Genomic DNA, 286366 nt, shown 5'->3' with positions numbered 1-286366 from the left:
TGCCCACACATCACATGCAACACACAATGCAAATTACACACATAACATGCCCAGGGCACACGCATCACGCAACACAGTGGATGGACAATGCACAATGTAGACAAAATATACAGTGCATACTGGTTGCACACCCAGCACACAGAATTTAACGCATGTATTGTTCCGTGTGTGTTTTCTGTACAGCCCTATGTCGAATCATAGCGCACTCAGCCTAGCTCACAGCTCCTACAAATTACAACACACATGGCTGAGACACAAAGAGTGACAGAGATCACCAAAAAAGCCAGGTATTGCTCTTGCCCAATATGAAACCAGTAACTCTGTGCTGCCCAGCACAGGAACGTCAAGAAATATTCATTGCTTAATACCAGTTATTCAGTGAGTTCTGTCGGAGCAGCACGGCCGGTTATCTCGGGCTCAGCTCCTTCCTTGCACTAAGTCTTGAAAAGTTCCTTATGGAAGAAAGTGGAGAACATTTTTCTGGTGTGAGAGCCTCAAGGTCTAGTTTGGTTCAGTTAGAGTGCAGGGGAGTTGAGTTATATATCCGGCTCTGCTACGATGGGAATCCATGTACTGTCTGGGAAGATAAGAGCTAGAACTGCAATAACTGTTCCCAGCTCCGTACGACGTTCAAGAAAAGGACTGATCTCTTGCATAAGAAATAAGTTGCTGTGGGAAGGCAGTGAGTGGGTGTCGTGTTAGTGGAGAGGGAGAAGCAAACAGTGTGAGGGTGAAAGGGCTTATTGTTTGTGTGGGTGTATGTCTCTGTAGATGTGAGTGCCTTTATGTGTGTGTGGGGGGGGATGCATGTGCATGTGTGTTAGTGTGTGTTCATTGTGTGTATGTGTGTGTGTTTCTGTATTCATGGCGGTGTGTTTAGAATATGGATGCTTGTGTGAGTGTACATGTGAGAAACTCTTACTGGTCTGTGAGGGTGCCAGTGTTGTCTTTGGGTCTAATGGGGTTTCATATGCCAACGATGGGAAGATCAGGACTCTGTTTCTGCAGCCAAAAGCAGCACTTGAGGGTTTAGCGATGCCATAGCAGAGGAATGCTCTGTGCCGTCACCCCCAACAGGTACTCTCGTCTTCTAGTGGCGTCCAGACAGCTGGGCATCATGGAACGCAGCAGCCCAGCCTCTCATGCCCCCTAGCAGATTAGAAGTTTGGAGGATGCCCACGGATGCTGGCAGGTTTTCGTGTGTTGGGGTTCGCTCCCTTTTTAAGTTGGCTCGCTAGTTTGCGGTGTCGGTGGATTTTCTGTGCTCATTTAGAATTTGGAGTCTATAGAGTGTGTGTCGCTTTTCTAAATGTGTGGGTAAATTTGGCAAATGTTTAAAGTTTGTAACGTTTGAGAGGCAGGCACAGTGCGGGCAAGTTCTGTACAAGATTCCTGTGTGCATAGCTCTGTCGATGCACCTTCATCCTGACCTACAGGGTCTATATCATTAAATCATTGGAGACTAACCCCTATCATGTGATGAGGGTATTTGCCTTGAGATCCTTGCTCCCCCACTTGATACAACACTGTATTATTTTAGTCCTGAACCTCCTCACAGCTCTGCGAGTGCCCCTTAATCCTGCCCTGCTGTACCCTCCTCCTGGTTAGTCCTGTATCCTTTTCAACCGGAGAGTGCCAACTGAGACTAATTATATTTTTCTTTTCCATGTGGAAAAATAAATATCTATGTACTAAACTAAGACCAGCAAACTCGTTGTCTCTGTGACCTAAGGCCTATTGTAGCCCAGCTCATTTGAGGCGAAAAAGCAGTGCCTAATCCCATCTCTCTCGTAAGTGTTTATTCCTATACTTAATGCTCATTGTTCAAATACAGCCAGCCAGGTTGTTTTTCTTGCTGAGTGATGTGGTGAGTAGGAGTGTGAGCAGACGTGATCTCAGTGGAGTGCACCACCTGGAACAAAAGTCCTGATGAGGCTGCACTATCTGAATTCCTGATTCCATCACTCCAGACCCTGATTAAATACCTCACCAGAGGAGAGCCTGTCAGGTTCATCTTAAGACATCCACAGCCTCATGCACCCCCTTGTAATCACACTCGCTCTCAGTAGCACGCCCAAATCCACACAGGCACACTTGGATGCACCTGACATTGCACAAAGCTTCACAGTCTCATACCCAGTTTAGGACCTAATGTTAAAAGGGGCTATTTTGACAGCATGCAAACCCTGCCATTTGGACGTCTATCTATGGATACAAAATCACTGGTGCAGTGAATTCTGAGTGCAAAAAAATCACTGGTGCAATATACTGTGGGTGCCAAAACTGTTGGTGCCATTAATTGCACGTGCAAAAGTGCACCTACAAAACATGGGGCTGCCACACAAAAGCTGGCCTTTTGTCTCACACACAGTTGCACACGTACGTTTTCTGTCACAATCACAGCCACATTTGCACGGTCTCTCACATCTGAGCTACGCGCGCGCACACACACACACACACACACACACAACTGTACCCTTCACCCCTTCAGTTCACTAGTGTTGGAGATATCCAGCTGTGTCTGTAACAGACCCAGTTCCCAATATGACAGCCTCACTCGGCACTGCGGGCTACTAAATTGTTCTTAATTCACTCTAATTCCACCCACCACCTTAGTCATTCTTCACTGCAGGCAGGGCTGGAAGAGTGGTGGGAGGCAAATGAACATTAGATTCTCACAGGAAAGAGAGAACTCAAAAGCTACTTCCCTTAAAAGCCCTGCTGAGTGGTTTGGGGTGCCTGAGGCTGGGCTTTCTGTTCTGGGAGTGCAGAAAACAAGGGTTCCTCAAGCCAGGTCTCCACTCTGGAGAATGGGGACAATGCCTGGCTCACTGGAGGGGAGAAAAGCAAAGATACTCCAAGCTGGCACTCTGCTCCCGTGCTGGGGAGAATGGGCATATGCCATAATCGGTACCCTCGCTAACAACTGTACTAATAAAAAACGCAAGTCCTCCCCTGAGGGCTGAGCCTTTTCTCTGTGCACTTGCCCTTGCAAGCTGGGAATGTCTGGATGAGCAAGCTGGATGCGAGGGAAGGGGGCCTTCTACTGAGCCCTCCCCAAAAGTGGCTGACTGATAGCTCCTACCAATGGGGCTGTGGAGAAGGAGCACAGGGAACACCTCCTGCACTTGGGGGAAGAGTGTGAGGGGGCAGCTGCTGGAGTGTTGGCATTCACAGGGTGGAACTGGACAAAATGAACTGACCTTGAACAGAGGCCATCTGACGTCAAGGATGAGACTTGTTTGGTCTCTTTAGAGGCAGCGAGAGGGGAGGGAGTAGGGTGCCTGATATAGGCTGGCCCAGGCAAGGAGGGAGGTTTCTTATTCACCACCACACTGGTTAACAAGGCTGGAATCAGGGGTGCTGGGAACAGAAGTGACCTAGTGTGAGCTATCCCTCGAGGGCCTGTCAGTGTGTCTTGGTTACTACTCCTGAGCCCTCTCTAAAGCATTATCGTATTAGTTCAAGAGATGGGCCTGGATCACAGCCCTCTGGCAAGTCCACACTTCAGTGTGGTTGCAGTCCAGACCACGGTCCACCTACAAATGCCATGGCTTGCCCCTGGCAACACACACAGAGCACTCAGCAAGGTCCAGGCCCTGCTTAAATCGAAATGATCCACTCAAAGATAAAGCGATGAAGAGACATTGGGAAGTGGGCGGATGTGCCAAGGGAATGGGGTAGCCTGAGGGAACGAGAACAGAGGTGGAGCCAGGCATGGTGAGGAGAAAAGCGGAGAAGGAGCGTGGAGTGAGTTGAGGGGAAAGAGAGGTGCAGGATGGAGGCAGGTGGTGGTGAAGTGACTGGGACAGCGGGAAAGAGGGAGGGTCCCAATGAAAGCGCTTTAGCTGGACTGGAGGGATGGGAGAGGTGCTGAGACGCCTGAAGGCGAGAGATCAAGAGGTTGTGGTCAAGGGGAGTTGTGACTGATGTCTACAATGGAGCAGGAGGTGTAATGACGTGGGTAGACACATCTCTGCTAGCTCTGATTGAGTTAGCACACTGATCATAGTAATGTAGCCACAGCAGATGAGCAGAGGGGACTAGTTCCCCACTCCAGGTATGTGCTCAGGCAGCTTTGGCTACATTGCAAGTCTCAGCATGCTGGCTGGATAAGCAGGAGCCCGGGTAAGTCTCTTCAGGCTGGAAATTGCCCCTTCCCACTCTAGAGTAGCCAAACTCTGAGGCATAGTCCCTATAGCTTGAACCACAGGCTATAAAACAGACCTCAAAGTGATGGAACTTCTCAAGAGCCTGCTAGATAACAACCCCTGAGGAGCAACAGCGCTGGGGGCACTGGCTGAGACGCAGAAGAGGCCGAAGCCACAGCCTGGGCAGAGCAGCAGGTTGCTCAGGGGCCACTGGCTATGGCAGGGATGCAAAGCAACAGAACCGTTGGACAGCGGGATACCCTCCTGCTCATTAACCCACCACAAGGGCCTGAAGGCTGCAGGGCGTCTGTGCATTCAGATACTCTGGTGACCCGCGTGGGAGAGAGAGACAGGGAAGGGCACATGGGTGGGTAGGTGGGTGGCTAGGGAAGGGCACCAGGACAGAGAGCTGGGGGGAGGCAATGAAGTGGCCCTCTCAAAGAGAGGGAAAGGTTTGGGATGCTCCTAAGCGACAATCAGCCTGTGGCTGTAAAATGATTAAATCCTGCTGGGCGCAGTTCTCTGCCCCGTGCAAGACACCACCAGGGGCTGCATCAGCAACCCTGAAATGTCCCTGCAGGTGCGGACGAGAGACTGTGCAAAGCGGTGGCTGAGTCCCAGGCAGCCCTGAGCCTGCGGCGTTACACTAGCCGCCGGGATGCTTGCTGCCCCCTTGTCCCAGGCCTCCCCTGGACACTGGGCTCAGGCAGACTGAGCTAATTATCCTCAGACTGTTAACTTCCGTCCTTCCCTTTGGGAGCCTTGTCCTGTGAGTGACACTGGGTCGTGCTCTCAAAGGAGGCATTCAGGGCATGCAGAGAGGTACACTTCCCCAGGCACTAGCCCCGTGAGAACTCCATCCACTGCATGTAGATCCACAGCTGTCAGTGCAATGGAGGATAAGCCACGTTGAGTGCTGGTGCGGATGCCACCAAATTGACCTACTTATGGAAGACCAGATCCCCAGCAGCCTAGCTGGCAGGAAAACATACAGGTTTTGATTCACCAAAAATTCATCAAACCAGAGACAAATTGACACATTGGCACAAAACGCGTTTCTAACCAGCTCTAGTTGGGGCTAAACAGAGGCCCTGCGGACTTCAGGGTAGCTGAGCATTGGTGGGAAACCTGAGCATTTCTTCTTACTGCCTGATTGTTTACTTTCCTATGTCTCAGTATTCCTTTCTCCTCGATCATGTGCTTTCCCCCAGCTGGTTGGCTGGGAGGCCTTAAAAGTCACCAGCTGCCTAATTTATTTGACTGTTGCCTGTTTACCTTGCTGCTCTTGAGTTTGGTTTTCCCTGCAAGACTTTTTGTAGGTGCACAAACAGAAAGGAAAAAAACCCCGCTCTAAAAGTGCAGTTAAGCTCTGGCGCAAGCCAGGCCCAGGGAGGACATTCAAAGCATAGAGCCAATAGCACCATTGCTGTGTTGGCCTTTGAGGCTCTTTTCAAGAGATACAGATTACAAAGAAAAAGTGAGCATGATCTAAAATTAGGGGTGACGTTGGGGACTGGTTAATGAATGGCTGGGAAGGTCTGCAGAGTCTGTCTGGATGCTTTTCCTAACCAGCTCGGAACCTTTGCTATTATTATATTATTTGTATCGCTGTGGCTCCTAGGGACCCTGTCATGGTCCAGGACTGCAAGAAAGGGCTACTGTGTTGTCCCCATGCTGCTCACCACAGCCACAAGGGCTGGAAACAACAGGGATAGAACTAGGATCCTCCTGCTGCAAAAGCAAAGCCATTTACCACTTGAGCTAAAAGAGAATCTCCGTTAGCTTTGTTTGCAACATAAAGCCTGTGACAAACAGCCTGATTCCAAGCAGCAGAGGGCAGCGGTGCACGTACACGCAAGCTAGTCCCTTACGATAATATTATTGCCAATTATTTATGACAAAGGCTCATCTCCTGAGCCGATTGCTTTGGGGAGATAAGCATTTTTCTGGCTTAGGGCACTGGCTCTCGACAGCTGTGTGAGAGAGCCCACAGCTGGACTCGTGCCTACATCCTGCTTTAAGAGAAAAGGCATCCATCCGACAACCTCATATGACCTTGCCATGTAATAATGCAAGACCATTTGCCATCAATGGAATTTTCTAAGGGGAGTTTATTGAGGTTTCACAGATGCAAGAGGGATGAATTTGGCTGGTTGCCATATTGCATAAGCAAAGAAAACTATGTCATAGGTTCTAATTCAGCATGCAAATTGCAAGGAACATTTACATCTTTAATTGACATTTAACAAGATGTCAGCAGCGGCAGCAGCAAAGACAGCTACTCTACCAGCAGACATGCCTCTGTGAAACGTAAGTGCCTGTATATTTAAAAAAAAAAAAAAAAATTAAATGATATCTCTGCAAACGGGTTACCGACAATCTTGTTTAAAAGTTAATTGAATATTCCTTGCAAGTTTGATGTACATTTCTCTTTTGATATAACTGCCTCCTTTGGCAGCCAGGAATTAAAGGGGCGGACTTCACAATGGGCCAAGCTTCAAAAGAGAGAAGGAAGAAAATACAAAAAGGGAACTGGATTTTCCAGACATTTCCTGCAACTGCGGTTGCATCTAAGGCTAGTTGAATAGAGCAGGACTGAGGGAATGCAATGCACACTTGAGAACACTAGGAGAAGGGGGAAAGAAAGAGGAGACTTACAAAATGGTGGAAGCCTTCATGTGTCAGTCTGAATCCAGTTCTGCTCTGCAGACTGCTCCCTTACTTCGCACAAAATGCAGCTGTTGCCTTTGCTGTTATTTCAACTACTGTAGAGTCACATCTGTCCAATAATGTGGGACATGAAAACTGCCAAGGGTCTGGCTGAAGAGCAAGTACAGTTGACAGTGCAAGCAAGAGAAGAATAGAAGGTATGGTCATTTCAGATAGAAAAGTTGCTTTTCTTAATTCTGCTTATGGTGTTTAGATGCTGTGGGCATGCTGGAAACTCCATAGGCAGACAGAGGAACCCTTTGTCTGGACGAAATGCAAGACTGCTAGAGAGCTGTTGGTACTGTGAGACTACAGGGCACAAGTCTTTATGCAGAGAAGTCTGATTTTAGCACATAAAGGCTTACATAGTGTGGTCTGTAATTGCAGATATTAAATTGCACAGTTCACAGATTAAAATGAATGCACTCAGGGGACATGTCTGTTTCAGATAACAAAGTATGGGGTGCTGCTTGGATAAGCAAGGTTTGCCTACTGGTTTTGGTTTTGAAGGAATCTAAACTCTAAGTAAAGGGGAGTTCAAACCCTTAGGAATTGGAACTGCTGCATCCCACTTACAAAACGGATCCTTTCGTGGCTAGAGTTAACAGCTTATTACTGCTATCGGCTAATGGAGTTATTTCTTTAGCTCAAGTGGTGGTGGTCTGTGATGCAATACTGTAGGTCTTTGGTTCAAACCCAGATGATGAGCTGCGGCGGGGGAGTTGTTATATGATGGCTGTAGGGTGACCATATAGCAAGTATGAAAAATCGGGGTGGGGGTGAGGGGTAATAGGAGCCTATATGAGAAAAAGCCCCAAATATCGGGACATCTGGTCACCCTAGATGGCTGACAAATTGGGGACTGAACTGCTGACCTCTAGAACTAAAAGCATGAACTGCTTGACTAAAGAGCTAGAGCTACATACCTGGGGGTAGAAATAATGCATTTCCTTTGTGAATTGGCACAGAGGCGGGCCTGTAGCACCCATCAGTGGCTTGCAATTACATGTATCTAGCCAGTGAGACTCATGTAGGTAACCACGAATGGGAGTAAAACCTGATTCCCTTCTATCAGAGGGTAAAACTTTGTTTAAAGAAATGGATGAAGGTTCGAGGTTCTACCCGGGGAGAGGAGTCTGGTCATGTTGCAGCTATAAGACTATGGGGGCAGGAAGGAAATGCACCGGGGGAAGATGTTCATGAGTCCCAGCTCTTCTCGCACATGGGCGCTTGTGCAATGGAAATTAGTGGTGATCCTTCCTGGGGCTAACAGCTCAGCAGAGCCAGGAAGAGGCAACGCTTGGCCCAAGTTGACCCTGAGATGAGGGGCTTAAGGAATCAACCAGGAGGGCTTGTCTGCTTATTCTGCCAGGAAAGGTCACTTGAGGGAGGAATATTGTGAAAGTGCAAATAGGGGGGCAGGCCGGGAGAAAAATCTGTCAGGGGTGGATGGGGGTGAAGAGAGGCAGAACGCGAGTGCCTCATGGAATGCTAATGTAGCAACTGAGCGAAGTGAGCTGTGCAGGTGAATGGAACAGCAGCAATGAAGGGAGGTGAACGTTCAAGGAGACGGGAAGTCAGAGCGTAGGGTAGAAACCAGCTCCCATTTATGCTGCCAGCAGGAGAGAAGCCTGAGCAGTGACCCTGAATTGTTCAGCTTGGTGGCGGCAGCCCTCAGCGCGATTCTCCTTGTTACACTTTCTCAGAGAGGGAACACGGGGATTTCAGCTGGACTGTCAGGGTCAGAAACTCCCACTAACCCCACATCCTTTCTCTCCTGGGAGCTAGTTTCTGAGTCAGGCCGTCAATTTCCAAGCTAAGATTTGGGATACTCTCTCCTTCCGTCCTTCCTCCTCTCTCTGTCTCACCAATCATTATGGTATCTAATCTCAGAATTGCCTTAAACTTAGTGAGGCAGATTCTCCCCTGGGGAGACGTGTTCCAGGACACAGCCCATACTAGTTCGTACATAACATTAGCTGCCTTGAGTCAATTGCCACTCAGTTAACTCAAGGTGAAAGAGCGCTCCTGCAGGCAAACCCAGTGACACCTGCGCTGCGCCAGTGGGCACAAGGTCGGGGGAGTGGGAAGTGGCAGGCTGTTGTAGGTGCCCTGGAAGGCTGTCAAGTGCCCATGGTTGTGTTTGTATCAGAGGCTCCAAGCCAAAGGAGACCGATGGAGCCCTGCTTTCCCATTGGTTACCAGCTGCCCTTTAATAGGTCGGAAGAGGAAGAAAAGAGAAGACGAGATTACAAACAGAACTCCATCTCCATGGCAACCTGCTGCTCAATTTTAACTTTTCACTGTCCATGGAGAGGTCAGTTCCCCTCTGTATGTTTCCAGGGTTTATCCCCAGCAATAACGGCCGGGGCAGGCAGTTCCTGGCACTTGGGGAGTGACTGGCTTGAGGGGCCTGAGGTTCAAGCCCTTCACTACGCCAGCCGGTCATTAAACGTCAGAAAGTGGGTTTCCTATCCATCCTTGCAGCTTTAATCGTAGATAGCAGGGCTAGGGAGGACTGCATTGTTTTCCTAGGCCACACTATCTAGTGGTTAAGTTGGAAATTTGGGAGGCACCTGGGTTTTGTTTCTGGCTCTGCTGCTGTCTGATCCTAGGCAAATTCTACCCCTCCCTACCTTGCCCACACTGTGGTTGTCTCCTAAAATTTCCCACTGGTTGCAGCAATAGCAGGAGCCCTAGTATAGAGAAGGCTCTGGTGTTTTAACCCCTGCAGTATTACATCATCATGACAGCTGCTGACATGATGCTATCTTTACATTGCCTGATACATTCAGGCACTTTTGCTTGTTGTCTTACAAGCTGCTAGAGCTTATGCAGGAAATGGGGCCAGTGTGGGAAAATCAAATCCATGCTTCTGGGCATTAGCTGATAGGACTTCAGAGGTCAGGAAGGTATTCACAACTTCTCCTCCATAGGCAGCAGTTACCCAGGTGGTGTGCAGGGATGGGGTCACCCATTTTTTGGATATATTAGGGCTTGGCCACTTCCAAAGACTGGTCTTGGAAGGGCCACAAGGAAGGGAGATTTTGTGGCGTTTCTGGTGGGATCAGGAAACGGAAAGTACCTAGAGTCCCATCTGGGAACCCTTTTCCACGTGACTTCCAGCTTTAGAGAGGTCTGGATAGTTCAGCTAAGAAACAAGGCCTCTGGCCATGCAGCTGAACTCCAGCTCTGAACCCTTCACTTTTCTCCCTGATTGTTGTTAATTATTTGTATGACCATCGCACCTAGGAGCCCTGGTCATGGACCATTGTGCTAGGCACTGTACAAGCACAGGACAAGAGATAGTCCTTTCCTGCTTCCTAAGCATGGCTCAGAGGCAGAGGTAGCACAGAAGAACACCCTGCAGTGACGTTCTGGGGGCTGATTAGAGCCTGGGCCAAGGCAGACCCTTTCAACCATCTTTTTGGGGGTTGTTTTTTTTCCGTCTTGGCAGATCATGTTTTATTGATTCAGAAATAGATGAGTGAAAAGGGCCTTTCGGATCTGAAGTGAAAGCCGCGCTCGGCATTCAGCTGTCACCCACCTCGGCATCAGCTGCCAGCCTCGCACTGTTCCAGGACCCAAAAATAACCAGTGCTGGGTATATGAGGTCCCGTTCACCCTCCTCCCGGAGGGAGAACAATCACTTTGCATCTGTCAGCTAGGAGGGTGCACATCCCAGCTATGTCTACAACACTCTGGGAGCTACGGCAGCAGAGCTGCAGTGCCAGAATTACGCTGTTAGAGCGCAGGCATGCAAATGCTTCCTGCATCTCCGGAAAGGGTTTTTTCCATCCATGTAGGTAATCCACCAAACTGAGTGGCAGTAGCTAGTTTGACAGAAGAATTCTTCCATTAGCCTAGCTGCTTCTGGGGTTAGATGGGCATAGCTATAGTGCTCAGGAGTGTGTGTATTTTTGACACCTCTGAGCACTGTAGCTAGTTCAGGTTAAACTTTAAGTGTAGGCCAGGCTCCAGGAAAGGTGGTGGGTGTGACTGTCAGTCAACAAGCCATGTTAACTCTCATTAACCCTTCCTGAACTGTTGCCTACCACCAACACCCCTAAGAGCTATTCATTGCTAGGGATTCTTTGTCACCGTGTGGCTGGAACACCTATTGGGGACTATGCAGAAATCTCTCCCAGGAACTTGTAATGGGAAGAGAGGGGACCTGGGTACAGCTCGCAACCAGGGGAGATTGTTATTCAAAGGTTAGAGTCCTGTGAACTTGAAGGATCAGGGTCTTAGTCCCAGCTCCCTGTTGTTGCCTGTAGCTTATCTAATAAATTGTGTCTGATATCAGCAGAGCGTGAATTTCTTACAGGCATAGGTGCCAACTTCTCCTCTTCTACTGGGGGGAGAGCGCGTAACGCGGCGCGCTCAGGGGAGGAAGTGGAGGGGGAGGTGAGCTGGGGTGGGGAGTTTGGCTGCCGGTGGGTGCTGAGCACCCACCAATTTTTCCCCTTGAGTGCTCCAGCCCTGGAGCACCCACAGAGTCGGCGCCGATGCTTACAGACAGAGAGCCCATGAACATCTTCTGACTTCAATAGAGATTGGGGGCACTCAGTGCCTTGCAGGTTTGAACCCTGAATCTCCAAAGATTCAGCAAACTTGTGAGAAAAGAGGAGATTCAAAGCTAAGTTTCCAATTAGCGACACTTTAATGTCAGTATGAGTCACTCATTAGTGGGAAAAGCCAGATGCTCTTAGGAATTAAATAAACTAAAAAGATCTCCCCACCATCACCACCCTGGGAATATTTTGCTATGGCTCATACACGTTTCCTTTGTGCTGGGAGCATGACTGATATGACACGTGTGTGCACCGTGCTCTGGCATTAAATCGCTGATGAGGTCTGGAAATTCATTTGACAAAATGAGGCTGAGAGTAGACTGGATTCTTTGGGCCACTTGTTTTTCCGGCTCTGCCTCTCTTTTTGCTTTATTCAGATATTATTTCTCGGGGGATGCACAGGGTTTCATTCTAGGTCCGTACAACGCCTAGTACAGTGTGGCTCCAATTCCTGAACGGGGGGCCTCTGGGTGCTACTGCAATACAGAGCATCAAAAGAGTAAATAAATAATGTAGGAAAGAAATAATGAATGGACAGTATTTGGGCAGACTGTCGTCGTGTTGGCAGCATTGCCCCATGTAGACTGCAGCTGCTGATTCTGGCTTTATGAGGCACAAAGGAATTGCCAGGCTGGATCAGACCCAAGGTCCAGCTAGTGCAGCCTCCTGACTTTTGAAGCACCAGCTGTTTAAGAGGAAGGTGTAAGAACCCCAGAGTAGCAGATGTGGGGCTGTCTGCCCCCTTGCATGGGTCTCGTCCAGATCTCTGTCAGAGAATGGCTTGAGCCCCAAAGCCCAAGATTTAACAGCCTTTCATGATTCATGGGGATGTTTGAAAAGCACCTTGATGCATTTAGTGTTGCATCCTGGGTTGCCTCACTCCATGTGATGTCATTTTGTCTGGTGAGGATCCCAGAACTGGATTGGGGCAGAGCTGTGAGTCAGGGGCATTGGTGAAGTTATATGGGGTCCCGGGATTGGAGATGCCGTGGGATAGGATGGCGGGACATTCGCAGAGCTATGTAGGGGGCACAAGAGTGCTATGGGTCAGAACTGAGATGCATTGGGGCCAAGGACAAGAATAGCAGATGTTGCTGAGGACTGAAATGCAGCGCGACGTAGGGGAAGCTTGCACAATGGCTGTCCTTATTACACCTGCATCCACGAGTAGTCAGCCCATTCTTCAGAGCACTGACTATACGTTTATTTCCCTCTGGAATGCAACATGACCCCGCTGTCACCCATATTATTTGACACTGAAGGCAAGGTATATTTCTAGTAGGAGGGAAGATTGGAACTTTTCAAGCACAGTTCCCAGTAACAATAACATCTTGATCCTTTGTGTGCAGCTATGTAACAATACCGCAGCTGTGTGGGGTGGGGGGTTGAGGGGGGGGAGAGAGAGAGTCAGGAGCCTGTGCTCTGCTTTTCAAGGATGGAAATCATTTTATTTATTTTATTTTTGCAAATGAAGGATGGCTTGGCTTTGAAAACAGAGTGTTTTCTGTTCCATTGAGAGACAGTCAAAGGGAGCCTGGATGCAGTTCAGAGCAGGCATAGCATGCTGGAAATGTTTGCTTTTCCAATCCACCCTCCTGCAGGAAATGGCCTGACTTTAATTACCCCATTTCTAACCACTGGCCATGGAGGGGAGATGGAACTGAGCAAATTAGGCAACTGCTGTTTTGCCACCTATTCCCTGCATTGTTCAGCACCTCCTGCAGGGCAATCAAATCCTTCCCAGACTTGCTGTGTTCAGCTAAAAGCAAGCCTCTGGAATCCTGCTTACTCCATGTGGATTTGTAGCAATTATGAGGCTCAGAGATGGTCTTAGCTGTGAGGAACTCAAGCAGCTCTTGGGGCAAGGATTGTTTGCATGCTATCTCATGTTTATTCAACAATTCATGGCGGTACGCGATTCCCCAGCAGATGGGAAAGGTGGCAGGGAGGGTCCACTTTGTTCACTTTTAAGTAGGGGGAAGGAAACACGCAGTCTAGTCCCCATCTCTGGAAGTTTAGCTAAGGTTGTGCTAATCCTAAGGCTTGGTTGGTGCAAGCCCAGCTGCTGCAGGGCAAAGAGAAGGGGTCCGATGGGCAGTCTCTGAAGAACGGCAGCTATTGGGACTGGTAAGACCGTGAGGCTTGATGGAAATGAAGGTGAACCTGAGCAAGTGTCCCTGTACACATGGGGCCTGCTTCTCATCTCAGGTATGCTGATGTAAATTGAGAGTGACTCCATTAAAGTCAATGGATTTACACTGGGCCGCTGGAACAATTTTTATAGTGGAGGGTCTGAGAGCCACTGAACCAAGCTGTAAACCCTGTATATAATGGAAACCACTTCCAGCCAGGGGGTGCAGCAGCCCTCCCAGCACCTATGGATTTACACCTGTGTGACTGAGATCAAAGGTGCAGGGTACCAGGTGACCACAGATGGGGCTGAGTTGATAGACATCGGGGAGCAGGCTGGATTTCAGTAGAGCGCCACACCCCCACCAGGAGTCTCCGAGTGAGAGAACAAACCCTTTCATCTTCCGGTGAAGCCAGGGAGAGTGCAAAGGGTCAGCTACAGCAGGCAGCATAGGGACAATCTGTTTGGGGGGGGGGGGGGGGCTGCAGCCGAGCTCATTAATCTTATCAGGAGCAGCTCAGCCGCAGATTCCCCAAGAGCCGTCCCTATCCAACTAGGTCATTTCGTCCATCTCGTGACTTTCCTGGGGGCTTTACCTGCCCGGAGCACCTTACAGCCTGCCTGTGCTAAGCTCAGCTCTTTCTGGGGACAATGCCCTTTAGCTGCAGCTAGGGCATTTTAGCCACCAGCTCTAACTGTTCCTGGTTTATTTCCCTTCTAGGTCCCTCTCTGACTGGGGAGGGAAAATAATAATAAACTGCATTTCAAAAACATATTTGCTCATGTTATTGATTGGTGACCCTGACAGGAAAGTCCTGTAAAATGTCACAGGGATTAAAGCATGAGGGGTCTATAGAAATGCAGTGGGGTTCTTTAGAAATTACTCTGAGCACCCATTGGGCTGATCCCCCACTGGCGTAGGCTGGCGTTACTCCACTGAAGTCAGCCAGACGGCACTGATTTATAGCAAATGAGGATCTGACCCATATAGTCTTTCCTGTGAATGAGAGCCTTACTGTACGTTCGTTAGCTATTCCATAGCAAGGACAGAATCCGCTATTACGTTCTGTAGGGCTCTCCCATAATGGGAATTTTCATGGTTGTTTTTTTTTTTTAAAGTGGGGGGGGGGGCAGTTTAAAACCAGGCACAGCAGAGGCAGGTGCTGAGTCAGTTTCCTCTCCAAGTTGCTCTGCCAGTGTGCCTAATTGTTGACTTGCAGCCATCCCTCTTATTCTAGTCTGGGGCTCCCCAGACAGAGCTCTACCAGTGCACCTCAGTCCCTGATCTGCAGCCCTCTCTGTTTCCCCAGTCCTGGACTCCCCACACCCAGCACTGCAATCCCTCATCAGCAGTGCCCTAGCTATTCCCATTCTGGGATCCCCACACCTCTGTCCCACTGACATCACCTATTCCAATTACGTGCCCCTTCTCGGTGGAGATTTCCTATCCATGTCCAATGCAGAAATCCCCACCATCACCCAAAATATCCCCACCCCTTTATTTCTGAGGCTAGACAGCGCTGGCTCTCACATCTCCACGGTGAGGGACTAATGAGTTAGTTCTTGGCGCCTCTGCCAGGAACCAGAAGTAACTGAATATGAGAGCGGGGGTTTCTTCCAGTACTAACCAAGCAAGGCCCCGAGCCCACAACTGGCTCTGCACAAGTGAACCTTTATGCCCATGTGGAGCGGGCCCATCTGCATGCATCCAATTGCAGGATCAGGACCCAAGCCAGGCACTGAGCACCTTCGCGTAATGGCTTAGATTTTCAAAGGAGCCTAAAGGAGTTAGGTGTCTGGCTCCTGTAAGGAATCTGATCCTGAGCTCAGTGCTGCCTGCAATCAGAGGACTCTAGCTTAGGCAGGAGCTTCTTCATGCAAGCATTGCCTGATCTCTGACTGGCACAACGAGACAGTGCCCAAGGTCAGATTTTATAAAGATTCCTTGTCATCTTTCACTTCTGTCCCATTTTTCCTATTTGGGCAAATACATCTCTAGCTACTGGGCAGGCAGCAGGATCTCCTGAGCAAGGGTATGGCCTCAGCTGCCCACGGTCACTGCCAGACATGGTACAACAGAGTCGTGTTGCACTGGCATCAAGCCCACTGAACTCCGTGCCAAGCCTACTGCCAGCTTCAATAATAAGCAGCAGCCAGTGGGTGTGAATTCAACATTAAGTGTGATGGACTCCCAGGCTATTAGAGTGGATGTAACGTGCAATTCAGGCTGGTTATTCTTCATCTGAAGTGTCCCCCTTCACTAATGGCAAATCAGGACGGAACACATGTGCACGCTTTGTGACTCCCCGACTCCATTCACTCACGGCCTGCGATCAGAATGATCCCAATGAATGTCGATGAATGAATGGGGACAATGAACTAGAGTGAATGAATGCCTTTAATGGGGCCCTTCAACAGCGCGGAACCACGACTGAACACCAAAAGGATGGCGCCTGCAAGGGCGGTGTTTGAATTCATTCCCATTAGCACAATTAGGGTGAAGATTACAGGGGACGGGCAGGGGTCGGGGCTGCTGATGGGGCACTCAGGGTGTTACTGCTGCCACTTCTGTGGAGGGCTGAAATTAGCAGGCTTCTAAGAACCTGCCTCCATCTGGGAAAGAACGTCTGTGCTCTCCCTGAACCTTCTCTGAAAACCAGCAGTAAAATTATAGGAGACTAATAGTAACCCTCCTTGCACACAGGAGGCCAAGGCTAGGTCCTCAGCCGGTATCAATCGTCCTAGCTCTGCGGGGGTTAGTTCAGGGCTATGACGTTTGCGGTTTGACCTGTGCCAGGTATGAAATTTCGATCCCAGTCCTAGAAGAAACGTTTGAGGTTGATGAGTTTCAGGGTTTCGGTCAGTCCATCTCTTAATGGAAACGTAAGTCAGATGCCCTGGATAGAATATTTGTCCTTGTCACTATGATAATTGGCAACATTTTGCCGGGGGTCAGATTCTCCAAGCGCCACTCAGAGCTCCATCTTTGTCCCTTTACTGATTGTCAGCTGGAACATGGGGAGCATCACCTGGTGAGAGAGCGCCCCAGAGATCCTAGCCTGTGAGCTGCTGGGGCCAGGGTCTGTCTGTCTCTTGTGTGCGCACAGCTCTGACCACTAGCTGGGATCCTTACTTGCTTCTGTAATGGGAATGATGACTAATAATGAAGGAGAGAAAGTAGAGGGGAGAGGGGGAGACACACCAAGGTGATGAGAATGGTATAAACACAGAAGGAAGGCTGGAAAGAGGCACTTTACTTGGATCAGCTTGTAAACAGAGGGAGCGGGAGCGTGTGAAAATTAGCAAGGAAGAGGTGACAAGCTGTATGGGCAAATGGCTTCAAAGCAAGTACACTTCAAGGAGCAGTGAAGAGATAAGACTGAATTCCTTCAATCCACCCAGAAAGAAGCCTGGAGGGGAGAGATTTGCCTCCCCCTGGGAGGGTGGCAGGGTTGACATGACTGGATTTTGGAAAGGAATGTGGAATGTGATCTATTTTTCTTTCTTTTCTTGCAAAGGCAAGAGTTGGTCTGTTCATGCCCCTCCTTCCTGCAGGTCCTATCGCACTCTTTCATTTAACGGGGAGACTGCAGCGCTCTCCCTGCCTATGAAAAAACCCATTCCATTCTATTCAAGTACTTAGTATAAAAATGTATTTGCGCTTCCCTAGCACTTAGGATGTCAAAGCATTTTGCAAACATTAATTGAAGTCTCACAAGGACCTTCCTCGTTGTCATTATGCCCATTTTATCCAGGGAAAATGGAAGTGCAGAAAGATGGCCCCAAGGTCACACAGTGAGTCAGTGTCAGAACTGGCAATAGCAGCCTAGTGTGCAATGCAGCAGGTTTGTCCCAGGTGATCACGCTGCACTCCTCTTGTGATTTAGATACGTGCAGAGGTTGCACTTCTTGGTGCTTTGCTTTGAATTTTGCAGAGCATATGGCCAGACAATGGAGTTTCTTCTGCTTTGGAATGAAACCATCAGTCACTCCAGATTCGCTCAACATCTCTGGAATCTCTGCAGACCTGGCCTGAGTTTTAAGCTTGTGGTGATACCGAAAACCAGAAGGTGTTTTTCCCCCTGGTTTTGAGTGTCACAAGAGACTCTTCAGGGCCTAGTCCTGACTCCCAGACCTGTGCTCTGACCACTTTACCTTACTCCATTCCTTCTTTCCACCCCCCACAGGGAATTAGGGATTCTCTCTCAGTCTCTAGACAGTCATCTAGTCTGACTGCAATGGATGGCATTTTCTTTCCTACAAGCCCTAGCCCCCTCTGAAACTTTGTCGACTGTGATAAAAGGGGGAGTCACAGTCTGATGGCCCTGTGGATTCCTCTTGCCAGAAATTAGTTAGCATTCCACAAGCTGTGAATAAATGGTCCGATCCCGGAAATATCCTCCCCATCAAAATAGCAGTGTCAGTAATGCTGCCAGTAGGAAGGAAGGGTGGCCTGAGACCCAGGCGATCTGGATTCACTTCCTGGCTCTGCCACAAACTCCCTAGACTCTGTGTGATCTGCGGCAAGTTTTTGACCCAGATTTTAAGTTGATTTTGAACTCAATGCGAGTTTGGTGCCTAAATACCTTTAAAAATCTGGGCCTTAGTCTCTTTGCGCCTCAATTTCCTATCTGTAAAATGGAGACAATAATCCTTCCTTCCTCCCACCTTTTGTTTAGCTTGTCCATATTGTAATTGCTTCGGGACAGGCAGAGTCTCTGAACCCTGGTGTGCTCTCCTGGACAGCTAACAGTATGCAGTACCTGGTAAGGCTGAGCCGTGCAGAACACGGAGCAGGCCACCTGGAATGAAGGGTTCAACACTAGCGAAGTGTATATAAACAGGTAGCTTCCGGTGCATTGCAGGTGAGTGGGAAGTGAGTTCTGTGGAATTGTGGGATGACATTGGAGGACTAGGTAAACATGACCTCAGCTACGCATGCTTTAGCTGCATCCTCACCGCAAAATGGGCAGGTCGGCGCATGCCTTAAAGCAAAGCACAGGCTCTAACCCATAATCCTGCGAGGGTGGGCTCAAAGCACATATAACCAGGTGCTTAAGGGCTTCGTATGTGGATGGTGGGGGTGGTCGGTGGGCTGAAACATGGGGTAAGTGTGGACGTATCCTGTGTGTCTGTACAGCATCAGAGCAATGGGACCCTGACCTCCGCTGAGGTCTATACGTGCTACCGTCATACAGATTAATGATAGCACATCTCTCTTTACAGTCCCAATACAGTTCAGTAACACAGGGACATGAGCACAGCAGGGACCTTATAACAAACCCCCACATATGGCCCATTATCATTCTCCCTCAATTGATTTCGTTAAACAGGCCCTTGAAATCTCGTGAAGGGTCATCTAGCCAGACACAATCAGAGCGACCTGCCTCTAAGCTCTGCCATTGAATCACCAGCTCACCCTGCTGCGCACACAAAGCCCCGGGGCCAGATGCATCCCTGGTGTAAGCAGGACTGTCTCTAATGAAGTCAGTGGGGTTGCACCCCAGTTATGCCAGCGCCGAATCTGTCCCCACCCTGATCTCCATACCCTATGGCAAAGATATAATCTCTTTGTTCAGCCCAGCCCTGTTGTCATAGGCCCCCTGCACACTGTGCCAGCCCGGCCCCTATTTGCATCACAATGCTCCGGCTCTCCTGATGGGTCCCTGCATTCTGTCCCCAAGAGCTGCTCTGACATGTAATGCATTGGTAATGACGTTTGACCAAGGCTGGGCCCATGCTGTGTATTTACTCCCTCCCCACAGGGCACTCACAACCCAACCAGCAGATACAAAAGAGCAAGCAGGAGCTGTGAGGCTAATTTACCAGGAGGTGGCAGGGCCGGGGGGAGGCTCACGTCTTTTCTTTTCTTTTGTCCCTGTCAGTTGGCAAGTGACAGGGTGAACTGCATTTTAATGTCATGGTGTTGAACCCCTTGAATCAGGCGAGGCCACGGGCTTGGAACGGAGACGGTTGGAACCTGCAGCAGTCATAAAAATTAAAAGAACAGGAGTACTTGTGGCACCTTAGAAACTAACAAATTTATTTGAGCATAAATAAGCTCAAGTGAAGTGAGCTGTAGCTCACGAAAGCTTATGCTCAAATAAATTTGTTAGTCTCTAAGGTGCCACAAGTCCTCCTGTTCTTTTTGCAGATACAGACGAACACGGCTGTTACTCTGAAATCTGTCATAAAAGTTAATGACTCAAGGGGAGTTTAACACGATGGTGGGGCTGTGATGACGGCTCCCATCCTGGCCTCTCCGCCGTTCCCATGTCTCCTTGGCTCTTGGCAGACAGACGTGAGCAGATACATCACAGACGCACGGACGCCACACACTGACACGAACACACACAGACAGAGATGCCGCACGCTTATCAGAAACTGCTGCAGACATTCACATCTCACTCTTGCCTAGAACCAACACACAAACACACACACTCAAATGGGAAAACATATGCCCAATGACACACCATGCACTCATATCACAAACTTCTCCTCACCTGCTAATGGAGAACACACACAAAGACACAGTAGACACCCAGCAGCACACGGACATGCTCACATTGACAGTTAGAGACATCCCCCCCCCCCACACACACACACCTCACTCTCAGCATCACAGACTCACCACTCACCCTTATAGAACACACACCGGAAATTCACACTGATAGTGCTACACACTCACAAAAACACACACAGCACATACGCATATGGTTTCCATCACATACACATGTATACACACACAGATTCATCATCACACACAGAAACAGACACACTCATGCACTCACACACAGTTGCCAACACACATACAGATACCACACTTTCAGCATCTCTTTCTCTTTCACACACGCACACACACCTCTTTTTCCAAGCCCTAGCCACAATAGGATTATCTTAGGAGACTGGCTTTCTTTTCCTGCTCTGAATTCTCTGCAGCCTGTCAGTTTGCAGGCCCTTTATTTTATGTTAATGAAGCACAAGGAGTGCAGACTCCTCTGTATATTTCAAATGTTAGTTTTTAAATGAAAAGGGGGGGGGGAACCAACTTTCAGAGGTGCGTAGGAGGGATGAGAATTATTTAAATGTTTCTTGCTGAGCTGTCAGAAAGTCCCAGCAGCTCCCACACGCTCTTTACCATCTCCCAGAGATACACCAGAAATTGAGCAAGGAAAGGCAAAACAAGCAGCTTAAATGCACAGCCCTGGAATCGGGACCCGCTGGTTCTTTTCTTAGCTCTGCCACTGACTTCTGTCACCTGGCACAAGCCCCTTACGGTGAAAGTGGCCTCATACTGTGGGTGTTTCCATTTACAGGTCCCCTGCTTGAAAGATCTTGGGGTCTGATTTTTAAGTGGCCACAGCTCACCTAGCACTGCAGAGGATTTAAAAATCTGGCCCATGGTGCCTCCAACTGGGCATTCAAAATCAGAGGCCATTTTTTGGGAACTGTTGGCCTAAACATCTGCCTCAGTGTGCCTATCGGTAAAATAGGAATATGGCGAGGCTTCTTTTACTGATATGCACAAAGCACACTGAGAATCTTGGCTCAAGGGTACCACAGAAATTTTAGCAAGTAGCCAGTCCTTTTAGAAGAGAGAGAGAGAGAGAGTGTGTGTGTGTGTTTCAGTCAAAGCTTTCTCTCTTTCAGCCTGGCCTGCGCTCCATGGGTTGGATAGGTTCCTAGGAGATTTGGACACTCAGTTCCCATTAAGTTTAAGGCATCAAAATCTGTTAGGCACCTTTGAAAAATCTCAGCCTATGTTTGTAAGTATGATGGCTGCTTTTATCTCCTTCCTTCGCTTGTTTTGCCTGATGTCTTGCTCTGCCAAGGCGATAGCTGTGTTGTGAGGTTTTCACTCTATGATTGCTACCTGCCACGTACACACACAGGCATAGTGCCACACACACACAGTGAATTTCTGCACCAATTCTCCTAAGCCCTGTGGCAAATTACCCTCCTCCACACATATTACCTCTCTTAATTAGTAAACTCTGAATGGGCCCAAAATTGGTTGCCTGGATGTATCGCAGCCAGGAGAGAAAAACTCCAGTGTTTAGGTCTTGGCTCTTACTTATTTCCGTTAATCTCCCCAAATAGATATAGGCATTAGAGTGAATATTCTGAGTTCTTGGGCGGGGGGTTCTTCCTGTCTTGGTTTATAAGGACCAAGAGTTTGAAACTTAGAAAAACCCAGGGCTGGATGTAGAATCCACTTCTCCTGGCTCATGACAATCTGTGTGTGTGTGATATTTAATAAAGTTAATTGGATTTTTCTCAACCTTTATATACTAATCCCTCTCCGTAACTCTGGTACAAGTTAACTATACCTGGAACGCAGTGTCTAATTCTCAGCACTTGAGATGTGCTAGACAGTCTGGAAATCGCTCAGAGAAGAACAATAGGAGTGATTAAGGGGTTGGGGAAAATGATAGACAAGGAAAGATCAAAAGAGCTGTATGTCTAGCTTGGGTACACAGGGGCATGAAAAGGGCCTGCAGTGAACATCTAGGCTGGAGGGGAGTTTTCTAGGGTGGTGCACGGAGGTCTAACTAGGAATGAAAGGATGCAACTGAGTACAAGAAAATTTAGGAGAAACAAACTGTACCAGGCTGTGGAACAATTTCCCAAGGCTGTGAGGGACCTTGGCTTAGAACATTTAAAAGCAGATTGGACAAAGCCCTCAAGAAGAGGCTGACGGATTAGGCGAACAGCCAAGACTCACAGCAGCCCACGGTTAACAGCCCCATGTGGCCATCTAAAAAGGGAGCCCCCTTCTTATAGCAAAGAATCTAACCAGGGCTATTGTGTTCCATACACAGCAGCCTGCTGGGTGATCCAGAAGAGTACCTTCCCCAGCTCAGCAGGTAGGGACAGGGCTGAGTTTGCCTCTGTTAGAAGGTGCACTTATGAAATGGCCCCTGGGTGACACAGTGCTCTTCATTGCTCTCCTCACTGTGTGTCAGTAAAGCCATGTGCTTTATATTATCCCAGGCAGAGAGGCCGAGGTGTCTTTCATACTTTGCCTGGGACGTCCCTGTCTGGAAATCTCTCACAGTGTTGTCACAGCACTGTGCAGCAATGCCAAGCAGCCCTCTACCCTGTCCTCGCAGTCTCATGAGGGATGTGTGTGCATCTGCTTTGCACTCAACCTGTCTGTCTTTTTCTTCTTCTTCTTCTTTGTGGGGAGCAGCGTATACTTTCATTCTTGTGTAAAGACAAATCCCTCCTGCAACGCCCAGGAAGTCGTTCAGTGGTGGGATTCTGGCACTTATGCACAGCCAGAGGGGTGAAGACAGGTGACCCTAACACCCGGGGCTTGGAGCGTAAAAGCTTTTAGCAAGCAGTGGGAAGCAGAATGGCTTCCGATTGTTCGCCCTGCTAGAATGACTCAGCCACCAAACAATTTCCCTTTCAGTCGTTTCTTCCCATGGACTCTGAATTTAGTTCATTTTGATTATGCCCTAATTTCTGCCCACCAGCAACTTGTACCCCCCCCCTTTCCCTCCACCCAACTCTTGAATTATCTAGAGGGTACATCTTCATTATACCCCTGCTGTGGGGAACCAAGTACCACTGTGGCTTTGAAGAGCTGTTTTTCTAGCAAAGGGAATTAGCATACAGCTCTGCATACCTCCAAACCATAATAATAATAATAATAATAATACTTAGCACATATATAATTCCTCTCATCTTCCTTAAGTGCTGCACAGACATTAAATGTAATTAAGCCTCACAACAGCCCTTTGAGGTAGGTTAAAAGAAGCATTGAAAACTGGAGAGAGCTCAGGGAGCAAGGGGCTGACTTAAGAGGAGAGATTTAAAGAGCTGAATGTGTCTAGCTTGGCTAAGCATGACTGTAAAGAAGGCACGATAACTATTAGGGCTGATCATATACTGTACTTTCAGGGTTCAAGGACATGCCAGTTCCAAATGCAGCTCAAATTGACCATGTTCTTCCCTCTTCTTAAGCTTTGTCATCATGGGAAAGCTTTACAACCTGTACTGCTACGATCCCTGTAACGGGGGCGTGCTCCCCCACTCCTGTTTTCTCTAATTACTGACCCCTCCCCTTTGTAGGTATCTGCCTGAAGTTTATTTACAGTGCTCCACCCCACCCCCTGTACAGTCCTAGTCCATCAATAGCATTATGCAGCTTCACAACACCTTCATCCAAAGGAGAGAAGGGAAGACATCTCTCCAGCTGGAGATCGCCCTTACTCTGACCCACCCTGTCTGCTCACTCCCATGCCCTCTCTCTTCCCCTAGCACTTCCTTCCTGTGTTCTCTTCTACTCTCCCAGTTAATGGCTTAATTAGCTCGTTAGGTCTCCTCAGCCTGGTCATTAGCACACCTTTCCTCTATCAGTAACCAGAGTGCTGGTTCAGCTGCTTGTTCTCAGGACTCTGTCCCCGGTGGACACACTTATTCCAAGACGTGTGGCTGTTTTTTTTGGTTCAGCTTAAATGCCTTCCCAAAGGGCAGAGCTTTGTTTACTTTTAAAAGCTGGCCGAGTAGAGCTGCTGGCACAACCCTCCCAGAGTAGGTGCCAGTTCAGTGAGAAAAATAAATGAGCACGTCAAAAGAGCTCTTACTGTTATTTATATTACCGTGGTTCCTAAGAGTCCCAGTCGTGGACCCACAGCTCATTGTGCTAGGCACCGTACACAATGGTCCCTTCTGACCTTAAAGTCTATGAGAAATGGCATTGCACTGGCCTTGTCGCTGCAGAGGGGTGTCCCATAGTGCATTGCATTCAAGAAGTTGTTGCAATGGCATCAGCCTTACTTGAAAACAGTTTGATTTGGACGTCTAAGGGGAGAGCTGAGAACTACCTGCAAAACCCCAAAGGGGCCAGTTGGTCTCCGTAGGGTCTGTCTGCCCCGCAGAGTGAACTCATGTTCTCTACACTCGCGTCATTCCTCTGGAGCTAGGCTAATTCGAGCGAGCGCGGCCAGACTGCCAAATAACACCGAGCTGCCGTGTCCGCACCGGTGCTGCACTCGCTCCTGTGTGGTGCTGCTAAGACTTCCAGGGACGCAGCCCACTCTTCTGAGCGCTGCGCTACGCTGAGCTGCTTTGGGAATGCTTTCCCAGGGCATTGTGGGAGAATCTTTCTGTCCTCTCTGGGCTCATGGGTGGAATTGGGGGACAGCACTGGAGGACTCCTGGCACCAGCCTGCATCCACACGACAGAGTGGTTGTGTTAACAGCTGACTTGCTGTGCCTATAGCCCTGACCTCTTCTTCACTCATGTTAACACCACCAGACTTGAATGAAGGCTCTTTAGATATGGACGGGACTCGCGTTCGGGGCTACGCCCGTTATAACTCGACTTAACTTTGCAGTGCAGCCAAGCCCTCAGGCAGCAGGAACAGGAGAAGTCCGTGAGCTTCAGCTGCAGCAGGGGAAGCGAAGGTTAAATGGTGAGGTGAGCGCGCAAGCTGTGAGGAGTTTGGCAAGGGAAAAGGCTGCCCAAGGAGAGGGTGGAATATACCTTTTTTGGAGTTACTCCAGCCTGAGGCTTATAGCATCCAGCTCTCTGGGAACCATGCCACAAAGCGAGGGAGTTTGAGATTCCAGCTCCGGGGAATTCAGGCAGCTTGTGGGAGGTCAGCAGAGCCTTCCTCACCACCAGGGAAAAGCCCTTCTATGGTATGTCTACACTGCAGTAAAGCAGCCATGGCTGGTCTCTGGCAGCTGACGCAGGCTCGGGAGACTCGGGTTGGAGGGCTGTCAAATGGCAGTCGAGATGTTCAGGCCCGGGCTCTCGCCCTCTCACCGGAGCCCGAACACCTACACTGCAATTTTATTGTCCCAAGCCCGAGCCCAAGCCAGCTGACGCAGGTCAAGGCAGCGTACACATACCCTGTACGTCTCTTCCTCAGCCACTGTCCTTTCAGTCACTGTTCTTTGTAACCGGGATGGAGGGAATGCCAGCAGGCTACAAGCGAACAATGCCCCGGGCTACGATGTGGCTTCTTCACCCTGCACACTTACATAAACTTGCTTTCACGCACATGCAGGCATTGACAAAACCTTTGCACCTTGCATTCTCACATGCACACTTGTGAACACACGCGGTCATGCCCACGGACCCCATGCATTCCCACACACAGTTACACGCTCGTGCACATACATCCCTTCACACGTACGAATGTGCAGACACGGACACACGCACTCATACCATCTCAGACAATAACGGAAAACCGATAAAGGACTGTACGGCAGCAGGACTTCAGTCAGGCTGCATTAAGTGCCCGCAAGTGAACGAGATGAAAGGGCAGAAAGTTAATAGAGGGGCCCAGCAGGACTGGGGCAGCTGAATAGGGATTCTGATGACTTTGGAAGCGTCCTATTTGTTCTCATCGATACAGTGTTTAAGATCCTGCAACAAGGATGTATGTGTGTGTGCCGTGCATGCACCAACGGGGTGCGTGTGTGTGTATGTGTGTGTGTGTATTATATATATATAAAAGCAGGAGAAGAGCAGTTGCTTGTGGAGGAAATATGTCCATGCTGCTGATCCTGAAAAATGGTGGGGGAAAGGAAAGAAAAGGACAAGCGAGCACAGAGATTTGAGAGCCTTGACTAAAAGATGCTAGATGAGGGCAGAGTGTTATTTTCACTAACCCTTTTGAGGCAGAGGATGAGTGTTTGCAATGGCATAGTGAATATTTCAGGGGCAGAGGCAGATGCGGTGCTAACTACAGGAAGGGAACTTCCTTGAATCAGACAAGACTCTGATGATTGGAACGTTGTTCGTTGCAGGTTCCAAGAGAAGAAGACCCACATCTGAGCCAGCAGCCTGTATTTGAATTTAAACTGATTCTTGCTGCAGCATCCCCTCGGCCAGTTACACAGCATCACGCACCGGGCAGAGGGAGGAGCTCCTCTGTGGCTCAGATGCAGAGCTGTGCTAAAATCTGATTGTTTGGTCGCTGGCGATGCTGAAGTTGTTGTTTTTTTGTTAAATGGTCCCAGGGCAAACAAAACATGTTTTCAGTTTTGAGCTTTATAAAGGTTTTATTATTGTTGGTTTTAAAAAATAAAAATGTAAAGAAATGTTGAGACAAGAAGCTCGGCTAAACAAAAATATTTTGATTTGAAACCTTGTCAGAACAGAACATTTAGCCTCTCTCGGAATTATTATGTTTAGGATTTTTTTTTCCCTTGACCAAAACAATTTGACAAATCGGATGTGAATTTACAAAATGATTTGAGCTGACTCAAAACTGTGTTTGTCCCACACAAAATGTTTGGGTCAAAAATGTTGCTCCGCTCTGCTCACTCACACTGGTCTCCAAACAGATGCGCAGGAGCCCCACGTGCAGCTGAACCATTTCATTTATGTTCTGCCGTACTTCGAGACAAAGCCCCAGCAGTCTGCTTGGAATCTGGTAATAGCAGCCCTCCAGCACGGGCCAGTGAACGCGCCAGGAGGTTGTCAGGATGACTAACAGAAAACTTCCCACTGCCCCACGACAGGAAATCACATACTGCTTTCTGTTACCTCCAATATACCATGGATGTGTAAGCTGCATTATAGCAGTTTGTTTTTGCAGAGGGCCAGGCTTTAGGAATGTGTTTTTTGACCATGTACAGCACCTGGCACAACAGGGTCTGAGTCAATGACTGGGGCTCTTAGGTGCTACTGCAGTACAATAAAAATGAGAGTCAGGAGCTAAGAGCCACAGAGCTGGCTAGGACCTGTTGTAGGTAACACATCTTGTTTTCAGAATGCCTCAGTGCTGCGTTAGAGACTCCTTCCCTTGTCCATTCTGGCAAACAGAGGCTGCAAGTCACTAAGAAAAGGCCTTGTCCACATGTGGAAATAGCCCCGAATCAGCCACCAGCGGTAGGCAATCAATGCAGGCGCAGAAGTGCTTGCCACTGCCGACCCCTGGAGCAAGCCAAGGTTTTCCCCAGGTAAGTCAATTGGGTTGGCCCTAGCAGTCAGCACTGGTGCAGCTGCACCAGCTGCCGAATCAGGACAGTTCCTGAGTGTAGATAAGGCTTTAGACAGCATTCCAAACACTCCAGAAGGGAGCCTGGCTATTTCCTCTCTGTGTGTGTGTACGTACGTACGTGTGTGTGTGTACTTACGTGTGCCTTCACCCACAGCCCCCCCTGTTCACCGTGTCGGGTGTCTGCCGTGCTGTCTGTTTGCTCCGTGGGACACTGGGAGCACGCCCCCTCTGTGCTTCAGAGCCTGGACCTGGGGAAGTGGAGAGAGGGACCTGCAGTCTCTGACCCAAACAATCCTTGGCCCCTCTGCCAAGCCTGGCAAGGGGGCCGGGGGCGGGAAGGCAGTTTATGTGGTGTGGACACTTGTCCAGCAGGAACTAGAATTGGACCCAGCCACTTAGATTCAGAGATTTTAAGGCCAGAAGGAACCATTGTAGCCTGACCTCCTGCACAGCACAGACCAGAGAACTCCCCCTCCGCCCCCAAACCCCCCATGACCCATGCACTTGAATTGCCCTGTTCTATCCTCTTCCATTCACTTCTTGTCTCCCGCAGGTTTGCAACTCCTGGGCACAGCGAGATCTTTGCTATGACTGCAGCACCACCGGTTTCCACCCTTAGCCAGAACACCTCCGTAGAAGACACTCCTGGGGTCTCCTCTCTCCTCTACATGCCATCAGCCCAGGAGCATCATGGGGAGCGTCAGTAGCCTCATCTCCGGCCACAGCTTCCACAGCAAGCACTGCCGGGCCTCCCAGTACAAGCTCCGCAAGTCGTCCCACCTGAAGAAGTTGAACAGGTATTCAGATGGGCTGCTGAGGTTCGGCTTCTCCCAGGACTCCAGCCACAACAAGTCGAGCTCCAAAGGCAACAAGAACGAGGACTTCTTTTACATCAAGGTCAGCCAGAAAGCCCATGGCTCCCACCGGACGGATTACACATCACTTTCCAGCGGGGACCTGGGCAGCCAGGCAGGGGCCACTGGCATGGACTTTGGCACACCCACTCCCCAGAAACTGATGCCATTTTCCAATCAGCTGGAACTGGTTAGTAACAGAGACCAGTCACACCGTGTCTAAGGCCTTGTCTGAACTGGGAGATTGCCCCACCTTCAGCCAGTGGGGTAGTTAGTGGCGTTAATGAAGCCTTTAGTGCAGACAGGCTAGCCTGCTATTTGTGCCGGTGGAGCTGCAGCTGTGCACAGTCAGTGTCATCCAGTGGTTAGAGCAGACTCAGGACTCCTGGGTTCTATTTCCGACTCTGCCCCTGGTTGACTTGGGGAGTCACTTTGCTGAAACAAAATTCCCAGTTCCACAAGCCAATTGAAGGCCACTGGGGAGGTGCAGAATTGTTAATGTCAAACCCCAAGAATGGTTTAGTTTGAGACTTCATTACAAACTCCAAACCCAGAGCAGGTTCCCGAGACGCTTCGCTCAAGTTAGCCTGGGACTGGTTTATAGCTCCCACATAGTGACTGTGCAGCCTTAGGGTTTCAGGTGGAAACCATGGTGGAACTCAGCTGGGTGGGCCGAGTTTTGCACGGAGTTGCGGCCTTTGTTCAAGGTCAAATTGAAGCTCAGGAGGCTGGCAGGACTGAAACCAAATAAAAGGTTTGCCAGACCCCACTGTGAACTGAAGCCACCAGGATTCCCCCAGCTCTGATAGGTCCATGGCTGCTCACTGTTCACGTGACCAAGGCCTGCGACATAGCAAGCCATCCCTGGCAACAGTGAAAGTGAAGGAAAAGAGAAATAAAACCATGGTGTAGAGCTAAGCTACAAAACAGGAAACATGGTTGTGAGCTCAGGGTGCTAGCTTAGCAGTTATGAGATCTGGGTTCAGTTCCTTCCTCTACCACAGAATTCCTGTGTGGCCTTGGGCACATCCCTTAGTCTCTCTCTGCCTCAGTTCCCCATCTGTACAGTGCGGATAATAGCAGTGTCCTACCTCACAGTGGGTTGTGAGATGCTCAGATACTATGGTAACAGGGAGTAAGTACGTACAACAAAGGAGAAACACAAGAGTCTGTAAAGAGGAGGCTTGAGGAAGCTTTTCACAAGGCAGCCGCTACGCTTTAAACCAGAACTTGGTTACGAAGCAGCTGAGCGCTCCAGTCAAGCTCTGCGGGCCAGAGCCAGGAATTAGATTGATAGCAGGTCCCTGTCTGTGCCGCTGGAGAAGCTGCAGTTTACAAACAGCTTGGCTTCGCTCCTGGACTGAAACGTTTCCATAACCAAGTGTGGCTTTAAGGGCACTCACAGCAGAGCTCTTCGAGTGACAGGAATTAGCCAAACAATCCCTCCTAGGGCCACAGGCCAGCAAGGAAGCAATGCCCCGTGTAAACAGTAGTATGCATTTGCCTCAGGAATCAAAGCTCGTGATCCCCAGATGTTCAAAATAATTAAAAGACTGGCCCAGTGCTACAGGACATGGGCTGTGTGCCCACTGGTAGTCAGCCCAAGAACATGGCTTGTCCACTATTGCCAAACACTCTCTGGACCACAATCCCAGGTTACAAGGCAAATAGTTTTGGGACTCCCCTCCCACCTAGCCCTAAAGAAAGGGAGAATGGTCACAATGCCCCAGTTATGAACCCATGATCTAGTGATTAGATCAGGGCCCTGTGAATCAGGTCTCCTGGGCTCTGAATCCTGCCCCTTGGGTTGCCATTTGCACCATTGCCCACTGAGTGTAACTTGCTAGGAGATCAGACGGGTGGAGTTTTCTCCCTGCTTTGCCCTGGTGCAAATGACTGCACCAGCCACAGGGTACTGGGCTCCATTCCCTGCTTTGGGAGAGGAGTGTGCTCTGATGGGGAAAGCAGGAGCCTCGGATTTAGGGAGCCTGGGTTCTGTTCCCAGCTCTGCCCTCGAGTCGCTGCATGGTCTTGAGTAAGTTCCTGAACCTCTCTGGACCTTAGTTCCCCACGTTGTCTAAAATGGGGTAACCCCCCCTTCTTCTGCAAGACTTGAGATCACTGCAAATATGACCATTATTTATTAACCAGCCAGCCACATTCTCCTTTTCAGTGACTGGGTTTGCTGCGTGCTCACCCTGCCCCCTGCATGTTCCCATCCCACAGCTCCAACTCTCATTGGGGTGAGCCAAGAGAGAGAGCTATCCCTTGGCTGAGCTGCATCTTTCCCAGGGCACGTTCCAAGGAAGCAATGGGAGGAGAAGCCTGAGGTACCGCTAACATCCCTTCCCCTGCCTGCTGCACCGTTTAGACCCACTGGACACAGGGTATTTCAGTGCATCTGGGAACAAACAGCCTTAAGAGAGGCATAGGGAGGAGAAGCAAAGGAAGCTCCCAAGGGAGAAGAGTGGCTAGAGGCCAAGCTGATTCTGGAACTCTGAACTTCCTCCCAGTGGTCCGCTAGTTACATGCATTGTTGCCAATTTAGTCATTTTCAAACTCTAATTTCAGTTCCTGGGGAGAACCACTCCCCCAGTCACTGGAACACAGGCCAGCACAATTCTACAGGCGGGGATCTCCCCGCCCCCCTCCTCAGTCCCTCCGCCTTCCTCCCAAGTGGGGCAGCCCTGCAGTGAGTCAGCTAGCAGGATTCAGCTGTGCTATGGGACCCCCTGCAGCCTCAGCTGCCAGGGACCCTGGCATTAGAAAACCTACAAGGGATTAAGCAGAAAGGAGTAAGATCCAAGTCCTTGGGTATGCACTGATCAGAATCTCTCTTCTCTCTAGGGCACAGAGAAGGGCGTTATAAGGCCAACTGCCTTCAAGCCAGTGATCCCCCGCTCAGGCGCGATCCTCCACTCCTCTCCGGAAAATGGCAGCCATATCTCCCAGCAGCTGCACCCTCCGGACAAAACGAAGGATCAAGAACTCAAGCCCATGTTGTGCTCTGGAGGTTTGTCGGACTCCGGCAGGAACTCTATGTCCAGCCTCCCAACCCACAGCACCACCAGCAGCTACCAGCTGGATCCCCTGGTCACCCCTATGGGGCCCATCAGCCGCTTCGGGGGCTCAGCCCACAACATCACCCAGTGCACCATCATACAAGACAGCAACATGATGAGCCTCAAGGCGCTGTCCTTCTCCGACAGCGGCAACAAGATCCTCAACCCTGGAAAAGCTGCCCACCACCACGAGAAAGCCTCCTGCATCCGGTCTCCCATCTCCACAGATGAGTCCACCATCCAGGAGCTGGAGCAGAAACTGCTGGAGAGGGAAGGGGAACTGCAGGAACTGCAGTGCAGCTTCGAGGAGAAGGAGATCACCTCCTGCCAGGCCTATGAGGAAAAGCAGAGGCGCTGCAAGGAAGAGCTGGAGGGGCTGAAGCAGAAGGGCAACAGCAAGCTCAAGCAAACCTCTCAGAAGATGCAGCGGACGCAGCAGGTGCTGCACCTCCAAGTGTTCCAGTTGCAAAAGGAGAAGAAGCAGCTTCGTGAGGAGCTGGAGAACCTCATGAAGGAGCAAGACCTGCTGCAGACCAAGCTGAGGTCCTACGAGAAAGAGAAAACCAGCTTTGCCCCAGCGCTGGAAGAAACTCAGTGGGAGGTGAGACAGTGCTCTGTTCTGAACACACTAACGTCACACAAGTGAGGGGGCGGGGGCGTTTCCAAATTGCTGTGACTGTAAAAAAAAAAAAAAAAAAAAAAAAAGCACACGTGAAAGTAAGGAGATTGCACCCGCAGGTAGGCATGCAAAAGGCAGTAACTGTGCAAACAGGTGATTGCACAGTTACCCTTTTTGGGGTCTACAAATGCTTTGTGGCTGAGCTCTTTCACACTATCTGTTGCATTTAGGAAGCATCCAGAATTCTAGTATTTAAGAACCTAAGGCCCAAACCAGTGCTTACTGAAATAAATGCCAGTTGTCTTTGGATTAAGTGGGCTTTCTAGATGCCAGCCTGTTTTTCTGTGCTCACATACACTGCACTGAACATTGTCGTGTTTGAGCAATTTGTGAAGGTAGTTATCGGTTGTGTGTGGATGCATTGTTTGTAGGCACAGAATACAGAGAATATGTCCATTTAAGACATTTTTCTTGCTTGCCGGGCATGTGGAGGCTTTGTAATGTATTCATTTCGACTGATCCTGTGCCCCTCATGACATCTTGGCATCTCACATCATTTAAAGACACAACTACGACATTTAAAAAAACCCTGTTGTTAAAATAACTCAGTTAATGAAACAGCCAATCACACAATTCTTCCAGCTGTAGACTGTTCTCCCCTCATCCCCCAAGGAACTATAAAGCTGCTTTACTTACATGTGAAGTAACTACCTGGACTTGACGTGGGTCACTTTATCAGAGTATTAAAACCTTCCTACTGCATGCCTGTGTTTTATATAATCTCCTTATTGATCTGATATAAATTTAATAAAAGAGACAGGTAAGCTGCTGAAAACTCAAGCAGCATTCTCCTCCCTGCAGCATGAAACAAACATGTGAACGTGTTTGTTACAAATGGATGTGCAGAGCCATTGGTGGACTAATCTGTACATTAGAGGATGGCGGCTAATCAAAATTGATATTAGCCCTTCCCCCTCCCACCCCCATCTGCGGATTTGTTTTCATATTTCTGTTGATTTGCTCCTAAACGGAAAACCCCAGAAACTAAAATCTCAGGGTGTGCGTACACCGAGCTGGGAGCAAGGTTCTGGGTCCAAGCTCAGACAGTTCCCCATAACCTCTGCCAGTATGGAAACGTCCACATAGCTGTCTTTAGTGTGCTGGCGCAAGTCCCATCAACACAAGCTTGTGTAGACATACCTTTAAGGGCCAGATTTTCAAATTAGCCCTGTGTTTTTGGGTGCACGTTGGATGTTGAGCACTTCTGAAATTCTGGCCCAAGTTGTGGGTGCTGAGCCCTTGGAAATCTGAATTTCAGTAGTATTTGAGTGCCTAGCCCCCATAGCTTCTTTGACAATCCCAGCCTTGATCCTGACATACACTGCAGAGACCCAGTGCAAAGTTTAGGCCCCACTCTAGGGACTGAATTTCACCTCAGTGAAGCTATTTTTGGGTGTCACTGATCTATTTGCAATATTCAGGGATGGTGCCTGGGTGTAAAAGTCCAACTGGTAGTGTAGAACTGTGCTAAGAGAAGGTTTCTCAGCCAGGACCCCCAGGTTCTATTCCTACCTCCACCATGGACTGGAATCGGATGGAGCACGGGTGAGCGACATGGTGGGTTTTGTACCACTTTGGGGTGTGGTTTTTAAGCAGTGGCCCTAACGCTGGCCGGTTGGTGTCCCCCCACAGGTGTGTCAGAAGTCTGGCGAAATCTCCCTCCTGAAGCAGCAGTTGAAGGACTCCCAGATGGAGCTCAATGCCAAGACAAGCGAGATCCTCAGCTTGAAGGCCCAGCTGAAGGACATGAGGGGGAAGATGGAGGGATTGGAGATGAAAACCCAGGACATGGAAGATTCCCTTCGCACCAAGGCTGTGGAGCTGGAGGTGTGTGAGAATGAGCTCCAGCGCAAGAGGAATGAGTCGGAGCTGTTGAGGGAGAAGGTGAACCTGCTGGAGCAGGAGATCATGGAGCTCCGGACGGAGCTGACCATCCTCAAGGAGCAGCGAAGCGATGGGAGGGATGGGACGGCCTCCGCCAGCCCGGCTGTGGGGATGATGGACGATGTCCAAGCCCTGCAGGGGGAAGTGGAGAGGCTGAAAGCGGAGCTGAAGGAGGAGAGGGACAAGAACGAGCAGATGACTTCCGGCTTCCAGCAGGAGCGACAGATCTGGAAGGAGGAGAAGGAGAAGGTGATCCACTACCAGAAGCAGCTGCAGCAGAGCTACCTGCACATGTACAAAAGGAACCAGAACATGGAGAAGATGCTCCAGCAACTGGCTGCAGGGGGAGACGGCAAAGAGCCCATCGACCTGGATATCCATGGCACCGACGTCCCCTACGAGGACATCATAGCCACGGAGATCTAACCAGACCTGCTCTCTCTCTCCCCGCACCTCACAGCGGCGGGGAGGAGCGTCTCTTTCAGGCAAGGACTGAGCGGCACAGCCCCATGGGTCAGTTAACGCCGGACAGCCCATGTACAGTTCGGATGAGCCGTGTATGTGTTAGCCAGGCTGGTTGCCCAGCCAGCTCAAGAGCCCCTAGGGTGGCACCATGATGGTACCCCAAGCTGCCTGTCATGTTGTGGAGGTGAAAGAAAACAACTCCTGCTAATGGTGACGTGCCGGCATCTGCCCTTCGTGTCTGATGTCTCCTCAGCAGGATGCTGGTCGCCCACTTGTAGGACTGAGAAACGGGGAGGGGAGGGTTGGGGATTGGAACAGGAGTTTAGCAGATGATTCTGCAATCAGGGAATAAAGTGACACGCTGGCCAAACTCTCCCAGGGGTGCAGAAGGGGCCACTGGGTCACAGTGACTAAGGACATCAGCCCCCTCCAGTGTGTAACACACACATTGGTCCGGCCCCTGGAAGAGGGTGGCCAGGGACACACTCCTCCTCCTGAGCGCCACGGGAAATAATGCCTCATTGCAACCACTGAGCCCGGGCCCAAGGGCTAAGGAATACACTGAGCCAATCAAAAAAAAAAAAAAAAATCTATTTATCTTCCTCCTGGGGATTCTGGTTTCTAGGATTTGCAGGCTTTTATCCCTCTGCAGCTTGAGTCCAGTGGAACCCGTCCAGGCTCCAGTCCCTACAGGCAAAGGTGGTATTTTTGCCATGCCAGAGATTTGGATTAGCATCTCCAATCTGCTTCTTCGCTCCTTAGCTTAACCTGACCTCAAGAATGACCACCCCAACCAGCTAGTTCAGGACCAAGGACCAAAGGGAGCCCCATCCATTTCTCCTTGGCAAGCAGGATGATGGTGGGTATGTTGGGGGAAGGGATGGAAATTTAAAAGATCCCTCCCTGTCTCTGAGAGAGAAGAGGATGAGGATCGATCTTGTGCCCTCAGGCAAAAAAGAAACCAGTAGAAGACCACTCTCAAGGGAGCATTAGCTGACAGTGCTTATCAGTACAGCTTCGTGCCACCCCAAACTGCTTCATGCCAACGAGGCCCATGACTTCAGCAAGCCCGACTGTCTTGCTTCCAGAGCTGGTCAGAAAATGCTGCAAGAGTCTTCGCAAAAAGAGGTTGAACATTTCATAATAATTTTGAGCCGGTAGGTTTCCAAAAGGAACAGTTTTCCACCTATTCTAAAGCTTTTGCAAAATGTTCTTATTGCAAAATGTTCAGTTTTGAAAATTCCAAGTTTAGAAAATTTTCAGCTTTTCAGTTTTAGAACCCAGCCCCTGCCTTCTCCCTCCTTCTGTCATTAAAAGGAGAAGGGGAGAAAAAGGAAAAATAAACTGAAAACACCAAATCCCCAAATGTTTAGTTTACAGGTTTCATTAAAAAAAAAAACAAAACCCACACGCTATTTTTTTTTTTACAAAATGATATTTTTTTTGCAAAGATTTCCATTTTAGGAATAAAAGCCACTTTCCACCTAAAGTATTTTTTGTTTAACAAATTTTGACCAGTCCAGCTCAGCTCCTTGCTGCTTTTTGTGTCTGGTTGCCTGAGAAGGATGGGGTAGTCTGTGCTTTGGGGAATTAGACTTCCCACCTTATACTGGGTGCATAAAATTCAAAGCCATGTAGCCAAAAGCACTCCTTGAAAATCCTGCCCTGTGTTCTTCCTGTTGACTCTCTCATCTCAGAGCTGGGAGCTACCAAAATATCAGTCCATCTCATTTTTTCCATCATTTTGGTCATTTTTATTTGTGTTTATATTGTTCCCCCCTCCCATTCCATGATCAAAGTTCAGGCTAGTAAAGGGAGATGCTGCAGGAAAGAAGCTTGGCCCTCAACAGCTCCTAAATATACTCTTTACAGTTCAGATCCCCATATTTTAATATGCCAGTCAGGCACAGGTGGGGGTCAAGGCCAGGTTGGCTACTGTCAAGATCCACCAGGTGGCAGCTGCTGGAGTTTGGCCATCACCTGTTTTAGATTCACTGGCACAAGGATCCATTGTTCCTAAAAACAACTTTCTAAACCACTACCAAATATTTACAACTTTCTTTGATTTCTTGGATTTTAGTGCTCATGTGGAAAAGAGAGAAAATCCCCACACGTAGCTGAGCCAATGCACCTCGATCCTGACCTCCGTCTCGTTCTAGCCGTAAGGGAACCCACACAAAGGGGGGACTGCAGGTCTTGACCCAGAATAACCCCTGATATTGCAGTGCTGAACAGTCCCACCCTTCACTGCCAGTGTGTCATATCCCTGAGCCGGAAGAGCCTTTGCTACTGTGGTCCCCTCTTTGCCCTGCAGGTGCACCTCCAGCCTGACCTGCATCACTCCATTTTTCCAGTCCTGGATGAATTGCACCAAGTCTCACCTAGGTAGGGAGCGGGGTGGCTGTGTGAACCAATGCTAGTGAAGGACTTAAACTGAGCCCTGGGAAACTCCTCTCACGTGTGACCTGAGGAAGATTTGGAGCTCAAGGAGTTAATTCTCCATTGTCCTGTGCCGTGTGCACTCACTGGTGCTAGAACAAGTGAGTGTGAAAAGCTGCCCTACCCGAATGGTAGTTCTTTACACCAGCATAAATAACTGCAAAAGACACAAGGCAATGGGGGATCAGGCCCCAGGTTTCCAATGGGAAAAGGCTACTCCATTATCATCCTCCCTTCTTCTCCACATGCCAGCCAGGAAGCCGGGTTTTAGGATATACCCTCCAGAGTCAAAACATGCATAAATTACCATTTCCAACCACACTCATCTCTGGAGAATCCCCTCTGAAGCCAGTGTTGCTACCCCAGGGAGAAACCTGGCTCAATAGTTATCATATGTCAAGCTAGGAGGCAGCTTCCCTGCTCTCTCTCTGATTCCCTCACATGTTTCCGCCTATTGAATGCTGACTGCCTTATTATTCCCCTCCATGCCATTAAGTCAGTGGGTTCCAGGCCCAGTGGGTGACAGGAGCTTGTAAGAGAAAAGGATTTCATTTTGTTTTCTAGTCCAAGTCTTAAATCTTCCCCCAGCCTTTAATGGAGGATTACAAAACTCCAGCATGTAAACCAGCCCTCCTGAACTCAGAAGCTGCCAAACGCTGCTGTGAGCAAACTGGGCTTCATTGTCCTCACATTGGTGCCCGTTTGATCCTGTTGTGAGGGCAGGTTCTGCAGGGGCCAGAAAGCACAAAACAGAATTCTCAGCCACAAGCCTCTGAACGCCTTTTTCAAGGCATTGGGAGTTTTAGTGCCCAGGAAAGCTGGCTCGGCAGAAGCCGGAAGCTTCTATCCATGGAGCAGGTACGGGATGGACAGCAGCAGGTCAGGAGTCCGTGACATGCTGCGTTCCCACCATGCTTTGCTTGTGGCTTCGAAGGAACCCCTGCTCCTCTAGGAATGCAAGGAGAGTTCAGTCTCCATTGCCCGCTGGTTTCTCTCCTAGCCAAGCCTGCCACTCAGGAGACCGATTTGTGCCAATTGCAGCGGGTTTTGTAGTGGAGCGGGGACATTGGTCCCCAAAGGAACTGGGCCGAGATCCACCAAACTCCCTTCACGTGGGCTGGTGCACAGCCTCCAGCATTCAGCCACGACCCTCTGGGCATGAATTCAAACTGATGAGGTAGAGGCCGTCACCCCTGAGCTATCCAATTCCTAAGCCAAAGCTGGAGAGGTGAATGGACTTTGCATCCTATTGCCAGTGCCCCAGCCTACCAGCTTCTAAACTCTGAAACCGATCTGTGCCTTGTGTGTTTCCCCAACCAAAGCAAAACCAGGTGTCGTTCTGGAAGCTATTTACATTTGGCTCAAACGTGACAGGTGGGCAGCACACACTAGTCTTTTCCTCTGATGGGTTAGAGAAAAGGCTTTGGCCACCACCACCATCCCATCTACTGTGCAGTCCCCCAAAATCAGAACCCAACAATCAAGGGTAGGAAAGGCCCCAGCCCATCCACCATGCACTGATTCTCCGTGGGCCTGCATTTTGCATAGTCATTTCCACCAATGCAAAGCCACTGGGCTGGATTTGTATCCTGCAAGCCAGCCCGAGTAAGGGACAGTGCTCACCTGCAATGCCCCAGGATCTGGGCAGAAATTAGATGCTGAATCTGAGAGTCACAGCCTCATCCCTGCTTCTCCGTCTGTATTGGCTCCGATATTCAGGCCTGTGCAACAGCCTTGGCTGCACCCCCGTACCAGAGGGAGAGCTGCTGTTCTCCCCCATACATACATGGCTGGAACTTGTGTAACAATTGCAGGGGAGGAAGGGGTCTCTCCCCCACCCCCACTTTACTCCCGGAACACACGACTGAGCCCATTCTGGTTTGGCTCAGACTTTGCACTGTTGTGCAAATAACTACACCAGGTTCAGGGGAAAAGAGAATCACGTCCCCTAGTGCTAAATTTCCACAAACTTCAGGGAGGCTTGGATACTTTGTGTCTCGAGCCCTTCTTTACTGAAGGAGGAGTTGACTGTTTCCCACAGTCATGCTGTTCCTTCAGCCCAGGAGGAGCGAGCATCTTTGGCATACCAGCCATCTCTAGGAATAAGTCCCCCTGCCACCCTTACAGAGTAAATCCATCAGACCTTTCAGACAAGACAGATCCAGTTCCAGTTTCTCCTTGCCTTTCCCCTTAGAGATTTTCTGTTGAGAGGTGATGTGAGTTTGCAGACATTTTTCTGTAAGATATTGTGTTCTTCTCCCAACAGATTTGCTTCCCCTCCACCCCACGCATGTGTCATGCGTTCACTGCCTCTCTGACACGCTGCACACTGAGGCAGGGAGGATCCAAGCAACTAGCAATTAAAATGATCATAACTTGGAACCAACGAATGGTTCCTTATATCTGTAGTGCCCAAGATAACCTCTTACAGAAAGGGGTAGTTGTATTTGCCTTAAATACAGCGGATTCCTCCTGGAAAAACAAACAGTCTGATCAGGAAGAATTCCACATTTTAATGTTGCGCTGATGCCTTCTTTTTTCAAATCAAAAGAAACAAGCAAGTGGCACCAAGTGTCTGTTTTCAACTTGCTCTTCAATACCAAACCCTGGGCTGGAATTTCAGAGGTGTTGAGCACCCATGAATTGCACCCAAGTTAACGGGAGCAGCAGGTGCTGAGCACCTCTGAAAGATAGGGCCATGACTGTGATGTGGCAGATCCTCATGACGAGAGGTAGGTAGTGCAATCCACACATAAGACGTAGCATTACAGAAAGCTTACCTCCCACTGGTGCACAGATAAGTTCAGGGCATATTAAGGCTCTGAGCCTGCAATTGCATGCACATGCTTTGTATCCTGTAACCCACACAGAACCCTGTTGAAGTCTCCAGGGCACCACACAGGTGCAGATACAGGATTAGGCAGTAAATGATACAGCTCTTCAGAGAGAGCCTCAAACTACAACATAGAATCATAGAATCATAGAATATCAGGGTTGGAAGGGACCCCAGAAGGTCATCTAGTCCAACCCCCTGCTCGAAGCAGGACCAAGTCCCAGTTAAATCATCCCAGCCAGGGCTTTGTCAAGCCTGACCTTAAAAACCTGTAAGGAAGGAGATTCTACCACCTCCCTAGGTAACGCATTCCAGTGTTTCACCACCCTCTTAGTGAAAAAGTTTTTCCTAATATCCAATCTAAACATCTGCATTTGGATTCTGAACACCTAGAACTTCAGGGTGGTTTTGATAGACCCAGTAGAAAGATAAAGTCTATTTGTAAAATTTGGATCCAGTTTCAGATTTCAAACCCTAGGCTCTAGATTTTACCCATATCTTCTGAAAAGACAGCTTGGGATATAATTTGAACAAAAGAAAAAAAATATATAATGGAGCAAGACTATTCCGAGCCTAAAGGCCGAGCCTTGTGACTTATCCTGGTCCCTTCGGGTATTACCACCTAGAATAATCCAGATTTTAGTCTGACCTCCTGCAGAACACAGGCCAGAGAATTTTCCACCCAGCAATTCCTGCCTCTTGTGGCTGAGCTACAGCACACCTACTGGAGGCCGATGGGTAAGCGCCAGATGCAAACGGCCCAAGAGATGCAAACGATACATGATGCAAGAAGAGCAAAATTGTTCTTGACCAGGATCCAGTCAAGAGTTTTCCACAAGGCACCAGCTCATGTCTCATTAAGGCCCTGCTCCTTCCGCATTTAAGTCAAGGGGCACAGTCCCATTGACTTCAATGGCACCCCATGGGAATTCCTTGTATCACCAGCCCCGTATCTTCCACAAGCGCTGTACAATGTGATTGACTGGAGACGCTGCCTTTGCACAATGCCGTGTTTGACTTTGACTGTATGCATTGCCAATGTGTCACTCTTAGGCATATGAGTAACTGCTATGCTGTCCCACCCACCCAAGGGGCGAGGCCAGGTTTTAGTTTGTATATATTAGATATTACTTTTTTTCTGCAGGTTTTTAGATGTTATTTCTGGTGACTGATGTAAACTATGGTAATTTTATGTTTTTATTTATATTATAAATAAATTTTTTAAAACCTATCCTCATTCTCTCTAAGTAGAATATTTTATAGATGTTACACAGAAGGGACCACTGTGATCATCTAGTCTGACCTCCTGCATCTAGCCCAACAATTCATGGTTGAATAACCAGTCGTGAAATTACAATCTAAATAGACAAGTCAGACAAAGGAAACATTATCATCCCCATTTTACAGATGGGGACCCGAGGCCCAGAGAGATTAAGGGACAGATTTGCAAAGGTATTTAAGCACCCAAGGATGCAGATGGGATATTCCAAAGCACCTAAGGCATCGAAATGCTTTTAAAAATCCAGCTAGGTGCAAATTTGCCTCTTAGGCACCTAAATACCTTTGCAAGTCTGGCCATAAGTGATGTGCCCAAGGTCAGACAGGGATTCTGTGGCAGAGCTGGGAATTGAAGCCAGATCTCCTAAGTCCCTGGCCAGTACTGTAACAGTTCTTCGTCAGCTTTAAATGAGTGCTACTTCAGCCACCTCAAATTGTCTGGCTTACATCACAGCAGCCGATGTTGCTAGAGGAAAAAGCTAGGAAAAAATCATGCAGTGATGCATAGATGCAGAGAGAGATTTAAAACAATGTGCAGTGACATTTTAAGTGGCATGCACATTGGCAGAATCAATCCATGAACCAAACATCCTCCTAAATATTAAACCTAATCCTCAGAGTCCCTTTCCTGTAGCAAGCATTGCATCCTCCCTAGCACACAGTGACTTTATTTGAAATGCCACAAGGTCCCGCTGGAATCCAGGTTCTGGTTGTGATGGACAAGAGCCTATATCCTCAAAAGTATTTAGGCTCCTAACTTTCAGGATGTGGGACAAAGTGCCTGGAGAGATGCCACCTCTAGGCAACAGAGGAGAGTTCAGTCTCCATTCAGTTTTTGGGCCACTTTTTATTTGCCCCTCTGCCGTGTTTGTAAGGTTGTTCCCTAGTGCTGGAACTGCATGGAAATTCTGATGAGTCTGGGGGCTGCTGCTATCATGGATTGGCTTTGGAGGATGGGGAGCAAAGAGTAGAGATGAGCACCCATTCTATCATTTCCCCCACAAAAACAAACACAAATTTCATTGACTTTGCAAACAGATGTGGGAGGGGAAGGAGTTGACAGGTCAGATGTTGTCCCCCAATATCCAGTACCCCACTCACAGATTCATAGAATTTAAGGACAGAAGGAACCATCATGATCATCTAGTCTGGCCTCCTGCACATCACAGGTCACAGAACCTCACCCACCTACCCCCTCCTGCAGTAGGTCCATAACCTCTGGTTGCATTGATGAAGTCCTCAGATTTTGATTTAAAGACTTCAAGTTACAGAGAATCCACCATTTACTCTAGTTCAAACCAGCAAGTGACCCCTGCCCCACGCTGCAAAGGAAGGTGGAAAAAAAACCCAGGGTCTCTGCCAATCTATTGTAGGGGAAAATTCCTTCAGGACCCTTAAAATAACGATCAGTTAAACCCTGAGTTTGAGGGTGAGACCCACAAGCCAAACACCTGGGAAAGAATTCTCTGTAGTAACTCAGAGCCCTCCCCATCTAGTGTCCCATCTCTGGCTGTTGGAGATATTTGCTAATAGCCATCATGGATGTGCCATTGTAGGACACATCATTATACCATGCTCTCCATAGCTCACAAGTTAGGTTTTTGACCCCACTACTCCCCTTGGGGTGCTGTTCCAGAACTTCATTCTGATGGTTAGAAACCTTTGTCTAATTTGAAGCCTAAACTTATTGATGGCCAGTTTACATCCATTTGTTCTTGTGCCAACATTGGCCCTTAACTTAAATAATTCCTCTCCCATTCTGGTATTTATCCCTCTGATGTATTTATAGAGAGCATTATCTCTCCCCTCAGCCTTCGTTTTTGTTAGGCTAGACAAGCAAGCTCCTTAAGTTTCCTCTCATAAGGTACGTTTTCCACTCCTCTGATCATCCTAGTAGCCCTTCTCTGCACCTGTTCCCGTTTGAATTCGTCCTTATTAAACATGGAAGACCAGAATTGCACAGAATTCTAGATGAGGTCTCACCAGTGCTTTGTATAATGTTAATAATACTGCCGTATCTCTACTGACATACCTCGCCTGATGCATCCTAGGATTGCATTAGACTTTTTTCACAGCCTCATCACACCGCCAGTCATCCTGTAATTGACCAATACACTCAGGTCTTTATCCTCCTCTGTTGCTTCCAACTGATAGCAACCATTCTTGTCATTAGTCCCTAAGGGGATGACCTTGAACTCTGCACCATTAAATTTCATCCCAGACATTTGGGATGCTCCCCCATTCCAGGATCAAATTACGCCAGATAAACTCAGCCCCTTTTCCCCCTCAATGTCAGGGTATACACACTCCCCTCTCATTTGCATGGCAAGCTGCTGGGGTTAATGAAGCAAGATGCTGATCAACCAGCTGTCTTCATTTTTCCCTTTCCTGTTCTGCTAGCAGGAGCCAGCAGCAGCTCCAGAGGAGAGGCACTGACACACCAGCGTGACCTCCCTAAGACGGCGGCGTGCAAGTTAACACTACAGGGCCTCCCCCGGCTTTGACTCATGAAACTATGAGGCTGTGATTCCAGCTTATAATGAGATGGGAAATGCCAAGCCCAAGGAAGAGTCAATCTATTGATTTTCTTTTAGATTCTTGGCGTCGGAAACCAGACTGGAATCAGTGTTAATGGCAGATGCTGCTCCTAACACACACGCACATCCCTCCTTATTCACATCCCTTCTGCCTTTGCGGAAGCTACCAGCTAGGGCCGTGACTCAGTTATTAGGCACATCCACTTCCCCATCTGCTACCTACAAATCCGAGTGAGATAAACACGTGGGGGCTGATTTCCTATTGCCCTCATGCAGTTATTTACCCAGGCGCACAGCAAGTGCAAATGCTATGGGATCAGGGGAGGGCTGATTGAGGTATATGAGCGCAGGGCAGTGGAGAATCATAGATACTAAGGTCAGAAGGGACCATTATGATCATCTAGTCCGACCTCCTGCACAACGCAGGCCACAGAATCTCACCCACCCACTCCTGCAAAAAACCTCTCACCTATGTCTGAGCCATTGAAGTCCTCAAATCGTGGTTTAAAGACTTCAAGGAGCAGAGACTCCTCCAGCAAGTGACCCATGCCCCATGCTACAGAGGAAGGCGAAAACCCCCCAGGGCCCCTTCCAATCTGCCCTGGAGGAAAATTCCTTCCCGACCCCAAATATGGCGATCAGCTAAACCCTGAGCATATGGGCAAGATTCACCAGCTAGATACTATAGAAAATTCTTTCCTGGGTAACTCAGATCCCACCCCATCTAATATCCCATCACAGGCCATTGGGCCTATTTACCATGAATATTTAATTACCAAAACCATGTTATCCCATCATACCATCTCCTCCATAAACTTACCGAGTTTAATCTTAAAGCCAGTTAGATCTTTTGCCCCCACTGCTTCCCTTGGAAGGCTATTCCAAAACTTCACTCTTCTGATGGTTAGAAACCTTCGTCTAATTTCAAGTCTAAACTTCCCAATGACCAGTTTATATCCATTTGTTCTTGTGTTCACATTGGTACTGAGCTTAAATAATTCCTCTCCCTCTCCGGTATTTATCCCTCTGATATAGTTATAGAGAGCAATCATATCTCCCCTCAACCTTCTTTTAGTTAGGTTAAACAAGCCAAGCTCCTTGAGTCTCTTTTCATAAGACAAGTTTTCCATTCCTCGGATCATCCTAGTAGCCCTTCTCTGTACCTGCTCCAGTTTGAATTCATCCTTCTTAAAAACATGGGAGACCAGAACTGCACACAGTATTCCAGGTGAGGTCTCACCAGTGCCTTGTATAACTGTACTAAAACCTCCTTATCTCTACTGGAAATACCTCGCCTGACGCATCCCAAGACTGCATTAGCTTTTTTCACGGCCATATCACATTGGCGGCTCATAGTCATCCTATGATCAACCAATACTCCAAGGTCCTTCTCCTCCTCCGTTACTTCTAATTGATGCATCCACAGCTTATAACTAAAATTCTTGTTATTAATCCCTAAATGCATGACCTTACACTTCTCACTATTAAATTTCATCCTATTACTATTACTCCAGTTTACAAGGTCATCCAGATCCTCCTGTAGGATATCCCGGTCCTTCTCTAAATTGGCAATACCTCCCAGCTTTGTATCATCCCAGGCCCAGTATATTCTATTCTCCTTGCGGGCACAACAGCTCACACTAGAAGACCCCAAAGTGCATTTCAGCTTATGCCCCTGACCTTGCAAACACACACATTCGTCATTGCACTGAGTTCCAGGGTACTAATCACGCATCAAGTTACGCCTGCGATAAGTCAGTGTTTGCAGGATCTAGGCATAACGGCTAACACTTCAACCACAACTGAAAGGCAGCCAACTCGGGGGCGGAAGGCAGCACCCAGCCAGACAATAGGCGTACAACTGGGAGTGGAACATTTCAAGGAGGGCCTCAGTCTTTTCAGATCTTGCCTAGAGGAACTACGCAAAGTTACTTGCTAGGAAATCTCTTCAGTGGAGTTCTTAGGGTCGGCCATGACAGACAGCCATCTTCTGGGAATGCTGCTTTGGGAAACCCTGGTGAGCTGCAGGGTCACTCAGGACAATATATGTCCCCTGGCATTTTCATCCAGAGCCCTCAAAGCTCTTTACAAAGAAGGGGAGTATCATTCCCAGTCTGTAAAACAGAGATAAGGTGAGGCACAAAGAGGGGAGGCGCCTTGCCCAAGGTCACACACACAGCTCAGAGTCAGCCCAGAAGAGAACCCAGCTCTCCTAATGCACTAGCCTGCAGAGCCTCTCTTGTGCACCCTATAGACACCAGGGATGCTCCTTTAGTATGAATAGCGTAGCGCTTGCTTGCATATATGTGAGAGGCTGATAGCTCTGGTTAGAGCCAGGCATGGTCTACACGGGAGCTGCATAAACTCCCCCCCTGCAGCACCCACTCCCTGCTGTTCCCATCCTAGTCTCCCCCACCCAGTTCTTCTGATGCAGCTCAGGGCTTGTCTACACTTGAAAAGCTACAGAGGCACCACCGGAGCACTGCGGCTGCAGGGCTAACACGAGGGCCTCTCCTGTCATCAGCGTAGGCAATCCACCTCCCCCAGGGGCAGGGGCTAGGTCGGCGGAAGAATTCTTCCATCAGCCTAGGGCCGTCGACACCAGGGGCTAACCATGTCACTCAGGAGCGTGGATTTTTCACACCCCTGCACAATGTAGCTGGGCTGACCTAGCTTTTTAGTATAGGCCAAGCCTAAGTCTTAAACTGCAGCTTGCCTTCCTATGCCAATGCTAGAGCTCTCCAGGACCGGCAGATTTTCCTCTACAATAGGATGAAAGGGGAAAAAAAAAAATTACACACACACACTAAAAAGCCATAACCAAAGCAGAGGCCGTATTTCATCTGTTCTCCCAGACTATTCTCCCTTAAACCGATTTTCTCTCTTTGCTGTGTGGATCTGACATCTTCACAGGTGTGTGTCAGCTGCATCTCAGTGGCACAAATAATGAAAAGAACCAGCTCCACAGTGGGGATACAATGGCTGACAGGATCCACAAAGCACCCTAATTGTCTAACCGCAGCAGCCCCACGTAGTATAGCCCGGCCCCAGCCCCACACACCCTACCCCCCCCTCACCGCCTCAATTATGGGTAATTGAGCCGTAAGCAGCTTTCATAATATGTGACAGGTGAGACAAGTCATATTCCCAGCACTAAAAATAACAGGACAATTTTCCTGCCATGATCCATCCCCCAGTTATCATGCAGTGCTCAGAGCGATGGCTCCTGGGCCTTGCCCTATTAAAGGCAGGGGGTGGCAGCTGGGGAGAGGATGGAAGGAATATGCAAATGAGTTAAATTGCATATCATAAGCAACTTCTTCACTCACTCCACTGATTCCTTTCCTGGGAGGGGCATGCAGGATCCAAGGGGTCTCATCACTGCTTCCCTTGGAGAGCTGTGCACTAGATTAATTCAGTGTGGCAGTGCCTGTCTCCATCCCAAGAGGCATCATTTATAGGCATCCTCCAAGGGGAAGGTGGTGGAAGGAATAGGAGGCAGGTATTTATCTTGGACACTTGCCATCTGTTGCTGATGCCTTCCAGGAAAACCTTGGCTTTGCTCACAGGGCCTGGGTTTTTTTTAGAATCTTTGAAAATAGCCAGGGTAGGAGGAGATGCCCCCCTCGTTCTGAGCTGGATCTGCTGTTACTGTGTCTTCAAATGACCTCACCATGCCACTGCCCCAGCTGAAAGGAATCAAGCCCTGTCGGGCAGGCGCTATTAAGGTGGGCCTTATCCTGAGCTGGATTCAAGTTTTTCCTAAGTCTGGGGTATTTGGGTCATTACAGATCTCATTATATTTGTTTCAGAGTAACAGCCGTGTTAGTCTGTATTCGTAAAAAGAAAAGGAGTACTTGTGGCACCTTAGAGACTAACCAGTTTATTTGAGCATGAGCTTTCGTGAGCTACAGCTCATCCGATGAAGTGAGCTGTAGCTCACGAAAGCTCATGCTCAAATAAACTGGTTAGTCTCTAAGGTGCCACAAGTACTCCTTTTCTTTTTACATTATATTTGTATTATAGCATTTCATAGAGACCAAGACCTGATCCTACTGGGTGCAGTACAGACATGTAATAAGAGGCACTCCCCACCCCAAAGAGGCTACAGTCTAATTAGATAAAGGGTGGTTAGGGAAAGAGGCAAAGTAACTTACCCAAGGTCACAGCTTGGAATAGAATCCAGGTCCCAAGTTCTGGTCGAGCACCTGATCAGCTAAGGCGCTGCCCCTGCAGAGAGCTCAAGGCCACACTGTAAAGATTGCTACCCTGAAACTTGTGAAGTGGGGGCAGGTGGGCAGCATCACGCCCCGGGATGGAATTCAGCTGTCAGAACTGGTTCCATCCTGGGAGGCATCCAGGCTCCTCAGTGAACTCTGGGCTGTTTCTCTCACACATAGGTATGTAAAACACCCTGCGGCCACCTTTGCACCAAAACCACAGGCCACTTTTAAAAAAATATTGCCCTGTCACATCCTCTTTGTTTTCTTTTCACCAGGGCAAACATTCCATTTGCCCAGCAGATTAGCCACATGTAGGTGTCCAGAGGGACAAGACAACAGAACTAGGCTGGAGAGGAGCCCACCAAGGAGAACTCAAGAGCCCTTGGGAACTTCACTTTAATGAGCTAACTAGGTAATTAGGGCCCTCTCAGGAGCAAGGGTGTCTAATAACAGCAGAAGCAGCAAGAGGAAGAGCGATGGCGGAAGGGTGGGGTAGAGAGAAAGGCAGGGAGGAGGCTGCATGCGGGACAGATTCATGATAATACGGGTGAGTTGGCCTGTTTTTTTCCCCCCATTCAGAAAAGGGATTTAAAAAACAAAGTTAGCTGCATCTTTCCACACACCTGGAGTTTGTATCATTCTGTCCTAGGCAGTGAAAGGAATTGAAACACTCTCTATTATAGAGGCAGCTGGTAGGATCCTTGCCAGTTACAGGTAAAACTGCTACTGAATCTGTGATTACTGGCATTAGACTGTAAACTCTTTGGGGGCAGTGGCTGTCTTTTTGGTCTATGTTTGTACAGTGCCTAGTACCATGGGGTCCTGGTCCCTGACTAGGACTCCTAGAGGCTACCGTTATACAAATAATGTCAGCTCTGCTGTAGCCAGAGTTAGGAAACCTGAGGCCATGATGGAAATAGCCCGAATGTATGTGGCTCAGTGATAGCAAAAACGATGGTCTGTTTCTCACGTTATTTGAATTTGACTTGCTGTTACACTCCACATCCACATAAACCCTGCCCTCAGTCATGTTAACCGCTATGCTTTCTTGGCATGCATCCCAGAGTCCCCAGTGCTGCTTCAAACTGTGGGTCATTATGACTGCAATAAACCCTTTGTGGGGATGGGGGGAAGAGGGCAAAGGCTAACAGAGGTCCTCTCCTTTAACAGCACTATGTGGCTTAGCTGCTGGCGAGTCTCACTGCCAGATAACTTGTATGAGTGAGCCACCCCTGAAGCTGGTTCTCCATTTGAATTCATCACCAGCTGGAGAGCTGGTATTGGGAGGATGGCTTTCCATATGGAGTTGATGATTTGAAGCTAGACACTCCCCATGAGGCACACTTAGCAGGAAGAGATGGCACAGGTGTGCCAATTCACCAGGTGGGGGCCCATGGTTTCTTGACCACTGCAGTGCTCAGTGGTATACAGCCAATATAGTCCAGCCCCACACGCACAGGATGGTGGCACTATATATCACAGGAGCAACAGTAGCCACAGACCTTAGGCAGCAGTAAGGGCATGTTTCTTGCCTTATCCATGCTTGGGATTAACCCTGAATCATCCAGCGTGGCAGCAAGCAGTCGTACTAACCCTGAACATACAGAAGGAAAGCTATGATTTGCACCACTTGAGCTAACCCAGGTTTCAAGCTGGGGTAAATTTGACTAGAGAAAACTGTTGCTTTTTCTTGTCATCTAACTAGAGAGGTTTTTGCATTGGTGCAGCTACACCCCTTGCTGCCCACTGAGGGCTGAATCATGGCTAATCCCAAACATCGAGAAGGCCAGAATCACTTTTGAAAGTCTGACTAATTAAGCAGAGCCACCTTGATCACACAGGGCAAGAGAGGGTAGGAGGTAAAGCCTCTTTTGAGTTGCAAATCACCTGCAGTCACTTTCCTAAGTACATCAACCCCCTGCCATACATCTGCCAGCACAAACCAAGAGCCCTAGGGGGAATATTTGTTCTTGCCCCTTCCCTAAATGAGGTGACAGCTGTTCCCAGGGACTGACTGGCTGAAATCGGGTGGTTGAGGGGATAAGACCCACAGGCAGCCTTCATTAATCATTACTTAAAAAAAAAAAAAAATTAAGACAAGCGTGTAAATGCACGAGGGCAGCAGCTGTGGGATCAGCACGTCCCATTTAGCACAGTACCTGCTGTCTCCTCGCAATGAAATATGGGGCTGTTTGTTTAGCATCCTGCTAAGTATCCTCCCTGTAAGGCACTTGTCCTCTGAGGCACTAGAAATAATATTAAAGAGCTTCTGTGCTGAGCTGGGCAAAGAGGAGGAACAGCATTTCCCCAGCTCTGTCACGCCCAGGCTGAAATAGCGTTTTTTCACAGCATGACATGGATCTGTCTCTCACCTGGAGAAACAGCCTCAAATTGAATGTGCCCTCAATGTTCCCTCAATTTCTAAGAACCCTCCCTATTATCTGACTTCCACTTCCCCTTCTTTCTACCAAAGGCAAAGTGGCAGCGTTTGTCTAGCAGCCAGTGTGGATTTTCCATACACAGCCCAGCTCCTCCTGTCTCATACAGGGACAGAGTTTTCTCATCCCAGAGTTGAAATGTAAGCCGTCAGAGATCCAATTAGTCCACATGACCCTAAATGGCAGAGCTAGCATTAATCAGCTCAGCAAGAACTACAGGGGAAGGGGAATTCTACCCCCTTTGGGCTCATCTGCACAGGAAAGTTATATTAACTAATGCTCTGAGGAGACAGCTGTTTTTAACCTGGGGTTAGTTGTCTGGGAATAACCCTCAGGTCAGGTCAGCCATGATCAGCTGGCAGTTAAACCCACCCACCCCTCTCTACGTAGTAAGGTTAGTGTTTAACCTATGTTCATCAGGTTAGTTAATGTGGTTTTGAACACGATTAATTTTCTAGTGTAGACAAGCCCTGTTCGGCTGGGCCAGCTCCATCTCAAACCACCTCTGGGGCTGTACTTTGCCTCTCTTGTCCCATTGGCACAAGTGTTAGGCCTCATCTATATTCTAAAATCACCCCCATTCAGCAACCCCTGCCTGCAGCATTGTAAAGGGCTCAGAGTAATGGGCTCTGTTAATGCTAACCAATTTGCCCCTGCCTGCACCCATGCAGCTATGCCTATTGCTATCGTAGGGCTACTCCCCACTGTATGACAAGGACCGTACTAGGCTACTAGCAGAGACCTCTTATCTCAGTGGCAAGGCAGGAGGGTTCGCGACAGCATGTATTGCGGTTCCAGTTTTAAATATCAAACACCAAGGCTCAGGCTCCTAAGGTCAATGAGCACAGACTGCACCCTGTCCCAGTGTGTTCCAGGCTCTCCGCCTCCTTTGTTGCATTTCAGTCCATTACTCCTCACTCACGTTTATCCTCCTTCCACTGCTCCTGCGTGCTTCGTAACATTGCTAACACGCTACTGCATGAGAAGATCGACCGAGTTTCATTTTAACCCACAGAACCCTGGTATTTTCTTGGTACCCAGCACCTTGTGCCCACTGAGGTGTGCCCAGACAGACAAACTAAATGGAATCATCTCTGGTCCCCTGGCTACAACAGAACACAGGACACTAGGACCCTAATGAGGCAAGAGTTTGGTCTACAATTAAAAGTTGGCATAGCTACAGCTGTTGGGCTTCATTCAAAGCATCACCCTCCCACAAATGTTTTTACACACAGTGTTTGCTTTTTGGGTGCCCCATTACATCTTATTTCCTACTCATGTTTCTAACCCTCTTGAGCAGTGACTGCTCAAATGACTGTCTAGTAAGCTCAAAAGTTGGTTCAATAAGATACCTCCCTCACCTTGCCTATTTAAGTGTAGAGTCAGTGCATTAATCCAGCATTTGTTGTTAAGCACATGCCCTCACTCAGCAAACGCTGCAGGAATCCCCTCACCAAACAAGTCTTTGAGTCAAGCTGGAAGCTTCTGAGGAATGTAATGAAAGTGGGAGGGGGGAGGAGAAGGAAGGGGAAGAGCACCAAAGCTGGGAATAGGCTCCAAGGGATGGATCACTTGATTACCTCTTCTGTTCATTCCCTCCGGGGCACCTGGCATTGGCCACAGTCAGAAGACAGGATACTGGGCTAGATGGACCTTTGGTCTGATCCAGTAGGTCTGTTCTTATGTAAAGAGGAATCTGCTAGGGCAGAGGGTTAGTGCATCAGGTCTGGGAAATGGAGGAGCAGAGAGGTGCACAGGGCTGATTTGAAGACACAGGACTAACCTTCCTGTCCATGGCAGGCAAGGATTAGTCTCACTCCAGAACCCCCAACTAGTCTCTACAGCAGGCAGGATGATCAGCTGTCACCCTGCAAGAGTAGAGCTTGATTTACTCAAGCAAACTTCCAGCCAGCTTATGCTGAAGTAATAGCTTGATGGGGAAGAAGATTCCCCCTTCCCTAAGTTTTGGGCAAGGCAGTATGGGCCAGTGGAGGAAATCAGGGTTCTGTGACCAGCTCAGACACTAAATGGCCTTTACAAGATGTACATACAGCACCTAGCACAACCAGGCTCCTTCCAGAACTCCAGGGCCTTCAGCTACTACCAATTAGTTTTTCTGTGTATGCAAGTGACTGCTCTTTACCTATCCACCCCAGATTCCATCAGCACTTGAGTGCTAAGCCCGTCCTCAGATGCCAAGAACGGAACAGCCCAGAGAATAAGCTACTGCCAGGCCTATCTGGGCTTCCTTCAGATAAAAAGCAGTAGTTGTAGGGAAGATTTGAGTCTGTTAGGAGAAGCGCCCTCTTTCCTTGAGCCCCAGTAGCCTTTATTTATTAAGGTTAGTATTCAGTGTCTGCTTGCTGCAGCTTTTGGAGCAGATTCACTTGCAGTCCACAAGCTCAGCCTTGCCTAGAAATTCCAGGGGCTATTACATAGCACCACAGAATTAGCGCTATCCAGCATTTGAGACAAGAGCACCATACCGTGGTCATTACTGGGATAGCATCAGACCCAACCCGGTACCTGCAAGCAGCAGGGGACAGAGACATGCAAAGTTTGAGTCGTAAGTAAAACTGATTTTATTCTGGAGTCCGAGAAAGGTTTGCCCAGTGCACTGCAGAGCATGCGTATGGCACAGACACAAGGTATTTCATAACCAGAAAAGTTAGAGTTAAAAACTTGGCAAGAAAGACTGAGTCCACCGGCCCCCAACTTCATTCACCCCCCAACAAGGCCTGAGGAACCTCAGAACACTGGGGTAAGCAGCATTTGACCAATTAGCGCCTCAGTGGATGCCATACAAGCTAAAAGTGTTGAGACCAGTGCCAGTGAACCCTTTCTTCCCCCAGACTGCACGCTGTGCCCATTCATTTAGATCCACCCATAAGTGTCCACAAGCTGGCAAAGGGCTCCCCCACATTGCATGCCTTTCTGGTCAGGTCATTATTAGGGTGTGTGTTTTTTTAAAGTTTGTTAAAAGTCAAGTCTAAATATTTAGTAGGAAAAGTCAAGTAAATACTACAGAGAACAAGATTCTGACAGACAGTCATGTCCTTATCAAGTTCTGCACCACGTCCTGCTCGCTGTTTGTACTAGATGGTTAACACCCTCCCACCTCCCACCCCCCACCCCCCCAGTAGGTCTTAGAACCAGCCTGAGCTGCTGTTTCTTGGAGCTGCTCTTGGTGCGTTTTTATTGCAGTCATACAAAGAGGGTCCAAGAGCACAGGGTTGGTCTGCTTGGAGTCAGAGGAGTCAGCAGGGCCAGGCTCCATGAACAGAGCTGTTGAGGGCACCTCCTCAAAGCCAGCAGGCACTGGAGGCTCTATTGCTCCTGGCAGTGGGAGGGCAGCTGTAGCAATAGCTGGGCTATCCTTTAGGGGGCTTTGGTCCCTGGAAAAATTCATCCCAACTCCTCCCTCCAGCTTCATTTCTGCCCCTGCAGGCAAGCTCCTCACCAGAGGCCCAGTGGAACTAGCTGGAGGCATCTTCTCTCCCTCACCAAGGTCTCCACCCTCTAGAACCATCTTTGTTTCTATCTCAGTGGCAACAGGGCACAGAGGTGGCGGCTTCTCTGTGGCTCCTGGAAGACCCAGGTCTCCAGTAGTTGGCTCAGCAGACAGGGCTTGGCTGGCATTTGATTTCAAAACCATGGCATCGTCCATGCAGGAGGCAGATATGGCATTTATGTTCTGACCTGTGCCCCTGACAAGCAGATCTTCCACAGAAGAGCTGGTTTCTGATGGGTAAGAGGCATCAAGGGGTGCTAAAGACAGATGTTTGCAGCTGGAAAGGTCAGTCTTCAGAGCACCACACTGAGTAGTGATTAGTCTCCCCAGAACCCTGGTCACCAAGGCCAAGAGGCTGGGCCACCTCACTTGCTGGGCATGCACTCAGCTCCCCCTCACACATCTCACCTGCTGCTACAGTTTCTGCCTCTCTTTCATCCTTCATGTTCTTTCCCCACAACCAGTGGGTTCTTGCTACTTGGACACCCACTGCAGTCAGTTGCTTCAGAGTCCTTTGGGATTTGAGCAGTAGTGCCCAATTCCAGGCTAGTTAGAGAGCCACAAGGGATCTCCTCAAGGTTGTCCCCTTCCTCTAGCAGGGTGATTGCTGGAAGGGGACTAGTAGCGCTCCTTGAGTCATCTTCAGAGCTTCTGCCGGGATCTTCCCTTTCCCTAGAGTTCAACACAGGGCTCATATCAGTTCTGTAATATGCCAGTTTGAAAGGGGAGGAAGCAGTTTTATGGTGTTAGGTGGAAGCATTGAACCAGATGAGAGAAAAATCTCCCAATGTTGAGATTTTAGCTGACAATCCTGCAGGCGCTCCTGCACCTTTGAGTCCCCTGTTGGGCCCTGCTAGGTGTGGCATTTCAGTCTGCTGCTCCCAGACAGCTTTGGGGATTCATTGGGAACTTCACTAAGCATGCAAGACAGAAGAGGGTCACCAGGGAGAGAGATTTAGAGGCACAAAGGGCAGTTAAGGTGCCCAGCTCCCACGTGGCCCTTGGAAAGTCTCCCTGTAAGCAGCTGGAGACACAAGAAGCCAGCCAGTTGAATTCATTTTTGGAGCAGAAGGGTAGGCTATAGTTAAGGCACCCGGACTAGAGATTTGGATTTATTCCCAATTCTGCCAAACTCCTTGTAGTCTTCCAACCTCCATCTGTGCAATGGAGATCGATTGAAAGAAAGACAAGAGGAAGGGAAGTACTATTTAAGTTGCCAGCTTTTTGAGGCAGGGACCATCTCTTCCTGTATGTCTGTCCATGCCCAGTAACAGGACCCTGGTCTCAGGTCAGGAATTCTAGACATCTGTAGAGGCCACCAGCCCTTCCAATCCTAACACCTTCAAAAGAGAGTCGGGTTTCATACCCCAGAGAAGGTTCTCAGAGCTGGCCAAAAGAATTCTGGAATGGGTGAAGACTGGAAGAAAGTGCTACAGCTTAAACATTATGGAAAGATTTCCTGCAAAATAATGTCATCATCTTTTTAGTCAGCTCCAATCTTCTAGCCCCCATCCATCCCATGACCCTTTGCTTGCAGATACCATGGTTGCTTTTAATTTTGTTCAAGGAGAAACCTACAGCAGGAACACACCACACTGCACAATGGTAGGCTAGTTCTGGTCTTTTAGAAGAGTGCTCACCTATAGATAGCCCAGTTGCTAGAGATGCAGCAGCTAGAGCTAGCCAGGAAAGGGTCCAAGCTCACCCTTTGGAGGAACTGGAAAAGGACAGTGGGTGCAGGACCGACGTGTGCACAGAGATAGAACAGCAGGCACTACAGGAGGCCACTTCGCTCTTCCTGAGAGCAACTCACCTCCTGCTAGATACACTGAGCTCGGCATTCTGGAAGCTGGCTGTGGTTGCAAGAAAAGCGTCCAGCAAGTTAAATTCCATCCACATTAGCAGCTACAGGTAAATCATGAGCACTTTGTTGCCATGCAAGCTTTTGGTTTACCTCTGTGGGCTGCTGTCGTCCTCTCTGTAAGCCTGGGAAGCACAGACACCACTAGAAGTCCCACAGCTAGAGACTACGAGGAGGCTCTCAAGGGGTTGAAGAGTCTGGCTTGAAGTGGGCATGTTGCTCGAGGAGTCCAGAGGGCCATCTGCAAGCAGAAACAAAAAGGTTCTTAATACCTGCTTCAGACATGGACAGTGGGATGCCTTAGCCATTGTTCATGTGTTCTCCACTGGGATCTGTGCCTCAGACTTGCTTTTGGCTATTCACATCCTGTTGTTCATACCTGTTTCAGAGCAGTTTTTGCTCCCTTTCTTGACCAACGGCTTCTCCTGCTCTATTCTGAAGATGCAGCCTCTTCCACTTGGAACATCCTGCCCTTTGGAAGAGGAGGAAAACCGATCAGGGAGAGTTCAGTGCCAGGCACAATCACTACCAGTTACTGCAGCTAGCAGGGAGATTTAGTTACCTTCCTTTACCCAGGGATCTCCTTCCCTTAACACCCTCCAATCTTAATGCTTTGTCCTCATTTAGCAAATCAGCATCTTCAGGAAATCCCTTAACAGACCTGTTAAATGGCACCATTTCCCTGGTAAGATCTGTCTAGAATGCAGCAGTTAAGCACCCTAGGGTGCTACAACTAAGGTGGCTCCAGCCCTTACTTCTCTGGACATGTGCATCGGTCTCAGGGAGACCCCACGGCGGATTGTATCCAGCACTTCCTTCATGCTGTTCTGCTTGGACAAGGCATGTTCATCTGCAGGATGAAAAGGTGCAGTTCGACATGAGCCTTGGAGAGCTCTCTTGGAAGGTGGCTCAGGGAAAGTGTAGCCTCCAATTCAGGGAGGTAAGGACCAGAGTACAGGAGTCAGAGCTGCTTCCCACAGCACCTCCAATCCAGTTTTGGAGACGCCATTTCATCCTTCCCTCCCAGGAGGGAGACAGGGTAGGCTCATTCAGTTGGGCCAGGCCATGTGTGCCCAATTCAGATTCAGGATAGTTACACGTAGCGCTGACAAAGTCTCCTCCCCCCAGCCCCAATGCCCTAGAGGGCAGGTCCCTTCTTCGGTGGAGTCTGTGCAGCTGGCTTCACTGCTGACTTCTTGTGCATTTTAGAGAGGAGGAGTCTGGAGAGAGAGAGAGAGAGAGAAAGAAAAGCAACTGTGCCATGTCTGAGCCCCTCATCCACAGTTCCCCTCCCACTGTCATCCCATATGGGTCCAGCAGCAATGCAGCATGGGAGCAGTGCTACAGCACCGTCATGGCAGATGGTGGAGGAGGCAAGGGGAAAAGCTATTTCTAGATCCCTCTGTGCGCTGGCTCAGAGCTCAGGTCTCTGCCAGGGTAGAGGTATTCCAGTGATGCCGAGTCCTTAGCACCACCTTTGGCCAGGGCCAACCGCCGAGTAGCTGCTGCTACCAGGAAAAAAAGATTAACTCAGATCTTTGGTGAATGGAAGGTAAAGGCCAGACCCAGGAGGGTCTGAAGGAGGGGAGATGGAACCTGTCCAGCAGGTATGCAATTATACAGCAGGATCCGATCTCTCAACTTCGCAGCCCTGTTGCTTTTAAAGCCACCTTCATCCCACAACCAAATCCGGTACCACACCCATCCGAGCACGGCCGCTACACACATAGCTCATGCCACTGCATCGCAGCTGAGTGCTCACAGGAATGGCCAGACGTCTCTAAGTGTCCTAACTCCCAAATCGCCCTTTCTGGATTTATCTTCACCGCAGAGTTAGCGCGAGTGTTACTCCTAACTTGACAGACATACTCCAGCCAAGAACGATGGTGTTTCTACCTGGAGCTGGCGGGTCCAGTGGGGTGAGCAGCCCTTACCAGTTGCGATTGGGACACTTGAGTGGTGCTAGTCTGTGACCCCACACTGCAGGACAATCCCCCACCCTGGGCACCCAGAAGAGGGCAGAGTCTCTCTCCCCCACAACTGTTAGACAATTCATGGAGCAGCTCAGCCTCCTGCAGCACTAGAACCATGGGTTGTGCCCCTAGAAGTCTTAAGGCCACGAGTGAGTGGCATTGCCAGGGTGGTCATTATAGTCCCAACCAGAATTCCTCTTGGCTGTACTCTCACAGTAGGCCTAGGAGTTCTTGAAGGAAGCTATTTTCCCCCTCACCAGAGCAAGGTCTGAGGGTGGTACACCATGAAAAAGCCTGTTCTGCTTTTGAAGTCACGAGCATTAGTTAGGGAACATCTTGCAATGCTGATAGAGCACAGATGGCACAATACCCTTCCCCAAGAGGGCTTAGGAACCCTGGATTGTGACTACGTTAGCACCCCCAGGCAGTGATCCAGCCAGGATGGAGACTTCTCAAGTCCCAACATTACCAGCTACACAAGGGACCTGAACAGAGTTTGGCAAAATATGTCCGTTTTTCAAGTGGAATAATTCAGATTTTGCAACACTGACAGAATTTAGAATTTTTTCTTTTTTAAGCAAAACCACCACAAGGTTCTGGAAAAAAAATCTAAGTGTTTTTCAGTTTTGAGTGACTGTTTCAGAACTCTATTTTATCAGAGGAATTTAAAGATGACAGAAGTCAAAAAAACTCAAACATTGCATAACAAAGTTCAGTGTTTTAAATTAGCTCAAAGTTTTGGTTCAACTCAAAACCAACTTTTCAGTTCACTGGCAAATCCAAAGAGTCAGTTCTTTGCAGAGTCGTAGGGCTGAAGCCTGGTTGCAAGGTGCGATTTGGAGTTCCCCTGTTACTCCTGACACCTGTTTAGTCATCCCAGCCCCACAGCCTCGTTTATCTCTAGGGTTTGAGATTGTTGTAGAGTTGTCCATCTATACCCATCCCTTCATAATAATGAGAGAGTTGCCACACGTCTTACCTGATGGAAGAAAGTTGCAGGGGATGGGAAGGGAAGGGTGAAAGAGACTGAGGAGCAGCAGCCAATAGAGCTAGGGTGGTTGGAGAGGGACACTCAGCCTGCAGGCACTTCTGCAGAACAGCAACTACAGAGGGGGAGAGGGAAAGAGACATTATTCCATTTAGTGTCAATGTTGGCATCAGCACATGACAACGCTGGACAGTGGTTACACCAAGGGCATGACAGTTAAGTACCCTGGATACAAGTCCCTTGACTTGCCTCCCAGGTGTGTAAGAAGAGGGGGAGATTCACCCATCTCTGAAATGCTTTGAGCTTCCATGTATAGGTGTTTGGGATGGTCAAGGCTGTCTCCCTGCTTCCACCCCCAGATGGACAGCAAGTTTTGAGCAGCTTTTGTTCCTGGCCACATCCTAGCCTCCTTTCCCACAAGGGAGTATTGCTCAGAGCCTGGAATCAGCCATACACATGGTGCAAAGAGCTGCACACATCACTATACCTCCCCTGTATCACACACAGGGTCCTTACTCTCCCGTTTGAGGTCCTGGATGTTCTCCTCCGCCCTCAGAGCTCTGCACTCCAGCTCCTGCTTCTCCAGTAGCGAACGCTCCAGGTGCAACTGCAGCTTCTCACCCAGGCTGGGCTGGACAGAGCTACGCCACTCCACCTGCACAGTGCGAGGGGGTCCGGGAGAAAGTAGATCAGTCACCAGAATCCAGACCTCCTCAATGCTCCCATGAGAGCCATTGAGTGTCTGCCTACCTCTGGGCACATGAGGCGCTCCAGCTCATTCACGCGGCAGGACAGCTGTCTGGTCCATGACTGAGAACATTTCAGTTCCTCCTCGAGCTCTGAATTGAAAGATGCCAAGTCACTGAAGACACTGTCCACATTTCCCCAGCACTCTCCATTAATGGGCTTACTTACTTTTGATTGTACACTCCAGCATGCAATGAAATTCTGCCCCCTCTAGAACAGAACATGGCAGCTGTTTATATCACAGCAGCAGTGTTAGTCAGGAAGTGAGGATTACTACCTCTCACTGCAGGGGGAGATTTAAGTAGAGTTATCTAGCTGGGCCAAGACACTAGCAAAGTGGTCAGTGCCTTGTCTTCACGTCACAGAAAGACGCTACCTTGTATAGTGCCACATGCCCCGTTGTGGAGCCATGGGGCATTCAGGCCAGTACCAGCACTCAAGTCACTGGAGAAGACTGGAACGCTTGCACACAAGAAGAGTTTCCTGCAGCACATGCTCCAAGCCTGCGCTTCACACCCCCGCCCCCCGTGGAACTGAGCTTACCATGAACGCGCTGGAGATAAAGTCGTTCAGCATTTTGATTTGGTGTTTCTCTGCTCTGAGGCTCTGCCTGGGCAGGAGGAAGAGGACTGTCATGCTGGGGACTGGCACTAGTCTGGAGTGGAGCCTGGCAAAGAGTTTATTTGTATGACCGTAGCTCCTGAAAGCACCCCCCAAGTCCCATTGTGCAAACTGTTTTACAGAGGCCTGACCTACAGAGTTGTTCCATTAGAACTAGTGTTATTGTATACAGGGTTAGTTAGACTGATGCAATAGAACCAGTCTGAAAAAAGACAAGCCATTAGCTTAGATCGGTACATTTGCTGATACAAGCTAAACCAACAGAATGAGTTTGAAACAAGGGAGATCAGGCTCCAGCCTAATTAAAATCAGAGTTAAACCCGGGTAACTGTATTTAGACAAGACCAGCTATACAGCAAGAGAAGCCCCAACCCTGAAGAGCCTACAATCTAAGTAGACAAGCTAGACACAGGATGGGAGGGGAATAGGGTGACCAAATGTCCTGATTTCATAGGGCCAGTCCTGATATTTGGAGCTTTGTCTTATATAGGTGCCTATTACCCCTCCACCCCTGTCCTGATTTCTCACACTTGCTGTCTGGCTACCCTAAAGGAGAAGAGACTTACCCAAGGTCACAAAGCAGGCCAGTGATAGAGATGGGTGTAAGATCTAGGTCTCCTGACCCCCAGCCCAGTATTTTAGCATCCAACCTAAAGCTTCCATGGACTTTTTCCCTGGTGTGCAATGTAGGGCGTGGCAGTGAAAGCTGGTTGTATTTGCACAACAGAAATAATGTAATACCCATCTGATATAGTGCCCACCACCACATCTCAAGGCGAGGCATATATCACAATCCCCATTTTACAGATGGGGAAACAGAGGGGTGGGAAGTGACTTGCTCAAAGTCAAGCTGGTCAATGGCAGAGCCAGGACCAAGTCTCCTGACTCCCAGTCCAGCACTCAGCCCTCCAGGCTATACTACTGTCTCCCATGCACTAGATTCAATCCCAGCTACCCAGCAAGGTGGACTTAACCATCTTGGGAAGCTACAATTGCTATAATAGCGTGTGCGCCAGAAGGCAGGATACTTTGTAGCATAGCCTGGATTATGGAACATTTACACTAATGAATAGCAGTCTCAGGAAATAGAATCCCTGCATAGTCATGGCTAAATACAGCCAGTACCCATCAGATCAGAGTATGAAAAGAGTCCTAACTGGAAAAAATTCAAGAATGCAGAGGACAGAGAAAACACCCTGCTCTTTTTCACAGCCAAGGCCATTTTGTATCTCTAGAAAATCCAAAAATACAGAGATCCCATCCCTGCAGTATCGGTTTGGAGGATCATTAACCAAAGAGCCTAGCCTAGAACAAAAGGAGGAGGGGAGATCAGGGACTGCAAAGTGTTTGTTTTAACATCAACCTGATGATTTTTGCATTTAAAAGGACACTGGTAAGGCTTTGATGTTAACACCTCACTGAAGCTAGCAGTTATGTAGTCCCCACCCCACTTGCTAGTGACAGGTTTCAGAGTTACAGCCCTGTATTCGCAAAAAGAAAAAGAGTACTTGTGGCACCTTAGAGACTAAGCAATTTATTTGAGCATAAGCTTTCGTGAGCTACAGCTCACTTCATTGGATACATACAGTATGCATCCGATGAAGTGAGCTGTAGCTCACGAAAGCTTATGCTCAAATAAATTGGTTAGTCTCTAAGGTGCCACAAGTACTCTTTTTCTTTTTGCTAGTGACAATTTTCTATAGTCAGTCATCAGCCAGAGAAGATTTAAAGAAAGGGATGAAACTAAAAACCTCAGCCTATTTGATGCAACTGTGACATGAGTACAAGACTCCTGTTACCAAATCAAACTAGGATCAAGGCCTTGTGTGCACAGGAAAAGTTGCACTGGTTTAATCTTAATCTGTTTTAAAAACCAATTTAAATTAAGCCAGGGTAGGCTTCTGGGTAGACACTCAGAATTCAGGTTTCAGAGTAGCAGCCGAGTTAGTCTGTATCCGCAGGTTTTTAATTTGCCTCAGCTAAAGGGAAATAAAAGTCTAGTTTAAACCCAAAACATCTGCACCAGTTTAAGTCTACTTAAAAACCAACACACATACTGATGTTAAGCCAGTACGACTTTCTCAATTAGACAAGCCTTAAGTAACAACTCAAGGTATATGGGTGAATCAGGCCAAACCATGGACTAATACTGCCCCTTAGCGGTTGTATTGGTTTGTCACTGTGTTTAGGATTCGCTTTGAAGTTTGTAAAAAGAAAAGGAGGACTTGTGGCACCTTAGAGACTAACCAATTTATTTGAGCATAAGCTTTCGTGAGCTACAGCTCACTTCATCGGATGCTCACGAAAGCTTATGGCTCAAATAAATTGGTTAGTCTCTAAGGTGCCACAAGTCCTCCTTTTCTTTTTGCGAATACAGACTAACACGGCTGTTACTCTGAAATTTGAAGTTTGTGTGGATCCTGTGGTTCAGACCTGACCCAGCCTTTCCAGGTGAGCATTATGTTGGCTGATTATACTGAAGGGGCTTTCCTAGACTCCAGACTGAATGGCTATTTCACATTTTATTAATAGCTATAGCACTTACTATTGTCAAGTAATACCTCCAGCATGAAGGTTGCTCACCACCACCTCCAACCTTTTGGGATTGCAACAGATCTTAAGACTTCCACCCTCCTTTGGGTATCAAGCCATCTGGCGATGTTTCTGAGGTAGCTGGCTTACTACCTAGTTAGTTCTATTATCTTCTGGCAAAACTCAGCTTGTCATGCCAATGGGCTCATTGAATTGAAATTAATGCTATCCTCAGAATACCCATCTGACAGAGAAATAAAGTTTCCCTTCTTCTGTAAAACAGAAGAGGGATTAAGTGATTTGTCCAAGGTCAAACAGGGGATCTGTGGCATAGCTAGAAACAGGGTCCAAGTCTCAGAGGTTCCAGTCAGTCTTAACCACAGAGATCAATCAAAATCTCCTCCCAACATGGGCACTTAAGTTCCCCTTGTTTCCCCACACACCTCACCCCAGAATATTTCAGCCAGAGCAAAGCAATTTGGCAACAAATTGGAGATAAGAAGCTTCCTTTCTCAAGTACAAAAGGAAACTGTCCACATTGAGGGCTAGACAACAATCAAGGAATAGCACTTGACCAAGCATACAGCAAATATGAATCTCATGGTTTAGAGTGAGCAATCTTTACTACAGTTAATTGTATGTGAATTGAATTGAACGTGTACAGGAATTGAATGTGAATTGTCATAATTCACTACCTAAGCCTGGGGCTAGTTACAGTTTGTTTTCACATCAGGTGAAAACTCTGGTGTCTGCTACAGAAAAGTTAGTTTTGGGAGAGTTTCTGCAGTAGGGTGACCAGACGTCCAGATTTTATATGGACAGTCCCAATATTTGGGGCTTTTTCTTATATAGGCTCCTATTACCCCCCACTCTCTGTCCCGATTTTTCACACTTGCTATATGGTCACCCTACTTTGCAGTACTATAGATTCTTCTACACTCACCAACTCAAGAGGAGGCATTCCATCTGACAGAGAACAGTTTTCAAAGCTGAATGTGGGTACCTAGCACAGTAGCTAACAGGCACTGGGGAACCCATGTGTCTAAGGCAGGCTTAAGCCCCTCAGATTTATATGAATTCACAAGAGCTCTTCCAGTCATTACACAGGCTGCTTCAGTGTTGTTAAGTGGCTAGTCTAAGCAAATGCACTCAGTCTAAAATAGTCTGCAACTGCCCCAAGAACTATTACACATGGCTAGAAGGGGTTATTTTGAGCCTTACCACCCCATCCTCTGGACACTCAGGGCCATCAGACACACACAGTGGAGACTGCTGCTTCTTCTGAGGCTCTAATACACCATCTAAAGAGGAGAGATAGTAACAGTTTCCCCACAAAAAGAAAAGGAGTACTTGTGGCACCTTAGAGACTAACCAATTTATTTGAGCAACACACTTCCACAGATATGGATACAGCCAGATCTCTTGTTAAGAAGAGCCCAGTACTAGAGTTAATTGGTTAGTCTCTAAGGTGCCACTAGTACTCCTTTTCTTAATGGGAATCAGATTTTACATGCCTAATGGAAGACAACACGCAGGAAAGGCAAGACCACTGTAGCAGAGGAATATAAGAAGTTATCTTTACGCCTTATACCAGAAGGTAGGAAGTTAAAGAATCATGATCATTAATCTCATTTAAGTTACAGTCCAGTTTTTCAGAAACTGCTTGCTTTTTTGGGTACCCAGTCAGACACCTTAAAACACTTAACTTTTAGAAATTGCTGGGTACCCACCAAAAAATAAATGCACACAAGACACCCACCACCACAACATATACGTTAAAGGTGTCCTCAGTCAGGTAACCAGAGTCACTACCTACTTTTGAAAATGTAGGCCTGTAGCTTTGTTCAGCAAGAAGAAAGTTATAGCAATGCAGGAGAGGGACTGGAGGAAAGAAGAAGCAGCAGCTTTAAGTCAGGTGTTTTTAACAAAGTCCAGAGTTCTGACAGCAATTTAAAAAAAAAAAAAAAAGTCAAGTTTTAGGAAGTTTTCATTGAGCTCTAGTGTTACTAGCTTGGAGCCCATTATCATGTTAAAGTCCTAGAGAACTATGACTGAGCAGGTCATTTAACCAAAGAAATACTACTAAAAACTGATGTTATACATTAGAAAACAAACCTTTTGTACACTAGCAGTAAAGTATACTCCTCACACTGGTCCACGAGTGCCTGGAGAAAGCCATTGCTTAACTAAACACATAAAACACCCACCCCTGCTTCTGGATCACTTATATTAAGTCTGTGCTTCTTGGCAAGATGAGCAGGGCTTTCTCATTGGTGAAGCCACACCAATTAGTTAGCACCTCCAAGACTATCAGCAGCCAGCAATGAGCTTTAAAAGCATTGATACTGCTGCTCCTTCCTCACCCCTTACAAGGAAGGGGCTAAGTGATGAAAGGAAACTCCTTTCATCAGGAGGTAGAAGGCTTGACAAATAGATCCAGTGCAACCTTCGCCAAGCAAGTGAGAATGACTGATTGACAAGCACCTCAGTTATAGCAAATACTTTGGCTTCTGAGTCATGCTTAATTCCAGCCCATTCATGTTCACAGGGATTCTTTTATTTGTTTTTTTTTATTTGTTTTTTTTTAACGAACCTCACAATTCTGCAGAGATTTAAGGGCAGGTGCCTGGCTCCAAGACACTCCTGCTCTGTGGCTGTCTGCATGGCCTTTGTCCCAGCTGCTGCAGGGCTTTAGGAATCTCTTCTCCCAGCCTGACCAGTGTTTGAAATCTCTTTTGCTTGAGGTCACTTATGAACTTTGGACCCTCTTCTGTAACTGATGTTTCCAAACCAAGAACAAGCCCCAGGGCACAGCAAATCCAATCTCTCCTAGCTGGACAGAGGGTTCGCTCTGCTGCCATAATTTAAAGCAGTTATCAAAGTGCCTTAATCCTAAGACTTTCCTTTAAGGGGGATTGTGGCCCTGCGCTAGAACTTGGGAGGCTCCTGTTCAGTTCCTAGTTCTGCTTCAAAAAAAACAGTCTCCATCTCAGGATTTTTTGGACCCTGCCTTACACTTGCTGAACGATCGATGATGGCAATACTGCTGCCTGCCTGCTCTTGGTCAAGGCCCTGATTCCAAAGGTATTTCACTGAACTCCATGGAAGTTAGGAGCGCAAATACCTTTGAGGGTCTAGGCCCTAATCTCTCTGTGCTTCAACTCCCCCTCTGTAAAATAATACTTCCTCTCTGCCCACCCTTTGTCTGTCCTGTCTACTTAGACGCTTTGGCATAGTGATTGTCTCTTACTAGGTGTATATACAGCACCTGACTCTATGGGGCTCAATATCAGGGTACAGGAAATATGTGGCAGAGCTGGGATTGACTCCAGACTTAGATGCAGGCCAGTGCGTCAACTACCAGACCATCCTTCTCCCTTTCCATCAAAGGTCCACAAGATGCTTTTCAAAAGGGAGTGTCATTTGCATTTTACAGATGGGGAAACTGAGGCATATAGGCATTAACCAAGGTCACCTACTGAGTCAGAAATGCCTTTCTGCTGGCTCTTGGCTGCCTTCTCTGCTATGTATATTGTCTTCCATTTTTCTACTCCTTCTCCCCCCTTTTTGAGAACAGCAGGGAATGAATGAATGTTGCTCTCTTAAAAGTGTGCCTGGAAAAGTCAAGATATATATCCAAGACTGGCAATGCAATTATAAATGCCATTTTCCTAGAGATAATGGCTTGTGCCCAGGGAAAAACATATTTTCCAAGAATTAGTTTGAACATTTAAGTGACTTTAAAAATATCAACTAACTCCTTCATCAGCTGCAAGGCCTTGTTGTATTCCTGTACCTAGCGAATTTCAAAATGGAACGGCTGTTTGATAGGGAGGAGGAGACCTCAGTGAGTCCTGGGTTTTATCACGCAAGCAAAAGGAAACTTTGTTTACAGAAGATGGCTGTCACAGCAGCACTACAGAAGTTGGGGAAACTCCAGACATGGCACTTAAAAAGTGAACTGAAGTGCAGGGGGGCACAGCCCTTAAAAAGTGAACAAGGCCTTATGTTTCAGGCTCTCTTCCTACTACATTCCCCTACTTTTTGTCTTTTTACAGGGAGGATGTTTACAGTGGTACCATTGTAACTATAAAGTGACATAACCCTCCCTTCCCACCCCCAACACACACACACACACACAGAGTGTGGAAGCAATTTTACCACCACAAAAATGGTCAAAGCAGCAGAGACAAAAGGTGGGCGAGGGAATAATCTTCTATTGGACCAACTTTTGTTGGTGAAAGAGAAGCTTGTGAGATCCAGTGCAGACCTGAAGAGGAGCTCAAAAGCTTGCCTCAGATATTGGTCCAGTAAAAGGTATTACCTCACCCACCGTGTCTCTCAAATCCTGGGACAACATGGCTACAACGCTACAAACTTCTGGCAGTGTAACATATTCCGCCTTAGGGGCTGTACCAGTATAACAATGTCAGTATTAAAAAAAACACCCCACCCCCACCCAACAGTTATGGCACAAAAATTGCATAGATCAGGGCCCGGTTGCAGTAGCCTGGGGCTCTGGAGTAGGGCCCATGGAAACCCCCTTATTCTGAAGCTTTACAGTCAGTCGGTGCCTTTCCTTTAGTGTATTTCTAATACATGCTTTCCTGGCGCAAACAAACAGTTGTGATGCACAGAGTTGCTGGTGCCATGCTATCCCACCCTTCCTGAAAACTGGCTTCAGCTAGACAGCAACTCGCTCAACTTTTGCCTGGCTGAAGCATTAAGCCTCAGAGTTTATGGCCATTCAAATGCTAATGTTGTTTTGCAGGCTACATCACCCTAGCCAGGAGGAGATAACTGGCCTAAAGGGAGGATGAGTCACTTTCTGCAATCACCCACCAGACTTTCCGCAGAAAGCGTTAATGCTAGTGACCCTGACACATTGTGAACTCACGCCACAGATGAATGTGGTAAGGACTTGTATTACATTCAGCTTTTGGATAGCCTACTCCAGTAATGTGGTAAAGTCAGTGAATTGTGTATGTGGTGTTCTAGTCACGTTGGTCACGCTATTAGAGAGACAAGGTGGGTGAGGTATTTTATTGGACCAGCTGCTGTTAGTCAGAGACAAGCTTTCGAGCTATGCAGAGCTGGAGATTTCCTCACGCACCTTGTCTCATTGAATTGTAGTGCCAAGACTGTTTTGGTGACGTGCCAAAGTGTGGGGTTTGGAGCCAGGTTTGTACCAATTATGGGGCACATAACACTAGCTCACTTCCACTCTATGGCCTTCCCTATGTTTTCCCAACTGGCAGCAGCAACAATGGGAATACGATGGGAGACAGAGCACAGGCAGCTCCTGCTGTTTCACCCACCCTGCCGTCTAGACTCGCTCCACGCTAGAGTGGGGCTCCCACCAGTGGAAGTGTTGGGGGGAGAAGGCTAGAGACTAGCTTATTTGCGAGCACAAGCCTCTGACTTTTGTTAATACAGCAGCAGAGCCCTGTAGACAGGTAACGGAAGGCACCTGCCCTACAAATGTAAGTAGAGACTTCAAAAAATGCTCACGCATGAAATCTGAAGGAAAGGCTTATCCTGAACTTTGGTATCAGTCCTACCTTTATTCTGAGAAGTGACTGAGACATCAATTGCATTAGTGGAGAGCCATGAACAAACCATAGTCATTGACCAGTGCTCAGCCCTGTGAACAGACCAAAGATGATCCAGGCAATTTCCCCTCTTCAAAACAGGTTTGGTTGTGATCCTGGCCTTGGAAGAAAGCTATGTGGTTGCTACCCCCTACTCCTGCCATTTCCCCCCAGTTAGATGTTGTCAGGAACCCAACACCGTAATATATGCTTATCAGGAGTTCTGTACTACTGTAATATTTTCCATTTTCATAAACACAATCGTCAGTTCAAAAGCCATGATGAATTTTGGTAACTGAAGCTAATTCATTGACCGTATACTGTTACTCCCCTTTGAAGAAAGGGCAGCAGAAGAGATTTGTTTATTGTCACATAGGAAGATCCAGGAATAAAACCAGGGTCTGCCTATTCCCATTACTCTCCCGCTTACAATAAAACCAACCTCAGTCTTCCTAAGCTTCCAGTGTATTTCAGAAACTGGACGATGGGCTCATGGCTAGATACGTGAGCACTGAGCCACTACAGCTAATAGTGGCAAGCATAGGGAGATGGGGACAGTTAGCCTTAAGTCTACACCTTAGACATGGTAATTGTCTAAGCTTCAGTGTCCACGGTTACATGTTTGTAGAATTAAAGATTTAATCCAGGGATAAACGTCCTCTAGGTGCAGCGCTAATTTTTGCCAATGCCTATTTGTGCACCAGTACCACCACAACTGTAGTTGGGGAAACTACAGTATCATGTCTCATGTAAAATTTGCCTGCTAGCGTGAGGAAGATTTGCTACAATTTTGCCAGTAGGTCTCAAGGTTTGTGGTTTAGCGTAGCGGAGGTGTGTCTAAATGGTTTCACTGGAATTGGGAGATGCGCCTGCTGTCTATTCCAAATGACTTGACAGCCTCAGGAAAGCCCAAGCAAAACTTTTCACTATAGAGCCACTGAGACTTGATTTCTTCAACATTTATTTTTCATATTTAACTTATTCAGATATCACATTTTCTACATTAAAATATTCTCATGCTAACACCTTCCCATGCCTCCCTCCCCAAGAAAAATAGAATTGACACAACTTTAAGATGGAATGCACTAAAGAAATTGCTATTGCACCCAAGTTACAGAGACCAAACAATAGAAAGTTAGACCTGCACAGGACAGAGCTGCAGGGCAACATCAGGGACAAGCTGAAGTCAGTATTCAACACAGTTTAAACCATGTTGCACCTCTGAGTTTAACACCTGTCTAGGAAAGTGCTAACACGGTTTGCAACTCATGCATGGATAGGCAAAATAACAAACTGACCAGATTAGCCTGGAAATGGAAAGCAGACAAATAAGGATCTCTAAAACCCTCTCTGCAGGGGGCTTTGAACCCAATTTAAACTAACTGCAAGCATGGAGATACTGGCTGGGTTAGGATTATTTTGGAAACACCTAACTGTTTGGCCCAATCTAAACGGGCTAGCCAAATCCATGTTTGGAAGGATGATTTAAACCAAAGTTATAACATGGTTTAAGGCCCAATGTCATCCAGAGAATGATGTAACACAGAATTCAAAATATCCTTTCATACATACCAACAAGTTTCCTTCTGTCCCTCTGCATCATTTAGTACAAGACTTTTAAACTACAAAATTAATTGGGGGCCCCCCCCAACACTACCCATACTATTGTATCTGGAGGACCTGGTATAATAGGGTTGTCTCCTATAATGGGATAACAGTTCAGTTTTGTAATGAGGAGAGTTTGAAGCTTTGGACAGTCTACAGTGTTGTACCATCAGATGTTTGCATGATTTGGGACAGCACTGGGCTTTAGCCACTTTTCATATTTATGACTTCTATATTTCAGGGAGTGGAATGGTTGGAGTAAGTTTCCTGCTTCTCTAACTTTTCAAGGGGGCAGTTAAACAGGTTGATTGACTCCCTAGTCCAAGATAAGGACAAAACCTATGATCCTCATATAGAGACCTACTGCTTTGGATCTCTGAAGAGGTAGGAATCTTGCTGTGCTACTTGGAAAGTACTGTTTTGTGCAAATGTTGCAACTTCATATATGTATAACTCTGGGGACAGCAGCAAAATGATCAAGGATCCCCCAGCTCTAATTAAAGCCAACAGTGAATTGTGTTCTGGTACTCAGATGTACACTGCCATGTAGCCAGCTTTCGTCTTGCTCGTCTGTCCATCAATCACAATAGCAGGTCAGCACAGAGTGCCATCTGTTCTAAACAACAGCACAGCTGTGGCACGTGATCAGGCTGAAGGCAGATGCTCTGGGAAAGAGGGGGGCTACCATTTGCTCCTTGGCTCCCCATAAATAACGAGTTACATTTGTTCCTGGACTGGAGACCAAGTTCAGCTTCTGGTAATCCCCCTCCTGAGATGATTTAAAGGAAGTCAGTCTAGAAGACAATTATAGTCACTGCAGTTACATACGTCTACAAAGATAGGTGACTTTGAAGCTTCTTCCCCTTAGGAAATTTTACCAAAACCACTGAAGATCCAGGCTTTGGAAAGATATTTTAAACTCTTATCAGCTTAACACATCAGGAACACTGGCACAACATGTCACTTATTCTTGATTTTAATTACAGGAGTGACAAGTAAACACCAACACAAGAAAGAGGAAAATAAACAGCCTTTCACAGAGTACAGAGCTAGAGATGAAGCTGTGGCTAGTGCTTTGCAGTGGAGTCTCGAGGGTAGAACTCTGCCAGGGTGCTCTGAGGAATTCTCTTTAACATCTCTTTCGGGAAGATTCGCAGAAGCTGCCAGCCAACGTCCAGGGTCTCGTAAACAGTGCGGTTTTCATAAGGACCTGAAGAGGTAAGAGACTAAATTATGGGAACAGCCCAGAGGGTCAATGTCAAAGACAAGACCTGGTCACTCCAGGTGTAACATGGTTTGAGTGCCTTGCACAGTATGTCCCATATACTTTAGACATACTTACCCTGAGCTATGAAGTTCCTTTCAAACTTATGCAGAAACTCCAGATAAAGAAGATCATCTGAGCTAAGAGCTTCCTCACCAACTACAGCCTTCATAGCTTGTACATCCTTTCCAATAGCATAGCAGGCATACTAGAAAGGAAGGGAAAAACAGGGGAGAAAGCAAGATTATGTGGCGTTTGACCGATGTTACAAGGAGTTATGTGGATTTTTAATACAGTACCAACAGTGTACTGGGTGGATAGGAGGACAGAATTTGGGGCTTTTATTCCAGAGTCTTTATGATTTTAAACAGAGCTGAGGGATGGGGGAGCAAGAAACAGCATGACATCGCTCAGACACTACAGTGCAGTGTCTGAACCTGACCAGAGTGGTTTTAGAGTAAGTTACTTAAGGAACAAAAACTTAAGTTGACTAGCTGTACATACAATATGTGCTGGATATGACGACACACTGCACAAAATACAGTCAACAGGGTGGTTGGTGTGGAAAGATAAAGCAGCATTTGGCAGAATGAGGCTGGAAAGAACTCCACAGACTATTTATTGGTATATGAACAGCCTACATATGGCTCGTGCACAAAGCCCAGTACTGAAAAGGGCTTGTAGCAGCAGACCAAATGGGAGGAGTGGGTCACTTATACAACAGATTTGTACAAGGGCTCTTATCAGTGGACTACAGCAGAATCTCAGCTGTAAGGCATCAGAGGGAAGCAGCTTCAGATTTGAAAGGGCTAGCCATGTCTGATCCTTTTCAGGGTTCTGGACGGAAGAAGCAAAGGTGTATGTACAGCTCAATACAGATTCCACATAAGAAGGGTAATGCATACCAGCTGGTTGGACACATCTGAATGGTCCTTCCTGGTCATACCCTCACCAATAGCAGACTTCATCAGTCGAGACAAGGAGGGTAACACATTAATAGGTGGGTAAATCTTTGGGAGGAGAAAAGAAAGTTAATGGATAGCACTGAAAAAAGCATGTGGAGCTCAACATTACTGCTTAGTTACATGAAAGTTTTCTTCCTACATGTACCCTACAATCTGTTCACAGTACAGAGAACTGAGAGAAAGTCGGTGGCATTCACACCACTGTTCAAAAAGCCAGTAGCCTGGTATCTGCTGCTTCTAGCACTTCCATGTATTCAGTGTTCGTCTGCAGGTCCCAGCACCACAAATTCCTAACTATGGTTTCTGCAACTCTGTATTAATTCAGATACAAACGTAGCTTCCCAAGAGCTAGCTCATGAAGATAAAAGTTCTCCTGAGAACGGAGAGAAATAGCACAACCTGGAAAGTCTGAGGAGGAGTGGTCATTTTGGACTGGCCCTCAAGTTCAGGAGTGGATTTGCAAGGAAGGGATTTGTAAACCTACAAAGAGGATCTTTGTAACCTGTTATCTTGCTAAGTTTACTCTGCAACGAAGTCAGAGTGGACAGCTTACACATGACAAGTAATTCAGACACCCAGGTCTATTAAACAGACAATTGCTTTTAGACCTCCAGTCTTCAATCTATGGCATCTTCTCCCCCAGGGCTGCCTACTTCTAGAGATGCTGAGGACCTGCAACCTTAACCAGACCAGTATTATACAAGTCCTTCCTCTAACATCTTTTGTCAGAAGAACCAGCCAATAGAAGAATGTAGGCTAAAACTAACTCTTAAGAACTTTGCATGTAAGATTGCTCAGAGGTGTGGTACCTACCTGTCTGTTGTGCAGCTGCCTATCCACATAGATCTGCCCCTCAGTAATGTATCCAGTCAAGTCAGGGATGGGATGAGTAATATCTGCAGAGGAAGTGGTTTTATGTTAAGTTTTCAGACCCTGCTTTTTATATTAATTCCAGCCAACGCCACACTGAGGAGTCAGCTTTATAAAAGCTGTCTGAACAGCATATTTTACTTTAGATACCATAATATTCTAGTGTAATTAGAATGCCCTCTAAAATGCCTTGAAGCTAATTCAAATACTGCACATAAGAAAACAGAGGATGACAAAACAGAGCAGTGCAGTCTTCAACTAAGTAGAAATACATCCAAAGAAAAGAGACCAAAGGACTTGATAAAAGCCACCAATAGGCTTGTTAAACCAATGTAAGGGGTATTCTAAAATCCTAGGCAGCACGGCCATTACACTCTATTACTAGAAACAATGCAATGCACTAGAAACAATGCCTTATTACAGAGGCTGTTTGTTCTGCAAGTCATCTTGAAATTGCTAGTTACCCAACTGCCTGAACATATGCAGTTGCTTTACCATGCAAAAGACTGAAAGGGAAAGTCATCTCACCTTTGTGCCTCACTGCCCATTTGATGTGGAATGATACTTCATACACCTCAAGAGTGAAGAGAACTAAAGTATTCTGTATGCAAGATGCTACACTGCATATTTTTTTTCAAAGCTCTGAAGCGAGCCGATGCTCTTAATACATTCTCTCTCCAACTGGTTCTGTAGGGTGCTGAAGTTAGAGTACTTCTAACTCTTTGAAATACATACATCTCTTGAGCCAGATGGGATTTGAACTAACCATAAATGAGCACGAGACACAAAGTGGATGCCTCACACCTTGTCTCGAATATCCTGGGACCAACACAGCTGCAGTGCTGCACACAGATGAGCACCTCAGCTGTATGACAGATCTGATTCCTCTGAGAAGATGTTATATGTTGCACAATAGGATGGACACATTTTATTGTTAAGATTCAGCTTCTCTCTTCTTGGCCAACACTGAGGTTGCAGATCTTTATCCGAAGTCTAAAGGAGCTCCAGTACCCAATAAGGGGAAGGAACTTAATGATTGTGGAAACTCAGTCGTTGGAGATTAAGAGCAGGTTGGACAGACACTTGTCAGGGATGGTCTAGATAATGCTTGGTTCTGCCGTGAGTGCAGGGGACTGGACTAGAAGACCTCTTGATGTCCCTTCCAGTCCTCTGATTCTATGATTAAAACCAGCAACTCCAGCCTCCTGACTGGTATCAATCAGGCATCATGTGATTATCCTCAATCAATACCCTCCCACAGAATGCACACCGCAATAATGCTAAAACATCCAAGAACTACATGACACAAGTGATCTTACATGCCCATATGTGAAAAGCAGATCTATTCCCAGGGACAAGCAGTGGCCAGGACTCACCATCGTTGGGCATGGTAAGAATAGGAATCTGAGTAATGGAGCCATTCCTGCCTTCCACACGCCCAGCTCGCTCATATATAGTGGCCAAGTCAGTGTACATGTAACCAGGGAAGCCACGTCGGCCAGGCACTTCCTCTCTAGCTGCTGAAACCTGCAGGCAATTCAGGCAAAGTTACTCAAAGCTCATCACTGAGAGTTCAGCACAGCCACCACAAAGTCCGCCACGGCATCCAATAAAGTTATATTGATGATTAACAGGACTGGCCACATGGTAGTGCCAAAACACAGCTATTCAAATCCTCTACAAGAGAACACCCACAAGCCAGGCATGAAGATCATTCCCCGTGTAAGATCCTGTAATGCTGATCAGAAATTGACTGCAAGGTTAACAAGGAACTACTGAATCAATCTCCACTACAAATGAATTATATATCCAGGCAGACAAGCCAATTTTGCAATGCTTTATGACACAGTTCTGGCTAGTTTCAGAAGCCTGAGAAATGCAGAAGTAGCTTAACCTTGCATGCAAACATCAGTAATTTTTACATGTTTTCCCACTAGAACTATAAGCAACTGGATAACTTAGTTTTGAAATGGGAGATTCCCGTGCACTGTTATTTCTGTCAGAGCCCACTTTACACGTGTCTGGTTTAACATGGAACGTCAGCTGCATGCAGTGCCCATCCCCGGATACAGACTAACTTGTTAGGAATAACGGAACCTGACAGAGTAGCTTTTTTAAAATGGATTAGGTATCTTTCTCAAAAGGGACCGAAGAACAGCAAGAGGTTTGCTGAATAAATTACTCATCCATTTTATGCTCCCATTCGATTTCAGCCCTTTTTGCAGGGTGCCGAACACGTACACACATTTATCGGCTACACAGGAACAAGTACCTCTCGTAGAGCTTCAGCATAGGAGCTCATGTCTGTCAGAATGACCAGTACGTGCTTCTCACACTGGTAGGCCAAGAATTCAGCGGTGGTTAGAGCGAGTCGAGGTGTGATAATACGCTCAATGCTGAAAGGACAGAATTGCACGTTCAACACCATCCAATACTATGAGGTTACAACTGCATACACTGAACAGCACAACTCAAAAGTAAGAGGAAACAGGTTAGGAGCCCTGTGAAATCTACTCCATATACTAATTGGAATGCACATAATTAGTGTCCAGGTCTATTGTATCTGAGCCTACTGCCACGAACGTAAGATATTTGACAAGCCAGTAACGTGGCTTCTTTTAAGGAAAATGGAACCGACGCCTCAGGGGGTTGTGGAAGCTCCTTCCCTGGAGGCTTTCAAAAGAAGGCTGGAGAGGCACCTGTCTTGGATGGTTTAGACATGACAAATCCTGCATCTTGGCAGGCGGTTAGACTAGATGACCCTTGTGGTGCCTTCTAACCCTATGATTCTAAGGGTCTCAGAATCAATTTCCAGCAGCTTTTGGACACCATAGTGACATGTTTTCCAGTGCACCAGTTCTCCACATTTCTGGTTGGGAAAAACAGTCATTTTACCTACTTACGTTGGATCATTGGCCAAGTTCAAGAACAGGCACACGTTGTCCATGGAGCCATTTTCCTCAAAGTCAGTTTTGAAGAACCGAGCCGTTTCCATGTTCACCTAAACCACAATATTAAGTAGTCATTTGCAAACAGGGAGACTGTTCAAATTCCCATTCTATAAAGTAAGTTATTTAAAAGACTGGTTCAGAGCTGGTGCAAGCCTTTAATATCTATACTACCAGCCCATCCTTTCGGTCAACCTGTGACTAAGAATAACATTGGACAGTCTATCCATAATGCAATATATTATCATAAAGGAATCAGAGCTCAGGACCAAGTGTGGCAGGAGGGGTAGAGATGAGATATCTTGCCTTACTCATGACCAACGCTAGTCAGGTGAAGACAATTGTCAATCTGGAGGGAGGAACATGTAACAATCCTCTGACAGTCAGATGTTCTGCACAACTCCAGAGAGATCTAACTTGGATACATATGCAGTGTCATCCTACCACTGAAGTAACTGATATTGCTCTTTAGTAAGCACTGTCCCAAGAAGAATTTGGAGATCAAAATGACAACAATTTTGCCTCCACCTAATCTGAGAATGTAACAATGCAATAACACTACAAAACAGATGCCTATGTTAAGAAACTGAGTGTCTGTAGCAAGCCATCTCAGTGGGATGGCTTGCTACAGACAGCAACAGAATATCCTGCTATTAGAATTTCCCCTTCAATTGTGGCAGGCGTTACAATCTGGGCAACTTACACAGTTAACGAAGTTTTTAAAAATGCAGTGCTTGGGACCTTTTAAAATGTTCTCCTCTTGTTCCAATTACAATGGAATCACCTATTCTTACAGATACCATTCTACCCCATGAGGCATTCTCCCATCAGACAGCCAGGTAGATTCATCAGCCTCGATAATACTATTGCTTTTACAATAGCATAGTATAGACGGACCTAAAATGTGACAAGCAACTCTAAAAAAAATGATTAAGTTTGCATAATTCCAGTGATATAGCAAACTGGATTGATTGTTCCGTCTTAGTGCTCAAAGTATTGGAAGTAAACCACTTTTACGATGTACCTAAGCATAATGGTACTTACACCCATAGCAGCAAACACAATGGCAAAGTTCTCTTCACTGTAGTCCATCACATCTTTGGATTTCTTCACTAAGCCAGCCTGGCGACATATCTGAGCTGCAATCTGAGAGGAATGCAGAAGGAGCTGCATAAATCTATGTAGTAAGTTGCACATTTGTTTATCTACTGTACAGACTAACTCAGGGAATAAATCACTTTTTGACATGGTTAAATACAAATGGTCTCCCAGAACTTTGCCCTGAGGCCAAAAGCAAGAGAAAAAGCAGAAAACTGGTGCTAGAGAAGGAAGATTATGTGGTATCTGGCCAATCAATATTTGATAAGAAGCATCTTGAGAAAGCAGGACTTACTCTGTTTTAAAGCTTTGTGTTAATTGGTGTATATTTTACACACACAAATATTCTTAGACTCTCCCCACTTGTAACCTCACATAGCTCATTCATTTTAAGTTCTTTGCACTGCAGAACTGAATGTTTCCAGCAACTAGTTTTTCCCAAGGCTGTCAGAGCTCCATTAAAGCACCCACCTCATTATGGGGCAAACCAGCAGCAGAGAATATGGGAATTTTCTGTCCTCTGGCAATGCTGTTCATGCCATCTATTGCAGAAATGCCAGTCTGAATCATCTCTTCTGGGTAGATTCGACACTGTGGATTGATTGGTTGACCTATTGTATTTTCACAGAGAAACCACCACATTATTTACCTAACTTTAACAATGCATAGATTAATAAAGGTTTCAAGGCAAAGTTTCAAAATAAGGTATAAAAATGCACTTAGAACCACAAACATTTTAGTTCACCAGACACTTCTGGTTCTAGTTTGAACTTAGTCCATTGATTTTTTTTTAATTGGTCATGAGATCATTTATCAATTTGGCATTTTATATGCATGCGGACAAAAAGGACAGGATACTGTCATCCTACTCCTTGGAAGGAAATTAACACCCTCTTATCTTTGGGGGAAGGTTACCACAAGCCTATGATAGTTAGCACTATTAAACCACTTTAACCAAAGCACTCTCCCTAATTAAGAACTGCCATGCATTACTGTAGGAAAAAACAGACCACTTGCCCTGTGGGCCCATCTTAAGTTTATGAACAACTTTCTGATGAGTTACTAGGCATTCAGTACTTTGTACACCTTCTGCAAGATTTTAGGGCTATTGTTTCATTTGCAGAGGCCTCTGAAAAGTAGCTTGTCACTGCATTTTGTGTAGAGTACGTACTGCAATTCAAGTCAAAAGTCAGGCTCTTGTTCCCTACCAGAAATGGGTACCATGAATAGTTTTTGAACCAGAGGTTCAAACTGAAAGGAAGCCTACTCATTTTATCTCTGTGCAGCTTCAGAGCACGCCGATCTCTCTGCTTCAGCCAATTGACAGATTAACTGAATTGTCTCAAACCTTCTGGTTTGGGAGAGGATGCATAGAGGCCATCTCTGTCATCTCACTTTCTTCTGTTTCTCTAGTATTACTAGTGATTTACTCAGTAAAGTACTAAATACTCTTCAGCAAGTCACTGTTTTCATTTATGCTGCCAATTAGCATTCATATATTCAGTTACAAGCCTGTCACTAAGATTATTCAAAAGCAGAAAGCAAAATTCATGCTACCAGAAACCAAAACAGATTAAAAAAAACATACCCATAATGTCCAGGTAATCTTCAGCCAAGACAATGGGACCTCTGTCAATAGGTTTTCCTGATCCATTAAATACACGGCCTACAAAAACAGTAACAAGATTATGATTATATGAACAGGACAGTAGTTACCTAGTTGTTTTCCCATCTGTAGTAGTATTACATGAAAATAAATATGTTCAATCCAAAGAGCAAGGTCTAGTGCATACCAAGCATATCCTCAGATACTGGGGTTCGGAGAATATCCCCAGTAAATTCACAAGATGTTTTCTTAGCGTCAATACCCGAAGTTCCCTCAAATACCTGCAATATATCAGAAGAGACACCAGGTGAAATGGATACATGTTCCTTTAGCGTAGGTAGATAAAGACATTGTGCAAAGAGTTATAACAGATGGGATGGAGATATACAGGTCAGTGAATCTCTAACACAACAAGCAATGGGTTAACCAACAAGCAGCAAAAGCAAGACGGACCTGTGTAATACAGGAATTATTTCCAAGACCATTTAGAAATTGTTCATTTGTACAGATATGTTAAGAAAGCAACACTGTATAAAAATATATTTTACACATGACCTGTAAAAGTAGTTAGTCAAGAATGCCAGTGGCTATCAGGGATCACTCCTTTAAAATTTAAGATCATTTTCTGCTGCCTACACAATAAAGCTCTTCAGCTAAGTAGGATTACAGTGGTAACTATTATCAGCTGCTTTGAGAACATCACATAGATGTGTCTCAAATACACTGAAGCTTTGCAATGGATCTACATTGTATTAGTACACGCTGCATGGAGAAGATGAAGGAGGACTCTTGCCTTATGTCTACAAGACCCTATTGTGGTCAGAAGTTTCCTTAATGTTTAAACAAAAGCAAAAACTGAAGGTTACTCATATCCACCCACCAATTATTTTCAAGTGTTTTTTGCATTTATATTAAGTTTTGACTCAAGAAAGTTACAAGGACTTTAGATTTGCCATAGCCCGAACTGATGCCCACCAAGGAAAAGTCTTCATGGGACCATTCTGTCCCTAGTTTACCTGAACTACAGCTTTAGAGCCGCTGACTTCTAAAACCTGCCCACTTCTCTTTGTGCCATCAGGAAGTGTCAAGTGGACGATCTCTGCATACCTAGGAAACTAATGCAGAAAAAAAATTTGTAAGACAGTGGGAAAAAGTTAAAATCCACAAACTAGAGTTACCACATTATCCATCATAGACTAAATAGATCTTGAGACAAAAAGCTACCGTATCTTTTACACAATTCACAGTCAAAGGGAAATGCCAAGGCAGTTAAGGTTTACTGATAAAAATGTAGCTGTTTTTATGATGAGCGCCTTAATCTGAGTGGCAGATTTAGCAAGCAGCGAGGAAAAAAACACTTGTTTAAAGACAGCCTGAAACTGTTCTCTTGAGTATCTGAACCCATATGCCAGTAGTCAAGCACAACAGAGATCCACGTTAAAGAGAAGCCAAGAACTCTAGCAAGGGAAAATTGTAGCTTGTCTATCACAAACACCAATAACCCCTGCAACCCTCCTATGAAACAAATACCCCTTCCCTTCTAACTCCCCCCAAATATTTGATAAGCATATGCTAAAAATCTTAAATTGTTTCCTGTTGTTCATGTATCCAATACTATGCACTGAGTACTTTACAAGATTTGAATCATTAATATTAAATTTGAGTTTGATAAAATGCATATGCATTAGAGTTTAGACTGTTCAACTGTAGCATCCGTTTCCCCACTTCTCTTCAAACGTAGAAGTATGAACAGCATAGTTGCAGAATTATACTCCTTTCCATTTCAGCCACAGGACATTCTTTCCAACCAGGGTGCCTGACAGCCTGTCCCAATTTCCTGAAGCAGTCTGTGCGGCAAGTTTTGGCATTTAGCTCAAAGTGTTTGGAATATAAACAAGATCTTGTGTTTAAAGTAGATCACAGAACCCATGGAATGCAGAGCTAAAGACTGTTCAAATGTGTGTCTAGATCACAAGCCAGCTTTCCCACACCATCTCCCTCAAAAGAAGATTTCATTAGAATAATTTTTACCTTAACTTGATCCAAGATTAACAGTGGACCATTAACTCCTGATACAGTTTTATATGCTGAAATATAAAAGGTGCAAGTCAGACAATATATTAAAATCAGCATAAGCATTCTATGCTGAATAAGTAGAACACACCCTTTGCAAAGTCTGGGGGTCTAATCTTCTCTGAATCTGAGAGACCTTCCATATATAGTGGAAGCTATGTGTACAGAACAGCAAGTGCCATTACCTGGTGCTGGTGATTCTATAACCAGCATTCTTTTCTTTGATTCACTACTTGGCCAATATCCCCACGTGGTGTTACAGGACACTGTAGCATTGGAGAGGTCACTTATGTCCAGAGAAGAGCCATGAGTTCAGCGATGTAAACCTACATAATACGGTCAAATTTAAACAGAAAACTATCTAGATTCCCTGTTCTTTCCATCAGACACAGTTCAATTCACTACCTAGCCTAAACTATTGTGTAATGGTGCTGCATTCAGTGAAATAACTGCCATTTTAATCCATCAAAAAGGTAATCAATGTGATGCATACAAACATTTTATCAATTGGGAAAAGTCTAAGATAAATACTATACAACTAATTGCAAAACCTTAAAAAGTCACTGATAGCAACCTAAGGATAAGGGCAGTATAATTCACTGAGTGTTACTCTTTTGACAGAGATCAAAGCAACAAGTGAACACTATTTGCCATTATCTCAGGACTCAATCTAATAGTCATCTTCAACAAGAGCAGTAAAGTATCCTGCTGAGTGATGTCAAAATCACCCAAAAAAATCTGCATTACATTTAGTTTAATTTACACTCAGATGTGAACAGATGAGGAATCTCACTTGCTCAAAAGCTGATGATCCTCAGAGCACTTACAATGCATTTGGGAAACATTTTCCAGCATACCATGCCAACTGCTGCTGGAAGAGAACCTTTCAGCACCATCCCAAGAGAAGCTAAGGGACTGCACCACGAAAGATGGTGTTTCACTTTAGTCGGTAATTCAGAAATTACATAGTATTTACCACAGCTCATATAAGGTGCATTGTCAAGTCACTGAGGAGTAGAAACATGCACAGATGTCTGAAGTCAATGTTTTAGACAAACAGAGTAGGTCTACACCAAAAACACGGCATCAGAGCAGCTGCACAAATGCAGCTGTAGCACTTAAGTGAAGATACTGCTATGCAGATTGGGTAGTTAATCCACTTCCCCAAGAGGCAGTAGCTATGTCAACAAGAGAAGCTCTCCTATTAACACAGGGCAGCCTACAAGGGGTTAAGGTTGGTATAACTAAGTTGCTCAGGGGTGTGGATATTTCACAGCTACTTCTGAACATTCCTCTACACTGGTGGGCACTAAACATTGACTCATGGGACTGTGGCATGAGATGAGCCCAACACTTTACAGGATGGGTTTTATTATTCACCTTGTAATTGGCACATTTTTTTGGTAGTAAGACATTACTATTAATGTGTAGAACATAACTTTGCAGATGCTGACAATAGGAAATGACTTTCCAATCATGATTACAGTTATTCCACTAGAATCCTTATTACTCCCAAACAGGGCACCAGTGTCTGTGTTTAAGCTTAGCCTCACTTGATCTGTGAATGCAGGAAGTGTTTGAGAGCCACAAGGTTCTACCAGGGTCACAAGGGAAGACTAAGCAAGAGTAATCATTAATCAGTTACCACGGGGGAAAAAGGATGAGCAAGTTGAGCTATTTCTAGATTGGGAAAACAAACTAATATGACCAAGAAAAGAATGTTACCAGGAAAGATCACAAATCCCCTGCAGACACAAACAGGCTATAAAGATCTGGAAATACAGCGTAGGCCAGACAATGTGAGAGTTTAGTACACATTGAAAGATGTGTGCCTAAATCATGTTTTATGTATTACGTCAACAGTGTGATATTTACAGTGTTAACAAAGGTAACAAGAGTTTGCTGATGAACAAGCATAATAGTATAATCTTGAAAGATTTTAACCTGGAGATGAAAAAATCAGATACAATACTGTGTAAAGCTGGTTATAGGAGCCATTCTGTCACATCTGGTTAGTTATAACTGAGTTTAGATAAATGTTAAAGCTAAAGAGGATGAGAAGTCTAGCTCTGCATCTTTTTTTACTTACAAGGAAATGTTTCATTTGTCCCAAGTTAGGCACTTTGGGTTTCTCTGAACTGAACACTTCTCATTCTTGTTATGCCAATTAGAACTATTCAGTGTGTGTACTAATGTGAATGGCACTTTAAAAAAAAATATCAGGGTGAGGGTGGAGCCAGACATTTGCAAAAACAGGAGAGAACTATATTGAGCAACATTACATTTTAACTTGTGACAGTCTTGTCAGCACTTCCTCACTGATCCAGGGTGAAGAGCTCACTTCCTCACACTATCCATCAGTGAGATACCAGAGGAGATTTTATTACATTAAACAGCATCAAATCTATTGGTATCACACAAGCAGCTTGGCATGCTGACTCCAAATCCCTGTTTTCAATAACATTTTAGCCATTCCAATGATGAAGTGGGTTACAATTAAATCTCAATTTGTTTTACATGTATAAAGACCCTTCTACCTCAGAGGATTCCAGAGTGTTACAAGCTATATACATATCCCACAAAAAATGCAGCCACCTATGAGGTGGAAAGCAGACAGCAAGTGCCCAGCAACAGAGGAAGGGTCACTCTGGGTGGGAAAAAAAAGCTGGAACAAATCCATGCTGATACATGACCACAGGATCTTTACTGTCCATGCAGAATAGACATGCACTTAATTTTTAGAAGGCTAATCCAAGAAAGCCATTAAACTGCATGCAACTCTGCCTTAGAAAGACAGAGAGCTAAGTTGACTAAGTTCAAACCCCAGGAAACAGAACAGGTGTTCCAAACCTCCATGCTCAAACCACTAAACTACCCCATCTGGCTGTATATCTTGGGCTTTGGTGTCCTGTTCCCTTCTACTTTTGGATGAATATGATTTTGTATGACCTTTTTGGGTCCACAGTTACTGATCTGGACTTCAGACTCAATTGAAATACTCAAAAAACAAAAGCAAAGAAGTTACTTGTCTACATAGTGAGAAAATCCATGCTACTTAAGTATACAGGCTCTTTCACAGAGTTACTTAATCACACAACTTCAACTGATCTAAATCAAAAGTTTTAGCAAAATCACTGCTCCAATCAGTTTTGGCCTTCCTCATACCCACACTGCAGTAAAGAATTTAGAGCTGTGAAATAACTGCCTAGTAGAATCACTATTTCCCCTTTTCCTCAACTTTCACAATCACAACAGTTTTAAAATACAAAATCAAATTCCTCCCCCCAATATCACTTCACACTGTTTACAGTAATATGTCCTGTTTCTGCCAGAAAACTGATCTGTGTCATGCAGGGAAATACAAAATAGTGGATAACTGGCAACTAGATGTATCCAAAATTTGACTGTTATTTGCACAAAATTAAGTCAGTAGTCATACCAATTACACTGAAGAAACTCCAGTTTCTGTATCCAGTAAAACATATAAGCTCATAGCAATTGAGTCAGTTCTATTTATGAAGAGGTTGTCAGAACCAAAGAAAAATATTCACGTGTCCTTATGGATTTTGAATTAAGAACGAGACTAATCCACCCAGTCGTTTAACTGAAAAATTAGGCTTAACTGAATTCGAGATATTGAATTTTAGCTCCATTAAATGTCTGTAGCCAAAAGAAACCTTATGATGGACTTGCAGTCTCTAACTTAGGGCATGTGTGCACTACAAGTTGAAGTCAACCTATGTTAGATCTATTTACAGCCACTGCAGTAATTACTACATGGCTGAGGTCCATACTACCCTCCTTCTGTCAGTGGTGCATGTCCTCACTAGGAGCACTTCCTCCAACTGAAGAGGGGTAGTGTTGGGGGCCGAGAGCCAGGGTTCTCAGCTCTGTTCAGCTCCCCACTGGGAGCCCAGCTGCATCCCAGGCTTCTTGCTTCCCTGAGCCAGGGGCAGCTGTCCAGGCTTCTCACCTCCTTGCGCAGAGGGACCAGGCTCTAGTTGGAGCCCACCACCAGCCTACGCTTTCTTGTCAATTTCATGGCTCCAGCATGGAGTTGTGAAATTGACAAGAAATACAGCAAATAGACAATGCAAGTAATGCAGTGTGTACAGGGACATTGTGTCCCCCTAACTTCACCAAGATAAGCCCTATGCCTCTCACAGAGGTGGAGTTATGTCGGTGTATCAGGGCATTTACATCAGTGGGAGCAAGGCTGCATTGTGTACACTGACATAATTAGGTCTTATGTCAACTTAACTCTATAGTGTAGACCACTTAAGCTTAAGCTTTTTATTTTGACGGATGCCCAGCAGCAGCAACCTCACCTTCAGCAGGTTATTATGAGGATTTCATCGAGAGAAACCTTAGCAGCAATAGGTTCATGAAACAGACTATGAACTGAATCGCTTGAGAGATTCACCTTGCTATATTTCTGTACTCCATGCAACAGAAGCTTAGAAGTTAGTTATAACTAATACACCTATGAGGTCACATCTATTTCCATCCCCTGCTCCCTTCTCATCCATTCATATTCTCTCTCTCACACACACACACTACAGCAAATGATTGTCCCCTTACAATCTAGTACACTCAGATTCAGGAAACAGTTTTCAGTTTGTCCCCTCCTTCTGGAAGCACATGCATTTTCAAATGAGAGCAAGCAGGCCCCTCTGAAACGTGTATCTGCAATAGTCAGATGTGCCCACCTCCACCTAATTAGCCTTTCCTAAATTTAAACAATATAGGATTTTACTGTAGAGCTAGAATAAATAAGTCACTTTGAAATATAAAGACGACTGCAGTCATGACTGGCTATTAAGTTACATAACACCTGCTCCAAACCACACTTGATACTTGTATATATTTGTTAAAAGTCCTTTATTGTATGATATATCTTGAGTATCTATGTAGTCAGTTTCACACTTCCATTAAGCTGCAGTGTAATCACATGACCTTGAAACAGATCAGGAACAGATTAGTCAACCCATAGGAAGAGTGATGTTTCACAATCCCTTATTGTCCTTTACTCAAGTAAAAATCAGGACAATACATACTCCGTAAGACCGTCACACCACTTTAAGAATACTAACTAAAAGCAGTGTCCACCCTCTGCCTGTTATAGAACCATTCCTGTTAAAATGGAAACTGGAATTTGTCAGCAACCATATTCTGCACACAGAATGCTACTTCAAGGGGTTGTGCCTAGTAAATGTAGCCAACAACATGATCTTTCCCAATAGCCTCTGTATCTCAATTTTCATTTGTGGTTCATCCATGCCAAGAGTCCCATGTGGCAATATTACAAGGAAAAGCCATTTACCTGTGTAAAGAAGCCACATAAAGCCCCCGACTTTCCTAATTGCCTATGTGGATTAACTGCTCTGTCCCCAATAAGAATCTGTCCAGCTTTACCCCGACAGGGGAAGTCAACTCTACTACACTGATAAACACCCAAAAGGTGGTAATCTTGGGGAGGGGGTGCTCCTCAAATCCAGTCCCATCCACAAGGCACACCCAACTTCTGACTCTTATTCCTACACCAGGCAGACCCAGACCCTGGAACTAACAGAGCAGCTGTACTCTGCTTGACACTGACCTACACCGGAGCCCCGCTGGTCTATTTCCACCCAGTGGACACTTGAGCCCAAGACACTGGTGTGGGGAGAAGAGTTGGGCCAGAGGACAGCACGAGAGGTGGCTGGGGAGCACTGGGGCCACTGGGCACAGAGAGGGGCAGTGAGAATGGCCTGCGTGCCGGGACAAAGGAGAATCCCGGAGCAAAGGGGCCCCCAGCCAAGGGGAACCAGACAGCACCAACAGGGACTTGGCGGGGGGGGGGGGGGGGGGGGGGAGGACGAGAGAGTCTAATGGCTAAGAAAAGGGGTAGGGGCCTCTGCTCTAAATGCAGGAACAGGGGCTGGGGCCTCACCCACCTGCCTAGGATTGGGTGGCCGGGGAGGGGGCTAGCAACCAGAGCCTGGGTTTAGGGATGCAGAGGTCACGAGGCACCAGGCCCAGCCTCTTCCCTCCTCCCCCCCCCCCCAACTGGGGTACGGCAGGGTCCCCCCGGCCTCTCCCCCCGCCCCCGGCACACCATCACCCCCCGACTGGGGTACAGCAGGGTCCCCCTCTGACCCAGCCCCTCCCCCCCGGCCCAGTCTCACTCTCCCCCCCACCCCCAGGCATGAAGCGGGGCCCCCCTCCCCGTCTGGCCCAGCCCCTCCCCCCTGGGATGAAGTGGGGACCCCCCTCCCCCTCTGGCCCAACCCAGTCTCACTCTCCCCCCCAGGGATGAAGCGGGGGCCCCCTCCCCCTCTGATCCAGCCCCTCCCCCCCGGGGGCCTCTGAATGGGGAGCCGGAGCCCGGGTCGGGTCTGGGCCGCGGCCCGGCACTCACTGAGCCGGGGCTGGGAGATGTAGTCCCGGCTGGCCGCCGCCGCCTGCTCCCGTGCGGCGGCCGCGCCGCTGGCGCCCTCGGACACGGCCCCGTTCACCATCCCCCGGATCGCCCGCAGCGCCGCCATCTTGTCCCCGTCTGAGCCCCGCAGCGCCACTGCGCAGGCGCTGATATAGCCTCTCCCGGCCTCCCGCCGCCGTGCGCGCCGCCGAGACCCGGAACTGGCGGAGGGCGGGGGGAGGCGCGCGACCGCCAGGGGCTGGGGAGCTAGCCAGGGTGCTGGAAGCTGGGGCGAGGGGAGAGGAAGGGAAAGGGGGGGAAAGAGGTGAAGGAGGAAGGAAAGTGGGGGGAAGGGGGAAAGAAAGAAAGAAAGAAAGAAAGAAAGAAAGAAAGAAAGATTGAAAAGGGTAGTTTTCAGTGGAGCTGGTTGGGGAGAAAGGGAACAAATAGATTTTAAAAAATCTCTAGAATGATGCTTTTCCCCCCTTCTTTGTCCTAAACTTCAAAAATGTGTCAGTTCTGAACTCTGTCCATCTCCTGTTGTCAGCATCCTCAGGGGCGCGGCTGCCACCGCTGCCTCGCAGAGGCTTCCCCGTAGCCTCCCGGCACCTTCAGGGACTGTTCCCTGAGAGGGAAGGCTAGGTTGCCCCTTGCTCAGGTCCACCATTGCTCCTCGTCACACACCCCTTGACCCAGCCTTAAGCCACTCTTGCATCTGCTCAGTATTTTCTGGAAACACCGGTTGAAAATAAACTGTGGTGGGCCAGCAGATGGGGGTGACTCTTCTTCAGGCCTTTCAAAACACTGCATGACTCTCTGATTGTGGCACTCCAGAGCACCGCTATGCCAAGAGAACAGTTGGATCTGAGGGGGTAGCACTCAGAAGTTATGTGTATGTTTGTATGAATGTAACTATTTTTTTTTGGTCAGAGTGAATAGAATGCCGGGGATATATTTCCCAGCATCCTGTCCCTGCTGGAACTCTGCTGGAGAGGACACAGGGACTCCGCTTTGGTCAGCCGGGAATGGTCTTAGCAGAATATGGTGCTCCTGGAAGATATTCCAACAAGCTGTGTGTGTGTGTTTGTATTCTGACAAAAGTTTTAATAAAATGCTCCAGCTTAAAACCACACCCAGGTCTAGGAGTGCAACAAGAGTGTCCTAGAGTACATAGCAAACATGAAATGAAACATGGCTTCAAATGCAAAGATGCTGCATACACAGATTCAGCCATATGTGGAACATCAACTATGTAACTTTGCAGTTTCATAGATTCATAGTTGTAAGGGCAGGGTCAGAGTTGCCTTTCTCAACCAAACTTTTCATCTAATAAAAAATGAAATCAAGTTTGTTTGACAAGACTTCACCCCCCCGACAATGTTGATTAGCATTAGACTTGTTAAAAATCAACATCCAGTGCAAGTTATCAGTTCCCGGCTATTTAACTATAATATTTGCTGTTTAACATCCTCCTCAATTATGGATGGGATAGAAGGCATTACCACTTTAAGATAGAAATACATCATTTCACTTCTTTCCATATATAAAAGAGAAATATTTATTGACTACTTCTTCCTTTAGGCACCACATTTCCAGAAAGATTTTGGCAAATTTTAGCAGGTTTGGAAGACTAACAAAGTATCAGGGGCTGGAGGGACTGATGTGAGGGAAAGATGTAATAATCTAACTATGCATAGTTTAGCTAAGTAATGACTAAGTGAGGATACAATCATCAAGAGGTAAAGCACTAACTGAGAAGCAATGTAGTCTAGTAGATTGAACATAGGGCTAGAATCCCAGTAATATGGGTTCTGGTCCTAGCTCTGCTATTGATGTACTGTGTGACCTTTAGCAAATCACTCACCTGCTCTGTTTAGTTTATTAATATCTGGTAAACACTAGACAGACTATTGATATTAAATAGAAAGAAATCGGGAGATCATGAGTGGCAATCACTTTGAGGATGAGGTTCTACTCTTCTTTCTTCCAGTAGCTGTTTTAAGTCGTCTGCAAAGCCTTTCTAAAAAGTGTTTCAGGGAGACATAGTCCAATTAGTCTAGACCAGTCGTTCCCAAACTTGTTCCGCCACTTGTGGAGGGAAAGCCCCTGGCGGGTTTGTTTGCCTGCTGTGTCCGCAGATTTGGCCGATCCACTGGTCGAGACAGAAGGATCCTTTCATATTCTAAATAATTTAATGTATTGTTGAATACAGTGGCTGAGAATATTAGTTTCAACATCCTACAATAACACAACATTTGACATTGCAAACAGCTTTACAGACTGTATACATTCAGCACCACAGAAATTCAGCTACTTTGAGAAAGGAGCAGCAATCAACTTACAGCAAAAAAACCGCAAAGCTATTAATTTATGTGTCAAGTAACACAAAGCTTCCTCTGTTACACAACAAAATAGGTTCAACCAGAAATTAATTTCAAGTTTCACTGTGAATGGAGCACTTTTGGGAGTTGTCTGTGCTGATCTCTATTTAGACAGCAGTTTTCATCTGACATCTGGCAACATTATATCTATGAGCCTTTTGTCAAACGTCATTTTATTACATGTTGCTTTGACTCACTGGTATACTGGAGTGTTTCAGCCCTCTTATGGGTCACTTAGAGGATGCTCCATAGCTAATATATTTTACTGCAGTTTTAGAATGAGGAGTCAACAGCAGAGAGCAACCCAGTCATAACCTATTGACAAAGTGAATTCACAATGATTGCAACTAGCCTCTGGGTTACGCATCAGGTGCTGCTTACAATGAGTTGCTCAGTCCCACATGGCATGGATGTGAGACACACTAGGAAGCCTATAATAATTTAAGTAGTATATTAGGACTGTGCATTAAATGTCATTATTTCATAGAATCATAGAAGATTAGGGTTGGAAGAGACCTCAGGAGGTATCTAGTCCAACCCCCTGCTCAAAGCAGGACCAACACCAACTAAATCATCCTAGACAGGCCTTAAAAACCTCTAAGGATGACGATTCCACCACCTCCCTAGGGAACCCATTCCAGTGTTTCACCACCCTCCTAGTGAAATAGTGTTTCCTAATATCCAGCCTAGACCTCCCCCACTGCAACTTGAGACCATTGCTCCTTGTTCTGTCATCTTCCACCACTGAGAACAGCCGAGCTCCATCCTCTTTGGAACCCCCCTTCAGATAGTTGAAGGCTGCTATCAAATCCCCGCTCACTCTTCTCTTCTGCAGACTAAATAACCCCAGTTCCCTCAGCCTCTCCTCGTAAGTCATGTGCCTCAGCTCCCTAATCATTTCCGTTGCCCTCTGCTGGACTCTCTCCAATTTGTCCACATCCTTTCTGTAGTAGGGGGTCCAAAACTGATAGCAATACTCCAGATGTGGCCTCCCCAGTGCCGAATAGAGGGGAATAATCACTTCCGTCAATCTGCTGGCAATGCTCCTACTAATGCAGCCCAATATGCCATTAGCCTTCTTGGCAACAAGGGCACACTGCTGACTTACGTCCAGCTTGTCATCCACTGTAATCCCCAAGTCCTTTTCTGCAGAACTGCCGTTTAGTCAGGCAGTCCCCAGCCTGTAGCGGTGCATGGGATTCTTCTGTCCTAAGTGCAGGAATCTGTACTTGTCCTTGTTGAACCTCATCAGATTTTTTTTGGCCCAATCCTCCAATTTGTCTAGGTCACTCTGGACCCTATCCCTACCCTCCAGCATATCTACCTCTCCCCCCAGCTTAGTGTCATCCACGAACTTGCTGAGGGTGCAATCCATCCCATTATCCAGATCATTAATAAAGATGTTGAACAAAACCGGTCCCAGGACCAAACCCTGGGGCACGCCGCTTGATACCGGCTACCAACTAGACATCGATCCATTGATCACTACCTGTTGAGCCCGACAATCTAGCCAACTTTCTATCCACCTTATAGTCCATTCATCCAGCCCATACTTCTTTAACTTGCTGGCAAGAATACTGTGGGAGACCGTGTCAAAAGCTTTGCTAAAGTCAAGGAACAACACATCCACCGCTTTCCCCACATCCAGAGAGCCAGTTATCTCATCATAGAAGGCAATCGGGTTGGTCAGGCATGACTTTCCCTTGGTGAATCCATGTTGACTGTTCCTGATCACCTTCCTCTCCTCCAAGTGCTTCAGAATGGTTTCCTTGAGGACCTATTCCATTATTTTTCCAGGGACTGAGGTGAGTCCAGTCAAGAGTAAAAGTTTAGTTATTTCTTTGTATGTAATGTATAAAGAAATCTCCTTGAAAGTATTCCATTGTCATATGTGTATTGCATTTATACAGCATCTGAAAACTTTAAATTACAAATACCCATTTGAGTAGAGTAGATATTATACTCATTTTATAGGTAGAGAAACATAGGCACAAAAGCTACCTACCAAAATACTTAAGCTACCTACCAAAATCCACACAACAAGCCAATTCCAGAACTAGAAATAGAATTTAGGACCCAGGGACCCATATACTGAATGCAACAACACTGGCTAGAAAGCCTGCAAAGTCAGGCAACCAGGCACACTGGGAAAAATATGAGAGAAAAAACCTTTCCAAGCCAGCCTTTCTCACAAGTCTTTATTGTCAGGATTTAGGAGCCGGGAAAACAGCAGGTAACGGAACAGAGACAAAAAATAAAAAATGAAACCCCCCCATCTCAGAGCTCTCCCTGGTCTAACCCTGTGTCTCTGATTGGGCCCTCAACCACATAACCCACCCTTTACACCTGATTGAGCATGCAATGCAAACATCTTTAACTGGAGGTTAATGTCTTGCTTTCCAGTGCCTGGCTAGAGCCTCTGCCTGTCCCATGCCTCTGTCTGTCTATAAAATAGAGAAGTAAGAATGCAAGTGGGAATGGAGCCATCACACTCACTGGGTCATCATCACAATCAGCTGCTTTCTTGATGATGACTTAGGTGGAATACAAGCCCCAGGAGTTAGTGGGAGTACTGAGAAGCCAAGCTCATGTTTTCATTGCAGATACCTTTAGTAGTAATAACAATTTTTTTAAAAGTCCAGGGGAAGAGACTGTAAAATGTCTAATGCATACATGGAAATGTTTCCAAGGAGAATATTTGAATAAGTTTTGCCATCATCTCTGTGAAAGAAGATACACAATAAAGTAACAAATGTGTGGCCCCCTAAGCCTATGGCTGCTCAGAACTTCCTGGTGACAGCATAAATAGAACTAAAATCCTCCAGCTCTGGATCCCTATCACTCAGGCTAAAGAAGAATTGCTATTAGGTGGTTACCAGGACATAACAGAGCAGTTATGATTCTATCCAGTAGATGGTAGTGGTACACTGCTCATGCTGGATCTGTACTGTAGATATTTGGAAGACAGTTTCCAGATCTATCTATTCTGCTCTAAACTCACAACCCAAATACACCTCTGCTCTCCTACACAACTAGGAAATTCTTTGGTAGGTTGCACTCATCCGGTGTTATTGACAATAGTTGTTGACTATACAAAAGCCTGGTAAATGGTCTCAATGTCAAGTATAACTGTCAAGAGAAGGAAGGTGAAAATTATCAAGAACTGTTTTCTTTCACAGTGGTAACTTCTATCATGAAAGGATGGAGGTAACATTTTGGATCTAAAAATTAGAGACCACAGAGCATTATGTTGAAAGAGCAAAATAAACAATGGAATAAAGTATAAAATAAATCATATTTCAAGTGACGTGTACAATGTATCACCCACACACTGCCATTATTTTCCAGCCAGCAGCCCCAGGAGCTTCTCAGTTGAAACACTGGACTTCTCACTTCCCTAGTGACAGGGCAAATGCTACTCATCCCTAAGGACAAAGCAGCAGAGAACGGAAAAACAAGGGGCAAGGGTTTGTTTAGAAAATCCCACTTTTCAAACAGAGGTAGCAACCGTGCCACTGCCAGTCTCTGGGCATGCTGCAATGGCACAGATACGTCCAGGTGTGGAAGGGGAAAAGGAGCAAGACCGTGGCCACGAGGTGGAATGTTTTATTGCAGCCTTGTGATGGAGGCCTGAGAGGGACCTCATCCAGATCCATATGCAGCATTGCATAGTCGGGTGGTGTGGCCTTCACCTTCCTCTGAAACACCCAGTATCAGCCACTGCTAGAGGCAGGCTACTGGACTGGACTGGCCAGTGGTCTGGCCTGGTGTGTCAAATCCTATGGTGCGATGCTTACATTTCACGTGGCAAAGAGGGTCTTATTCAGAGCTGCTTTCTTTTCCCCGGGATTGGGGCAATAGGCTGCTCAGTTTCTTTTTCATGGGGAGGTTTGTTGTTGTTGTTTTTAATGACTCCCTCCAATAAAGCAGTGAGATAAACTGAATGGTCCACTGGAAAAATGGTATACCAGGTTGGAGGGCTGTGAGATTACAAGTCAGACCCAATCGTATGTCTGCTCGGGGAAGAGAATAAGAGCTTTTTCCATGTTAAACATGAAAAGAGAAAGGCCTGGCTGGGGAAGTATCCTTTTGAGGGAGCCCCTTGCAATCCATCCCAGGAGAGAAGGAGCATTGCCACTTCTTTACTTTCTGCTTGCAGCAAGGATTTAACTTAAACTTTCCCCCTCCTCCATTTGTAGCCCATAAGCTAATGCAATTCCCCCATATAAACACATGTACTCTGCCCCCTTCACACACCCACATAGATGCTGCCCCCTGCCTCTATGCCTTGATGCAACCTCTCTCCCACACATTGGAATAGCCTCCTCCCCGACACAACACATTGATGCAACCCCATACGCAGGTACACACAGTGACGCAGCTCTCCACATGTGCACTGTTGCAGCTGCCCTCCCATACACTGACACAGAGCTCACCACATTCACAATGACGTAGCATCTACACACAAACAGACTCAGCCCACATGTTGGCACAAGCTCCCATACAGACACATAGACACAGACCCACATCCCTACATAGTGCCTCAATTCCTGCTTCCCACACACACACACACACAGAGTCAGCAACATCCCTCTTTTTTTTCATTTGGGTCCCAGAATGATGGTTAAGGTTTAACCCTCAAATTCCTGCACCACCAGAGGCCTTGCCAGTGAAATCTGCCTCTTTATCCATAGGAGCGCTGTAACTTTGATTCAATCTTTGAACAATGAAGTAGGAGACAAAAGCTACAGTTACAGCGCCCGTTTCAGGCTGTACAAATGATTCCTCTGAGTTCAGGAGGTTTTGTTTTTGCCATTTTAACCTGGTGGAAGCTGCACTGGAGATTTTGAACTTGGCGGTTTGTTACCTATTTCATTTGTCTGGAAGTCTTGTTTGTCCCTGTAGTTGGTATTTTGGAACCCAGAAAATAATCATTAATTTCTCAGACTCTGCTCCTAACCCAGCAGGTTCACCTCAATTCTGCGGGGGCATTCTGCCCACCTGTGCAGGCATTTGGGATCCCTGGAAGGATCAGAGGCACAGCGGGGCCGGTTTGTTCTCAGTACCTCAGGACAATTGTGGAGAAACAACAGAAGGATTTTATTATTTTTACATTTAATTTTAAGTGAATTTAAGGCTGATGAAAGATACCAGATTGACAGCCGTGGAGCTGAATACCTTCTGTGTATCCACGGAACAGATACGAAGCAGGCTGCATCAGAACATCCTGTCCTTGCACCAATTTGCATCACTCCTAACTTAAAGGGTCCCACCTATAAGGGACAGAGTGGAGTTTACATTCCATGGCCCATTCTTTCCTTGGCCTGTCTGCTGAAACTGCCCACTAACTCATGGCACTTGTGTAGGTGGGAATTTTCTGATGTGGACACTGGACTACAAACCTTCAAACTCATTTCATTCAAGGATCATGGAACAATGCTCAGATGTGAGTGATTGTCAGTATCTGGAATCCGTAACTGGAGCTGGTAACCTAGAGGTCCACTTCCCATGACCCGTTGCCTGAGCTAGCCAGTCCTCCAAATATTTTATTATTATTTTTATTGTTGTTATTATCATTATTACAGCCCATAGTTTGTAGAAGGCCATTTATGGCATAAAGGTGCCTTTCACACCATGGAGGAGGAGAGCTATAAAGCCCCAGAACAGCCTCCATGCACTGTGCTGAGGCCCAGACAACAGTTAAGGTGTGTGATGAAAGACAAGCATTGATGAAAAGCTGTGGAGTGCTGGTGCTTCTTTGCTGCAGATAATCTCTGCATCCTCTCTCCGCTCCCCCCCACACACCCTTCTTTCCTGCCTCTGACGCAGAGGGAGCTGCAGGGTTGAATGGAACCTATTGAGGTTCCAATTAAATCTTCATGGAAGAGGGACATTCATATCCTTCCCAGATAAAAGGATACATTCACTGGGAACAGCAGTTTCAGACCACAGTGCTGTCACCGCTACTTTCTAGCAGCCAGCTGCAGAGACCAAGATGTGTTCTCTGGTAAGAGTCCTTTCTTCTCTGCTCAGTGCAACACATTTGCAATCTGTTGTTCTGGGAGCAGATTTTAAGATCTAGATTTAAAGGCTGAGTTTAATTATATTTATTTTAGATTTTCTATATTCTTCCTTTCTTCCTTCCTTTCGAATCCCTAAACTATTTTCTTTTTCTTTCTTTCTTTCTTTCTTTCTTTCTTTCTTTCTTTCTTTCTTTCTTTCTTTCTTTCTTTCTTTCTTTCTTTCTGTCTTTCTTCCTTTCTTTCTTTCTCATGTAGATCTGTGCTTTTGCATTTGTTAGATTACGTACTTTACATTTGTTTGCTTGTTCTCATTTAGCTTGAGGAAATAACCAAAGGAAATAACCCAAGGTTCTGTGCCAATAAGTGATGGGGTGGGACTCAGGCATTAGGTTAAAGAAAAACAATGTTTTTCATAAAGATTTAAGTGTAAGGGTAGATGGCATTGTCCATGATTTCACAAATCAACCTGTGGAGGAGGACGAACCGTAGTTCTGATCCAGTCTCCGGACCCTTTCTTCTTACCACTCTAGTCTATGAGGTGACAGCTCTTCGTATCAGCCATTTAGTATATTAATGATTTTGTTTGTTTGTTTCGGTGCAAATTAATTGCAGATTTGTAATTAATATATTCACCATGGTGGAACAAGCAATCTTTTCTCAACCCATCTTAAGCCCTGATCTTAATTGCATTTGTTCGGTTTTTAAGTCTTGTGTTTGGCTGTGATGTTTCAGTTAGGTGAAATGAAAAGAGGTGTAAGGGAAATGAAAAGCCTTCGAGAAACTTAATTTAATCTCCAAGGACCAAACATGAAATGAAAGATGTGGAGATCACTACAAATAAGCTATCAGCTCAATATTTGCTTAGAGTCTTCTAAAGCCTTACAGAAAAGAAGAATGAAATGATGCCCTGAAGTTAGAGTGGCTGATTCAGGAGACTGGTAATGGGTAACAGGGAACTTCGCATGTAAAGGCACAGTTTCAAATGCAGCACAGATCCACAGCTGATGGAAATTACTGTCACTTGGTAGCTGAGCTGATGGTCCCAGTTTAACTCCTAATCATAGAATCATAGAATACCAGGGTTGGAAGGAAGCTCAGGAGGTCATCTAATCCAACCTCCTGCTCAAAGCAGGACCAATCCCCAGTTTTTGCCCCAGATCCCTAAATGGCCCCCTCAAGGATTGAACTCACAACCCTGGGTTTAGCAGGTGTATGCTCAAACTACTGAAGCTATCCCTCCCACCCTTTGAGCTAATGAGTGGTGCCCACTTCTCAAAAGCAGTTGACACGGCCTGACCCCTTCCTGGCAATCTCCGCAGATAAGCCAAGGGCACTGTGGGGGCATGACCCAGAGGAGATTCCTTAAGAGCAGGGGTGGAAAGGGATGTGGGGACATTTGCACTGTTGCTGCCCTGCTGTGTGCATAAACCAGAGAATTTCAGCCTGACTCCTGAGCAAAGAACCATTGAAATGAGGCACCCGCTCGTCTCTCATTCATTATGGGCAGGCTTTGCAGAATCCAATTGTTACTTTTTGTAATTTCAACAAATAATATCAATGTTTATTTTTAAGCACTTAAAAAAGATTTTTATCTGTTCCATTTTTCTAAATTGCGTAAAATTATCTTCTAATCATTTTTTTTCAATTTTTATCTACTTACATGTTCACCGTTGCAGGAAATTATGGGGAGAGGTCAGATATTAATTATTTATTGATAACAGACACTGAGATTCAAAAAGTTAAAGCTTTATAACCATTGACACACAAATTGTCAACATCACATGTCAAAATATACAAAATAAATAACCTTGCGTCAAATTCTATAAGTTCTCAAGCAACATTTTTCTTACTTTGCCTAACTCTAAATTTTGATTATTATTGATGGAAATATTTTTTTCCTCAGTTTGTTTGCGTGTGTGGACGGTGAAACTGAACAAATCTAATCTTTCCAAGCTTAATTAGGGTATGATCAAAAGCCCATTGAAGTCAATGGAAAGATTCCTGTTGACTTCTGGCCCTTGGATCAGCCCTGTGTATTTTCCTGGGTATTTTGCAGAGTGTCTTTCTTAAAGATTATAGGACATCCTCAGCCCTGAGAAGTAGTTGGAGCGCACACAGGAGTTGAAAGACTGAAGCAGCCCTGCTGGGTTTCCAACAATGCCTCGAGCGGTGGAGTGCGCCCCCTGGAGGTGGATGAAGGAGGGAAGGGAGTCGCGGAGACTGGTTCTGGTGGTCGTGTTTGTCGCTCTGCTGCTGGACAATATGCTGCTCACTGTTGTGGGTACGTTCAGTGTGGGTGTGAATGCGTGTGTACGTGCCAAGGTGTCCTGAATGATGTGCTGAAGAAATTAAGACTCTGTAAATCTCAGTTGCAACTGCAGAAACCAGTAACAAGAGAAATGAGTTTGACTGGTCTCCATCCCAGGCAGTGCTGCAGGTGTGGAGCAAGGTGCACTGGGAGAGTTGGGTGTGGGCAGTTTACCTGATAACTGTCTCTAGCTCGAACTATTAACCTTTCATTAATTTCCCCCACACACACCAGAAGTGCTGAATAAAACCCTAACTAATCTCCTCCTTTAATTTTCTTCCAGTGCCAATCGTCCCCACCTTCCTCTATGCAACAGAATATAAAGGTGCGAACAGCTCTGCTTCGCAGAACTGGATCGTGGCAGCCCCCACGGCCTTTGCAGCTCCTCCCTTCTCCTCCATGTTCTCTCACTTTGACAACACCACAGTGACTGTCTCAGACTACACGGTTGTCAACACCACAGTGGGGGTGAATGGGACAGAAAGCAGCAGCCTGCCTCAGCTCACTGGGACCAGCCTGCCACCAAAAAACAGCTGTGTAGACGGTGAGGAGTTCCTCATGGAGGAGAATGTGCGTGTTGGACTGCTGTTTGCCTCCAAGGCTCTTATTCAGCTCACGATCAATCCATTTGTGGGTCCCCTGACTAACAGGTATGTCAGCCAGGCTATAAATGAGTTTATGAGCATGTAATGCAATGAACAAATTTGGGTCACATTCCCCCTCTAGTGGGTAGTCCATTGGAGGATAGCAGCCTATTGATGCTGCTAGCAAATAAAGTTACTCCTTCTTCAATAGTAGAGGCCTGTGTTGCAGTGCTGAAGGGCATGCATTTAAGCCTTGCCAGTGACCCACGGCTGGGACCATTATGATAACACAGTATGGGAGCTCACCAAAGCCCCTGGTGAGCTAGAATAGCACAGTGGAAATATAAGCATCCAATCGTCCAGGAATTCCATCTCTTAAAGAAAGCCAGCAAATTGCTTTGAACATGTGCATTCCTAAGGAAATATTATTGGTGCTCCCTAGCCGAAAACTCATTTGGCCCAGGCCCTGCTCAGCCCAGCATACATGAGTGAGTTAGGAACCGTGTACCAAGTTGAACCAAGGGCATCAATAGCTTGCATGATGCTCCAATGAGACTGAAAGAACTGAAATGTTGTCATCACACATTCTATGTCAGTAGCTAGGAATCACAACATTTTGATTCAAATTTACACCCTCCCCACTTCCACTCCTTTAAATTTGTCTTTTCCTTTATTTTTAACTTAAACAACAACATCATCACATAATCCTCAGCCTAAAATTCCCCCTGAGCTTGATGTTCCCAGGTATTTTCTCTGCAGGACCTCTCTGTCCCTGCACTTCACTTCCTCTGCTTCAGAGAGGCGCTCCCGAGTTAGAGCTAATAGGACCCCCTGATCTGCCTGGTAGGATGGGTCAGCAAAATAGATCTGCATCTCTGTGCAGAGTCCTAGAACTTGTTACAATAATTTCACACACTTATACACACACATTTAAACGTATGCAGAGACTAACACACACATTTGCACCCATATACCTTGATATAGAGCCTCACTCTTCCATATAAAAACATTCACTGACACACACAGATATGTATACTGATATGTACAATGGTGCTCACATTCACACTTCCCTATACAAACACACACACACACATATGTGCACTGATGCACACTCACCACATCCTTAGAGACACATCTACACAGCCATAGACAACAGCCTTGAATACATTTATACACCTACACATACATATATTGAACACACCCGTATTCTGCCATTCTCCTGCAGTCTCATACACACATACGGTATTTACTCATACATGTACACAGACATATACTCATTCGCATAAATGCAATAATGCATTGGTGCTAAGATAAAGTCCTTAACTTTGAATGAGAAACTCTCCTTGAGTTCTTCATTGTCTCCTCCCTTTTTAGGATAGGATACCACATTCCCATGTTTGCTGGATTCATCATCATGTTTCTCTCTACAGTCAGTGAGTATTCTCTTTCTCTGCCTTTCATGGGGTAGCGCCAGGTCTGTTCCAGTGAACAAGTAACTAATCTGCAATGAGGCCAACATGGAGCCTTGGGATCCTTTGTCCATGACTGTCCCAATGTCTGAGATATGGGAGGACAGCAGATCAGCCGACTCCCATTCTAGAAACAGAGAGTGAAATTCAACAGGTGGTTTCCAGTGCTTGACAGCATTTGAGTTGGGTGTTTGTTGTAGCAGCATTCAACTCTTCTTGGAACACCTCTGGGTAGCCCCATCAGCATGGTTACCATTTAAAGTCCCCCAAAATGAGATCTTTGAAGAAGGTATGTGGTGACCTCCCTTCCTCTGGACCAGAGGATAGTGAAAGACACTGAAGTGGCCTTCAGAGATTGTAGGCCTGTGAGAGCATAGCTAAGAAGATTTGTGCAAGCTGGTTTTAATTAGAGATGGACTTGAAGAATAGCCCCAAATACTGACTCTGAATTTCTACTTTCCCCCCAGTGTTTGCTTTCTCAGGTACCTACACCCTGCTGCTTGTGGCTCGAGCGCTCCAGGGCATTGGCTCATCCTTTTCATCTGTCGCAGGTAAATGTACTGGCTTATGGGAGTAGCTGGCAGCAAGGCAGATCTTAGCCAGCTAGGAGGACTGATGTCCCACAAGCAGCTTCTGGACTTTGGCTGCTTTCGCTGAGCTTAAATGGTGCCTCTCAAGCAACCTGGGCCATAGAGAGTGAAATTCACAGTGTGTGAAATGTGATGGTTCAGTCTGCAGAGCAGAGAATCACAAGGATCCTTCCTCCAGCCTAGGAAGCTCTCACTAGCATGCCCAAGCATCACAGGTTAAAAGGAAGATTATTCAAGAGAGGCCCCATGTGCTACAGTGCACAGACCAGGAATCAGATTTCAGACTGTTCAGGGGGTGAGCTTTAAACTCTGTAGGCTTAGAATTCATAGATTCCACGGCCAGAAGGAACCATTGCGATCATCTAGTCTGACCTCTTGCCTAACTTCCCCAAAATAATTCCTAGAGCAGAGCTTTCAGGAAAAACATTCCATCTTGATTTTAAAATGGTCAGTGATGGAGACTCCACCGCAAACCTCAGTAAATTGTTCCAATGGTTAATTATTCTCACTAGGAAAAATTTGCTCCTTATTTCCAGTCTGAATTTTCTAGCTTCAACTTCCAGCCATTGGATCACGTTGTATCTTTCTCTGCACATTGAAGGGCCCACTGTTAAATATTTGTTCTCCATGTGGATACATATAGATTGTAGTCAAATCACCCCTTAACCTTCTCTTTGTTGAATAGATTGAGCGCCTTGAGTCTATCATTATAAGGCATGTTTTCTAATCTTTTATCATCCTCCTGGCCCTTCTCTGAACCCTTTCCAATTCCTCCTCCCCTTTGCCACAATTTGGCACATCACTCGTGCAGACACTAAGGCATGGGCAACTCCTAAAAATTAGATCGACCTGGCAACTTTGCTCAGGGCTGTGAAAAAAGTCATGCCCTGTGCGATGTAGCTGGGTCAGTCTATTCCTCCATGTAGGTGCAGCTAGGTCGAAAGAAGAATTCTTCCATTGACCTAGCTACCATCTCTCGAGGGGATGGATTTACTACACTGATGGAAAAAAACCCTTCCATCGCTGCAGCAAGTGTCTACGCTCCAGAGGTGTAGCTGCAGTAATGCAGGTGTGCCACTGTAGTGCTTGGAGTGTAGACATACCCCAATACAGAGCAAGGTAATACATAACACTGACTACAAACAGGATGAAATTGGGGACCCAGGTGTGACACAGGCAACTGAGCTCAGGTAGGCTGGAGACCGAAGTATCCAGGTGTGATTCAGACATGGGTCCTGATGAGATGCGAGAAGCCTAATTCAACTTACCTCTGCTTCCTTTCTATTTCCAGGCCTGGGAATGCTGGCAAGTGTGTACACAGATGACTACGAGAGAGGAAACGCTATGGGGATAGCATTAGGAGGTCTGGCATTGGGGGTGCTTGGTGCGTAAACTTTGTTCCCCAAAAATTTAGATTAGTGAGAACTCTGATGCTTCTTCAGCCAGTAGATACCGGTTTCCCCAAGTCCTTGCTCTGCATCACTGTCACACCTGTCCCCTAACATGCAACGCTGGCTCATTCCAAAAGGCCTGGCTGGTCTTTCCTCCTGCCACTCCCACGATTTAGCCCCATTTTTTCTCCTGTGCTCATTCTCTGGCACTGTTTTCTGCTCATGCTGGAAATTTTTCTCAGCAGATACCCGATCCCATGAAAACTGCTACTGAATATAAAACGCTCCCTCCTCTTTCTCCCCACCTCTTCAGTTCAAGACATAATGAGAGGTGGGCCGAGTACTGACATAATGCCGTGGTTCCAACGCCGGCTCTCCCACGGGAGTCAACAGGAGTCTTTCCATTGGGTCTGGGGTCAGGCATCACGAACAATTGACGGGGCTTTGCTACTGCCGTAACTCCAGCGCACCCATGTACCCTTCACACCCACTGGACTGACCCAGCCCTTTCCCTTGCAGTTGGGGCTCCCTTTGGAAGTGTGATGTATGAGTTTGTTGGAAAATCAGCCCCCTTTCTGATCCTGGCATGCTTAGCCCTTTTGGACGGAGGTGAGTCACGAAATGTGCCGGCCAGTTTTGGCTTCACAGCTCCGAATATCCACCCCCACCTCCAGACTAAAACATTCAGGGACGGGTATCTGAGAGGAAACGTCACAGGGTTTGTATGGAGGCATAGACAGGCTCTACAGGTGCTATTATCAGCAGCAGTTACTATCGCTGTTTTTTGTTGTGCAGTCAGCACTGTACACATTCATACGCTGGCTCTGTGCTCACTGCCTGACGTATGACTTACGTATGTCAGACCCAGCCTCTCGTTCCCCATGTAATCCACTTGATTGCTTCACTGGAGTGAGTAACAGATTCAGGGAGATGTGTGTGAAGAGCTCCATGCGCTGGCTGAAGTGGCGACTCTGCTTCACAGACCCTCCTGGTTAAGCAGAAAACAACTGAAAACAGGGTCTGATGGTAGGAAGTGCTAGGCAACCTTAACTAGAGGCATTGCTACCAACTCTACCTATAGTAAGCGATCGGCATCGTTAACTATAGCCATCAGTACTGCTCTGCCTGTAATACTCTGTCACTTCGTGCTGAGACAAATCAGTAGCATGGTGGAACAGACGTGGTGACCTAATTTTGTTGTTATAATTTATTATTTGTATTTGTATTGTAGTTGTAGTCCCTAGAGGCCCCAGGCCCCCTTACTTTACTCTCATACAATGAAAACATGGTCCCTGCCCCCAAAGAACTTACAATCCGAGTAATAGGGGTAACATTTTCAAAAGCACCTGAATCATTGAGAAGCCTACATCCCATTTTCAAAAGAGATTAAGGGCCCGTCTAAACGGCAAATTTACTGCCCCGCGAGACAGGCTGTGAATCTCCAGCACATCAGCTTGCCATGCAGTGGTGTCCTGTGTGGACACGGCTACAGCGCAGGGAAAATCCTGGAGCACAACCATGCTCCAGGAATTTCATTGTGCTGTAGCAGTGTCCACATGGGATGTGACTTTGTGGCAAGCTGGTGCACTGCAGAGTCACACCCTGGTTTCTGCACTCACTGTAGAGATGAGACGAGCCCCTAGGCACATGGGAGACTTTTGAAAATGGGATTTAGGCTGCTAAAGCTCCAAGGGCCTAATCTGACCTTAAAACTCCCACTGATTTCAATGCAAATTAAGTGCCTAAATACCTTTACAAAGCTGGCCCTTTAGTCCCTTTGAAAATCTTAGCATAGGTCTTTCCATCTGTAATTTCTGCTGTGGTCTAATTGTGGCTACCTAACAAATGGCTCTCACCTTAACGTAGGTTGTTTGCATGTTTTACTGCTTCATATCTGAATAACGCACTCACGCTATAATGGCCCGATCCTGCTCTCACTGACGTCGACGGGAGTTTTGTCGGAACAGAATTAGGGCCTAAAATTTCTCCCATCTCAGCAGATGCCCCCTGAATGTGTTAGAATTGGGACAACTGGCCCATTTCTGGGATCACTGGGTTTTGAGATACTGAAGGGGGCGGTCTACAGTAAATATGAGACAAGAGGTAATAGTGGCTGGAGGTGCCATGCCAAAGAATAAGCAAATAATGGTATTTTTCTCTTAGCTTTACAGCTGTGCATACTGCAGCCCTCTAAGATTTCCCCCGAAGTAAGTACAAACATATGAGTGTGTGACCTTGTGCTAGACAGTGTGAACAATGCGGGCATGGATTCCCTGTCGGGGAAGACTGTGGTGAAGCTGCCAGCCATAGAGCATGGCAGCACTGGGAAATGAATGCATGGGAAAGGGTCAGAGATGGCAGCAAGGAATGGTTACCTAGATGAGTGGTTAGCGCACCGTAATGTGTATTTAATAGATTCCGGGGCTATATTCGGATCTCAGTGACATTAGTGTAACTCTGGAATAACTCCATTTGCTTCAGTAGAGCTGTTACTCTCAGTGTCACTGAGAGCATAGTTTGGCCCTATTATCTGCCTTTTGAAACAGCCAGAAATTCAGCCTTCCCTGTGAAAGGTGCTCAGTTCTTCTGGACATCCATAGGGTGCCCTGTGAGAAACAACTGCTGTGCTTCCCGCTGCTGGCCAGACGCTCGTGTGGATTTAACCAGTCCATGGCAGCAGGACTCCCTGCGGGCAGCCGCAGTTTGACCAGTGCGCTGTGCTCCCTAGGCAGCCATCTGGAGAGCTGGGGGACTGCTCTGAGCTCAACCCTGCTAGGATTCGCTCAGTGCTGATTCCACCACGAAAGGGAGATGCCAGGATGGCAGATCTGGGGTCAGGTATAACAAGCTGACACGATGGCTCTTTGAACCATGGTTAGGTGAAAATGCTGAGAGGAGACGAACAGACAGACACTGGGCACTGACCTGGAAAGGGAAGCTCAGAAACAACCCCCTGGTGGAACCAGCTCTCTTAGCACTTCCCCCTTCTTGGCTCTCACAGGACAATGCCAATGTGCCTTTACACAGAAGGGCAGGCTGGCCACATGGGCCATGCACCTGTACACGCACAGGCTGGCTCACGGCCTGGACCATGCACTTCTATAGCATCTGGTTTGGTTTACATGCTTCCCCTAGAGCACTACTTGTAACCCCCTGCTTCCTTTCTGTATTATGCAGAGCATCAAAAGCACCCCTGTATTCGCATTGCTGCGAGATCCCTACATCCTGGTTGCTGCAGGTAAGGTGAGATGGCTGCATCCTTCACTGCCCCACAGTGCATCTTTACCTTGTTCTTGAGAATATTCACCGGGGGCTTGTGATGGAGTCGTACTCGTAATCCGTTAGCAGGATCAAAATGTGGGCAGTTAAAATGGAGCGTTTCCTGTTGTTTTCTCTCTCCCAGGTGCCCTGTGCTTTGCTAACATGGGGGTGGCAATGCTGGAGCCCACGTTACCCATCTGGATGATGCAAACCATGTGCTCCCCAAAGTGGCAGCTGGGTAGGTGCCTCCTTTCTCAGCCTTCTTGGTTACTGAACAACAATAATAGCCCTCATGTGTTTAAACCACATCAGCTCAGAGGAGACGCCTGTAGAGGGGGGTGAAGGTGCTGGTTACTGATGCGGCCTGTTGCATGAAATGAAATGTATGCCTCCACCTGCAAAGGATGAGTGGTCCCAGACTATTGCAATGTAGTGTGGTCGGAGGGACACTCAGGGTCTCTGGATAGGGGTCACCCTGCTGTCTATAAATAAAAGTTAGAGGAGATTCCTGACTGAAGCGGGAGAAACACCAAGGGCCTGATTTCCCCTGCACATACACGGCTGTAAATCAGGAATAACTGCCCTGAAGTCAGTGGGGTGACACCGGGGTGAGAGGAGAATCAGGCCTCAGGATGCAGATAAGAGAGAAAGGAGTCAAAGAAAGTGCTGTGCAGATGGGCCCGTAATAATGCAACGCCCACGCAGGAGAGGGGCCTCTGGGCGCGATCTCAGAGTCAGGCCTGACACAGTCTCTGAGCCTGACAGCTCAGGTACACCAAGCAATGTCATCCTGTGAGGTAGAAGCTAGGTGTCTTAGGACCAAATCTATCCTTAGCGTAAGGGGTGCCGCTCCATTGAAATCAGTGGAGATGTGCCTGCTTCCCTCACGGCTGAATTTTGCCCTTTTCGTGGCCAGACACGAGAACAGGGCTCAGCCACCTAGCAGGTTCCCCGGCTCCATACCTGCTCTGCGTGCTCAGCTAGCTAGTGCTGCTGAGACCTGAACCAGAGCCCAGGTTCTCTCTGGGTACGTCTTCATTGCAGAATTATTGGCACCCGGGTCACTCTACACGGCAGCCAGGGGCGAGCTTCCTGGCCCAGGTGCATAGACTGGTGCTAGTGAGGCTCATGCTAGCGTGCTAAAACCAGTAGCGTGGGTGTTGCAGCGCCGGTGGGGGCTCAGGATAGCCACCCGAGCGCAGACGCCGGGTTGGACGGGTCCAAGCTCGGGGGCTGGCCCACGCCTCTGCCAGTGCCACAATCTCAACACACAATGTTAAGCTACAGGTGAAATAAGGCTATCTGCAAAGCCAACAGGGGGGAACGGGACGCACGGTACATACTAATTACTCACTGTCTAGGAAATGTGATAAGAAGGTAACAGTGCCTACCTTTGGTACAAAAAAAATGATAAAATCCAGCTGGCAGTGGAATGACCTTTGGGGACGCTCCAAGCTACACTTACGACCCAAATTGAATTGCAACCTGGTAGCAGCAGCAGCGCTCATGAGAGCTGCTAATTGAGTTACTAACTAATCAGGCAGGAGCCTTTATCCAGATAAGGGGCCATGGTGCCTTGGCTGGCGTGCGTGACTGAGCAGGAATGGATGCGGTTAGCAGACTCATCTCTCAGGGGCTGTGGGTAGTGAGGGGGAAGGGACAGTGCTTGGTGGTGGGAATGGAAGTCACTGAGCAATTCACTGGGGAATTATCCAGTGCCCACTGAAGATGAGTGGAATCTTTCCACTGACGTCAGTGGACATCTGATCAGGTCCTTGCAGAGATGGTGGAAATGGAGCCCAGAGGGATACTAACCTGGGAACATAAGAAAGGAGCCCCAAAAAAACCCTCAGCTGTAACCATCCCCAGAAAAGTTTGGATCCAAGCACAAACTCCTTGGGCTGAGCCAAACTCTCAGTACAAACACCCCTAGGGAACTTTGAATCTGGGTCCCAACTGTGCAGCCAGGGCACATCTTCACATTTATAAAGCACATGGCAAAGCCGTGTCCCAGCTGTGCTGCCCCTCTACACAGGATTCATAAATAACATGCATTATTTGGGAAGGATCCCCCCTCCCCCAGCTTCCAATTTTGCGCCCCTTCCCTCCAGATTCTGTGACTTGTCGTTAGTAATTATTTGTATTACTTAGTGCCTAGGAGCTATAGTCATGGACCAGGATCCTGTCGTGCTAGGTGCTGCACACACATAGATCTGCAGTCATTTGGCTCCTATCCATGCCACTGACATGTCCCTCCCATGCGCAAACTGCAGAAGGAGCACGACCTCTCTCCCCTCATCACCCAGGGCTGAGTTTGCTGCAGAGGCCTAAAAGCCGGGAAAGAAAGCCACCAGGGCCAGGTCTCTCAGGTACCAGTGCTGACCACTAGACAAAGGGGGCCTGATTCTCCACTCTGCATAGGGTACCAGTTAACTCTTATTGATTTCAAAGGGAAAGCTGGTATCCAGCAGTAGGAGAATAGATCCCAGGGCTGCTGAACAGCATCCATCTTAAAAGCAACTATAGAATCATAGAACTATAAACTATAAACCCAAGTGTTATTCTTTGTTTGTTTCAATTTGCCTACCCTTGTGTTCCCTGGAGGAACGGGAAAAGCTCAGACTTCCCCAGCAAACCTGCAGGATTAACAATGCTGTATAACCTTTAAAAAAGAGGAAAGGAAATTAAGAACAAATCAAGTGTGCTTTAATAAGGAAGTTGCCTTAATATACAGGCAAATAGAGGCAATCATGATTTAGTTATAGTCTGTACAGGAGAGTATATTAAAAATAAACAACTGGTAAACCAGCAGGATGGTCAAATATTTGATTTTAACTTAATTATAATCCCTGAGGTTTTTCAGTAGGCAGTTTTTCTACGCTGTGAGATGGAAGGGGGAGGAAGAGAAAGAGAGAAAGCAATACAGAGTAGCAGGATGGCTTTATGGTTAAAGCAACAGTCACGTGATCTAGGTTCAGTTCCTGGTTTTATCACAGATGCCTTGTGTGACCTTGGGCAAACCACTTCATGGCTCAGCTTCTCATCTATAAAAAGGGGATAAAAATCTTTCTCTTCGACCACCCTGTGTGTGTCGAGGCTATTTAGACTGCAAGCTCTTTGGGGTAGGGATTGTCTCTCACTATATGCACAATGCGGCCCTGATTTTGGCTGGGATTTGTAAGCACTGCTGTAATGCAGATATAGAATAATAATAACAGAGAAGAAAAGAGAAGCCATTGCCTTGCAAGGGCTAATATACATTATACCTGGGGACTCTGCATTGGATATTCATTTGCCCTGTCTAATCTCCCCTGGCTCACATGGCCAATAGCATATGTTATTTGACTGATGGCAAGACTGTTCATGATTTATCACTGGAGCAGATTCAGACTCTATGGAGGCCAGATCAAATTGGGACCTTGAGATCTTCCACGCATTTACAAAGTGGTTGTTACTATGAGCATCTGACTATGAGCCTTCTAGCACCTAACGGGCTTGAGCTCTGAACTTCTTTGGGAGGTGTCAGGAAACTCTGAAGTCTTTAGGCAAATCTCTGATGATCATGTGTTATGTATTTGGGGCTGGGGCTCTTCTTTTGCAGGGATGGCGTTCCTGCCTGCCAGCATATCTTACCTCATTGGCACCAACCTCTTTGGGGTGTTGGCCCACAAAATGGGGCGGTAAGTGGAACTCAATGGTTTTCAAACCTTGGTGTTCTTCCCAGCTGTCTTCAGACCACCCAGCTGCTTATTTGTAATGAGGTGGTGATGCTACTCAGGGGAATACCTGTCTCACACTACAGTGTGGTGGGGAGGAAGGGTAGCTCAATGAAATTAAAGGGCAGCAAATTTAGAAGCAATGCAAAGACTCACTATTTCATGCAGAGTGAAATTGACCTATGGGACCCACTGCTGCAGGAGGATATTGAGCCAAATACTGTCTAGATTTCTCAGAGGGGTTGAATAATTTTATGACCAATAATAATATTTATGGCTATGTAGGATAAGATAAGGTGATGAAATCTCATGCTTCAGGGTGTAAAATTCCTAGGTCAGAAAGTAAACTTTTCCCCTCCGTGAGTAGCACTGCATAGTTGGTGCTATATTAGATTGGAAGGCCCAGTGATCCGATCCGGTATGACAGTTCACGTGCCCTTGGGGCTTACAGTGTGTCATTCTTTTCCTATCTTCTTCCTCTTCCTTCACTGCAGGTGGCTGTGCTCCCTGATTGGAATGGTTGTAGTGGGGATTAGTCTCCTTTGTGTAAGTATTGCAAGATATTCTGAGACCTCTCTGCAGAAGAATCATCAGAGCTTTAGGCAGGGAAACCAAGAACTTCACTGCCCCAGCCTTTCATCTATGCAAAACTGGGTTAGGTTGGGGCCCGCATCATGCATGAGCTGACTTTGGGCATATCAGCCCATCCCTTAGTGGAGTTTTTCCATATCATTAAGCCAAGATAAATTGTCCCTGCTCAAGGGATACCCAGCACAGGGTTAGCAGAGGATACTGTGTTGGCAGAGCTGTGGGTGAACAAGAGGGTTTCTGTTAGTCACAATTAAGGGTCATTGGCAGTGCTTTATGAGGATCCAAGACTGGAATGGAAGAGTGCTTCATATCAGGATTAAGGTGCCCTGGCAAAGCTGTGTGAAGTAACACTGGTGCCCCATCTCTCCCTCTGAGGAATCTGTAAATGGGGAACCGTCCTTTTCTTCAAAAGTCAACAGGACTCTTCTGGGGCATGAGGCACTGAATGGGTTCTGGTGCTCTGCAATATCTTAGGGCCGGATGTGTAAAGGTATTTCGGCATTGAACGTTGCAGATAGGCATCTAGTGGTATTTCGCAAAGTGCCCAAGTGTGTTAGGTGAATAAGACCCATTTATTTCAGTGGGAAATAGGTACCTTAATACCTTTGACATTCTGGCTTTTAGTTGCTTTTCTAATGTCTCATCTTCCTGCAGGTCCCACTGGGTGGTGGAGGCGTGAGAAGTATGGTCACATGCCTGGCAGTTAGTGGGAACCCAGTGGCTGCATTAGTGCATCTATTCCACTGGTCATGTGCCCCACAAAGAAAGGCCTCTGGCCAAAGCCCCTCTGGCCTCCCTCATATTTTCTTTCTTTCCCCTCCAAGGTGCCTCTTGCGCAAAATATTTATGGACTGATCGGCCCGAACGGTGGGCTTGGCTTTGCCATAGGTAAGATGCCAAGGTGACTAATCATTCTGTCCAAGGCAGTCCCATATACCACAATCCGAACTCCATCCCTTTGGAAGGCAGATGTCTCTACAACATACCCAAAGAGCCTCTAGTCCATGTTTGAACTCCCAGGAACCCTTATAACCTATAAAATGCCCTATACCCTGCTCTCAAATACTTCCCTGTATCACTCATCCCCTCCCACACTTGGTGGGAATGAATCTGGCCAAGAAACAACCTTGTGCTGTTAAGTGACTGCAGAGCCACTAACACAGGGACAGCGATGGTGGACGAGGTCTTTCAGAGGCCACTGGATGGAGCTCAGTCGCTTGTCTCCCCCTCAAGTGCTGCTTTGATTAGAATCGTGTGTGTTGCACTCAGGAGAGACACTGAAAGCCCTAGATCCTGGAAAGAGCATGGTCAGAACATCCAGGTCCCAGTCCTGGCTCTGCTGCCAACATGCTCTGTGGCCTAGGGCAAATCGCTTTTCTTGGCCTTGTTGCCGCATTCTGTAAAATGGGGATAACAATATTTATCCGTCTCGCAAAGGGAGGTTGTGAGGACTATGAAAGCGTAGTGCCCTTTACTGAAAAGTGCAGGAGAAGTGTTGCATGCCCTTCTGTCTGCCTTTGAAGAGATTCACTTGGAGAGGGCAATGGCTGATCACATTATTTTTGCTTTGGGGGCAGGCATGGTGGATTCCTCGATGATGCCTATTATGGGATACCTGGTGGACCTTCGCCACACCTCTGTCTATGGCAGTGTCTATGCCATTGCTGATGTTGCCTTCTGCATGGGCTTTGCTATCGGTACGGATTAACATTTGCCTGAAAGGGCAGCATATATGATGATTTCCCAGTATATGGCTTCATAGCATTAATCCATAGCACCCCATCTCAGTGATGGCTGAAAGCAATTGGTAGTGGGCATAGAAATCAGCCATGATACAGTAATTTTACAGTCCCTCTGCACTGACCTCTCCAATTTGGCAAAGGAGGTTTTTGTAATCTTGCTCTTTGTTTAACCCTTCCTCACATCCAGGTCCATCTACTGGGGGTGTGATTGTACGGGCTATTGGGTTTCCTTGGCTGATGGTCATCATTGGCGTGACCAACATTGCTTACGCCCCTCTCTGCTGGTACCTGCGGAGCCCTCCGGCTAAAGAGGAGAAGATTGTGAGTTGAATTCTACAGCGTGTGGTCTTGATAATCCAGGAGACTTGCATGTGACAGGTGCAAATGTGTGTAGAATATTGTATGCAGGTCTGGGCACCGCAGTACTAGAAAGATATTAACAAATAGGCTGGATGCTGGAGGGACTGACATACTGAGGCCAGACTAAGTGTTAAATCTGTGGTATAGTGGTCTTGTAGACAGGGAGTTGGCCTAGGACTTGGGTTACCTGGGTGTTATCCTTGGCTCTGCCAATGGCTTGTTGTGTGACCTTGGGCAAGTTACTTCCTCTCTCTGCACCTGTTTCTCTTTCTACCTTGTGTCTAGCTTGATTGTAAGCAAATCTGAGGCAGGGAGTGTCTTGCACTGTATATTTTGTGTATGTCTTGCATTGTGTTCCTAGCACAGTGGGGCCCTAATTTTGGTTGGGCCCTTTAACTGCTCCTGTAATGGCAATATAATATTTCAGCAGTTCTAACCCTGCCATGCTCAATTAGCAAAATATTCACCCATTTGCTCACAAGAGTGAATTCCAACCTGTGCCACTTCTATCCACTCAACAGAATAAACCCTTCTCTTGTGTTTTGGATAAGAAGCCAGAATCCCTTGGAGGGCAAACAATTTATATGGTTAAAAAAACAAACAAACAATAAAATGCCTAAAATTTCCCATGGCCCACCATTTCTCATCATTATGCAAAGTCTGTGTAGCGCTTTGGGTTATGGTAGATATTTGTATTAATTAATAGATGTGATAGATATTTGTATTAATTACTGTATTAGTAATTATTATTTTTAAATATTGTATTATTTTCCCCCAATTCCCAGGCAATTTTAAACCAGGAATGCCCCATGCAAACCAAATGCTACGCCACCCAGAAACCTCTGCGGGAATTCCCCCTGACAGATGGTAGTGACGAGGAGGCAGAGAGTGAGGAATAGCAGGAGCAAAGATGCAGCTCCTGCTCTGAAGCTGTGTCAAGTTTACAAAACCCCGGACGTCTTATCAAACAAGGCTAACTCAGAGACCTCCGTCCTGGCAGCCAACAAGATCCAGGAGTCCTGGCTTCATTAATCTGCCATTCTCATGGCACTGGGAGGTCAGGCAGTCGACAGGAAGCCATTGAGAGCCGGGGCTCCCGGGTTCTATCCCTGGCTATTCTCACCTACTGTGTGAACTTGCGCAACTCACTTAACCTCATTAAGTCCATCTATGATAAGGGATTGTAATCAGGTGGAGTCAGCCCATATTGTCCTACAGAAAAGCAGTCGTGCGGTGCAATCCACCCATCTGTGATAGGCGGATAGTACCAACCTACCTCACAGGGGTGTTGTGAGGCTGTGTTAATTAATGTCTGTGAAGTGCTTATGCTCCTTGGATGAAAAGCACTAAAGGGTAAAATATTATCTCCAGGGGATTTTCATCTCTGGGGATCCTATTTTAACCCCCAGCATGGATTGTCTCTGTAACACTGTGGAACTATCACTCTGCACCTCTGCCAATAAAGATACCACAACATTAATGTGCTCCCCGGCTTGTATCAAGGTGGCAAAACAAACAACAAACCCTGCCTACCACTGTCTCGGCTTCCGTGTCATGCATGCTGTTTCTGAGGTCAGTGTTGACTCCTCTAGGTGCCTCTTCTACCTATTCATTCATTTCCTTTGGGAATTGATGAAGAAATTCAGGTGGAAATGGAGTGGAACCCACATGTAGAATCCTTATTATTACTTATATTACCATATCGTCTGGACTCAGCAAATTTTATAGCTGCTTAGATCACTGGTCCATGTAGCCCTGTTTCCTGCCTGGGACAGTGGCGATCACCATATGCTTCAGAAGAAGGTACAAGGAGCCCTGCAGCAGGCAAGTTTGGAATGAGCTGCCCATAGAGGAAACTCCTTCCTCACCCTCATCAGTGAGCGATCAGCTTATGCCTTGAAACAAGAGGGTTTATATCCTTTCCCTGATTTAGTTTTTCCTCCGCATCTCTGCTGTGAAATTTCTACGTCAAAGTCATAGTCTTACTCGTAACTAAGGGTCCGTGTGTGCCATGAGTGCCCATCTTGCTCAGTCCATATTCAGCAGGTTGTTTTTTTCCCCCTCTTACAAATAGAAAATGGTACAATTAAATTTCTTAGGCCACCTGGGACTGACTAGCTCAAAACCTACATACAGCAACCAGATATTTTTATTTTACGACTTCCTCCCCAGCTCTCCTGAACATCAGCACCTGCTTCCTTGTGCTGCCAGGATTTCCAATGAGAAGCGTGTTTACTTTCTCCAGGGAGGAGGCAGAAGGAGGGACCTTCCTATGCTGAGATCTATTCACACCTCTACAATGGGTCTCCCAGTTAAATATTAACTTTAACCTCACGTGTGCATACCCTGAGGCTGGATGCTATGGAAACTCACCTAACGTGGCTGACAAGGGATGCAGACAAGACTAGAAGACAATGGTGCCCACACAATGGGTTTCTCATCGGTTACTCAGCCGCTGCGCACCTTAGCTGGCAATGCTCCATTAAGTTCAGATGGGGAATGCAAGTCAGACCCCTTGCTCATTTCTGTGTGTGTTTATAAATCAAGAGCAGAGGGGTTGCGCCCCAGAAACCACCCCACCTGTGCATGCTGAGTTTATAACGCTTTGACTGCCTGAGGATGTGGCTTTTGGGATTTTTTATTAGTATCTTATGCCAACAATTTGGAGAGAATTGTACATGTAGCCAAGTAAAGATGTACACATATGCGATATGTTATCATTCCCGTCCAGTCAAGTTTATTAATAGTGACTTAGCCAACGTGCCCAAAACACAGCGTATTACAATAAACCTTAAAACAAAAGCCATAATTTTAAAATATTAAAATACATATAAATACACATTAAAAAGAACACAAACCAATTAAACCATATAATCACCATACCACTTGCCTTTTCCTTATTTTGGCTGCTGGTCATGCAAATAGGGCAACCGCTTGGATCATAGATACAGTGTCAATTACTAATAAATATTCTGTTTTCTGAAAGGTTGTAGAAAAAGGCATTGGGGACGAAAACACAGAAAGCCATTTTGACCTCAAGTGCATTACACATTAGAGTATAATAAATACTGCGATCAGTCTTCCACCTGCCCAGAGCTGCCTGGGCAAAGGCAGTTACATTTCTCAATGCCAGTATATTGGCCTTCTAAGTAAACTGTTATTATTCATATATTTTATTTGTATGGCAGTAATGTTAGGGGCCCGAGTCAGGATCAGGGCCCCACTGTGCTAGTCACTGTACGGACTCATAACACTCTGCTCTGAAAATTGAAGTCTTTGCCGGTTCTTGCAGGTGCCCGTCAGTGGGCATGATTCTAATCTCACACTAGTGTCAATTAGTAGTAGCTCGGCTGAAGTCAATGGAACTGCACTGGTGTGAGAGGAGAATCAGACCCATGGACTTCACATGAGAAAAATGGAGAATCCCACTGATATTCCCCGCCTGGGAATGCAGCTTTAAAACAGATGCAGATTCTAATCCTAATGAGTTTGTCACTTTAATAAATCGACCATGCACTGTACACGAATAGGACAAAAATGCCCCTGTAAGGGCACATGCACACACACAAACGTTAGGGAGGCACCAGCCACGGTTCCATAGTTAAGACTGGGTTGATGAAACGTGTGCATTGAACTGTGTGAAACAGACAACCTAGCACAGAATAAAAGAAACCTATTCCAGACGGGCACTGGCCCTGGAGCAACATGCAGTGGGGAGAGAGAGAAGCTTGGGGCACGTCTACACTACGGGCACTACCGTGGCACAGCTGTAGTGCCATAGCATAAATGCTTCCTACATTGACCAAAGGGGTTTTTCTGTCAAAGGAGGTGATTCTTCCATCGACGTAGTCAGGCACACACACTGGTGGTTAGGTCAGCTTAACTACAGTGCTCAGGGCTGGGAATTTTTCACACCGCTGAGGGACATCGCTAGGTCTAGCTAAATTTCAAGCGTAGCCCAGGGAAGCATCTACCTTTCAAAGTTTTGTTGGGCTAGCAATGTTGGTTAGGAGCAGGCAGAAGATCAACCGCCTGGCAAGGCTATGCCAGCAAAAGCACTAGTGGGGGTGCACGTATATTGGCAAAACAGTTGTTCTGCATGCAGCGTATTCAGTTTGGGGGAACACAGCTCTTCGACGCTGTACGCTGCGTCCTGCCCAGAGGGTTTGCTGGGATAGCTATACAGGCAACCCTTTCCAAATCAGGATTAGAAATTGTTCTGAAAGATAGAAAACAGGAATTAATTCCAGGAAGGGGAGCTGGGGGTCAGACTAGAGGATTCCTGTGATCCCTTCTGGTTTTAGAATCTGTGTCTCCACTGTAGGTGTGGCCAGAGAGAACCTGCATGTGACTGCAAAATCATCTATTGATGGTATTTGCTGTTTGTCAGCGAAGATGGAGATCTTTGCCCTGCAGCCATTCGCACGTCCATTTCACTTCATAGCAGAGAAGCGTCTATGTTCTGTGTCTGTGGTAGCCTTTCACTTTATAAACTATATTACATTTCCTGTTGTTGTTTTTTCATGCTCCAGTGACAGCTGCCCTTTGTGGACTAGATTAGGGAACAGGAGCCTTTCCTTCCTTGCAAATTTAACCAGTCACTTGCTTAGCGGCTTCTCTTCTGGAGATAGTTAGGACCAAATTTGCAGCCAGCCTGAGAACTTGCATACCCAATTGTTCACCCACACAGCTGATTGTGCCCGTCAAGCTGGCTATACACCCATCTTGCACACACTAATTCTGTGTTTGAACAAATTGAGTTTGTTGCTGAGATCCAGACAGAGAGAGAAAATAATTTGCTAGCATTTGAGAGGGTACAAGCTAAGCAGAGAAAGTGTAGTACATAAGAGTAGGTTAGACAAACACCTGTCAGGGATACTCTAGATCAGAGGTGGGCAAACTACGGCCCGTGGGCCACATCCGGCCCGTGGCACTGTCCTGCCTGGCCCCTGAGCTCTGGCCGGGGAGGCTAGCCCCTGGCCCCTCCCCCCGCTGTTCCCCCTCCCCTGCAGTCTGAGCGCACTGTGCCATGCCACCACCGCTCTGGCCCGCCGCTCTTGCCGGGCAGCGTGGCGTTGTGGCTGGCTCCGGCATGGTAAGGGGGTGGGGAGCGGGGGGTCCCGGGGCGGCAGTCAGGGGATAGGGAACAGGGGTTGGTTGGATGGGTCGGGGGAGGGCAGTCAGGGAGCAGGGGGGTTGGATGGGTTGGGAGTTCTGGGGGGGGGGCAGTCAGGGGACAGGGAGCAGCGGGCGGTTGGACGAGGCGGAGGTTTTGGGGGGGGCGGTAAGGGGACAGGGAACAAGGGGTATTGGATAGGGGGTGGGAGTCCCAGGGGGCCTGTCAGGGGTCGGGGGTGTAGATAGGGGTTGGGGCAGTCAGGGGACAGGGAGAAAGTTGGAGAGGGGGTGGGGTACCGGGGGCAGTTAGGGATGGGGGTCCCAGGAGGGGGTGGTCAGGGGACAAGGAGCAGGGGCGTTGGATGGGTTAGGGATTCTGGGGGGGGGCAGCCAGGGGGCAGGAGGGGGCAGATAGGGGGTGGGGGCCAGGCTGTTTGGGGAGGCACAGCCTTCCCTACCCAGCTCTCCATATAGTTTTGCAACCCCAATGTGGCCCTCGGGCCAAAAATTTTGCCCACCCCTGGTCTAGATAATACAGGGGACTGGACTAGATGACCTCTCATGGTCCCTTCCAGTCCTATGATTCTATTATTTTTCATACAACTGATTCTAGTCCTACTCATTCAGTTGAATATCTATCTGTCCTCGGGGAGACAAGGGAGTTCGTGGTAAACAGGAGGGAATAGCTCCCCATGGGACTGGACCTCTGCAGATACACACACACCTCACAGTTTCAGGTGCATGTCTGCTCAGTGTGGAATTAAAAAGAATCCGTCTATGTCAGGAGCTGATTGTATCAGTCGGTCTCTGTCACTGCGGCAGCTGCAATTTCCTTTTCCGAAAAACAGAGCGTGTGAATGGAAAGAACAGATATGCCCTGTGGCCAGAGCACCCTCTCCTGTGATCCTTTCACATCTGTGACACATGTCCAGAAAGGGGTTAAACATCCTGCAAAATAAATGACTCATATTCAACCCTTAAAGACGGGGGAGATAATGTTGGTGTTTTTGTGTATTTACATACATACGGGTAGTGGTCAACAATGTAATCAACAGTCCCTGTCTATGCTGTATTCTGATCATTCAGAGATCAAAAGAACATCCTAGCATTTAAATGAATTGTAAACTCGGGATATTTCTGTATTCATCTCTCTTTGAAATGTATAGCAAATCATCAGTGAACGGTGGAGAAACAGGCAATTGTCTTGTGTTAATTCGCACAGCTAAGTACCGGTGATGGACCCACTTCAAAGATGCCCTGATTACCTATTATTCCCTGAGGGCCTCCGACTCGTCAAAGAAAGCCTGAAATTGTATAAAAGATCCTTGGGTCCCAATCCTATTTATCTCATATCTGCTTAAGCTTCATCAGGGGAAGTTTGAGTCACCAGACTGAGATCCCAGTTATGCTGGAAACACCCTGGATATGATATTGGACATTGGACTATAGCCTATAAACTACATTCTAAAAGAATTCTTTGCAACTACAAAGCTCACCATCTCTGCTATGTATCTGAACCTCAAGAACTGAACTCATGTCTGTCTGTATATTGATCTTTTAGCCATTCTCCCTCTCTTTTCTTTCTTAATAAATTTTAGTTTAGTTAATAAGAATTGTCTGTAGCGTGTATTTGGGCAAGATCTGGAATATTCATTAACCTGGGAGTAATGTGTCTGATCCTTTGGGATTGGTAGAACCTTTCCATTTATATGGTGAAATAAAATTTTCAGAAATCTTCATCATATTTGACTTGGGTGGAGGCCTGAGGCTGGGTTACTTTAAGGAAACTGTGTTGTTAGCTTCTGGGCAACCAGTAAGGTAATAAAGAAGCTGGGTTGTGCTGGCTGGGTAAACCTCAGTATTCGAATATCCACCAGTTTTGGGGATTATCTGCCCCATTCTTTGCAGTTCACCCTAATTGAGTGACCTCAGCTGGCCCTCACTGGGACCCCGGTCACAACATCTCACAAGCTAAGGGCTGAGTCTGGCCAGTTCCTGGATGAGACACCTCCCTAGAAAACCCAGGTGCTGCAAAGAGCTGTATTGTGGCTCAGAAGGGGGTGTTCTTCCTTCTGAACACAATGCTGGCACGTTTTGGGGGTGGGGGGGAAGCGTATGCTACTGGAGCTGCAATTGTTCCGATGAAATGCAAAACTGACCTCCTGAGGTCATTACAATCCGGAGACTCTGTGCAAGGGCCTTAACACTGGTGTCTGACCTAGATTCGGTGCACTTCCATTCTGCCTGCTAGGCCGTCTAGTTCAACTTCACCTGGGCCTAGTATAGGATTGCTTCTTACAATCTATTTGTCAGGGCTCTGTCCCATCTGATTTTAACAGTCCCACGTGAGGAGGCTCCCACTGTTTCTTTTAGGGGGATGGTTTCATGATCTCATAGAAACTTCGCCATTTAACATTCATGCTAAATGTTCCATTGCTCTGTTTCAGCCCATTACAGCAGCCAGTTTAAATAACAAGCTCCTAGCTGATAAGACATTACAATCCCTTTATTTGGCCTTCTCCAATTGACTCCATGAATCATCCAGAGCCACTGAATACAATCAGCTGAGACTTTGGCTTTAATCCAGCCCACAACAACCTATAAGACCTAAAAGCCCAGACTTCCTCCTGCTTTTCACTGAGCTCCCTGCAGCACGCACAGGGCGGCTGCTTTCACCTGATAAGGTGGGTTATTATTATTATTAGCCAGTGGAGAGGGAGGTGGGCTCTGTCGGAGCAACAGAACAATGACAGAGAGGTAGCCGGACCTGGAGGAAGAGCCTACTGGAACATGGCTTCTCCGGGAGGCTAACTCAGAGGTGCACGTACATCTTCCCCCGATGTCAGGACTGTAGTTATTAAAGAGTGTGACAGCCCCTGGTCTCCATGAGAAGGAAAAGAAGGCATCAGCAAGAGTCAATGTCACATCCGTTCCCCTAGTACATGCCCAGATTGAACTGAGCAGTAAACTATTCCTGCCAGCCTGGAACTTTAGATGCTTTTAAATCACTGGGGTATGAGGGATGCAGAGACAGACAGAAAAGCAGGGGCTTGAGAGAGAGTTTCAAAGAGGACAAGATCAAAGCATGTGCATCAGCAAGGTGCAGACAGACAGACCGTGGCAGGCTAGCGTGGGGTAGATTCACACCACAGCTTGCCACAAACTCAGTGTTTGCGTAGAAAAGTCCTAAGGGCTGGTTGACCTATAGCAGCAACGTGGACTACAGGAGTGTGATTTCGAAAGCACGCTAATATGCTGAGTATTAACTGGTCCATGCAGACCCTGCTGGTAGGCACTAAAGGCTCCCTAGTGCACTGTAACACAGCGCGTTTGGAAACAGTCCTATGCTAAAGTGCACGAGGGAACAAACACACTAAATGCTAAACTAGGGACTCAGCAACAAGGGTACAAAGCTTAAACTAACACGTAAGGAATTTTTATAGGCGAAACAGAAATGAAAGTAGATCCTATTTAGATAAGACTTTTGGGAAATAGCTAAAAAAAAACCCACCCTTCTCATTACAGTATCAAAGAGAAAGCCCCCCAAACTCCATTTTGGAGACAGAATTAATGCCCTGCTAAAAATACCACCACCCCCAAAAAGCGAAACTAATAAACCCCAAAAGCCCTAGTTAGGCAGTTAGGGCCAATGAACCGCGGTTAGAGGTTTCGTGCTGCCATCTGCTGGCGGCAGGTGCGCACTACATCCCCCATTTTGATATTCAGGATGCGCTTTTGTCTTATTGTTCAGCGCTAACCCTGGTGTTTCTCACCAGCCCAAAGCTCTTAGACAGGAGCAGAGGAAAGACGGTGGTTTTGGAAGCCGTAGATATTGGGGTGTCCACACATAGCCCATCCCTATTCCCCCCTTTTCTGCATCACTCCCCCTCCTCTCCGCAACACCCCCCACTCCTCCCTCCATCTCCCATTCCTCCTTCCCTCCCATTAACCCCTTCCCCCCATCACCTCCCCACCCCCCCCCCCCCCCAAACAAATCCTACTCCCCACCGCTCCTTCCCCAATTCCTCCTCCCTTCGCCCCTCCCTTCTCCTTCCCCCTCCCCTCGCTTTCCCCGATCTCGCGAGAGCCCAGCGCTGGCTCGGCCCTGTGCCCTCCCACTGAAATGGTGACTCCCTGAAGCCGATCAGCTCCAGCCCCAGCCCGGCGTGGAGTTGTCTGGGAAGCCCGGAGCAGGCGAGCGGCGGAGGCGAGATGCATTCGGACGATGTGAGTCCGTGGTGGGGGTTGGTTCGGCTGCGTCCGACGGCTCCAGGCAGCTGCGTCCTAGCCAATCAGCGCCACCAAGGCAGGACTGATTCGGTTGCGTCCGGCCGCGTTTCCCTTCCCCTTGCCCACGTGGAAATCAGAGGGGTGCCGAGCATCGGGGGGCCCCGGGCGCTGAGTGGCCGGGAGGGAAGCTCACAGGTGCGAGGGCTGGCTGCAGCTCTGGGGGTGGTTGTCTCAGTCACCCCAAAGCTGGGGCTCCCTAAAGAGTCTGGGTCCCAGACCCACTCTGTGTAACCTACGGACCCACCGGCTCCCATGGGGCGCTGGCCATGCTGGAGCAGGGAAATGTGCCCTCCTCCCCAGCGTTACAGGGGGCTGCTTGCCCTAGTGGGGAAAGCAGACCCAGATCGCCCATGTGGCAGCTCAGCACATGGAGTGGGACAACACTCCCACCTCCTGCTTCCTGGCCTCTGGGGGTGGGAGAAAGGTGTGGTGATGGGCAACCAGGTCTCCTGAATGGCTGTACAGCACCCCTAGTCATAGGGTCTCCCCTCCGAGGCTTGGAAACTGGATTTCCTGCATGGCAGGTAACCATAGGGTCACCCCCAGGACTGTCCTGGGAGCGAAAGAGCACGGTCAGGACAGGAGCCTGGCAAGAGCCTGTGCTCAGGTTAGCAGGTTTGTCCAAGCAGCTCTGGCTTCATCTGTGATGCTCATGTGCTAGCAGCTGGCTGCTGCTTTGGCATATAAGGCAGCAAGTTGCATTGCTGTTGTGTGTTTAAATACTGCCTGTGATTATCACTGTACTCAACACTATTGTAATTATAACCGTAGAGCTTGGAATGCCCGAAGGCTTTACAGACTGCATAGGAGACATGGTCTCTATCCTAAAGAGCTTTGGGTTAAAATGAAAACATGTGAGAGACCCACAGGGGATGGGGTAGTAGATTACAGGAAGTTCAGATGCTGGTTTAGAGAACCATGCATCCATGTTAGTGGGTTTTAATATTTTGTTTGGGTTTTTGTAGCTGTTGTTTTACCTTATGAAAACTTATAATAACTTGTTGTGTCAGCAACAGTGCATCCTTCCTTGCTGGTGAACTCACCCCCCAAAAACAAACAAAAACAAAGAGAAAGTATGGATACATATGCTGTGCAGGCTCCAAGCTTGGTTTCCTTGCCTGTAATGTGCTGTAGTAGATCCACGTGAGTCTCAGCTCCTGGGTTCTATTCCAGGATCTTCTGCTGACTTTAACCCAGACAATTCACTGCTCTGTGCCTCAGTGTTACCATCTGTAAAATGGAAATAGTAATCCAGATCTTCCCTCTGATGTGCTGGGCGGCTTGGTTAATGAATGTTTGTAAAGTGCTGTGAGAGCCCTGGATGACTGGCTTCTCTAGAAATGCATGTGCTACCCTATGAAATGTACTAACTGACCTCTGGTTTATTCAGGTTGTCTGGGATAGTCTTGGAAACAAACAATTCTGCTCTTACAAAATAAAGTGAGTATTTCAGGATCCAGCTCTGCATCTTGCTCTTCAGATTCCAATTTGAGACCCAGGTTGCTACTGGGCGGATGACTTCCTGGCTGCCAGGGCCAAGTGCTATCTGTTTCAGAGTGTCCCTTAGCGCTTTAATTTGACTGCTTCAGGAATTTGGCACATTCCAAAAGCTGGGGTGGAACCAACAATCTGGAATTAAAAGGTTAGGAAGCTCAGGGTGTATCTACCCTGGAATAAAAGACCCACAGCATGGCCGTGGCTGGCTCAGGTCAGCTAACGGGCTGTGGGGCTAAAAACTGATGTGCAGATTTTTGGGTTCGCACTGGAGCCTGGGCTCTGGGACCATCCCTGCTTGTAGGGTCCCAAAGCTTGGGCTCCAGCCTGACCCCAAACATCTACCCAGCAGATTTACATCAGCTGACATGAGCCAGCCGCTTGTGTTTGTCTGTAATGTAGACACACCCTGAGTGTCTCTGTGACTCAGTTCCCCCATCTATAAACTGGAGATGATAATCCTTCTCTACCTGACAGCAGCAGTTGTGAAGTTTAATGCAAGAGGACTTGTACAGTATGTGAGATTCTCGGATGGAATCTTCCGTGTTAGCAGCTCATCTAAAGTCTCTTCTTTCCAGGACAAAGACACACAACTTTTGCCGCAATGAGTATAACCTGACAGGTCTGTGCAATCGATCATCCTGTCCTCTGGCAAATAGCCAGTATGCAACCATCAAAGAGGAGAAAGGTGAGACTTCTGCAGTGCCCCAGCAAGGGCCTTGCAACCTTGCACGGCCCTTCCCCTTAGTCTCTTTCACTGGAATCATGGGCAGCTATTGCTCTTTCCTCTGGTTGACAGGGTCCCTTTAAGGCTTCTTTGGGTCTCAAATGCACATTGGTAAAATATCCAGCCAGACATCTGGCATGTATTAAGTAAGGTTGGTGTGTGTGTGTGTCTCTCTCTCTCCAGTGGGTTGAACTGCCCAGCTTTGTGCTTTCAGGAATTTTCTTTGTGTTCCTCTTTTCTTTTCACCTCCCCAGTAAGCTAACTGTAGGCCAGAGAGAATGGCTCAGGGTTCTAAGCCTCAGGTTTGAAGCCCCTAGACGCTCTCAGTATGTCTACACTGCCCTGGGTTAGTAGAACTCAAGTTACCAGACTCTGGGTCTGTTAACTTAGGGGTTGAGCACCTACCCTCATTTGTAACCCCAGGTTACGAATTGTTCAACCCTGGGTCCCAACCTGGGTTCCTGCATCTACACTGCATTATGCACGCTGAAGTCCAACTGCCCATATCCCAAACTTCCTTGTGCCTTCCCAAAGGGCCACTCTAGCCCTTTGTTCATGGTGCAGGGTGGGAAAACTTTACTGTCTACCAAACTGGACTGTTCGGAGGACAAAGAAAGTCAGCCTGTCGGATTGTGGGATACTTCCAGAGCACAAGTGCAGTGGGGATGCATCCAGACTGCAAAGCATTAGGGCTTGAACGCTGCGTGTCAGCTTGACTCAGGCTCGGACCCACCACCCCCAGGAAACCTTAAGTTAGCGTGGTTTGTGTATAGAAAGGAGGAGGGTTAGGTTTGAGTCTGAGTTCGAACCTTGGGTTGACACTGCAATGTAGACATTCCCTCTGGAGCCACAGGGTGGGCTCAGACCCACTCTGCAGTTCAGTTGTATGAGACCTTTGCCCTGTGTGGGTGTGAAAGCTCCGTCCCAGGGGATTTTCCTCTAAGAGTTAGTCTGCCTTGAGGTGTATGGCCTCCTGCTCCCCCTCGCCCAAACAGCTGTTGGGCAGCAGATTGCTGCTGCCCTCCGCCTTGAAGGTGGCTGCTTCTCTGTAGGGCTGTCTGTGATGCTCTTTGTGGGGAAAGATGCTCTGTGTCTGTCAGTGGTAGCCTTGGCTGAGAGTACAGCAAAGCCAGGCATACTCCATGCCAAGTGGGTGAGCCCAGGCTTGCAGCCTTTCACTTAGTTTGTTGATGTTGCAGTAGTTGAGCATGTTACCCTTTGGAGCGTAAGCCCCCCCTGTGATGAATGCTTGTGTCCGACATTGGATCCCCGCCTATATTCAGACTGGAGATCTGGGCAAGTGTCCCAGTGCTGGAGTTTTCTGCAGTGACTGGGACGAGCTAAGTTTGTCTCTTGAGTGCCTGCTGGTGGTTTGAGTGAGTTCTTGTTATTCCTCTTTCCCTTAGGTCAGTGTTATCTGTACATGAAGACAATAGAGCGGGCGGCTTTCCCCAATCGACTCTGGGAGCGGGTGAGTTAAATCCCATACCGAGCCTGAAACTTAATCTAGCAAGTTGACAGATGTTACCGTTGTTTTTTTAAAAAAAATGTTCCACTATTTACAACATATCCAAAGCATTCCTGTTTAAGCCCACCTAAATTAACCCTGATGTTTTTGTCCCTAGGTGTGGGCGGTATAAAGAGCAGGTTCTGATGGGGGTAAACATCTCAGGACCGGCAATGGGATATGGACACTTCCACCTTGGGATTGTTCTAGTCCACATTATTTTAATTTTTCTTAAACATATATTAAAAAGTGTCACCTGTTCTGGAGAGAACATATCCTCCATTGCTGAGCATTAATGCATTAATGCAGTATATTACTTGTATACTGGCCCTGCAGAACCCTTGTGTCATGGCAGTTTATGGCACTTAACCTAATGAAATGCCTTATGCCAAGAAAATATCCAACGGCAGCGTAGTCCCTGCTTTTCACAGACTATTTTACACTGACTGTTTCTTTAACACAGCGTGCCCTGGCTTTCTAGAGCCCACAGCTGGGTCTTGAACTCAGATCTCCCAATTCCCAGCTCTGCCACAGGCACTCTTTGAATCTGTCTGTGACTCAGCTGTATAACTGGGATAGTACTTGGGAAGATGTGAAGATACGATGGAGATGGAGGCTGTATAAGACACTAGGTAGAACACAGAATGGATGAATCACTGACCAAACTGCTAGGCTTTCATTGGTAATCTAACCTATGATCAATAGAATCCGAAACCAGGAATGTTTGAAAAGTGTTCCTTTGATGTAACGGCCAAGGGATTTTTTTTCTTTGAATGTGTCTGGTCTGGTTGGCTCTGGGGATTGTTAATACAGAGACTTGAACCTCTCTTTTCAAATCTGATCTGAGTTAGTCTGATGCTCAGTTCTCATCTGACTGATGGCTGTTCTTTGGCCCATCTGTAAAATGAGATGCTGGGAAATAATTCCATTCGCAAGTGTCCACGTCACAAAAGCCATCACCACAGCTGGATCCTTGTATGTAGCATCAGCAGAGAGACCAAAGATTGGATAGATGGACTACAGACTGAATTCCTTTTGTTTTAGAACACACCCATAGTCAGAGACTGGCCCTGTCCCAACGAGCTTACAGTCTAAACAGGCAAGACAGACAAAAGGGTAGCAAGGGAATGTTCCCATTTTATAGAAGAGGAAATAAGGGCCAGAGAGATTAAATAACTTCCCAAGGTCACACAGGGAGTCTGTGGCAGAGCTGGGATTAAAAGCCAGATCTTCTGAGTCCCAGTCCAGTGTCTTAACAGCAAGAACATCCTTCCTCTTGCCCGCTGGGTTTTAGAAAAAAGCCAGGGGCGGAAGTGGTCCAGCACCACAACCACCTTAAACTCCACTCCCCTTTGTGAGGATGTCCCAGAATTGCTTCTGCTCCAAAGCTTTTCACCCTCCCTCTCTCTGTCAGGTCCGACTGAGCAAGAACTATGAGAAAGCTTTGGAGGAGATAGATGAGAACCTCATCTACTGGCCACGCTTCATCCGGCACAAATGCAAGCAGCGCTTCACCAAAATCACACAGTATCTGATCCGCATTCGGAAGCTGACACTCAAGCGACAGTAAGTGATGACAGTTCACTTCCTTCCCTCTGCTCCATACCATCAGCCTGTCTGCCTCTCTTAGGGCTGGTCTATAGTTTAAAATAAATAAATAAATCATTGGGTCCATCTAACGGAATCTGTTTGAAATTAATTTAGTTATAACCCTAATGTAGATGCACTTGAACTGATTAAAACTGCACTTTTATGAGCTTAGCCTAAGTTTCCTTTAAGAGGCCAGTTTGTGCCAGGTGGGGAGCAGGGAGCATCCTGTATCGGAGGCTGGGCAGGGACTTGAATAAACATTCACTCGCTTGGTGTGCATCAGTGGCCGGTAGACTGAAATCTTCACTAACTGACCTTCTCTCTTCCCCATCACAGGAGGAAGCTTGTTCCTTTAAGCAAAAAGGTGGAAAGGCGAGAGAAAAGGAGAGAGGTAATGTGACTCTTGTGCAGCCCTGATTCTTTCTATGCTTCTGGTTTTTTTACATCTTGGAAATGAATTGATGCCAACTCCTCTTTCCCCTGGTACTAGGAAAAAGCCCTGATTGCTGCTCAGCTGGACAATGCCATTGAGAAGGAGTTACTGGAGAGACTAAAGCAGGAAACGGTAAGGGTTACCACCCCCCGTCTCCTAGCACAAAAGTGTATCCCTCTGCTAAGCTGGGGGGTGTTTACCAAGCTCATTCGAACAGCGATGCATGAGGCAGAATAGGATCCAGCCTGCTCTCCCATTGCTGTGTTGGCTCCATGTTTGCTAACAGTTCAGACTTGCTTGTGATCATTAGCTCTGCTGAGACTGGGGAGGCTGTTCTTACACAGCCACTCTTCTGCCTTTGGGGAATGCTGTTGGGAAGATGAGCTCTCTAATATTACGAGGACAGAATTATTGGTCACTGGCTCTGTACTTGTTCATAGCTGTATTTGGCTCTGAGCCTCAGTCCTGAAGTGCTGTATAATGTGACTGGCATAAAATGCATAATAAACCAGCGCTATAAACTAGTGAATAACCTGAGTAGTCTCGCCCACCTGCTAGAGTCAAACCCTTTACTTCCTCAGCATCTCTGTCTGGGCAAGGCCTCTGGCCACCTACAGCAGGGTCAGCAGAGTAAAGGGCTCTCTTGGCCAGGGCTGCAGTGCAGCCTTTAGCGTGGGCTGATGAGGAGAGCTGATTAAAAAAAAAGACACATGAGGGGGAATCACTGAAATTTGTCCCTTTTTATCATGTTAAAATATTCAGAAGTTCAGTCTTTTCCACCAATCCTAACAATCAGCTCTCTGTGTGCCCAAGGGGCAAGGCAGCTTGGAAGCTTTACGTAGCAAATCCAGCAAACCCTACTGATGCTCTGAGATTTACCCCCACCTGCCAAACCAGAAACAGGTCATGCAGTTGTGGATCAGGCGCTAGATTTCACATAGCTGGGTCACTTGGTACCTGCTGCACGTCACTTCTGGAGGCAGCGCATGATAGGGTTTGGCTACAGTGTGTGACCTGATGATCAACAGATCTGTGCAGGCTAAGATAAGGGGGTGAGTTTGGAGGAGCTGACTCTCATGCTTCAGGGCATTAGGTGACCAATGCAGAGGTCAAGAAAGTAAGTCGTACCCCTCCCTTCCTGGGGCACACTGCGAGTCAGGACAGATTCCTTAAGGGCCAGTATCAAATGTGGGATAAATGGATTCTGTGGCCCATTAGTCTAATCTAGTTTGGTGTAACCTGTGTTCTTAGCCCTCCGCATGGGGTGGACCATAGCCAAAAGGAGTCAGTTCCTAGATGATCTATCTTCCTGGTATGATTTAAAGCAGGTGCTTGTTTTCCTTTCAGTATGGAGATATCTATAACTTCCCCATACATGCCTTTGACAAGGCTCTGGAAGAGCAGGACGTAGAGAGCGAAGCAGAGTCTGACACGGAGGAGAAGGAAGAAGAGGAGGAAGACGACGAGGTAATGGTTGTAAAATTCTCCCATCAGAGTGGGGCAATTAAGCCATGACTGCTGTAGTGCTGGACCCATTTTATATATATATGCACATGGGGTTGTATGAATTTTGCAGAAGAGGGATGTATATGTAGACAACTGCATATTAATATTCACTCACGTCTCCATTCTCCTCTCTCCTATTGTTAGCCAAGTACAGTGGGAGTCTGGCTTGTCGCTTTGTGCCTCGTCCCTTCCTCCTACCCCAAAGCTCTTTGCAGATGACTCCACTGTCTGTAACCTGCTACGAGTGTTAAAATCCCTTACTAGAGAATCAGTGCCAATAATTGGGGGATTTAGTCCAGAAAGTAGTCAGATTGTGGAGATACCACTGTAGCTTGCAAAAGGCAGCATGCTGAATGCTGCTTCTGCAGTTAGTAGTGTTCCCTGCTCAGCAGAGACACCAGGCAAATGCATCACTAGCTGCTGGAACTGGCCCTTTGTGAATGCTGTGTGGTGGGGAGAGCAAGTTGCGGTTAGTTCATCATTTATAGTTTTGAGTCTTCTGTGTAGCAAATGGGGAACAGTGCTACAGGCTCCCCTGTAAATTCAGCTCTGTAGAAGATGGTCCAGGACCCTGACTCCCAGTATCTGACTCGGTTGCGCACACCCTTCCTACAGTGACATTCCCCCACGCTCCAATCCTCGTGCAGTGCATCCCGTCTAGATGCTCAATTTCTGACCTGATCTCTTACAGGACGCTGACAAGAGGGAGTTTGTAGAGGTAGATGAGAGCGACCTCAGTGACTTTGAGGTATGTGAAACACCCTGATAGCCTGATCCAGCTACGCATCAAATGGAAAGGGGCATAATGCATGTGCCGTGATACAGATACCAAGAGTTCTGGCCCCGATCTTGCTCAATGATTACACTAAACCAGCTGAAGGGTTATAGCTAAACTTAGCGCATGAAGGGATGTTAAATCAATGGAATGCAGCCCTGATCATCCTGCGTTTTCAGTCCTCCTGTAACTGCCCAGTTTAGTTCCTTTTCATTCCAAACATCCTCCCCTCTGGCTGTGTTCAGAGCTGTGTTCATGTGATTAGTGTCAGAGCAATTGGATTCACATGTTGTAATATCAGACTGCAGCGTATTCATTCTGTTCCCTTCAAAGGCAGCATGGAATAGACAACAGGGAGCCAGGACCTACACGATGGGAGTAATGCATTTGCAGAGGAGTGGAGGCTTAGTTAAAGTACAGCGCTTTCAAGTCAGTATCTGTATTAACCCTCCTGTCTTCCCTCCTGTCCAGGACATGGATAAGCTGGCGACAAGCAGTGAGGAGGAGCAGGATGACAAATCCTCCAGCGAGGAAGAGGAGAGAGAGATGGCGGAGAGAACCTGTCACTCCAAATCCAAGGGCAAAGCTCCTGTGAAAGGACCAGTCAGGACAAAACGAGCCTACATTGAAATAGAATATGAACAGGAAACAGAACCTGCATCCAAATCAAAAGCAACCTGACTCCTTCGAAAGAGGGTATAACTTGAGCTGTATGCTGGACAGTGGGACTCTGTAGCTGGAGGAGTATGACAGTGTGACTTTAGCAGGGGGCATTTTGACAGGTGCAAAATCAAATTTAAATATTTTAATATAATAAAAAACAAAAAAGCAGGTTCTGGCTATTAGTAGCTGTGTCTCAGGTGTTCTCTTGCACTTGCCTGATGCATGCCCGAAGGCTACAGTTGTCACAGCTGTGGTAGATTCCTTCAAGCAGGATCTGAAAGGGGAAAAGCACAAACACCTCACTTTCAGTGCTGTGTGGCCCTCAAGCCTTCCTCATATGTTTCTACTCTCTCTTGTTAACCATCTTCATTATGTTGTAGCAACCGGAGAAGGATACTGCAAACACTGAGGCACTATGGGGTGATAGTGTCCCAGCACTTCAGTGGGTCATTTTTATATCTCCACAATTTCCTTATGTATGCATCTGAGTTACCTCCTGAGCCACCTCTGCATCACCTAGAGAAGAGGACACCTGACTGTGTCTGTCTATGTGCCTTTATAGTTACATGCTAGCCCAGAGAGCCTTACAGTTCCATAAGGGCGGTATGTTTAGCTGTCTCCCTTGACAGGTGCTGCTGTGGACATCAGGACTTTGCTAAAGGAAAACAAAAAAAAGCCCCACGTGCCCAAAGCCCTTCTACCTGATATTCTGTCTTAAAAAAAGTCAGCAGTGCTCTTTTTTTCCTTTTAAAGAAACGTTTACAGAATGGGACTTGGTTGGAGTCCTTGGCTCACCTTCACTTGCCCCTGAGAGCAGTGATCCAGCAGGATCAGGCACTCTGTGGCCCCATGGAGCAGAGATGTTTTCACTGGCTGTGTCAGGCCTCCATCAGTAGATACGTCCCAAATCATCCTCAGCAGGGCCTTGAGGAGCACAGCAAGCCTGCATGCCATTCTGTGATGGAAAACAGACACTCTGAATAAACTCTTTCCAAGCCTGTCTCTAGGACGGTGGAGAATAGGGGAAAGTGTGCCCTAAACTCTGCAGGCAGCAGGAGCCACTTACTAGAGAGTGCCTGTCTGCCATTCAACTGTGCATTGCTCTAGACTGCCATTGAGCTCAGCTGTGATCAGGACAGCAGCCTAAACTACATGCTGGGTTAGAAAACACTTCGGAGGTGGGGGCAAGAGGCTCATTTTTAAAGCAGCGAGAGTAGTTTAGCATTTGCCTTATACCACAAACGCTAGGAAATACTGCCTGACAGAACAGGGCTTATACAGTGTGTTCCCCCTCCCACTTCTATTAAGTCTCCCCCATTTAGTCACTTTGTTCAGCAATCCAGGGTCTGAATCTATAGCGTGGTAGCCTGCCGTGTGTTAACATCCCCTATGGACGTCGCTACAGTGCGGTGAAAGCCCTGCAGTACGGTATGGCTTACTCAAGTGTGCTAAGCTGCACGCTGGGACTTGGACGGTGCTCTAGCAGTGTCCACATGGGATGTTACCACACAACAAGCTGGTGGGCTGTCAATTCACAGCCTGGCTCACTGCACAGTAACCTGCCGTCTAGAGCCACCCTTGTGATTTGAACTCTCCTAAAATGCAGGCAAGTACTGTGGCCATGAGGCAGAATGACTAAAATGTTTTAATGTAACCACCAGGGGGCATTCATATTCCCTGAATACAAAGGAAACTGAGTATTAAAGATTGCATAGATAGGACTAAAGTCAATATAAAGTGCTGCTTAATTCATCCTAAGATCTACATGCAAGAAAAAGAGCCTTTGGTCCTGCATGCGGTAATTCTTCCACAGTTGCCAAGTGAGGCCAAAATGAGGACTGGTCTAGCTGTGGGACTTTCTCAACTAGCAACGCGTAGAGGGGATTTCAGTGCTGTGATAGGAGTGAGTCCTGTTTACATAGAACTTAAGACTAGAAATCCATTTTTCACACGGTTCAAAACATCTTCCTCAGATCCCCAAGCAAGTGTAGCTCAGTAAGAGTGAGAGCATTCAGGTTTTGCTTCCTATTATAGCTGTAAAAGCGGCAAAGAGTCCTGTGGCACCTTATAGACCAACAGACATACTGCAGCATAAGCTTTCGTATTGCAACCGATGAAGTGGGTATTCACCCATGAAAGCTTATGCTCCAATATGTCTGTTAGTCTATAAGGTGCCACAGGACTCTTTGCCGCTTTTACAGATCCAGACTAACACAGCTACCCCTCTGATATTATAGCTATGTCGCCTAAAGATACCTTGGCCAGCCATGCTGTATGGTGCACTTCAGTGTCTCTAATATTCCCAATCTGGCTGCTTCATCTGGACCATCACAGACCTCCAGGTATCCCACAATTACGCGCTCCAGCCTCTTCAGGTGCTGTGCTATCAGGATGCCAAGTCTGCCAAGACAAGAAAAGTCATGGAAGGAAGTTATTGTGGCCAATAAGTAATCATCGAAGGGCTAATGCACAGTTCTTACCTCTTCACAAAAGCAGGCAGGTTCCTGGCATACACTCTCCGGAGTGGGAGCCGGTGTTCTGCTTCCATGTGAGTCAGAACTAGCTGCAGGACCTCATGACAGGGAGTAGCTGCTCTGCGTTCCTGGGACAGCCGCTGCGGGGATCTCTCCAGAACCAGCAGCAGGTCCAGCAAGCACAGCAGCACCACCTGATGCAATGAGAAGCAGGGAAGGAGTCACTATGCAGCTTCTTTGGTAGTCTGAGGGCAGTGGCTCTCAACCTTTCCAGACTACTGTGCCCCTTTCAGGAGTCTGATTTGTCTTGCGTACCCCCAAGTTTCTCCTCCCTTAAAAACTACTTGCTTACAAAATGAGACAAAAATACAAAAGTGTCACAGCACGCTGTTACTGAAAAATTGCTTTCTCACTTTTACCATATAATTATAAAATAAAATTGATTGGAATATAAATATTGTACTTACATGTCAGTGTATAGTATATAGAGCACTATAAACAAGTCATTGTATGAAATTTTAGTTTGCACCGACTCCGTTAGTGCTTTTTAGGTAGCTTATTGTAAAACTAGGCAGATATCTAGATGAGTTGTACCTCTAGTTAAGAACCACTGTCTTGGGGCACCAGAATGTATGTCATTCTTTCATAGCCTTTCACATCTTTGGCCTCTCTACATAGACTGTGAACAGGGGGGCCAGGAGGTGGGGTCCTTTTCTCTGTCCATTAAGGCCTAACTGAGATCCAAATTAATTTCATATGGAGGCCACTAGCCAATTGTCAGATACTAATAACCTAAGGCTAGATTAGAAAGGGTGACCTAGAAAATGGAGGTTCTATATCCCAATCCTCTGAGCTATCCATTACATTAATTAAAATCCCAGTAGGATCGATCAAGGTTTAGACTAAACCCCAGTGGCTTACTTGAATGAGCTGTGCCTCCCGTACGTAGAGGTGATGGTACAGTGCATGGTAGATAACCTGTGCCCTGTTAAACTGGTTCAAATCCGCAGCTGGCTGCAACAACAACAGAAACATCTGTGTGTAATTCAATGTGATGGAAGATACACCATATTCAGCAGTTCTGTACAAAGCTGATCACCTCAGCTCTGTTAGAAGGAACAGGATACTAGCTCTGCTGCCCTTCACAATACAGGGAGAGTGCAACACCACATCTGTGCTTTACAAACCAGGGCTATTAAAATACTCCTCCAAACGACATACCGCAAGCAAGGAGTGCTGTTTGTTTAATGCTTAGAGGGAATTGGGAAACAGGCCACGAGTTCTATTTCCATTACTCACCATGTGGCCATAAGTCTGTACCTTTTTTTAAAAACCATCTTTTATAGCTGGGTGCATATTCACCAACCTTGCAGGAGGGGGAGATGGTAAATGTATTTGAGTCTATAAAGTGCTTTGAGATACTAAGTGAAAGGTCTAGAGAAAAGCAAAGTGTTATTATTAATAAACCGAGTTCCTGCTCCTGCTTAAGCTACAAAACCGCACACAGCAGCACTGCTGGAAAACCCCCACAAAACTAACTTTAAAGTAATTAGGAACATATGTGGAAATATTTTAAGATTTGCCCAGCATCTTATAAATAGCCCCGATTAGCATCCACCTTTTCATGAGTCACACACAGATGGATATGAATATTTTCCAGCTGCCACTATTACTGCAGTTTGAACACTAGAAAAATGAAGCTGAGAATTGGTGTGCCATGTCCAGTCATCTTGAGAGTTAACAGCATAGCCAGGAATCCTGACTCAAGAATCCTCTGCTCTAACCATTAGACCACAGTTCCTCCTTATGTTTGCCTGTGGCAACATGGTCCCTCCTCCTCCCAGCAGTGATCTTTCCTTACCACATTGAGAATGATATGATGCAGGCAGCACACACCCAGGATTTTATTCTCCTCCTGGTAATCATCTGAGAGGAGCAGTGATGGTGGGAGGACACTCTCCAGGTGACGGCTAAGCCATGGCCGGGTGACTTGACGCAGCGTCCAGGAGAACACATGCTTTGTGGCAGGGTTGTGCTTCCACGTTTCTCTGGAAAAATGCATAAAGCAAACATTACCCTAGTGGTTTCACTGCAGCATCGCACCACAAGATTCAGATAACAGACCAGGACTAGCACGTGGTTAGGGCAGACTTCTGTTCTTTTTTATATGCAAACCCTTTCCCCCTTTAGATCAAATAGTTTCTTGCTCTCTAAAGAGTCTTTGACACTTTAACCAGCAAAAAGGTGACAAGGCAACTAGCAGCAGAAAGAAGATTCCAAGTACGTAAAACATTAACACTAACATTTTCACAAGAAACCACAAATTATTATTATTATTATTTTAACTATTTACATGTTTAGGAAGTTTTAAGAGGTTTACAAATCCTTGCCATGTAAATATCAGACACATAACAATAATCAATCATTGCAACAGTGACTTTTGTTTAGATTAGAGAAACATTATACAGTAATATAATCATCCGTTCTCTCTATTTAACTGTGTTACCATATTACAAAGTCAGCATCTTTATGCTACCCATGACCTGTTGTTTCTGTAGCCACTGGGTTTGGGTGCCTTAGTTTTGGAGTACACCTTTGAAACCCCTTGGGCCTGCTTTTCTGCAGAGCTCCCATTAACGTCAAGGAGAACAAGTGCACGAACAGGCCCCAAACAGGTACACTGTTTATTTCAGTAACATGTGCTGAATAATTACCAGGCCGGAGGGGCAACCAGCAACTTCTGCTACTGGGGCAGATGTGCATACAACTTGTGGGGGTGGGGGTGAAATCCAATGTTTGGCTAATTGATTCTCCCCAACCTAGGCACCCACACTGATCCCAGCTACTTGCCCAATCTTCTCAGTAAAGCTTAGACACTAACAAATTTGTTTGAGCATAAGCATCCGATTAAGTGAGCTGTAGCTCACAAAAGCTTATGCTCAAATAAATGGGTTAGTTTCTAAGGTGACACAAGTCCTCCTTTTCTTTTTGCGGATACAGACTAACACGGCTGCTACTCTGAAATCAGTAAAGCTTGTTCACTGAACTATTTATTCCTGAAATCACAAGTGTCTCAATAGATTCAGAACTTGACCACAGTCAGGCAGTGCCCCTCACCTCACTGCAATGCTCACCGGTATCTCCAGTCCTTTGACCCACTAGTGCCAAGCCTCACCAAGCAAACCCCCCCAGGCTAGTGATCTTACTCACTTAGTCAGCTCTGGCTTCAGGAGTCTCATCACGGCAGCAAACCTCCCTTCCTCATCTTCGCTTCCTCCCTGGAGGAATTCAGGCACCGACTCACAGCCTGCGACCTGAACTAGCAAGGTCAGCAGTTCCTGTGCTATTGACCGAGACCTCAGGCTGGTCCACGGCTTCTCTGCATGGTGTGTTGCAGCAAAGATGTAGATCAGTCCTAGGCAATGTGGCAGGACCTGCCTCACCACCACAGCACCCAGGGACTTGGATCCCTTGGTAGCTTCCACTTTAGCAAGGAGGCTAAGAAACACCAAGCCAACGTCTGCTGTTCTATCGGCCACTGTGGTGTAAAAGCCATCACTGCTGGGTGGGCCGCCGGTGTCTGACTTCTGCTTCGGCAGAGCCGCATAGTGGCTCAGCGCAGCCACCAAGTCCCCCAGCAACTTGGGGGTTACATTGGGGTGGCAGCCCCCAAACAGCCACTGGCAATCTGCAGCCTCGAAGAGCGCATGCAGGTCTCTGACCATCCCTGCCTTGACACTGCTGCTGACTCCCTCCGCTGAGAAAAGCGACAAGATTTGGGAGAGAACCTGCTCTGCTGGGGGGGCAGTGACAGCTGGGCATTCGGGGTCTCCCCTGTCTGGCGGGCTCTCCAACTGCAGGGATTTCAGCAGGCTGCTGAGCTCCATGGTGCTGATTGAAGAGACACCCCCGCCCGGCCCGCTACCTTTCCTACACTGATCCTAAGTCCTGACCACAACCACCCCCCTACACGCTGTCCCTCACTGATGGACCCCACACCCTGACCCCAATCGCCTCTCCCTATACTGACCCCTGGCTCCACCCCCTCCACTTACAGTTGGGGGGGGGCAGTGTAACCCTTAAATCCTGACCACACCCCCTCTGCTACACTGATCCTAACCCTGCATCCTGACTCGCCCAGGTCAGCCTGGCACCCCCCCAGGAAATGTCTTCAACAGCAGGGGAAGGAAAAGACCCTCCCACCCTCCACTGGGCCCTCGTGCCCAGCCCTGCCCTGGGTACAGAAAAACTACCGGGGGGGGGGGGGGGTGGCTATAATCACCAGTCCTGGCCCCCGTCCTGTGGGGGGGGGGAGCTAGAGCCCCCCCAGGGCACTGAGTCTCCTCCTGAGAAGGGGGAGGGGCAATCTCCCTTCAGCAGGGTGGGGGTACCAGGTGCCCCCCCTTGTTCAGGGCAAGGGGTCCCGTCCCCACCCCGGGTGCAGCCCCCCCCCCGCGGGCGTGAGTGGGAGACCCAGCTCCTGCCGGGGCTGCACGGCGCCCAGACCCCCGACCCCTGCAGCCCAGGGCGGGGGGATCCGCGCTCCCCAGGAAACCCCCTTTCCCCCAACTGCCGGAAACCACGCCGCCCTCCCTGCCTTTCCCAGCGCTGTCGCAAAACCCTCCCTCCCTTCCACGTGGGCACAGCGCGGCCGTAAAGGCGGAGAGCGAGCCGCGCTCGCCGGAATGGCGGGGAGGCGGGGTCTGGAGGTGCATATATTAGCATGCGTAATGAGCCGGCGGCTCCGGCTCCGATCCTGCCCCGCCACGGGGGCCCGGATAGGAAATAAGGGCCAGCTGGAGCGGGACGGGGCTGAAAACCGCCTCTCGTTGCGGGAGAAGGGGAATCCAGGGGCAGCCCGGGCTGGGGGCGGGCACGCTCCGCTCGCCCTGAGCTGTAAGCCAGTGGCGTGGCCTGGCCCCCCCGAGCGCTGCGGCGCGAGGTTGATCCTTCAGGTTCTGACGTGTGATGAATGGGGTTTGCACACGGCTGTGTGAGATGTGCCGTCCTTCTCTGTTACGACGGGGCACAGAACCCATCTGACCGGAACCTGGGGGGGCAACCAGTTTCGGGGCGTGCCTGGGGGGGCCAGTCCTTTGTGAGTTAGCGGGGGCGGGGTGGTGCTCCCGTGTACTGTTGTTGCTTCTGTGTTACTTTGTCTTTAGAGAGCCTGGCAGGCTCCAAATCGGTGTGCGGAGTTGTTAAATGTTACACAAAAGCAAGGTTTTGGTATGGTTTTGTTTCCTTTTGTGTGTGTTGCCAGAGCGCTACTGGGTGCTCTAGAAATACTCTCAAACAGACGGTAATGCTCTTTGTACCCTATGTATAATGTGCTCTTTGGACACTATTTTCAAGTGTGATTCCTAATTTTGGGTGCCTAGCTTGACATGCTTTAAAGGGGTTGATTTTTGCTTTTGGGGAAATCGGGTGTATTTTGTATGCTTAACTTTGGGTACAAAATGACTAGTCATTTTAAAAAATCATGCCCTGGATTTGCAGAAGTCATTTTTATGACCAGGGCTGACTATAACTCTTGTTATGCCTTGAGGTAACAGGACTTATTTTATCAGGACAAAAAGAAAAGGAGTACTTGTGGCACCTTAGAGACTAACCAATTTATTTGAGCATGAGCTTTCGTGAGCTACAGCTCACTTCATCGGATGAAGCTGAAACTTTATCAGGATACTGCATCTTTTTATCTAACTTACAGAATCCCCCTGTGTTTCTTCTGAAATGAGTACAGAAAACAATATATGAGTACAGTCTCTGCTTATTCACCTCAAAACTTTATGTAGGTGGCTATGTAGTCTTCTTTGCTAATTATGAAACTGTTATAGACAGGAGATGTGACCTGGCTGAAGTCTTAAAAGCCAGCTGCAGTGTTGGGAATAGAACTCAGGAATCCTGCCTCCACTGTACCAGACCAAGTGTAAAATTTCAAACTGCCTAAATTCCATTATCAAAGGTGACTTATTTTAGCAAATTGGGATTTAGACACTTTGAAAATTTTACCCAGACTCTGGATTGGTAGCTTCTGGATTGAGAGCTTCAGCTCTCACAGTGACCTGCTTTGCGATTGGGCAAGTTACTTTCCCCATCTGAAGCCAAGTTTCCTGTATGTAAAGTGGAGATAACAATACTTAATTTCCTCAGAGATGCTTTGCTATCGATGGATGATGTAAGGGGAAATACTATCGTATCTAATTACTGGATAGGTTTTTGGGACAATGCCAGGCAACTGAGAAATCCCAAGGAAGTGGCGTAGTTGCTGAGCTAACCAGACTTCCTTCCATGTGTCTGATGTGTGACTTTTCCTGTTGCGCCCGACAGATGGCAGTAGGGAATGCATGAAGTGAACGTTCTTATTAAAATTGCCAGATATCTCACAACAATACGTTTACAGAGTTGTATTTGGAATGCTTTGTGCATCAAGGACTAAATGATCTCTGCCCCATGGCCCCCTTGGTCTCTCCTGTCACACCAGCCCCAGAGAACAAAGATGGAATACAGAGGTGGGATAGAGGTACAGATTTTATGTCCCTGCAATTTATCCATCAGCCACTAAACTCTGATTTTACTAGCCTGAGAGAAATGGCCTAAGAAATACCTAGGGACTCAGAGCTAGAGAAGCATCTGTCAGGCTTTAATTGCATGGCTCAGGGAAACAGATCTACCTGAGAAATAATACGATGTTTGATCAAAACATAACACACACTCACTGGGTGGCAGGTGAGGCGTCCCTGTACACATCCATTCTTCTCATGCTGTGGCTGTGTTTGTGTGTGTGTCATGAGCAGATGACCTATGCAAGCTCATGAATTGCAAGACGTAAACATCCTTTGGTGGGGCTGGAAACAAGTAGCTGTGCTTAAACTCTGTTTTCTTACTGATCCTTAATGGTATTCACCTTGTGGTCTGAAGAATGAGGATTCATAACCCATGCCTTTTTGTCCCTCCCACTGTCACTGCAGTTTAAGATATAAGAATGGCCAGACTGGGTCGGACCAAAGGTCCATCTAGCCCAGTATCCTGTCTTCTGACAGTGGCCAGGGCCAGGTGCCCCAGAGGGAATGAACAGAACAGGGAATCATCAAGTAATCCATTGATGCCCTGTAGCCCATTCCCAACTTCTGGCAACCAGAGGCTAGGGACACCATCCCTGCTCATCCTGGCTAATAGCCATTGATGGACCTATTCTCCATGAACTTATCTAATTCTTTTTTGAACCCTGTTATAGTCTTGACCTTAACAACATCCTCTGGTAAACAGTTCAGACTGACTGTGCTTTGTGTGAAAAAATACTTCCTTTTGTTTGTTTGTTTTAAACCTGCTGCCTATTAGTGTCATTTGGTGAACCCTAGTTCTTGTGTTATGAGGAGTAAATAACACTTCCTTATTTACTTTCTCCACACCAGTCATGATTGTACAGACCTCAGTCATATCCAATGAGCTTTTATTCAAATAAATGTCCAAGTGATGTCTAGATCATCCTAAGTTATTTAATATCCCGCAGCAGTGAGTTTTACCTGTGATGTAGATGTTAACATTGTGAAAAACATTCCTGTTTGTTTTGAAAAACAAAAACATTGTGAAAAAATTCCTGACCAGCTCTAGATGTTAACTTATTTTCAGCATCCAAACTACTATGCTAACCATGTTAGGTGCCACCAGCAATGATGCAGCCCCACCAGTTGCTCACTAGTGTGGGGCTGCTCCTGAAGACACCAGGCTGCAGGTGCGTTTATCACTGTCATTTAACGCTGCTTAGAGCAGGTCTATATGACACAGTGGTAAATACAGCAACAGCCATACAGCAGCATGCCTTATTGTTACTTACCCCTGTTACTACAATCACCAAAATCAATAAAATACAGGAGGATAATACTTGGCTTTGCTAAAGCACCTCCCATCTGCAAACTCACTGCAATTAACAAATTGCACTTCATGTGCCCCTGTGAGATAAGTATCATTGCCAGTTTACCGAAGAAGAAACAGACAGAGAAAGGTTGTGGATTGCCCAAGATCAAGGAGGCAGAGGTAGCAACAGAACCTATGAGCCTTGATTCCCAGTTTCTTGTGCTGATCACTCTCTCTGCTCCATTCTAACTTCTTAATTTTATTCCCTCAAAACTCTGAAATATTCCTGAAATTTCCCAGGCTTAGTTTCAGTTCCAATGTGAATGTTTATGGAGGACCCCCCAATCACACAACTTAGTGTGTGTCTAAAGAAAAGACACTTCTTTATGCTTTGAGAACTTACTGCCAGACCCCCCTTGCTAGCAACAAACATTCACAATTTAGACTGAGATGTCTTCAGTTTAATTATTGTTTTACATAAAACTGTCCATCCCCCATCCTCAGGGGTGTGTAGGAAGCCTGAGACAGTCAGGAAAGTAATACATACAAAAATATTATTTACAGTGCAACATAGTGGGGAGGAGGTGGGGGAATCCAGACTGGATTTTCCACCCATCAGCCCCTCCCTCTCCCCAAACTTTCTGCCTTATGCAAACAGTGACAGTTCACTTTCAACATACAAAACAGAATATTTCAGAGCGGTTTTACCGTTTTGCGCAATCTGAGCTGGAAGGAAATTCTGAGAGGTGACTTTAAAAACAAAATAAAAAAAAACAGCCTCCAAGTTTAAATTAAAAATAATTCAAAAGAAAAACTTGCTTTGTATTTGAAACATATCCAGACCATCTCCACCAGCAGCTAAAAGGTCTTGCTAGCCTGACACAAGAAAGGAATATTAATGTCCAACATGGGGCATTTCCCTGCCCCCCAGCTGTGGTTCCCTAAACACCCCTCCCACTCTTGCAACAGTCCAGCTCTGCCAACAGGATCTAATCAGTCATGACATGCCCTCTGTGGCTTCTGTTTTTATTCAGGCCCTATGTAAACACTGACTATTATTTTTTTAAGACAAAGAGATCCCATCAGTGGGCCATAGATGAGAATCAGTACTGTGGTTCCAACAGTCAGGGGACAATTCCTGGCTGGCTGTAGTAGAGCTAAAGCTTTGGCCTTTAGAAGGGACCTATGGAAGAGTTAAGGCCCTAAATGTAAGTTCTGGTTTTGAAAGAGGGTGATAGTAAACTTATTAAGAACAGCAGTGGCAGGTAGGTTTGAACCACAGTCCCTGGGGGGTTGGGGAGGAGGCTCCTGCCTTGCTTCCCACCCTGAACGGGGTGGTCTCTGCGAGGAATATCCAGTTTCAGAAGCCTGGTGCCAAGGAATCAGACGTCCGTGCAAGATCAGCTAGGAAGGGGCACAGTTAAGTCTCCCAGGCCCTTCATGCATCAGCAGTTTGACGCTCAGGTCCCAATGACCCCAGAGTTGGGCCAACCCCTCCTCCTCTGTGTACTTCACGGGGGACGGAGCTTGCTTTCCTCCTGCGCTCATGGCAATGGATCTGTCCCAGGGGTTACAAGGGGGCCATATGCCCATGGCAGGAGGTATCACGGGCTGCTGGCTTAGCAATCCACAGGAGAGGTGGGTGGAGGGGTTAAGTGCAGAGATCACCAGGAAATGGTCCGTCTGGATGGCTGTTTGGCTTTACGGGGGGAGAAAAAAGGCCCTCACACCAGCTCATCCAGGAGTGTCCCAATGCCTTGGTGGGGCTCCGTGGGGCCTGTGATGGGCTTGTTGCACATAGGACAGACACAGCGAACCTCCAGCCATTTCACTAGACACCTGCAGCCAAGAAACAGAGATGGGGGGGTGAATTTAGGACAGACGTGTCCTTCGCCAGCTCCCTGAGCCCACTACCCTCCTCACTGCTGCCCTCCCACGTATGATATCATGGGTCCATGCAACCCAGCAGGCTCCTGCAACTGGCACGTGCCCAGCCAGATGGGAAGAGAGTCATTTCTCCTCTCTGTGCCCAGCTGTCCACGTGCCTCCCATTCTCTCCCTTGCTTATCAACATGCTGCTGTATGTTACCCTGGTGCCCCGCCCCCCCATCCAGGGATCCCAAAGCATGTGAGTGTGAGAAGGCTCCAGAGGTAGGAGAGAGCATTACCTCTGTTCCTCCCTGGCGCTCAGGAGCGGGACAGTCCCAAGCAGATCTCCCACCTCACCCTTCCCTAGTCAGTGCTTCTCTCTGAACACAGGCTTTGCATGGAGAGGGGGAAGCAGTGACTCTGTGTTCCAACAGGGATCTGTCCCTTCCTGGAGTCTGGATTCCCTGCTCCCGCTCATGCAGTGGAGGGGGCTGCAGAAATCAAGGTGGCCAGCTGCAAGTGTTGATTTAGAAACTCAGTCCGAAGGCCTGGAAGGGACCTCCCATGTCTTCCAAGTCCAGTCCTTTGCTATCGCAGGCAACCCCGTCGTATAATCCCACTCAAATTTACCAACATCTTAAAACAAGCCCTGCACTGTTTATCCCCACTGCTCCTAGTGGGAGGCTGGTCCAGAGCCTCACTCCCTGGTGGCTAGAAACCATCTTCTCATGTGCAGCCTAAATTTATTCCTGGCCAGTTTACACCCAGCCGAGATGTGAATCCCCAAAGCAAAGACAGGCTGAGCCCTAATGATGGGAGGAAGTCTGTCCTGGCTCCCCAGCTGGGTTAGCATAGGGCTAGAAGGCAAAGGGGTGTAGCCAGGTGACTTGTGCACATTATTATCCAGCTGGCTTAGAGCTGCTCTGGGCATCTTTGCCATCCTGAGAGGGGAAAGGACCAGACATGGGGCCCCTTACCACCCAGGAGCTGTTTGAGGCATGGGCTGGGCCTCTCTCTAATCACAGGCATGAGAGGCATAACTGAACACTGGGCCTTGGGCCAAGCTGGGGGCACAGAGCAGGCTCTGGGCTGTCCTTGGCAGCTACTCACTTTCTGTGGAAGGCATGTTGGCATGGCAACACTCCCAGCTCATCTTTCACTTTAAAGTCTTCCAGGCAGACGGCACAGGTCTGCTGTGGGGAGACAAAGGGGGGCGGGGGGGAGAAAATGAGCCTGCAGAACAAAGCATCACACCCACAGGCACCAGAGAGCCCAGACGGAACCGGCCGCACACCATCACCAGCACCACTTCTCTTTTGCTCCCTCGGCATCTCATTTTACACAGCCAACAAACAGCCCTCGGAAGGGAAGCTTGCTCACTGATAACAGGCTGCATCTGCACAGGTAGGGGCCTACCTAGCATCTTTGTCTCCCAGAGCCACCCCGATGACCCACAAAAAGCATCCTCAGCATGACACAGGCCTTGTGTGGGGTCACACAGTGACTCAGTGATAGTCCCAGGTGGGTAAGCTGAGCTCTCTGGGCTAGTGAATGTTCGTCTGACCTCGAAACCCCATCTTGTTACAAGATACGAGTTTCGTTAAAAGGCATCTGCTCCCAGGCAGCGAAATTATCATAAGGGCTCAGGTCCTGCTGGACCTCTCTCTTATCCTTCAGGTAACAAGAGCAGAAAGAAAAGGGGCTTAGAGGGGGGCAGCAATCCCATGAGGCCTGTTCAGGTTAAAAATCAGAGTGGAGGCTGTCCTTACCCCATGCAAATTTAACTTCCTGGCATCACCTTTCAAGACCACCTGTGGGAGAAAAGGGAAAAGAAGGAGGCAGAAGCAGTTATCAAAATGACTGGTGTGGTTATTTTTAACTAAGCAAATGTTGTGCTTGTGAAAGTTGTCAGCCTGACAGTGCTGAAGACAGAAGGCCTCTGTTTATCCAGACAGCAGGCAGTGCACAAGTAGTAGCAGTGCTAACTAATAACGGGCACACAATTCTGCCAGTCTGAGCTTCGACTCAGGATAACCCCAGGACTGGGAGAGCAAGGCGGGCTCCAGGTCAGAACTGAAGTGCATCGACAGAGCGGTGTGTGGGGAGCCCTGGCATGGAACAGCAAGGCAGGACTTAGGAACTCTAGGGCTCCCAGAGCTGGAAAGTAAGGGACCTGCAAATCAGGATTGAGGGGCATTGGCAGAGCAATGTGGTGGAGACCAGGCCTAGAAGAGAAGAGTAGGCAGCAGGTCAGCACTGAGGGGCATTGGCAGAGCTCTGTGGAGAGGCCTGCCCTGCACATTCCTGACTCCAGCCAGGAGTGACAGTCCCTCCCTCTCCTCCCCAGAAATAAAATCCTTTTGCTCCCTTTTGGACATTTAACCTTGGACAAAGAGCCTCTGCAGTGGCTGGTCTTTCCCCTGCAAGACTGCCTGGGGCCTATTCCCCTGTTGTATATGATTCCCATTGTAATCCTGTATGGCTTTTTCCCAGCACTGGCTTTGCTTTGGCTCTTTATTCAGTTCAGTGGCATTCTCCAAGCTGACAGCCCAGCACTAAACCACCCTGGGCATTCTCCTTCAGACCCAATATGCAGCCATGCCTCAGCTCTGTTCTCCGTAGGTTCTCAGATCCTATGCACCACTTGCGTCTCTACTCTGAAGGCCTGGGAGTTAAGCTCACAGGCCTTGCACTGGTCTCCCACTCAGGGGTGAATTTCACCCTCTTGTGAACAACAGAGCTGTGCTGAGACCCTGCCTCTAGAAACGAAGGTCAAGCTATCTGTTCAAATCCAGCTCCGGGTCAGCAGTGACCTCAAGTTATTCCCATCGATGGCTTTTTCTGGTGTCAGTCCAGCTCCTCGTAGAAAAGTGCATGGCTCACAATCCCCTCCCCTCACTAGCACTAATCTACATGCTTGTAAATATCATAGGCCTGTCGTGAAACCATACCGAAATATTTAGAAATTAGCCACACTTTACCTCCTTGTATCCAAATCTTTCACTCTGTGCCTGATGCCGAAGTTTGCTGGTGAAGGAAAAATAATATATTCTGTCATAAAACATGCTTTGTGAAAGCCAGTTGAGGCTGATAAGGTACTCGAATGCAAAACTCAAGCTCATAAAACTAAGGAAATACAGCATAAAGCCTACATACATCATCCCACACAGACATCCCCACACCATCCATCCCCCCTCAGACCCAAACCAACTACAGTTACTGGGACCCAAATCCTCAGAGATATTTAGGAGGTTGGTACTCCCATTGATTTTGGGAGTTAGATGCCTAAATACCTTTGAGGATGTGGGCCCAAGGTCACACCCAAACCACCTTTACTCTGCCCTTCATTTGATTCCAGTGATCCTGTGGGATATGGGAATTTTCAGTTGGAGAGGACCAGGAAAGGCCATCAAAGCCTGAGCAGGACAATGAGAAGGTCAGAGACAAGTCTGCTTTCTCTGCTGAGCTATATTGTTGATGCAAATCTGATCTAACTGCACAAGAGGCATGAGGGCAGTTTGGCTTGGGGCTCTATAATTGGTTAAGATTAGACTCAATCATGACCATCAGCAACTAAAAGTCATCACCTCCTGAAGGCTCTTTGGGATTCTCTAAGAGGTGACCTTTGTCCACCTTGAGGTGCCTGTATCAAAAAGAAACATGGCCTGTTTCTCACTAAATGGCCCCCTGGCTTCTGGTTTCAGCAGAGAAGCCAAGAACTGAATAAACCAAGGAGAATGAGCTCCCTTCTTCCAGCTCCTCCTGGAAGGGCGACCAAGGAAATAAAGGACAAAGCTTATTATTAAGGGACACCAACCCACAGAGATTTATTCATAGTGCAAAGTACATTGCAATTAGAGTGAATGGGCCTTTTCATAAGAGACTCTTGGGCAGTCAGTCCAGAACTTTTCACTGACCGTATATTCAATATTTTTTAAAAAAAAGAATTCCTACACTTCTTTAAATCAGTTAAAAAAAAATCAGATGAGATTTTCAGCATTCATATTTAACAATTAAGTAGTATTTATGAAGTGTTTCAGACATTCACCCTGGCACTTAATAACCCCGCTCAGGGAAGAAGGAACAGTGAGACGTATGGGTGTCGTAGAGTGTTGAGCACTCATAATGGGAACCCATAAAGCTGGACACAGATTTTCAAAAGCTTCCTCTGATTTGCGGAGTTCCCATGTTGGGGACCCCAGTTTGAGATGGCTTGTGCCTTTCAGACACACTGAGCACCTGCATCTCCCATTGACTTCAGCTAGAGCTGTTAGAACCCAAAGTCAAGCCCAAGGTGTCTCAAGTTGGGCACCCGGTAACAGGCAGCTGAAGATAGTGGTCACTTTAGAGAATTTTGGCCTTATGGTCTTATCCAAGGCCACAGACAGGAAGCCATTTCTGAGGTGGGAGTAGAACTCATGTGTACCCAGCTCCCAGATTTGTGTTTGGACCATTATGCCAGGCCTGTCCATGATCCAAATAAAACTGAGACAACGTCCCTCCCTTCACTCCTCTGCAAGTGAAAGCAGCTGGCACACACACTGCTGCAGGGAGGGTATTTATTCAGGACACTAGTCTGCTGTTGTCCAAAGGCAGCAAGTTCATTGCTAAACAGAGCACAGCATCTCCCAAAATACCAGCAGGAACCAGAGGACGGGGCCCGATAAGATCATGCAGCCTGCGGCCCCAATTGTTTCACTTAGGAAGTAGTGAGCGCTCCAGGAAGCACTGTATTTCCAGAGTTCTGCTGACCTGTCAACAGCAGCTCGGCCTGGCCCCAACCTCGGTCTGATGAGGGAGCAGGGGAGGGGGAGGCAGTACTGCTCCAAAACTCCAGTGGGACGTTACACAGGGTGGTGACAAAAAGAGATCCCTGACCCAGTGCAGGCAGCGGATGGCTTTGTTCGTTTCTCCTGCACCCCTGGCTCAGGAAACATCACCCCCCAGTCCCACCGCGATGAAGCTCTCATGGAAAAGCCTCTTGGCTGAGGGATACCCTCCCACTATCTATGCTGAGCATCGCAGGAGCCTGGGAAGTCTGTTACCCCAGCAACTGAGCTGTGTCTATAAGCTGTGCTTCTCTTCCCCGAGCACTGCCAGCATCTTGCAAGCTGTTTGCCTGCTGTGCCCAGCCACAGATGGGGAGGGGCCTGGCTTATAGACACTCTGGGAGAAGGGAGGGAAGATGGGTGGGTGAGAACGTGTGGTAGGGCCAGATAAGACACATGCCCCATCCCCATAAGGGCAAAGAGCTCCTCCCAACTTACCCAGAAACTTGTTTTATTTTCCCATGTGTTCCTCTCTTGCTTTGATTTATGCAGAGGGATTTTATTCCCCAGAGGACGGGACAGGATGCAGCACCTGGTCCTCGACAAGTTCCTGTTTCGCACCTGTCTGTATTACAGCTGGGCTGGGTTACCTCACTGCCCTCCGACCATAGAGCATTGCGCACATCTGCAGTCCCCCTTTGAACCCAGGAAGTCAGAGTGGCTGCTTTCCTCAAGTTGTTCAGGGAGCCAGTGTCACAGGATCACCCATCCACTGCTCTAACTGGATACAGAAGCCGGGACTATATGGCTTGTCTTGGCCTCACCCTGCTGAATAATCACTGCTGACAAAATGAAAATAAACCCCCGCGTCCCTACATGTGCAAGAGCCACCCCTCCCCATGGTTGACAGCAGGGCTGTTATCCTATAGTGCCCAGACAGGGGGTGGAGGGATGGAACACAGCACATACTTGGCCAGCGTGTTACACATGGGAGGTTCTTACTGAGCCATCTCCTGTGTGTATGACGGGCAAGCTGGGGCTGGCATGAAGCTGTATATTTATCTCTGTGGTTCCTCTCGCTGTATTCATGTCTCTCTCTCTCAGAATCTCAGCTCATTCCCAGCCTCCAAGTGAATGTTAGACAGCAGAGGCCTGAGAAGGGCCCCTCACACATACAGAGCATCCTTTATGTGCTGTAAGCAGGAGGGGAGTAACAGCTGCAGGAATGGCTTACTATCAACCAGAACAATTTCCTGGGCAGCCTGCCTCCCCAGTGCCCCACGCGTGCAAGCCAGAGAGACAACCAGGCTCATTATCCAAGCTGTAAAAAACCCAGGTCACTCAGTGCCTCCTCCAGACCAACAGCTTATTTTTTATAATTAATAATATTAACTAAATCAGTGGAGCGAGGGAGCAGCTGAGGGTGGGGGACAAGTTCCAGAGCAGGGCAGGGCAGGGCACGGCTGCTTGGCACGAGCTAGCACGGGGCAAGGGTACTGTGTCCACGGCGGTCTCTCTGGCAGGGTGGGCATCAGATCTGAGCCTGTGAGAGGCAGCTGCTGTGCTCCCTGCCCCCAACAAGATCCCACTGCAGAATCCAGAAGCTATGGGGCATGGCAAAAAGGCAGATATTACACTGCCAAAGGCTGCGGAGTTAGGTCATGGGGTACTGCGAGGGGACTGACTCCCCCTCTCTTATCGGGGAGCTTTAGGTTTCCTGAAGGTTTGGTCATTCCCTTGCAAAGGACAGACTCTTTTAGATCCATCCCACACAGCACGTTACAATTGCAAGATTGAGGGGCACTAGCAGAGTTGGGGAAGCCGAGGGGGAGCCCAGGATGGAAGGGCTGCAGAACAGGAGGAAGGTGCAAAGTCAAGCTGGACAGGGTCTCAGGACTGGGACAGCAGGGGCTGCTGCAGGGTAGAAGTGAAGTGCATTCGCAGAGCTGGGTGGGGCCCAGCTGTGGGGTAATGAATTCAATTTTTCACCAACCCACTCAAACTTTTCTAGAAATCCCAGTTGCTGCTAAACTCGAGAGTTTAAAAATAGCCTTCTTCCCCAGGGAAGGGTACTGAAAAGACACATCCTCCCCCCTTCCCCTATAAACAATACATCAGTCTTGCTCGGTCACCTGAATAATACCCCCCCCCCCCCCCTTCCTGCCACTTCCTGTTCTGCTCAGTCCAACTCCCTTACTTAGATGGAGCCCTGCAGAGACCAGGATCCTGGCTTGGCTCGGAGCCTTCGCAGGGAGTCGATTGTTTGCTCCTTGGGGAAACGGGGCGAGTGCTCTTGGCAAATGTTTCCCAGCAGGCTATGGACATAAACAGCAGAGAGGCAGCAGCAAGCAGTTGGCTCAGAGCAGGCCTAGACAACATGGTGCTGAAAATGCCCAAGCCCTTCCACATTCCCATGTCTGCTGTGGCTACCCTGGGTGGAGGTACGAAGAAGGGGGGAGTTCCTTGTCCCATTTTTGCCAGCGCAGATGCAGCTTAGGTCTCAAAGTGGGCTGCCAAAAATGGAGGCACCTAAAATCAGAGGCTGCTTTTGGGGAAAAAAAAAAGAAAGAAAGAAAAAAAAAAGGCCTAAATGACTTACCCAAGGTCTAACAGTGGCAAAGTCCAGAAAAAAACCCAGATGTCTTGATTCTCAGGCCTGGACTGAGACCACTAACCCAGTCTTTCCCCATGCTGTTCTGGGCATGAGCACGTGAGTTTGTCTGGTAGTCCACACTGGAAAACACCCTTTCCCTTCTGCTGTCTCCCCAACGTATTACTCGGCGGTGGGAGGGGCTTTATTTGAAGCAGGAGAAACTGTACTGGGCCAATTAACAGCTGCTGTTCCAAAAGGTGACACATGGAAGGACCAGATGACAACAGAAGCCTCCATATGTGGAAGGGAAATTGCTGCTCAGAAGCTGCTTTTGATACTTGATTTGCTGGGGCAAAAATCCCCTCAATCCTACCAGATTATTTCCCCCGCTGTCCTCTCCCAGCCCTCCTCCCAAACGCCATCCCTCCTCAGTGGAGAGCTTTCCCAGCAGTGCCAGGCCTGGATAAACATGGGGTTAATGCTCATGGATTTGTGACCATGACCAGCCATGATGCTCAAGGCAGACGGATGGGCTCTAGCGACACAGAAGAGATGAAATTATTCTAATAGGTTTAATAAAAATAATAGATCTCAGACTAGGAATGGAGGCGACAGGCAGCTTCTGGGAGGCTAGTCAAAGCTTCTAAAAATAGTCCCAGATCCTCTGATGATGCCATCTGCAGAATTCCCCTGGTGCATGTCAACACAGAGGTCAGGTCTGTAGCAGGTCTCTTCCTCCTTCCCTGGCTCTGTAACCCCAAACACAAATCAGCTCTGCGTCTAGCAAGCAGTTGATTGTTTCCCCCTTGGCGGGGAGAGAGCTGGGGCGACTGCTCTTGACAAATGGTTCCTAGCAGATTACAGGGTGTACAAGGGTGGGGAAGGAGGGATGGTTATTTTTTAAGGGGTCACCCCTAAATACCACTGTGGTAGAATGACTATATGATTGCGGTATGAATGAGGTATACGACAGCCTCCGGTTATAATTTGCAATGGGAAGGGTGTTACTTCTGCTTCCTTAAAGGGACTTGGAGGTCAGCAGAGCCAATGGTGTATTTTCCCCTCACACAAAGGTCTGCAAAGCCCATGAAGCTCTTCACTGGTCTTATTCAAACCATACGTTTGAGGGCTCTTTAAAGCAAAAAAAAAAAAAAAAAAAAAAAAAACCAGTTGCAACAGCCCAGCACTCAGAAGCAACCCTACAATAACAAATCAGAGCGCTCGATGCAGGGCTCGTAAGCAATCCTACGATAACAAACTCCTGTGTTTGTGTGCTGGAGGAAAAATTTGCTAATGCAACATTTAAGGCATTTGTGGTAGCCAAGCAGAAAGACAAAGGAACATATAGATCTTTGTATTATATGTATATAAAAGTGACTCCATACAGTGGGGCTGTTTAGTGGGTTTGTCTGGGATTCACCCCAGTGGGATCCCACTAGGCTCAGTGATCAGTGAGAGTTTGAGGTTGCTAGGATTCTTCATGGGAGCTCTTAAAACAAGGGTAAGTTAGTCTAAGTCAGGGTTAGTCTGAGTCAGGGTTGCCAACTATCATGGATTTTATCATGAGTCTCAGGATTTTCTTCAAGACCCAGCTCCTGGTGACATGTGATTATGTGAGACTCTCAGCTTTCACCTAAAAAAATTCAAGTTGGTCCCCTGGGCCCTACTGTCCCTTAGACCACCCAAAAAGCAGCTGGGGGTGAAACTTTCCCAGGCTGGAGCCCTGAGGTCATCTGATAGACAGGCTCCCCTGTATCCTCCAAGCCAGATGCAGGCAGAGCCCATTGGGTCCCTAGCTCACCTGATGAAGTAGCAGCAGAAGATGAGGCTGAGCACAAAGACAAAGATGCCGGTGCCAAAAATGACCATGTAGATATTCAGCGGTAGATCCTGGAAGGTGATGGGAGGCATTGTGCACGATTTATTGGTATAAATCAGTCCCAAACCACAGAAGCATCCTTTGGGGAGAGAGAAACAACCTTTAGAATGAAGAACGGAAGAGAGAAAATGGAAGATCAAATTTACCCTTCTTAGAGAAATGCAACTCTCCTTCCCCAAATTCTCTGCTTGGGGCACAGACAGCGCAATTGTAACCCACTGTAGCATTTGTGTTGTTCCTCTTGTTACATCCCCCAGCTAGACAGCCTGGCTCTTTAACTCAAGATGTAAAGATTAATGCTTCTAGCTTTGGAGATCCCCTTTCAGTTCCTGGGGTGTTGGCCATCACACTATAGTTATGGCTTTAATCCTTAGTGGGAAGGAAGGGAATCTGGCTAAGCTGGGCTCCAGCCACTGAACAGATACCTTCATGGATTCTCCTCAGACACATCATGCACCATAATGGGTAGCTATGCAGAAGAAAGTGACTAAGAGGAGGGGTATACTGCAAAAGGAGGGGTGTTCTTAATCTGGGATAGCGAACAGCGGTGAAGACACAGCAAACCAGATTACCAGTTCAAATTTAAGCCTATAGGGCAACCTGGAGTTGACCCGGAGCTGCTAATCTGAGTTAAAAGCCATATTGTCATGTCTCCACAGCTAGTTTAACCTGAATTAGCTAACCCCAGTTAAGAACACCCTTTTTTTTGCAGTGTGCACAGGTTTGGAAGGATTAGATTTAAAAAAAAAAAAAAAAAAAAAAAAAGGTAAACGTTGATTTCATCGCCCACATACAAACCAAAGAAAAGTTATTTCCACCAATAATACTACTAATTTAGATAGGCAAAGTAAGAAAATCCTGTTTAAGAAATTATTAGAGTTAAAATCCAGTGACCTAGATTTTTGAATTAGGCTGGTAACCAATGGACTAGTGAATGAATAGTAAAAACGGGTCAGAATTGACTTAAAGAGATTTACTTTGTATTTTTTGGCATGTGGCATTGACAATGTGTGTTTTAACAGTTTATAAAGCTTTAATGTTTTGAATCTCAACATTGATGGTCATTAAATAATGTTCTGATGCCCACCCCCCCCAACATAATTTCTCACAATTGTGAAAATTTAAAATGGGTAAAAAAAGCTTAAAAATCAGCCATTGATTCTTATCTGTCAAAATTATAAACAAATAAAAATCAAATTCTGCCAAGCCTAAGTGCAGGCATACCCTATGTAAGAATGGCCTCTGCTCACAGAGCATCTCTCTGCTCCCCGTTAGTCTGAGTCCTCACGGCTGATTTCACTGCCTCAAAGTATGCTTTCACTCCCATTAGCCTTGTGGGGCCAGCACCGCCACAGAAGAGCAAACGGGAGTCTTGCTCTGACACAAGCATCCACTAGAGAGGATCCAGTCCAACTGCAGAAACTTTATTGTGGCTTGTAGAATGAAGGACCCTGCTCTGGAGCTGTGAATGAGTGTGTGTGAGAGAGAAAAGAAATAGCCTTACTATGTCCTCTTTACAAAGTCTCTTTTATGGCCATTGCCACATCTTTAACGCAATACCTTTATCTCCCGGAGATCTTCCCTCGGGAGACTCGAGACTTGTTAGGGCTCCTTGGGGATTGCCTTAGCTGAAGGCCACCTTTGTTCTACCTCAACTGGATTCTTGGTGTGACACTGTTCTTAGCACGTTCCCCCTGACCCCCAAGGCCAGAGATTTCAGTTCTGCAAGTCAATCTTTGGATTTATGTGCACTGGAGACTTGCCCTGATTTCAGCAGCTGGTGAAACCCCCCAGCTTAGATGGGATAAACTGCTAAAAGCCAGTTTGCAGAGGTTAGCTGCACCAGTGCAAATATTATTGTTATTCGTTTTTATTTGTATTGCAGCATCGCCTAGTGGGCCCAATCATAGACAAGGGCTGCACCGGGCTAGGTGCTGTACGAACAGAACAAAAAAGAGACAGTCCATGCCCCAAAGAGTTTACAAGCTAAACAGCAGCTTTGCTTGTCTATACGAAAGGTTCGCACTGGTGCGGCTACACAGCTGTCTAGAATCAATGCAAACCTCTGGTGTAGAGAAGGCCCTAGTTTTGCATCAACAGTGCAGACGCTCCAGTGCAGTCCTGCACAATGGTGAGTGCTTCGCTGTCATAGGTGCTGTCAAAAGAGGAGCAAAGGGGACACCATCCATTTGCTTCTGACCTATGCTTTTCTCAATCCCAGGGGAAACTGATTTTTATAAAAATGATCATCCTCCTTCAGCATCTTGGACTAAAAGCATCACAGCCAGGAAGCCAGGCTTTGGAAGAAAGACAAGCACATACTCTCTATCTCCATAGAAATACACAAACTCCCTTCCTAGTCCAAGGGCACAGTAGAAAAATGCTTGAAAAACAGGGACAGTCGGCATGTGTCATTCCAGCCGTGTGTTAGTGCACAAGAGCCAGAAACGGAAATTGACTAGATCCTTCACTAGATTTCTGCTTCCAAGCCAGGAGTCGGGACACACTCAATGGGCCTGCTCCAAAACCAACTGAAGTCAAGGAGATTTTTTTCAATTGACTTCAGTTCTCTTTGAATTAGGCCCAATATGCCCATGTGTACCCAGATACACTGACCAATGCAATCCTTCTGCAGGTCATCTTGGTGCTAGAGGGTAGGATGGGATTTTACTTCTCTATCCAAATACATTCATAGGCTCGTTTCCTTAGGTTTTGGAAACTCACAGGACCCACCAGGGATGCATCTAGTTTGGGACTAGAGCCAATGGCAAAATCACAACTACTATTCCAGAGGCATCAGCCCAGGAGTCCTAAATGGGGCACAGCAGGCTCTGGTAGGAGGGCAATGGTAAAGCAGGGGATTATAAACCCAACCCTCTCAAGGAGTGGGGAGAGAGATGCAGTTCAAACAAAGAGAAGAATGCAGGGGAAAAAGCCCAAAGCCAGTGCAGACTAACTCCCCTGGAAGCTGTTAAAAAACAAGATTCTGCCATGAAAAGGCACCGGCTTTGTACTTCAAAATAATGCTGACCGAATGAAAAGGGGAGCTTTAATTTCATTTTAGATCGTGCTCAAATGGGAATTTAAAAGGACAGCAGTCTCTGAACTGAGGCCCCATCTGTGTTCTCAAGTGCCTCTTCCTCTCCCCTTTCCGCTCCAGCACCCTGTGTCCCTGCTCTGCTGAATCTCATTAAAATCCTCCTAGAGAAACATGGCTTTAATTACAGCCAATTAAATCCCCCTTCCCTCCCTGCAGCCTCTGATAATAGGGTGAAATTTCCCCTCTGCCATTAGAAACAGAGAGGGGCAGGGCAATTGGTGGAGTTGTGGACAGTGGCGCATGAGCACAGAAGTCACAGGAGAGATGCTTTGCATGCTCCAAAAGCAGCGCCATCTCCCTCCAAACCAGACTCCCATAGGAGCAAAGCAGGAGGCACAGAGAAGCGGAGCTAAAGCTGCCTGGAGACAGCGGCATGTGTCTAGTGAATGGGGAGGGGTCTGTGAACTGGGACTCCTGAGTTCTAGTCCCATCTCTTGGAGGGATTATGAGCACAGAAGGGGACTGGGAGCCCAGGCTGCTGAAGTGAAATCCTGGCCCCCTTGAATTCAATGGCAAAATGCCCGCTGACTTCAGTGGAACCAAGATGTCACCCTTGGAATCCACTCCCTGTTCTTCGACGCATTCACTGTATGAACTTGGGCATGTCACCTCACCTCTTGTTTTACCCATCCATTAAATAGGGATGATGCCACTTCCCTACCTGCAGAGGAGGACTGTGGGGTTATGTAATCAACAGCTATAAAGCGTTGGACAATCCTGGGATGAAAAGTGCTACGGAAGTATTATTAATTAAATAGTAGTTATTCAACAACATTGAGCTCTTCCTATTCTGAAGTCCCAGACATCCCCCCACAGGAGGTATTTATTAGTTCGGTAGCACAGTAAGCATGCACAATGCTTGTAAACACATGAACACAAGGTTCCTATCCTAAAGATCTTACCTTCAAAGACTAGATTCTGCAACCCCTACTCACATTGCTGCTGCAGGGAGGGTCAGAACCAAATACTATAGCTAGATGGATAATTATATGTTTGGTACTAAAATTTGTAATGATACAAATCAAGATAAGGGCTGTCAAAGTTCATGCTTCAGGGTGTAAACTGATCCTTCCAGGGGTCAGGAATGAAACTCCATATACCATCACCTTTGTGTACTGCTAGCTAGGAGCTTTATAGGGCATCTTTTTTGCACTGTTTTGAAGCATTAGGTATTCATTGAACCTGATGGAACAGTGATCAAATCTGGTATGACAGGAAGCAGGTTACTTGACTGTATGGACCAGTGATCTGTTCCTGTATGGGAGGGGAGAGGATACTGGGTTATATAGACCAGTGATCTGTTCCACCACAATAGGAAACAGCATTTATCATATTGGGACAGGCCCATCTAACTCAATATCCTGCCTTTTTTTGTATCAGAAGAAAATACATCATCTATCTAGTCTCCTATGCCACTTCCTGTTGGACTGAAAAAGATCATAAGCTCTCTTGCCATACTGGAATAGAGCAATACTCCACATTTGCCAACATCCTACTCTCTAGATCATCAGGGGCAGGAAAAGAGATTGGAGAGAAGTGATCTCTTCTCACTATTCTGAGCAAAACTAATCAGAAATTATCAAAACAGGATTAAATCACCCATCAAAAATAATGACACAATGGTGGTACCCATTGTGGCCATATTTAACTTAGAGTCCTCATTTGGGTTGCAGGCAGTGGGGCAGCTGTTACTGGATACAGGAAAGCCCATTAGAAGTCACCCCCAAACAGTAATGACTAAAGATGGTAATAATGGGCCATGCATACGTAAGAAACAGGATAAAAAAAAATAAAAGTACACAACCCAGCAAAAGTCTACTTTGAAGCAGTGAGCTATTTTTAGCACCTACTGCAAAGTGCTAGCCACTAAATCCTGGCAGTGTCTCTGTCAAAGATTTTCAGACAGAATTTGCTACCCAGTTATATGAAGTATCTCTCTCTGGCAGTCTGAGATCTATTAGCGACTCAGAGGAAGGATATGGTTAAAGTCACTAGACTAGGAAGCAGGTGATCTGGGTTCAAGTCTCAGATCGGTCATAGACTCACTGTGTGATCTCGGGCAAGTGACATCAGGCCATGTGTTCAGCTCCTGTTTTCATGCTTCCAGACAGACTTCAAAGAGTTTGGACTCCCCTCTGGCTGGGGAGTTGAGTATGAAACTCCCAGCTCATGGCTTCTCTTGCCTTGAACCCTGAAAGTGGTGACTCTAAAGGGGTTTTTTTGCATCTGCACAATGTAAAACAAACACCTGGGGCAGTTGCAAGCGGCCTAGTTGTATGGCAGGTTATCATTACTCATCTAAAGATGATCTGGACTTATGAGCAAGCCTCTTGAGTAGTTAATCAATCACTCATTTATGATGGGGTGGGAAATCCTCATCATAAATAAGTGGGCCCAGAGCTGGACTCAAAACGAGAGAGAAAAGAGAAATGAAAGCCAGCTACAGGGGATCTTGATTATGTGTATACAAAGACAGGGTGAGCTAGGCAAGGACAGTCCATATAATAATAGTAGTACCTGGCTTCTTATTTATGAAGCCCAGACAGACCTCAGAGAGCTCTTAAGCATTAATGGTGTCAAAGTGAGCTTCCCAGCAGGCCTTCACCTACACTAGTTTTAACTGAGTCAGGGGACCGGATACTAACGTTGTTCCAATGTGTAGTCTAGATGGGACCCTGCCTTTGCTCCCTTTGGACATGTCGATAAACACACACCCTTACACAGAAGCTCCGCTTCTGGGAGCACATTTCCCTGGTTCCAGTATGGCCCCATGCCTGGGGACAAGCATAGGAGAATCATGCTCTGGCTACTGACTATTTTCCTAACATTTCCCACTGGTGGCAGCAGCAGTGGGAATACTAGGGTGCACAAGGCACCACCGGCAGCTGGCATTTAACCACCTTGCCATCAAGACCTGCTCCAGGCAGGATGAGTGACACAGTAGTTAGAACGCATGCCTCTAAACTAAGATTCTCACTGGAACTAGCAGTGGGTGTCAAAACTACAGTAGCAACAGTGGGAAATTTTAGGAGAAAGAAGAATAAAACCTTAGTAACTATCCCTCCACTCCCGTTCTGAAGGAAGAAGGGGACCTTGCTCTCCAGCCTGCTCTCCAGCCACAACACAGCTAATTTTAGATGCACCCACTTTGCAAGTATCATTAAAAACAGGCATGTAGAACCCAAGAGATCCAGTTAGAAATGCCAGAAAGGGAGCCAGCCAGACTTGGAGGTAGTGTCCCTTTCCACCAGCAAACTAGAGTCCTAGGCTTCATCTAGACTCCGATTTTAAAGGTGTGTTGTTGGAGCACGTTAGGTAAAGTTCTAAAAGTGTAGCCTAGCCGAGGCAGCATAAGCTTTGACACATGCTAAACTAGTTGAATAATCACCAAGGCTCCTCCTAATTCAAACACCATGCCTTTAAATTCTAGCCGAGACAAAGACCTTGTCCACATGTACACCTACGTTGGTTCACGTAAATCCAATTTAAAAGCAATTTAGATGAACTGGTGCAAACCCCTTTGTAGACTCTTATTTCAGTTTAAGAGTGATTTATTTAGGTTTATCTTAAATCAATTAGGATTAGGGTTAGGTTTAAGATTAAATTAACGAAACCCTTCTTAATTCGAAATAAGAGTATTCACGTAAGGGTTTGCATCGGTTTAAGCAAAATAGCGCATGTTTGTGTATAGACAAGATCTGCACTTGAACTTTTTTAACCAATCATCCTCTGATGAGGAGAGCTCCCCTCATGATGTAGAAGCCACTGCTCCATTTTGAGGAGGAAAAGCTGACATTTGTATAGGGCCACCACAAAAACAATGAGCAGACAGCATCAATCTAATCTGTTTCCCAGAGCTGTGCTGACAGATCCTGGCTCACAAACCAGGATGCAATGAGACAAGCCATGCTAATTTTCAACATTTAAAGGCAACACAAGGAATTTTTAAAAAATAAAAATTTGTTTGCGGAGGTTAGAGGAGACCAAACTTGTTAGCACAGGTGGGAAATTTTCTTTTTTTCCCCCCCAAGAGATTCTAAGAGGGAAACTACGGAGAAAAAAAACAGCACTTGACACTGTCCCTTCAAAGTTACTTGTCAAGGACAAGATTTGCATTTGCTAGCACGTATTTAGGCATGAGATCATACAGAGTCTAAGTGCCAGACTCACTCCCGAGCAATCCCAGTGAGAATGATTTTAGCCCCAGACGTATAGGCCTGCAGATGAGAAATGGACAGCAGAACCATTGCAGGATTGGGGGCCTACGTTTGCAATTATAGCGGTAGGGCAGGATTTCCATTGACTTCGCTGGGTGCAAGAGTCTGCATGCACTGCCCCATCTGGAAAAGTGCAGATGCCAGGGTCCAGCCACACTGATCACAATCAGGGCTTTGAGCAAGTGGAGGCCTTTGAGCTAGCCTCACCCCACTTACTGTTTAATGAGATGAATCAGAAACTCAGCCAGTCATTAAATAAACATCACTCCCATCCCCCCAGTAAAAAAGGTACACGTTCCACATCGGTAAACAGAATGCAACATCCATTGCAGTTCTTGCTCTGATGCTAGAAGACTTCTAAACACGTGCATTCCCCCAAACCAGTCATCTCTGTACCAAGCAGTGCACAATAGGGGTCATGAAAAGAAAAGGAGTACTTGTGGCACCTTAGAGACTAACCAATTTATTTGAGCATGAGCTTTCGTGAGCTACAGCTCACTTCATCGGATGCATACTGTGGAAACTGCAGAAGACATTATATACACAGAGACCATGAAACAATACCTCCTCCCACCCCACTCTCCTGCTGGTAATAGCTTATCTAAAGTGATCATCAAGTTGGGCCATTTCCAGCACAAATCCATGTTTTCTCACCCTCCGCCCCCCCCCCCCCCACAAACTCACTCTCCTGCTGGTAATAGCCCATCCAAAGTGACCACTCTCTTCACAATGTGTATGATAATCAAGGTGGGCCATTTCCTGCACAAATGCAGGTTCTCTCACCCCCTCACTCCCCTCCAAAAACCACACACACAAACTCACTCTCCTGCTGGTAATAGCCTATCCAAAGTGACCACTCTCCTTACAACGTGCATGAAAATCAAGGTGGGCCATTTCCAGCACAAATCCAGGTTTTCTCACTCCCCCACCCCCATACACACACAAACTCACTCTCCTGCTGGTAATAGCTCATCCAAAGTGACCACTCTCCCTACATGGCATCCCTCCACATAAAGCTACAGGTAGGTGGCTCGTTTGACTCTCATTTACCCACTGGTATCTCTCTCTCTGACAGCATATAAATATATAATTCAGTATTCTGTAAATAGTTCAACAAGAAGCAGAATATTTGATATATTTATAAATAAATAATGGAAGTTGGAACTCAAAAGTTAACTGTAGCATGCACAAGCTGCTACAAAATATTCAACAAACCTTATTTATGTTGAAAGGTCAATTTGTCTATCAGCGTTTAGGCTTCACACACCAAGGCCCCAATCCTGCCAACACTTATGCTCATGGTTAACTTTAAGCACGTGAGTAGTCCCAAAATTCAGAAACCAAGGTGCCTAAGATTAGTCTCCTAAATCCATGCTTCGGTTCCTGAATAAGAGTGGTCTAGTTTTCAGCGTTTCCAAGCATCCTCAGCCTCTGAAGCCAATGGAGCTGGGGGTGCTCAGAACAACTATATCCCAATCTCTGTTATTTAGGAGCCTAGATATGGATGTAGGAGGCTAATTTTAAGCACCCAGGTTTGAACATTTTTCTCTGATGTCTTTATATGTATCTTATTTTAAAGAGAATGCATTCATTCAGAACAAGTTGGCACGTAACATATGGCAAGGCCATTGGCTTCCTGTCCCCAAAGCTGCATGAGAACAGGCAGTATATGAAGAGGTGTTATGGAAGAGGAAGCCACTGGTTGCGTTATATTTCACTTCAAAGCCTGCAGCTCTTTCAGAAATTTAAATAAAACTGACCTTTGTTACTCAACTATGGCTTAATGATAGAATTCCCAGCACAATTTTGAACTACTTAGTCATAAAAAATGGTTTATTATTTTTATAAAAAACTCACGAATATACTTGATTTTGTCTTCATGTCCCTTTTGTATGTTTAGCACAATACAGTGGAGATACAAGGCCCTGTCTTGAGTCCTTTTTTTAACAGGTTTATTCCCAATTTGTGGCCCCTTGAAAGAGGGAATTTCATTATAAGCAGCATCAGAAATGAATGAATGGCAAATTAATTTAGTAATTGGCTTCTATTCACTGGAGCTGAGCAGGATTCACTGTACTTGAAATAAACTGATTCTCTTCCCCACTCCCCTTCCTTTTCCCTTCTATTGTCTTTGAGCACATGGCCAATCGACTGTGTGTGTGACATGTGTTAGTTAAATTTCATGAAACTATATACAATTAAGGGAGGGTGAAACGCAATGCAAACTAGGCTTAGAACAAAAGCCTCTTGAAATAATTGATCCAAGCTCAGCCTGAGTAGGTCCAAGAAAGGATTCTTCTTGTAATTAACCACGTTACATACAAAGAGCATTTACCATCTGCTAGCTATTAAAACCACAACAACATCTCTCTCAAGAAAAAGGAAAAAAAAAAAAAAAAAGAGGAGAGAGAGGAATCAGACTAGGAAAACAGCAGAAAAGGAATAAAGAGTTTCTAAAACTAAACTTAAAAAATTTCTATAAAACTATTTAGAATTGTATTAAAGGTACTTTGATATTTAAAGACAACAGAGACCCCCTTTTTTTTTTTGGTAAAGGAAAATAAAAAGCAGCAGTATAAGCAAATCTAATTTGGGGGGGCGGGGGGGGGGGGTTGCTGATCTTTATTAGCCACAACAGAAGCTAAATGCTTCAAGAGCAATACCATATTCAGCTTTGTTTTTAATGGAAGCTGTGTGAATGAACTAGCTCATCCTAGTAATTGTTTAACAATATTAAAATTAACCACATTCAAATTCTTACTATAAACTCCAATCACAAATGGATGAAGGGGAAAAAAATCTCAGATCGACATGAACAAGTAAATTTAACAATGTGAGTGGGAAATATATACATTTTAACTTAATAAAGCTGGGAAAATGAATCACTAGCAACGCCAGCTTTAAACACACACACAAACACAAAGAGGAAAGTGGAAACAAAGCCTGAGCTTGCATCTCACATGCTTCAGCAGATCTCTCCCACTCCAGATCTGTAAGGATATGACAGACTTTTTTATCTCTTTAAAATATCTCTGGATTTTGTTTACAGAGTCAGTCTGCCTTTATAAATAGGAACAGCTTCCCACCCCACCATGTAATACAATGAACTTGGGCACAGCTGGTGTCCATGTGGGGAGGGGAACCACTTTCTCTCAATACAAGGAGACTTTGCACGCAGGCACGCACACACACACACACACACACACACAACTAGCACACACGCGCGCGCACACACACAACCAGCTACTCACCGTTACACCACTGAAATGGGTGCATCAATGAGTCCCAAAGTCCTGCAAGGAAAAGAGAAATAGAGAAGAGGATCCTTTCACTTGCGGGGATGGGGAGTTTAGCAGCCCTGGAAAGAGCTCTCTTCTCGCTACCAGCAGTCCAGGAAACAGGCTTGGTGGGTTTGTAAGTGACAAAAGAAAAATCCCAGAGCAAATAATGATAGAATTGCAGAGAAGGAAAGTTGATGGTTTGGGTAACAGGGGCCTGTCAGTTTGCTAGATCCTACAATTGCAATTTACAAGCAGCTCTTGCTTAGGGATTGTCTCCTACTCTCTGATACATTTCTATAAGGCTTAGAGTGACAAGAAGCAGCCTCCCCCTTCTAGCTTGTTAGCCACACACACAACCAATCACAGCCTGAGCTGCATGCCTCATTAACATACTTTCCTTTTAAAGGGTTGAGTGTGATAGGCTGGCTTTGAAGTGTCTCTCCAGCCTATGGTTTTCAGGCAACAGGCAACGTGTGCTTTTCTGCATATGGACTTAGCTAATACAATGTAACTTTAAATTTATTTTCAAAAGTCTGTTAGTGAACTCAAACACAGCTGGGTTTGTCTTTCACAGGTGTGAGGGTCATCAAAGAGTCCGCTAAGAGTTAATGATTAAAGATGCATGTTTCTACAAGGGAGCTAGTCTGCTTTTTAGGGCATATACATAGAGTCCTAAACAGTAGAGTAGCTCCTCTTATTCCCTTTGAAGGTCACAAATTACAATACTTGTTAGCATTTACACCGGGCTTTGTATTGCCACAACATTGTGTTAACACTAATTAGACCTCACTATACCCTTGTTATGTAGAGATTGGGAAATCAAGGCTTGGGGTATAATGGAAGTTACTTGTCCAGGGCCATGCTCATGAAATCAGAGGTAGAGCTCAGATTAGAATTCAGGAATCCAAGGCTCCTTACCCTGGGATGAGGCCGTTGGCCCACGCTCAGAGTAACTTCAGTGCGGTGGAAAACTCTCCTATAAATAATAAATATATTCTCTCTCTTGAGCCCCAGAAATCTTTATGTAGCTCACAGCTTTGTGTTTCACATCCATTGCCATGCCTCCTCCAGGATTTGAATCCAGGCCAATCACACCCACAGGCCATTTAATGTGCATAGCCATAGCTACAGGCGGAGGAAGAAAAAGTTTGAAAGGACGTGAACTGTGAACGTCATGCTTCAGGGAGTAATCCAGTCTCTAACTGATGGTGGATAGGAAAAGACTCATATGCCACAATAATCCACTATGGGGTTTCTTGTCCTGCCCTCTGATCAATTGGTACCAGCCATTACTGGAGACAGAATAATGGGCTAGGTGGACAACAGGTCTGATCCAGTCTGCAAGTTCCTATGTTCCTCTCTCTCTATTTCCTTATGGTTTTATGGTATGGTTTTACAGAAGTGGTGGATGAATACCTAAAAAAAAAAAATCCGCCCGTCTCCATTTATAAATGAATTGGCTGTGGTGGTGTTCACATCCGTTAGTGTTTTCTTTCGCTGATATTCCAGCAAACATGCTTACTGGCCGGAATGATCCTGGAAATAAGTGGCTTTAAGAGAGTATCAGAGAATAATCTGTGCAAACCAAATTTGACGTATTTGTCAACATGAATCTCAGCAACAGAAACCTGATTTTAATAGTTACACTCATCCAATCAGGGAAAGAAACAATGCCATGTGATCTATGTGTCTAATCAATACTAACCACCACAGCTCAGTTTGTGGATCTCTGAACCTCATCAGTTTGCCTATGATGGGCCCATTTGAAAAATTATTTCGGGAATAATTTTCAATAGTAAATCAATGTGAGGCAATTGTAAACTGCTCCTGGATAATTTGCAAACAGAAAAATAGGCAGAAGTCAATATATAAATTAGTCTTTCAGCCCTAAGTGGTAGCCATTCACTGAGGCCCCAGCCTTGTCTGCACAGAAACTTGTATCAGTGTAATTTAACCAGTGTAGCTAAACCAATGCAAACCCATAGTGGGACACTCCAATGTCAGTTTAACAGGGCCTTATTTAGATTTAGCTTAAACCTGTTTGTAATTAAATTAAACTGAAATAAGTCCAATTTAAACTGAAATAAGAATGTCACATAGCCTTTTCCACTAGTTTAACAACATACTACAAGTTAAACTTGTTCAACTCTGCCTGTAGACAAGCCTAGAGACCTGCCAAATACATTTAATACAGGCTACCAAAAAGGCAATACTAACATCACTTGCTTGCTACTAGTCAGTTGAATTTGTACTCATGCCCTACCCTTGAAAGGTTTTGTAGCCCATGTCCACTTCCCCAAGCTTGTGTGTGTGTGTGTGTGTGAGAGAGAGAGAGTGCTTACCCAAAGCAATGAATCATCTTTCTCAACTGTCAATTTCAAACCCAAATTTCCCTCCCCATCTCACACTCGCCTGGTATTATCTCAGCTTCTCTGCTCCAAATTAGCAACCCCAGAAATGCTGGCTCATGGAACTAAGATGACATCAAGTGTTTTTTAATGCAAAAGAGAAGAATTCCTTAGACTGGAAATTCTTTGGAGCAGGGGCTGTCAGTTCAGTATATGCGTACAGTGCTCTGCACAACATTGATCCCCGAGTGGGGCCTCTAGGTGCTACTGCAATGATAACGTCCGAGTTTCCCGTTTCTGTCCCTCCTGACTTTCCTTGTGCCATTATGTTTGGGCTCCTGTCTTCTATATTGTACACTCTTGGCTCTCAGATCAGTCACCGTCAGGCAGCGATTCTAAGAGGTCAGTCGCTCCGGGTACCACTAGGGGTTTAGAGGCACCACATCTGCTCATAGCTTGATACGTTCCATACCTTAGAAAGGCTAGTAGTCACCCAGCAGAGCCACACCTCCTCCCCTGGAGTGGCAAAAGTTCCCCTGGCTATAGAGAGATTTGCAGACAAGGCTCAGCAATAGGGCCTTCTTGCTGCACCATCCCTCAAACCTATTCCTCTGGAAGGCATTTGGGCAACACACGGAAGCTACAGGGCTCAGCATCAAAATAACTCACGATGTGCTTCCTCCATTGACCCATGGCCACCTCAGGCTGGCAGAGCTAAGGTAAAGGGACTGTGAAGCCACTATATGGTTCCTCCTGGGGAGTTCCCCCAATTATGTCCTTGGCAGTCATTGTAACTGGATCTATGCCATCTCCTGCAGGAGCCCCAGGTGCCAGGGGCATTCCTGGGGGAGGGAGGGAGGCAGCTATCCCCTGCTGCAAGTTAGGGCTGCTCTAACTTACAACAGGGACCAAACTATCCCCAAGTCCCTAACACAGGAGAGCAGAACGGATGAAGTAATGCTGCTGATGCTCCCCCATTGACCCTGCCCTTTGTCATGCTTAGCAGGCCTCTCTGTCTTTCCACCAGCTGAAAATCTGAGCATCCCCTTTGTCCTCAGGCCTGTCTCCTGTCTCCTGTCACAGCACCATCCACCATCACAGCTGCATCTGTGATTTCACCCACTGAATTAATTTGCTGATCAGCCATCATACAAATTTCCCCTTGTGTCCCACACCTCCCTGATCCTACAGAAAGGATGTGGACAAATTGGAGAGTCCAGCAGAGGGCAACGAAAATGAGCAGGGGGCTCGGGCACATGACTTATGCGGAGAAGCTGAGGGAACTGGGCTTGTTTAGTCTGCAGAAGAGAAGCATTGGGGGGGGGGGATTTGATAGCAGCCTTCAACTACCTGAAGGGGGGTTCCAAAGAGGATGGAGCTCGGCTGTTCTCAGTGTTACCATATGACAAAACAAGGAGTAATGGCCTCAAGTTGCAGTGGGGGAGGTCTAGGCTGGATATTAGGAAACACTATTTCACTAGAAGGGTGGTGAAGCACTGGGATGGGTTACCTAGGGAGTTGGTGGAATCTCCATCCTTAGAGGTTTTTAAGACCCAGCTTGACAAAGCCCTGGCTGGGATGTTAGTCCTGCTTTGAGCAGGGGTTGGACTAGATGACCTCCTGAGGTCTCTTCCAACCCTAATCTTCTATGATTCTATGATCCTAGCTTTATCGAACAGTGGCCGTGCCCACAGTTAAAGGCTTAATTAGCGGCAGGACCCACAGTGGGAGCCACACACCAGCAGGGCCCACAACACGTGCGGTAAAGTTACAAAATCAGGCAAGGACTTTTCAGAACATCGCCAGAGTCCTGTTTGACTACACTGTCTCCATTACCTAGGAGCCTCTGGAGCCCCGCCTGGCTCCAGCACAACATTCTCTGTTACCCAGAAATCCCTGGGTTTGCAGCCCAGAGCCACCACTATTGTTCATACTCTCGGTGCCTTTTCTGGGCAGTTCCTATGTGTTGTCCTACCATGACTTGGGGGGAGGGATAGCTCAGTGGTTTGAGCACTGGCCTACTTAACCCAGGGTTGTGAGTTCAATGCTTGAGGGGGCCATTTAGGGATCTGCAGCAAAAATTGGGGCTTGGTCCTGCTTTGAGCAGGGGGTTGGACTAGATGACCTCCTGAGGTCCCTTCCAACCCTGATATTCTATGAATATAGAGACTATAACCTGAGCCCTTTGGAGTAGGATACAATGCTCCCTTTCCAAACTCCTTTTTAAGGAGGGTTTGCCACAATTCCTAGCCCTCCTCCAGTCCCGCACCTCTCATAAACATCCCTTTCATTGACAAAGGGGGAAAGAAGCATTTCTCAATGTTTCCCTGGGAGCCTGATGGGCACCCTGCCAGCCCACTGCTTGCCTGGGCCCTCAGCCCTGCCAAGACACTGGGCCAGGTGTGTTATGGAGTCCCAGACAACCTGGCTACCATCCAAACAGAGCAAATCACTGTTGTATGCCTATCAGAGCCCTTAATGACATATTTTTACAAGAACCAAGTTCTAAATACACAGAGCTGCCTAGCCAGCTAGTGTGTCAGGAAGTGGAAGAAGAATGGAGCTATATTAGGAACAGATGGACAACAACCCCCGGAAGCATTATGAGGCCAGTTCGATTCAGCTCTGAACTGTGATGTGTTTGTGGATCATAATATAGGCACTGCTAATTAGCCCTGTGATAGTGCTTTTCAGCCATAGATCTCAGAGTCCTTTACAGAGGCAGGTAAGTATGATCATGTCCATTTTAAATAATGGGGAAACTGAGGCACAAAGGGTTTTCAAAACCCTCCACCGATTTCAGGGTCCTCCATTCTTGGGCACCCAACTTACAATACCTTAGGCCCGATTCTCATGTAACACATTGGCCAAATATGTCTTTGTTCCCTGTTAGTGGCTGTTACTATCTGGTCCTGACACTTTAGCTCAGGCACTAGAGGCATGTGGTTTTAGAGGCAGGTGTCCTAGAAAATGCCTAGCCGGGGTGCAGAGCACCCTCTGCAGTTATCAGGTGGGGTCCCACCTCTCTGGTCTCTGCTTCATAGCCCTTCGTGCAAGTTTCCCCACTCCTACACCCCAGGCTTGTGCAGCACCCTAGCTCCGACTTGTATGCGTGTGGGTAGGAAGGCTATCCCAGCCCCCAGACAGCTCTGACTGGGAGCTATGCAGACGGACTGGTTCCCAGCACATGACTTACCTGACCTATGGGGGTTGTTTTGAGTTTCAGCTTTGATCAACCCCGCAAAATGTGGTTAGAATGGTCACATGTTATGTGGCTTGGGGACTTGAATGGTGCCGGGAATGTGGACCCAAAACTTGCAGCTTGACCTCATTTCTAGTTATAGGTTGAAACCACCCCCTCCCCCTTTGGCAGCCATTGGGAGAAGGGAGCTCACCCCAGACATGAAGGAACAGGCCCTGCACCCCAGTAAAGCTTCTGGCAATGATGGCCGCTTCCACAATTCCAGATCAAGTGCACTGGGGTAAGAAAAACTGCACACAGCTTGACTCTGAATCCTGTCTGACTCGTTGGAAATTTGTTCTTGTGTTCCCCCGTGACCGTTGGGGGCAGAGTGGAACACAGCTGCAGATGGGACCAGCCTGAGTTGCTAAGATGAACCCCAGAAGGCTGCTCTCTAAGGAGCTAGGACAGAGGCCCATAGTTCTAAAGGCTTCAGTATAAGCATGGGTCAAAGGCTGAGCAAGTGTGAACTAGAGACCTACAGGGATCAGAGATGAGGAGTAAGAAGGGGCTGCTTTTCACTTAGTCTCCCGCTAGCCCGAGTCTGTCAAGTCAAGATCTGACTGTGCTAACCTCTGAGCCTGTTGACCCAGCATGGAGGCTTGCCCCCAAAATGCTGTGTAGACATGCCCTGAGCTATGAAAGTCCTTTAGGTACCGGTAATAGTCTGTCTTGGCTGCCGGGCTCAGGTCAAACCAAGCAGGAGATTCCTTCATGGATATATGAGCTACCCTCACATAGTACCAGCAGCCAGAGAGTTCTGACTGCAGCAGAACCAGCACTGACATCCTCCCCTGGGATGTGCCAGACATACCCAAGTTAGGTGCTTTGGAGAGCAGCTCCAAAACACCTCTCCTTGATCTTCCCAGACTCCTGAAGCTCTCAGAGCTGCTGTTGCTGCCACGTGGGCCTTCAGCGTGTTTAGGGGTACAGCCCGCTCCTGGGCGTTAAAAGGAGACTTTTGTATCTGCATAATTATCAGGGAAGCTAACTTTTGCTGGTCCTGGTTTCTGTGGCCTGGCTTCTTCTGGCAGAGAGCAACATCACCATCTGGTGGTTGATACAATTCATGGCAGTGGGTTAAGCATTTCTTTGTGTTGTGTTCTAATGCATTGTATTGTATTATATCCTGGGGCTGGTTCTCCCCGGCAGCTCCACTGTAGATTATGGGCCTCAGGCCTTTTATCTCACGGGTTTGTAACCTGCCTTCTCCCTTCAGTTGGGAAATACTTTCTCTTTTGCTTTCTGCCTCCATAGAACTGGTCCATCCATGATATGACACATTTTTGGGTGATTATCGAGACCCAAATGTTATCCTTGTATCATTTTGTAACACTAAAACAAATATGCCAAATTAGGGACCCACCTGCCCCCTAATGCATTACGTAGTTTACGGACAGCCCCCTACTTGGCCGGCCCATCCATCCACACTGAGCTAGGATTTGGCAAGGCAGATCAGGCCACTGGACCCCTCCAGCCCAGTCTGCGGAACTGGCCGATACCTGATGCTTCTGCATAAGGAGAACTGCCCTGATAATGCGCCTGGCCAGTGGTGCTGTGCTGTAACCTCGTGCAGGTACTCCTAGGCCAAGGCACCAGCTCTGCTGGCAGCATCCCGGAGAATACCTCTGGGTGGAGCATAGAACTGGAGGGGGAATTTGGAGCTGGAAAGGACTGTACACTCACCTTTGCTTGGGACCACTCCCCACCCCGAAATCCTAAAAGTGGGAGAGGTGGGGAGCAGTTCCTTTGCAGCCTGAGGGTCTGAAGCTTCAAGTTAGTAATAGGGGGAGGCAGCTGGGCCCAAATGCAGAGCCTAGTTATCTCAAGAGCTGAATCTCAAATGTGTTCCTGCAGGGATGGAAAACTGTGTCACAGTGAAGCCACCCGAAATGCTGGCAAGGGAGGATTACTCTTTGATCGTATTCTGCTCCCTTGGGGTCACTGGTAGCATGGCTCCCTGAGTCTTGTTATTTATGCAGGGAAACTTTTTAGCAGGGTGGCAATGAATGCAGCTGGAAGCAATTCTGGGAATATGGCAGAGGTGGGGCTGGTTTTGATCTGCCTGTGGCAAAGCGGCGCTCAGGCTCCATGGCCCAGAGTCTGCTGCTCTGCGGACTAGCTAGTGACTGCCCTGATGTCAGTAGACTTTTTAAGATATGGCTACCTGACCCTCACCAGAAACGGGGTGGACACCCCTCAAAGCTCATTGCACTCAACCCCCCTCCCTCCAAAGCCCATGTATAAACACTGTTCTAGAAATGAACCCAAGCTTCAAAGATGGAGCCTATCCCTGGGAGGTGCTGGGTACCCTTGCTATTGCTGTTGGATCAGGATCCCACCTCTTCCAAGCATTTGGTTCCAGGCCCATCCCTAGGGTGTCGGTTCCTAGTGCTTTGCTGGCTCATTCCCTCCAGTAGGTCTGTGTTGAGGGCCCCATGTCCTGGTGAGGAGAAGGGCTGGAGGGGCCACTTAGCACACTTCTTATATCCCTCACTGCAGAGATAAGAAGGGAGACAAAACTCCCTCTCCCAGCCCACCTCATCCTGTCAGGTAGATGCCTGTAGGGAGGTGGGATTTGCTTCCTTCTCACAAACCCGACCTCAGCCAAGGGGCTGGGACAGGATCATGAAGAGCTGATTGCAGTGCTTAAAGGGGGAAGGGTCACAAGGGGGGTTGCAGACCGCCCCTCCCCCCAAACCTCCCCCCAGTCTGAGCAGGGTTGCTGGGGGCTGCACTTAAACACTGTCTTACACACACACACACACTTTTTTCAGATCTCTTTAAGCATTGGGCGATTGGACCTTTGACTGCCCCGCAGTCAATATATCAGTATATTGCACACACAGCTACCAGCGAAGAGGCAGCAGCATTTCAGCTCGTTGGTGGGATGTGATCCGTGAATACACACAGTCTATCTAGACCCTATCTCTCATCCTCCCTTGGGGTCTGGGCAAAGATGCTCCAAAACACAGAAGCAGAGGGGCAGATGTTTTTCCTCTGCAGTAACTTTATTCTTACAGGTAAATGTTTTACACTGAGGGCACCCCAAGTCTACGACACCATGGGCCTTGCCTAATTCTCATTGCCACCAAGAAATGTACGCAGCTTGGATCTCGTAGGAATGACAGGCAGGGCTGGCTTGCTGCCTGGGTGTGCCCGCTGGCAGAACCAACCCATTTGGGCTTCCCAGAGCCAGCAGGGTGAGGGGAAGAGAAGCCCGAGACATGGGATAATAGTCCCTGTGGGGTGCACCTCTAAGTCTTGCAGCCTGGAAGGAGGCTGCATGTTAGGCCTCCACAGACGACAGAGCTGCAGGTTGGGGGCCCCTCTGAATAGCTTCCACTCCTTGAGGACCCAAGGGAGCCCAGCTGTGCCTGCCAAGCGCCTGCCCCATGATGAAAGCCCTGTGTCTGCTGCTCAGCTGGCAGTAGGGCTGGGCTGAGTGCCGGACACTGAACAGCGCCCCCTCCCCTGCCCACTCATGCTCGCCGCTTCAGCCTCAGGGAGTTGTCCAGGGAGACCAGCTGGTGCAGGAAGCCCCGGTTGGGGATGATGCCGCGGTGGTCCTTGACAGTCTTTATGGCTTCCACCAGGGTCATACGGTGGCGGATCATGAGGTAGGCGAGGACCAAGGTGGCTGAACGGCTCACCCCGACGGCACAGTGGACGAGGATCCTTCCTGCGGGGAGAAGGGGAGCTGTGTCACAGCGGGGCTACAGCCCCAAGGCCCCACTGCGCGGGGTTACGGAAGTCCAGGAAACAGTCGTACAACAGTGTGGATGAGATGATCATTCCAGTACAGGAGTTAGGATACAGGGCTCGATGGGACAGATGGTCACACAATGGCAGGGGAGGCGGGTTCCCTTGGAAAAAGTTGACTTTTCACTGAAAAATCAAAATCTGAATTATTTTGATTCAGAAATGCTGCTGTGTTGCCTCGCGGGAGCGGTAGTTTGAGTGGTTCATGCCCTCATTTCCCTCTCTAGGCTGGGTGGACCGGTCAGACGACATCCGCCAGGATTCACTGTAGTGCTTCTTATAAGCATAACAGCACCACAGTCTCTCATTTTGGGCAGGGGAGGTGATGCATCATGGGAGTCCCACCGCCACAGTGAATCATGGGAGATGATGTCTGGCGAGGGAGCCCAGCTCCAACTAGGAGAATGGGAACGTGAGGCCATTGATTTACATCTCCCATGAGGCTCTGCTGCAGCATTTCCAATCAAAGTATTCCAGTTTATGGCTCAATAGTTCCATTTTTGGTTGAAAATCAAAAACGTTTTGGTTTGGTTTTTTTTTTCAGTGAAAAAGCCAAGCTTCGCATGGAAAGCAGATACTTTCGTTTGAGTGAAAAATGTAGTTTAGTCAAAAACCCAATCTGCCTTTGAACAACGTTTTGAGAGCAAAATTTTCAACCTGCCCTACTCCCCGGTCCCTGTGAGCCAGACTATAAGCTGCGCCTCCCCAGTGCGGGAAGCCAAAGATGCCTGTACCCCCTATGCACCTCCTGAATCCTGGTCTCGTCTGAGGACTCCAGATCCACCCCCTCCTGCTCTAGAGCCACCCCCACCCTGGCATACCCTTATGCCAGGGGTTGCTTACACCCACAAGCACCATAGGAATTCCCCGTGTTGTGAGAGGAAGGGATCCACCTCAGATCTGGCCTATTTGTTCCACCAGGATGGCATGAAAGGGCCAGGCTATGGCCCATAATTGGGCCTGGGTCTCTTCCAGAACGGTGGCTGCTGGGATAGTGGGCTAGCTGGACCATTGCTCTAGTCTAGCCGATCCCAGCGTAGATGGAGGTGGCTCTGTTCTGGTGCAGCAGGAGGCCAGATTCTGGGCTAGAAGGACCATTGTGCTGGTCCAACTTGGTGACACTTGGTGTTATGGTGGAAGTTTTGCAGACTCAAGAAGTGGCTGGATTTGGGAGATTTCTCTGAGCCGATCACATGGGGGAGGGCTAGGGAGGTGGGAGTGAGGATCCCCATGTCTTGCTAATGGTATCTCCACTGTTTCCAGCACAGAACCGTGGGTGGCGTGTTTATAAGGAAAGAAGGCGAATAGAGATGAGGGTTTTGGACACAGCCTCTCCTCTTGCCCAGCCAAGCTCTTCGTCCCAGCCCCTGCTCCCTCTCCTCCAACCCCTCCTCTGCCCCTCACCTCCTCTCTCGCTCAGCGCCTGGTGGATGAAGTCAGCTGAGGGGTAGAAGTAGGGACTCATGTCGAAGCTGGGCGAGTCGTGGGCCTCAATGCCTAGGTAGCGGATGCCGGTGCCTTCATAGTACTCAGCACCCCCTCTCCATTTGCTGTGCGACGCATTGAGGATGTGGGTGATGCGCAGGCGGGCCAGCTCACGCCGATTGGCTGCTATATCTCTGCGGAGAAGGGAGCAAAGGGTTAAAATGGGGGAGCTTATGTGGCGGCAGCTGAGCAGGGGGTGCTTCTTGACAGTGGACTGTGCAAGTATTATCTGCTAGAACTGGTACTCGGGAGGGGAGAGCTACTTGGGCCAGGCCAGCATGGATTTTTGGCTGGGAGGGAACAGGCCAGAAGAAGGGGGTGCGGGTGAGGAGAGGCAGTCATCTGGTGGGTACACTAAAAAATAAGAAAATCTGTCATTCCCCACCTAGCAACATACATTTCTCTCTCACCCCCAAGAGATGCTAGCCTGAGGCTCCCCATGCAGCTCCTGCCAATGGGCCTCAATCCTGACCCACAGCCCCCCTGCTATACCAGTCTGGGTTCCCCGTTCTCCTTTCCAGCTCTGCCAGTGCTGCTTAGTCTCGTACCGCCGGTTTCCCGACCTCTTGAACAAAGAATCATAGAAATGTCAGGTTGGAAGGGACCTCAAGAAACCATCTAGTCCAGCCCCGCCATGCTGAGGCAGGACCAAGTAAACCTAGACCTTCCCTGACAGCTGTTTGTCCAACCTGTTCTTGAAAACCCCAGTGATGGGGATTCCACAACTTCCCTAGATGACCTGTTCCAGTGCTTAACAGAACCACTAACCCAGGAACCTATCCTTGCAACAAAGCCCGTTGCCAACTGTGTCCACATATCTATTCAGGGGACACCATCATAGGGCCTAATCACATCAGCCACACTATTAGAGGCTCGTTCACCTGCACATCTACCAATGTGATAAATGCCATCATGTGCCAGGAATGCCCCTCTGCCATGTACATTGGCCAAACTGGACAGTCTCTACGTAAAAGAATATGGACACAAATCAGACGTCAAGAATTATAACATTCAAAAACCAGTCGGAGAACACTTCAATCTCTTTGGTCACTCGATTACAGACCTAAAAGTGGCAATTCTTCAACAAAAAAACTTCAGAAACAGACTCGAACGAGAGACTGCTGAATTGGAATTAATTTGCAAACTGGATACAATTAACTTAGGCTTGAATAAAGACTGGGAGTGGATGGGTCATTACACAAAGTAAAACTATTTCCCCATGTTTATTTCCCCCGTGCCCCCCTCACCGCCCCCCCCCCCCAGGCTGTTCCTCAGACGTTCTTATCAACTGCTGGAAATGGCCCACCTTGATTATCACTACAAAAGGTTCCCCACCACACCCCCACTCTCCTGCTGGTAATAGCTCACCTTACCTGATCACTCTCCTTACAGTGTGTATGGTAACACCCTTTGTTTCATGTTCTCTGTGTATATAAATCCCCCCACTGTATTTTCCACTGAATGCATCCGATGAAGTGAGCTGTAGCTCACGCAAGCTTATGCTCAAATAAATTTGCTAGTCTCTAAGGTGCCACAAGTCCTCCTGTCCTTAGACAGTGATACTCAGACCTCAGTGATTCAGGAGCCAAATTAGCGGTCAGTATTACCCAAAAGAGCCACAGTCGTGTGAATTCATTGTTTCGTTTACTATATATATTTTCTTGGATATTCTGACCAAGTATAATTATTTTATCAACTACAGTTGGTTAATAACATAGCAAAAGCATCCTGATGAGTTAATAATTTAGACTGGTTAATAATTAAATTGCCCAGTTTTTTACTATCATGCGCTGCAAAGAGCTGCAGAAGACACTTGTGGCTCCCGAGTCTCAGTTTGAGTATTACAGCTTTAGAGAAAGTTTTTCCTAATATCCGACCTCTCTGACCTACTATCCCTTGCTGCAAACTAGGGTGCTTGCTGTGTCCAGTTTGTGTGTGGTGGGTCTTTTCACATGGATACCTTTACCCTCAGGGGCCATTTTTGAGTGCCACTATCACAAATGGAAAGGATGGACACACACACACACAAACGTTGTTTTTCTTGTAGCCCTGGCTCCTGGAATCAATTTATTACTGGGGAATCCCTGCTTTCATGAACGCAAAAAATAAGTTTCTAGCCCTTGTGACTGCAGAGAAAAGCTTGAAAACGTGACCTGAATGTGCTGGCACAGGCTCGGAAGCCAGAAGGCCAATAAAAAGAGCCCCCAATTTCGGGGCTGCCTGAATACTTGGCATTTGGAATACTGCATGCACGCACGCGCGCGCGCGCACACACACACACACACACACAGTGGCGCTGCACTCTCCTCCTCCCCAGGCCGTGCCCCCTCCCACAACTATGCTACCATGTCCCTTTCGCTCTTCCTTCCCATCCCCACCAATTCCCGCTCTCCCTCATGACCCTGGGCCTGCACTTACTGGTCTCCCAGGTAGAGTCCTGGCCAGACCTCATCTGCATGGTTACAGGCTGTCTTCCCCGTGTACAGCAGCCTCTCCAGCTCAAAGACACTGAGGATGGGGTGGTTGCTGGCATCTTCCTGAGACCCCCGGCTGGGTGACCTGGAGCTGCTTCTGGAGAACCTGGACATAAACGCCATTGGAGCTCCCGAGACCCCCGATGCATCCCTGTGGGTGATAACGCTGCAGCTGCCGTCACCCACAGTCCCGTCCTGTAAGTAGTGGAGATGCCATTAGGTGACCCCGGCATGGGAGTATTGCCAAGCCCTTCCCCACGTGACAAGCGATCAGCTCAGAGAATTCCCCCCACCCTGCCCCGCTGCCCTGACACACACACACAAAAATCCAGCTGCTTCTTCCTGAGCGGGAGACCCAGGTCAAGCAGCTTTGGGCTGAGACTCCTGGCTCCACTGGAAGTGGGGTGAGTTGGTCGTGCATCGGAATACCTCACAAAAGTTCAAAGCAGCCCTGCAGACCCTCCCAGCAACCTATGTGAACAACTAGCTGCAGGTGTAGAGCCCTCTCCGCCGACGGGTTCCCAGCGTCAGGCGGGGGCCGTACATCATAGGCTTCCCCCCTGGAAGGTGGAGCATTTGGGGAGGGTTTAATGGGGCCAGAGCACTGTGAACCAAGTAAAGGAGGAAGTGGGGTCACCAAAGCCTTCAGCCCACTTGTGCACCCCTTTCATGGTGAAGGGGCAACGTTCCAGCTCTGCTCTGCTGGGTCAGTGCCACACTGGCAGGCCCAGAGTACCCAGGGTTTTCTGTTTATGAGAGAACAGAGTAGCTCAGCTGTCACCTTCCCTCTGAACTGGCTAGAGGGCTTTGGCTGCCAGGGTCACGATGCCAGCTCAAGAGCTGACTGTGTCAACCTAGGATTGGAGGAGCTGGCAGGCAGCGAAGACTCTGGGCCTGGTGCCAGGCTCTGGGGCTGGGAGGAGAAGCAGGTGGCGGATTCCATACGGTGTCACGTGGGGTCTCACTGGGCATCGGCCTGTCGTGTACCAATAAAAACAGCCTGATGGGAGGGAGAGGCGGTCTTAACCTCTCTTGGCACAGCAACCCCCCTGCTGCATTTGAAAAGCTGGGAGGCTGCTCTGGGTTTGGGGTGGGAGGCGTTAGTCGTGGGGCAGGAGACTTTTATGGGTAAGCAATAGAGCCCAAGAGGCCCGACTCCCAGGTGTGACTTCCTCAAGCCGGCAACAAGCCCCCTGGGACAGTCCCACTCCCACCCACATGGGGGATGTACCCGGCCTCCGTAACAAACCCTCAGCCTTGGGAACATTTTTCTTCTTTGCTGCCTTCCTCCTCAGTGCAGCCAGCTGAAAGCTGCTGCTGCTGGCGATGCCAGGAGCTGCCTCCAAGCATTTGGGAACCCATCCAAAGTCTCACCTCTCAGCTCCGTTCCCGTCAGCGGCTCCGCGCTGGCCAGCTGTTTTCAGCGGCTAAAAGGGGGAAATGGAGTGACCTCAGATTGGCCTTGCTGGCTTAGACCGTCAGTTCGGTCGGCCTGGCACCCCGCCCTCAGCAATGGCCGGCAGCCAGTGGTGCCGAAGGAGGAAACCCCGAGACACTTACCTGATTGTGCCCAGAGGATGGAAACGTCATGAGGGCACCGCAGAATTCGGAAGGGATCTAAAGAGACCTGCTAAGTACTTCCCTCCCTACCGACCTCTCCCTACAGTTTATTCTCTGCAGGGTATTTTGGATGCTGCCTTGGACATGGTTGTGCCGGGCATGGAATAGACTTTTCTGGAGCCAGGGGTTCCCCATCAGCCCTGGTATGACGGGGTGCAGCTGCCACAGATCGTAACAGGAGCTGCAGCAGCGTATACCGTGGTCCAGAGTTGGCTCTATGTCTCCTGCACTCTGCTGAATGTTTGACCTGCTGGCTCCAGGAATAAATACCTGGTAAGCCCGTGGGCAGCACACCACAGCTGGGATCAGCCGCAGCACAATGCCACGGGGTGTCTGCCCGCTCATGCTGCAGCAGGCCGTTCAGCCTGGGCCCATCCAAGCCTGGCCCATACCGTGCCCCTTAATATAAGGCTACAAGCAGATCCATGGCTGGCTAAGGGTCTGCTTACACTGTAATTGGAGGTGTGACTGCAGTTCAGGTAGACATACCTGCACTAGCTTTAATCTAGCTAGCATGGCTAAAAATAGCAGCAAAGACTCGTCAGCACAGACGCTGGTGCAGGCTGCACACGCAAGTACCTATCCAGCATTCCGGGTGGGTTTGTATACCTGCAGACGTGCCAACTCCCGCGAATCGATTGGGAGAGTCGCGATTTCTGAGCAGAATGAAGCCTCACTCGTGATCTGGCGATAGAACTCTCAAATGTCAGGATTTTTTTTTCCCGCCCCGCCACATTCTTAAAATGTGTTTCCAGTCCAACAGGAGTTATCCCCACCTTCAACAAAGGAATGCGATTTCTCCACTGGCCAGTTACTTCCAAAGTACTTTGAAAGACCATGAGAATTCATTTACATATCAGATAAACAGAGCCATCAAGTTCTCAAATAGGGGGAAGAGACAGAAGGGTTACACCCAGCAGGGAAGAGAAACTTCATCTGAGACAAATAGAAGGGGGCAAGGCCAAAGCTCAAATAAGCAATTGAATCACTGAAAAAAAAAATCCTACATTTGACAGTTCTAAAAGTGAGGCTGAATTTTATTTAGAAATCCCATCAGCTGCCCCAGGTGCAGCCAGGATTCCAGCTATCAGCCCCAGGCGGCAGCTCCCCTGCCGGCCTGGGAAGTGGGAGAGGGGACCCCACTGCAACGCCTCAGGCCTAGGGAGGGTGAAGAACCCTAAGGAGCAGAGGGGAGGCTGGGGGCTGCAGGAGGGCTGAAGTGAGGAGGGGGGCTGGTGGGATGGGAGGCCTGTATTGATGGTGGGTTCTGAGCAGATGGGGTGGTGCTGGGAGGGTGAATTGAAGGCAGTGGGGGTCGATGGGGCAGGGGGGCTGAAATGATGGGGTACAGAAGATGGGGGCTGGGGACTAAATTGAGGGGGGGGCTGAACTGAGTGGGGTTGGGTGGGGACAGAACCGATGGGGGTCTGGGGGACAGGATTAATTGTTGGGCAGGAGACGGGCAGATGTGGGGGTGAGCGCTCCTGCAGCAGGGGCCAAAATCACCTTCTCCAGTACACATGGGGGAGTGGGTGACACTAATGGTCGCATGCACATGCCTGATGATGGGCAGGGGGAATTCAAACATCAAGAGACTGATTTTAAAAAACCATCTTTTTCAAAAATGTCATGACTTTGGGGCCAATCTCATGATTTTGGCAGCCCCGACTCGTGATTTTTGAGCTCTCGAAGTTGGAAATACTGCATCTGGGCTGCTGCGTCTGCACTGCTAGTTTTAGCTGCATTCGCTAGATTAAAGCTAGCCGGGGCATGCCTGGCTGAGCTGCAAACCCACCTTTGCTTGCGGTGGAGACAAGCCTGAGAATCTGTGGGACGGAGCCACTCTGGCATATAACTCAATCGGCCTCACAGATGTATCTGACCCTCATCTTCTGCCCCCAACACCCCCTGGGTGCTGATGTGCAGTGGGCTCTAGCTGGTAAATATCACCAATTGCTACCTGATATACAAGACCCCAGAGCAAATCCCCAAAGCACTATTGCTACATGGGAGGTGTGGCCCATTCCTGTATTAAAACACAGGGTGAGCTACTGCTTGCAGTGACTTCTTGCTCAAGGTACATGGCTGCCTCTGCCACCCCTGCCATTCTCACGCTGCGCTCGGAGGGAGGAGAGAGACAGATAGACAGACAGACCCTGCCTACACACACGGCTGCTCTACATAGACGTTATCGCACCCGGGCAGGCTGCCCAACCCCACACGCTCAGCAAAGAGACAGAAAGACAGACGGACAGGAGGCAGGAGGGAGACACCCGTCCCTGGTACTCTACCTTTGTGCAGGCTGTGATTTCTCAGCTCAGGGTGAGTTTTCTAGTCAGATCCAGTCGGCCATGTCTTCCTACTGCTGCAGCTCTTGTTGCTGCCGCTGCTGCTGCTGTAGAAAGGCTGATATATGAACATCTATTTTAAGCCATGACATGTCCAGAGGCAGGTTTGTTTATATCATCGTGTGGGTGGGTGGAGGGTGGGGGAGAGAGAAAGCAGAGGGAGATTGACACAAACACAGAACATCCCATGCAAACACACACGTGTAGGTGTACGCACACACAGTCATACATATAAACACACACACACACACACACACGCATATTCCTATGCATGGAAATACACAGGCACAGCCACAAGAATATGCATGTACAAAAACTTGCATCCAAACGCATACAAATTCTTCTCCATATCTCTGTGCTCCCCCCTGCCCCATCCCCCCGCAATACACAGCTAGCTACAGGAAATAAAAAAGGAAAGAAAGACTATTCTACTGATGAAAAGCTCCATCTAAGAGCTAGTTATGATTATGAATAGTAATAATAATGGGGAATAGAGTCACAGAGTTTAAGGCCAGAAGGGACCGCCAGATCATCCAGTCTGACCTGTATATCACAGACCATCAGCGCCACCCAGCACCTGCACATTAAACCAAACAACTGAAACGAGACCAAAGTATGACAGCCCACAGGAGACTAGACTGTGATGTGCTGCAGGCAGGGAATAGACGGGACCAAGGTGCACCAGTGCCTGAGGCCCCTGCAATGTCAGGAAATGGTTAAGTGAGATATACTCAAAAAACCCTGGCTCCCCCAGGCTGCAGAGGAAGGCAAAAACCCACTAGGTCACTGCCAACTTGATGTGGGGGAAAATTCCTTCCCAACACCGCCTATGGCAGTCAGTTAGACCCTGAGCATGTGAGCAAGAACCAGCCAGCCAAGCACCTGAGAGAGAGAATGCTTGGTGCCACCTCAGAGCCCTGGTCCTCCCTTTTCTATGTCCCATCTCTAGCTGTGGTTATCCCTGATGCTTCAGAGCAAGGAGATTAAAAAAAAATAATAAAACCTCTCCAGAATACACAAGGGGGAAAAATCCCTTCTTGACTCCTGCAGGTGGCCAGTGTAAACCCGGAAGCATCAGCTTTTAGGAATGGTGCCTGAGAAACGATTGCCCAGAGCAAGAAGCCAGCACAGCTCCAACCATCTCAATGCAGGTGGTGCATCGTCCTTTCAGTTCACCTGAGCGAGCTGCTGCTGATAGCTCACCGAGACCTGGGGTGAGTCTTAGCCGTAGTAGCATGCAAGGTGCATGTTGAATGTGGTCACAGTGTGAGGGACACATCTGCGTGTGAGGCCAGATTTCTCGACGAGCTCAGCACCCAGCAACTCCTACTGTACCCTTGTGAGCAGATTTCCAACCGAGCTCAACATCCAATGTGCACCCAGCATGCTGGGCTCTCCTGAAAGTCTGCCCCCTAGCTAGCCGATACAGCCCACCCCCATCTTACTGGGTGACAGCAGGAGGTATTGGGCTGATACCCATCATGGGAGGGCTATGAGAAGGTAAACTGAGGCTGTAGGTACTCAAGGGCAAGTGAAGGCAAGTCACTGAGTGAACCTGAATGAAGGCAGCTTGGGCCATCATCTCCATCTTTTCGTTCTTTTCTTTCCTTGCCCATCTTTCAATGGCACCCCAGGAAATTAGTCTTTGCCTTTCACAAGAGGGTCTGTTACACTAGCATAAAACTAGAGAAACACAGCGGGGAACCAGCTGGGTGGCCAGCACTGGCCAGGAGCTCAAGTTTGATGGTACCAAAGGTCCAAGATCAGGGTTGGCATTTCTGGTGCAAAGTCAGGGTTCCCTGACAGGAGTGCCAGCACTGTTTTAACATCTCACTTTAAAACGCAGTGATCACAGCGAGGACAGAAGGCTGCAAGGAAGGCGGGAGGAAGCTTGGCCGTATGTCTGGAAGGATACCTCGGATAATCTCATGCAGTTCCACTGATTTCTACAGAAGACCACATGCACAAGAGCAAGAGTGTGGGTCCAAGATGCTCCCAGGGAGCTGTGGGTTCTTGGGGGAAACCACCAGCCTCTTTTTGCTGGTTAGGACTTATCACATCCTTCAGAGAGGCTTCAGCCCCATCCCTCACTAACGTTTGTTTCCTGGTTTTGCCGAATCAATCTGCTGTGTAATTATCCACAGGGCGCCTCTGAAATGGTAGCTAGAGCAGCCTGCCGAGGAGGGTCTGACGAGATCCTGTGTTAACTAGCTGGTTACCCACATGGTGCTGACTGGAGGGAGCGAGAACGTGTGTAATACCTTTGATGACTATGTTGCTGCAGCCAGTTCCAAGGATGGGGAAGAGAGGCACAGCCTTCCACCGCCATCCACTGGAGGCATCAGAAGCCATTCTGCCCCTCCAAGAGCAGCCTCACTGCCTCCTGGGATGGGGTATCCAGGCCCTCGGTCTGTAGGAAAACCAGCCAGCTGCTAGCAGCTCCAGGCAACAGAAGGAAAGAGATGGGTTGCTGATCCTTCCCTTTGACCCCCATTGAAGCCCCACACATCTGCAGCTCTCTGTGTGTTATGTGGGCTGCATGCACACAATACACATACGACCTGTATGGCCCTGAGGATGTCACAGGGCCACCGCTGTTCTGTGCTGATTGGGCTGCAAGTGGCCTGAAAACCATGGGTTGAGAACCACTGCACTATAGCCTTTCTTCTCCCTCCCTCTCTTGCCCTCACTGCTTGTTATCATCACTTAAATAGGAGACAGATTTTTGCAGCAAGGACCTGGCATGGTGGTAAAATACTCTGCATACCTATGGCCCCACAACAAAGATCCATGACTCCAGGGAATGCTGATGGGCTATAGGGGTCTTTGCATATAGGTCACTGGTTTGGGGCAGCAGTAATCAAAAGCTTTTGCCATCTGGATGTTGTTTGGTGACTTATGTGAAATGAACTGATGGGAAGGGACACATAATTTTGTGGCTATGGCAGCAGCCTGGAGAGCTATGTTTGGTCCCTAGCTCTGCAACTGACTCGCTGTGTGACCTTGGGCAAGTCATTTAGGACCAAATTTTTAAAGGTCTTTAGGTGCCTCACTCACACTGAAATCAGTTGAAATCAAGAGTTAAGCACCTAGATACCTTTAAATATCTGCCCCTTAGTCTCTCTCTGTGCCTCAGTCCCCCATCTGTATAATGGGGATAGTATTACAGCATACTGGAAGATGGATTTGTTGATATTTGGAAGGCTCTTAGATACTAGGGTGATTGGAACTGTATAACTACATAGAAGGGTGTACCTAGTGGACAGGAGTCCATAATACATCTGCCCCCCTTGCTGGTAGTCTCAGCAGAGAAGTGAAGAATATTATGGACCTGGAGATGGTAATATATTTACTTGCAGTATTGAATCCAATCTCTACATGCTACATGGCGCTCCAGAGAAAATATGATTCCTGGTAAATGAGGGAGACAAGACTGGAACTCAAGTTTTGTGGAAGCCTGCATGTTTGTCTGTAGTTGTTTTGTTGAAAAAATGCCACCTCAAGAATAAGGACTGTGACTCTACCTAACATGATAGTGACTGAACTCCCCACTTATTCCTGGAAGTGTCATGGCAGAGAAGTGTCATTGGCCAGACAGTGTAAGGGGAAGATTGCACTTCCACTGCCCGGTGCAGTACCTTTAATGTGGATAAACAGAGGTCTCTGCTTCCCTGGCCCACCAGTGAAGGACTGTTCACCAGCACACAATTCACATTGAAAAAGAAATGCTTCTAATGCCTATCACTCATGTGTAAATCTGAATAAAAAAAATCTTTGAGAAATAAAATTAGGTGGATAAATGTTTTGGCTTAGTGCTGCCTATAGGGCACTTACTGGTCATTTAACGGGAGGATTTTCATTCTGCATGTTTCCACTCCAATAATAATAGTGGAAATGCTTTGAAAAGTAGCCAAACTCTGGAGCAGAGTCAGTGACTGCCTTTCACATAATGAAATTTCAGGCACTTTGAAATGCATGGGGAGCCACATAGAGTAAAAATGTCAACAAGCCACCCTCTGATTAAGTTAAGGGAAGTTGCTCGGATATGAAAAATGGAGCTGTGTGCATACTCTACCCCCCCGCCAATCCCAACACTTCTCCCTAAACACTGGTCCTGGAGCAGAAAGTGATTTGCTCCCTCCTTCCCGGCTGGGGTTTCTACTTGCTGAGTGGCTCAGTGCATTTCTTACGAAGCTTGTCTCTTGCAAAGATCAGGAGCAGCTCAGCATATGTCTGCAGTCTCAGTGGAAACATGGGCACGGTTTGGATCTTGTGGTGACTCCTGCATTCAGGACTGGGCGGTTGATTTGCCCCAGCTGAGGATCTGGCCCTTACCAGCCACCTTTGCATGCCTCATGGAATAGGAGTTACTTCCGCTCCTTAATCCCCCTGTCTTGATACAAGGTGGGGAGATGGCAGGTGTACGGAGCTCACAGAATCCAGGTGTCACAAAAGCCAATCTCACCTACCAGTCTGCAGCCTTGTTGAGACGACATTCAGCCACAACGGTCTAAATTACCGGTAATTCTCGGTTGACGTAATTCCATCAACGTCGACACGAGCTACACCAGGGATGAATCGGTATATGATGCCTTTATTCCTACACCCTCCCAGACAGGAGACATGGGAGAGGAACCCCTGGCCTAGTCAATGCTGTGTCAAGAATACAACGTGGACTCGTAGGATACCTCGGGTCATTGTGGACAATGTAAAAGAGAGAGAGAGGGAAGAGTTCATTCCTGCCTGTGGCCCCTTTGCATGAGAAACAGGGGTGGCAAAGCAGCCGTATGATGCCCCATGGAGAATATCAGCAGGGGAGGGGTCTGGCATAGTTGACTCTCTACTCTCTTCCCGGCAAGAGCCCCTGGTGCAGAGCGCACACCAGCAGCATGCTGGGGGTGGGTTGCAGGATTTAGAAGGGGTGGCCAGCCTTAGCTATTTGCAGGTACCCCCATGCCCAGAGGGACTATTGCAGTCAGGGCACAAGGGCTGCTTTAATCTGCCACAAGTACTCCTTTTCTTTTTACGAATACAGACTAACACGGCTGTTACTCTGAAACCTGAAATTAATCTGCTCTGGAGGCCAAATTAGCCCCCAGCATTCCCACAATAGGCAAGGTGCAAGCCGCCCCCAGCACACCCTCTCTGTGCTGGGCTCAATGCCAGGGCTAGGGAGACAGAGCCTCACAGAGCTTGCAAGGGAGGCAAAGGCAACAGGCACCTCGGTGAAGGAGTTCACGGATGCAGCCACTGGGGGCTGCTCTGGTTATACATAAATCACATCATGTGCATTGTCTCGACTGCAGTAAAACACAGAAAATGTAACACAAGGGAATAAATAGCAGTGTCTAAGGAGTGTTAGAGCTGCCGCTTCCCCGCTTTGGACTCCAGATGCATGCAGATCTCACAGCCCTATTTTAAAGATCAGAGATCAATCACTGGGTATTTATGCACTAAACACAGCTCATCCAACGGCCACCTGGAAAGCGCAGTAGCCAGAGTTTATTATATTCACTCATAAACAAGGGAGGATTTACATGTTTCATTGAACATCTGCCATCCAATAGACCGATCACAGAAGGAGGCTGGCAGAAAGAGAGATTGTACTGGAGAGGGTATAAATGGCTGCAGTGCAGCAGGGTAAGGTTAAAGCCACTGCATAAGTACATAAGGATGGCCACACTGGGTCAGATCAATGATCCATCTAGCCCTGTATCCTGTCTTCTGACAGTGGCCAGTGTCGGATGCTACAGGGGGAATGAACAGAATAGGGCAATTATTGAGTGATCCATCCCCTCTCGCCCAGACCCAGCTTCTAGCAATCAGAGGCTTAGGGACACCCCAAGCATGGGGTTGCGTCCCTGACCTTCTTGGCTAAATTCCATTTATTTCCAAATTGATGGACCTATCCTCCATGAACTTAGTGAATTCTTTTTTGAGCCCAGTTATATTTTTGGGCTTCACAATATCCCCTGGCAACGCGTTCCAGAGGTTGGTTCTGCGTTGGGTGAAGAAGTACTTCCTTCTGTGTGTTTTAAACCTGCTGCCTATTAATTTCATGGGGTGATTCCTGATTCTTGTGTTACGTGAAGGGGTAAATAACATTTCCATATTCACTTTCTCCATATCATTCATGATTTTATAGACCTCTATCATATCCCTGTTAGTCATCTCTTTTCTAAACTGAACAGTCTGTCTTTTAAATCTCTCCTTATATGGAAATTCTTCCATACCCCTAATAATTTTTGTTGCCCTTTTCTGTACCTTTTCCAGTTGTAATATATCTTATTTAAGATGGGGTGACCAGAACTGCATGCAATAATCAAAGTGTGGCTGTTCTATAGATGTATATAGTGGCATTGTGATATTAAATGTCTTATTATTTATTCCTTTCCTAATGATTCCTAACATTCTGTTCTCTTTTTTGACTGCCACAGCGCATTGAGCAGTTGTTTTCAAAAAACTATCCACAGTGACTCCAAGTTCTCTTTCTTGAGTGTTAACAGCTAATTTAGACCCCATAATTTTGTATGTATAGTTGGGATCATGTTTTCCAAGGTGCAGTACTTTACATTTATCAATATTGAATTTCATCTGCCATGTTGTTGCCCAGTCACCCAGTTTTGTGAGACCCCTTTGTAACTCTTCACAGTCTGCTTTGGACTTAACTATCTTGAGTAATTTTGTATCATCTGCAAATTTTGCCACCTCACTAAGCCAGAGTTTATGCCCCTTTCTATTTCCCTGAGTAGGATTTGACTTCCTATTTTTAAAGGATGCCTTTTTACTTCCAGTCACCTCTTTTAGTCTGTTGTTTAGCCATGGTGACATTTTTTTTGGTCTGTTTGCTGTTTTTTTTTTTTTTGTTATACATTTAATTTGAGCCTCTATTATGATGTTTTAAAAAAGTTTCCATGCTGCTTGCAGGCATCTCACTCTTGTGACCGCAGGTGGGTGGCTTCACTGAGAAGCAGGCGCACAAAAGGAGGGAGCTCAGAGGGTGTGGGAAGGGGGGATGGTATGGGGTAAGAAAGCAGCATGAATGCAGGACACTGATAGAAGCATTTCAACTGGGTCTCTCTTACAGGGTGCACCAGAAGGGCAGATAGAAAATACAAGAGGCTCTGTAGGATGGGACCCCTGCCTAGCAGGTATCCGAGGGAGTAAGCAGGATGTCCCAGTGTGGTAGACTCTTGTCTGCAGAGAGACCCTGGATACTGCAGTGACGGATAGTTGATGGAACCCTGACCCACCTGCTGTCTGCATGTGACAGTCAAAGGCAGGTGTGGGAAGCAGGCACTCTCTGAAGAGGGGGCTGTACATAGGCCTTAGGGGTCAGGCAATGCCACAGCTGGGTAAGTCCAGTGAATATTCTGCCACATGAGTTTATCTACTGCATTCATAACAAGGGAGAGGTGACCACCACCCAAACTCTATGTGACTATGTCTGGACTTCCCAGCTCAGGGCCATGAGATCTGTTCCCATCCGGCTTCTCTGTAGGACCCAGAGGGGGAGGAAGGTTGCATTTCAGCCTCCCACTTTTCACATGAAATTGGTTAGTAACAGCGGACAATGTTTATTCAGGCAAAAGATTCAGAGGAATGAGTCCAGTGCTCAAAAAAGCAGGTCCCCATAGTTACTTAGAGAGAGGGGATGTCACCCATAAGGTACATTTTATTATCATTATTTTGCAGATTTAGGTCAACAAAAGCTTTGTTTTCCCTGGGCGTGTGTATGTGTGTGTTTGTGTGTGTGTAAATGGAAGAGAAATGACTGATGGATGCTGTACTTGTTTGCCATAGAGCAGAGCAGGTGAATCGAGCGACAGCTTAATACCCTGTTTGCAGACCCTTATGCCTATGGATTCCCTCGCAAAGTCTCTTGTAAACATCAGATACATCTTAGCAGCAGATCAGACCCTGCAAGTGAGCCAGCAGCACCAGGCAGCAGCCTACCTCTGTTGATCCATTGGGACCTCAGAGCAAAGGAAGGTGGCAGAGGGTTATCTGGGGGGCAAGTGACATGCTCGGAAGCTTGAGCGTTGTTTGCAGTGCCTCTGGGATGTAATCATGGGGACCCAGAGGGATGTAATATTCTATCACTTTCTAACTGGTTTCAGAATTCCCAGGGCTGGGGGGCAAATGCATAAGTAGATGCAGGAGAGAGGTGTCGTCAGGCAGGAGTACACAGGCCTGAGAGGGGACAAGTGTCCATGTGACTCAGCGTAAGCAGTCACCCCAAGAGCTTCCAGTTCATTAGATGGAAAAGAAGAGCAGCTTGGTAGGGAGAGGCAGCTGGGAGATCGGGGTAACGTTTCTGAGCTCTGCCACTGACTTACTATGTGACCTGTATCAAGTCACTTTGCCTCTCTGTGCCTCAGTTCCCTATAAGCTCTCTGAGGTGCGGAATTGTCACTTCCCCAGCACAATGGGGACCCAGTCTTGGACGGGGTCTCTTGTAATACAAATAATGTCTTTTAATACCAAAAAGAATTATGACCTGGCAAATCACATTCATTTCCCGTCTGTCAAATGAAGAAGAGAACACAGCCTAGATACAGATAAGGCTTCCATCACCATAGCAGTGTTTCAGCGCATCTCAATCTTTAACATTTTTAACCTCACAGCACCTCTGTCAGGTAGGGAAGTGCAATTATTCTTACTGTACAGAGAGGCTAAGTGATTGGCCCAAGGTTACACTGGAAATCTGTAGCCAAGCAGGGCTATGCCCCCCACCCCCATTCTCCTAAGCCCCAGGCTAACACCCTAACCAGTCAACCATTCTTCCTCTCCTGACCTGCCTTACTTCATGAAGGAATGTTTGCAAAGCACGTAGTGGGCCTGAGCTGGAAACTGCTGGAGGAAGGAAAAGGTTTATGTATTTATTACTATGATCAGAGGAGCCCTGGTCATGGAGCAGGACCCCATTGTGCTAGGTACTGTGTTCTGAGGGTTTGAATTTATCTGTGTGTTTCTCTTTCAGCAGCAGTCTGCTAGCCAGCAGGCCAGAGCGAGGTGAACATTCTCTGCATACCCATATCCATCTCTTCATGATCACCTCATGACTGCATTGGAGCTGGAAAGGGTAAGACTGGGAAACACTTTCAAATGTGACAAAATGTCTCTCCACCCCTTGTGTGTTTTCCTCTGTAATGGTGTGGCAGAGAACATGATGTCGGAGGCTGGCTGGCCCTTTGAGGCAAGCTGGGCTCAGCCTGGCCCATGACTTAGCAGTTGACCTTCAGTCTCTCTGATGATCTGGCAACATAAGGGCTAATCAGTGATCCCAGCTGGGTGTAATGGGGCTTAATTAGAAAGCCCAACCACCCCCAGCTGTGGGGCTGAAGCAGGGAGCACACTTCTTAAACAGAGCTGGGCCCTCAACAGTGGCAGGAAGACTGGGTTATTAAGGGGAGCAGCTTTCTTAGGAGAGCCTCCCAGGCAGCATGATAGGTTCCTGTGGATGAGTTCTGAGGTAGTGCCCAAAGGGAATTGAAGTCAGGCCTGGGAGGGGTGAAGGAGCTGCTGTATGTGAAGTTGAGCTCAGGAGAGTGAAGAACCTATTTTTAGAGGTGACTATTGGAAGGGGACTGAGCTGTTGTGTGATTTGGCTGGAGGGCTGAGACCCTGAAGCCCTTGTGAGGAAGTCTGGGGAGGAGATCAGCTGGGTGTGATTGCTCTGGCAACCAATTGGTGGGTGAGGCAAAGAACCCTGCAATGCCATGTCCAGATGTGAAGAGGTGACCTAGAGGTAAGGATGTATGTTTACAGAGGGGTCTGCTGGATGGGACACTGTCATTTCAGATTTGTTTGTCTGTGCTAAAGAGGTGCTGTCTGATGGCATGACCCTGGTTTTTCCTATAGCAGATGGAATGGGCTGGAGACTTGCATAAGGAGAATCCCCTTCCCAGGCTATGCTGATGTGGGAGAGGTGTAGAAGCAGGATGCCATGTTAGGGCTGTCTTTGCTGCTTGTGCTGAGTTCCCTAGTGGTATGAGTCTTGTCTAAATAAAAGACATCTCTCTGAAAAATAACTAAGTAAACTTTCCAGGGAACCCAGAGGCTCAGGGGATTGTAAAGCCCTTTGTAAGGGAGACTGTATGTGTTTGCTCCTAGAATGACTCTAGTATGTAGAGAATTACATCCTTCTAGTATGAAAAGTAGTGTGGTCCCTATGTGCGATTTGGGTTGAAAGTGTTCCAGGACACCTCTACCTTTCCAGGAATAATTTGAAAATAGGCAAGTTTGCCCTCTAAATAGCCTTCTGTGTAAATGTGGGTGTGTCACATGTGAGGAAAGCTCTGTGTATGTTACTCATGCCTGGTGCACATCATGCAGGTTTGTGAGGTGTAAGCAAGTCACAGATGTGCTGTGCATGGATCACATGTGGACAGCATGCAAGTGTCATCCATGGGTATGTGAGCTGTGGCATGCACTTGTGTGGTGTACAGCTCATGCATGAGTGTGAAGTGTATGTATAATACACATGCACTTGGTGTGGCTGTCATGCCTATGTGAGAGGCGTGGGAATACGGGGATCTCACGTATGTGATGTCAGGCAGTAGGTGAAACACTTCTGATTAAGGAATGCTGTCCAGGGTTTTAGGAATCTGAGTTCCCTATCCTCTGAGACACTTATTTGCCTTGTTGAGGGGTAGTGAATCTTTAGCCAGCATGCATAGCACTGAATACAACATTCAAGATTGATTTAATGCTATGCCAGCCTGTCTGGAACTATTTTCTGCTGGCGAAGCAGGAAGGCTCTGCGTAAGAAAATTGAGATGCTACTGGAAGTTGCAGCAATAGTGAACTATTCATATTACAGTACTGCCACAACTGCAGCTGAGATCAAGGCTGTACTGTGCAAGGTGCTGTGCATATGTAATATAAGACCGTCTTTACCCAAAGGTAGTCCTAATAGTTAAATAGACAAGTGGTGGGAAAGGAAAGAAAGTGACATACCCAAGGCCACACAGCAAGTCAGTGGCAGAACTGGAGCCAGAACTCAGGTCTCCCAAATACCAGTGACTTAACCACTAGCTCATGCTGCTTTCCCAAATGAAGCACTAAGGTGTTACTCCAAGTTTTATGATGATCCTGCTCGTGCTTTGCCTCCCAACGCATGAGCCAGGGGGTGAAAATTTCATTCAGGGGATATAGTCTCACAAAGGAAACCGCAAAGCTGTAAGTGATCATCCTCCTGCAAGCTCTTAACAGTTAGTTGTTCTATTAAACTCCCCGACACTGCTGCATGCTAGGCACCAGGGAGGAGACAGAAGCTGTCTGGCCATGACTACAGTCCAGGATGCCAATCCCCTCAAAATAAATATGCTTCCCTGTAAGAAACATGATAGATAAACCCTGGGACGGAAGGACAGGTAACTCAGTTTTTCAGGTGCTGATTACAGCAGCATCAGCCAGAAGGGAAGCTAAAGCCTACTGAAACTTATTGATTGGTGCCTGTTTTATCTCCTCTTCTCCTCCCCACCCCCTTTTTTTTTAAAAAAAATGTATCTCATCACAAGAGCTCAACTTGGCTCCTCCGGCAACCAAAGGTCCCCAACAAGTCATTGTCCTACAGCTGTGAAACCTGAGGAGACAGTGGTCTTAAACCCTGTCTTGAAGCCACTTGCTTTGTAGAGAACTTGTAGCATTTATGATGACTGAGCTGGGAATCTCCAATTTGCTCGTGGATGCTTTCTGCTTGTCAGATGCTGCCTTGTTAGTGTCTGAAATCTGGGATGGATTTGAGTTGCTGGCCTTCAAGAAAGGAAGGGGGGGGGGGGACCTAAAAGACAGAAAAACAATAAGTTGCTGCCAAAATGTGTTAAATCAAGATGCTTCCTTTCTGACTTTACTAAAGCTAGGGGCTTGTCAGCAAAGGAAGCCAGGACCTGATTCAAAGCTCACTGATGTGTGGGGGAGAAACTCCCATTGACTTCAGTGCATTTTAGATTATCCCCTTGAGTACAAGGTTCTAACTGGGGGAGAGAGCAGTGCACAGTCAAAATGCAGGGTCAAATGAACTATATCTAAGGTATGTAATGGCCTCATTTACCATAGCATCTGAGAACCTCACACCTTATAAAGATTGATCTTTTAAGACTTTGGGCTTGGCTTCACTACTGCGCTAAATGGGTGCCTCTGTATTGATGCAAAGTGGAACTTGCCTGGGGGTTGGGGGGAAGAATGAGCTACATTAGCTTAGTCACTTGAGGATTAGGGTCCTTGTCTTAGTCCTACTAAGGTCAATAGCAAAACTCCTACTGACCCCAGTGGATCCAGGATCTGGCCCTCTATGAGCAGGTAAAGCGTATATCCTCCTCTGTCCCTATTTACATATTTTACTAAGATTGGCCGCTTTTCAGGGCAGGGTTTGTCAGGGATCTGTCCACCAGAGCACCCCCTTCGGATGCTACATAGCAAGTGCGCACGTTCAGGTCTTCCAGCAAGAACATTCAATGGCAGGTCCTCAGCCCTCTGGCCAAGGCCTCCTGACATCTCCCCTTTTCCAAGTGGAAACACAAATCCAAGGTCAGGACTAAACACACAGGCACAGGAGGGGGGAAACCCTGCCCATGGGAAGTTCTAGTCATGATAGTTGAACCCTTCAGAGGGGCCCCAGTCCATCCGGAGTTTGCTGGCCCTCCAAGCACAATGTATAAATAGTCTTTCCCCCTTCTTTAGCATAGGGACCCTGTGCTCCCTTTCTGTGAGGGCAGAGGCTCTGCTAGCTACTAGACTTCAAGCTGGGAAGTTCAACCACCTACTCCCTCTCCAGGACTGCCCACTACTGCTTCCTCCTCTTAAACTCCTCCAAACCTGGCATGACTTGCCGGTGTGGTAGGGCAGGGCTACTCCAAACAAAAGCAGCTCCTTATCCCCTTCCATGCTGGTGGAGTTTGTGTCCTATTAGTCTCTTTTTATTATATACACATACAGCCCCTAGCCCAATGGGATGCTATTAGGTCTACAAGTCACCATACATTTCTTGTTCCATTTCCGACCATAATATCTAGGTTAAAGAACCTGGGCTGGGATTTCCAAAGATGCCCAAATGATTTATGAGCCCTGTACTGGCCCTTGAAAGATAAGTGGCTGAGAACTGTCCAGCCTATCCCATTCCAAGAAGTATCTTCTGAGCAATGATCCTGGGGACCTCAGGGCCAGATGTGGGAAGAGAAGAAGACTCTTGCCTTTTCTTTAAGGGCCTAGGACTGGGACCGTTGTGTTGTAGAGTGAGGCAAGGTTCCCTTCTTGCTCCTGTTCAATCACCCAACCTGTGACAAGCCCAAATCTAAATTCAGTGGGAGTTGGGAGCCCAACTCCCATAATTGCCTTTGAAAATCTCAGCCCTCAGGCTTTAGGGCTCTGGGGCACCTTGTATTTTTTTTTTTTCTTTGGAGGAAATTGCTGTTGCATGAGGGACTCTGATGCCTGAAGGTTCCTGTTTATGCCGTGATGAATCCAGGCACTCACTCAAGCTGAGCCTGTTGCTAAGGCATATCTTCCTGTCAATGACATTGTCTTAAACAGACTCTTGCTGTAATAACATTTGCAGTAATGAAATTGCCCAGCTGTGCAGGCTGCTTTTAACAGTAAAAATATCTGAGTCTGCTACAAAGGGAGATCTAAATGTCACAGAGAAAAGGTTTCTGTTTGTTGGAATGGAGCAGCTATGGCAGCTGCTGGTGATTTGGAGGAGAAAGGCTTGCTTCAGATCCATTAAAGGAGAATCAGGGAGGGCTTTTTTTGTGTGTATGAGAATGATTGAAAGATGTCCAAGATCACAGATCTGTAATATACATGCAAATGTAACAAGTCAAAAATCAGCTCCCCTTTTTCTGTTACTGAGTTGGGACTGTTTTCCCCCTCCCCCTTGAAGTAGTTGATAGACAAGGCAGAGAGCTCAGGAAGTGAGATGTCCAGTGATTGGGTCAGACAATCTCAATGATAAAGGTGTAAATCTGGAGTAACTGCATTGTGACAACAGGGAAGAAATTCAAACTCCAGGTCTGACCCATCTCTCATTTACACCCATGTAATTTGGGAGTGACCCCACTGAATGTAGTGGGATTACAATGTGAAACAAGCATAAGTGAGATCAAAATCAGACCCCCACATGTATACTTCTGTGTATGGAACACCTGGAGGCTCATGCCCTTAGGAGGAAGAGTTGAGATGATGATTCTCACACAGCACTCTGCAAACATGTGGAGTTCCTTTGAGTAATTAGTTCATTATTATCCCCAGGAGACCAATGAAGAAACAGGCGCACAGAGATTATTGTGGTGCATCCCAGAAGACAGGACCACAGTGCATCATGGGAGATGTAGTTCATCAAGCTAGCCTGAGCCATAGAGAAGAATGGGGGCATGAGGCACCCAAACTACAACTCCCATGAGGCATGTGGTAGTTCGGGTGGACTCTGTTTAACATTGAATTGACCCACAGTGAAACACGTCAATTGTTTTTCAAACTGAAATACTTCAACATTTCTAAATTGTTTAAACTTTTTCCATTTCATGTAAAATTTCTAATATATTTGACTTTTCCTCCCAGTTTGGAATAAAAACAAATCATGTTGGATTTTCCCCTGGGATGGAAACTCCAGTTTTCAGTCTGCTCTACCTGAAATGCTTTTGGCCTGATCTGCAGATCTCATGGGCTTCTGTTGGCGCTGTGGATTTTCAGCACTTCAGATAACCAAACCCCTTTAAAAGTGTTTCAAGTTAAGGAGCAAAAATCCCTGTCCGCTCTTGAAGACTTGGCTGCATGAATTTAAGGGTACGCCTACGCTGCAGTTGAGAGGTCTGAATGCAGAATGTGCAGACATACACAAACTAGCTAGATCAAAGTTAGCTTTGAGCAATGCTAGCAGTGAAACCATGGCTGGTAGCTGGGCATACGTATCAGGGCCCTAGGAAGGTGGGCCTCATCCCTGTAGTTAACAATGCTGCTGTAGCCTCATGGCTGTTATTGCCTGAGCTAGCTTTGATCTGCAGTCACACCTCCCGGTTGCCTACTTTCAGCATAGGCTCTGTTTGGTTAGCATGAACGCTGGGGTAAACAAAGGAAGGGCTAGGAATTCAAGGGGGCCAGGGTTTTATCCTTAAAAGTGAAACGCAAGACTCCCATTTACTTCAACAGAGCCAGGACTTTACCCTAGACTTTACTTCTTCACTTTGCCTCAAGTCTTCTGAGGAGCAGCTGTGCCAGTGACATGAAGGGCTACAACAGTCCACTACGTTTTTCTTCTGGCTTCTTAATGGTAACAAGATCTGGGCCTCAAGCTTCCCTCCACCCAAACCCCCTGCTAGGGAGAAAGTGATGTTTCAGTAGAGGTAGAAAAAGCCTCTTGTTGCATGGGGAGGGACATATAAAAAAGAGGGAAAACACTGAGGCTGATGACTTAGCCTGAGAAAGGGCAACTCATGTCAGTTAATCTGACACGTTGTCTGGCCGTGAAAGGAATGGCCTTTCCATTGTGGGAATGTGTGGTGCAATGGGAGGGGAGATGTCTGCTTTGCCAGCTATGGCTTTTAGCATGAGATGGAAAGGTCACAAAGGACAAAACTGGAAGGGATAAAATCCAGCCCCCCAAAACTGACCAGCTCTGCAACTGGGCCTGACTTAAGGAAAGCAGATGGTGAGGAAGTTTGTGATCTTAATTATCATCCCTTATTAGCATTGTGGGAACACTCTCTCAGGGCCCCAAGATCAGATCCCCATTGTGCTAGGAGCTGTACTGGCATATAGTGATGCAGTCCCTACCCCCAAAGAAAGCACAAGACAGACAAATGGGGGAAGAAAGGAACCATTATGCTCATCTTACTGATCTGGGTGCTGCATGATCTGATTGTTTATGGATTGTCAGCTGGCTTGAAGACCCAGCACAACGGGAAGCATGAACTGATGATGCTTCCAGGTGTAGGGATCACGGAGGACTCCGGGGGGACTACTTGTAGGATTTGGTACGAAGTTTGGGTGAGGAACTGAACTTTCTCTCTCCCTTCCATCTAAAGCAGGATAGAAGGAAACACCCTGAAACAAGTTGAGCATCATAATTTGTAGGTTGAAATCCTGGCAATAGTGAAGGCTCCCATGAAGTGAGGATCTGGGAAACAAGGCCTCTCTAAGAACCTTAACAGCAGTACATGGTAAAGGAAAAGAGACCATGGATGCTACAGCCTTGTATGAATCCCAGGCACCAAAGCAACCCCTTTTGAGGAGGAGACTGCTCATTGCCTGTCCCTCCAGGATCCTGAAGTATGACCTACTAAATGACACTGCTGCTGGATGTTTTCCTTCCCTTGTCTCCCTTTAGAAGGAAATGTCTTGAAGGGCTGGAGCCAGCTTTGCGAGATCCATTGGGCCTAATGGGATGTGACGGCAGGTAAACGGATGCGTTCAGGTGGGGAAAGCCACATCAGATCTAGGTGCACTTGGCCTGCATCTCTCTGGCTGGCTGGCTTGCATTGCTCAAAGAAAGAAGGTGAAATAAAGCTTTGTCCAACCCCATCTGTATGGGGTATTCCCCACTGATGACCGAGCATATTCTATAGCCCCAGTCTCGGGATCCTGTTTGCTCCATGCACTGCAATGGGAGGCACAACTTCAGTTCTGCTGTATCAGCAATGTTCTTCCTCTCTGAAGTGGTGATGCGTGTGGAACTAGTTACACGTTTGGCTATGATCACACAGTTCTGCCAAGGCCCTGCTCTCCTCACCTGCAATACCTCCCCTATCAAACTAGTTGAGGGCCTAACTAAGGAACTCACATGATCCCCATCTCTGTAGCATCCCAGTCTTTGCATCTGTCCTCACAACACCCCTGTGAGGAAGGGCAGTGCTGTTACCTTTATTTTATGCAGGGGAACTGAGCCACAAAGACCAAGTGACTTGCATACACAAAGTCTAGGACAGAGCAGAGAATTGAAGACGGGCCTCCCAAGTTCTAGGCTAGCTGTTAGACCATCCTCCCCCTCACAAGTCTGATACCAATTTTTGTTGATGGACCATAATCCTGATCTGCAGCACCCCCTGATATCCCAGTCCTGCACCCAGTTATACTGACCTGCAGGTTTCCCTGCTTACCCTTGCACAATTCCAGTGCCCTGATCTATAGCACCCTTGCTATTCAACTCATTGGCCTTTGTAAGTAGTGCCACACTGTGTGTGTGTTCTGTGTGGGTGGTTTTTTTAATTTTTTTTTTTTAAAAAAAAAGCTTCACCCAAATGAGAGCTGCACTGTTACTGCCCAAACTCCTCATTTGCCATGGCATTACATTATTGAGCTTTTAAAATGGAAGTTCCTTATGTAGATGATGCAGGAAAAATAAGCTGCTCAAACTTTTCCATGAGCCCTATTTGCCACCGACTCACCACATGTGACCCAAAGTCATTACTGTTTGGCATCTGTTCTATACCGTGTGTGAAATGAATCACAGAAAACCAGAGCTGGAAAAGACTAGATGGTCTAGTAGGTCTCTCTTGGTCAGTGCAGGATTGTTCCCTGCAGTATATTTCCTAGTGCTCTGTCCAGTTCAGATCTAAATGATCCAAATCATGGGTCTTCCTCCATATCCCTTTAAGATGAAGGAGGCTTGACCCAGTTCTCAGAACAAATGATCACAAATCAGTTCCCTGAATGAGTAGGCCATGGAGACTTAACTGTCCTCTATTATGCCTCAAGGCCTGCACTATAGCGTGTGATAGCTAAAGTGTGCACACGCAGGAAGATTGCACTACCTCTCTGCTTGTGCTATACTTGTCCTGTGGATAAACAGAAAACTTGTGGGCCTGATTCTCATACACACTAAGGTCCCTTTAGAACGCTTTTGCAGTGACAATATATGCTGACCATATAACGGGTGTCAGAGCAGTATAAAGGGCCTCTATTGTAAATGAGAACTGGGTCCTTGATGTCTAAGGGTCATCAGTCCAGTTACTTTTACCATGGCTAAAATCCTAATCTTTTCTGCCCTGATCATGTAAATACTTAGGATTTAGCTAGCGTTTGTCCTTATTACTTGTCTTGGCCACTCCAACCAAGATCAGGGTCCCATTATGATCGGTATTGCACATATGCATAGTAAGAGACAGTCCCTGCCCTGAAGAACTCCAATCTAAATAGTCATGACTGTGAAGGGTTTCTCCATTGTACCGAAGGGAATGGGATGGGGGGGAAAGCAAGGCACTAAAAGATTGACCTGCCCAAAAAGTTGCACTGGGAGTTCATGGCAGAGTCAGGAATTGATCCCAGCTCTCCTGAGTCCAGTGTCTTAACCACAAGGACTTCCTCGCACCTAGAAACCAACTAATTACCTGTCTACAAGGGTCTCGTGCTACAATGCCATGCCAGTGTCTCCGTGATCTCAGCTCTCTGTAGCATGCTGTTTAAGATCTGTGGCTTTGCAGCATGCAGCCCCACTCCAGGCTTTATTGCTGTCACGCTCTGACTGTCATTTTATAAGCCCAGGGCCCTGCCTGTGCCACTCTTGTTCATTTCAAAAAACGCTTTGCAGAACAAATGAAGGTGAGAGGCAAGTGGAGCAGGAGCACTTCTGAGGTTGAATCTTTTGTTTTTTTTTTTTCCTCATTACTTTCACTGGCTTTAGTGATCTTTCTTCATGTTTCCTGAAAGCGACAAGGGCATTTATTACATGAGCACGAGGCCTTGGGAATCTCCTGGAGACGTATCATTCCTGCTATTATCTTCCTCACATGAGGAGCAGTTGTTCTTGTTAGCCTTGCTCACTCCTCCTTTTGCAGGGAGGAGAGAGGATGCTGGGGATTTTTCATTAATCACTTTTATACCAAGAGCTGAGGGTCCTGTCTGCATTCCAATCACTTCTGATCTCTGTTACCATTTTTCATAGCAGCACTTATGGAGGTTGTCTAACGTGCCTCGAATTGGCGGCATAAATGACCAGCCATTCAATGTCCAGAGTGAAGGTTTAAACTTCAGTGGGGAAAATCTGTTACAGCTGTCCCTTTTTCTCTCACTGTTTCTATTTTCTCAGAAAGGTGCTGTAGGTGGGGGCTGGGCAGTGGCTAGTTCAGGGTAACAAGAAGGTAGGCGTGAGTTCAGATTTCTGGTGGTTTTTTTTTTTTTTTTTTTAGGTGGCATGTGGGTGGTATGTTGTGAACTGAAGATCCAGCTTAAGAATCAAATGGAGGGGAAAATACTTTAGTAGCTTCACATAATGACTTCCAGCTGGGGGAGATCAGCACAGCACCTCTTTTGGCTTGCAGGATTGAATGGCTCCCTATGAAGCATGAGGCTCTGAGTGTGAATCTAGCACTTCAGGCCAGGATTAGTTTCTTACTAAGTGTTTGTACAGCACCTAGTACAATGACCCAATATCTTCATTGGTGCCTCTTGGTGCTACTGGCACAAATATATAATAGCTCTTTTCCACAAGGGCACACACGGAGTTGCAGGATCTAAGGTTCATAAAATATCAGGGTTGGAAGGGACATCAGGAGGTCATCTCGTCCAACCCCCTGCTCAAAGCAGGACCAATCCCCAAGTTTTGCCTCAGATCCCTAAATGGCCCCCTCAAGGATTGAACTCTCAACCCTGGGTTTAGCAGGCCAATGCAAACCCCTTCCTAGTCTCTCCTATCCTGAATACTAGTCTTCATCTCTCACCACTGTGTAATAAGCTGGTAAGGCAGCTTTATTTCATTTCCACTCTAGGAAGTGGTGCAGACGTCCCTCATCTTGGGGGGGCGGAGGGATAGCTCAGTGGTTTGAGCATTGGCCTGCTAAACCCAGGGTTGTGAGTTCAATCCTTGTAGGGGGCCATTTAGGGATCTGGGGCAAAAATTGGGGATAGCTCCTGCTTTGAGCAGGGGGTTGGACTAGACGACATCCTGAGGTCCCTTCCAACCCTGATAATCTATGATCCAAAGACCAGGATGAAAGGCGATGGGGCAAGTCACTTCCTCTGTCGGGGTCCCCTCTCAACCTTTGTCTTGTGTATTTAGCTTGTAAGCTTTTGGGAGGGTGGGATGTGGGTGTGTATGTACAATGGGGTCTGATAGTGATTGGAGCCTCTATACCGCTTTTAATCCAACAATAAAAGCTGAGGATCAGCTGCTGGGCCCAAAAATATTGCTAGCCACAGCCCAAGCTAGTTCTATGAGAACATCTCCCATTAAACAGGCACATCCAAGTCAGAGGGTCTAGGCATGCTGGGAATGTGAAGCTGTGACTGGCAAGAGGTGAGGCAGACTTTTGGAAAAGCTTCTCATTGCTGGCATGGTTAGGTGGAGCTAGATGTAAGGCAGAAAGAAAGCCCTTGTTCCCTCAGCGTGGAACAATCTGCAAACAGCTGCTGGGCCCTGTGGGGATCCAGAGGGGGAGAGCTGCTCTGTTTGGCTTTCAAGCTGGACCTACATCAAACTCGTTAATGTCAATAGACGGGAAATTGATTTGAGCTTTGTAACCCTAATGAATCCCTTGCTGGTTGCAGTAAATTTATTCTTTTTGATTTCCTTTTTTGTTTCATGGCTTTATTTTTTTTATTTAATTTAATGTTCCTCCTCTGGCAGCAGTTTCTTTTTATTTCTCTCCAGTTTAAAAATGTGGTTGATTCCAATTAAACACCCCCTTTGGGATTATTGAAAACGCAGACACAACCCCCCCCTCCATTTCCATGGTAACATGGCCTCCTTCATGGATTCTGAATGAAGAGCTGAAGTATTTTGAGGAACTCTTCCTCCCTGCTCCTCTTTTTCCCCAAACTATTTGTGCTACAGGGAGCAGCTGTTAGGATGTCAGTATCTCTTCTCCCACTTTTAGCCTTGGCTAAAACATCCGTACAGTATCTGGATTGCAAACTTTCTTGAGCACACCCCAAAGTGAAGCTAGCATCCCTGCCTCCTGTAAAAGAAGAAACTCCAAGAAGGGAATATAGTCTAGAGGTTAAAGTAGAGCAGGGAATAAGGCCAGATTTCCTGGCTTCTAGTTCCAGTTCCACTACTGGTCAACTGAACCTTTCTGTATCTGTTCTGTAAAACGAGGCTAATACTGACATGCCTCTTAGTATGTTTCATGTCCTAAGCCTCTCAGCTCATCCATAGCTTAGAATCAGAACTGAAGTGTTCAAACTGTGCAAAAAAAACAAACCAACTTCACTTATGAATGAATCACCTTTTAATTTCTTCTTCATTCTCAGAAGCTTATGTCAGATGCTCTGGGATGTTTAGCAGTTCAATAAAGTTTCCACAGTCTTTAAAATTAGAGGAAGTTCAAACTTGTATGTGGGTGTAAAAATGACTGGGTACTTGCCTCAGTGAATTCATATATGGGGATGTGGATCTGGGTAGTTATGCGAGTGGCTTATGCAAACATTTCTTTGTGTGCTTACTGTTCACATGTGGTGGTTATGGGGGTGGTCTGCAGTGTGCACATGTACAGGACATGTGTAAGCCTGTCTAAACCCAGAAGAAAGCAGTTAGGTGAGGAAATTGAAATACCTGCTGTGTCCTTGACATTTTCTCCCTTCCGCCTGTAGTTAAGAAGCTGGGTCTTGTGTGAAATGACAGCTTTGCAGCTGTTAATTATTGACCCTTCATTTTTATAAAGGCTATATTTTACCATCAAATGCTCCATCTCCAAGGGGGAAAAGGAAACTAGACCAGCCAAACAACTACCTAAATAGCAAGAGACGGCCTCCTACAAAGCACTTGTTTTTATCTGCTGTTCTGTTCCTCTCTGCCACTCAATGACCGCTCACCTCCTGACTGTGAGTAGCAGAGCTTCTGGCTGAGGCTTCCATGCCCATCAACAGACTAGATTTAAGGGGTGAAAAATCTCAATGCAGAAACACTGTTTGCAGGTGGCCTACAGTATCCTAGTGTGGCTTTTGAGTGTCACGCAGAAGCCAGAGGATGCTCTCTTGCAAGCCATTTCTTGGGAGCAAGCAGCTGTGCAGTGTGTGTGTGTGTATATAATTTTTTTTTTTTAGAAGGCCAGTGTCCCCTTTGTTTATGCATGTACTGGAATCTTCCCCTTATCTCGTTAAGTGGGGGGTCTGCTTGTCATGCAAGGATCCACCATTTTTTGTCTGTCCAAGGCAGTACTAAGGTCCACTGACTTTGTTAGCTTTCTTTGGGACGGTCTTTCTCCTGCCATGCAATCAGGTCCCCCACATTCATCCCTGCATGCATCCAAACACCCCAAAGTTGTGCTTTTTGGGTTTTTGTTGTCTATGCTGCACTCTGATTTCCATCCTAATACTTCCATGCTTTTGCACAATGCATCATCGCAGGGTGCGCCATTGTAACACCGACAGACCCCAGTCATCGGGATCGAACTGGGGACCTCTGGAGCTTAGTACGTAAGCCTCTACAGCATGAGCTAAAAGCCCACTGCCTGTTAGCTAAGGCTGTAGAGCAGACTCATTCTCTCTAAGTGGTCTCGGTGCCACTAGATGGGACAGAGCACCCCACCCAGGAGGTGTGTGGGTTACACTCTACAGTGGGGTTTTCTGCTCAGTGGCAAATGCTTGTGATTCGCTGTCCCTGAGAGGAGGATGTTCCACACTCTTTCAGTTCTCTCCACTCTGGACAGTGTATCCCATTCAAGCTCCTCCTGTGACCATGATACATGTATTGCAATACAATACTTATATGCTTCTCGAGCTGATAGTCCAACTGAACTTTCACTGAAGCCTCAAAAAATTGGCTAGCTCCCCCTACCCCATTCCCTATTTTTAGGTGGTTGTTGTTGGTGGTTTTCCCCTCCCAACTATGTTCCAAACAGAACTACAGCAAAGAGGCCACTCCTGTGCTGTTTCCAGCCTGAGTTTGCAGATCCAAATGGTGCAGTCTGCCATATGGGTGCTCATCTGAACTCGGAGCATGTCTGCACTGGATTTGGGGGTGTAACTGCAGCTTGTGTAGATGTGCCAGATCTAGCTAGCATGAGTACCAATAGCAGCAAAGGTACGATGGTTTCGGGGCAGGCTAATTGCTCAAATAAGGTCCCAAGCTGAAGGTTTGTGTGTGTGGTGGGGGGGAGGGCTGGTCCTACTTGGTGTCCATCTTAAAGCGTCAGCTGTTGAATGCATAAGAATCTCAGCTTTCACTTTATAAAATAAGCTTCTAGCCCTCATGGTTGCAGAGAAACATTTGTATCACCTTTTTAAGCTTATCCTAAATGCCCAAACCAGAAGGCCAATTAAAAAGAACCAAAACTTTTTTAAGGGGGAAAACCCTTATATTTAAGCCAAGCTCATGATTGAGTGGCCTGACTCAAATTTTCCAATGATTGGAGTTGGTAATACTGGGCTTGCCAAAGTACTTTGACTCTGACCCTTTGCACATCTGCATGATGCTAAATACTCGGGTAACTTGGCAAAGGCAGGAGCTGCATGCTGCTTTCCCTGTCTCATTCCGTTTCTGGGCTGTCATTTCAGCAACATCTTTAACAAATGAAAATCCTTCCTGGAGTCAATAGTAATTATAGGAATTTATCACAATTGCCAATCAAGGTGTTCTGGAGAGACTCATCTTTCTTGTTTTAAATTAGCTTTCACCATGTGCAAACCACAGGTTTATCTTTAGGAAATCAATAGCAGGGAAATTACAGCTTTCATGGAGTGACATAACCCCCCAGCCATCTTGTTATGCATAATTCCTCTGGCAGCCTCAGATGAGAATTTTCAGGGAGGGAGGGGGTTCTATTTCAGCACAGTAGGAATAGAAGAGTCCAGGTTGCATGGAGGGTGAAGAGAACACCAAACAAGATCAATATATATTTAGCAGGCTAAGAAAATAAGATTCCAGAGGGAGGAAGGGTGGCCATCACTGGACTGGGACTCAAGATCTGAGTTTGCTTCCTAGCTTTGCCACAGACTGACCTTGGACCTTGAGTCACTTGAGCGCTCTGAATTGTTGCTGAAATATTCAAGGCTTTTGATCTGGGTGTGTTGTAAGCAAGATGAGCGCCATCTGCAAAACTCTGCCCCCAGTTATATTGGGGCTGATGCCAGTGAAGACAATGGGGGTTGGCAGGTGTAACTCTGTGTACATGCATATTTAAAACCTTTTCCCCCTCTATAGCAGTGGCTCCCAAACTTGTTCCACTGCTTGTGTGGGGAAAGCCCCTGGCGGGCCAGGCAGGTTTGTTTACCTCCTGCGTCCGCAGGTTTGGCCGATCGCGGCTCCCAATGGCCGTAGTTCGCTGCTCCGGGCCAATGGGAGCTGCTGGAAACAGCAGCCGGTACGTCCCTCAGCCCGCACTGCTTCCAGCAGCTCCCATTGGCCTGGAGCAGCGAACCGCGGCCACTGGGAACCATGATCGGCCAAACCTGTGGACACAGCAAGTAAACAAACCGGCCCAGCCCACCATGGGTTTTCCCTGAACAAGCGAGGGAACAAGTTTGGGAACCACTGCTCTATAGGATTAATGTAGATTTTTTTTTTTTTTTTTTTTTTGAATGAGTTTCTTCTCCACTAAAAATAGATGCTGTAGGCCAGATCCTGGTGGTATAAATCAGTATAGCTCCACTTTACATCAGCCAGGATCTGGCCCTGTGTAGATAGGACATGCAAGCCAACAGGCAAGTATTTCCCTTCCTCTGGTGCATTTCTCTTCCTTTGCAGTTATACTGAGACTCATTCACTCACTCCTGTTTTATAGGTCTTGGCCTGGTATGTCAGTCAGGGACTTGAACAAATATAGGAACCTCAGGCTGATGAACTAGAAAAATTAAATTAGATCATAAAAATCATCCAGCAATTCCTGGCTTCTTCCCTTGACCCAGCTTCAAGTTTGAAAACAATAAAACAGTTTATTGCTCACATTTGAGAAGGCATTTCAGCCCAGGAGTCAATGGAAAGAAAGCTGTTTGCTTAAGTATAATTGAGTGCAGACCAGGAAGGGCCATTGGTGATGCAAAGCCCCACCCCTCTTTCCTCTAGCTCCGCAAACAATGCGCCTGATGCCCTCATTTGCAGCTGGATCCAATGCCCTCTAAAATCAATGGGAGTCCTTTCACTGCCTAAGTCTTTCTTTTGGATAAGACTCTCAATTAAGCCCCCCCCCCCCCCCGACATAAGTTTCACTGACAAAAGTGCTGGTGTGGACAGCACTATGCCAGCAGGAGAGCACTCTTGCTCTCTCTCTCCAACCAGCATAGAGCAGCTAGACCAGACACTTGTTTTACAGCAGAGCAGTGGTACAGCTGTGCCACTGTAAAGTCTGTAATGTAGACCTAGCCTTAATTATTGTCTACACTAGGAAAAGTGGTTTAAAGTTAGCTAATGCATTGTAACTAACCTCTACCTTTCCCTATGCAAATGCAAGTTAACACCATTCTACCCCAGTCTAGCTGGTGGATGATCGGCCAGCTAAAAGGTGTCTAACCTGCATCCGCACTAGACCAAGTCAAGTCTAGCTACGCTGACCACTTGTCTAGTGTAGACAAAACCTGAGTGTCAGCACCAACACGTCCACCACCCCTAGCGTCCCCCACATTGCTGTTCTTCCCCCCCACACACACCTTATTGCTGCTACCGCCACTTCCTAGTGTGACCAGACAGCAAATGTAAAAAATCGGGACGGGGGTGGGGGGTAATGGGCACCTATATAAGAAAAAGCCCCAAATATCAGGACTGTCCCTATAAAATCAGGACCTCTGGTCACCCTACCACTTCCTCTTGGCACTAACCCCACTGTCTTTTAGTGATTCCTGACTCCCAGCATGGAGGGGAGTGATGAACTATTTAACAGGGCTCATTTCACTGGCTGATGTCCCTGTGTCTTGAGTTTTCTGGGTGCACTTTATCCATCTACAGCGCTTCTCTTTAAATGGCAGCTCTGAGGGGAGCCTGTGCTGCTGTCTATTGTGTTAACAAATTAAATCACTTAACACGTAATTTACCTTTCCCCTACACAACACTGAGCCTTTCATTGTGGGGATAGAGGGGGTGGGATCAGGGCTTTGTAAACACTGAACTGATGTGCAAAAATAAAGTGCCACAGATAGGGGTTACCTAGGAACAGAAGCGGAGGTAATGGATCCAAGAAGACATAAGGTGAAAAAGAGAACCATTTATGGAATAATTGCTCTTACCCACTGCTTGCCTGTTTCAGGGGATGAGCCATATCCGCTCTCAGAAACTGTCACGACTGATGGATTGATTTAAAATCGCAGCAGAGAACCACAGAAGAATGTGAAGAGAGGTGAGTAATTACTGCTGTGGGCGGCTGCACACTGTGGAAGCAGGGACTCTTAGGTGGGAGGGGCTCAGCATGGCTGCTAACAGAGCAGCTACGGATGAGGCTTCTGCTTTGCGGACCTGGAAGGGCTGCTATAGACCAGCGTCGTGGATCAGATCTTCCCTGTGACTAACATGCAGGGAAGGCCTGATCTTCCTCTTGCTTATGCTGGGGCAAATCGGGAGTAATTCCTTTGAGCCAATAGTTACACCTGCATCAAGCTGGTATGTGTCCTTTCACAGGGAAAGGGAGGCCCTGTGGTTAAAGGCTGAGACTCTAAAGATCTTGATGAGCCTCCTGGCTCGGCCAAAGACTGACCTTGGGCAACTGTTTCAGATCTGTAGAAGAGCGATCAAAAAAGTTGTCTGGTGCATTTTATCTAGCTGTTCAGATTCTAAGCTTTTCTGTGTCCGACGGCTTGGTTGTGTGTCTGTTTAGCACCCAACAGATGGGGGGAGGCCCTGAGGTTGGTTGCGGACTTGAGATGCTACCACAACAGCCTTTCACCATAAGAATAACTCTCAATGCTGACTTCCTCTTTTACCCCAAAACAAAAACCCTACCCCAAGCAGCGTTTTTGACCCCACAAGGGAGAATCACCAGAGAGTTCATGAAATCCACTAGCTATTGATATTTTTATGTGGCAGGCAGTCTGACATCCTAGTGATGGGCAGCAGCCTGAAACCTTAACACAGTGCAAATTATAGAGGCTGTTTTTATACTCGGGGTCTGCCTCTGGCCATGGTTAACATGCTGAACAGTCTTTCAGGGCTGGGCTGACAGTTCAGGCCACTGCTGATGCAGGGTTCTGTGCCAGCCTCTTGCCTGCTCTGGGCCTGAGTTTTCTCCACCTGAATAAAACTCACTCCCTTTTGTAGCAGGCCAACGTATCCTTGAATGGCAGGGGCCAGGGCCAGCAAGGACCAGGTGTCACAGGGTTTTGGAGTGGTCACTTCTAATACAATGACGATCCAGCCAGAGAGGCCTGCAGCATCCAGATTGCAGGTGCCTGTCCCAGCATCTCTCCTGTGACAGCAAGCAAAGGTCTAATGGAGTCTGGACACTTAATGAGGTGTGGAAAAGCTATTGTCTTCCCCGTGAAACTTCCTTTTCTATTGGCTTGGCTGGTAGTTTCTGGCCTAAGGTCTCTGGTTGATGGCACAGGGACATGTGTCCCAAGCTGGTGCCCTATTGAGGACCACTTTATTCCACCACTGTGTGACCTTAACCCAGGTGTTCTCTCCCACCATTCATCAGCCTTGTAACCTTTCTAGGGTAGGGGCTGTCTGTGGCTGTACAGCACCAAGTACAATGGGCCCCAGTCTCAGTTGGGACCTCCAGATACAGTTATACATCAACATATTTATGTAAATATAAAGCATCCCAAGGCCAAGAGTACAGAATCATCGACTCCATTGGGTGACCTAGCTTTCAGCTAATGAACTGTAAAGCAAACAAAAGCACTGAGGCATCTGAGTGTGAACAGAGCTCCAGCCCCTGCCTGGTGGGAGACCATCAGAGGTCAGTGGCCCTCCAGACTATCTACAACATTTTGTTGAGCTCATTTTGGTTCTCAAACTCCCCCCACCCCACCCACAGAGCCCACACTTTGGCTGCAACCCTCAGGCTGCTATCTTCTCCTAATTAAAGTCAGCAGAGCTGTAACATTCCTTAAGGAAACAATTTCCAGTCCAGTGGCATGAGGGTGGGCACAGATGGATAACATATCACAGGAGAACAAAGGGGCAGTCCAAGGGATGTGAAATTAAAAAGTCAGAATAGGAAAGGCCATCATTTAAATTCACCAGATTCAATTTCATGAGCTGCTGCTAAATATGCCAAGAGGGGTTGAGAGAGAAATGGATAAAACTTAGTCTTTGTCAGCACTCTTGCATCTCTAAATCTCTAGGACTCTTCCATTGCTTAAGTGTTTACAGGGCTCTCAGACAAAAGCCTTTCTTGCATAAGAAATATCTCTTCCCCTCCCCCCGCCCCCTGCATAGGTGCTCCAGGGCTAGAGCACCAAAGGGGGAATGGTGGATGCTGAGCACCCACCGGCAGGCCCTTCTAATCAGTGCCTCCCTCTTTCTCCCTGTGCCTCCTGCCCACAACAATCACTGTTTTGCAGTGTGCAGGAGGTGTGGGGGGGAGCAAGGACATGGTACACTTTGGGGAGGGGGCAGAATGGGGTGGCAAAGAGGTGGGGGGGACTTGGTGGAGCAGGGTTGAAGTGGGGCAGACTCAAGGATCAAGCACCCCCCCAACCCGCCCTAGCACATTGGGAAGTCAGCACCTGTGCCCTCCTGATGTTTTCTTCCTCTGGAGGAGATTCTTTAATGTTTTTAATTAAGTAAATACTAAGAAGGATGAATTCAAACTGGAATAGGTACAGAGAAGGGCTACAAGGATGAGCCGCGGAATGGAAAACCTGTCTTATGAAAGGTTTCAGAGTAGCAGCCGTGTTAGTCTGTATTCGCAAAAAGAAAAGGAGGACTTGTGGCACCTTAGAGACTAACTAATTTATTTGAGCTGTAGCTCACGAAAGCTTATGCTCAAATAAATTGGTTAGTCTCTAAGGTGCCACAAGTACTCCTTTTCTGTCTTATGAAAGGAGACTCAGAGCTTGACTTGTTTAGCCTAACTAAAAGAAGGTTGCGGGGAGATATGATTGCTCTCTATAAATATATCAGCGGGATAAATACCAGGGAGGGAGAAATTATTTAAACTCCATACCAATGTGGACACAAGAACAAATGGATATAAACTGGCCATCAGGAAGTTTAGACTTGAAATTAGACACAGGTTTCTAACCATAGAGGAGTGAAGTTCTGGAACAGCCTTCCAAGGGGAGCAGTGGGGGCAAAAGACATATCTGGCTTCAAGACTAAACTTGATAAGTTTATGGAGGGGATGATATGATGGGATAGCCTAATTTTGGCAACTAATTGATCTCCAAATATTAGCGGTAGATATGCCCAATGGCCTGTGATGGGATGTTAGATGGGGTGGGATCGGAGTTACTACAGAGAATTCTTTCCTGGGTGTCTGGCTGGTGAGTCTTGTCCACATGCTCAGGGTTTAGCTGATCGCCATATTTGGGGTTGGGAAGGAATTTTTCCTCCAGGGCAGATTGGCAGGGGCCCTGGGAGTTTTTTGCCTTTCTCTGCAGTGTGGGGCACTGGTAACTTGCTGGAGGATTCTCTGCACCTTGAAGTCTTTAAACCATGATTTGAGGACTTCAATATCTCAGACATAGGTTAGGGGTTTGTTACAGGAGTGGGTGGGGGAGATTCTGTGGCCTGCAGGTCATCAGACTAGACTATCATAATGGTCCCTTCTGACCTTAAAGTCTATGATTCTGTTCAATTACATTTTCCTTCCCCCTACTGTCCCTTTGAAAACAGAAAGCTAAGGATGGACAGCACTCTCCCCAGCACACTACATATGAGAGGCTGGACTCTAGCAACTAGAACAAAGGCCTCTCCTGCAGTTTCCCCATCTGTCAAATGAGGCTCTTGGTACTGACTTACTTTGTAAAGTGCATTGAGATGTACTGATAAAAAGCACTACATGAGGACTAGATATTTATCAATATCCTTCGTGGCAGAGAAGAATAGAAGAATACAAAAAGAGGATTCTCAGTGAGGCTACTGGACATCGATATACCCTGTAGTTCTCTCTAGGTCTCCACCTGTACAGAGGAGAGATGCTATGGAGACTAGATGTAAATGACTGATCTGGCCTTATGCCATCTGTTGCCAGTGCTCAGCATCCATGTGGCTGGAAGGATGGTGGCCCAGGATTTAAACTTGGGATTTTTTGACATGAGAACTTGAAGCATTTCACCAGTCCATTTTCAATGGGTGGGTTTACAGCTTCCTGACATATCAGATGGCTTACAAAATGCTGGTTGCACTGTACGCAGTGAGTCTCTTATGATCAGGAACCTAGGGAAGGATGTACAGCTTGGTGCAGGGCTTATTACTTTACAAGCAGGGCCTCTGGATTTTGCATGACAGGCCTCCATCCAGGACTAGGCAAAATAGTCTGGTATGGGAAGTACTGTAGATACAATACCAGAACGAGCAGTGGAGGTGATGGAGAACATAAAGTTGCCTGTCCCTGTATCAAATGCTGCCAAGAGAAACACAGGAACAACCCTACCGGATGAAATCCATCTGCCCTCTAGTCCAACATAGCCTGTTTAGATCAGTGGCCTATATCAGATGCTTCAGAGCAAGGTGTGAGAATGTCCATAATGGAATAACCTGTTGGGGAAGTTCTTCCTGACCCCTGTCAGTTATAGGTCTTTATGTCCTGAAGCATGAGGAGTTATAGCCCTTGTACATATGTAAAATTTTGCCACCTTATGGTTTAACCCTTTTCCCAGATCACTTACCCTATTTTTTCCAGATTAAAAAATAAGTTCTATAAAATGAGATAATATATGCACATTTGTATCCTATTTAATGTAACTTTTTATAGCACATTCTTTATTTAATCTGGAAAAATGTGGTAAATGATCTGGGAAAAGAGAAACAGTGAGGTGGCAAAATTTGCAGATGATACAAAACTACTCAAGATAGTTAAATCCGAAGCAGACTGCGAAGAGATACAAAGGAATCTCTTAAAACTGGGTGACTGGGCAACAAAATGGCAGATGAAATTTAATGTTGACAAATGCAAAGTAATGCACATTGGAAAACATACTCCTAACTATACATATTAAAATGATGGTCTAAATTAGCTGTTATGCCAAGATCTTTCTTGAGTGGATGTTTTCAGAGAACTATCCACATTGTGCATGTCCAAAAAGCTAACAATGTTGGGAATCCTTATGAAAGGGATAGATAATAAGACAGAAAATATCATATTGTCTTTATGTAAATCCATGGTACACCGACATCTTGAATACTGCATGCAGATGTGGTTGCCCTAATCTCAAGAAATATATTGGAATTGGAAAAGGTTCAGAAAAGGAAAACAAAAGCGATTAGGGGTATGGAACAGCTTCCATAGGAGGAGAGATTAAGGCTGGGACTTTTCAGCTTGGAGAAGAGACAACTAAGGGGGGGAATATGATAGAGCTCTCTAAAATCATGACTAGTGTGGAGAAAGTAAATAAGGAGGTGTTAGTTACTCCTTCTCATAACACAAGAACTGGGGGTCACCAAATGAAATTAATAGGCAGCAGGCTTAAAACAAACAAAAGGAAGTATTTCTTCACACAGCCAACGTGTGGAACTCTTTGCCAGAGGATGTTGTGAAGGCCAAGACCATAACAGGGTTCAAAAAAGAACTAGATAAATTCATGGAGGATAGGTCCATCCATAGCCATTAGCCAGGATGGGCACGGATGGTGTCCCTAGCCTCTGTTTGCCAGAAGCTAGGAATAGGCAACAGGGGATGGATCACTTGATGATTACCTGCTCTGTTCATTCCCTCTGGGGTACTTGACATTGGCCACTGTCAGAAGACAGGATACGGGGCTAGACGGACGTTTGGTCTGACCTAGTCTGGCCATTATGTTCTTAAAACCATCTGTTTAAGCTTTTGACTCCAAAGAGCTCTTGTGGCTGTGAATTCTACAGGTTAGTTGTGCATTGTGTATTTCCTTTCATCAGTCTTGAATGAATTTACTATTTACATCCTTCCTCACTCTTTCTCCTCCTCCCCTCCCGCCGTGTGACTTGGTGTACTGAGTCCCTTGACTCTGGAAATGGTAATGATCTATAGAGCTTTCTGCTCCTAAAGTTAGGCAACTACATCCTTCTGAAAATTGGGTTGCTTTTACTGAGGTGTCTGCAGAAGTACGGAGCATGCACCGCTCCCGCTGGCCACTTTCATTGGTGTGCCTACAGCTGGGTAGAGGTGTTTCAGTTTAAGCTTTGAATTTGAAAGATGTCGCCTACGGGCCAGATTTTCAATGGTGCTTTAGACACTGAAAGATGCAGCTAGGCACTTAATAAGATTTTTCAGACATCCTAACCAAATGAGATGTCTAACTCCCATTGAAGTAGATTCTTTTGTAATCTTACTATATACCTAAATATCTTTATCAATCTGGTGTGAAGTGACTTGCCCAAGCCCAGGCACTGCCTTAGTGGTAGAATTGGGAATAGAACCCATGACTGTCTAGTCCCTTTTAATTACAAGAAAATCTCAACTTCCAGGGGTGGGGGGAAGATTTATTTTTTCCCCAGTAAAACAAGCTCTGCTGACGGGCCACGTATGTGACAAATACAGCTGCAGTCAGATGGCTATCCAGGGACTGTGCACAGGGTTATTAAAAGTTACTTTGAAAAAGTCGTCAGCTGCCTATTGCTGATCACTGAGTCTGAAAAGTCAGTGGTTACATATCACTACCTGCTGTCTTCCACAAGATTGCTGATTACTCTGAGATGACCGTGATGTGTCCATATTGGATACCATGACAACCATTTCTCCTGTGGGAGGGAGTGGCATTGCTGTTCTGCTGCCTGAAAAGTCCTCTGTTTGCTTTTGTGGGATGCACTTTAAAAAAATCAAAACTGATGATGTCACTGTACTATAAAGCAGTCAGTCACCTGTTAGAAAAGTAGTATCAGAAAATCCTAGTACAAGCTTTGTAAAAATAGCTCAAAGAGCAACAACTCGGGGCGGGGGACATAAAGTAGAGAAAAGAACACAACAGGCTTATACAGGAAGTTAGACACCATGGTCAAACTCCTGGCCTCATTGGAGTTAATGGGAATTTTGCCGGTAGGGCCAGGATTTCATCCTAAATCTACAGCATAAATGAACTAGCAGACCACCACAAAACAAAAATCTAAAGAGGCAGTTGAACTTGACCAAGAAACCTATGATAAACAACACCCCTATACTTGCCAACAGCTTCAGGAATTCTTTAATGATGCCAGACAGGATGATTGGTTTTTCTGGGTTGTCCAGAAGCCATGGAGGCCAGAATCTCAGCCATGCTCAGCTTTCACTGCGTGCTTCCATGGGATTCTGTGGCTTCAAGCAAGTTCTACACTGATCTAGGCCTAGATTAAAGCTACCTTGGGCCTGCTCTAATCTGTGTCAACACACTTTACTCTCCAAGAAGTCATCTACCAAGCAAGGATTTATGGCATGCACAGAAATACATGCCTCCCGCAGCGGAGTGCAGTGGGGAGGGGGTGGAGAAGCCGGCTTGGTCATCTCTACCGCCACTGACGTCTGCCCCATAGTGGGCTAATCTAGCATCTTTCAACCCCCTTTGCTTCATAGGAATCGTGCAGAGGGGCTTGGCTGGATTCTCTGTTACAAGCTAGCATCACAACATCATTGTAGGGCCTTGAGCCCTGTAGGGGACAGGAAGGTAAAATGCAATTTAAGTCAACATGGCCAGATTCTGCAGCAATTCTGTGTTTGCTGTAGGTCTGTCATCCAACTGTTGAGCAGTCCCAGTGCTGCGTAGTATGGGAAATACGTGAAGATCACAGCCAAGATGATAACTGTATAGAGGGACTAGCTCGCCTTGGTGGCATCTGACTCCATGCTTAAAGTGCTTTGGGATACCTTGGGTCTTATTCCCATCTACATTACATCAGTGTAATGTTACTGTGCTTTCAGTGCCGTTATGCCAGTCTCAGACTGATACAAGGGAAATACAGGCCCTTTGAGTTTGAAGGTGCCATGGAAAAAATTTCAGTTTTCTTCAGCCCCATTGCCCAACTGGGGGGTTCTAGGTTTCCAGAATTAAAATTACTTCTAGAAGTAGCATTTTCAGGAGCGAATCAAACTTGTTCCAGTTTCCTAGCAGCTGCCCCACGTGCTGGATTTCTCTGCTTGCTTTACAGGACAAGCACCCACCCTTCAATTACATGATTAGAGTATCCGTTGACAATGAGAAAATTAAAACTCCGTGCTGCCTTTCAGACAACACTTTTTATTACTTTATGAAAGGGAGGCTGAATGCAATTTAACAGCATTGTGCAGCACAACCGGAATTGTTCCCTTCTGCGGGCTGCCTCCTCTCCTCCCACTCTTCCCCCCCCCCCCCCCCCCCGAGACAACAGTATTTGCAAAGGCGTAATAAAGCAGGAAAGAGAGCAGGTGTGAAAGGAAACATCAATTACCATTAGCCTTGACAGTCCTGGGTGATCCCACCCAGTTCAGTGGAGCTATGCCAGTCAATGTGGTATCTTTTTCTGTAGATAATTCACTATGTGCTTTTCTTTTCTCATAAAGGCAAAGTTGGTTAGAACTTTGGGCTGGGGGATTTTGATCGCAGGCCCCAGTTCTCATGGGAGACTTCAGTCACCCTGATATCTGCTGGGAGAGCAATACAGCGGTGCACAGGCAATCCAAGAAGTTCTTGGAAAATGTAGGGGACAATTTCCTGGTGCAAGTGCTGGAGGAACCAATTAGGGACAGAGCTCTTCTTGACCTGCTGCTCACAAACCGGGAAGAATTAGTAGGGGAAGCAAAAGTGGATGGGAACCTCAGAGGCACTGACCATGACATGGTTGAGTTCAGGATCCTAACACAAGGAAGAAAGAAGAGCAGCAGAATACAGACCCTGGGTTTCAGAAAAGCAGATTTTGACAACCTCAGGGAACTGATGGGCAGGATCCCCTAGGAGAATAACATGGGGGGGGGGGGGGGAAGGAGTCCAGGAGAGCTGGCTGTATTTTAAAGAATCCTTATTGAGGTTACAGGGACAAACCATCCCAATGTGTAGAAAGAATAGTAAATATGGCAGGCGACCAGCTTGGCTTAACAGTGAAATCCTTGCTGCTCTTAAACACAAAAAAGCAGCTTACGAGAAGTGGAAGACTGGACAAATGACCAGGGATGAGTATAAAAATATTGCTCGGGCATGCAGGAGTGAAATCAGGAAGGCCAAATAACACCTGGAGTTGCAGCTAGCAAGGGTTTCTTCAGGTATGTTGGCAACAAGAAGAAAGTCAAGGGAAGTGTGGGCCCCTTACTGAATGAGGGAGGCAACCTAGTGACAGAGGATGTAGAAAAAGCTAATGTACTCAATGCTCTTTTTGCCTCTGTCTTCATGAACAAGGTCAGCTCCCAGACTACTGCACTGGGCAGCACAGCATGGGGAGGAGGTGACCAGCCCTCTGTGGAGAAAGAAGTGGCTCGGGACTATTTAGACAAGCTGGACAAGCACAAGTCCATGGGGCCGGATGCGTTGCATCCGAGAGTGCTAAAGGAGTTGGCAGATGTGATTGCAGAGCCATTGGCCATTATCTTTGAAAACTCATGGCGATCGGGGGGAGGTCCCAGATGACTGGAAAAAGGCTAATGTAGTGCCCATCTTTAAAAAAGGGAAGGAGGAGGATCCTGGGAACTACAAGCCAGTCAGCCTCAGCTCAGTCCCTGGAAAAATCATGGAGCAGGTCCTCAAGGAATCAATTCTGAAGCACTTAGAGGAGAGGAAAGTGATCAGGAACAGTCAGCATGGATTCACCAAAGGCAAGTCATGCCTGACTAATCTAAGTGCCTTCTATGACAAGATAACTGGCCCTGTGGATGAAGGGAAAGAAGTGGACGTGTTGTTCCTTGACTTTAGCAAAGTTTTTGACGGTCTCCCACAGTATTCTTGCCAGCAAGTTAAAGAAGTATGGGCTGGATGAATGGACTATAAGGTGGATAGAAAGCTGGCTAGATTGTCGGGCTCAACGGGTAGTGATCAATGGCTCCATGTCTAGTTGGCAGCCGGTATCAAGTGGAGTGCCCCAGGGGTTGGTCCTGGGGCCGGTTTTGTTCAATATCTTCATAAATGATCTGGATCTGGATGGTGTGGATTGCACCCTCAGCAAGTTTGCAGATGACACTAAACTGGGAGGAGAGGTAGATACGCTGGAGGCTAGGGATAGATTACAGAGGGACCTAGACAAATTGGAGGATTGGGCCAAAAGAAATCTGAGGTTCAACAAGGACAAGTGCAGAGTCCTGCACTTAAGACAGAAGAATCTGCACCGCTACAGACTAGGGACCGAATGGCTCGGCAGCAGTTCTGCAGAAAAGGACCTAGGGGTTACAGTGGACGAGAAGCTGGGTATGAGTCAACAGTGTGCCCTTGTTGCCAAGAAGGCCAATGGCATTTTGGGATGTATAAGTAGGGGCATTGCCAGCAGATCGAGGGACGTGATCGTTCCCCTCTATTCGACATTGGTGAGGCCTCATCTGGAGTACTGTGTCCAGTTTTGGGCCCCACACTACAAGAAGGATGTGGAAAGAGTCCAGCGGAGGGCAACAAAAATGATTAGGGGACTGGAACACAGGACTTATGAGGAGAGGCTGAGGGAACTGGGGATGTTTAGTCTTCAGAAGAGAAGAATGAGGGGGGATTTGATAGCTGCTTTCAACTACCTGAAAGGGGGTTCCAAAGAGGATGGCTCTAGACTGTTCTCAGTGGTAGCAGATGACAGGACAAGGAGTAATGGTCTCAAGTTGCAGTGGGGAAGATTTAGGCTGGATATTAGGAAACACTATTTCACTAGGAGGGTGGTGAAGCACTGGAATGTGTTACCTAGGGAGGTGGTGGAATCTCCTTCCCTAGAAGTTTTTAAGGTCAGGCTTGACAAAGCCCTGGCTGGGATGATTTAGCTGGGGGTCGGTCCTGCTTTGAGCAGGGGGTTGGACTAGATGACCTCCTGAGGTCCCTTCCAACCCTGATGTTCTATGATACAGGAATGAGATCAGAGCCCATTTGTGCTAGACACATAGTAAGAGACAGGCCTTGTCTTGAAGAGCTTATAGTCAAAATAAGTGTTCTTACTCCCATGATGTTAAGATGAGGAACTGAGGCAAAGAGAGAGTAAGGCCAAAGCTATACTAGAGGCACAGCTTCAGTGCTGTAGCACCATAGTGTAGATGTTCCCTACATTGATGATGGAGGGGGGGGGGACCCCTTCCAATGTGGTTATTCCACTTTCCCAAGCAGCAGAAGCTAGGTTGACTGAAGAATCCTTCTGTTGACTCAGCCATCTATCTGTGGATTTAGATCAACTTAACTGTGTTACTCAGTCGTGTGAAGCAATGTAGTTAGATTGAAGATCTGGCCCTGAGGCCTGTTCAGAGTCTATCCTCGAGCACCTTTGCTCTAAAGAGCTCAACACACTCAACTTTCAAAAGAGCTGAGTTCCTATGTGGGCAGCCATTTAAGGACCAGATTTTCAAAAGATTTCAGGACCAACGAAGCTGAGTTCCTTTGCGAACCTGTATTCACAAAAAGAAAAGGAGTACTTGTGGCACTTTAGAGACTAACCAATTTATTTGAGCATAAGCTTTCATGAGCTACAGCTCACTTCATAGGATGTGAACCTGGCCATTTATCTTGGGGCAGCATATGTGAGCTGGGCTCTCCTGAAAATCTGGGTGTGATTTTTAGATTCTGAATGCTTTGGAAAATCTGCTCCTAAGTGACTTGCCCATAGTCAGAGGCACAAAGTTTTTGGTACCACCCTTTCCTCAGAACTCTTCTACTGGCACACCTGTGGAATTTTCTAGAAGTTAAAATATCAGGTCCCCAAAAAGCTAATAGGTGATATTTATTCAATTCTTTTGGTACATCTGTTAACTATGGCAATAATTCAGTTATCTCACTTTTGGGAAATGAGATTACCCTTATTTTTGGCTCATTTTTTGTTTTTTTTTTTCCCCTCTCTCTTTCTCTTAGCTCCAAGCATTAATAATCAACTCTCATTATGCTGGTTAATTTTTCAAATCCCCCATATTCTTCATGCCTGGTGCTATAAAGCCAAAAGCTGAGACTAATGCAGGCAAATGAGATGGCTAAAGTTATTAATTTTTTTTTTTTAATTTGGCAACCCAGAGAGTATTGCAAATCTCATTTTATATGGCTAGAGCATCTTTTCATCCTGAAGGATCCCTGTGAGCTGTTCTCTAGACAAAGGGGTCACTGCCACATCAGTATAACGAAGTACAGACCTGAGTGAATGCCATGCATTTCAGTTTGCATGAATTTCTCTGAAATTTCCCTGAGGCTTCAGGACCTCTAAGTTTCCCCTTCAGTGTAGGGGGGTCATGTAAACCATCCCCAGACAAGAGTCAATGGCTGATGGGCACTTCCTGTCCAGGTACTGATGCATCCCAACCCCAAGTACTTGTCCCCAGTGCCAGGTGCTTTCACTACAGCCTGCAGAGGGGAAGACTGAGAAGTGGAGCACTGTGTGCTTGGTCATTCAGCCACCCCTGGTAATGTTAAGCACTGAAGGCTGGGGATTAACGCCCCCTTGAAGGCGGTATGGACTGAAGCAGTCCAGGCTCCCCTCTTTCATCTGAGGAGATTAGTTGTAATGGGAAATGCAGAACATTAAACAGCAAAGTGGATTTGTCCCAGGCTTGGGGGGGAAGAGGGGCAAGGGTCAGAAAGTTGATATTCCCCTACATCCCCTGCAAGTGTGAGAAAGTTGAGGGGCAGGAGGAGGTCTGTGGGTCCCATATGTGTGGGGGGTTAGAAGGCAGTGCTTGCTCCACAGATGGGGAGGAATGGCGGGGAGGTGGAACCAGAAAAATGGGCCCGATCAAGCGTGGGGGATCCCATTTGGTGCAATGTGTGCTTCCTAAGGAGTTGCAGGGGGAATCCTGGTCTCACTGTGCCCTGTCTATCTAATCACTCGTTGTTATGGATTGTGAGGACCTCAGATACCACCACAAAGGCAAGTTCCATGGGGCAGTGAATGTCAAGGTCTAGGCACCCTATCAACCACCATATTCTTTGTCCTCATTTTTAGATTCCCTTTAGTTCATGAGCCCCTAACCTGGTACCATAGAGAGAGCTCCCTCCCACAGTATATGGGGGAGAGCCTTCCCCAGACTCACGAGTGCCTTCTTGCAGTGTGTGGGAGAGAACTCTCTTGACTTTCAGTCCCCTCTGTATGAGCACCAGACGCAGTGTGTGCTCAGCTGGGATGGGAGGGCCAGATGGCTGTGCAGGGGAGCAAAGGGGTTGCAATATTTAGTGCCTTTCATTTTGGCTCCTCTCTAATGCCTCTTGTATAAGAATTCAGGTCAGACCTGCCAAGCAATCCCCAAGGGGATCTTTATTCCCTATTCTGGCCAGGTTCCTTCCTGGGCTTCAGGTTTAAATCTCTGTTTCAAACAGATAATTAAAAAATCATAGTGTTGACGTTACAAATGGAGCTGAGGGGAAATAAAAAACATTTTGCTACTCAGGGGAATTTATCAAAGCAGCTCCTGGAGAGACTTGGCCTTCTTTAATGATTTGCAGAGGTATGAAGTCACTCCAGCAATTTACTGAAATCCAGCAAGCCAGCTCCCATGCAAATTGCTGTACTGGTGAAGATCTCACAGCTACAGCTAGTCATGGCTCACCAGTGATATTCTTTGGGAAGGGTTATTAGTGCTTCACATCAAAGGTGGATTTATGCCTGCAAAGCAGGTGTTGCCTCCCTACAGTGGCTCATTCATCGAAGGGATAAAAGCCTACTACTGCTACTAGTTAACAGGGTTCCTCCAAGTGGTGGAAGTTTGTACAGCTGAGAGCTGGGGTTTCAAATCATGCTGGAGAGCATTCAATTTATAGCTCCGATCATAGTAATGTATTTGGGCTTTGCCATATGCTTTGTAGATTTTGAAGACCAGAAGGGACCATTATCATCTAGTCTGATTTCCTGCATACCCCAGACAACGAAATTTTACCCAATGATTCCTACATCTAGCCCATATTCTATGTTTGAACTATGGCTTTTTTTTTTTTTTTAAAAGAAAGACACCTAATCTTAAATGAAAGACTCCAACTGATAGAGAAGCCACCATATTGCTAAGCAAGTAGTTCCAAAGGTTAATTATCCATCACTGTTTTAAAAAAAAGAAAAACCTGTTTCTAACCTGATAGTCAAAAGCGACAAGGCTTTGAAAAATGTGGCAAGTTCTGAAGCTATCAATCTGCACATCCAATTTCCTAGTGGGATCACTGTAGTACAGGTCCACATTACCTGCCGGTGTAAATTGATACAGCTCTATTGACTTAATGGAGCTACTCCAATTTATACCTGTAAAAGAATTTGGCCCCTTTCTTTCAGGTTTCCTGACTATTCAAAAAATTTGCTCAGGGGAAGAAAAGGTTCCCTAGTTCGCACCAGTCCTGAGTTCTGAGCTTAGTGCTGCTTCCTGAACAAAACAAAACACAATTTAAGCAAACCAAAGACCTGCAGGAAAAGGAAATTTTAACATGAGCATGATTTCTCCCCCCTTTCCTTCCCTCCCCCCGCTTTAATGAAAGGATTCACATGGGGTAAACTGGCTCGTGATGTGAAGACAGATTTTTAGACCCATGTAATCTTAGGAGTCAAAGTTGGGTCTGCAGTGTAACAGCATGAACCAAAAAACAACCACCCTTAGTGTATGAGATGCGTGGACTGGAACTGTGACCCCAGAGGGTTCAGAAGCTATCTTGGAGAATTAATGGACAGCGTTTTCTGGCCCACTCAGATAATCCAGCTCCTTTCACTTGAGATGAATTACAGGACCTTGTCACCCTTATTGCCTAAAGAGAGAGCTTTTATGATTCAGGGTGTGCGTGCTAGACAGTGAGTGGTCCACAGATGCCCTGTGGCACGCAGACCTCCTCATGAGGCTGAAGCATCAAATTCACCCAACAGCAGGTGGAGCAAATAGGCAAGCCCAAAGTAGAAAAGAAATAAGATGAAAGCCACTGCCGTGGCCAGATATGATGATGATCTTAGTGGGAAGATGCAGTTTAAACATTCAGGCCTTGATCCAGTAAAGCATTTTAGCATGAGTAACTTGAAGCATGTGAGTAGACTCCGGGACTTCAATGGAACCCCTCACATGTTTAAAATTGTGCAAGTGCTTTGCTGGAGCAGAGCCTTAGAAACCAAAGAAGGACACACAATGAACCCCATATTGTTCTCAGTGATGCCACTGCAACTCCATTGATTTCAATGGGACTGCATGAATGGAACTGAGAGCAGAATTTGACCAACTGTATATTTTTTTATAAATGTACAATTATTATATATATTTATAACAAATCCAATTCTCCATGGCCTCACAACTTGTGTTGTCATTTAAAACCTGTGCAAAATTGATGTGAAATATTACCATTTGGTAGCGTCTCATACCCACTTTACACTCAATTCTCTCTATTGTTATCTTTCTGTAGATAGGGGAAAATGAGGCAAAGAGAAGGGAAGTAAATTGCCCAAGTTCACGCAGTAGATCAGTGGTGTGGCCTAGAATAGGATAGAATGCAGCTGTTCAGACTCCTAGACCTGTGTCTTTTCAACTAGACCTCAAAGCTCTTTGGTTGCCTACTCAAAATCAGGTTTCAGAGTAGCAGCCGTGTTAGTTTGTATTTGCAAAAAGAAAAGGAGTACTTTGTGGCAATGAAGTGAGCTGTAGCTCACGAAAGCTTATGCTCAAATAAATTGGTTAGTCTCTAAGGTGCCACAAGTCCTCCTTTTCTTTTTACTCAAAATCAGGTGGCATTCTCCTCTTGTCTTGTTTTATGATGATAGCTGGAGAAAATGTGGCTTGGGAACTGGCTTGCTCTGAATCCTACTACAATAGGAATAATAACAGATTCAGCCTTGCAAAGATTGGAAACATAGATGCCATATCCCTGGGATTTTTTTCTCTTTTTTAATGGTGTTAAAATTGGCTCAGTTAACTTGAACAGCCAGTTATTAGTGCTAATAACACTATGTACCCTCTCCTCATTTCAAGAGGTTTGAGCAGCAATGCTAAGCGTTACCCCTAGCCATAACCCCCCATTAACAACATCTCTGTCAGTCTGAAATGTGTTTTTGTCGCCCTTCTGGGCCACTTAATTATGGTTTTGTTTTGTTTTTTGTAGGAAGAAAGCTGGCATGTAATTATTTTTATGATTAACAGTCTTGTGCAGCTAATTATAATTATACCTTATAATCACAGTTATGATCGTCAATTACTCATCCTTTCCTCGTTTGAATGTTTTTCTTTATCTGAGTTTCAGAAAGTTGTCTTGAGCTAACACACACAAACTGTGGCAAACTTTCCAAACTTGTGTGTGTGTCTCTCTCCCTTTTTTTTTTTTTTTTTTTTTTTAAAGGAATTAATTTTGGGATGCGGGAGAGAGCTCGTAAATTTGCATAGATCAGCGTAGCTTTATTGATGTCAATGTAGCAATGCTGATTTACGCTGGCTGAGAAGTTGGATATTTTATTGTATTGCATTAGGGAACTGGAGTCACCTAAGAATCTATTTTCATTTGAATCATCCATTTATTATAGTTTCCATGCATTGAGCAGTCCATATTTTTTTTTCTTTTAAATCTCTATGCTCTTCTATATTTATGGGAATTAAAAAACCCCATCTACTGGCTAGCTCATATATTATGCAACATTCTGTAATGCATTTTATACTAAATTTTTCAAATATACCCACGCCTGATTCTTCTACTCAGACCAATTTTAAAATTGGTCTAATTCCATCAATTTCCATCATTACTCCTGATTTACACCTTGGTATAGGAAAGCAGCATCAGGCCCAGAGTGAATGTCAGTTACAGGGAAGATGCTAGGATAAAGTCTGCTCTCAGCTATGTTCAGTCCGATAGTTGAGGCTGCATAGATAGCCCAGTACAGCTCCCTGGGTGAAATGCTGATCTGATTGAAGTCAGTGGGAGTTTTGCTATGGACTTCATTGAGACCAGGATTCCCTGTGCCAGATCTAACTTTGGGCTGATTCAGTTTTTACATTGGTGAAACTCTGACTTCAGTGGGATTATTCCTGACTGTGAATGGGTGACAGGTGTTACTGTTTGTATTTGTGGTAGTACCTATGAATCCCATTAGTGGAACAGGGCCCCATTATGCTCGGTTCACCCCATGGGTGTGTGTTCAGTAAGGAAGATGTGAATTTGGCCCATGAAATTTATCTCCATAGCGGATCTTTAGATCCCTGTGAAACTGATTGTTTGTGTTATGTAGGTTTACATGGGGAATATGGATGATTTTGTGGTTAAGGCATTGGGCTGGGACTCTGGAGATACACATTCCATTTCTGGTTCTGAAACGGACTTACTGTGTGAGGTCGGCCAAGCACTGAATCTCTCTGTGCCTCAGTTCCCCATTTATGCAACCTTGTAAGCCTCTTGGGGCTGGGACTGTCTCTTGTGTGTGTGTGTACGGCTCCTAATAAAGCAGGGCTCTGATCCTGGTTATGAGTCTGGGTGCTTTTGTAATAAATATGTGTGCTGACTGAGTTTCCCTTTTTTGATTTTTGGGTAAGCATGAAATGTCACCATTTTTGCTAGAAGATTTGATTTGCTTTGTACTGGAAAAACTAGGCTTCCAGGTAGAAGAAGGGAAAGGGTGAACCTGTATTCATGTATCTCTGAAAGAAAACACTTGCCATTTACACAACAAAGTAATTAACTGCACAAACAGTCAAAGGCATCATAATACATGTAGGATAGTGCAATGATGTATTGTGTAAACTGCCCAGCTGTATTCATAGATACCTTCCTGCACCCATGTATTCACTGTATAGCTGGTCCACATTTTTTGATTATTGCACAACTTTGAGCTTTCAAAATTTCTGAAAAGAAAAGTGCAACATTTTGAAATTCAAATAAACAGTACTATTGGCTTAAAGTTACTATTTGTTTTGGCTTTTTACTATCTTCACTCCTGGATGGCTTTCCTTTCAGTCCAAGGGGATCAATGCTATGGCTTTCAGGCACTCTTATTTTTAATAGACATGCAATCTATAGAGGAGAGAGGTCTCAGACTGAGATTTTCAACTGGATCAGGTGATTTTGGGTTCCGGTTGGAGACACCTTAAAAGGGCCAATCTCAGATAATGCTGAAAATCAGGCAGATTTTAAGGCATCTCAGTTTGGGCAACCAAAATCACTTAGACACCTTTGTAAATTTTGCAATGCTCCATCCTCCTCTGAGCAGAGATCTTACTGTGTGCTTGTCCCTATCATTTCCAAAGAGTAGCAGGGCTACCATCTTTCCCCCTTTCATCATTGGCCACCGTCGATACAAACTGGAACATGGTATACATGTAAGAGGTCAAATCATGTGCATGATGGAAAAATGGACCCCCTTTCGTATGACCTGAGAACACTCAGGGTCAGAGCAGATGCGATCCTTGTAGCAAACGGCCAGTGTGATCCCTTCTTTGGGTAAAGATGGGGCAACCCTGCTTTAGTTTTGTGCACTGTGTTGGGGAGCTCTCCCATCTAACTGGAGCATGCTCAGAATGCCAGCAGGTTCAGGAAACTCCTTCCCCATTCCTAAAGAGTCAGATGTATAAATAAGGAGGTAAACTCCCAATTCAGAGCTTACTGCTACTTTAATAAACCACTGTGACAGAATAATCTCAGCTGTCTGTGCTGACCAGGGGTATTCAACAAGATTTCTGATTTACTTATAATGCTTCAAACTTACGCTAACCAATGACTGCTGCGTTCAGCTAGAATGGGTGACCTGGAGCATAGGGAAGGGCCATTGCTAATGTCAGCTATTACCACAGCTTATTTACCATCATAAATCACATGTTAAGGGGGAGCTGGATGCCTCAAGTGCTAGCGGATGGAATAAGGAGCCAGGCATCTCTGAGACACTGCTTTGAATACTGCTGTGATCAGCAGCGAGTAAAGGTTGTTGCCGTCTGTTCAGTGGTCTGAATGCAATGGGCTAGGAGACCGATGTCTACATTAAAAATAAAACTCAGCAACCCCATCCTGATTGTCAGGCTTGTTAGGTCTAAACAGAGAGGCCAAGGATTGAATAGGCCTTGGTGACTGAACTCCCCTCTGGGCCCTAGAGATGGTCCTTCCATGACAAGAGAGAGACAGCCTGATGTGTTAGGGGAAGCTGGTACCCCTGCTAAAGATAAATGGAGGCATGCAGCCAGGACTAGCAATATGGCGCACCTCACCAGTGCTGAATTCAGTTATATGCAACTCAGTTGACTAGTAGAAAAGGACATTATTTAATGCCCTGAACTCTTCTAGCACTGCTGACAGACTAAGCACCGTTCAGCCTTTACCAAGTTGAGTTGGATTTAAACTGATAACCTAGCTGTGAAAGGTTTCAGAGTAGCAGCCGTTTTAGTCTGTATTCGCAAAAAGAAAAGGAGGACTTGTGGTACCTTAGAGACTAACCAATTTATTTGAGCATAAGCTTTCATGAGCTACAGCATCCGATGAAGTGAGCTGTAGCTCATGAAAGCTTATGTTCAAATAAATTGGTTAGTCTCTAAGGTGCCACAAGTACTCCTTTTTCTTCTAGCTGTAAAAGGCACCACTGCCCAGTACCAAACCTGTGAACTAACCAGCTCTGTTCTAAAAGAGGAAAAGGTCTGTCTGGATCCATTCCATTGTCCTTGCTATTTCCAGACCACAACAACTCCATATCATAGTAGCTTTCTTCTGGCCTGGGAGGGTTTGCCCTGTGTGCTCCCTCAACCTACCAAACCTATGCTCCAGCGGTGTGTCGGAAGTTGGTTCCTTCTGCTGTCTCTGTAACCTTACCAGCCTTGGTAGCTGAGATTGGATCCCCCTGCTTGGTAGCGTGCCAAGAGTCTGCCAGGTCTGAGACCAGAACCCAAATCCTTTTTACTAATGGTAAAGCAGAATAAAAATGCCCCAGGCAAATTAAGTTCCACAAAAGAAAAGTTAAATGATTCTATTGTTATCTAAGTGGTTTCCAAATGGACCCATCAAAATAGAATTTTGAGAATTGTTTTAATTGATAGCTATAGATTGACAATAAGATAAATAGAGATTAGAAAACACCTGTCATGCTCAACTGAGGCTGGAGGAAATTTTCAGCTTCAGCTAATTGTTCCATTTTGCAGTTTTAATTAAGTGCAGCCTCCTGAACCAAACCGCTCCAGATAGTGTCAGAGTCTGTGGAGACTAGATGCACCTAACTTTTCCTAGATAAGTTTTTTAACTCCTTAGAACCAGACCAGAAAGCTGGGCTACTGACTGTGAGATAGAAGGTAGTAATACTGGGTGAAATTCAGCCTTACTCAGAGGGCTATCATAAGACCTGTGTGGGACTTTTAAGTAGTTTGTAGACCTTGACCTGGCTCGCTACACAGGATTAAATGTTGTCGTCTGTGCACTTCTTTAGTGTTTTCCATAGTCAAGACTCAAAGCATTCTGTGTCCTGGCCCACAAGCTGTGTGTGTGTGGGGGGCTATTATTATTTGGACCCAATTTAAGTCATGTAATGTACACCCAGAGACCACAATGATCATTTTATGAAATGTTAATGGTCTCTTTGCATTTAGACCAGAGAGGGGCAAACTATGGCCTACGGGCCACATCCGGCCCACAGGACCCTTCCCTCTGGCCCCTGAGCTCCTGCCAGGGAGCGGGATCAGGATAGGCTTGTGGAGGAGAGAGCCCAACTCCCTGGCAGTGTGATGAGTGGGGCAGAGGCTTGCCCCTGGCCCCTCCCCTTCAGCTCCCCTCCCTCCCTGACTCACTCGCAGTCACAGTTCCCCCAGTGCTTGAGCAGAGTGGCTGCAGCTCCGGCCAGGCGGCATGGCTATAGTGCCGCCAGACCCGGTGCTCCAGGGCAGCGTGGTCAGGGAGCGGAGGAGTTCTGGGGGGGCAAAGAGCAGTGGGGTTGCAGAGGGGGCGGTCAAGGGGCCTGGGCCCTGCTGCTGGGGACAGGGGTAGAGCAAGCCAGGGCCCCCCTCCACCCCAGCATGCTTGGCCCCTGTCCCCAGCAGCCAAGCCCAGACAGGGAGCGAGGCCTGCCCAACTGCCAGGAAGAGATTTGGTGTTTGGATAGGATGCACCGCTACAGACTAGGGACCGAATGGCTGGGCAGCAGTTCTGCAGAAAAGGACCTAGGGGTTACAGTGGATGAGAAGCTGGATATGAGTCAACAGTGTGCCCTTGTTGCCAAGAAGGCCAATGGCATTTTGGGCTGTATACGTAGGGGCACTGCCAGCAGATCAAGGGACGTGATCGTTCTCCTCTATTCGACATTGGTGAGGCCTCATCTGGAGTACTGTGTCCAGTTTTGGGCCCCACACTACAAGAAGGATGTGGAAAAATTGGAAAATGTCCAGCAGAGGGCAACAAAAATGATTAGGGGACTGGAACACAGGACTTATGAGGAGAGGCTGAGGGAACTGGGATTGTTTAGTCTTCAGAAGAGAAGAAGGGGGCGGGGGGGATTTGATAGCTGCTTTCAACTACCTGAAAGGGGGTTCCAAAGAGGATGGATCTAGACTGTTCTCAGTGGTAGCTGATGACAGAACGAGGAGTAATGGTCTCAGGTTGCAGTGGGTGAGATTTAGGTTGGATATTAGGAAAAACTTTTTCACTAGGAGGATGGTAAAACACTGGAGTGTGTTACCTAGGAGGGGGGTGGAATCTCCCTCCTTAGAGGTTTTTAAGGTCAGGCTTGACAAAGCCCTGGCTGGGATGATTTAGTTGGGGATTGGTCCTGCTTTGAGCAGGGGGTTGGACTAGATGACCTCCTGAGGTCCCTTCCAACCCTCATATTCTATGATTCTATGAAGAGCAGCCAAATGAGCAGGGAAAATGCACAGGGAAAGGACTGAGCCCCCCTTTCCCACCCCACATAGGTAATGTGGGGTGGGGAGAGCAGGGAGGGTTGGATAGGGGATGGGGGTCCCGGGGGTGGTCAGGGGGTAAGAAGTGGGGGGATTGGATAGGGGACAAGTGTCCCATGGGGATGGTCAGGGGGCAGAGAGCAGGGGTGTTTGGATAGGATGCAGGAGTCCCGGGGGGCAGTCAGGGGTGTGGGTTTCAGGAATTGGATAGGAGGCAGGGGCCAGGCCATGCCTCGCTGTTTGGGGAGGCATAGCCTCCCCCAGCTTTCCCTACCTGGCCTTCCATACAATTTCTGTACCCAATGTGGCCCTCAGGCCAAAAAGTTTGCCCACTCCTAATTTAGACTGTAAACTCTGCGGGGCAGGGACTGTCTTTTTTGTTGGGTGTTTTGTACAGCACCTAACACCATGGGGTCTTGGTACATGACTGGGGATCTGAAGCGCTGACCCAATGCAAATAATGAATGAATGAGTAAAAATAAAAGCACTTTACAAACATTGACTTACAAAGCCTTCCAATACGGCTGTATTGGTAGGAAATATAAAGATTCCTCTTTTACAGCTAAGACAACGGAAGCACAGAAAGGTAAAATGATTTGCCCACTGGCCCATTGCAAATCCATGGCCAAGATGTGTAATAATACAGGGAACCTCAAGAGTTTTTCAACAGGAGAAGTGTATTAAAGAAAACCGCTTTAAATAAAGATGGTCACAATTTTTTTGAATTTTGAAAACTTTGATGCAATGTCAGGTTTTAAAATTTCTAAATTAAAAAGGGGTGGGGGATATTTGTTAAATTTTCATAAACTGTCTCTTTTTTGCTCACCTACATTATTGGTCAAAATGTTTCAAATTTCAAAATTTGGTTGAAGTTTGAGATTTCAGGAAAAAAAAAATCACAACCCTCCTCCCCTGTTTTTAAACTAGCTGTAGCTATGTACTACCAACTAAATGTTTCATTCTGCCTTGAGTCTCTGCTTTGTCTTCTATTTTTTAATGAGAGACTACACCCTGTCTGGAAGGTGAGACACCTAGTTGCTGCGTAACATGCTGCAAGAAAGCATGTTCAGCATTCTATTCCCAACGTAATGGCGTTCTAATTCACAGACGCTTGCTTAAACCACTAGGCCACGCTCCTTCTCTGTCAGTGATGCTACTAAAAGACATTCTCGTCTCTTACAAATAGCAAAGCAGAGTTCTCCACTCTTATTTAGGAGCTTGGTGTTTAGCTAAGCTGCAGTCCATACAAGAAAAGCTAGTGTAATGGAAGATTGTTCATGCTGCAACCCGGGGGCCTCATGCAGAGTGCACCGTTCTACGGTGTGGCTGATGAATGCTTTATTTAACATGCCAAGCCCCAGTATGCCATGCTCCATCACAAATGTACTGTCTGCTGCTGCGATCAAGATAGTACATTGTACTACGGGCCTGCTGTCTTGCAGGTTGCACCTCCAGGGTGGCTGCAATCTGCCCCATTTAAACACAAGTTAGGAACCATTCTTGGGCTCCTACTTGCCGATGAGCCTCTTGTCTAGACATCCCTGGTGTTTGGTCCTGTGTGACAGGGACTACTCTCTTTCTTGTTGAGCTGTATTATAATAACCAGGAGACTATCTCTGCAGCACAGCGAGCTTGTTTTGCAAACTGACTCAAATATCTACACACAATATAGCCTGTTCTGTGAGGCCAAGGATTCCATTTATCACTGAAATGTTACTCAGAAGAGAAAATGATACATTTAATTAGACAGCAGGATATGCCTGGCATGAAGAAATTAAGTGGCAGGGACACGTTCAGGAGCCCAGATACTATGGTGTTGGGCACTGTATAAGAGCCTTAGAAGGGCTAGATCAGATTAAAGCCCCAGCCTTCCTGAATAGGAAGCATTTGTAGTTTTCTGTGGTTTTAACTTCCTCCTGTGAGAGGTCCTGCGGGTGAATAGAGCAGAAATAACTGTATGAATATTGATAGTTCTTTGCTTTTAGGGCTCAAGTCACTGTTCTTGAAAAAATCAGAATAAAGTTCAGAATATTAACATCTTCAAGACTGCAGTGAACATAAAGAAACAGCTGCTAGACTTGTCCAAAAATCTGCAGCAATCCCTGGCAGAAAGAAAAAATAGATCCAGACATAGTACCCCATCTGCTTTAACATTCATTCATCCACTCTCAGAATCAAACTTAAAGGGAATCTTTGTAAAGGTTCTGAAACTTATTCACATAGCCAGCATGGTCCAGTTGCTAAGGCACTGGGCTGGCAATCAGAAGAACTGGTTTATTTCCCCAGAATGCCACTGACCTTGTGTGTGACCTTGAGCAAGTCCTAGCTGCATTTTTAGGCACCTAAATACCTTTAAAACTCTGGTCCAAAATGCTGAGATTAATCAGCAAGATCTGTTCCTCTTTTCTGCTCCGCTTTTGTTTCCCATAGCTGCCTCTTGTTCCTGTGTGTTTTCCTATTTCATGCACTGTCCATGGTGCTGATGGTGGTAGGACACCATCATGGACACTAGAGGGACAGGTTTCAGAGTAGCAGCCGTGTTAGTCTGTATTCGCTAAAAGAAAAGGAGTACTTGTGGCACCTTAGAGACTAACCAATTTAGGGACAGAATGTGTTAGATAATGGGCAGGGTTTTAAAAGTGCCTAAGTCTGAGACTTGTGCTCCTATGTCACTTAGGTCCCAATCCTGCATCTACTGAAGTTAGTGGCAAAAGCCTGAAGGCACCAAAGGAGTTAGGAGCCTAAGTTCCAGTTTCAGGGCCATTGCGATCCACAAAACTGCTGCTGAACCCAGAAGGTGCCTAAACGCATTCTGTGTCTATGTTTTCAGGGTACAAGTTCCCTTGGCACTTTCACTCTGGCCCAATGACTATTTAAGTATTTATCCACAGCAGAGAGAGTGTGAGAATGACTCTGTAGTCCAGTGGTTAGGGCTCCTACGTGGGAGGTTGGAGATGCCTGATCCAGTTCCCCTGTTCTAATCACTCTATCTATGCACAGTGGAACACCTTCAACAGGAGAGACTGAGGGAGCTCCATATCCCAATATCCTATGGCTCCGTGGTTAGAGCACTCTCCTGAGAAATAGGTGACCCCCTGTTCAAATACTTTCTCCCCATCTAATTTGGGGGTGGGGGAAGACAAATGGACCTAGGTCTTCTGAATCCCAGGGCAGTGCTTTAACTATGGGGCTAAAATCTATAAGGTGGACACCACCACCTTCTCCTCCTGTGAAAACGGCGTAGGCCTCTAACTCCAGTCGAGGGTTCATAGCTGAGAATCTCAAGCAGCGATAGGTGTCTATTTATAACAGAGGGGTGGTGTTTAGCACACACCCCTTTTGTCGGCATCTCCCATTGGCTAGCTTAGGCGTCTTCTTTTCTAGCATGCTGACTTCTATGAATTGCTGTCTAAGGTGCCCTTCTCTCCCCATTCATTATATAGGGAGCCTAGCAGCCTCATTCAGGCTTTATGAATCACAGTGATTTTCTAGGTGCCTAAATATTGGGCACTTTGATGCTCAGCATTAAAATGCCTAACTCCCTTTGTGCATCCAGTCCTAAGATCCCACTGAATTTATGAATCTATGAATTTGACTGAATTCTTTGTTGCAAGATCAGGCTCTAAAGCACTTTTAAAAATCCCAGCCTATGTCTAGAGAATATACAGTAGTATCTAATCATGCACCAACAGGAAGATACAATCGATGATCAAATGGGCCGTGGCATCTTTCATTTTTATGACTACATGACCTAGTCCATTCCCAGTACAGGACTGAATCCCACAGCTCATTCTCCAGTGTTTTGTCCAACCCAGTTCTAAAGACAGATAGTCAAAAATCTTAATCTGAAAATGTTTTTCAGTTATATTTGGCTGTTTTACAGAACCAGAAGTGTTCACAAAAACATTTCTTTAGAAAGTTTCTGGTTCTCAAAAAATAGAAACTTCTTGTTGTTTTTTCATTTTTTTTGTCACTTGGTTTTTGTTTGTTCAAGATTATTTATTTGGCTGGTTTTTGTTTAGTTTTGTTTCATTGCCGATTTTGATTGCTTCCCTTGATTGCTCAGGAAGGGATTTCTCACAGTAATTTTTTTGGTTTTAATTTTTCTAATTCAAAGTGGAAACATTTCATTTTGTACAATTTAATTTTCAAAAATGGAAAAAAAATCATTTTTTTTTTATTTTCACATTTTTCTTTTAGGTAAAAATTCCAAAGGCATCAAAATGACATACTAGCCTAAGTCCCATTTTCAAAAGTGACTCAGACACTTAGGAGCTTAAGTCTCATTGAAAGTCAGTCAGACTTGGGCCCATATTTGAAAAGGTATTTATGTGTTGCTTTGCTCAGCGTTGCAAAGCCTATGTGACGTAGACTGCTAAATCCCATTTTCAAAAGTAACTTTAAAAAAGACAGACTCCTAGATCATTTAGGCCTTGCAGTGCTTAAATACTTTAAAAATTTAGGCTGTAGATTCCTAAAAGCCGAGGTCACTTTTGAAAACAACTTCTAATACACTAAATTCTACCTCTTATTTTAAGTGACTTGGGGGAAGGGGATTCCACTACTTTCTTTGGCTTAACTAGATAGTTAGTCTTGTGTACAATCACTGTGCCTATTAGACACCTTCTTCCTTACTTTTTTCAAATGTCAGGTAGGCCGGTTGTCCCTGGCTACCCTAGCATAGTGATTCAGAACCTTTCCCATACTGTGACAGCACGTTGTAAAAGAAAACAGTTTCAGGACTCACTTCCCATCATTTTTGGGACCACGCCTCCCATACAACCATAAAAGGATAAACTGTGCCTGTGGCTTTGCCATGAGCCTTGTATACGGGCCAGTGCATAGTCGAGTTGCCCTAGGATTGGCTCAGGAAGCAGACTGTGACCCAGACAGTCACAAGCTGCTTTCCAGTTTCCCTCCAGCCCTATGCCTGGTGCATACCATGTCCCTCAGCATGCTGCTCAGTGCACTGGGGATAAGGCTGCCATCCCTGCTCACTCTCTGCCCACCTGCCTGGGAGAGGGAATAGCAGTCCTGCAGAAGCTGTTTCCTCTCTTGTGTTGCTACCTGTGTTGTGGTAGACACTATAGGGGAATAAGGAGATACTTTACACCCTCTTACAATCGTGTGTGGACATGCAGGACATGATGTGTCTCAAAACAAGCGAAGCTGCTCCTGACCCACTGGTTGAGACCTGTGCTCTGGGGCATGTCCTAGAGGGTATTCCCGTCTATCCAGCCAATTCCCAAGGAAAATGTTCGCCAAGAGGGGAATGAGTGCAGTAAAAAATGAAGTGAAAGAAATTAGGAACAAGAAAAGCTTGCAGAGAGTTGCGGGAGAGGTTGAGCTACATGTTATAGCTGACATAATTAAGAGAAAAATGCAGCTTGGAGCTGACAGACAGGGAATGAATGGGAAGTACTTCCACAACAGGAAAAAATTGCAGATTTGATTATTACAGACATTTTTGCTCATTTACTCCCATGAAAGGGGCAAAGCTCTGCCTTTCACTGCTGACAAAGATGGGCATGGGATATCTGCTGCAAGGCAGTCACACTCAGAAGAATGTTCCAGAAGGCTAATGCACTCTGAGGAATCCTGAGTTTATGCTTCATCAGTGGAAAAATACACCAGCCAACACCCTGTTGTTTACTTTGGGTCACCCTGACAAAGCGAGCAGCTGGTGTTTTGGGACTGGGTTGATGGGATATTATATCTGCCGCTCTTCATTTGTTAGCGTGACAGGAGATTCAAATTAATGTAAGAATTCTTGTTTCTCTGCTTAGAAGGGGGAAGAGGGGTGAAAATCCCTCTAAGTGCTTGGATATGCATTTAGGTCCCAATTCAGCAAAGCATCCCTGTTCAGCAAATTGCTTGAACATGCACTTAACTTTAATCAACCTGTAAAAATATAATACTTAATGCAATTCCTGCAATTTATGGCGTACTTTGTTTGGGGGTTAGGTAATATGTATTGTGGCATATTTTCCAGGGTATTATTTTAAGCAATGTGGTATAATCAAAAGACCCCCCCAGAGACCTACCCAAGCAAGAAACGATGCATTTTAATTTCCCATATACCTGTGCTGCTGATTTCTTGGGCTTTCTTTGCACAGACTGTGTATTTTTTGTGTGTGAGCTAGAGAGCTGTGCAGATGTGACTGTTTATATATTCCAAAACCTTGCAAACTCAAGTTCTTGTTCCTATCATAAATGAACCTTCTCCCTATGCCATTTATCTCTGCACTGGCTGTATTTCCTGATCACAATAAAATCAGAAGCATCTTCCAAAAATCCAGGTTGTATTAAGAGTCTTATCCCTAATCCCACTAACTTTGGTGTATTGATAAGAAAATACCAATTAAGATTCATATTCCCATGCTGGACTGGTAGTCAGAGGCTAATGAGATTATGTGATCATTCTAATTTCACTTCCAGACTCATTAAGTAGTTGTAACTTTATCTCTTTCAAACAGCAACAACCCTTGAGCCGTTGGGTTCTTCTGGGCTGTTTGTAGCCATCATTGCAGGTGTCCCTTGACCTTCAGCCAAAACATTGTTGACCTTCCTGTAGCTTCCAAAGAAATACTTCTGTCAGGAAAACAGCAGCAACCCAAGTTACTTACCATTGTGGCAAGACCATTGCCAAAGAATTTTGCCTAAATTCCCATGGCAGGCCTTAGTACTGATGGCAATAATGACTAACAGCTGCTAATAATGAAACACTATTTATGTTACATCGCTTTGTGAGATAGACAAATGTAATGTATCACTCACTTACCCAGCAGAGAAAGAAGAAGGCATTTCCTATAACTGAAAGTAACTAGCAGTCTAGTTTTGATGGTAACAGTATGAAATATTTGCCAGAGAATCCCAAACTGAGCAAAATGTTCCTGGGTTTATGGGTTTTGTTGAGTGTCGTCTCTCAGTTTAATTGCTTTTGTAATGGGACATGCATGAGTGGGTTGTTGGCAGTGGGGATTGAACCCCAGAACTCTGGATCTAAAAGCCTAAACTCTGCTACCTGAGTTAAAAGGCTCCTTTTTGTCAGCAAGAGCTGAAGCAGACTCATCAATCTCTGTGTGGGCCAGTCACCAGAGGCTGTCCGAGAACCACACTCAGTAAGTGTGGGATACTCCCGGCGTTCAGACATTGGTGGTCAAAAGCTTTCTGACCAGCCACAAACCTTTCAGTTGAACCTTAGACCATTTTCAAGAAAACCTGGAGTCAATTTATGGTTGCGCAAAGAAATTGCACAAAATGTGAAGTTTTGCTTCATTCTTGAAACCAGGGGAAACTCAGTGGAGATTCTGGGTTCTTCTGAAATTCAAACAGACCGGCATAGGCGGAAACCCAAGAACCAGCTCATCAGGTGATGAGCTGTGATGACAGCTGCTAATCTGCTCCTTACAGCTATGAATGCATGCAGGTAGTCTACTCAATAACACACCTCTGTCACTGCTGCTCTGTCCTTTTCTGCCCCTCCTCACACTGGCCTGTTGCCTCTGATCCTAAACTAAGGCCTTACTCCTACATTAATCTCTGTGTGGGCAGATCCCTGCAGCTAGTCCCCTTCCCCCCATGGCAGTCATTATGTTTCTGCACCAGTATAGGGCTCAGCCTGTGTGGAGCTCATTGCAGAACTAGGGCTCAGATTGTGAACTCTTGAGGGCAAGAACTGTCTTCTACTATTTGTGTGCATATTGCACAGTGCAAAGGACCCCAAAATTTAGTTGGCACTACCAAAATAACAATAACTCTGGCCTACACAAATGTGGAGAAAGTGAATCCAGCTATAGTTATTATGATATATTATTTATATAGGAGCAAACGAGTGACAAGACAAGTAAGACGATAAGTTCGCTACTCCCAAAAGCTTGCAGTTGACATAGTTCATACCCAAACTTTCATTCTGTGCTGAAAGGGAATGAACCAAGTTTTTCCATGTCATCTCTGAACACTCCAAGCTAATTATCTTTTTGTTTCTCTCTCCCCTCCCTTCATCGCCAGGGGAAAGAAATCAGGACAAGACTCCTGGGTCTCCTAGAACTTGCAATATTTATCACCTGATGCCTTGGCCCAGCAGGAATAGTCAGTGCCAAACCTCTCCTGCTTAGATGAAACCTGCCAAAGAGAGTGGGACAGATGCTGAGAACATCACTCTGCAGAAGGCATCAAAGGGAGCACGAAGGTTCTATTTCCACAAAGCCAAACAAATTACCCAACGTCAGATGCATTTTTGGATAAGAATCTAGAAAATGGATATGGCAGCAAAGGAGAGAGGGAGGGAGGGGAAGGAAGCAAGAGAGAGATGAAGAGAGAGAGTAGTGGAGGGATGGATTGCGAAGTTGTGCAGGGGGAGGAGGAGCTGAGCCAGTATTGTTGTCTGCAGCCTTTGAAACAATGTTATATGTCAAAGAAGGAAAGAAACAGGCAGCACATCTGAGTGAAAATTGCAGGTGGCTGAATTAATTAGCTCCAAATCCCAACACCCCCTGACATCAGGTGGTGGGATTAGAGACTCAGAGCTAGTTTGCCATGGAATCCCAAACCTCAACGATTATTTGGATTCAAATTGGAAGTGTTGCAGATGGGCTTATTCAGGGAAGGGGAAAGAACTGCCTTCCTCACTCAGCTGAGGCAGAAAGACACCTCTCTCATTTACAGTCCATCATGTAGCATTAAGATCACTGCAGCCTTCCCCATCATTAATTTCACTCTGTCCTAGCTCATCTGAATGAGCTCCCAGTCCCCTTTAAATAGCACAGTGCTGGGGGCCAGATAGATAGATAGATTCCTTTTCTTGTTCCTTTGTCCTCCTTCGTTCCTTCCTCTGTGGCTGTTCTGTGCAACATCCAGGGGACATTATCTGCAAGGATTCTGCCCATTGAATGCTGGAAATGTCCCACTGGGTAGTGATTCTGGGGGAGTGAGGAGACAATGTGATCCCAAAGGGTGTCTTTAAGGCTATCATATAATGGGACAGTGGGTCTCTTAATCTAACGTAGCGTCCTGCCATTCTGGATAGCTCCAACACAGTGGGTTTCAACATTTTTTTTCATTTGCAGACCCCTAAACATTTCAAATGGAGCTGCAGACCCCTTTGGAAATCTTAGACAGAGTGTGAGGACCCCCAGGGGTCCACGGATCACAGGTTGAAAGCCACTGCATCTCACCCTCAGCCTCCTGCTGTTTCGGTATTGGGATCCTTCATCACCTCAGTCCTGACTTTCACTCCTCTCTGCTGTTCCAGGCCTGAGCTCCTCACCCACAGCTCTGGAAATGCACCTGAGCTCAGATGGGCTTGGACACGGGCAGCTAACCTGAGCTGCCACCCATGCCACAATGCCCATATTGCTCTTTTTAGTGCTCTTCTTCAAGCACAGCTAGCATGAGTCTTCCTACCCATGCCAGGAGGCACGCTTCCAGCTGCAGTATAGGCCTCCACTATGCAGGTAGGGGTCATGTAGGAACATGGACAGACTAAAAGACTGAGGAAGCCTTCCCTGAACGTAGGCTGAGTCGATTGCAAAACCATGTGAGTTTCACATGGTTTGCTGTGACCATCTTGCAGGGCTGCAATCATCTGCCTTCCTGTGATGTTACTGTCAAGCAAAGTGCTGGAGAGTAACAGGCAGAGCAGTTGCTTAGTCAGGGGGATGCCAAACATGCTGGCCAGTCTGTCCCTGATATCCAGTAGTGCTGCACAGGGAAACAATTAGGGTTCATGTGGCATCTGCACTAGATGCAATCAGAGGGCTGAAGATATTTGTGTTTATTATAGTATTGGGCCCAGTCTGGACTGAAACCACAGCCACTGTTCTGTTGCTCACTTGAAAGGTGATTTGATGGACAGAGATCGCCCCCCCCCCCCAAAAAAAAAAGCCTCAGTAAAACACTGTAGATGGCAATTAAGTATTCATGGATCTCTCTCCTTTTTTCCCCTTCAAGTTTCTTAGGGCTCTGAGGATCTGCTAAATGCAAGGCCAGGGTAAAGCAGTTATCTGCATCTCCCTGGGGACCAGCTGTCTCCTTCCAATCAACCTAATACAACACGGTGTGCAGCAGCTACTCATCTGGCCTTGTTTCACATTTAATCAGGCACACGTTGCAGGCCGCAGGTGACTCAGTGGTTGGTTACAGTGTATTTGTTTTACCTTGTGCCTAGAACTACCTTCCTCCTTTGTAATGGAAGCCATTAATGCCACTTGTCAGTGTTTGCGTGGACATGTAGCATTAGCACAGTAGATTCCAGTCAAGTTGGTGTACGTCACCACAGGGATACCAACTGTCCTCCATCCAGGATGGTCTCCTGAACACCTGGGCACCCATGACAAATCAGGAACCTTCTCTGAAGATACCCCCAGGTATCACAAGCAGATCATGTCTTTGGAGATTTGCCTTGGACAAAGCTGACATGAAATACCCTTAGGGTAACCAGGATAAAAGCACAAACAGAGCAACCAAAGTCAACCCTCACAGGCTCCTTGAGGTTCTTGAAAGCCTCAGCCAGCACACACAGAGGTCTGCTCCACCAAGCAGCCATCTCTAAGCCCTTTTGGCTACTCATAGCCTTTCCTGATTCCTTCCCAGTCAGAAGGAAGAGTTCCACCTCTTCAGGAGCATGGTGATCTTCAGATGGGACCCCAAACACTACCCAAAGTGGGCTCCCCTTCTACTCCTAATGACCTCCCCCCATATTTTTGCACTCCCATGGCACCAAGCTCTATAAGGTCTGCTGGAGCAGGATTTGCACCTACTGACTCATCAGCAAAAATTCCTACAGTGAGATCACTGACCCAACCAACCATGCTTAGTTTGTCAGACTGGAGGAGACCACAGGAATTTCCATGCTGGATCAAACAAGGAATCCATCTAATCCTGTATTGCATCTCCAGTAGTGGCCAGTATCAGCTGCTTCAGAAGATGCTAAATGAAAATCCCTAGTGTGTAATTATGAACTAAACTATATAGTGATGGTTTCTTCCTGCCTCCCACCAGTTAATAATGTCATAGGGTGATTTTAAACACAGGTGGGAAAATAAACCTGAATTTACTGTTGTGATTAAGGAAGAGTCGGGAGTTCTCTGAATTCTAGTTCTCTGAGGCTGCTCCTCCTTTCTCTGCTTGACCCACATTTTAGATTTCATCCATCCTTCAGTTGTCCTCCTGATTCTGTGGAGAGGTTTCTCTTCTGGGAGCTTGTGACAATCTGTGGCAGAGTTGGTTGAGAATTTTTGTTTTCCTGCAAAAAAAAAGTTTAGGTTTTTGTGAAAAATATAAATAAGTAGAAATAAGCCTTCTTTTTTTTTGGTTTTCATCAACCAAATATTTTCAGTTTAAAACTGAAAACTTTCCATTTGAAACCATATGTTACTGATATGAAAAAAACTTGATTCTTTCACTGACAACACATTTTCATTTTCAACAAATCCCACATATCTTTTCATGAAAGATATTTTTAAACAGCTCTCTGCTGGGCAGATTTTCTTAGTAACCTTGTTACATTTTGATGGGGTGGTCTTCGAAGCCCATTTGACTTCCATTCACTGTCCTATTATGTGCCGGCCAGGCAGTGATACAACAGCTCCTTATGTAACTTTTATTCCAGATGCACTGTAAAATAGACTGAGGGAAAGGAGTATGTATCATTTCTCTCTCTTTCTCTCCCTCTCTTATGCACTCTCACAAACACGCAGCAACCTAACCTGAGCCTCTCCAACCATCCCCATCCCTTGGGATGTGACAGGTGAACGTATAGCCATAGTTCATTGCCTTCATGCGCTCCCGGACAATGCTGACAGCAGAATAATATTTTCTGTCGAGTTAAATGAGGGGGCAAATTCTCCAGTCTGTCAGTATGTATTGACACTGATAAGGGCAGCAGTAGTCTTCAGTGGGGAACTCTCAGGGGGAGCTGACCTGAAATTACTCCACCCTAGAGAAGAAAAAGCCAGCTTCTACAAGGTTGTGGACAGGGTAGGTTTCCCATCATTGCTTTTTGCTAGGGTATAATATCTGAATGCCCCTGCTGCCCCAGTGTCTTGTGTCACTACTTGTTTGGTTTGGTGCTCAGTGTCAATGCTCTGTTGAGTTCACCCCTCCTGCATGATAATGAATTTCCGCTTTCCCCAATAAAAGCAAAGGGCACATCTCTGCAAGTCATTCCACCCGGAAGACTCTGCTGATATTGTTATGGCAGGGGTCACAAGATGGCGCTTGTACACATCATCTGATAAGCTCTCTTGGCGTGCAAGCACATTAGTCTTGGAAGAAATGCTGTGTTGTGGGTTTTTTTTATGGGGTTTCTTTGCGGGACCTGTGGAAAGCAGCAAGGGAGTTTGCTCTCTGCCTTAATTTCTCTAGCTAGCGTCAATGTGTGAGGCTGAATTACACCCTGGGAACTGGACATTGGTGTTGGACTGAGATCCTGAAGCATTGCCTGAGTGCCAGGACTGGTGTAGACAGTGTAAAAATAAACACATTGCGCTAAGAATATACTCAGACTTGTGTCCCTGATTTCTTCTCCAACTGAAAGCTAACCTGCCAGGGCCCGAGATCTGCTACCTCTCAGCAGAGTGGTGATAGGATTTACTCTTTCTTTGATCACAAAGCCTCTACCACACGGACAGATGTATAATGTATATAAAGCCCTAAGTGGTTTGTGGATCTGGCTCCACGAGAGACCTCCTCTCTGTGTGTGTGTGTGTGTGACACCACAGCAGTTGCAACCAGCGGAGGGGCTTGAGCCGGGTCTCCCTCTCACTTTAAATGGTAGGGTGCTGATGACAGAATATTTTAATCTCCTTGGCGTAGGGGACATCGCTTTGTTGTGTTTTTACAGTGCCTCACACCATCGGGTCAACTAGGGCTCCTAGACTCTGCAGTAATACAAATAATAATAATAATAATTAAAATTTTAAAGGGTCTCTCATTCCGGAACTTGCTTCCTCTTTTTAGTCTGCCAGAGCACAGATATAAGAAACTTCCACATATGTCTTGTTTTCCTGGACAATTGGGGTTAAGAGGTGGGTGATGATATGTGGAGGATTGTGGTTTGTTCTTTAAGGATGAAAAAACAAAGTGGCCAAACACAACAGTACTGGGATAGGTAAATAGATATCTTGTTGTGTAGGGCGTCCATTATATTATGTATTTCCTTGACATTATTTTTGTATTGTATATTTTAAATATGTAGCTGTCTCCAGAGCATGCAGTACGTATACGTTGAAATAAGTAAATAATAAATGTGTATCGCCCCCATTCCTTATGGCTTCAGGGTTTTCGTGCTAATGACATAATCACTTCTGCCTGCACCTTGAATTCACAATGACATGCCAGCAATGACACACCAACTTGAATGTTCTTATTCCATTGTCAGCAGAGTGACATCCATACATCATTGTCAGAGTTTCCAGAAATCTTCTGGGGCTGTTAGGAACAGGACAAGGAGCTTTTGAGTGGATGAAGCCTAACTTCTCATGCTAAGTAGGACAATTTCCAGGGCTCAGCAGTGGGGGAATGGCAAGGATATTCTCAGTGCCCTTTGAAAGGATGGTCTGGAAGTTAAAATACCAATACATTACAATGGGCATGTCCCTTAAAGTAACTGTGCCTCTCTTTCCCCGTATGCAAACTGAGGCTAATAATGAGTACTAGAGCTGGTTGAACATTTTCATTCACAACTTTTTTTCCCCATGGAAAATTGGGTTTTCAACTAAATGCAAATGTTTGTGGGGAGTATCAGCTTTCGTCTAAATTTTCTATTTTTCATCAAAAAACTGAAAACCAAAAATTTTAGCTGAAATCTGGAAAAAAATCAGGGTTTGGCAGTTTTCAGCCACAAATTTTCAGTGTTCACTTTACCCCCCCCCCCAAAAGTTTTCATTTAAAAAAAAATCAACATTTTCAGTGGAAAACCCCTTCCAATATTTTTCAATCATCTCTAAGAAGTACCTGCCTTTGTCAAGTGCTTTGAGATCTACAGATGAGCAGTGTTATAAAAGTGCTGAGCGTTATCATCATTATAGATGACTGTTTGAATGTGGGTCTGATCCAATGCCCACCGTAATCTTTCCATTGATTTCAATGGTATTTGGATCACGTCCCCGAAAAGTACATGTGTTAGCAGTATTATATAGCTGCAAAGTCTTCTTATCTGGCCAGCGTCCTCTCACAACCCTGTGTCATGGACTTTTCACCGTTTTATCCTCTGTGCACCATACTGAACCAGTTAAAAATATCTCTCTCTCTCTCTCTCTCCTCTGTGATTTCTGGTCCCTACTGTGTTGAGATCCTGCAAAAGCCCGTGTCTGTCTGTATCGGTGCTGCTCTTGAGTTGACCATGTTATCTGCGGTGGCACACAGACCCCACCGAGACCAAAATAAACACACAAATGGAATAAAATGTGTAGCAGTTACATATAGAGGGAAATTAGTTCAATTAGTTTCGGAGTTCCATTAATTATGACACTGAGAGCCTGCATGACTCAGTAGTCCATCCATCGGTCAGTCTTTTGTCCATCTGTCTGTCGGGCCCTCTCATCTGTCTGTGTTTCTTTCATTAAAGGGACAGTTGGTGGCACAGTGGGTGATGAATGCGTGGTGGATTTACTAGGATAAGGTCCACTCATCATCCACTCACACACCAGAGCAAGATGGATGGTTCAAAGCCTTTTCCACTCCCCCTGGAATCTCAGAGGGGCACGAAATCTAACTTATACTCAGTGATAGACAAACCCCCAGAGTGGCAGCATCCTACACCCCTTACTCATGTGTGTAACCTCATTGAGCCCAATTTGTCTGCTGGTGCAAGTAAGGGCTGTAAAATTGGACCCAAGCCTCAGAGTCTTGGGTTTGGGTGTCCATCCAAACTTCAGGGTGGACCTTGAAACCCCTGCTCACTTGTTGCTTAGTATTGTAGACCGCCTTCCTGAGTGCCCTGGCTATGTCACCATGTGGTTTTGTTGTCCAGGGACAGTAAGTATCTTGCAGAGGGGAACCATATAGAGAATGTTATGAATTATTATTATTTGTATTACTGTAGCAGCTGCCGGCCCCAATGAAGATCAGGGCCCCATTGTGGTAGGTGCTTTACATATGCAGAGTAAGAGACAGTCCTTGCCTCCAAAGACTTTCAGTTTAAATAGACAAGGCAGAATCAATCTTACAGATGGGGAACTGAGGCACAGAGACATTGTGACTTGCCTAAGATCATGCAGGGAGTGCGTGGTAAAGCTGGGAACTGAACCCAGCTCTTCCTGCAGTTAGTCTAGTGCCTTATCCACAAGGCTTCCATAGTGCAAATATTCAGAGGTGGTACTCCAGGTGGAATAACTGGGACAGCAATTGGCACCAGCACTGAGAAAAGTGCACATCATTTTATTTTCAGCTCACTCTCCGTTATTTAAAAATCTGTCTCTGTTTCTACAGCTTCCCCAAACTTTCCACTGTGATCAAGGGCTTCATCCTATGCTACCATGTTTCTATTTTTTTATTCTGGTACATGAAGGGGAAATTCACTGTGTGGCGCTTTTGTCATCCTCTCGCTCTCCTTTTTAAATTGTTGCAATGTACCTAAAATAATGATAAAAAAACATCCTGTTTACTGGTGGAGGGAAAAAAGCTACCTCAGCACTTTTTCCAATGGCAAAAAAAAAAGTACATTTTAAAGCCTTTCAGATTGTGACTTCTGCAAATGAGAAAACTCACACTTTTCCCCCCAGATGGAATATAGGCAATTACATTGGTAAAGCAAGTGCTATTTCTGTCCTCCTTCGCCTCACAGTCCAACTAGTGCTTTCAAGGTACATAAAGAAATGTTTGTTTGTAGTGAGAAAGATGGCCAACTTCAGCAGTTTGTCCACAAGATCTAGGAAATAGCTTTGCTTTCTATTTCTCTCCCCTCCGCCCCCGTAAGTGACTTTTGTATTAATGAAAGGAGATCCTTTGAAAAGCCCTGGAAACTAGAGGCCTCTGTTTATCCACAGACATCATCTCTACACTTCTCTCCCCAATGTGCCTCAGCCCTGAGTTAGCAACAATTATCCATTTGTTTTTATTTTTATTATATTCGTACCTAGAGACCTCAACTGAGATAGGAGCCCTATTGTTCTATGCACTGTCAAACACATAGCGAGAGAGAGCCTCTTCTCTATAAGGCTTTCAATCTAAATAGACAAGACAGACAAAGGAAGGATAATTATTCATGTTTTACAGATGAAAGCTGAAGCCCAAAAAAGTTAAGTGACTTGCCCAAAGTGGTCTGTGGCAGAAGTGTGATTTGAACCCAAGTCTCCTGACAGCTAGTGCTTTTGCCAAAAGAACTTGTCTCCATTGGTGCATGCATCTTTCTTCAAGCTCCCTCGACCATGATTTTCACTCCTTTGCTTCTCTGCTCAGCTTCTCAGAGGTATTTGTAATTGACAACTGTCTCATCTGTGGGGAATGTGACTCTTGTTTACTCTTAGGTGGCAGTGTGATTTTTTTTTCCCATACAGTTGTTGCTCTCAGGACTGGGGTCCTCAGTGGTCCAAGGGGCCTAGCAGTTAGCATCCACTTGGTCGTGGGGCAGTGGTAGGGGAGCTTGGGCCCACCCACTCCACCCGGCTCTGACCCAGGTCCCTAGGAAGGTCAGCAGCATTTGGCCTCCAGGAGGGGCTCTCTGAGCTGCCTTCCCTGGGTCGCTTCCTGCCATTGCTTTCTTCCTACAGTTTCTGGTCCCAGAGAAGGAGAAATTAAAAATGAAACCAAACTGTCAGCCCAAGCTGGGCTCCACATACAGTACTGTTCCTTCAGGGAGGCTTCTCCAGCCCCTTTTGGCAGGAGCCTTCAGGATAGGCCTGCACTCCTTCCTAGTCTTTCCCTTCTGAGCTGGGTAGCTTGCCCTTTTCAACCCTGTATCCAGTTGACATATGCTCTGCAAAGCGGGAGTGGTGGGGCTAGCTGGGCCCAGGATAGTCCTTTAACCCTTTCCATCCCAGTGTGGGGTTTGTATATCCCATCGCACACTCGGTATCTTTGGTTTAGAGCCTACAGCTCTTAGAGCAGAGTGAAATGTTCACAGTGCAATGCCGAACTGGGTGAAATGTAGCTGTTCTGGATTTCAGTACAACCCAGACCAGGCGAGCTGGAAGGCTCAGTGAGTTTCATAAACTGAAATTGGCAAATTCACCCTCTCATCTTTGGTGGTTCTGAGGAAATGGTGCCTGGATCTGAACCAGGGTGAGAGTTTGCTGAACCAGAACTCCTCCAATTGGGGTTTGCAAATGCACCCCCCAAGTTCCTGGTCCCACTCTTAGTTCGGGTGTGAAACCAGATGAAATTGGACATGCTCAGGTACTATATATACACCAATATAAGAACCTAGATATATAGCAATATAGAGGTGTGTGTATGTATGCCAAAAATTGATTAGATTTGGCTACATGTCTCTTTGAGTTTGGGGTTTATTCAGACTCAAAATAAAAAAAGTGTGCAAAGCCCTTGCAAACTGAGCCCAAGCAAAATGCTTGTACAGTCATCCTTTGAACCCAAAGCACTTGCATTCCATTCTCGGTCCATTAATTATATGGGTGAGGATGCTTGTCTTGAATAGGCGATACGTGAGACATTTTAGCCCACTTCTTTCTCATAAAGACCCTCTTTAGGCTTCTGGTCTACAGCTCTATCTTTTGTCAGAGAAGTCCCTTGCAGAAATAAAGCTCGTCCCCGCTCTGCTACAGGCTCAGCGTTTTGCTGCATTAGTACAGTATCACGTAATATTTTCTCCTCCTTTGGCTAGCCCTTTATCACTCCATATGTGATTGGAGGAGCTATCTAACGGCAGCATATGTGTTTAATCAACGTTAATACTCCCACAGTCCACAAGTAAGTGAAATGCTCTGGACTGGGAATAATTATCATTTTAATTACACTAAAATGCCAGAGGATAAGAGGGCTCTGTGGCTTAGCGCACTAGCAGGCTGGATAGCAGCTGATGGGAAGTGGACTTGGTCTGTCCATGAGGCAGATGGAAACATGGACAGAGGAAATCCTCCTCTAAGAATGGTATACATGTTACATTCAGCCATCAAGCAGCATGATGCATGGTGGGAAACTTCACTATTGGATCCCCGTCCCAAAACAGCTCATGAGAAAACAATGAGGAGAACTCCCTTGTTACTTTGCTAAGCAAGGATGATCTCAGTTTGGATAGGCAGGGAACTTCAGCACCTCTGATTTGCAGGACTGGTTGGGGGGCGCCCTATGCTGACGGGAGCCAGCAGAGCCCAAAGGGACTTTAGTTCTACTGGCCAAAGGACCGGCACAGCTTGTTCATCCCACACAGTGCACCACATTCCTCATCGGGAGGGTCGCTGCCCCTAGGTGCAGGAGATGATTTGGGCCTTCTTGCTGATTCAGTCCTTGGCCTCTCCGTACAGACTCCTGATTGTTACCACTTATAATAGTGTGGTTTTGGAGGTAAGCATACCCCAGTGTCTGTAAGGTCCATGGGCATCCTTCATACCACTGCAGAGCACCATCCGTGGCAGCGTATGGCCCTCCCCAAGCATGTTTTGTGACCATGGCACTGCAAATAGCTGTTTGCTGTTCTGTTCCCATGAGAGTACAGCCTTCCTCCTGTTCAACAGGTACTGGACAAATTTATTTCATATAGGCTGCCAAGTAACCATCAGACAGTAGCAGCTTTTTGACCTGGGTGGAATTTGAACTGGGAAAGGCTCAGTGCCCCATTGCTAATCCCTTCATCCAACACACTTTAAAACATTATTCTCATTGAGTGAAACAAAATATTCATGGACACCTGGGCCAAAGGAAATCTCCAAGTAGACCATGCCAATCACTGTACCTGTGGGCTCAGAGAAGGTACTGACCAGACCGCATTGCACTGGACAGGTAAATACCAATAGCTCTGGGTTAATTAGTCCCAACTGCTAATTAAACTCACTGTCTGTGGTTGGTGACCACTTTTCCTTCTTTTTCAATCTAGCCAGTAAGAAGGATGAGCTTGAAGGTATAGCACTGGACTAGAAATCAGGAGATCTGGCTTCAAATCTTGTGGGTTGACCTTCATAAATCTCGATGTGCCTCATTTTCCTGGTCTGTCAAATGATAGCGACACTCCTCTCACTCACTGGGGCATTGTGAGGATAAATACAGAAGAGATTCCCAGGTTCCTGTGGTTGTTATGTGGATGTCTTCGTTAATGACTGTTGGGGCTCAGAAGGGTAGCGTGTAAACAGCAGCTAGAACAGGGCAGCTAGCACCTCCTGTATGGCAATCTGTTGCGTAATTCTAGCGAACACACCAGGAACCATTTTCTATCTAGTTAAATGCCCTTGAGGCTGGGGCTGGGGAAGGCTGTAGGGACAAGCATGGCTAGAGCCAGCGCAGTCAGGTTGGGGAGAATTCAATCTCATGCTTTTCAGAAGATTTCAATCTAAATCTCTTCTTTATTTATTTTAACTCCCTTATCGCCTGCTAGCTATAAATTCCCCTCCCCCCCCCACCCAAAAAACCCTTCCAGCCTGAGATGGTGAGAGCTCTACCCCACCCAAATCCTCCGAGCCAGAAGACATAGGCAGACGGGGGCGAGAGCAACAACATGCCAGTTTCTCCCCTTCCCCTTACAAAGGCAGAATGCACAGTCAGCTTCCTTGATAGGTAAGATCCTCATTTTGTTAAAGCTTTGATCTTATCTGCCAGTCACTTACCATTGAACAGCAGAGCCATTGAAGATTACACTCCAGATGCCACCTAAGATCCATCCTCTTTATGGGCAAGGCTCTGACTCACTGATGTGATTCTCAGAGAACCTCCCCCACCCCCTTTTTTATGGCTTTTAATTTTCAAGCACATTTCTGGTATGAGCCAGTGGACATGGAGGCTGCCTCCAGGATGGGGATCCGACACATTTACTGATCCAGAAGGATGATATTCTCAGGCTAAAGTGCTCACTCTAGTTCAAAGGACCATTTCATCTTCTCTCACTGTCTAGGGCTAGTGGTGTTGGGCTACACATCTGCTGAAGGGAGTAAGAACCTCCCTTTACATCCTCACCTAGATCTCCAGGCCTGTAGCAGTAAGTGAAGTTACTGTCTCCTGGGTGCAGGTGGATGGGAAGGGCGGTGAGGAATGTGCAGAAACTTGGAGCTATCAATCCTCCTACCCTGAGCCTGTGCCAGGAAGGGGTAGTAATTCGCTGCTGATACAGGCCAACAATAAATTATTATCCTATGGGAGCAAGGTGGGAGCAGAGGAGGAATTGTGTGTTTAGGCACCATGGGCCAGATATTTAGGTATTCAGGCACTTGACTCCCATTGAAACCGATGGGAGTTAGGTGCCTGTAAGAGGGTGGTTTGCCACTTTAAGAGCTAGAGGGCTGAGACCAGCCACCCCCAGTCACTAAGGAGGCACACCTGAGCAGGGATCAGCTGGTTTCACTATAAAGAGCAGCAGAACGGGGGCTCCCCCAGGAATTTGTACGTGGCAGTGAAGAGAATTGCTGGGAGTGATTAGGCTGTAGTGGTGAAAGCAGGAACTTGGGAGTGACCTGATAAGTAGGGAGATGGAGGGACTTGAGATCTTTATTTTGAAGGTTGGATAATTTGATAAATCAGAACCTGAGAGAGGGTATGAATAGACAAAAAGGGTTTGTGAATTATTGAAGAAGGCCCTTGAAGGGGGAAATTGAGGCAGGGACTGCTTACAGGTGTGCCCAATGGCTGTGAGGGGCACACAGGTCATTGCCATCTTCTGACAGCATCTAACTATCTTTCAAAATCTGTCCCAGTGCCTTCCAGGGCTGCTTTGGGCTCGTATACATTATTCACTAGCACTTGCTCAAGGCTGTGCCTAAACTTGCAATCTAGCTCTTAATTTGGGTTGCTTCTACAAGCTCTTTGTCTGTGCCACGTTCGACATGTAAGCTCAGGCAGCACAGAACCTGCCACAGGGCACTGGTCTATCTGGTGTGGTACCATCTGAGAGGCCAGTGACCAATACCTGATGCTTCTGAGCAATGTAAGAAATCCATAATAGGCCAGTTTTGCAATAATGCACTGTCAAAGGGTAGCTGGCCCTCAGAAGGGGTCAGGGGCCCAGCCTACCTTTGATTGGCTCTACACGGGGGACCCAATTTCACCTTGGTGTAGTTAACTCACTGAGTAACTGGAAGGCAGTTAATTAGGCAGGGAAGCATCTGGGCATGATAAAAGGTAAAGAACCTTAATTGGAGGACAAATTCTTGCAGAGAAAGGAAACTGCCAGAGGGATTGCAGAGACAGTAGACCCCTCGCCCCCCCCAGCAGACTGGCACTCTAAAAAGGGGAAAACAGAGCAGAAGGCTGGGGAAACCTGTAGAGGCAAGAAGTAGCTCAGCGAACAGCTGGAACTGAGAGAGACTGGTTCTAGCTATTCCAAACAAGGGCCCTGAGCTGGAACCCGGTGTTGTGGGAGGGCCTGGGTTTCCCTGCCTACCCCAGCCAGGGACTTTTAGAGAAGAAATTCCTCAATCCAGGAGACCTAGGGCTGATTATCCGATACTCAAGCCACACTCAGCTGCAAAGGGGTGCCGGGGAGGTGACCGTGCCCTTTTTACATGCACTGACCCATACAGTGACCAGTTATAAGCCCTGAAGCATGAGATTTAGTTGTCCTTGACTGTGAATGCTATCCTCATAAAGTGATCCAGCCCTTTCTAAAATCCATCTAGAGTTCTTCACTCTGAAGGCGATATGACTGTGGTTTCTACCAGGAAACTGAAAATGAGAGGAAAGGCACCTCAGGCACAGATTAAAGGAATTCTGCGCAAATGGTATTTTATCTGGGCAACTCTGAGCACAGCTTGATCTACAGAAAATGTCCCTGGTTTCACCCCTAGGTCCCTGATTCAAATCCAACTTCAGGTTTGGTCTGCAATAACCAAAAATCATTATTGTGTGATGCCTGTAGCACAAACTCCAAGAAGAGAATCTGAATCTTTAATTCCTTCTTCAGATATTGCTAAGTGCAGAGGCTGAGCTAAATCCTCAGCTGGTATAAATTGGCATAGCTGTGTTGACTTTACAGGAGCTTCACCAGTTTACACTTGCTGAGGATCTGGCCCAGTAACTAGGATTCCTGTAGGGTCTATCTAGTAACATTAACTATGGGAATGTAGAATCAAGACCATATCAGCTATAGTATACATTTTATCTCTTGCTGCTGACTGAGTGCCCCTGGGCTCACCTTATAAGCAGAATCAAGCTAATATGAGCTTGTGAAAAATAAAATATTAACATTCCCCCTCTGGTACATAGCTTTGTCTGGTGTATGACATTGCACAGTGTGCAGGCGGTTAGAGTGTGCAGGTGATAAATGAAAGAAGCTGCACAAAGTCTTCCTGTAAAAAGTATCCCATCTTACAAACAGGGTACAAGACCTTCAGGGTTCCCAACAGCACTCACGTTTTATGATAGTCTGTTAATTACCTGTGTTTGCCATAGGTTTGCAAAGCTCTTTTGTTGTTGCCGGCTCCTTCCAAAAACAATCACGAGCTTTGGTTGTGCAAAAACATGCAGCTGGGCCATTTGCTATGGGCAGACCCATCACCGTCAGGTTCCTTGATGCTGTGCTCTTTTCCGTACAAATAATCTGCAACAATACGCTTTGAGCAAGCTGATGTAGTACTTGTGCTGCGCTCCAATAAGAGCTGAGAATAATATTCATTGCTTATTTAGTCCCTTTTTGATTTTTGCTGTTTGTACATCGTTCACAAACCAATCCTGATTTCTGTCAATATATTCATTATTGATAAGCATTACTAGTTAGGATTTGTATCTCAGTAGAATTCAGAGGCCCTAAACAGGGCCATTGTGGTTGAGACTATACAAACTCTCATGAAGATGTAGCCCACTGGTCACTGTGCATTACGCCTCCCATTCTGCACCTGAATTTTAGAGGCTAGGGTTTGTTTCAGCCGAGCGAAAAGGCCTGTCTGTTTAGCTCAAGTTTATGCTTTCAGCTTTTGAGGTCCCCAGGTAAATTCCTTAGGGTTAACTAAGATGTCAGCGGTCACAAAGACATTCAGACATGCCTAAGGGATTTAGGAGCATAAATAATATTGACTTTTAATAGGACCTGTGCTTTTAAATACAGATTACCAACCTCAAGCATTCAAAAATCACAACTAGGATCCCCATAAAAACATTACATTATCTTAAAATTCACATGTGATTAAAATTGTTGGGTTTTGTTGTTGTTTTTTTTTAAAGGATGGGTTTGTTTTTATATGACTTCTGGTTCCTGAGCCTTTAGGGTAGACTCAGGTCTCATTTCTCCCCAACCATGATGGCTAGAATGTTACTTTAAAACAAACAAAAGAGCTGAGATTCTTGCATAATCCCATCTCTCCAGCAATTGTGGATTTAAGAAAAACAGCAAATATCGGAAGACTTGTGATGTAATCGTGAGAGTTGGCAACACTGTATCTCTCTGGAGATCTTGGAAATCTGCTGGATCGTGCTTATCCTTCTGAGCTTGCACTCTTAAAAAGTATTCACTAAATTCTTTCTTCAAGCAAATTTTACATCAGCTTTTTGGTATTTGCTATTTGTGGGGTATGATTTGCCCTTTATTTCTGTTTCCTGACTGAATGACTGGAATGGTTTTAAATGGAAGGAAAAATGAAGAGTGAATAACAAAGTGTGTAGTACTCTCAAGGAAGGAAGGAGTTTCAGGTTTCTATGAAAGACTCATAGAACTCCTAAATTCTGTCAGTTGCCAAGTCTTTTTCTAGCCTATTTCCTACTAGATACAACAGTTTCCAAAACATGACACTCTGCCACATCATACACTTTCTGCTATGAATCTTCAGACAAAGAATTCTTCATGTTAAAATGTTCTGAAACTGTTGTGATTCATAAATATTTTCACAAATATCTGGTGACCACCCAAATATTCACAAACAGCACAGCCCTCCAAATAAGAGCAGATTGTGAGTTCTTTGAGGGCAGGGACTGTCCTTTTGTTCTGTGTTTGTACAGAGCCTAGCATGATGGGGTCCTGGTCCATGACTAGAGTTCAAGGTGCTACAGTAATGGAAATAAATAATCATCGTGATCACTGCTTTATCTCCTAATCTGGTTTGATTATTATTTTATTTATTATGTTTACTGCAATAGTGCCTAAGGACCGACCCCATTGCAATAGGGCCGCACAGACACAGTGTAGTCCTTGTTTGATATTTGTTTGCATTTCCAGCATCAGAGAGAAATCTTTACTAAAACAAAAAATTAAGCAGGAAAAAAACCCTCTTATTTTATTTCAATTTAATGAAAAACCCTTTGATCTGTTTACGTTTAGTTCATTTTTAATTTTAATTTTTTTACACTAAATTTGTATTTTGTGCCTAAACTATAAAGCAGTGTCCCTTTAAAGGGTTAAGAACCGCCTCCTGCCATCTCTTTAGGATTACCTTAGTCCTCCATCACTGAATCCTGCTGTGGTTTAGCCTCATCGTGAAGGTGAGGAGGTTAATGAATACTGAATTATGAATTATGTTCTTGACACTGCTTTCATTGCAGTCATACATTTTGTCACATGTACACAGGCCCCTTCGATTTTTAAACATGTGATTATGTCTGGCACTTAACATTCAGTATGAAATATACTAGCTTTGGCTCCGTGGTCCCTGTGCTATTTAAAACAGTGCTGCATGGCTAAGAATGCACCAGCTGGCTGAACCACAGTGCAAGGTGTTCTCCCTAGACCTCTGCTGTTGCACCTTAAAGCTGACCGAGAGCAATCCCAACTCTGTACCCTTCCTCGTGTATGCCAAGGTACCAGAATTCTGTGCTGCACCAGTTCCTTTATTATTCTGATCCTGAACCCCTCCTGAGCAAGAATTGCCAGAGGTAGTCAAAGCACACCAAATCCATTTCAGTTGTAGCCTAAAGTTGATTGCAACCGATGCCTTCCAACGGATCAACGCTTCATCTCATTCATCTCCCCTTCCTAAGTCCCTAAGGCAGGTATACTTCTGAGCTGTCAAAGAGCTGGTTAATGAAGACTAGACTGAAATAAAGTTAATATGCCTCATTATAGTCTTTTACCGGTATTTCCTTTGACTGGCATACATTGTAATGACTTAGAATGAACCAACGCCCACATATTGTTGGAAAAGAGACACTGAATTGCTCTTCCAGCTCTTAAATCCTTTTCTTCAGAAATTACTAAATTGATTGTATTACAAATTTCCACTCTGAACAATGCCTCTTATTGGATCAGTTTGAACACTGCAGGTGCCTGCAGCTGCCTGAGTCAACACAAAGCTCTCATGCTAGAATACGGGGCAGAAGGAATTCAAGTTCCATCTTGACTTCATATAGTCAGTGAGCAGCAGCAGAGCCTTCAGCGGCTGTTTGTGTGCTTGTTTCTCTCTGAGAGTTACCAAAGCTAATTTACCGTAACTAATATTGCCCTGTCCATCACTGTAATTGTCTAGTGCGCTAAAACCACAGTCGCTTACTAGACAGTGCCTGGAAAATAGCTAGAAAAGATTAGACGATATTCCGAGATGGGTGACTATGGAAATGCTGCTTTGGCTGATCAGTACCACTGACGGAATTGGAGGATCACGAGTTTGTTGCTCATGCAGCCACCAGAGAGAGAGAGACTCCTACAGATATCACCTGATGGGTTCACAGTGCCAAATGGCTTATGGCATCGTGCTGGAAGACAGCCCCTTGCAGAAGTGACCCCACTGGGAATGAAGTCAAACTGATACGGCAGTGCTCCTGTCAACAAGGATCAAAACTGAGAGAGGGGCAAAATGCCTTGGATAGAATTATGCATTTCCTGATTCAGGCCAGGAAATGCAGCAACGGGAGTGAAGGAAGGGCATGTGGTTATATATCCAGCCTAAATGGAAGGAAGGATGGTTTTAGGCTTTAAGCATTGGCCTAAAACTCAGGCCATCGGGGTTCAGTTCCCTCCTCTGCCACAGAAGTTCCAACAGGACTAGGACCCTACCAAAGTCAGTCCATTTTGGTAAATTTCACGGTTATTGGATTTAAAAAATCTTAAATGTCATGGTTTCAGATATTAAAATCTGAAATTTCAGGGTGTTGTAACTGTTGGGGTCCCGACCCAAAAAGAGCCTGTGGAGGGTGTCACAAAGCTATTGTAGGAGGGTCACAGTATTGTCACCCTTTCCTCTGCTCTGCTGCTGGCAGACGGGTGGCTGGAGAGTTGCGGCTGCTGGCCAGAAGCCCAGATCTGAAGGCAGAGGCAGTACGGAAGTGAGGTGGCAGGGTATGGTTTTGCCACCCTGACTTCTGCGCTGCCACCGGAAGTGGGTCTCACCTGGCCACAGGAACGACCTGTGCAGGGAAAGAGGAAGTCACGTTCCTCTGCAGCATGGCCAGGACTAGGAACTGGAGCCTGGAGCACAGTAGGAGCCCCCAGCCAGGGCCCCCCTTAGCCCTGCTCCTCCCCGTTGCTCAGGGTTAAAGGGGACTTGGGCTGGCTGGGTGTGTGTATCGGGTGTGCGTGTGACTACAGCACCTCCTCCGGGTGGTCACCCACCCGTAAGACCCCCCACCCCTTCTCCCTCCCAAAAAGTGTCGACTCCCCACCATACCATAATCCAAATGAGACAACCTTTTCTTCAATGGCCTTTGAGTGTACGCCATCCCCCTGCATTGTCCCTTGGCTACAAGCTGATTGCAAATGCTTCTGGATCAGAGCTTCAGCTTTGCTTTTGGATGCACATAAAATAGTCGTTCCTGAAAACAATCCCCCCATGATTAAAAATCCGCTGCAGCTAAAAATATTTAAAGCAGGAATCATCCCGCATAATAGACTTGGCAAAACGCACCAGAGATGACAGAAATTGCTGGCACGGTGCAGAAAACAAACATCAAAAGACAAAATAGCATCAGACACTGTGAAGCACTGGAATTTATTTTTGCCCCAAGCCAGTTTGCCAGGGTTGTTTATGCCTCTCTGTGTAATTCCAACTAATCATACAAATTCTTCATTTCTGTTTGAAATCTCTCCAGAATGACACCTCCGCTCTTGCGTGGCTCAGTTTGTTTCCTCTTCGTACTAAATGAAGAAATACATTGCACACAGAAATCAAGGGGTGGTTTTATTGTGTAGCTTTTATTCTGCTTTATTTGTTTTCTTGTGTCCCCACCTGTAGAAACAGAGGAGGTAGCAAATAGCAGCCTGTTCCTTCCTCTCCTTCCCTCAGTAGCATGGATCAAGATATAGCTGCCTTGTGGTCACCGATGGCTGTCGTGTTGCTGCTTATCAATAATTCAGCCAATCAGTGGTTCTACTAGGGATGTTCCCAATGTAACTTTAACTAAGGGCCTGATCCATCAAAGTGTACTGAGTGCCTCCTGGAGGGTGCTGCGTGACCTCAAGCCCCCTGAAAGCTGATGAAAGCTAACAGAATTCCACACCTAGTGGGAGCCTTGGCGTTAGGCGGGATTGGACTGTGTCATGGCTCTGGGCTGCTATCGGTTATTGGTCATTATGATTGAAAATCATTCATACAGTGCCATAAATGTGCACTGTGCTTTGCACTCATATAGCAAGATGTGGGTTGCTGCGCCCTAAATCTTGCATCCCTGAGAGGGTACCTTCAACACCACTTAATAGCAAGGGATAGATTCAGAGATGCTGGGCATTTGCCACTCCTGCTAGAGTTGCAAGTGATTAGCAGCACCTAGCAGGATAAGGCCCTAACATAGGCAAGGTCAAACCAAGACTCGGGGGAGGGTGGATTTATCTACACTGGGTATTTGCCCCCAGCTACCTGTGTAGCTGGCACCATTTTGACCACAAGCAAAGCTGCTGTTTGCACTGGAGGTACTAACCCTGGCTTGACATAAGGGTAAGCTGCCCAGTGCAAATCAGGGCCTTACCCTATTTTGCTAGGGATCTGTACTATGTCCATGGCTGTAAATGGGGTGTATGGACTGTAAATGGGGGTGAGTATGCATTGGTAGGAGAGGGGGTGTGTGAGCATGATAGGAATGAGAAGGGAAAGGCCAATTCCCAGTTCATCTATTTCATCCGGCTGAGCATTAGCTGCATGAAAACTATGAGAAACAGAAAAGAGGTACTTCAGCTTTGACGAGCACACAGCGCTACATCTTGAGAGCCTCTCTAATTAAAGAGCAGTAATGAGAGCCTGGCTGGAAACTGCTAAGAGGTGCCAGGGTGCAGTTAGCCTTGCAGGATCTGAGACAAGTTCAAAGGGAACTTAAGAAATATCTGTGGAAGCAAAGCTGGTTCAGGAGGGAGGAATAATGGAACAGAGGAAATTGGAAGGCGGAAATGAATGGATCTGTTGAAGGTGGAGAAGGTGGGGATCACACACTCCCAGAGGCCTCTACTCCAGGGGATAGCAGGAGGAGATTCCTGAACTTGAGAATGAAAGTGGCTTGGTTCCTATGGCTGGAAACGAAAATGAAACCTAAGGAGCTGGTTCCTCATTTGCATCTCTGCAGAGCCAAATGGCACGACTGCAGAGCCACAGGTGCAGTGAGGTCCGGGCTGTGCTCACACTCCCAAAGCAATGACTGGACCTGTGGAAGATACATATAGGGCCTGGTTAATGTCAGTGGGCTTTGAATCAGGCCTATGGTGCTCTCTGAAGCCCACACAATCAGAAGAGGGTCTGTTGTTCCTGTGGAGAGGCAGCAGCCACCTAGAGGAGACACCACGATGGCCTTATACCGGTCCTCTGTTGAGTCACATCAGATATTCCTTTGCAGTCGTTTGCCTAATTAGATCTGAGGCCTGTGCACCCATTGGATGGATTTTTTTTAAGTGTCTGAGGATAACGACCCCTAAAGTTTAAAAGGCCTTCAACGCCATAATCCTGTAAAGCCTGTTGTCAGTTTGAAGGCTTGTTAGCAACACTCCTCGGGTTTATCTTCTCTGATTAGTGAATTTCCCATCTTCTGGAGCATGGGGAGGCATGAGGCCTAACAAGGTTCAGATTGCATTTCCAGCATATAAAAGGGACAGTGTTTTTACTTCATTTGCTCTGGGCTTTTTACTAGTGTTCTATTTCCTGCATGTGTCTAATATAAAAACAAAACCTTCACTTTGCTTTGCAAGTTTGCTGTGGTATTTTTTTCAACGTCAGTGGCGCACACACACACATATAACCTCATGTAGAGGGACCCATTATCATGAGGGCTCACTCATACATAACTCTAGGCAGAAAAAATCCAGGGACACAAATCCATTCCCACACATATGAATACCCTTATGCACATAGGCACACAAAAGCAAGCAGGTGAAGCATACACCTGCAAGCACAGAGGCACCAATGAAAGCAGCAGCCAGACATCATGCACCAGGGCACTAAAGTAGCATGAATGCATAAACAAACGTGCACCCATGTACCTATCTGCACACACAGTCAGACAGATGTTCAAGAAGAGCTCTGTGTCAGCTCGAACACTTATTGTTCTCACCAACAGCCGTTGGTCCAACAAAAGATATGACCTCACCCACCTTGTCTCTGAAGCACATATAGGCACATAAAAGCACTCAGCACATGTGCACACACGCACACACTGTAAGCCAAGAGCAAGATGTTCACAATTGTCTTTCTGGAAGAATAAAATATCCGGCTAACTACTTGCAGAGCTAATCTCTCTGACTAGAATGCCTCCAGGCCAAAAGCATAATATTAGCATGAATTATCTCCAAATGCAAAGAGATAGATTAGGGCGTGCAAACCCAGAAGACCTTGATTTTGGGTCTCTCAACGCCAAATTTGCATTTTGTCTGTGCACTCCGGCCATGTGTTCCTGCACGCGTGTCGTGCCATCATATTGTTTGATGACAGTGCAACCACCTTGCCACTCCAGACTTTGATGATAGCGAGGGGGCTACTTCCCCCGGCAGGTGACCCCAGAGTTGTCCTCATTCGCGTGAGAGCTTCCTCAGTGCAGGATGGGGGGCAAGCTACATAGTAGCGTGGAAAAATCAGTTCCTGCTAAAGGTGCATCGGTCTCAGGGCCCATAGGTGGCACTGTTGCATTGACTGTTAGAAGGAATGGTCTGCTATTTTGACATATATGCACATTATTATTACTAAGGGGGAGGGGGGCTGAATACCTAAATCAAGTTGCCTGTTGATTAAAATTGTGCATTGTTTAATCTTACAGGCCTTATTCAAGCTGACACCTGCATGTATGCCTTTGCCATTAACGTGTCCAGCACATGCTGCCAGCATCATATTGTTGATGAGCAACTTTTTAGACAGAATTGTTGAATGTGGTGACAAGTAGCTTCCCTTTCTTGATGAGCCTGCTGATGTTTTAACAGAAATTTCATTGGTAGGGGAGAGGCTCCCGGCTCTTTTCTCAGACCCTGCATACACCAGCCCCTTCCCCCGGCACATTAGGGGGTTAATTTCTGGAAGGAAATAGCCTTCCAGTGCTCTGCTGCAGAAAGGCCTGAATACAACCAAACTGGAATGTGAGAGATAGCCAGACCGACAACTGGACAAAGCACAGCCTCAGTCCCTGTTTTCCCTTCCTGTTCTTTCCTTCCGGCAAGGTTGACAATTAGGATTAAAATCCCTGCAGTAGAGAAAGGAAATTTGCTTCCTCTGCCTTCCTGTGATGGAAATCCCAGAAACCTAAGATGCAGATATTCGTAAGTGCTCCACTCATATTTAGGTACCTCAGGAGAGGCCAGATTTTTCAAGAGCTGAGCACCCAATACCTTGAGCTCTTCTGAAAACCTGGGCTACGGGTGGCTTTAACATGGGCTCATGGGTTTAATAGCACCCAGTGAAGTCATCTTGCACTGGCAGCTCCTGTTCTGCGAGGCTGAGCTGGGCCAGACCCAACTCCCCACTCTTGGCTTTGCAACCTGGCCCACAGAGTTGCTGCACCACTTAAATCAGGGGTAGGCATGGCGGGGTCAAATTGGAGTGAGTAGCTTTGCAACCTGGTGCGCAGGGTTGCGGTGACACTCAGGCCAGGGAGCTGGGAAAACCTGAGTGGCATTGCAACCCCATGCACCAGTTTGCAAAGGCATGAGCATGGATCCAGGCCCAGCTCCACTGAACAGGAACCACTGCTGCCGGATGAGTCGGGGGAGGCTTGATCTCCAGCCCCACTTCTCCACTCTGGCACCTCCCCTCCCCACTGGACTGGGATTCGGATTGCGGGGCTAGGGCAGAGGGTGCTGCTGCGGGTGGTTGGTGCCCCCACGGCAGTTTAGTAGGGTGCATCCATTGAATGGGGAAACTGGCCCTAGGTTACATTTCTGGTGCTTTGGAATGGTCAGATAGAACCATTCTAGAGGAAGGAACAATGTGGTGTCCATTTTAGAACATCACCCGCGGGAAGGGATGCCATACCGTGCACCAGGGTACAGCAATGCCATGCCATTTTTGGAAACTGATCATGTGTTTCATTCACCTGATCTTAATGGATGAACTCTGTTCAAATCTTCCCTGTCCCCAAATGGGGTGATAGACAAGCCTGATGCATGAGAGAAACAGTCATGAAACTAATGCATCTGCATTAATTCATACTCTTTGATGGTGTTGGTGGGGTGGGGGTAGGGGGCCCTAGGGAGGAATATCCACTGTATTTTCAAAAGTTTAATAGCACCTAAGAGTAAGAGGAGAGAAGAGTTTGACATCTGTAGTATGCAAGGTCTTGGAAAAAATTTTGAAGGAGAAAGTAATTAAGGACATTGAAGTCAATGGTAAATGGTACAAAATACAACATGGTTTTACAAAAGGTAGATCATACCAAACCAACCTTATCTCCTTCTTTGAGAAAGTAACAGATTTTTTAGACAAAGGAAATGCAGTGGATCTAATTTACCTAGATTTCAGTAAGACGTTTGATACATGCCACATGGGGAATTATTACTTAAATTGGAAAAGATGGGGATCAATATGAAAATTGAAAGGTGGATAAGGAATTGGTTAACAGGGAGACTACAGCGGGTCCTACTGAAAGGTGACCTGTCAGGCTGGAGGGAGGTTACCAGTGGAGTTCCTCAGGGATCAGTTTTGGGACCAGTCTTATTTAATCTTTTTATTACTGACCTCGGCACAAAAAGTGGGAGTGTGCTAATAAAGTTTGCGGATGATACAAAGCTGGGAGGTATTGCCAATTTAGAGAAGGACCGGGATATCCTACAGGAGGATCTGGATGACCTTGTAAACTGGAGTAATAGTAATAGGATGAAATTGAATATTGAGAAGTGTAAGGTCATGCATTTAGGGATTAATAACAAGAATTTTTGTATAAGCTGGGGACGCATCAATCAGAAGTAACGGAGGAGGAGAAGGACCTTGGAGTATTGGTTGATCATAGGATGACTATGAGCCGCCAATGTGATATGGCCGTGAAAAAAGCTAATGCGGTCTTGGGATGCGTCAGGCGAGGTATTTCCAGTAGAGATAAGGAGGTTTTAGTACCGTTATACAAGGCACTGGTGAGACCTCACCTGGAATACTGTGTGCAGTTCTGGTCTCCCATGTTTAAGAAGGATGAATTCAAACTGGAACAGGTACAGAGAAGAGTTACTAGGATGATCCGAGGAATGGAAAACTTGTCTTATGAAAGGAGACTCAAGGAGCTTGGCTTGTTTAGCCTAGCTAGAAGAAGGTTGAGGGGAGATATGATTGCTCTCTATAAATATATCAGAGGGATAAATACCGGAGAGGGAGAGGAATTATTTAAGCTCAGTACCAATGTGGACACAAGAACAAATGGATATAAACTGGTCATTGGGAAGTTTAGACTTGAAATTAGATGAAGGTTTCTAACCATCAGAGGAGTGAAGTTTTGGAATAGCCTTCCAAGGGAAGCAGTGGGGACAAAAGATCTATCTGGCTTAAAGATTAAACTCGATAAGTTTATTGAGGAGATGGTATGATGGGATAACATGATTTTGCTAATTAATTGATCTTTAAATATTCATGGTAAATAGACCCAATGGCCTGTGATGGGATGTTAGATGAGGTGGGATCGGAGTTACTACAGAGAATTCTTTCCTGGGTATCTGGCTGGTGAGTCTTGCCCACATGCTCAGGGTTCAGCTGATCGCCATATTTGGGGTTGGGAAGGAATTTTCCTCCATGGCAGATTGGAAGGGGCCCTGGGGGTTTTTCGTCTTCCTCTGTAGCATGGGGCACGGGTCACTTGCTGGAGGATTCTCTGCTCCTTGAAGTCTTTAAACCACAATTTGAGGACTTCAATAGCTCAGACATAGGTGAGAGGTTTTTTGCAGGAGTGGGTGGGTGAGATTCTGTGGCCTGCGTTGTGCAGGAGGTCAGACTAGATGATCATAATGGTCCCTTCTGACCTTAGTATCTGTGAATCTATGAAAATCTTCTTATATTTCTCCCCTCCCTCCCACAATACTTCAATTATTTTTTAAAATCACCCACTTCTTCTGTAACGCCCGCAAGAATCTAGCTCACTAAGCCATCGCTACTCATCTGTTTCATTTATTTATCTTCATGAATGAACTCCTTGTTTCCAAGGAGGGAAGGAACACAAGGACACCGGATCTAATGCTGAAAGCTGGAGCCGAGGAAAGATAAAAGGCTTGAACGGTGGAAGGTGGATGGGGAAAGGGAATTTAGTGAGTTAAGTGTAAAGAATAGAAAAATAAACATCAACAAACAAAAGTGCAACTTAATGAGGCAGGTATCTGCATTCACCTTGATCACTTTGGGCCTGACTGAAGTCAGCTGATATTTTCTGAATGTCAAGTTTTCAATTAAAATTTTAAGGTTTTTGGACAGTTGGATTTTTGACCAAAACTTTAGTAAATAATAAAAGGTAATCCATGTCCCAGTCTAAATGAGCGAACAGATGCAGGGTAGGATATGGGGATAAATTTCACTTGGTGAAATTTTCTGGACGGTGTTATGCAAGTAGTCAGACTAGATCAGTGGTGGGCAACCTGCGGCCTGCCGCTTCCCACAGCTCCCATTGGCCAGGAATTGTGAACCGGGCGGCCACTGGGAGCTGCAGGGGGCCATGCCTGTGGACAGTCAACATCCGCAAAATGTCTCGCGGCCCACAATCAGATTACCCTGATGGGCTGCATGCAGCCAGGGGCTGCAGGTTGCCCACCACTAGACTAGATGATCGTGCTAGTCCCCTCTCTCATTAAAACCTATGAATTTTGAAAAACATACAAGCAAATGAGTATGGTGATGAGTTGTGCGTGCTTTGTGTGTCGCATCTATTTATTGTGCATTAGTTTGTTTTAATTGTAGAAGTAGTTAGTAAGGAAGTAGGAAAAGGAAAGAAGGGGAAGAGGTATCTAGCTATTTACCGTCCCTGTGATATTTATTTCTGTGTTTGTTACACATTACACATAAATATTTTATTATTCACCCTTTGCCATTGTATCCTTTGGTTGAGGTAAAAGCTGATCATCAGTAAAGCGTTCCTTAATAGCTTCATAAGCATCTGGAAACAGTTCTCTATTCTCAGCATTCTCCTTAATGAATTCAGGTTGTTCTCTCTCTCTCTCTTGCTCTCCCTCCTCTCAGTTGCAAGTGTGAGAGATTGATAAAGATTCTATTTACTTTTCCCCCCTTATAAGAGCTTAATGAAACAAAATTCGTAGCTTGTAATCAGGCATTGGCCTTTTCATCTCTTTGGGTTTTATTTACAAAAGCTTATTAGAGCAAAGCACACGGAGTGATATGCAGTGATAACTAGAGTATTGCTTAATGATCCCTAGCAGGCAGCACAAGAAACAGAGACTGAAATGAAAAAGGTGATTATAAGAAATGTTACCAACTGTAAACTCCCAACAATCAAAGGTCCTGATTCTGCAATCGGATCTACTGGGTAGACCCTTGGATCTGTCCTCACTGGTCTCTGCTGTAGTGAAGGGGTCTGTATGTGTGGATCCAAATGCAGGGTTGGGGCTTGAAAGGTTGCTTCTGGTCTGGAGCCAACGTTTCAATGCACGCTGCATATCTGAGCTGCTAGTGGTCCAAGCAAAGTCAATTTTGAGGCCCAGTGTTCCCAGTTTTCCCCTCCTTCCCCCCCCCCCCCCCCGTGTCCCCTGTGATTTCAGTGTTGGTGAAAGATACCAGACTCCGTTCAGGAATGTGATGGTTCTGTCTCGGTGGGAAATTTATGCCATTGGCAGAGGACCAGCAGAAGGAACGTTAGGGAGTGGGATTATACTTACCTAAGTGACATTTCCAGACTGTGCAGAGTGGTCGAAATGTCTGAATCCAAGGTAACAGGCCAAGGACTCTTGAGTTCTAATCCTCCTTAAAGCTGAATCTTTTCTGTGACCGTGGTCAAGTCATTTGGGTTTCTCTGTGCCGTTGCCCCCACCCCCGCCCACCCCTGTAAAATGGGGATACTAAGGTCTATTTGGTCTATACTAAGGTCTATACTAAGGTCACAGGGATGTGGTGGGAACTGTCAGTATTTTAAAGTTAATTGTGAATGGAAAGTGCATAGAAGTGCTAAGTACGTTGGAATTTGGCATGGACACCAATGTTAATGCCCTTACTCTTGGGAAAAAGACCATAGAGGTCTGCCTGAAAGGGCTTGTGCCCCTTTGCCAGCCCTGTCAGAGTCTTTGCTCACAAATGGAGTGATCTACGTGCTCTGTTTCTCTCTGTGTGTAATTTGCTGCTTCAGTCTCATCCTGATAAATAGAAACACTGAGCTTGCACAAGGCAAAGAGCAGCTTCAGTATCACAGGAAGCAATCACACCGCACACAAAGCAAGCATTCTCAGTAATTAAACTACTCCCAGCCCCTTTTCTCTGTTCCTTTTCAGCACTGCGCTGATGGGCTGTTTATCTTTGGCACTGCAGAAGCAACGGAAGCAACAAAATGTTCCTGTAGGAGCTCACGTGGAGAGACAGAGACTGAGAGAGATTGAAGACAAACACTTTCATTCTTGGCTGCCAACACATTTTGTTTCTGAAAAATAAATAATTGAATGAGGATCAAATCTCCCTTTCTTGTCCAGGTGGCTAAACGGATAAGAACCCGTGGGACCTCTTGCTTCTTGTAACCCTAAGTATCTTTTGTTCCACCCAGATGTTTCCCAGATACACTAGCTGTGCTCCAGCTGTGCAGGAACTTGAATCCCACCCTGACATTTCCATCTAAGATGAAGATTCTTCACCAGTAGAGCAAGCATGGGTACTAGCTAAATAGCTCAATCAGATTGATAGCTAATGTGAGAGGACAGTTTTAGGGGGTGATTTGAGAAGGAGGAACTGAGGGATAACTAACTGATTTCCTCTTGCTAAAAACAGTGATGGGAAAGTATGGTCTTGTACTAAACACCCTGGACATAGGTACAGGAGACCTGGGTACAATTCGCAGCTTTGCCATAGACTCCCTGCACGACCTTGGGTGAGTCACTTAACCTCAGTGCCTGTGCCTTAACCTGTGCCTCAGTTATCTATCTGTAAAATGGGGATGATGAAACTGTCTTTGCAGACCTAAAGAAGAGCTCTGTGTAAGCTTGAAAGCTTGTCTCTCTCACAAACAGAAGTGGGTTCAATAAAAGATATTACCTCACCCACCTTGTTTGTCTATTTAGATGATAAGCTCCATAGGGTAGGGACTGTCTTGTATTACCTGCTTATACAATGGAGCCCTGATCTGAGTTTGGGCCTTGAGGGACCCCAACAAGTAATTAATAATTAGCAGTAAGAAGAGCCTGAGACATGAAGTCTGAATCAGAATCCAAAATTCAGAGATGTTGGGATTTGGGGTTCTGCGTGGGTCCCATCTCTGCCAATAAATAAACAACTGGAATAAATTTGGACACGAAGCAGAAGGGAATGTGCTTCCAGCATTTCCCTAGTGAGATTAATCTACCATCTAATAGACACTGCATTGAAGCTTGCTGAAAATCTGGGTCCTTGGCACCATGCCCATGCCCCATTGACAGACACACACCGTTTGAGTGCTCTCAATTTGCATCCGTCATTATCTTTTGTGTGCGCTGAGGTTTAATGTGCAATAAATGTAAATGGGTGATGTATATTCTGCATTTTATTAGCTCTCATTTATGTTTGGCATCGTGCGTGCCTGTGATGCTTTGCAGGGCACTGCAGCTTTTCGCTGTTCTGACAGCCAATCCGCATGTCCTTTGTCACAATGGACAGGGCACTTCTCGAAGATGGCACATCGGATTGTTTAGTGGCTGGCCCTGTCCATGCTTGAAGTGTGTGACCACCTGGTGAATATGGGTGAAACTGATCCCTGTGCAGAGGGGCCAGCACAAGGCCTATGTTCCACAAGAAGCCTATTTTGAAGGATTAAGTGGGACTTACTTAAGGGGTGCATGTGTTTTGTACTGGCCCTCTGCCAGCTCATGTCAGAGAGACTCATGGAAGGCAATCCTGTCAGAGTCAGAGATATTAATTTTGAACTTGTAAATGAATGTTACACTAAGCCCTGCTTATGTATTGGAACTCCACAGACTGTTTAAGCAGTCTCAGCATGGATTTCCTTTATGGTGACAACAAGCTCTCTGAAATAATTTACGGGATGTCGGTAAACTCAGTCTGAAGAACTCCTGACTGAGCTGCAAAAGGAAAAAAATAAAAGACTTTAAGCCTGATTCCCCATAGCCCCACCTATTGTGTAGCCATTTATACCACTGCAAATCAAGTGCACAATGGGTATAAAATGCAACCAGACCAGAATAGTGAATGTTTTGTACTCACTTTGCAGAAGTGTAAATGACAACACAAGGTGCAACCAAGAGAGAATCCAGAAAAGAGCAGGACTAGAACTGCCAGCTTCTCTAATTTCTATAGATTCAAACCTGGCAGTGTCACACATGAATCAGGAAGTGACTTGGAAACTTGCAGGCAAAGGATCCGTCACCATGTCTCACACCTCCAAGGAGTCTGAGTAGCTGTAAGGAATGGAACTATTTGAAGATTTTCTTATAAAAATGACAAAATGGAGATTTTTGTGACATCCTTTTCATTTTCATTAAAAAATAGGGGGTTTTTTGACAATCAAAAACATTTTGTTTTTCTTTTTTGACCAAAAAAAGAACATTTTGAAGAAAAAAATAGATAAAAACAAAAATGGTTTCATTGTTGACAAAAATTTTCAACCAACTCTAATAAGGAAACTCAGCCCCCACTCTGACACCCCTTGAGCATCCATGCAGCTTGAAAGCCCCATCTGCTCTATTGATTTGTTTCCTACCTGCTGGAAGCAAAGGTGACCAAGGGATCATGATGCTATTGATCTCCCTTCAGCACCTGTGCTCTGCCGTTCCTCCCTCAGGGCTCCCAGAGCACTGAGTAAAAATTAGTGCTGAGTTGATCAGTATGAATTACATGGTATTGACCAGTTTACAATCCAGCAGTTTTTGACAGGTGCAGCTACCCCTTGGTTCAACATTCTCCACAAAGCTCCATCACCTACAGCTGCATCATTTTCTTGTGAATAGTTTTGCATGAGCTCAGGGAAAGAGATTGGCGTAGGGGACAAGCAGTGTTGGCTCCATTCCCTCACCTATTGTGTGTGCACCAAATGGATTATTTGTGGGTTTTCTTCCCTCTGCGCTGTCCAGAAGTGGGGAGCATTTGATCCATGGCGTTCTGGAGCTGGCAAGCCATCCAGACCCCAAGGAATAGTCATGTATTTTTCACCTAGGCACTCAGTGAATATCTCCACTGATGGAGCTTCCACACATAGATCCCAGGAGATGACTCCATATTTTTGGTCACAGAACTCATTGTGTTTTTTACTGAACTCTAATATCTCGGGACATCTCCAGATAGTGGCTCACTAGGCTGGGGATCTAGGATCTCTAGTGATTTTTATTCCACCACCACTTGCGCAAGTTGGCAAGGCAGTTCATGGCTGGAGGGGGCAAGGCTAATAACAACCCATTAAACTGAGTGAATCAAAAGGACTGTGGGTATTTATGTCAGACACTTAATAGCGAAGAAAGTTTGTTGTAAGGAACATAGGAGAATAAAAGGCAGCAGTTAGCAGCCATGCAAAATTCGTAATGATTTCCTCCAATAAATGTTACATTGTTTTAATTTAAATAATGATTCCTAAGGCTCCATTTGTGCTGGGGATAAAACTTGCCTGACCAATGTGGATTGGATAAACAGCTTTTAACAAGGGTTTGTTTGTGACTTTGTGACTTTGAAACACTGGGCGAAATTCTCTGCTGTCATACATCCATGGACTTCAATGCAATGACTTCAATGGAGTTACATTGATAGAGAATTTTTCCAATGGATTTTAAATGATCACCCCCATCTAAACAATGTGAGCCTAAGCCACATTGAAACCATGCTTAAAAACAGTTGCATTATCATGGTTTTATCCCTAATACAGACAAGTCTTTAGGTGAAATTTTATTTGGAAGGTTTCAGAGTAGCAGCCGTGTTAGTCTGTATCCACAAAAAGAAAAGGAGGACTTGTGGCACCTGAGAGACTAACAAATTTATTTGAGCATAAGCTTTCGTGAGCTACAGCTCACTTCATCGGCGAGGCTGCCAGGAGCTGGGGCAGGCTGTGGCGCATGGTGGGGAGGGGGTGAGGCCCGGGCTTCCCCGCAGGCTGGTCCAGGGAGAGGAAGAGGATCCCCCACAGGGGGAGGGGAGACGCTGCGGGATGGAGAAGCGAGCGAGGCGCCGCGGCCAGATGCATCCAATGAAGTGAGCTGTAGCCCACGAAAGCTTATGCTCAAATAAATTTGTTAGTCTCTAAGGTGCCACAAGGACTCCTGTTCTTTGGAAGGGTGCAGTGAGTGAACATTCAGTGGAAGCTCATATAATTTATCTGAGTGGCAGCATAGTCCAGTGGCTGGGCTAATGGACATTGGTTCTATTCCTGGCTCACTTGCTGTATGACCATAGGCAAATCACCCTCTCAGTCCCTCCGTTTCCACATTGCAAAAAATTACTGACTTTTCTTTGAGAAGTGCCTTGAGAGCTGTACAGAGCAGCTATCTGTTCTCATCATAGACTCTGAACATCAGGTCCCCTAGCAGTTCTTAAGGGAAAATCAGGACCTACCTGAATCTTTGCGCAAAATTCAAACCAGACTGCCACATGTTGAAGTGGTGGGGAGGGGCATGAAGCTCAAACTACTTGAGGTTTGGATTTGATTCCAGAAATGCCCAGCCCCTCAGTTGTTTCACCAAACCTCTCAAGGCGAGGAAAGTGGGCTGAAAATCTTAGGAGAACAGGCTTTCTGGCATGTCCTGCCTCTGGCCAGAACAGTGTTTGAACAGACATGGATGAATGCTGTCATCAGCAACCTGTTAGAAATAAGTCACTTTGCATGGACAGTATCTGACTCACAGGTTTTATCTAAGTAAGAGAGATACCTTATGTCAATACAACAGGAAGTGCAAAATATTCCTCATGGGTGTTTGAAATCACCCCTTTCATCTTCTAAGTCCTAACGGAAGAAGGGATAATATATATAAAAACTAGCTTTCTTTGAAGCTATTCAGTCTAAGCATTAGTAATTCAGACGATGGTCATGGTCACATCATAGCTCTTCAGCAGATAATTTATTCTAATATGCCTGTACCTGCTTGAACCAGGTTTGCATTCTCCCCCCCACCCCACCCCCCACATTTTGTTTTCCTGCATGCAAAGAGCATCACATGTTTATTCCAGTGCAGCTGGCATTTATTTCAGATTAAGGGGAAAAGCAAACAAAGAAGGATTTTTGTAGGACACAGCGTGCAGTGGCTTCCTCTGTAACATTCTGCCTCTGAACTAAAACACGCACAAAAAGGCAGGTAGAGACCTCTGTGATTAAAGGTGAAGCAGGTGCAAAAACTGTTTCATTAGCAATAATTGATGGTGAAGGCAGGTAGAGTTGTCAAAAAGAGATCGGTATTAAACACGTTGAGAGGCTAGTGTTAAAAGCAAGGCTCTAAAACGTGTCTGCCAGCAGCCTCACACCTTCTTGCATTTCGAAGAGTATGTTTACACTGCAGTCTGAGGTGGGATTGCATCTTGGGTAGACATACCTGTGCTAGCTTGGCTAAAATAGCAGTGTAGACACAGTGACATGGGCTTCAACAAAGGCTAGCAATGTGAGTACGTTTCTAGGGGCCATGGTGTGCGTGTACAGCCTGCAATGAAGCCCATGCAGCCCGATTGCTATTTTTAGCTGGGCTAGCACAAGTAAAAGCTAGTGGGGGCATGTCCATCTATGCTATAATCACACCTTGGATTGCAATGTAAATATTCCCTTTGTGACACACTATACTGTGTTCTTCTTGGAAACTGACCATCTTTCTCCAGTTCCACTCATCCTCCTACAAACAACAACACAGAACAGCTTGCAGTCGCACAGTCACACACACCACAACACCCCTTCCAAAAGGTGGCTTTAGGTTGCAAATGGGGATGCAATTTACCTAATGTGAAGAATGGTTTTGTAATTAAGGCACTGGCCTCTGAGTGGAGAGGTCTAGATGCAAGTCTGTCTCTGACACAGACATTTTGTGTGACCTTGGGCAAATCATTTAATTTCACGGCTCCCCAGTTTCCCCATCTGTAAAACAGGGATCGCAGTCCTCCCTTTCTCCTACCCTTTGTCCATTTAGGGCATGGAATGACTCTTGCTTTTGTTAGCACAGCACTTAGAACCATGAGGCATCTATCTCAGGGCAGGGAATAAGCCTCGGCGTCGCTGAATTAAATAATGACACTGTTATGCCAGCGGCATTTGACATCAGATGAAGGGAGTGGCTGCTCTTACAGAGGAAACATCACTTTTTCACAACAATGGAGCCCCTGAAGTGTCATTTCACACCTTTCCCTCTCGGTCATGTCTGCAGCAGGAAGTAACTAAGCCTGGTGCTAAATAGGCTTCCAGTTGTTGATGAAACCCCAGAAGAGCGTGTTTCATTTATTAGCCAGGGCTTTGAGGTGTGCGACTTGCAGGGTATGCACTCAGGTTCTTTGCTTTTGCCTGCGGTGTACAGAGCTATTGCTCAGTCAAGAGCTTCCAAAACAGACACCGGCAGAAGAGGGAGGGGGAAGGTGTTCTTATCCCCCAGCTTAGCTCACACATGGTCTGCAGCTAGTTAATCATCGAAAACAAATAAGGCCAGATGGACGTATGGTACAATCACTTTTACTGATTCGCTATTATAACCATCCAGAGGGTTGGTAACAGTGAGGCTGCCTCTAAAGCAGACAGCCTCCTCTTCACCTAGTTGACCACCTCCTGTGTACTGCAGTAGAAGAGCCCTCTGCCAGTCGAGACGGGGTTATATACATATTCCTATTTCATTTTCATGAGATTTCTGGATGGAAGTTACCCTCCACACATGCCTGTCCCCTTCCCATGACTGGCATTATCCCCTGCTAGATGATTCCAGAGTCCACATAGAAGGGCAAATGCAGTGACTGGTTAGGGGTGGGTGGTCTGGGAGCATGGCTGGCACATTTTTCCTCAGCTAACATCCCACAAGCCTTACTTAGAAACAGTTAATAAAGTTCAGGACTGTGTTAGCTTTTTCCTGCAGTCCCTGTTCTATGCACAATAGCTGGAAGAATGGTGCAGTGGTTGGAGCGTTAGCTGGTGACCTGGGTTCAATTCCTTGCCCCTCCACAGACTCCCCATGTGACATTAGAAAAGTCACATAGGCTCTCTGTGCCTCAGTTCCCCATCGGCAAAGTGAGGCTAATGAACCTGCTCTACCCCACAGGGATGCTGGGAGACTAAATGTATTAAAGATTGTGTCCTGATGAATACTATGACAATGGGGGCCATATAACTACCCCCAGTAGCAAGGTAGTGGTTTTAGGGTGAGCTGCGGCCAGGAGGGTCCCTGGCTATGTGCTGCCAAGGGCAGGGAGTGGTTGCTGCTGGAAAGGAGGCCTGGGACCTCCGCACAGATGGATGGGCATTTGTGGGTAGAGAAACTATAGAACCTGTACCATGATGCAAAATAGGTGACATTGGTTAGGCAGGTGGTCTGCTGTGGTTGCTGTTTATCGTACTTCTGTCTGTTGTGTCCACCTGTCGTTTCTCATCTTGTACTCATACTGTCAGCTCTTTGGAGCAGGGACCATCTTTTCATTATACAGCACCTAGCACAATGGGACCCTGTCCTTGATCAGGGCCTCTAGGAATAATAATTATAATAATTAATTATAGGAATTTTTTCAGTATCTATTTTAGCACAAGAAAGCTTGCCTGTGTATTTCTATCCAATCATTTCCAGGCTACTGGCTGTCCCGTCCAGCTGCTACTTGCTATTGCTAGATATAATTGCTGTAAATTAATTTTTGCCGGTTGTATTTCAAATCCATGAATACACCAAAAATTAATTTGCAAAGAACGTTTCCAATCCTGCGGTACCAGAGATGCGTCTCTGTGTGAGGCTGGTATTTTCTGAGCTGAGAGTTCAGAAATGGAATCATAGTCTCTTTCGAGAGAAACTGAGGGGTTAGGAGACAAAGAAAATTACCAGAGGCCTGGAGGGACTTTCATATGAAAAGAGACTGAAAAGACAGGGCGTGAAATATTGGCCGCATTGAAATCAATAAGAGTTTTGCCATTGACTTCTATAGGGTCAAGTTTTCACCTTGGGACTGGACTGGGTTAGTTTAGCGTGGAGACAGATAACAAGGGACATGGTAAAGGTGTGCAAAATAATGGATAACAAGAGAAGGTTAAGAGGTGACTTGATTACAGTCAGTATGTATCTACATGGGGAACAAATATTTAGTGGTCTCTTCAGTTGAAGCTAGGGAAATTCAGACTGGAAATAAGGTGTACATTTTTAACAGTAAGAGTAATTGGAACAATTTACCAAAGGCTGTGGAGGATTCTCTATGACTGATAATTTTTAAATCAAGATTGGATGTTTTTCTAAAAGATCTGTTCTAGGAATTATTTTGGAGAAGCTCTCTGGCCTGTGTCCTCCAGGAGGTCAGACTTGATGATCACAATAGCCCCTTCCGGCCTTGGAATCGATGGATGAGATACAGAGGGTATATTGGGTGCTCAGATTTCCCCTCACTCATAATATAAGATCAGTAAGATCCATTGTTTGTCATTTGTGTTACAGTAACTCCTAGATGCCCCAGCTCTGATCAGGATCCCACTGTGCTAGGTGCTGTATAAACATATAATGTGATGCAACCCTTATCCTGGAGAGCTTACTGAATAGACAAGAGACACAAAAGGTGGGAAGGGAAACAGAGTCACTGAGAGGGGAAGTGACTTGCGCAAGATTATTGAGCAATTCAGTGGCAGAGCTGGGAACCGAACCCAGGTCTCCTGGGTCCCAGTCCTGTGATGGTGCATAAAAACATACATAATATTACAGCATTTCTTATAGTAAGCAATACATTTCTATATAAAGTGAAGCACCTTCCCTAGATTCAAGACCTAATGCTTTGCCTTGTTCTGAGCATAGAACAAACACTCACAAATCCTTATTAAATATGAGATGTCTGGAAATGTTATTAATCTGATCTGCCTCACTGCTTCCCTAATCACCTACATATTAAACAATGAGGATTTTTAGTCAGAGTCAATTGCTATTAAGGAGCCTGGTGCAGTTTGCTGAGCATCCCATGCAAGGCAGCCAGCCCCCCAACATTTCTCTTGGAAACTGATGGCAATAAAAACCAAAAGGGAGTGTGAGCCTTGTTACGTTGCTCTCTAGTCTGGGTTCCAGGAGCTGTGTGCTAGTCAGCTGTGGCTTGCAGAGAAGAACGTGAATGAAAATTCTTATTTCCCCATTTTTGTTTGTACACTTAGACCCCGATCCCGTGAGGGGCTCTGCACCGTGCTGGAGTCCAACTGCACTGTACTGCTTGCAGGATTGGAGTCTTAAACCTCAATGATAGCACTTAAGCACAATACTCCACAAATTCTGCCTCCCTGTGCTCCCTGGAGAGTAGGGAGCATACCTGTTTCTGCCTTCATTTTGTGGCTACACCATACACCCTCCCTTCCCTATGTATCTGTACAGCTCTGCTAGTCATTGTTCTGACCACACAACAGAGATTGCAGAAGGTTCATTTTCATCCCCCGGACCCCCTTATTCCACTTACAGAGCCTAAACTTAAGTCTCTGTGGGAGGTGGGATGGTTCCTATAGATGGTCCTCTATAGATTTCCAGTGAATGCTCCAATGGGCATGAGCACTATGAAAAGACTGTAGGCAGATCCACAGTATTACTGGGTAACATTCCCATGCTCATTTCCTATAACTATGGATGCAGCTGTCACTAATGAGCTACTGGTTGCATCTGAAGTGCTGCCAAGCGCATTTTGTGTAGATGCCTTGCTGCACCTCTGCAAAAGAGTGTGATGCACAGCTCTGCAAAGCAGCGGTGAGACAGAATGGGGTGGGCACTGGTTAAATGAGCCCAATGGAATGCATGCCACAAAAAAGGAACAAGATGCAGAGTGAAATAGGCGCAGGCAGACCCACAGATAGTCTGGTGATCTTTTCACAGGTTTTCTCCAGGCTGCCAGCCAAATTAGTGCTTAAAGGGATATGTATACAGTGTACCCACTTTTAATAGTCATGTGTATTTCAGTAGCTTCTAGAGACCCTAACTGAGAAGGAGGTCCCATTGAACTAGGCACAGTACCTACAGCTAGGAAGAAACAGTGAGGAGGAGTTTGTGGTCTTAGTTATCATTAGTATTACAGTGTAGCACCTACAGGCCCCAGCAAAGATCAGAGCACCATGGTGCTAGGTGTTGCGTAGACCAATAGTAAACAGACCCTGCCACAAAGAGCTTATGATCTAAGTAGACCAGAGAAGTATTATTATTCCCATACTACAGATGAGGGAACTGAGTCTTAAAGATATTAAGTGACGCAAGGAGTCTGTGACGGAGACGGGATTTACAGACAGCTCTCCTGGGTTCCATTCCAGTGACGTAAGCACAGGATCGTCCTTTTTGAATGAAGCTCACTCATGATCTTTCAAGACTATCCTTCCCTTCACACAGAGGCCAAATTCATTGCTAGCTTAAGTCATTGGAATTCCCTTGAAATCCCAGAGCTGTGCCTAGTTACCCAAGCAGTGAGTTTGGATGGATATATCTGCAAAACCCAAAGGGTTAGTAGGTGCTAAGTTAGGAAACCTCCTTTTTGACAAAGTCTGCTAACAAGACCTAAGACTTCATCGATTTACAGGGTGAAACTCTGGACAATCTAGTTAGGTTTCAAAGGCCCTACCATATTTTAGACAGAGAACAATATACAGCTCTGGCATTGACTAGGTCTAAACTCTTGAAAAACAGCAATTGGATTGTGCACTTCCCTGGAAATCCATGTGGAAATCACGAAACCCATCCTGAAACTCAGCAGACTCATTCAACAAAGAGCATTCACTTGTTTTCTTCTTGAGAAACTCTGGACCCTGTTCTTTGTTTTCAAATGGAAGCTGGAGTGGGTTTCAAAGTAATGCTGTTCCACCTTCCTCTGAAGCATCCAATATTAGCTACTGTTGGAGATAATGCACCAGGTTGGATGGACCATTGGTCTGTTCTAGTACGGCAATTCCTATGTAAAATACTTTGCACTTATACAGCAATTTCATCCAGAGATCTCTAAGTGCTTAAAAAGACAGTTAACAGAACAAGTAGAAAATTGTTCTTTGAAACAGTGGCAAAAAATGGTTTTTTGACAAATGCAAAAATTGTTGCAAGAGAATTTTCATTTGTTTTCATTGAATTGTTTTGATTTTCAATGAAAAACTGTATAATTTTTCTAAAGCAATAAACATTTTAGTTTATTTAGTTTAAAGTAAATAAATACTTTATTTTTTCATTTGGATGTTTTTAGTTCCCCACCCTGTTTCTTTTTTCTGTTTTTCCACTTTTCCTTTTCCTTTTTAAAACAAGGAAAGGGGGAAAAAAACACTGAAAAACGACGACAACAAAATCCATTTGTTTTTTCCAATTAAAAAAAACACAAAAACTTCCATGGAAAGATTTGAACAATTTTTTTATTCCTTTAAAAATTTTTCACAGAAAATACTTATATTTTTGGCTGGCTCCAGTTATTCTTGATTATTGCCAGTTTGCCCCAAGATCACCCAGCAAATCAGTGACAGAACCAAGAAGTAAACTAAGCTTGCTGGACTCCCAGCCATCAGCTCAGTCCACTAAACAAAAGCTGCCACTTCCCGATTCCCATGAGTAGCTGTTGCAGCTTTACAACTAAAGTCAACCGTTGACTCATCGTACATCCTAAATGCGGCATCTCTTCTTGGCCCGCATACAGGCACCTTCTAACCTCTGCTTCCATTTGCAAACTTCCAGCCTTTACCTCCTGTGTATTGTTCCCTGAGGGTTGCAATAGGAACCTCCTACTTAATGATTTGACGTGCTATGTCACAGAGACGGGTGGGTTCCGGCTACCAGCCCAACACTAAAAGCTGGGAGTGGCTCTTGTATTCTGCTCAGCACTCCACCAGTTAATATTCATCTTTTTATTTAATTTGATCAGTGAAGCCTTCTCTGGAGTCATGAACTGGTTACTTCAGCAAGTAAGAGAATCTTGTATCCAATTACATGCTGCAACTCGTGAACACACCTCAGTCAAATCAGGGAGTGGAATGCAGACTGGGTGAAATTCACCCTGGGGCAGAGGAGCAGCACTAGGCACATGCACCACTTAAATCCTGTGTAAACCCTATTTTGAGGTCGTAAGTGGTGCATAGGCCTTAACCTGGCTCTCTGCACAAGGGTGAATGTCACCCACTCATTGCTTTTGGCCCTGATTCAGCAACATGCTTAAGCAAGTGCTAGACTTTAAGTACATGCTTAAGTGTTGTGCTGAATAGCGTTGGATTTAAGCACCTGCTTAAAGTTAAGCATGTGCTTAAGTGTTTTGCTATATTATTTGCTGAGAGGATATCTGGCTGTGGATCCCATCTCATCTCTCCATTCTTCCCCCGCATTCTTCAGAGGGGGAACAGCTCACAGCTATTGACAGTGAAGGGGGCACTGTTGTCATTTGGCACAAAAAAAAAAAATATGTCAGAGCCATAACAGTGTAGAAACTGTTGTTATTGAAATAAAACTGATTGGATTGCGAGTTCCATTAAGTAAGTAATTTACAAAGAAACTAAAAACTACCAAACAGTTTAATCATATACTAAAAAGACCAGAACAGGCTAATAAAAATGAAACATAATGAGGGGGAAAAGCATCCCCAACCAGCTGCACTTGTTTTGGAAACTATAAAATAGATTGGGCGTCATGTTTTGGGCCACATCCTCAGCCACAGTAAAATTAAGTAGGGCTCCAGTTCTGCCCTAAGATACTTAAGCCCAGCTGCCATTGACTTCAATGGGAGATTAATTAATGCAGCTGGGAGTAGAATTTAACCCAGGGCCTGTATGAAAAATTCAAATTTTGATTTTCACACACCTTCTACACTTTGCCAAAGTTCAGAGGTAACAGATGTTGGGAGGTTATGGGGAAAGGGTTGGTTCAGGCCCATGTGTAACTAATTGGAGATTCACCCCTGTGGGTAATTAGGGTGAAAGTGTCCCAATAACCTGCTCATCTGTGGTTCAGGTCACACTCAGTGGTTCAGTTTTGAGAATCTGGGAACGAGCGACAGGGGACGGATCACTTGGTGATTAACTGTTCTGTTCATTCCCTCTGGGGCACCTGACATTGGCTGCTGTCAGAAGACAGGATAATGGGCTAGATGGATCTTTGGTCTGACCCAATCTGGCCGCTCTTATGTTCTTATGAGAGTGGAAGTACAAATCTTTACTAGCTGCTTCTAGAAACAATACAGAGGGTGATACTCAGCAACGTATAGAGAAGCCAAAAGAAGTTTGATGCAACACTTCTTCCCCATGAATAGGACTTAAGAGCTGCAGAAGCTTAGTGCTGGCCCCTCTGCTTAGGGATAAATTTCATCTAAAGGCTTATCCACCACTGCCCATTAGTTTATACTTCACATTATCTCTTTAGTTTACCTGTCATATACCAATGGCATCCTTCTTATCATCATTCCTATATCACCTGTGCTTTGGACCCAGCTCCTCCTCCTGTCCTCCAAAAGTTGTGCAATTACGAACACACTGCAAAGTGGGCGCAAGTTATTGCCACTGTGATTTGCAAGCATCTTATATTCACTTTGTACTGGTGTAAGTGACTCCACAAGGTTTGGGGACATGGAGAATTAGGCCTGTTGTGTCAATTTCAGCCAAGTCTGTCCTTAGGGACAAATAATTGACCTATCTCTGCCTCCCCACAGTTCTCTAAAATGAAATGAAAATCTGCAATCAATATTATGTTGATAATTTGCAGTTACAGGAGGAAAAAATGAACGGCTTGCAAATATTAGGGCCAGGTGAATTCACTTAGTGTTTTCTGCATTTCATCTTAGACTGTGGTCTTTCCACTATCAGGGCATTCAAATTAAATCAAAGCGCAGGAGATGAAAACCAGCTGACTCTAGGTTAAACCCACAATCCAGGGGAAAAGTATGTATTACTTTATATTACTGCTTCTGGGTTCTCTGATCAGGAAGGAAAAGAGAATATTGATGTTCATAGAAGGATCTTCAAGTCTATATGGATTATATTCACCCCAATGCAGGGAGCCACTAGAGTACCTATGCACTATTTAAATCCTACTGTGTGAGTGCTAAGAATTATGCCATTGGCATGGGACTGGCAAATTAAAGAGATAATTCACCTATGTTTAAGTGGGACTTAAGTGATTCATTGGACCTCTGCACAGGGATAAATTTCATCCAATATGGATAATAAGAAACAACCTGTATTTTGAGATCTGACCAATCTGATGCTAATGGCTATTCCACAACCCAGGAAAATTAAATTTAAGAGTTTAAATTTGTCTCTTCAGGATTATCAGTGGGTTCTGAAAGAGAAGAGGTACAAATGTAGCTATCAGGCCTTGTCCTCTGCTAGTATAAATTTGTATAGCTTCATGGAAATATCAGACCTGGGTCTTTCAGACACTATTACTGAGACAGTTATTTTCATTTAAAGCAAAACACCAGCTGCTCCATAACCCACTGGCAATTCCATGAGTACATGCAGTGCACAGGGTCACACCATCATATTAGGATGAGCTGGTTCATGGGTACATGAGTGTGGTTGCACTACAATGGATGTAATCAGAGCCACTAAATTCCTGAACCAAAAAAAGAAGTGAAATAAATGAAAAAGTAGTAGATAAATTATCCTCCGCAAATTAATCCCCTCTCTCGTGATAGATAGATCAAACTGAAAAAAAAATACAAAGGACTGCAACTCAGACCTTCTGACTTTTGAATAGCTGGGGCATTTATTGCTGTTGTTTCATACATATTTATTTCAAATGCATAAAATAGTTTGAAGAAGGGAAAAGTACAACCTTAAATTGCTGGAAGGACTCTAAAGGTTTTTCTTGTTTTTTCCTTTTTGACAAAATAAATACATTAATCTCCTTTCGACAGCCTCACAGCATATGGTCAAGGAAAAGGCCACTTTATTAACAGTTCTTTCCCTACCCTACTGGCTATTGAGAGAGGTGATGAGTACAGGCGCCTCACAGCTGGTACTAAAAGGACGCAGAAGCAGGCAAAAAAAATTATATAGTCAGTCTTGCTAAATTAGTTTACCTAAAATTGTATGTGTGAGTGATTTTAATCAGAATCTAATTTCCCCTCTTTTTAGAGTAACTGAAATGAGATTTTTCTAATTTACTTTTTGCGGTTCAAGTTTCTCATAATTCTTCTATGGCCGTGACAGCACCGTGGAAAGCGTCTGCTGCTACAAAGCATTAAAAAAAATTAGATTTTCAAATTGATGTGCTAAATTAAAAATGTTTAATGTTTCTCATCAAAGGCGCAGGAGTGTGCAATGGGGCCTTCAGTACAGTTAGAGGCGCAAGAAAAAAAAATTTTTTTTCATCTGTTTCTTCAATTCATATCCCAGGGCAACTCTGCTGTGAAAATTAACAAGCTACAAGCAAAGTAAGGGTTGTAAAACAGTGTCTTCAGAGAAGATACCTTTTCATTGCCTTCCCCCACCCCCACCAATGTGACCTTAAAGCTGTCATCATCAAAATAGATGCTGTACCCTGTTTCTTTCTTACTTTAGACGGAGTTTTGCTGGTTTCTTTCAGGGCATCTGAGCCGCTGAGTGATTTTAATTCTCTGGGCCTGGCTTGCTAATTCCCATGTTTTAGGAAATCACATTATTTCTGTAAATTGACTAAAGTTATTATTACATTCAAATCTAGGCTTCTGACCTTGCTGGCTGCCTGCTAAGCGGCTCTGAGCTGGGATGGGAATACTTGATCAGCTGCTGACGTGTGTGTGTGTGTTTTGGGAAGTTTCTCGCAGAAAGCAGGAGGCTTGCACGTTAGAATAAACTTTCTAGCCAACCAGATTGTTCAAACTGTCAGACTGGCTTCTCCTATCACATGACAATATAAGAAAAGTGGCCACATGGAGTGAACTTGCAGGTATTATAATACTAACTCTTAGCACTTATTCAGTTTATTATTATTATTATTATTATTATTATTATTGTGATTGTTGTTATTAATGGCAGTAGCACTCATATGCATCAGTCAGGATCAGGGCATCATTGTGCTGGCTGATGTATACATGAGTTTTACAGTTCCTGCCCCAAAGAATTTACTGCATAAGACTCTAGTTCTACAAAGACTTCACAATGTGTATAACTTTATCCAGTGGAACTCATCACCTGAGTAGAATTATGCCAGGGGTAAGTGTTTGCAAGATTGGGATCTGATTTAGGACAGGGGCCAATCAAACTCCCACTGATGTCAGTGGAAAGACTCTTGTTGAATCAGTGTAGTCAATTCTATCATGAATGTTTATATTTAGTGTTTTCCCTAAAGCCCCAGCTCCTGGAGTCATGTGATTATGTGAGACTCTTAGCTTTCATTAAAAAGACTTACATTTATAGCACTCACTGCAGAGAAAAGCTTGAAGTTGTGACACCTAAGGGCTCAAAAGCTAGAAGAAGCCCAAAAATATTATTTAAAAAAAAGTTTATGATTTTTAAGCCAATCTCATTATTTTGTTGAGGAACTGACTCTTGGTTGGCAGTGCTGTTGACCACAGTGCATTTAGAAGGATGGGTGAGGGTAACTGTAATGAATCTTCATCCATGATCCTAACTTGGCTTCAAATTATTTTAAAGTATATTTTTTAAAAAAGAAAACAAGTAAGTAAGCAAATACCAGCAATCCCCACTGGCCCTCTCCCCAGCCACAGATTTTGTTCAGTCATTGCATTAATTCCAAACAGTACGTGAGAAACACATTTACTGTATTTGAATAAACATAATTGCTTTGACAATTTAAACACAATTTCTGGCTGCCTAGGCCAAGCAGGAGCAATGCCTTCTGGTGAGACAAGTGCAGCCAGATGGAGTGCTATGTATTCCTGAAACCCAAGCCATACAAGAGAGATGTAAGGAGTGACCCACTGCTTCATCACATGCCCAAATGCACCACTAGTATGGTAAGAAACCAGGCAGCACGGAAATCTCTGGATACGGCAGACTTGAGACCAGTGAGCCATCCAGACATGGACTGGAGGGCAGCTTTGGACCTGGTGCTAATGCTCTGATTCAAAACAGAACTTAGGCACACAACATGCTTAACTGAAAGCACGTGAGCAATCTTATCCTGTTCAGCAAAGCACTTAGTTAAGCATATGCATAAGTTCCATGGGAACTTGAAGCCATTTGGAATTCAGTATGTGCTTAAGTGCTTTGCTGAACGGGGGCCCCACTGAAGAATTAGGGCCTGTTCCAAAGTCTGTCGAACTCAGTGAGAGCCTTTCCCTTGAGTTCAATGGGCTTTGGACCACTTAATGGCGGATTATCCCTGTGTTGGAAACATGACTCTGCTTGCCTTTGTCGATTAGCTTTCTCCTGCCGTTTGCTTTCCCTTTGTTCTGAATCCCAACAGAGTCTCCTTTACTCACCAGGTTAATCCCTTCTGTAAAGGATCCTGATGCATGAGCCCTTTTCCCGTGAATTTTCAGCTGTCACCAACCAGGAGCTTCCTGTACACATTGTGTGTCTTTGTTCTTTTACAGAGCCTTAAAGCTTGTGGACAGCCCATGTAGTGTCCACCTTGTAATTCTCTTATTTTGAAGTCTGTAATTGTTTCTTCCCCATATAAGTTTTACTTACCAAAATCCATTTGATTACACAATGGCTGGAGTAACATAGCCATTAGTATTTCCTGTGAAGCTAACCATAATAATGATAAAAAATAATGTCAGTGAATAGGAAAAATCTATTAAGATTCTCAGTTTTCCCAGGCAAAACTAAGATAAATCTACGTAAACTGTTCTGTATCCAAGGAAAAAATAAACAATAAACCTGCTCAACAAGCTGAAAGTTGTGATGCCATCACTCCCCAGAAGTGACAAATGGAGGCCAGAGCTGCTGTGGCTATACTCTGAGGATCTGGGGTAAATGGCTTTTCCTTCTCTTATCATTTCCTACAATCAGCCATCAATTGCTGACACTTTCTGTGTGGTTTGGAACAGTTGGTTTGGCTTCAAGGTAGGCACGAAACCCTCCCTGGGCCAAGCAGGACAGCAGTGAAATGGCCACAGCATTCTCTTCCTCTACTATAGTGGGTGACTGGCATCTGCAGAGTGCCTGAAAAGGCAGATAGAGCATCTAGCTCATCACTGGGCTTCTCTTGTTTGTGAGATTCTAGGCTGGGATTTTCAAAAAAATTCTAAGGGAGGTTAGGGGCCAGATTTTCAAAGTATTTAGGAGCCTAAAGATGCAGATAGATGTCTAGTAGGATTTGCAAAAGTGCTGAGGTTTCTAGCTAAGGTGCTTTCGTAAGTCCCACCAGGCACCTATCTGCATCTTTAGGCTCCTAGTATTTGCAATTCTGGCCTTCACTGCCCGTTTCCTATTGAACTGTATTGGGATTTGGGTGCCTAACTCCCTTAGGCTGCTTTGAAAATCTGACCCCTAATTTCTTTGGTGTTTCTGTAGTACCTTTGCCCCCAAGGTGCTTTTGGTGTTTGATCCTTGGCCCATTGTAGTCAATGGAAAAGATCACATTAACTTCAGAGGACTTTGAGTCAGACCTTTGGAGATCAAAGATCTGATTCTCAGGGGCATGGCGACAGCTTTGTATCACTCCACCAATGCAACGCAACTCTAAAGCCACCTGACCCTGCAACTGAAGGATTTCCCTTGCATAGGGGAATCCTCCAGGTACTGCAGAGCTGCTCTGATAACATCTATGACACCCCTCTCCTGGCTGCCAACTCAGGAGGATGTGGGTAGGCAGGAAAGGGTATAACTGGGGCTTGCTTGTGACTAATCATTCCCAGCTCCTGGAATAGCCCTTTGGGAATGCTGGTCATTTGAACAGATTAGAGCAGCCTTTAGATTGCTGTAATTTCTCACTCTGGACCAGACTGCCTTTCATATGACTCCAGGGTCAAGGAACGAAAAGGTGCTCCCATCTCACGCTGTATGCACCGACTGCAGCTCAGAATCTGTGTGTGTGTGTATGTGTGTGTACAAGGCTTATCAGTTCAATGTGCATTAAAATGTAGCCATTTCTGCAGCCCTCCCTTGTGCTAAACTATTGCAGAACTATCAGGATAGTTTAGTTTACTTGGGGGTGGTGTTGGCCTGAAACATGTTTTTAGCTATAGCTGTCAAGAGGATATTAGCCTAATTGTGTCAATAGTATTTTCTGTTGCAATAATTCCTACACAACAAAGAGGTGTGAATTCAGAGTCACTCTTCAAACTTTTTATTCCTAATGCTCTGCAAGCACAACACAGCACAGCACAGCTTATCTGATGCACAAAGAGAGTGAGAGTAGGAGATACATACACATGAGTTCTCTTTATGCCATTCACAATCTGCATACAGTACATCCTCCTGTTAGTAATAATTCTAATCTACTCATGTAAAACCTCCAGAAATAGTGTTATCCTTCAGCGGAATGAGATAAAAATAAAAATGCGAGACATGAGCTGCAGAAAAAGCAGCAGAACTGATCCTCTCTGGTTTATCTGAGAGTCGAAAAGTTGGGGTGATGTGGAAAATGTAGGATACTGCCGGGGCCCAAGAAGGAGGGGTTGGTGTCTCCTTATTTCAGAACCAGGGATCATTGACATTATTTGGTGGTGGGAGGAGAGCATCTTTAATACTAATGGATCTGGAATGAGCATCCATGATTAAATTCCGATAGCACCTGAAGATAATTTGAAAGGTGTAGTAGCAGAAAATTAAACCCCTGTAAAATGCTGTCTAGCAAATTGAAAGACATAATTGATTATATTAGCTCATTTTCAAAATTAAGTGCTGCTAATTGCCAGAGATAGCATTTATTTGGTGCAGTTACTGTATCTAGCCAGCTGAGCTAAGTTTACAGTATTGACAGGCAAAATTGCCAAAATTGCCCAATGTTTCTTCCTTCTTCTTCTTTGCAAAGGGTGGGAATTGGTTGGAAGATGACCTTTATATTATCCACTTCCATTTGCTACAGGTGAAATGCACAGAGGAGGCAGCAAAAGGCCTACACATCACTGAAATCACATGTAAACAAGCAAAAGGCCTTCGGTGGTGTGTAGTTCTCTACATAGGGGTGCTTTCACCTTTTAAGAATCTGGGACAATTTTTTTTAAAAGTAGAGGCCCATTTCCATGTGCAAACATTTGTGCCTGAATGGCGATTTGCACTTGCTGTCACCTGCCTGCCACACACAATTGTGGTAATGGCATGTGCAAATAGAGCTACATAGTTGTGCCTGCAAATGCACATCTAATTTTAAACAATCATGCCCCAATAAATAGTATCATGTGAAACTTTCATTATGAAACCAGAAATCAGCTCATTACATATATCTGTGGTGTCTTTTCTGGAGGTTTACTTATGACAAGTCTGATGTTTTGGTCAGGTTTGTGTAGGCCTGGCTTGACATTAGTAACTTGCCGTATTTCTTAGTGGCCCACGATTGGGGAGTTGAATGGAAGGTTAAGTAGTCATAACAAGCAGTATGCTGGAGTCAGAATGGTTAGCTACGATCAGCAAGAACATCCTGGTATTAGTAAACAAGCTTAAATGTAAGATAAGGTAGAGATGAGGTATGCATGGACAGAGCATACTATACAGGCATTGGCTTCTACAAAGTAATCAAGCCAATCCCAAAATATGTGATGAAATGTATAGTAACTGCAATGTGATGTGTAAAGTTATAGAAAGGAAAAGTTTTTCTGTGTAACTTTGGATGTGTGGTGCGCCCTCTACCCACTCCCTATGCTTGAGTCTGATCAACTCATTGTGGCTTTTCTGTATACCAAATATAGATACCGGAGTGACAAAACCTGGAGTCGAACTGAGTTCTTGGGAAGCTGAGTGGAAAGGGATCTTGGAGGGAATCCCAACATAGTGTGCCAGGACTCGGATCCATTCATCTGGAGCAGGTAGCACATGGTTTATTATATGTGTAGCTTTGCTGTCAATGATCGCAAGCAAGGAGCTTAGCAATGGTATTGGAAGGGTTCAAATTTGAGGAGGTTTCCAGGGTACTGGAGGAGTGGGTTAGATCTAAAGGAGGTCCCTGTGGACTCCCTGGGAAGTGATAGGGGGAGACTGGGACTGGATGGAAAAGGAGGTCCAACAAATAGTATTAGATGAGAAATGGGGGTAGTGGGGAGAAGCATGTGATTAAACTGTAGTAGAAAAATTCAGTAACATAAAGGGAATAGAGGAAGGTACTTTGGATCTCTATGTAAAAGAATGCTTAACAAACCACAACAAAGGTCTGGTAAATGCACTAAAACTTTAAAGAATAAGACCCAAGGGCACCCATGGAGAGAACAGCAACTGTAACTAAAGAATGAGTGCAAAAATAAATGAATAAATAAACCACAAAGATAAGCTCAGATTCGCCAAGAGAAATCGGCTGAGAAATGTGTCACTTTGGGAGATAAATACGCGATTTAAGGCGAGAGAGTGAGGAGTTCAAGGGAGCATTTGTGAAGACATTAAAAACTTTACAGAGTGCTGAAAGGATTAAGCAGGCTGGTGTAGTAAGGTATTGGCGGTAACATTAAATAAGAAGGGGAAAAAGAATGCTTGGTTTGATAATAAAACCTGGTTAGGGCAGTATAACTCAGAGTAGTCTCACCTGGTGAAACCCGGGAAGTCAAACACATTTTCAAGGAGAGGTCAGATGGCGATGACCTACCAGCACTATGCTTTTGTCCCCAGAATCCGTTACATCCGTTCTGAAGGAAAATGGGCCCCTTTCCCAAAGGAATGGTCTGTAAATAATCAATTGTAAACTACCGCTGTAGGCAGAGAGATGATCTGATTTGAATCATTTGACTATGGACAATTTAGTCAAACTCACTAAAAGGAAATAAGGGATTTCCATTTGAACTTGGGTGCCTCTGAATGTACAAGTAATGAATGTAATCTAGGTTTAGTTATGTAAAAAGTAGTTAGAGCAATACCATGGGTACTGAGCAAAATATTTAAAAGAAACGCAAAATATATTTGTGTAATCATGCAAGGTTTCAAGGAGATAAACAAACACTCCTGGCTTGTAAAACCCCATTTTGTATGTTTAAAATTAATTGGCTTTTAAAAGATTCCAGCCAAAATCCATTTGAATTTTCCAGTCAAAGTTGCAAAAACCGACAGACACTTTTTGAACAGCTGCCAATGTTTCCCCTGCAGCCTTTGCTAAATTCTTTTTTCCCCTTCCCTTCTCAAGCCAAACACAAGTAGCTGGTGTTATCTGGCTTTGTTATTTAGCATTTAACCATTTGGGAATCTTAATACTTTTGTGAAGTTCAACATCTTTTAAAATAGGGACCAGAGGACTTGCTGTTACTTTGGTGGGGAAAGTGGGACATGTCACAAAGGTAGCAATGTTAGGAACACTGAGCCTTATGAAGCTCTGAGTAATTAGACAATCACTTTGATAGGAGGGGTACATGGAAACTCTTTAAGCACAAAACAAACAGTTAAACTTCATGTGAAAATTAATATGGCGAACACAATTTCATGGCAAATAAAGGGTAAGGGTTGCACTATGGACGGAAGATACATTCCCATGCAAACATGTAGTGTATATTGTAAAAAGGGTAAAACAAATGTAAACAAGACATGCTATTTAATTGAATATTATAGAGACTCCAAAGAGACGCCACAATAGGTTCTGTTTCCTTTTTCACATGGCTGTCTGTTTGGAAGCAGAAACCAACACAGCACCAAGAAAGATCAGTGAATATTAGAAATGCAGCTTAACCATTAACAATCTTATTCAAAAGTTCTGTTTAACTGTGATGTAAAATAAATATTATTAGGAAGTAAAAACCTATATGGTAGCGTTTTATAAATGGCAAAAGAATAATTGCTTTAAAATTATGCAATTGTATAAAAGATTGAAATGCCCTAGATTGGAAACAAATCAACTAATCGCTTAAGGTTAAATTTATTAAGGAAATATTGTTTAATAATATTAATGAGCAAATGTTGCAGCCAGAATTAGCATCTAGAGTGTTGTACTTTGAAAATCAACAAAGCAAAGAATTCACTGATAAAGAGCTTTTAACTATTTTATGTGTGATGTTGTAAATGTTTTTTTAAATGTACAAGATAAAGTTAATTTCCTATTATGAAAGGTACAAGACAAAAAAAAAGACATATGGGAACTATATGCTATATAAAGTCAAAGAGGCCTTCAGTGACATAGAACAAGGAAGGTTGCCCTCTTTTATCACCACAGAAAAGTTAAAAATTTGGTACAAGGGAGGTAATGCTAATTAGTACAGGGTATGAAAATTAACAAGGGTCCAACACTATGAAGTCTGTGGGGAAAACCCCCAAACCCAACCTTGGTCAGAGTGTTCACATCAGTGAAAGCACTAGAAAGCACTACAACTTATGGTATGGAAGAAGTTTGTTTTCTCGCCTCAAATACTGGTGCAAGAGAATGCAAGGTCTGGAAAGCTCCAGACTTGTACTGCTGTTTGGACCTGGGGACACTTACATGTGCAGGTGAAAAGTCTTACAGACAGAGTTGGCGACATATGCATTCACTCTGGGGGAACAGTCTCCAAATTGCACAGTATGGTTGAGATGCTGGGACGTTGGTAAAGTAAAAACTAACAAATATTATGTGATGGATGAAAAGGACCACTTCTGGAATGGACTCAGGGAATGCTATTTTAGTTGACCTATGTTCTGGTCACACCTAAGTTTCCTGTGGTAATAAATTGAAAGAGTTTTAAATTTTGTGCCAGTTTTTCATAGTATAATTAAAATAAAAGCAGAGTTAAAATGACAGAAGATTGCTTTAAAGCTTATCATGTGGTGTTACACTCTGCTGGACTATACCAGAGGAGGTGAACTTCATAGGCCTTCAGCAGGGGTAAATTTCATTGGGAGCAATGCTCCTAAATTCCTTAGCTCCTTTCAGAATTCCAGCTCAAGGGACTTGGGAGAGGCAGGAGTTGTTTGCGCATCATCCCATGCAGAGGTTTTCACCTGACTGTAGAAACAAAATCCTTTAAAAATCTTTCGGCATCCACTGTGCATTTGTTCTGACACAGACAGGGTTTCTGTCTCCTGAACCTGCAAAGTACAGTAATTAATAACACCTGGAACAGGCCTTGTTAAAGATTTAGGGAGGATTAAGTCTCCTGTGGAAATGAATAAGAAAGAGAGAGAAGAATCCCCGTGGGGAAATAAGCAGCGAGTGGGATGTCTGTCTCTTCCTGGCGAATGAGCATCATTTGCTTTTCATGTCC

The 286366-nt window shown here is 46.3% G+C and overlaps 7 protein-coding genes, 1 long non-coding RNA gene and 1 other non-coding gene across 19 annotated transcripts in view; 5 read left to right on the top strand and 4 right to left on the bottom strand.

Annotated features, from left to right (window-relative positions):
• LZTS1 (leucine zipper tumor suppressor 1) overlaps window positions 1-38910 on the top strand; it is a 40113-nt gene extending 1203 nt beyond the window's left edge. The window contains exons 2-5 of one of the 5 annotated variants that reach the window (XR_006287589.1): window positions 28089-28579; window positions 31237-32052; window positions 33763-35636; window positions 36560-38910. Coding sequence is in view for 4 of the 5 variants with exons in the window: in XM_043536447.1 (XP_043392382.1) it covers window positions 28226-28579; window positions 31237-32052; window positions 33763-34440 (1848 nt within the window). In the remaining variant the exon portion in view is untranslated. Of the gene's footprint in view, window positions 1-6254; window positions 6462-21220; window positions 21332-26876; window positions 27099-28088; window positions 28580-31236; window positions 32053-33762 lie in introns of those variants that run through there. The other 4 variants (XM_043536447.1, XM_037886387.2, XM_043536446.1 and 1 more) reach the window with 4 other exon arrangements.
• Window positions 38911-68995: 30085 nt separating this feature from the next.
• Window positions 68996-87091, bottom strand: ATP6V1B2 (ATPase H+ transporting V1 subunit B2). Of its 3 annotated transcripts, XM_037886279.2 has the most exons (15): window positions 86881-87017; window positions 80666-80806; window positions 80439-80494; window positions 79424-79522; window positions 78595-78688; window positions 78390-78467; window positions 77273-77412; window positions 76748-76849; window positions 75659-75756; window positions 75028-75151; window positions 74132-74282; window positions 72699-72781; window positions 71826-71930; window positions 70999-71128; window positions 68996-70866 (listed from the first exon to the last, which is right to left on the bottom strand). In XM_037886279.2, the coding sequence occupies exons 2-15, from the start codon at window positions 80691-80693 to the stop codon at window positions 70724-70726; spliced, it is 1431 nt and encodes a 476-aa protein (XP_037742207.1). In that variant the 5' UTR covers window positions 80694-80806; window positions 86881-87017; the 3' UTR covers window positions 68996-70723. The 3 variants fall into 3 exon arrangements, with proteins under 3 accessions (XP_037742207.1, XP_037742206.1, XP_043392208.1); XM_037886278.2 differs by lacking the exon at window positions 80666-80806 and having other exon boundaries at window positions 86881-87091; XM_043536273.1 differs by lacking the exons at window positions 68996-70866; window positions 70999-71128; window positions 80666-80806 and adding an exon at window positions 71269-71314 and having other exon boundaries at window positions 71800-71930; window positions 86881-87038.
• A 7648-nt stretch (window positions 87092-94739) lies between these two features.
• Window positions 94740-112776, top strand: SLC18A1 (solute carrier family 18 member A1). Its single transcript, XM_037886377.2, has 16 exons — window positions 94740-95268; window positions 97357-97565; window positions 97876-98242; window positions 99551-99609; window positions 100113-100196; window positions 101527-101619; window positions 102146-102235; window positions 103790-103833; window positions 104804-104864; window positions 105030-105125; window positions 108489-108567; window positions 109098-109149; window positions 110019-110082; window positions 110772-110891; window positions 111124-111257; window positions 112082-112776. The coding sequence occupies exons 2-16, from the start codon at window positions 97442-97444 to the stop codon at window positions 112193-112195; spliced, it is 1581 nt and encodes a 526-aa protein (XP_037742305.1). The 5' UTR covers window positions 94740-95268; window positions 97357-97441; the 3' UTR covers window positions 112196-112776.
• Window positions 112777-120487: 7711 nt separating this feature from the next.
• MAK16 (MAK16 homolog) lies at window positions 120488-129567 on the top strand. Its single transcript, XM_037886276.2, has 10 exons — window positions 120488-120641; window positions 122095-122144; window positions 122777-122886; window positions 124332-124396; window positions 125847-125998; window positions 126359-126413; window positions 126513-126587; window positions 127803-127917; window positions 128651-128709; window positions 129208-129567. The coding sequence occupies exons 1-10, from the start codon at window positions 120627-120629 to the stop codon at window positions 129415-129417; spliced, it is 906 nt and encodes a 301-aa protein (XP_037742204.1). The 5' UTR covers window positions 120488-120626; the 3' UTR covers window positions 129418-129567.
• TTI2 (TELO2 interacting protein 2) lies at window positions 129527-136557 on the bottom strand. Its single transcript, XM_007066315.4, has 7 exons — window positions 135084-136557; window positions 133735-133921; window positions 132795-132887; window positions 131880-132067; window positions 131656-131799; window positions 130195-130354; window positions 129527-129673 (listed from the first exon to the last, which is right to left on the bottom strand). Exons 1-7 carry the CDS (start codon window positions 135758-135760, stop codon window positions 129593-129595), a joined length of 1530 nt encoding a protein of 509 aa, XP_007066377.2. The 5' UTR covers window positions 135761-136557; the 3' UTR covers window positions 129527-129592.
• A 262-nt stretch (window positions 136558-136819) lies between these two features.
• LOC114020987 lies at window positions 136820-136918 on the top strand. Its single transcript, XR_003565685.2, has one exon. It is a non-coding gene; the product is annotated as a small nucleolar RNA U13 (small nucleolar RNA).
• A 3130-nt stretch (window positions 136919-140048) lies between these two features.
• RNF122 (ring finger protein 122) lies at window positions 140049-161778 on the bottom strand. Of its 3 annotated transcripts, XM_043536294.1 has the most exons (7): window positions 161409-161778; window positions 160015-160129; window positions 150763-150919; window positions 144581-144626; window positions 143369-143410; window positions 142710-142792; window positions 140049-141569 (listed from the first exon to the last, which is right to left on the bottom strand). In XM_043536294.1, exons 3-7 carry the CDS (start codon window positions 150870-150872, stop codon window positions 141455-141457), a joined length of 396 nt encoding a protein of 131 aa, XP_043392229.1. In that variant the 5' UTR covers window positions 150873-150919; window positions 160015-160129; window positions 161409-161778; the 3' UTR covers window positions 140049-141454. The 3 variants fall into 3 exon arrangements, with proteins under 3 accessions (XP_043392229.1, XP_027684412.1, XP_043392228.1); XM_027828611.3 differs by lacking the exon at window positions 160015-160129 and having other exon boundaries at window positions 161409-161775; XM_043536293.1 differs by lacking the exons at window positions 160015-160129; window positions 161409-161778 and adding an exon at window positions 161118-161219.
• An 8229-nt stretch (window positions 161779-170007) lies between these two features.
• Window positions 170008-178839, bottom strand: DUSP26 (dual specificity phosphatase 26). 2 transcript variants are annotated; one of them, XM_027828626.3, is made up of 5 exons: window positions 178660-178839; window positions 176123-176175; window positions 174693-174943; window positions 172194-172408; window positions 170018-170709 (listed from the first exon to the last, which is right to left on the bottom strand). In XM_027828626.3, exons 3-5 carry the CDS (start codon window positions 174869-174871, stop codon window positions 170510-170512), a joined length of 594 nt encoding a protein of 197 aa, XP_027684427.1. In that variant the 5' UTR covers window positions 174872-174943; window positions 176123-176175; window positions 178660-178839; the 3' UTR covers window positions 170018-170509. The 2 variants fall into 2 exon arrangements, with proteins under 2 accessions (XP_007066378.1, XP_027684427.1); XM_007066316.4 differs by lacking the exon at window positions 176123-176175 and having other exon boundaries at window positions 170008-170709.
• A 9239-nt stretch (window positions 178840-188078) lies between these two features.
• Window positions 188079-262601, top strand: LOC122463888. Of its 2 annotated transcripts, none has more exons than XR_006287611.1 (3): window positions 188079-188467; window positions 204828-204917; window positions 262363-262601. It is a non-coding gene; the product is annotated as an uncharacterized LOC122463888 (long non-coding RNA). The 2 variants fall into 2 exon arrangements; XR_006287610.1 differs by lacking the exon at window positions 262363-262601 and adding an exon at window positions 205832-206156.
• The last annotated feature ends 23765 nt before the right edge of the window (window positions 262602-286366 follow it).

This window comes from Chelonia mydas, chromosome 26 (genome assembly GCF_015237465.2).
Source record: "Chelonia mydas isolate rCheMyd1 chromosome 26, rCheMyd1.pri.v2, whole genome shotgun sequence".
NCBI classification, from domain to species: Eukaryota; Metazoa; Chordata; order Testudines; family Cheloniidae; genus Chelonia; species Chelonia mydas.
The sequence above is the reverse complement of the archived record's forward strand: the minus strand, read 5'-3'. Positions and strand labels throughout refer to the sequence as shown.

Coding starts and splice junctions, on each gene's coding strand:
- ATP6V1B2 (XM_037886278.2), bottom strand. CDS start 87,007: ATGGCGGCGCTGCGGGCGATCCGGGGGATGGTGAACGGGGCCGTGTCC. Junction 78,689..79,423: donor GCTCTAAAGCTGTAGTTCAG/GTAAACTAGGGA, acceptor GATATATTGCAG/GTATTTGAGGGAACTTCGGG. Junction 72,782..74,131: donor TCTTACCATGCCCAACGATG/GTGAGTCCTGGC, acceptor CTTCCTCTGCAG/ATATTACTCATCCCATCCCT.
- RNF122 (XM_027828611.3), bottom strand. CDS start 161,433: ATGCACCCATTTCAGTGGTGTAACG. Junction 150,920..161,408: donor CCCATTTCAGTGGTGTAACG/GTGAGTAGCTGG, acceptor CTCTCCCCAAAG/GATGCTTCTGTGGTTTGGGA. Junction 142,793..143,368: donor GGAAGTTAAATTTGCATGGG/GTAAGGACAGCC, acceptor GTCTCCCCACAG/CAGACCTGTGCCGTCTGCCT.
- MAK16 (XM_037886276.2), top strand. Junction 122,887..124,331: donor AACCATCAAAGAGGAGAAAG/GTGAGACTTCTG, acceptor TCTTTCCCTTAG/GTCAGTGTTATCTGTACATG. Junction 128,710..129,207: donor GCGACCTCAGTGACTTTGAG/GTATGTGAAACA, acceptor CCTCCTGTCCAG/GACATGGATAAGCTGGCGAC.
- TTI2 (XM_007066315.4), bottom strand. CDS start 135,760: ATGGAGCTCAGCAGCCTGCTGAAATCCCTGCAGTTGGAGAGCCCGCCA. Junction 132,888..133,734: donor ATCATATCATTCTCAATGTG/GTAAGGAAAGAT, acceptor TTGTTGTTGCAG/CCAGCTGCGGATTTGAACCA. Junction 132,068..132,794: donor GGGAGGCACAGCTCATTCAA/GTAAGCCACTGG, acceptor TCATTGCATCAG/GTGGTGCTGCTGTGCTTGCT.
- SLC18A1 (XM_037886377.2), top strand. CDS start 97,442: ATGCCTCGAGCGGTGGAGTGCGCCCCCTGGAGGTGGATGAAGGAGGGA. Junction 100,197..101,526: donor ATCCTTTTCATCTGTCGCAG/GTAAATGTACTG, acceptor TTCTATTTCCAG/GCCTGGGAATGCTGGCAAGT. Junction 110,083..110,771: donor TGGGCTTGGCTTTGCCATAG/GTAAGATGCCAA, acceptor CTTTGGGGGCAG/GCATGGTGGATTCCTCGATG.
- DUSP26 (XM_007066316.4), bottom strand. CDS start 174,871: ATGGCGTTTATGTCCAGGTTCTCCAGAAGCAGCTCCAGGTCACCCAGC. Junction 172,409..174,692: donor GGACTCTACCTGGGAGACCA/GTAAGTGCAGGC, acceptor CCTTCTCCGCAG/AGATATAGCAGCCAATCGGC. Junction 170,710..172,193: donor GGCGCTGAGCGAGAGAGGAG/GTGAGGGGCAGA, acceptor TTCTCCCCGCAG/GAAGGATCCTCGTCCACTGT.